Raw genomic sequence first — 288,358 nt, 5'->3', positions numbered from 1 at the left:
TAACTGTTCAGGCCTCAATTTTACCAACACACACGACAGATCACACATTCCTTTCCTGGACCTCACCATATACCACTGCAATGGTGAATTACTCACTAAACTTTTTAGGAAAAGCACAGAGAGAAACACCTTACTACGCTATGAGAGTCATCACCCGCGAGCCTTAAGAGACTCATTACCATACTCGCAATTTCTGCGCATTAGACGCAACTGCTACACCAAGGAAGATTTTTTCCTTGAAGCTACTACCCTTAGCAACAAACTCAGAGACCGAGGGTACCCTAAAAGACTTGTTAGCAATGCGAAAAAACGAGCATGGTATTGCCCTAGGGAAGTCCTTCTTTCCCCTAAAAACAAAAGCAAGACGGACCGGATTGTCTGTGTCACCACCTTCTCCCCCGCCTCCAATCCAATCAGAAAATCTATCCTGCAACACTGGCCAGTGCTAAATGCGGGCAATCTTTCCATAGAGCGACCCCTGTTTGCCTTCCGAAAGAGCCGCAATCTCAAGGATCACCTGGTAAGGGCCACCCTGCCAACCACTCGTCCCCTGACTACCTTGGACGAACACTGGGGGCTCACGCCCCTCATTGGTCATGCTAAATGTGGGAATTGCAATGTATGTAACATGACTATTGAAGGCAAAACTTTTCTTTTTAATAATGTACTTATCACCTTGACGTCATTTTCCAATTGCAATACCAGTAATGTCATTTATCTGATTTCCTGTCCCTGTAACAAAGTTTATATAGGCCAAACTACCCAAAAGATTAAACTACGCATTGGCCAACACAGGAGCAGACTGCGCTGTAAAACTCCCAATGCTCCTCTTGTTGAACACTTTTCAGAAATGGGACACACCGAGGATGACATTAAGTGGACAATCATCAAGAGCGTCAAACTACCCCCAAGGGGCGGTGACATCGCCAAGATTCTAAATAAAGAAGAGCTGAGAATGATCATTCGTATGAACAGCATCAAGGATGGTCTCAATCGGAATGAGGACTGGACTAATCTCATCTAAACAACAAACTTTGACCACATTCTGTCTCATACTGTCTCCTGAGATAAGTAAATCAGATCGCCGGTAGCTGTGACTAATGTCACGTGATGCCTCTCATCTATACCTAACTCTAACATAACGGATTGTTTCGCTTCTACACTCCTCACAGTTCTTGATGTTCGCACGTTATTATTTCCCTATGTCTTGCTCATTTTGCTCCACTGCTTTCCTTGGGTTCTGCCCAGTAATTATGCTGATGAGCCTTGGTTCGCTTTATATTTAATTGTAATTTCGCTTTCTAATTAATTGTATTTTCGTCTCACTTGCAAAAATGTCTATTCGTAATAATTATGTATTCTTAAACTTTCCGCTTTTTGGTCAGTCTTTCCTCTATCTTTACTATTCTCTTCCATCATGGCGCCGTACTCTCACGCTCTAGTGTTCCACACGAACACGTTGCTCGTATATCTGCACGCTTCTCTGGCCCTTCCGCTCACTCGTTCATTGCAACTGAGGACGCCGCGCGATAACGGTAAGCACCTGAATCTCCACCCCATTTTGGCTCACTCATAAATTGATCCCTTGAGGTAACTGTAATCTTCCCTTCTAGTGTAATTTCACGGATCCGTTTTACCCGCAATTCTATCATGATTGCCTACCTACCCCGGAACTGTTTACATTGACCATGGACCGGAGCTAGAAATCCCTTTTGCCCGTCTCCATATTCTAACAGGTACCTGATCCGCATGCCGTCACCCTGGCTTTTTTCCCCCTTCCCTCCTCACTCGCTCCCTTGCCTTAATTGGTTCCCTTCCTTCCCCAGCGGCTGTCGCGGTCCCAGCCGCACACGCCAGCATATTTCCAGACCTTTTGGCACCTCCAGACGTTTATTTTATTCTGGCACATGACCACGCCGTCTGTTCCTGGTAAGCGTACACTTGGACACCGTCTGTGTAATTTCCTTGCGGCCACACGTTACGCTCAAAATTAAGACTCCTCCACCGGCGTTTAACTAATGCATGCCAACCCTTGGATTCCAGATCGTCTTATTTTAGTTCACTAGCTCACTCGTTTGCATTCTAGCAACTGCATGAAGTCACATGTAGCATGTGCACTGAACACCATGACGGTAATTTATTCCGCGCTGCCATATTCTGGTCTTAAATTTTCCCTTCTCTCTCTTCCTTCCTTTCATTTTTCCATGTTTTTCCCCAGGCAATTCCTTTAAACACCAGGCTTGTTCATTGTCTCGTCCTGATGATGATCCTTGTATCCTTGTAATAGGATCGAAACGTCGTCGACCCCAATCTAGACAGCATGCACATCAGTCCATTATGAAAAAAAGTGCACTGTTTGTAGAAAGAAAAGCTTAAAACATTGGATTTCGTAATTAAGCTCTGCTTGTCCTGCCTGTATTGTTTGTTTGCTCTGTATTTGTTTTCTTCCCCCTACGGATACAGGACTGTGTCCCACCTCTGTTTTACTGTTGAGTATTGTTATCTTTTTTCATTGAAGAATTAAATTGGATGTCCGGCTGGACATTCCTAAAAATATAGTTTCGATTCTGTACTATATTCATCCCCCCCATTCCTGTTTTGTTATGGGGGGCATAAATAACAGGAGGGTGAAGGTCGGTCAGTCAGTTAGTCAGTTAGTGAGAGTGAGTGAGAAAGTCAGTCAGTCAGTGAGAGAGTCAGTCAGTGAGAGAGAGTGGTAGAGTCCGTGAGAGAGTCAGTCAGTGAGAGTGAGTCAGTCAGTGAGTGAGTGAGAGAGTCAGTCAATCAGTGAGAGTGAGAGAGTCAGTCAATCAGTGAGACAGAGTGGGAGAGTCAGTGAGAGAGTCTGTCAGTGAGAGTGGGTGAGTGAGAGTGGGTGAGTGAGAGTGGGTGAGTGAGAGTGGGTGAGTGAGAGTGGGTCAGTGAGAGTGGATCAGTGAGAGTTGGTGAGTGAGAGTGGGCGAGTGAGAGTGGGTGAGTGAGAGTGGGTGAGTGAGAGTGGGTGAGTGAGAGTGGGTCAGTGAGAGTGGGTCAGTGAGAGTGGGTCAGTGAGAGAGAGAGAGTGAGTGAGAGTGAGAGAGTGAGTGAGTGGGAGAGTCAGTCAGTGAGTGGGAGAGTGTCAGTGTGAGTGAGAGTCAGAGTGAGTGAGAGAGTCAGTGTGAGTAAGAGTGTGAGTGTGTCAGTGAGAGTGTGAGTGTGTCAGTGAGAGTATGAGAGAGAGAGTCTGTGAGAGTTTCAGTGAGAGTCAGTGAGAGTGAGTTAGCCATTAATGCAAGGCATTTGCAGTTAGGGTGAGTACTCTTAAGCTCAACTTTCATTGTGACAATGGTTCGAATATAAAACCTGTGCATGTTTTCAGAGTTTAACGATTTGTGGCTATTCCTAATGCTCAGAGGATATTACATTATTATATGCAAATAAATACATGCAGAACAAATAAAAGAAACAATTATAGTGAAGACTTGAATCCGCATGTTCTGAAAACCTGTAATTTCCCATCTTTCAAAAGAACACAAGCAGCAGCTGTTTTAAAGCACTTGTGCTTGTGCTCGTCATTGCTAATTTATATGAATTGATTTCATTTTAAAGTAATTCAATTAAGATAGAGAGACAGCACATTGGGTAAGGATTGTAACGTACCTGAGAAAACACATTAAACTCTTATCTTATCATGCCCGGGAGTGGTGCGTGCACATGGGCGCAGTCTTAACTTTTTCAAGCACTGCACTCGTGTTTGTGGCGCACTGCTGCGCGCTCCCACAAGGTGGATGCCGCCAGAAGCATGAGTGCAGTGCTTGAAAAAGTGAAGAACGACGGCTAAAGGCCCTCCTATGCAGCGCATGCGCGCTGCGTAGCTGAGGCCTAAAAAGGACGTTCTACGCGTTTCTGCTCCCCAGTCTTCTACTCGTATATTACCTACTGGTAGTCGCCAGTAGGCATTCATAGTTAGAACCTAGTTTCCATAGGAAAAGCGTTTTTTGATTTGCTAATAACTTTGGCGTTGCTTGACGAATCTTCGCGAAATTCTCCAAAAAAAGGTCTATCTAGGTCAGCTCCTATCCTGAAAGTTTGGGGGGATTCATTTAGCGGGGGCTGAGAAAAAAGGGGGGGTCCCAAAAAGTGTTTTCTCTATGTTAATTTCCATAGGAAACTTTAGCCAAGGCTACAGGCCGAACTGCTGTATGGAATTACAGCAAATTTGGCAAGTAGCGCTTGGTTCAGAAAGCGACCTTTTTTTAAATGGTGTAAATCCGTTCAGTAGTTGCTGAGAAATTCAAAAAATAAAAGTCTGAAAATCAATTTTCCATAGGAAACTTTAGCTAAGGCTACAGCTCGAACTGCTGAAAGGAATTACACCAAGTTTGGCAAAAAGGTAGTGCTAGGTTCAGAAAGCGATCTTTTTTTTTTTTTAAATGGTGTGAATCCGTTCAGTAGTTGTTGAGAAAATGAAAAAAATAAAAGTTTAGATATCTATGGCCGTGGTGGGTTCGCGACCCCTCCCGACCACGAGCTTCATTCTAATTGGCTGCCATCACTCCAAACCAGGAAGTGTTGGCAGCCATCTTGCGACTCGGTAGAACCGAGTCACAAGAAAACAGTAGAAAAAAGATTACAAAAGAAGAAAATGAGGCAGGGTAGAAACACTCTGACCCCCTAGGCCTGCTGAGGGGGTCCCACAAGGATTGCCTGGGTGCGTGAATTCGGACAATTTAAAAAAAAAAAAAAAAAAATGAAGTTGGGGCTCCCCCACTTCATTTTAATGAATTATAATTATATTGTGGGGGCCTGCGGGCCCCCACAGCCCCGGGGACCACCACCTCCCTGGGGCTTGTTTTGTAATAAGTGAGGGACCCCCAGGGCTTTAATTAAATATGCATCAGTGATGTCATTTGAGATGTCATCAGTGATGTCACTGACCATGTCATGAATGATGTAATATGTGACATCATCAGCAGTGCATTGCAGGGGCGCGAGTTATAGTCAGCTGAACTAACGATAAAGGCTGAATTTCTCTGGTTTTGCATGAGGGAAGTGTCCAACTAACTATAACGTCCCTGAAACCTATAGTTTTTTGTGTGAAAAAAAATAAATATCAAAGGTAACCACCTCCACCAGCTTCAAACTCCTTCTGCCGCTTGCGAAGTAGCACACGAACCAGATTAAGGTGCAATATATTCATTTATTTGCCCAGAGCGACGGCCATAACGTTTCGGCTCTCCTAGAGCCTTGATCACATGACAGCGTTGTGCTCGTAGAGCCACATATTTAAAGTGCTAGTGCAAGCTACGTATAACATCACATGGGGAGGTCACATGAGGGGGGATTTTTCACTTATCCATGGACATAGTAGAAACAATATAACGACTTCATATAAGTAGAGCTCATGTTTTCACTGGGATAGTACACCAGAGAGTAGGTAGCAAATAACAATAGTAAATGATAGTTGTAAGAAATACGAATGCATCTTAGCAAAGCTCAAAGAAAGGTCATATTAAAAAAATAGCAGCATGAATGCCCAATTATTCTACAACATGATTGTATATCATTATTGCCAATTAAATTGCAATGATCAAACATGAAGAAGCAAACCATTGTTTCAACTACTGTAAATAATCAAAAGTGAAAACCATATACTTTGTATGAATATTGTCATGACAGAACGAAAAATATGTATTGATACCCCAAAATACATGCGCCTGATGGAACAAAGTAGCTACATAAAAAAGTGCATATGTGCCAGTGTAAATAAACAATAAAATGAAAAACATTCTATATAACTATGGTTCGAAAACGGACACAACCAACGGTGTGTCACATATGGGATAATACCACATCTAATAGCTGCGAACAATAAAGTATTAAAGGAGTAGGTATGCAACAGAATTAACGATCCAAATGGAAACAGAAAGGCAGGGTACGGATAAAGGAGGTTTCATGGCGTGTGAGGCTTAAGCAGTGTCTCCATGGATAGTAATATACAGGAATGATTATCGAATTCAGATGTGCAAATACGCAGGAATAACCAATACAGTACAATATGTCTAAAATAAGATAAATAGTAAAATACTAAATAAATAATTGCATTGTTAAAACAATTAAATAGATTAAGACACATGACTAAAAAAGTTAAAAGTTGCCCACTGTACATCGGATTCAAATTCCATATAAATACATAAATAAGACACAGGGTAAAATCCAAGGGGGTGACCAGAACTATATCGTTATGACCCAATGGACACCTAAGCTCGTTGAGAATTAAGATGGAATAAAAGATGATAAAATTGCTTAGTTATACAGATCAAATTTAGCCCAAGCATGTGTGCAAATCTTCAGTCATGTTCAAACCAGTTGGGGTCTTGGTATTTAATTGCAGGATATAGCGTGTCTCTAATCGGCGCAACTTGGTCTCCCGGTCCCCTCCCCTTCTGCTAGGTTCAATGGAGTCAATAACAAAATAACTGAGTCCCTTGATGTCACTTTTGTGGGTTTCTTTGAAGTGCCTAGCTACGGGGTAGGTATTATCTTGGTTGGAGATTGCGCGTAGATGTTGCAGCACTCGTTTGTGTGCCGCTAATTTCGTGCTCCCCACATAACTGAGATTACATGGACAGGTCAGGACATAGATCGCATACTCAGTTTTACAAGTTAGCAACTTGTTGATCTTGTGCTGTTTGTTACTGAATGGGTCTAAGTATGTTTTTGTGTTTATGCCATGGATACATGCTTTACAGGTTTTGCACTTGTAAAATCCACTATTCAGTTGCAGCCAGGAAGTTTTATTGATAGTTTCAGGATTCGTATTAAACAATGCTTCTCTCATTGAAGGGGCCCTACTGTAGGTGATCAAAGCTCGTTGAGGGAGCAAAGGGCCAATTATTGGATCACTCTGAGCAGTGGGCCAATTCCTGTTAATTATTCTCCGTATTTCCATATGCTGCTTACTATAGCCCATGATGAATCTGAAGGCATCGGGCGAACTACTGTCCTTCCTCCCCTGATTAGTCTGGGTTGTGGCCAAGCTGGTGACACTGATAGTGGGTGTTAGTAATTAATCTCGGCTGAGGGCATTGGATCTAGCAATGGCACTATCAACAACGCTTACAGAGTAGCCTCTCTCCCTAAACCTTTGCCTGCTGAGTGACTGGGCTGCTCTAAGGTCCTTTTCATTGCTACAAATACGTTTGAGCCGCAGCATTTCACCATAAGGTATACTCCTAATCAGGTGGGGCGGGTGGGCACTAGTTGCATGGAGGGTAGAATTTCCAGCAGTTAATTTGCGGAACAATCTAGTTTCAAGTTTGCCTGCCTGTATATAAACTTCAGTATCTAGAAAAGTAACACTGGATTGGCTGCAGGTTGCTGTAAAGTGGAGGTTTAAGTTATTGACATTAAGATTCTCAATAAAATTGTGTGCCTCTTCTAAAGACCCATTCCATATCACAAAGAGGTCGTCTATAAAACGCAACCAGATTATCACATTTTCTTCAAGGCATTTGGCATAATCCCTCTGAAGTATCGTTTCCTCCCAGTAACCCATGTGGAGGCAGGCATAGCTTGGGGAAAAGCTAGCCCCCATAGCTACGCCCCTCAGTTGACGGTATAGAAGGCTATTGAACATGAAATTGTTATTCAGCAGGCAAAATTCAAGCATCACAATCAACATCTCGTTATGAGATTCAAATAGGGCGGGTTTCCTTGATAAGAAATGTTTGATGGCATGAATGCCATCATTATGCCCAATACTCGTGTAGAGTGAAGTCACATCAAGGGCCAGCATCCAGTAACCATCTTTCCATTTGACCTCACTGATCTTGCGCAGAAAATCCCCTGTATCTTGTACATAGGAATCCAGTGATTTTACAAAGTCCTGTAAGAAAAAATCAATATATTGTGATGTTTTTTCATACATGCCGTTTCGGGCTGAAATGATGGGTCTGCCCGGGGGTTTGGTAGAATCTTTATGTACTTTCGGAATAAAATACAGGGTGGGGATGACTGGATTGTCATTTTTCAGATAATTATACTCCGTTTCAGATAAAAGTTTATGTCTCCTCCAGCTCGCCAATTTGCTCCCAAATTCATTGTTGTATGCCTGAATGACTGCCGCAGTTGTGCAGATGTAACAAACCCCGTCATTGAGTTGTTCAAAGGCTTCATGATCATAATACTCCTTAGTTAACAAGACAATATTGCCCCCTTTGTCACTTTGACGGACAACGATCGTCTTATTGCCTTTGAGCTTGGAGATAAGTTGATGGTATTGTTGTGTTTGCCGATTATAACGGCGTCGTCTATTCAGAGTTTGCATATGCAGTGTTTTGATTCCTGCAATTACATTTTCATTGAAAATATCAAGGGCATCCCGTGGCATAATAGGGTTATACGTCGATTTGGGTCTGAACGGGGTAACCAGCCCCAGCAGGTTGATACCAGTCCGAGGGTTAGCTTCATTGTTTCCGCCTGTGCCCTCAGTATCCCATAGATCCTGTATGGCCTCCTGCAGGGATGTTTCTTGTGCAGTGTCAACAGTATTGCGTCGATTGTTATGAAGTGCAAAGGATTTCTTGAGCTTCATCTTGCGTACTGCTTTATATAGGTCAAGGCACGTGGCGGCATAATCAAAATCATTTTGCGGTGCATACGATAAGCCCAATAAGAGAGTTCTTTTGTCACCCTCCGATAGTTCCAATGGCGTCAGGTTAATAATAGTATTGGTATTCTCAAGGATTACTGGTTCTTTGCCCAAAACCTTCTTCCTCTTCTCAAGCTTGAGGCTCCTCTTCCTCGCCCTCTGCCTCTGCCTGGATTTATAGTTTGTTCGTTTACGTCGCGATCCATAGTTGCTGGTCTAGGGCGTAGAGTTTGCCTCCTCTCCACGCATAAAAAAATTCATTTCTTGAGCTGGCGTCGGTTTGGAAATCGCACCTGCTGCCAAGTTACCACGCAGTTCTGATTCAGAATCACTGCCGCCTAGGGAACTGAGGTCTGATTGAGTGGTGTCGTTGGTGTAGGTAACTTTATTCACATCCCTGCCGGGGAGACTCGCTTGGGGTTTCGGAATACGTAATGCATCATATTTCCTTGCGAACGTGAAAATCTGTCCCAACTGGTAATCGTTGCGATCACGTTGAAATTTGAATGTCTTACGTTCCATAATTTTTGTCTCTTCCTTCTTGAGCCTGATCACCATATCGTTCCTCAATCTAGTTTTTTCTTCAACTTTATCAATTTTGTCAAGATCCTCATTTAGTTCATCGATTTCCTTGAGCAGCTGGGCCCTATCTATGTCAGCGTATTTTATTAGAATTAACTCCAGCTTGCGCGAGGACTCCAAGTTCGTTTCTGCCCATTCGCGCATTAATTCAGGGTTCGGATTTTCATAGCTGGGGGCCGTTAGAATGCGTAGCCCTCGAGGAATCCGATTCACGTCAATATATCGTTGGAGGGATTTCGACTCCCACCACTTACTTTGTTCGCTTCGTAGCTTCTTTTCTAATATCCTAAATTTGTCTTTTAAAGAAGTGTCCTGAGTGACCACATCCGTGGTGTGTCCGTTTCGACTACCTGTCGGCAAAGGGAGGCTGTCAGAAAACATGGACAGTGCTGCAGCCTCCCGTTCACGTACGCTGTCTGCCGTCATGCTCAATTGTGGGCTCCCTTGTTTGGCGTGTGGGGGGTCAAATAAGATTGTATACATAAACAACCGCAACCGCCCAGCGCCGCACCAATACTCTCAGCTTCCCCGATACCTCAATAGTAGATTCGATAGAGTCTCCGTTCCCTTTCCTGCCGTGTCGTCCGACTGCAGTTAAAGGGGGCCTCCTCCGTCGTATTTCTTTGCAGTCAGTGTCCACAGTCCTGCCGATGACGGTATTACGGGGGGTCAGACGCCAACTCTTCCTTCCGGGAGTAGGCACATCTGGGTATAACCTGGAAACAGTTTCACTTTTTTTGACGCCGACCAAACGTTGGAGAGGGTTCCGTGTATAGATCGCGTGAAACCAACTGCGATCTCATATATCAAAGGTAACCACCTCCACCAGCTTCAAACTCCTTCTGCCGCTTACGAAGCAGATTAAGGTGCAATATATTCATTTATTTGCCCAGAGCGACGGCCATAACGTTTCGGCTCTCCTAGAGCCTTGATCACATGACAGCGTTGTGCTCGTAGAGCCACATATTTAAAGTGCTAGTGCAAGCTACGTATAACATCACATGGGGAGGTCACATGAGGGGGGATTTTTCACTTATCCATGGACATAGTAGAAACAATATAATGACTTCATATAAGTAGAGCTCATGTTTTCACTGGGATAGTACACCAGAGAGTAGGTAGCAAATAACAATAGTAAATGATAGTTGTAAGAAATACGAATGCATCTTAGCAAAGCTCAAAGAAAGGTCATATTAAAAAAATAGCAGCTTGGTTCAGAAAGCGACCTTTTTTTAAATGGTGTAAATCCGTTCAGTAGTTGCTGAGAAATTCAAAAAATAAAAGTCTGAAAATCAATTTTCCATAGGAAACTTTAGCTAAGGCTACAGCTCGAACTGCTGAAAGGAATTACACCAAGTTTGGCAAAAAGGTAGTGCTAGGTTCAGAAAGCGATCTTTTTTTTTTTTAAATGGTGTGAATCTGTTCAGTAGTTGTTGAGAAAATGAAAAAAATAAAAGTTTAGATATCTATGGCCGTGGTGGGTTCGCGACTCCTCCCGACCACGAGCTTCATTCTAATTGGCTGCCATCACTCCAAACCAGGAAGTGTTGGCAGCCATCTTGCGACTCGGTAGAACCGAGTCACAAGAAAACAGTAGAAAAAAGATTAAAAAAGAAGAAAATGAGGCAGGGTAGAATCACTCTGACCCCCTAGGCCTGCTGAGGGGGTCCCACAAGGATTGCCTGGGTGCGTGAATTCGGACAATTTAAAAAAAAAAAAAAAAATGAAGTTGGGGCTCCCCCACTTCATTTTAATGAATTATAATTATATTGCGAGGGCCTGCGGGCCCCCACAGCCCCGGGGACCACCACCTCCCTGGGGCTTGTTTTGTAATAAGTGAGGGACCCCCAGGGCTTTAATTAAATATGCATCAGTGATGTCATTTGAGATATCATCAGTGATGTCACTGACCATGTCATGAATGATGTAATATGTGACATCATCAGCAGTGCATTGCAGGGGCGCGAGTTATAGTCAGCTGAACTAACGATAAAGGCTGAATTTCTCTGGTTTTGCATGAGGGAAGTGTCCAACTAACTATAACGTCCCTGAAACCTATAGTTTTTTTTGTGAAAAAAAAAAAAAATATATATATATATATATATATATATATAAAATATATATATTGCTCCTCCGTTTGCTTAGGTTTACCCACCACCTCCAGAGCAGAGGGCGCGTCGGCAAAACAAACCTCCCAAGCGTGGTCCGATAATATCAACGAACACTTCCCTTCACAGCAGGAATGCCGACGCCATGTCTTTGCGCAAAAGTTCTTTTATTTGTCAGCTGAAAACGTTAAACGCGTTTCGCCTGCCCTGCAGGCTTGCTCACTATCAGTTTGCATAAAGTTTTGCCACCATTTTTAACATCGTGTAGGTACGTGTCACGTGAAAACTACCAAACAATAAAAAGTGCAAACAGACTCGTAGTTCAATAGCGCAATGTCAGTGCAAGTTGTTAAATCCATAAATTACATACAATCACAGTATAACAGCACAGTAAAACAGTCCATAGCATTAAAATTACTAAAAAATGCTTAAAATAGCGGCTGTTCTAAAATTTAGTAAACAATTCACAATTTAATAAAATAGATTCATTGGATTCGAACCCTGGTCTGTTCATAGACATCAAATGTCACATCGTTCGTATCCCGCCCCAGTGGGCTATTTGATCCTGATTTTAATCGTGGCTGTAATTACATAGCAATGCACTCAGCCTACGTAACAGAACCAAGACTTTTTGTATTCAGCCCAAGTTGGCATAATTTACACTGTTCAGTGACTGTGAGAACTTGCCAAAATCGCATTTACTACAGTGAACTGGTCTGCTTAAAGTGCTCGTGCTATTTCTAAAACACCAAAAATAAAATCAGGTTAAAAATAATTTTTTAAGACTTTTTTGTTAAAAAATGGAAATAGGGAGTACAGCGATATTACATTATAATTATAAATGTGTATGAAAATCCTACTCAATATTGAGGCCCTCAGGGATCTTGGTGTTGAGCCGAATAATATAATTAGATTCAAGTCTTCTCAGTTTTGTGACTCGATCACCTCCCCTTTCGCTCATTGGGACTGCATCAATTACAAAATACTCAAGTCCCTTTGTATTTTTATCATGATGCTGGTCGAAGTGTCTTGCCACGGGTATGTTTTATCCCCATTCTTAATAGCTCTTAGGTGCTGGAGGATTCGCTTATGCACAGGAAGGATAGTGCTGCCCACGTACCTCAGGCCACAAGGGCACCTAAGTACGTAGACAGCAAAATCGGTTTTTCATGAGTACTGGCCTTTGATCTTACTTTCATTTGAGGAAAACCCCACCCCATAGGTGGAGGTGTTTTTACCATGTGTACAAGCTTTGCATTTGAACATTTGATGAATCCTTCTTTCCTACATAGCCAATTTTTGCTTGTTGCTTTGCCCTGTGTTGTTGGCAGCATGTTGCTAACTAACATTTGCTTTAAGGACTTGGCTTTCCTGAAGGTTATCTGGGGCCTACGTTTAACAAATTTCTTAAGAATGGGATCATTGTAAATGATATGCCAGTGCCTCTGCAGGATCTTTCTCAGATTATCTTGTTGGTTGTTAAAACTTGTAATTAATCTGCATTGGTTCTCCCCTTCCTTAGCTTCCTTCTCTGTTTTCTCACCACGACTAAAGAGAATTTCCCCTCTAGATTTCTTGCGTGCTTTCCAAATTGCTGTATTCACCCAATCCTGAGGATAGCCTCTGGCTGCAAAGCGTCCTTTCAAACACGTCAATTCTGATTCTAAGTCTTGGTTGTTGCTACAGTTTCTCATTGCCCTGAGACATTCACCATAAGGGATACTTCTCACTAGATTGTTGGGATGAAAACTGGTAGCATGAAGCAAGGTATTCCCATCTGTTGCCTTTCGATACAGTTTAGTTTCAAGTTTGTCATTTTGAATATATACAGTCACATCTAAGAAGTTTACATTGGTATTACTGATGTCACATGTCAACTTCAAATTCAGATTGTTATCTTGTAATCTGCTCACAAATTCTCGTGCGCTCTCATGTGAAACCTTCCACACAACAAAGATATCTCTTTGATGTATCAACACCAAAACATTGCATTATCTTGCCATTCCTTGGGCAATTGCGACTGGACCACCTGCTCCTCCCACCAGCCCATATGCAAATTTGCATAGGTGGGGGCGAAGCAGGTGCCCATTGCAGTCCCGCACACCTGATGAAACAGTTCTCCATTGAATAAGAAATAATTATTTTCAAGGCAAGTAGATACCATAATTAGTAGCATCTGAGTGTGGTGCCATAGCTGCAGTGGCCTACCCCTAGATAGTATTTGATAGTATTGAGCCCATCTGCATGTCTAATGCTAGTATATAGGGTTGTAGCGTCAATTGTCATCAGTAAAAAAATCAGATTCCCATGGTATATCATATATCTTACGTAGGAAATCACCCGTATCTTGGATAAAGGACAGGAGCTTTTTAACCAAGGGAGAAAGGAAGAAATCAACATACTTAGAAGTATTTTCAGAGGCACTGGCAATAGCCGAAATTATTGGAAGACCTGGGGGGGTTCTCAATATTTTTGTGTACCTTGGGTATTAGATATAATACTGGCGTTGTTGGATTTTCAAGAACAACATTTCATCATTACTGATTAAGCCTCGCCTATACCAATCTAACAATCAATCATTGTACTTCTCATGACTAGTCATTATTTCTCTTTTCACTCTTACATAATTCAGTTTGTTATTGAGCTATTTATATGCCTCTTTAAGGTATTTCTCTTTACCCCATAGGACCACATTGCCCCCTTTATCGGCATCACAAATAATGCATTTGTCATTGCATGTCAATTTTTTAACCAAAGCATAATACTCTTTGTCTTGCTGGGTGTATGATTTCTTCTTCATATTTATTGAATGGCAAAGATTTTTTACATCATTTACTACTAAGTCATTGTATACATCCACCGAATCTCTACTTGTCAGTGGCGTGAATTTGGAGTTCGGTCGAAAATTGGTAGGTGCATCTTTTGAAACTTCATATTTCATTGCCCTGTAGTGGCTAGCAATTGCTGTATTGTTAACGTTTTCTAATTCCCTAGAGTGGTTAGACTAAATCACTAAGATTTGGACTTAAGGAAACACATAGCCCACAACAAGTCTTAAGCATTAAATGTTCTAATATTTGTTGGTATTTATAGACGACTGGAAGGAGGATATGTTGTAGTCGCTTAAGACTTTTTCCTCTTACTACCCTGCAGTGTAAGTAATTCCAATTGTTCTTTCAGGGCAGGTATGTGAAACTAGGTGTCCTGAGGGTCTGCTGAGCACATCCAATACAACTTTGGGCAGCTGCTGATGAACCCATAACTAGGATGAAACCGGTCTTGGGTTGCTTGTGTTCTGGTTAAGGGAGGATCTGGCTTGGCAGTTCGAGTGGGACTGTTCCGATGAGGAGCAGGATCAAGACTGATTTGCATATGGCTAGGTCCAAACTGAGGTGGCATTAAGTGCAAAATAGTTATGGACTGGGATGCGGTCAAGAGTAATTACGAGTGGCTGAGATAAATTCAAGCATTCCATCCTTCACATTTGTGCACTTTAGTAAAAACTTACTTCTGCACAGATATAGACTTATTTATTACCTGTTATTGCAATTTCTCATCAGCTGCTCACACTTTCAAAAGAATTGCCATAAATGTAAATGGTTAACAGCAACTTATTCATGTTCTTTTGGATCTCTCTGCAACCTTTGACACCATCTCTACTATCCTGCTTGTTGCTCGGGAGAAGGAAATGGGGTCACAGATATATCACTTAAGCTCTTAGCATCCATTACGATAGCTCTCAGACAGTTACTGTGGATCGGTTTTGGTCAGATACACAACTCTCCCATGTGGGGTTCCTCAGGTCTCCTCCCTGAGCCCTACATTATTTAACTTATATGTCTCCCCACTAGAGAAACTTTGTCCAATGCTGACAACAAACAAATAATTGTGTCTATCACTAAGGACACAGAGGCAACAGCTAACAATTTCAAAAACTATATGCAGGCAGTGGCCATATGGATTGGAAAAAACGACCTTAAGCTTAGCAGAGAAAAGACTGAGGTCTTGATCTTTGGTAGCCAACCATTCACATGGAATCATTTGTGGTGGCCGGATATGCTGGGTAAACTACCCACCCCTGCAGACTCTCCAAAGAACCTTGGAGTTCTGGTTGAGAACAATCTATCTTTCGATCTTTGGGTTAACCGGACGTTTTCAACCTATTTTTGGATAATCAATGCTCTTAGGAAAGTGTTTCCATTTATTTCCTTTCCAGCACGTAAGCAAGTGACCATGGCATTGATTACATCCAGGTTGTATTATTGCAATTCACTATACCTAGATATTAATAAGACCATCATATCCAAACTCCAAATTGTCCAAAATGCGGCAGCAAGATTGATTCTTGATGTTCCCAAATTTCAATCAGTATCTGCAGTGATTCGGAAACTGCATTGGCTACCGGTAAATACATTAATCATCTTTAAAGCTCTATGCATTGTCCATAAGACACTTTTATAATCCGGGCCTGACGCCATTAAAAATCTGTTCCAACAGTACATTCCATCCAGACAGTTGCGTTCTGCAGGGAAAAATCTCTAGATTATTCCTTAGTCCTGAAAGGCTAGGTTGGAGGGGGCGGGAGGGGTACAGCCTTCTCAGTGGCCGCATCTAAGCTTTGGAATCTCTCTTCCTCATTCCATCTCCAGTTTGCAGGCTCATGCTCCTTTTCATAAGACCTGGCTTTTTTATTCTCTAACTGATTCCGAAGTTTGTGTAATTCTTTCTCCTTTCCCCCTACCTAAGACTAACCACTAATAGCGCCTTGGCGCCTTCGGGCATCTGTTGCAAATTGGTTTCAGTCATTCATTCATTTTCATAAACAAAATCTGTGAAGCACTGTAGGTTTTCTGTTTAATTAACAATCGATATTTGTAAAATATTCTGTCTTGGAAGCACTTCTTTATAAGTGAATAGAGTGAAGAACCGTAGCTGCATTGTTTAAGCTGCCATATACGTACTCCTGGTGAAAAATGCCCTCAGTCCTACTCCAGGAACGCCTCGTGCACCTCCACTTCTTCCTCTTGTTATAGTTAGTGCTGCATCTGCTCAAGATGTCTTTTGATGAAGGCAGAGCACACTCTGATTCACAATATTGCCAGTCAGGGTCTGGAATAAAAAACAGAAGCACGTCATTTAAGTCTGGGTGCTCAAAAATATGACCTGGTCTGCACTAGTGAACACCGGCACAAATTAAGCACTGGGTGTGTGATCCTGCATGGTGAGTATCCTAAAGCTTTGGGTGACACTCAACTGATTGGATGGTATTACTTAGGATTCATAGGAGCTTCTCATCCTTTTTTACTGCTGGTGGAGTAAATTACAGGTGTTTTTTCTCTTGTAGCACCATCATCCCTCTGTCTAAGAGGTCCTGTAAAAGTGTTTCAAGTGTGCTTGTCAGATACGGTTGAGTGTTCAGGTTCACTGAGCAAGTTGGGGCTATTGGGCGTCAATCTATAGCTCTGCAAATTGGGCCAACTGCAACCCCTTTGGTTCCTGACTCTCAGCGCTAACAATGGCAAGCAGTCACAGGATTCTAAGGAGGCAAGTGTGGGGGTCAAACAACCTCAGCAAACACCCAACCTCACAATAACGGATTGTCCAACCCAGCGTTTGTCTTTATAAAAAAAGAAGTACTTTAAAACGTCATGCTACGCATTACATTATGTAGATTCTCAGGGGCTTATTTACAAGCGATTGCACTGCCGGTGTGTCACTTTTTGGACGCACCGGCGGCGCAATTGGTTTGCCTGTATTTACAAGGCCAAGTAAAGTCACCATGCGTGACGTTTCATGGCCTCGTTAATATGGGCCCCTTTCACGCATTACTCTGCGTGAAAGTGGCGTTCCATGGGTGTTGTTGTGGATGTTCCCACGCAACATCATGGAATTGGACACATTCTCAGATTTACAACATTTTGTAAAACTGTGAATGCGTCCGAATCCTGCGCCTCCCCAGGGAAGGTAATGGAATGGTGCAATGAGGAAAAATACTTTTAATTCTCCTCGTTTTTTCCTCTTTCTGTGCGTGCTGCATTCTGCAGCATGCATAGAAAGAGGAAAATGCCATTAATTATTGTTTTTGTGCAGGAAGGCTCCCTTCCTGCACAAACAAAATCATCCCCACAGGCACCCTTGCAAAATGACGCAAGGGTGCCTGCGCTAGCACATGGCAGCCAATTGTGCACCAGCACAGTGATACGTTGTATTGTTGTTAATAGGATGCATCCCTGTGCTTTGAAAATGATGCAGCACAGCTAAATAGCTTGCATCGCGGTGCTGCAACATTGTCTTGTAGATGAGGCCACTAGAGTCTCTGGTGCACCATGCCGACTATCTACCTCCCATCTCTCTACAATAGGGTAAATCTTGTGTGGGTCTCAGGCACAGGTGTTATGCTCCTTCCGCCTCCATCGCCCCTCTTTCAAGCAGAGTCATAAACTCAATCTCTCGGTCTTAGGTTGGAAGCCTTGCCTTAGTTCTAGGTGTCTGGTTTATAAGCGAACATGTCCAACTAAATGGGTGCAGGTATATCTAATTACAAAAATGCATGGTGTAGCAGAAGTGGCATGACAAATCCTTTGCCCCCAGTCATATGGCCTTAGGCTCTGAATACCAGGAATTGATGCAACATCATGACCTTGCGCCTGATGACAATCCAATAATTGATTTCACTGAATCCTTGTGTATACCCCAAAAAGAAAATGCAGTGATTAACCAAAGAGAGATGCAAAAAAATAAAAGATTTACAAAAAATAGTGGTCATGAGTACAGATAATTCATATAGGTCATGAATTGAACATGAACCATTACTGGCAATACGAGGCATGCCTGCCTATTTCCCAGCGCTGGCGCACAATGTGCTGCCTAGCACCAACATAAGCACCCTTACGCCATGCTGAAAGGATGCCTGCTTTGTAAGGAGGATTGCTTTTGTGCAGGGAGGGGCACCTTCCTGCACAAAACCAATCCCCTGAGGCATTTTCCTCTTTCTATGAATGCAGCACACATTGAAAGAGGAAAAAAAGAAGAAGAAATTAAGATAATTCTCCTCCCCTGAGAATGCGTAGCATTTTGGTGCATTACCATGTCTGATTCACAAAGAAGGGCTGGAGGAGGTTTAAAGACCAGCAAGTGTTGACTGCCCTGATTCATAAGGCCAAACACAAAATGAACCCTTGGGTCTAAATAGTAAGCCCAGCTGCAGCAAACACACGTACCTAGGAGGCATCCTTTTATCGGACGGTTTCCCTCACCCACCAGAATTGGCATGCTTCATCATTGGGGAACCTCCTCGTATCTTGATGCCTAGTCATGATACGGGCTACAACCCCTTCTCTGAAAGGGAGGAGCTTTGGGATGTTTTTTTTGCTAAATGGAGGTATGTTCTAAATAGCCAATGAAGGAGCGGGGGAGTTGAAGGGTGCAGTGCAATATGGAACAAAGTGATTAAAACTAACTACAGAATTTGCTGTATACCTTTTATTCGGACGACCCTGGGCTAGGGTTAAGAACAGTATGGCACAACGAGAAATATTAAACCCGCTCATGTGTCACAAGGTTGACATGTTTCAGCCAGTGACCCTAAAGGTGCTGTGGCTTTCTTTAGGACCTAAGAGTGCTACGGCTAGAAAAGTGCCCCAGTGACCATTAGAATGTTCAGGGGTGATGGATTCACTGGCGGTACCTGTAAGGAACATGAATAGAAAAGGTATATTTCAAAAGTGCTAGTTAGGAAATAGTGGTTATGCTACAGACAGGGGCAATGTGAAACATGCGATACACATGGGTGGACAAGACAATTGAAGTGTGAATGACCAGTCTCAAATTAGATCAATCTGAGGTCACCTGGACCCTTATCCTTACTTTGTTCAATGGTGTCAGTCCACAAAGCAACTAGGCCAGGCAGAATTTGCGTAGTCACGCTATGCGGAACGCCGCAAAGTGGGAAACAAATTCCGCTGCGCAGAGTTCCGCGATCAAGCAAAGTTCCCTTGTGGCACCTGTTCAGATGACGTTTACGTTATACGTCAACGCAAAGTGTATTCTCGCGTAGAAATCTTGTGCGAACTGCACCACGCGGTGTGCAAGGGCACAGCCATCTTGTTTTTCCTTCTGTTTATGGTGAGGGGTAATACTTTTTGATCCTCTCTTAATCTGTTTAATCCTTCACTTATAAAACTTATTTTTGTCAAATTTTATTTATCTTACCTTTTGTCTTTGTTTGTGTGCATTTTATGTTTTTCTATTTTTTTATTTTTGCTTGAGCTTTGTAATTTTTAAATTGTTTAATTTATTTTCTTATTTGTTACCTTCCTTCCTTATTTTTCCTTTCTCTCTTTCCCCCAGCACCATGGGAGAAAAGGGCAGTGGCAGCGACAGGCCGGCCTAAAGCACCACAAGCCGACTTCCTTGCGGAAGGCAGCGCAGTGCAGGTATGTAGCCCGTGCCCTATTTTCAGAGGTGGAGGTGGCAGCACTGGTATTTTATGTTCAGTGCCACTTGCCCTCCACCCTGGCAGTAGGCGGCAGGCCTGGTAGTGGGTACAGACTCTTGGGGCACCACCAGTGTTAGGAGAGGGTGCGCCACTGTTCTGGGGTCCAGCGCACCCAGCAACATATGATGCACCGGTGGTCCAATGTCCTTGCCCGAGACCAGGACCTGCTGGACCTACTAGGTGTTGAGGTCACATGGCTCAGTGAATAATTATTATTACTTGTTGGTGCTCACTTGGGCTGATTATTTAAGAAGTAATGCAGAGACTCCTGTATCCTGTCACTTTGATAGTGGTAGTTAGTAATAGTGAGTTATCACGTTTTCTCACTTTTTTTTTTTTTACCGAGTTTGATATAGCACGAACTTTACCCGAAGGTATCGGGTATCAGAGCGCTTTACATGAGCACCAGTTGTGTTACATGAGGACACATTCATTTTTGTTAGGCACGGGGAGATTAAGTGATTTGCAAGAATCACAGGATATTGTGTGTCCCTGCCAAGACTCAACCTTGGTCCCCCAGCTCCGAGGTCGATCGCACTAGCCATTAGGCCAACTCCTCTCCCCAACTTCTTTGAGCCTTTATTTTTTTGTAGCTCGTACAGTGTCAGGCAATTTCCCAATGATGCGTTAACATGCATCCATATATGCAATGAAAAATGCTGACTTAGTAAATTGGCCCGTCAAAGGGGGTTGAGAGATTGCGAATGAGATGAGAAGCAAAACCCATTTGTTGCAATTTATTAGTAATTCCAAAATGTAGTTTAAGAAGTTTGGAATAGGGTTAGGTAGGTTTAGGAAATTTGGAATAGGACGGTCCGTGATCTGATTTAGAAAAGTTCAATGTTATTGTGATTGCCTTTTCCTGCCCAAAAATATTTTTGGAGAGATTATTTACCACCAATCTTTTTTCATTTTATTTAATTCATGTCTTACATCAGCATCCAGGGGCAAGAAGAGGGCTCAGTTCAGCGGCTGATGGCTCTGCTGGCCCCATTAAGTCCTCCTGTTGTTAAGATTAATATTTATTTCCCCAACGTTTACCGCTCCACATTTTGAATTATTTCTGCCAATATCCACATTTTTCGTCAAATCCTCTTTGATCTTTCCATTTCCTAAATTCTTGTTATCCCTGCATTACACTATTTACTTAATTTCTATATTTCAAGTTTCTGTACTTTACTTCAAACTGTCTCTGAAGTCTGTCTGTAGCATTCTTTCTTCTGCTTTGTCAGTACGCTGTCCCTCTCCCCCTATATATTTTGTGGACTGGTGGTGGTACTGTAAGACTCGGAGAACCCATTGATCACGTACTACTACTCTGCCATGAAGATTGTATGCCAAAGTAAGGCATTCTCTGCATGTTTGTTGAGATGAGAAGGCTTTCTTTTTCTTGCTCATGCTCAATCAATAAAACGAGAGAGTGGCCATGGTCATGTTAGACTCCCTAATGTTGTGTATGTATTATTATAGTATACCAGCAATTGATGATGACCGTGCACCATGGCTGGAAGGATGTATGTGGAGGACGACCCCATTGCATTTTCCAACCAAGGCAGGGGCGTAACAAACACCCCCGCAGTGCGGGGGGGGGCAGTCTTCAGTAGGTGAAGGGGGCCCCCCTCAGCTATTCGGTAGAGAGCTGTGTGTCTCACTCTCTAAAGCAGCTGCGTGTGCAGTCTGCTCTGAGCTCCTGCGCTGACCCAGGACTGAAGAGAAACAAAGTAACAAGTTACATTGTTTCTCTTCAGTCAGAGCGCGCCAGGCCCGGAAAAAGGATGGGGGTGGGAGCCCTCAGAGTTACAGGCCTGAGATGTGCATTTAGAGGGATCTTTGCAAGTAGGCTTTTAACCCAGTGATCAGGGTTATCTTAAGGAATTTGTGGGCCCTGAGCCAAACTGATTTTGGGGGCCCCTGTTCAGAACAGTTTTGAATTTCTGATCCTGTTTCAGCTCTATTATGCCATCTTTGGCCAGGTCACTGAAAATGCACAGACTCACTCATCCAAATTCTAAATGTGTTTATTTCTAAAATTCAGGGACAGTGATGTGTGTTTTCAATATTGTAACAGCAGCAGCTCACTAATATTACTGCAAATAATCTCTTGAGACCCCTTCCCATTTCTCATACATGGGGTCTGGTTTTGATCTAAAAGAAAAATATTTATAGATGTTTGATGAAACCTAAACACGACATTTGTCTGCAAAATGCCCTTAATAGACTCTCACACATCACCCACCTTAAAAATAAATTAAAGGTAAACTGTATTTAAAAGAATTTGTTTAAAAATTAGTCAAAGTCATCAGGGCAAGACTCTGCAGAACAGAACTGGCTCTGTAAGGGGGCAACTTGAAAGGCTGGGGCCCTGGGCCAGACCCACTTTGCCCATGCGTTAAAACGTCTCTGCCAGTATCTTTCTGCGTGGGGTGGAGGTGGGAGGAGGAGGGGGTTGGGGGGAACCAACTTTGAGGCTGGAGTTAGGTGCAGTTTCGCTGTAGCTCATTCCTGGCATCTATCGGATACTCTGCTGTAGTCTTGTAAACATGGAAGCATATAATGTTGGATGAAAACAACACAAATTTTTAAAAATTAATCGCATTGATCGTTAGACTTAATAGTCAGGGCCGCTAGAGTTATGTTGAAGTAGAAGACTGATTATGCGGAAGGTTTCACTCCGTCCTGCGTCAAGACGGGGCAAGTTATTCTGCACGATGCCGGGCTTTCTGCTGAAGTATTATTTTGCAATTTTAACGCAGAGTGCTTTAACAAATGTGGTGCTTTTTTGTAACTTTTGACTTACACGAGCTAGTACATTTTTTGCCGAAATCAACAAATTATTCAATAGATGGTAGTTTATGTGATAAGTACGGTAAATGGATAATTATGCGGGATACACAATTCCGGTGGCCTCAATAAAAATGCTTCTTGTAAAATAGAACACTCAAATATGCGTATGGGAAATGCGAGAGCACTGCACATGTAAGTATTTTCTTTTCCCGATTCCTTTCTAGTACTCGGTTCGGCGAGGCTGCTTGGGAAACTGTGCGTCAGAGTGCCTTCTGAATAACATTTGCAGACAGTCCTCCGTTAGTAAATACATTCATTGCCATTTCAGACGGCGCCACTACGGCAGCAAAGGGTTAAGCGGAGTTGTTTATCTGCACCGCTGGGGCCCCCAGTCTCAGCTTTGTCGAGGCTTTCAGAAGTTCAACACTACAGACCCCATGCAGGTGCGAATCTGGCCCTTTAAATCATGCAACTTCACTGGTAAACAGGGCTGTGCTTCCTGCAGACTGCACATGACAAAGCCTGCCCCTTTGCCCCCGCCTCCCTGCACACCCTGAGCCCACCCACCCCCTGGTGCCAGCACAGCCTGGCAGGCCTCGGACCCTGCACATCAGAGCCTTCCCCTGGTGCAATCACAACCTGGCAGGCTTCGGACCCTGCCCACACCGAATCCAGGAGGCCCACCGGCAGGACCCAGCCCGAGACATTGCGGGGCCATATCTGCTGCTGCCTCGGGCCCTGCGTGGCCCCCACCTGCTCCTCCGCCTGAGGACCCCCTCTGCCATCCTGCAGTGCCCCCAGGTAACCCCTGCTGCTTTGCAAGCGTGGGTGTAGCGCTTTGCACCAGCTGAGCTGCTTCAGAGCACTGGAGGGCGAGGGGGAGTTGGCAGTAGATGAGAGGATAAGCGGATGGCAGAAGAGAGAAAGTTTGAGTGTAAAGTCGACACTCGTCCTTTCCTCTCCAATACCTAGCAAGCCCTCCCGACCCTGGCTTTTCGGTACTCTCTGCATAACCAGAGGCACAACTAATTCAAATCATGCGCACACGTGCCCCAGCCTTGCACAAACCTGCATGCACACACGTGATCCCACCCATGAACCCCTACCTTCATATACCCACGTGTCCAACCCATGAAACCCTACCTGCATGTATCCATGTGTCCCAGCCGTGCACCTACTAGCATAAATCCACGTGTCCCACCGTGCACCTACCTGCATGCACCAGTGTGTAGCATCCGTGCACCTACCTGCATGTACCTACGTGTCCCACCCATGAACCCCTACCTGTGACTGCAACCCCCGGCCACCAACTGTGGTTCAAATTTATGGCATGTCCCCTGCCTACAGGGACCAGGAGATACACTGTGCACCCCAGGCGTAGCTCCACCCTCACTCCCGGGCGAAAGAGGTGCTACCCACGCACCCTATGCAAGGCCTTATCAGTAACTAGGAAGTGCCTTTGAGGAAAAACGGAAGACGGCCAATCAACAAAAGCCGCCCAGGCACCAGCTGCAGGGGCACCCAGCCACTCACTCCTCCTCATCATCCACACAGTTTAATAATCCTACGACCTTCCTGTACTGGGTCGAAAAAGTTGTTCAGAAGACAGCCATCCAATCGTTGGCTTCGCTGTAGAGCGCACAGAGCATTTGGTCACTATTCCAGTTGCCATTTTGTGTAATGTTTGCGCTGGAGATACACAACTGCCTAAAGGCTGATAAGGCAAAATAAAATACAGTGTTTATAGGTAAGTCGGTGCGTTGTGTGTTTGAGCGATAAAAACACTCTGAAGATCCCTACAGCTTCCACAGGTCCCACAATTTCAGAATTTTAAAAAATCAATAGTAATTATTTACAGCAAAATAATAGCCGTTACTTATTTATCTTGAAGAGTTAACGATCATTGATAAAGCCAATAGTCCTGGCTGATTTTAGGTTGTCAGTTGTGTTATATATCTGGATACAAGTACAGAAAGCTCATAGAGGAACCAAAATACCGATTGGTTGGCACACAATCAGAATCACAGAAATTTAGTTTACTTCTTTAAGTCACACCCTTGATTACATAGACCACCTCCGTTTCAGAGACCCCTGCTTTTTTGCATCCTACGTAAAGCCCTTGTCAGTGGCGTCAAGAAGGCTCCGCATGGGACTGGCTGCATCATTCTGTATTAGGCCGGTCCCTACACATTCTTCTGCTGTATCTCGATTCTTGTACGTGAAGTCTTTTATAGCGCTTCGCAACCCACTTAATCGGCTCTAGTTAGGGTGACCAACTGGCATAGGTGCAAATTCAGGACAGTGAGTGTAAAAATTCAGGACAAAGGGTCAAAATTCAGGCCAAAAATTCAGGACAGGAAGTCGAATTTCAGGATAAAAGGTACGTTTTACAGACACATCAGAGGAGGTTGCGCAAACGTATATCAGTAAGTAAATAGACAACCACTTAAGTACAAGTGAAAACAAGTTTATATTAGGTTGAGCCAATTGTGCACTTCATGGTTTTTTAGTATGTGCAGCTTTGAACAAATGTGCAGGTCTTTTTGTGGTAACAAAACCGCCCCCACCCCACCTTTCCAGCCTTCCAGGGAAACGCATGATGCCTGGACCGGCCAGTCCGTCCTTGCTACCACTCTCCAATGGTGCCCCTAATCTCCACAAAGACCCTCTCTCATGTGTATTTAGTTTCTTTTATAGTGCTACTCATCCCAAGTAAGTAGGACAGGGTGTTGGGTGCGTTACACACATATTATATAGAGACAATGACTCATATAAATGTGAAAGTCAATGTATAGGAAATGTTACTTAAGATAATGGGGGTTACAAGTTTTAATCATTCTTTCATCCATCATGCAATCTTTCACCATTCATTCTGTCCTTACATCTGTGTGCCCATCCATATCAATATTCAACCATTTACAAACCTATCCATCATCCATCCTTCCTTCCATCCATCATTCCACTCATCTATCCCTCCATCCACCCTCTCACTCATCCATCCCTCCATTCATCCTTTCACCCTAACCATTCGTACACTCATCCATCCACTCTTCCACTCATCCATCCATTCACTCATCCATCATCTAGCCATTTAACCTTTCCCCCATCCAGCCATACTTTCACTTACTCATTCATCCACCCAGTCACTCATCCTTCCACCCATTCACCATTTGTCATCCATCCATCCTCCCTTTCTCTCTCCATCCCCTTTCACTTAGTCATCCATCCTTCCATCCACCCATCCATCTACTCATCCACTCATGAATCCATCCATTGACACTATCACTCATCCATCCTTTCACTCATCTATCCATCCATCCTTTCTCTCATCCAGCCACCCTTTCACACTGTCACTCATCCATCCATCCTCTCATCCATCCACCCTTTTACTCCTTCACTCATCTATCCACCCTTTTGTCCATTTACCCTCCCTTGCACTCACTCATCCAGCCTTACATCCACCCTTTCACTCATCCATCCATCCTTTCACTTATCAATTCATCAATCCTCCCATCAGTTCACTTATCTATCCACCCATTCACTCACCTATCATCCACCCTTTCACTCATCCATCCATTCACTCTTCAATCCATTTACCCGTCCATCTACCCTTCCACCCATACATCCATGTATTTACCTTCTCTCATCCACCCGTCCACTCACTTATCCGTCCATCCTTTCTCTCATTATCCATCCTTCACCCTTTCATTCATACATTCACCCTTTCACTAATCCATCCAGCCATCCACCCATCCCTTCACTTACTCTCTTGTTCACATTAATTATGAGCTGAACCTTTGTCTGCAGAGTTGCAGACAGAAGAGGCCCATCAAGTGCTTCACCCCTGCTGTTGTTCCTAAAGCAAGGGATGGGACGGGGGAGGGCTCACTATACCCCTGTACATAGGCAATCCAAAAAAGTGGAAGTCATGCATGAAGCACAGTGCCACTGTGACATGGCGTTGTTTTCAGGGTTTTAAGTGGGATTAAAAAACTGGGGGGTCTCTCCAAAGGGGGTGTTCGATGTAACTAAGGGCATGGCTTAAAACAACTAAGCTAAAAAATCTGAGCTTAGCATAGTGTGCCGCCCGACTGGTAATTTGCTGCTTCTTTCATTGCATCCAGATATATAACACAACAAGTAGAGTTACACCTACAAGCCAGAACTATTGGCTTTGTCAATGGTTGTCAGTTGCATAAAATAAAAAAGCAGCAACCATGGCTTTGTTGAGTATAACACTGAAAATGCGTCTGTTTTAAAAAAAATAATTTAACTTGTTTCACCGCCTTCTTTTCGTGAACCTGATTCTCGTGTAGCAGCATTGGTGTTTTTGTGCATTTCTTCCACCTGACTGAATGCCCTGCCCTAGACCGAGGCTGCAGGAGGTTCAGCACATGCATTAAAAGTACAGACTGTTCCATTGTCATGCTGTATGTGGCAATCAGCCCCATACAGAATGACAATGGGTGGATGGCGCTTGCCTTGCACTCAGTACGCTCAGAGGATGAGTGTGTGGCGGCCCCATCAGGGAGGTGAGGCTTCTGGCAGGGGAACAGTGATGTTCCCCAATGCCCAAAACTACGGACAAAAGGCATCCGTAAAAGGGCTCATCACAGACAACATACGTGAGATCCAAATTACGGATGGTCCGTGAAATTTACGGACGGTTGGTCACCCTAGCTCTAGTTGAGTAAAGCGGATCACGTTTCTCTGAAAGAAGTATATGCATTCTCTTTTTTTACAGAGCACAAAACGCAAAGCCATCCTGTTAAATGTATATAGATGTAGTCATTTTTTTGTAAAACGCAAGCACACAGCCGGTCTGCTTTTAGTTATTTAGGCTCCGGTCTGCTTTTATTTATTTAGGCTCTCTCAATACAAAGAAGGGTGTTTGATGTATTTCTTCACTAGCTCTGATATATTGTGCCGTTTTGATTAAATTCCTAATTAATTTTGTAACTGCACTAGATTGTACCGACTCTGTTTAGGGAAATGAATAACATCTCCAAAAATGCAACATGCTATTGGCTCGAAGGTAAGGACTGTCTGGAGTTTGTCAAACTTGGTATAGCTGACTTGGTGGGGTGTCACATTATTTATTTTTAAAAAGTTTTTATAATTGCAAGGTTTGGCTCTGTTCTCAATATCTATGAGATATACAATCTCCTCTTCATCAGGCCCTTAGGCTGGTATTAATGTATAGTAAGTTTACCAGATAGGCCATGTCACCAGGGGCACCCTATTCAGGGCCATCTATTCCTTTTACAAAGCATTGTAATTTGGAATCTATCTATCTGGCCAGAATAGAGAAATAAGACTTTACATTTTAAGGATCGTATATTGTATTAATCTTTGCAATCAAGACAACTGAGGAACGTTTTTCAGAGCATACATTGCCAGGATGAATATATTTATTTCACAAAAGAGAAAGCGGCTGACACAAGAACGAGAAGTTTCTGAAAGTAAGCAGTTCTTTTCAGCATCCTGTTTGCCTTCTGCTCTTCATTTTGATCTACCTGCCATGGGTCGCAAGGGGAGTGCCATGGGTCGCAAGGGGAGTGCCATGGGTCGCAAGGGGAGTGCCATGGGTCGCAAGGGGAGTGCCATTGGTAGCAAGGTGTTGCAGGTGCGATCCCTGGCGACTTCTAAATGATAGTCCATGGCTGCATCCTTCCTCTTGGTACTTTTCATTGGCTCCTGCCTCTGCTGCAGTGCCTCACTAGGAGCCCCTGCCTCGCAGCTAGCACTGACTACTAGAGAAGAGCACAAGCCACCAACCTCTAGAGGGCCTAGGATGACTAGGTGTCCTGGATTCGCCAGGACAGTCAAGGTTTTTCACCAGCTGTCCCATTAGATTTCGACAATTTTAGCACATGTCCTGGTTTTCAGAGAGGGTCGACTAAAGACATAGGGAGGCACGTTTTTATGTGTTTCATGGGCAGTATGGCGGGTAGCTGGCTTGAGAGCTCTTGACTGGCGCGGAGAATGGGGGGCCCACTCCATCTACTTTGCAGAGGGGCCCCCTCAAGTTTCGTTACGCCACTGAACCAAGACCAAAGGTCCACCCTTTTATTTCGTTTCAATTTAACTTTCAGATTTATCAATAGTTCTGCCACGCCATTACAAAACGTTATTATTTGTCTTGAATACCTGGCTTTTCAAAAATTGCCACCAACAAAATGCCCAACCTGATATTTTTGATAGAAGATACTGTAACCGAATTTTAGTGATGTAATGTGGTTGTATTTTGCTTAAATAAATTTAGTAGGGGGAGGAATATCTGGCATCTAAAAATTGTGTAATGTTTTTTCTAGCCGCACTGATCACCAGTGGCAGGGCCAGCACTGAAGGCGCCAGCCGAGCAGACGCGGCAGCGGTCCAAGGGGCTGAGTGCAGCTGCAGTGGTGGGTGGTGGTAAGTCATATTACTTCCTTTTTGACAATTAATAATATACTTACTGCAAAGGTGTACTGTTGACTTGTGAACACCCCGCTTTAGCAGGTAGAGCGGAAGTTGAGTATTTAATGGCCTCTTCTTCTATCTGCAACTCAGCAGACAAAGTTTCATAATGAACTTTAACTATGATGAGTTGATGGAAAAGGGAAAGAAGGATGGAAAGAGAAAGGATGGGTGAAATGTAATATGAGTGAAAGAGAAGGATTTGTGGGTGAAAGGATGCATATAGGTGGGTGATAGTGTGCATGGGTGGTAGAAGGATGGATGAAAGGGTATACGGGTAATAGGATGGCTGCCTGGGTGGGTGAAAGGGGTATTGGTAAAAGGATGCCTGCCTGGGTGAGAGAAAGGAATACTTGGGGTGGGTTGGATGGGTGAATGGGTAAAAGGATGCATGGGTGGGTAAATTTATGTTGGCGCAAGGTTCGTTGATTTTGATAAGCATGTTTGGATGGATGGATTTATGGATGGATGGTTTTCAATAGTGAAGTCCGGATTAGAGAACGTAATACTTAAACGGTGAGTAGCAAAGACAAGGGCGAAGAATAAGAATACTAGAAGTATAATGCAATTGTGAATGGATAAATGCTTGGAATGAAGAATGAACAAGGGACTAGGGAGCTCCTCTGGGGCTTGGAAAGGTTTTATCAAATCTTTGATCCAAAGAGTTGAGGAGGTATTTCTGACTACTCTCTTGACTCACAGTAGTTTTCAAGTGAGGCATATATTATGTATCATACCTACCCATGATCAATCATCACCTCCCTACCCATGGCATTTTGCAAGTAAAACCTATGGTGACCTAACAGCTGCATGGTTTAAGTTGGCGGCACTGCATTATTGGCTGTGCAATGTGTGCCTGTTTCAGTTAATGTTCCATTTACAAAGTTGATGGCAATGCGAAAAAGGTGTGCTTCCCTTCCTTCTCAGTTCCCATTTAGTCACTTCCTAGTGCATAACTCCTTTATTCTTTCCTATGTTCTGTTCCAGGCTTCCCAAAAATTTGAAAAAAACATTCTTTGCACAAGCCACATTTTTCTGGCCAAGTGATATATTTTATTATGACTTCCATACCGGATTGCGTCTGTTCAACTTTTTCCCTTCCAACATTTGCCAACCACAGGGACTCACTAATAGCCAAAGCTTAGGCACATGATGATGAACAGTAAAACATATACCTACCTGGCCTAATGCCTCTAACTTACCCTGCAGTAGAGTAAGATAATAATTCCTTTCCCTGGTGCCAAGCAAATGTATTTTGTTGGAAAAAAAAGTAATTTCAAAGTGTGGTGATGTAGGGTGGGGCCAGGGAGTAAAGTGGGATTAAGAGTAATTGCCTTGACTTTTGCAGATGGGATAGTCTGTGACGGACATGCCAAATACAATATCCTGTTGCTTAATCCTTTCCCTGTACTGTAGTGCATTGCTTTTCCCGCCGTCTACTTACTGCAGACAGGTGGGTGTCTGCATGATTGATTTTATAGTACGTCACGTGACGTATATCCTTTATAGTATTCCTCTGCCTTGTAGTCAGGGTAAAATTGGAAGGCATTTTGATCAAAGCATGGCCATAGGAATGAGATAATTGTCTATTACAGCTGCCCCACCTGCAGAGAGTAGCAAAGTAACACAAGTATGGCTAGAGCACCAGCTAAGCTAGCAGGCCTCCATTAATTTAGCACAACAAGAGAGAGCAGAATACTTGTGTACTCCATAGTGCATAATGTCTGAAACTCTAATCACATCAAAATTGAATGCCCTGAGGATACCAGCATGTGTACCGCTACCGTGCCGCTACATAATTTTATGTGTTTTGCTAAGAGCATTGTTTACAATTTATCTTTTTTCTTTCTTTATATAACTATTCCTGCTGTTCTAAACAGACAGGGCAGGGCAGCCTGACTACGACAGAGGGAACTGGAGGCCATCAGGGAAGAGTATCAGTGGCTGGTGGCACAGGAGGAGGAGGCGGCAGCAGCTGCGGATGCCCAGGGCACCTGCCAGATCCCAGTGCCTCCAGTCCACCTGTAATGCAGTTCGTTCGATGGCAGCCGCCCGCCGCACTTCTATCACTGCTGCCCCACCGTCAGACTGCATATTTCAGCACCGCGTCATGCAGAGGCTGGCATGCATAGAAGCCAGGCAAGAACGCATGGAGGGGCACTCAAGAAGCTCCTAGTCTTAGCTAAGCCTGGGCGGAGTTCGCAAGAGTTCCGCTACGGGGAACTCCGCGAAGTGCAAAAATAAACTGCCGCTCCATGCGGAGCTCCGCGAGCAGCAGAGTGAATTAGATAAATGCCGTTCGCAGTGATTTTCAGTGGCAGGTGCTTGTCCGCACTGTGCAATCACTGCCAACGGCATCATGCACAGCGCAAGTGGGCGCTGCTTCCTTTCTGCGGCTCGAGTAGATTTTTACTCGAGCTGCAGCTTTCTCAACGCAAATAGACAGTTTCTCAAGGCGAGCAGTCTCTAGTATACGAGAAATCTGACCGCCCACATTGAGAAATCTCGTCGGGAGGTTGGTTTTCCACGCTTGTGCTCGCCAACTTGATGTTGACATTCACGAACGACGAAAAATCTCACCGGGAGGTGGATGTTCCTCGCTTGCGCTCACCAACTTTAAACTCCGCAATGCAAAGCAGAGTTTTTCGGAACTCCGCGAGCTCCGCGTAACGCTGGGTGTGGAAAACTCTGCAAGCAGAGCGAAGTTACCCGCTTCGACTTAGTCTTAGCCCGCAGTTGGTGGACTCTTCTGCCTCTTTTTTAATCCATTTTTGGTGGGTGTTACTTGTTGTGGGGAGACGGTGGGAATGTGGGAGATTTGGATTTTTTTATGGACAATTTCAATTTGGGACTTACTTGGACACAACTTTCCTTTGGGACATTGGTGGGGGATGGGGAGATTTGTTTGAGGAGAGGGCTGGGCCAGTTGTGGGTTTAGTTTTACATTGTTAGGAAAATAAATATTTTCAAATTTTACATTACTATTTAAAACAAATATTTTTACTTCGCATAGTTGTCTTTGCCGCAGCCTGTTTTTAAAATCTGCTGATAGTGTTTAACAAATTAGTTATGCAGCATTCTTGTCCTACTACTCTCCTAGTCTCTGCAGTCTGCAACGATACTGACCCCTTAGGAGTGGGGGTGGTTTTCCATTGTCTAAATTGCAGCACAACAATGTTCCATAGCTCTCCTACCTGAATAGATGAAGCGAGGGCTGCATGGTTTCAAAACGTGGTGGTAGTATTAGCTGCTAGCACACTAACAGTGAAGGCATTAGAAGCAAGGTCCCACTTCCTCCTAGCTGAACTCAAACTGTAGGATAAGGACTATTAATGGCAGGGAACTAAATTGAAATAAAAACCAAGTTAATGGGTTATATATTGTTATATTATAGATTTCCACAAATGGAGACAGCCACCAGACTAGACTAGACTACTAGTTGTCGTGCCTCCATGCCCGCAGCCTCACTAACCGCCCGCAGCCTCTAGCGCACGCCCCGCTAGCCGAGACACGTCAACTGGCGAAGGCGGTGCTTGAGTCCTACTAAAGGGGTGGTCTACGACGGGAACGCACTTCGCTTTCCATCATGGATACCCGCCTAGCCTCCCTCAGTTTCCCTGTGATTAAGTCCGCACATACCTGAATTTCAGGGACCGTGTCGGAGAGCAGGAATGTCCTTGGCGTTCTTCTCCCGACGTCTTCAGTATTTCTGTCTTCCGGGTCACCACTCCTCTTCCGGGGCATTGTTGCAGTGTCGGCGTTCCCTCGCCGGCTAGCCTTTTTACTTCTCCTCACGAACAGCCTTCCCTAATACTGTTCTTCCTGTTCCTGAAAAGGAAATGCATACAAAGAGAAGTATTTAAAGAACCATTGTTCCCAGCCTACGGTAGGATGCAAAATCTATAAGCATTCTGTGAAACATATATACTTATCTGATTCTTCCCTTCTTCAGCAGTTGTGGAGTTAATTCTCTGCCCTGGTTCATTGCTGCTTCTTCTCTTATGCTGCAAAATAAGAGAATGGCATTAGTTACTTTAGTTATTTTTGAATTGCTTGATTAACTATGCTGACCCAGCACCTTTTAGTGCAACATTTTTCTCTCTTCTTTTATCCTGTCTGGGAAAATAAATATTGTTTTTTTTTCTCCTAGATTTTCAGGATTGTATACATTTTAATGGGTCTAATTAATCCAGATGGTGGTCTCCATTAAGGTTGGTATGTTTCACAGTTATCATTGTTTAATGTTTAAATTCTGCAGTCCTAATGATTAACTTGCATACTTCTACCTTTTAGATACAACTGTATCGGTCTCAAGTTCTACTTGTTCATATCTTCCTTGTACTACCAGCAGAACATTCCAATGAGGGGCTATAATGAGGGCTATAATCAGAGCTGAAGATCCTGCACTGAGTTGGTGTTGTTTTCCCCACATTCGCCCCACCAAGTGTGTGATCAAGTAATGGTGTAAATTAAGTCACACAGCCCGGGGGAAGAGAGTTAGGGGTTTGATGATTGGATGTTTGAAAGGGGATTTGGGGAAAGGTGTGACAAAGACAAACACTAGACAAGGACAACATTTATCTGGGCGATGAGCAGCCAACCATCATAAATCTGTAATGGGAGGAAAAGGAAACTAAGGACTGGGTACAGGTAACTTAAATGCAATGCAAACCAGACAGTCCGTCTGCCCCCAGAGAGATCCAAGTTACACTTACATTATATCTAAATGTTCTGTTACCTAGCTTTGAAAGATAGCAAATATATTACAAAATATATAGGAGTCAAGTGAATAACATACACAGTTCTAATGATCAGTAAAATAAATTATTATACTGAATTGCCAAATTGGGAGTTGCATCTGCAGTCTTCTTGGACTGTCCGCCAATCTTGGGTGCCTGGCTGTTGCGGTCCCGTAAGGTAAGCGTGAGTGTTATGGTGCTTTTCCAGTTTGGCGCAGGATAAGAGAAGGCCTGGGGATTGTAAAACAAAAATTATATTGTAAAATCAAGGAGAGGGACAGAAGGTAAACTTCCTAAGGAGTGCACCGATAAGACTCAGAGGCAGCGCAAGAGAAGAATAATTCTTTTTGTACTCATTCCTAATTTTATGGCTAATGTGTGAACAATTAGGTGAGACCAATTTTACAACAATCAACAATCACACAAAAGTGGCCGCATGTAACTATTTGTATAGGGCTGATTAAACTCACAACTGTTATGATCATCAATTCATCATCATAAAACATAACAATAATATGTTGCCTAAAGGCATGTGGATAATGTGATGATCATTCATGACCACAACCAGTTACCTACAACAACAGGCTCCCTACCCAACCACCACTTAGCTTCAAATTTGAGCCAGACAACACTAAGCACACATACCCAGCAACTTTGCATTTTCCAAATCAAGTAAAATCAATGCACTGCTGTCACCACCATTCCACAGAATTGGGTAGGCCACTTTAAAGTCATCACCAAATCAGTAGGTGTCAGTGAATTTGAAAACTTCCTTCTTATGGTGACAGTTCTTGAAGTAATCATGCCCCGAGTCCTTCCATGATCCTCCTGACTCAGAGTAAGATGTCCAACTCCTTACCGACTGAGTCCCGACTCAAATACAATAGATCAACCTGTAGTACAATGCTGTTGGTGCACAACAAGAGAGACATGGAGTAATTTTTTTGTATCGACTAAATTTGGGTTTGTGTTCCCTAAAGGGACTGGTCGGGTCTTTGAGGAGTGTGAAGCAGAAAACAAAGCAGGGTGGAGTGAACCCAGTGAAAAAATCTCACAAAGTCTCAAAGGGGACGGAAAAAAACATGTTCAGGAAAAAACTTTATTACCTAGGCCACCAACATTGTAAATCATCACAAACACATTCAAGCATAATAGTTCCAGCACAGCTACAACCATCCACTGCTAGGCCCCTTAACAGGCCCCTTAACATATGGCAACCATTCCATTCCTACCTGCGGGAGTCGCGGTACACTGGTGGCACTTCAACACCGGTACGACACACTCCTGAATTGGACGGGACGGAAGAGGGTACACATGGGACAGCTGGGACAATGCAGGATTTGTAACCTTAATATGTATGCTTACTGCTCCCTGTAATACAGATGCCTTGTACCTAATGTTACCCTTGTCTACCGATGTCTGCTATTTGTCTTGTATTTACATTTAAACGGTCATACCCTATACTGCACTGCAACCAAGTTTGCAACTTATGGAAAACCAATAAAAAAATATATATTTTTTTTAAAGCGTAATATTTACAGATAAACACCCAGTGTCACTACCTGCAACCACAAGAATCATCTCAACACAGTCACAAACACAATCACTAAGCGTACAATGCATGACATTTACCTGTTCTTCTAATTCAGGTGTGGTCACCATGGTACATTACCGAGCCATTGTTCACAAAACAGATATTGGCCAGTGTTATAAATCAAATAATGTGGGGCAGTCTGGCTAGGAAAATAAATTAGGAAATGATAGATAGGCACAGGATAGAGGCAGGCACAAATTTGTATCTCCAATGTCCTTGAGGTAAATGGGTTGGGGGGGGGGCCTTCTTCACTGCACACTGGTGCAACTCCAATCCGGCAATACAATGTGTCTAAGACAGAGGGGCTGCATTAGTCAGCCAGACACAAACACATTAAATGAAATAATGTTTCCCTAGCCATATCTTTTTTGGGGGGGGGGGGGTGGGGGAGTCAAAGCAGATCAGTGATAGAGAAAGTTCTATGGTTGGTGGCCCAGGCCTAGTAGTCAGGGAAGTAGAGTTTGTTCTCAAACTCAGGTGGTTTGCCCAGAAGTAGGTCAGCTAACACACTACTTCCATGACCTGGTCTAACCATTCAGCCTTATCTTCCTCCTGTTTTACTTCAGGTATGAAGAAATTAAGTGGCATAAAGTGCTGATTTATTTTGATCATGGTTAACCTCTCCACATTTTGGGACAAGAGACTGGTCCTTCCCACTGTGACAACTGCACCAGCAGCACTGAAAACATGCTCAGTGGGGACACTGGCTACCAGGCAAGCCAGATAGTTTATTGCCAGCCTGCTGAGCACTAGCCATTGGCACCTCTTTCCATACCAATACACCAATGGGTTTTGATCAAGATAGACCTCTGTTGGGTCATCCAGATAGGCCTGGACCATCCGCTCAATAATCATTGGTGCTCCACCTTGCTGAACCTCTTTTGCCTTTGCCTCTGCACTGAACTTAAGCCCTGCCAATAGAAAGCAATCATATACAGATTTGGGGTGCTGAAGCTCCTGTTCCTATTGTTGCTGGTGTTCTTGTTGTTGCTTTTGGCTGCTGTGAGCCAACAGCACTTCCCTCAGTCTCTGATGTTGAAGGCTGCAGCGCAAAACTTGTGCGCTGGAGGAGTGGGCCTCAAATTCACGGGCGTTCCTTTTCTAGCTCACTGGCTTGCTTGGCAATCCATGTTTTATAGTTTGCAACATCCCAGTCTGAAAAAGGGATTAAAGTGTACAGTAATGGTTTGTACCGTGCATCAAGAATTGTGGCACAGATGTAATGTTTGGATCACACAATGTCTCTGTGCACCCTCACATTAACAGATAGCGAAGGATTGAACTCTCCACCATCTCATATGCATTTTTTTCCTCCACACCTGCATACATTTCAGACACCTCCTTGAGCTGTTCCTGTAGCATGTGCAACAACTGGATAGCTTGGTCAGGCATTTGACTAGGCCCCATTGGTCCATCTCAATGATCATGCCTTTCACAGTTGCATCCCCTCTTTGCATGACATATTGATTAATCGCTCTGTACTGCTCAAATGGACGCTGCAACATGTAATAAGTTGAGTCTCAACGTGTTGGCACCTCCTGTATGAGTGCTTTAACTGGCATTCTATTATCATGCTGAATGACCCTCAGCTGCTTCTGAGCTTTGAATGAATGGCTGAAATGAGTGCAGATTCTTCTGTAGCAGACTGTCTTCTTATTTTAGAAGGTCCTGTACAATGATGTTGATTCAGTGCGCCAAACACAAGGCACTGAAATATCCATCACATGCCAAGGAGTCAACTATAATACTGCCATTGTCCGTGGCAACAAATACAATGTTAAGCTCTCTTGGTCACAGCCATTCAAAGACCTTGTTGTTAAAGTCTTACAAAATGTTTGCACCACTATGGTATTTCACCATGGCGACCATGGCTACTGTTGCATGCTTCCGAGTGCCATTAAAAATCTCAGCTGTGTCAACACCTGCAGATATCTTTTTTCTAACCTGCACAAAAGAGATGCAGGGTGCAGTGATGCACATGTAATCAGTGGCTTGGCAACTGGTCCACATGTCTGTCAACAGGTGTATAGTGTGAACAGCACTCTGCTGCAAAGCTTGTCCAAGCAATCTCAGCACATCGTGATGTATTTCTGGAACACCAACTCTGCCAAAGTAGGGCCGGCTGGGAACCTTACATTTCAGGTAGATGGCTGCCACAAATTATAGAAAACCCACGCCTTCCACAAAATAATAAGGGAGGAGGTCCAGCGCTAACATTTTAGCTAGCTTCGCATTGCACAAATGTACCGTTGGGGGGATTGCATTTGTACTGCCCCTCCTGCATAAACATGCCAGGAACAGTAGCCTGGATTTTTTTCTTTTCAGGTGCCACTAATGCAATTTCCTTCTTGAGAGCTGACAGTGGTAGGCTCAATATTCGGGTCAGCAGAGCAGTCACTGTACTATTTTGCCTTGGTGTCTCGACCCGAGTCTTGTGCCATTGTAATGTTGCTGATGTGGGCGATACTACTGCACTGTTAGGGACAGGGCTGCTTTGCGTAACGAAAATGTCTTCCTCTTCTTCACCTTCCCCTGTGATCGGATGTGATTTCCTGCTTAGCCTTTCACTGCTTCACCAAGACCACTTGCAGTTTTTTGGCCGCTAAGGTGCGCCTCCTACTGGATTCTGTGGTGTTTTCTCAAATGGGTTGTTTGGCATCCAGTACCCTGGTTTGTACCAAGCTTACCCCGACTAACGCTCCGCAAATGGAGAATATGGCAATGTTCTACTCCTTCTAGCTAACCGTAAAGAAGTCCCAAACTGGGGAGGTCCACTTATTGGCGCTGGTGCCATTGTCAATGTTGGATGAACTGGCGGAAGTAGGGCATTTTCATGTTTGCCTCTCTGCAGTACCTACTTCTACTGAGGTGGTTGTGGATGTAGGTCGCTGCCGGGACTTTACGAATATGGCAGCTGGCGTTAGTGGTATCTGTGGTGCCACAACCCTCACAGCAGGTTGGGATGGGGAAACGTCGGTCTCTACTAGGGCTGGGCTAACATCCATGAATAATGGCACATCGTCATACTCCTCCTCTACATTCATAAGTCTAAGGCTTTTAGGAACCTTCCTTTTCCCTAGCCTCTCGTGGCGTATCTCATTCTCAGACTGAGGCGGAATCCAAGTGGTGTTGAAATCATCAGAAGGGGGGTTTGGAGAAGAAGATGGTGTACTAACCCTCCTTTTTCTTGCTGGAGATCTGGAAGATAATGGATTTTCTGAAAGAGTGGCTTCCTCTACTTCCTCAGCATAAAGCTCAATCTCCTGAACTGCTGCTACTTCGGGAGGAACTACTATTGCTGGCTGAGGCTGTTGTTGTCGTCTTATCTGAGTTTCCTGCAACAACTGGGTACTACTTTGCGAAAGACAAGTCAATTTCAAAGTCACTGCTCATCTGCATTGCTGTGATTAGACTGCCCAAGCCCATGTTGGTCACAGAGATACTATGACAGACATGGGCTTGGGCCTAGGTTGGAGTGGGTCAGCTCATGCGGGGCTGCTGCTCCCAGCTTGCTCTCTGGAGGCCGGTGCAGCAGGCAAAGGTTTGTTTCCCCCAAAATAAGGTCTACGTCAACATCCCAGAGGTTTTAAGCACCTCCTTCTTATCACTGCCACTTTCTTGGTAGCACCTTTCTTTTGGGCCATCTTGAAGCTGTCAGTTGGCAGTGGCACTTAGCTTCACAAGTTGAAGAGATCCCTGTGATGTGTGGTCAGGTCATGCGTCATGTCGTGCACAGGCCTTCTGTCTGGCATTACTGTGTGTGTCTCTTGTGCACCTAAAAAGCAAACAGGCAAGAACATCAATGAAACGTGGCATAGTTGCAGTTCAATTAGTAGTACCAAAAAAACCAATATAATTTAGTGTGGTCACTGGTTACTTAAAATATTATAAATAACTAACAATACAACGTATCCACTATCCATTTGTAAAACTACAACTACTTAAACTTTAATGGTGTGTACACTAAGGAAAGATAAGAAAGAGCGACAACAACAACATACAGACGTTACTGCTTTATGTGCATCACGTGGGATGTGGCACTCAAGGAGATGCAGCTGATAAATGATGACAATGGAATAATCTCTAGACAATGAATGCTGCTGTGCATCTATAGCAGATATGGGGTTGATTTATTGATGCCAGATGTTATGAACATATATTTTTAATTCAATTTAAATAAAAAACATTTAAATAAAAAAATAATCTTAAAAAAATTAAAATGACATATTATACAAAAAATAAAAAATGTATCTACAAAATAAAATTTTAAAAAGTGAAATATTTTTAATAAGTGAAATTATTCTGAAGCGTATATAATGTATTAAAACTGCTATTTCATTTCTCAACCATCCACGCAAGCCTATGGCAAAGGGCCACACTGGCTGGACGCACAAAATGGCCACTGACCACATGGTCACAACAACCAGCAAGAAGGCATGGCCACAACAAAGATGACATGCAGGCCTATGGCAATAGCACACTGGCTGGCTACGCAAAATGGCCACCAGGCACATGGTCAAAACAAGAAGCAGGAGGCCTGGAAACAAAGAACACATGCTGGCATATGGGGAAAATAGACTGACTAGCTACACAAAATGGCCACCAGCCACATGGTCACAAGAACAAGCAAGAAGGCATGGGGCCCAAATTAAGAAGAACACATGCAGGCCTATGGGGAAAGCACACTGGCTGGCTACACAAAATGGTCACAACAAGAAGTAGGAGGCCTGGGAAACAAAGAACACATGTAGGTCAATGGACACTGACTATACAAAATGGCCCCTGGCCACATGGCATGGAGAACAAAGGCAAATAACAGACTAACAGATCCACCATTCAAATTACTTTCATATTTCACTATACGAATTCACCACTAATCCTTTATGGGCATGCTACTCACGAAAAAGCAATTCAAAACCTCATCAGGGGTAGCAAGCGCTATATAAATGCAAACCTTTTCCCTCTTCTACCCCTACACTATCCTTCTGAATCCAAATAACAGACTAACATATCTACCGCTCAAATTACTTTCATATTTCACTATACTAGTTCACCACTAATCCTTTATGGGTTCCAGAGCAGTGTGCTACTCGGCGAAAAAACACTTCAACACCTCATCAGGGGTAGTACGCGCTATATAAATGCAATTACAATACAATACAATACAGTATGGTGGCCTATGACTGACCAGCCGCAACAAAGAAGACATGCAGGCCTATGGCAAAAGCACACTGGCTGGCTACACAAAATGGCTGCCTGCCACAGAGTCATTACAACAAGAGCCGTAGGCCTAGAAAACAAAGAACACATGCAGGTCTATGTGTGGAAAAGTGTGTTTTCTATGTTAGCATAAGCGGCAGCCACTCGGTCTGTTGCATCTATTTTGTTTCTGTCGTTTCCATTTTTGTGCTCTGCTGGTCACCTTCACCCTGCCTATGTTCATAACTTTCTAACTGACCCATCTGACCTGGCCTATCTGATGTAAGTGCAGGGAGCTGCAACTGCCGGTGCGCCTATCCCAGATGTTATCGAATGAATGTTTATTGCCACCATAAACATTCCCTACTCCCCCTCCTTATTTCCTGACCACCTGGTCACTAATCTGCTCCTATTGCCACGCCTAAACTCGTTTCTTCCAGTTTTTCTGCTCATGCGATTACACTGCAACAAACAGTATATAAGGGTGATGGTTTTTGCACTATGTGTACCTCCTCCCACAACACTGTAGGGTGTTGTTCGGACGTGGTCCCACTCATGAGTGTCTAAATAAACTTGGTTTGTTTTACTTCACTCCAGTGCCGATCTCTCTTTTGTTAGTCTTCGGACTTGTGGACGAGAGGGTGACTCTGCACCGGTGTGCCCACCTGGGGGTACATTACTAGCAATTGGCGCCCAACACATGGGGCCCCATCAGAGACACGACCGTCCGAAGGAGTGGTCTCGAAGGAAGATCGAAATTGTCACTGAGGAGCGCACTACATATGAAAACCCTGGTCTTGCAGCCGACATGAACTTTCTGGTTTTCCTGACGCGACCCTCCTGGTGGTGTCCGGTCTCAACTGGGGCTTCCTTGGCGAATTTTGCAGTGACCATTAGGTCAACCTGAGATCGACAGGTGGGAGTTGAAGACTTCTGTTTGGTAAGGTCGCTGAGGCACACTTGATTGTTTGGTATTCATTCTTTGCAAAGACTGAAGATAAGGCAGGTAATGTGTGGATTTTTTTTCCTTTTGTAAATTGTTTGGATAGTAATATTTTACATATACTTGTAAAACATGCATGCTCATAGTAGGTTTCGTAAGTGGTGTTGCTGTTGCAGTAACAGAAATGTTTTGGAACTAAGTCAGCTGGCTCCTCCGGAAGGGACGCCGAATAGAGATATGTATGTAAAATATGGTATTGGTCCCATAATGTATGGCTCATTGTGGAAGAAATACACAAAGTAAGAACCCGATCTACAGTGGCCATTTGATTTTAAGAAGGTTCAGTACGTGGAACAGTGTTTGTTCAAAACGAAGAGTAGACAGAATATGTTTGATTGTTTGCGTATGTGGGATAAGGAAGTGCAAGAGAGAGCGAAGAAAGCAAAAGCTATAGCAAAGAAAGAACAGCGGAAAACGATATTTTAGAAATGTGTTGAATTAAGAGACAAAGAAATGCAGGAAGGGATAGAAAAGGAAGATAGAGAACGTCGATTACAGGTAAATGGCCCGTACCCTATTAGACATCCCGTTTATCCAATACTTAATACACCTCATGATGATTGCATCTTACTAGAGCGACCCCCACCCCCGTATAAATCCCCTGTTACGAGTGCCCCTGAGGGAGGTATTTCTGATGAGGATATATCCCCCTCAAAAGATATGGACAAAGATAAGTGACTCATGCGACAGACTTGCTCTACTCTGTCTAGCAAAGATAAAGATAAATTGAAGGGCAGTGCTAGAGAGGAATCTCGTCGGACTACTACGGCGACGGTCCTCCAAATACAGTTCAGACTTGGGAGGACGCAAAACAGTTATATTTTTTTTAGAAAAATTCTGTTGGAATATATTATATAATTGGCAACATATCTCTGACGAATCAGGCCCAAAAGACTTGAATGCAGATTATAAGCAATTAGGAGATGTGACTTACCCTTTCAAAAACATACCTGATCCAATTAGACGAGCGGTTAAATTACGGGATGATACATTAAAAATGCAAAGGGAACAAGAATTAGCTAAAAATGCAGCACAAAGGCATAGAGACAGAAGAGTCTCAGACAGAGAGTATAAATGTCCCGGTGGATGCAAACAATCCTAGTAGTAGTAAGCCTGCTATGAGACCAATGCATGAAGCCGCACCCCTGTATGTTCCCCTGAAGGGTGCGGAAACATGTGATGATAAGAATTCTGATGATGCAAAGGGATACTTCTTATATAATTGGGTCTACACTCCTTGGAGTAGAGTAGATATTATGGCCCTTAAGGCTGCCTTGCCCGACCCCCGGAAAAACCCCGCCACCTTCTATGAGGAGGTGGAGTGAGCCATCAGTTCTTGCACTATGACCTTAGCGGATATAGATATGTTTTTTGGGCTTATTTTACCCCCTGGTATGTGGAGAACAATAGGTATAATTAATGACGCTGTGGCATTTTGGTGAAACCTGGGAAAAATTAGAAGACATAGATGCGGACAGGGGGCCTGTCCAGAAGCCTCTACAGGAGATATTAGATCTTCCTAAAGCTATTGTGACTACATTAAAGTCTCTTAGATCACCTAAGAAAATAGATTGGACTGCGTTAGCGTCCTGTAAACTGAAAAAGTCAGTTTTTGATTTCTTTTCAAGATTTGAGGAGACATTTCATGACTTTAGTGGCCAGTCCCTGGCCGATGAGACTGGTAAACATCTGTCTGTTGACAAATGTGTTGCTAATATGTTTCCAGAAATATCGAGTCGCCTTAAGGCCAGTGAAAGTTCTTGGACTACGTCCTCCCCAGTTTCCCTTTCGACAATGGCACAATATTATGAGCGACAGGAACAAGAAGCGAAGGGAGGATAAAAAGGTTAAGGATTTGAAAACAACGGTCATGATGGCTCAAGCGTATGGTCCACCATTTAGGAGAGGTGGAGGGGCGGACGTACAATGCATACACCCGGAGCACTCGCTCTCCTTCAGCCAATTTGTCTCCTGACCAGTGTGCCTATTGCAAAGAGACTGGGCACTGGTGTTCAGAGAGCCCCCTTTTACAAGGCCAACAATACCAGCAGGGAAGGGGACGTATGAGAGGTCGCCCAGGGAACGTAGGAAGCAGGGGTGGTGCAGGTGCTCGCCCCCGGTTTGAGGCAGTCGAACAAGGACCGAACTACCCTAATACTTTTGACAAACGACATCAGTACCAAATGACTGACTATTCTGCCGATACACCCACAGATTCCGATTATGCATAGGGATGCCTAGGACGGGGTGTGGGACCGGTTGAGGTGCCAGTAGATCAAATGGGTCCCTATGTTGACACAAATGTCTTGGGATCTACTGATCGGTTTATGGTTGACAAAGGGGTTACCCGTAGTGCCCTGTCTAAAAGCGTGGTTCCTAGGGCTCCCCTATCTGGCACAACAATAACATCGATAGGGTTCGATGGAACACCTAGACCACTATCACAGCCACTCAAATTCGGACTAGATAAATTCACTACAACATGCCCATTCTTGCTCTCCCCTAACACTCCAGATAACATTGTAGGAATTGATATGCTTAAGTATTTTCGTGCTACAATACGCTGTTCCCTGGAAGGTGTAATCCTTAATGACAATTATCCGACAGTTGATAGATCTTGCCTTATCAATGAGGACGTCAATCTGGCGTCCCTGCCTTGCACCCTGTGGGCTAGATCAGACACTGATGTGGGTCAAATGGTTATTCCTCCTGTACAAATTCAAGTGAGGGAAGGTGCCTCATAGCCTCATTTGCCCCAATATAAGATATTTCGAGAGGGAAAGAAGGCACTAGCAGGTATTTGATTAAAGTAGGTGTAGTGGAAGAGGTTCCCTATAATACTTGCAATAGCCCTATTCTTCCTATTCTTAAAAAGGACACCGATACTAAGGTTTACAGGTTCATTATTAATTTGCGTGAGGTTAACAAGATTGTGGTGCCCCAATATCCGGTAGTTTCTGACATAACAACCCTCCTCACTATGGTCCCTCCCACTGCCACCACATTCTCAGTAATTGATTTGAAAAATGCGTTCTTCTCAATACCTATACACCCTGAATGCCGTTACCTTTTGGGTTCACATTGAAAAACAGATCATTCCATTTCTGCAGAGCTCTAAAGGGTTATACAGAAAGTCCCAGTATCTACAGTCAAGCATTAAAGAGACAACTTGATTCCTTTCCCGTACCAAAAGGGGTGGTTCTAATTCAATACGTTGATGATATTTTACTTGCTGCTGACACTCCTGAGTAAAGTGAAAAGGGCACATTGTTACTGTTATCGTTTCTTGCATCACATAGTCACAAAGTCTCTAGAAAGAAATTGCAATACTGTAGAGAGCAGGTTACCTATTTAGGTCACCTCCTGTCTAAGGAGGGACGTGTGCTCACGCCAGATTGCATTCAGACCATTCTAGTCACCCCTGTACCTCGTTCTCAAAAGGATGTCCGTGAATTGATTGGCCTTACCTCTTTTTGTAGGCAGGGCATCCCCAGTTTTTCCCATATTATCAAACCTCTGTTAGCCCTTTTGACCAAAGACACCCCGATGCCCCTCCCATGGACCGCTGAGTGCCAGAGCGCCTTCCAACAGTTACGCCAAGCCTCTGTTCCGCTCCAGTATTAGGTACCCCAGATTACACTAAATCTTTCACACTCTATGTACACGAAAGGGAAGTTAGTGCCCGCTCGGTCTTAGCACAGATACACAGTGATAAACAAGGCCCGTCTGCATATTTTTCAGCTGTCCTCAACCCAGTCGCTCGCGCGCTGCCTGGATGTTTCCGAGCAGTGGCAGCAATGGCTGTATCTATACGTCAGACTGAAGGAAAAGTTCTGTCACACAAACTGCTTGTGTTAGTACCCCATTCAGTTGATGCCCTGCTGAACCAAACAAAGAGGCAGCATTTGACCAGTGCTCGCTTGACAGGATGTGAATTGAAACTTTTGGCCCCCCATATCGCGCTGAAAAGATGCCCGACACTAAATCCTGCCACACTACTACCATTTACATCCACTCAGCTTCAGTCACAAGAGTCACATGATTGCATATTTGTCACTGAAGAACAAACAAAAGGTCACGTTGACCTACAAGACACTCCCTTCTCCATTACAGATGGGGAGTTATGGGTTGATGGTTCATGTTTGAAATCACCCGATGGCACCACATCTGCTGCCTATGCTATTACGACACTCCAGACAGTAGTTGAGACAACTCGCATCCCACAGAAATCAGCCCAAGCAGCCGAACTGATTGGATTAACAAGAGCATGTGAGTTTAGTACAGACCTGCTTGTCAATGTCTACACTGATAGTCAGTAAGCGTTTGGGGTTGCGCACAACTTTGGCCGCCTGTGGATAGAACGCGGTTTCCTCACTTCAAACACAGATAGTGCACGGAGAACTAGTGCACAATCTTCTTACTGCTTTAACCTAGCCCAAGAAAATAGCTATCATCAAGTGTAGCGCACACAAGAAGGTGACAAATAAAGTAGGAGCAGGTAATGCCTTTGCGGATCGAACAGCCCTTGAGACCGCAAGGCAGTGAAGCACCACGCCTATGTATGTGGTTAAAGTTAAACAAATAATGGGGTGACCCAGTATCCCTCAGAACCTGGGCAGTAAGTTATAAGGTAAACAGTGGTTCCGTTGGGTGAAAGAATTACTTTACACATTAGGCATAGTCAAGCGTTATTCAGAAAATATACGATATTCCACTGTAAGCAACACACAAGACAGTTCATATGCAAATCAAATTCTTTATATATAAATTACGTCATTCATATATGTATGCATCGATATTTCATGAAAGGCCGTCAAGCAATAGTGTGATGATACAAGTGACACAGTGAATAAGTGCTCGGTGACTGTGTGCGTGATATGTACAGTAGTTTAAAATCGAGGATATTCGAAAGTGGCCAGAAGGTTCAATAGTAAAGCTGCGTGATGGAAGAGTTCCTTTTGGCGCAGATCCTATGTAAAGGTCCACATAATAGTCGACGTTTCAACCCTAGTACTGCACTCTTGATAGGTCAGTGCGGGTCTTCATCAGGACTTGGATAAAGGGTGACGGCCTGTTAGTGACAAAAGGACTTGGTCAGGTGTGTTGGCATCAGTGAAAGGACAAAAGTACTAAGGGTGGCAGGTGACTCACCTTAGTAAGAGAGAAATTCAAATTCAAAATAGTCTGGGCCTGTGGAGTTGCAGTATACATGGTTTTTTGACTAAAACATTGAACTGTCTGAAATCCATCACTTATGTACGAACTTGCACTTTCTGAATCCTACTTTGGGCCTACTTTGATCAGCCCCACTATGCTCAGTCAGACCCATTTCAGTATATATGAGTTTTTGACTAAAACATAGAACTGTCTGGATCTTTCACTTATGTACGAATTTGCACTTTCTGAATTTTCTAATTTCTATTTGCTGACATGAATGTACGTTTTTATGTTATGTGAATTACTGTTGTGAACCGTACAATGCAGCACGAATTATTGGTATCTTGTTACTTGTACCTCGGCTACCCGAGCACATTGTAAACTTTGAATGGAGACTTGAATCTTATGCTGACCTCTAAAATATGTGTTCGTATGGCACCTCTTTCTTGCAAGGTATGGAGCTCTCATTAAATCAGGTTGCCTGCACTGGGTATCATTGACTCTGCACCTCGATCTTTAATTGTGCCTCGATACTCCGCATTTGGTGCATGACTTCCCCTTTTGTGACGTAACTGTTTACTTTGTTACCTTAGTAACATATGATGACTAGTCACGTTCGTTAGCGCCAGCGCCACGCGTCACTCGTTGCTCAGCAATTGGTGCATGAGTTTCCACGAAGCCGATTTTCCTTATATGACGTATTTGTTTACTTTGTTACCATGGTAACACATGATGATTAGTTACGTTCGTTGGTGCCAGCGCAACTCGTTGCCTAGAAACCCACAGCGTTTGGCGTACACGCGCACGTTACTCTCGGCCTTTTATGCAGACTCACTGCAGACGTTACTGCCGATTCAATCAGATGAGCCAGGACCCCCGGCCTGCCGCCCGATCTTCCGTTTGAGGTAATTGTGAATTCCCCAAGCGACCCGTATATTCTTAGTACGTGCTCCCATTTGGCTCTCAGGCTTTTAATTCACACCTGATTATTGCTTCTTTACAGTTAACTTCGGTTGAAGAGCCAACTTTACCCACACTAAGGGATTAGAAGCGCCTGGATTTTAGACAGCACTTCGCATGAAATTAGGTGAGCGCCAACCCTGCACTATTCGATCCATTTTTCGGTCGATTTGCAGCGGTTGTTTACTCTAACGTCCCATTATTTATTATTTTCTAGATGCAACCATTTTTAGATACAACTGTGGAGCCCCGAATGCGACTGGACCAGTGAATCAACATAGGTGAGCAAGTCAGGCTCCCCCATCACGTTGATCGTTCCCCCCCCCCCCCCCCACCCCCTTTTTGGGATGATTTTAATTGACCCCGAATTATTTACAGGCCCTTCACCAACACAGAATACTTAAGTGGAACCACATCCTGAGATTCATGCTGGATGCTTATCAACCCCACAGGCCCAGACTATTTTGAATTTGAATTTCTCTCTTACTAAGGTGAGTCACCTGCCACCCTTAGTACTTTTGTCCTTTCACTGATGCCAACACACCTGACCAAGTCCTTTTGTCACTAACAGGCCGTCACCCTTTATCCAAGTCCTGATGAAGACCCGCACTGACCTATCAAGAGTGCAGTACTAGGGTTGAAACGTCGACTATTATGTGGACCTTTACATAGGATCTGCGCCAAAAGGAACTCTTCCATCACGCAGCTTTACTATTGAACCTTCTGGCCACTTTCGAATATCCTCGATTTTAAACTACTGTACATATCACGCACACAGTCACCGAGCACTTATTCACTGTGTCACTTGTATCATCACACTATTGCTTGACGGCCTTTCATGAAATATCGATGCATACATATATGAATGACGTAATTTATATATAAAGAATTTGATTTGCATATGAACTGTCTTGTGTGTTGCTTACAGTGGAATATTGTATATTTTCTGAATAACGCTTGACTATGCCTAATGTGTAAAGTAATTCTTTCACCCAACGGAACCACTGTTTACCTTATGTATGTGGTTAAATCACAAGCTGAACGTTGGCATGATGCTAGACAGGAAGTACTGGATATGCAACAATCTGCCTCCTTCGATAAATTAGACCAATGGTCTAAGGAGGGAGCACTGGATGATGAGGGCTGTTGGAGTAGCAAAAATATGACTAAATGGAAGTTGGCCACCGCATATCTATACCCTCTGATCCATATGGCACATGGTCCAGCCCATGTTGGTGCATCCTCAGTAGCAAAACAGCTTATGCAAGTTTTGACCATCCTGATATTGCTGGTACTGGTAAGAAGATAGTCCAGTCTTGCCTGGTCTGCCTCCAGTACAATCCTGGAAAGGGGACACAAACTCCAACAGGAGTGTTTGCACCCTTTGAGGCCCTTCAAATGGACTACATCCAGTTTGAACGCTGTAATATTCTTAAATACGTCTTAGTAGTAGTTTGCGCCTTCAGCAAATGGGTGGAAGCATGTGCTACCAAAGACAATACAGCCCTCACGAGTGCGAAAATACTCCTAAAATAATTTCCCCTCGATTTGGTGCCTGTCGGGTCCTATGGAGTGACAATGGACCTGATTTTATTTGACAGGTTGTAGACTATGTTATGAAAGGGCTAGGGGTCAAGCAGAAATTCCATGCTGCTTTCCACCCACAGTCAGCAGGCTTGGTGCAACGCTACAACTCCACACTGAAACTGAAATTGGCGAAAAATACAAGCTTCCACTTATCTGAAATGGCCTGATGCATTGCCCTTAGCACTGCTTTCCATCAGATCAATACCTCATACATGCTCTAGGCTTACCCCATATGAGATTGTGTTTGGTAGACCCATGAATGTTTGGGGGGTTGCAAAACCTCGGCCTATACATGATGTGCCTCACACATTGATGAGTGATTATCTGTCTCAATTGACTGACAGTTTGCTTTCTATCCATCAGCAGGTACGAGAAGCTCTCCCGGACAAATCACAAGGTGACGGACAGGATTTGCGCCCAGTTGACTACGTGATGTCAAGATATTCCAGCAAACGAACTGTCTAGAACCTCGCTGGAGGAGTCCTCCTTGCCACCCGAACTGCAGTCCGAGTGACCAACAGGAAAAACTGGACACATGCAAGTCACTGTAAAAAGGATCCACGCACCTTAGTGGACCCTGCTGCATTGGAGGATCACCGTGACATTTTGGTCACAGAGACGGGACAAGCTGCATCACATGAAAGAACTTAGGAAGTCTTCCCGGACCACTCGATCCCCGGTACATACAGGTACCTACTCCGACCCAGGAAGAAAGGCGCTTCAGTGCAAAGCAAGACAGGTTGAGCCATTGTCCTGAGTGGTTAAGTCTCACTACAAAGGGGGGGTCTTCCTATTAGTGGTAGACTCGTCTCAAACTCAGGGAAGAAATGCACACCCACTCAGGACTCTTAGGGCGCTACCTTTCTTGTCGTTTGCTGACAAAATGAGCCCGCCTAAGAAGGAGGAGATCGATGCGACAATGTGTAACGGCTGTACAATTTGTATCCTTGGTCTGACTCCCACTGCTGCCATTGTCGCTACGGTAATGTGGGTAGTGCAGGAAGCAGCTCCTGGGGCTTCCTTTCTTAACATCACAGCTACATTGCCCACCACAAAGGAACACCATCATTTTGATTTGCCACAACATGGGTAGGGGTACTGGCAAACGCTAAGTAACAATTAATTTCTTCAAATGTTGCATCAGACACACCAGCTGAGCAATCCGACTAACTGTTGGATTTGTGGCAAGATTCCTCCCCACCAGAACACAAGAGGAATACCGTTGTCACCACTGCCATTTTCTCACAATGGTTCCTGCCAAGCTTGGTTTGAGCTCCTATGGGCTTCCATGTTATTTAACCTCTCGAAAACATGGGATGTGGGCGACCTCAAAACCAAACTGAATAAAGCATGCTATCTCAACGAAGATGGGGACCCACAAGCGAAGGGGACCATCTTGGAAATGCAAGAATACAGTAGGAGAAATGCAGCAACAAAATACGTGTATCCAAACACTAGGTCGGCTAGAGGAATCGGGCCACCTGTTCTTTCTGTTGCTCCAACTACTGGTCCCCTCTGTGTACAGAGTGCAGGCAATGTGCCAGTGGGCCACAGTAACTGTACTACAGTGTTGCAGAGGTCTACGAGGGGCCAAAGTAGCTTCTTCGCATAACGTCATACTTATTTTGTTTGTGGAGCTCAGGCATACTTCTTCCTACCTTCAGGTTGGTCCGGTACCTGTTATGTAGCCTTTCTTCTACCACTTGTGTTTTTGGCTACCCAACATACCACCGAGATTTGCAATTAGTCAATCACCACATTGGTAATAGGAGAAAATGTACCATCAACGTCTCTGTAGTTGATCAGACCGAGACCACATGGGAGCAATATACTGACTTTAACAAAGGATTTTTCTTCATCTTTGGCCCAGTACAAAACAGCAAGCTGATCCGTCGTCTCACCCGTACAATGGAGGCAGTGATTAATCAGACAATTGCAGCCTTAGGAAATTTGACAGAACACGCATTAATCCACATGGTTGCTTTACAGTATAGGCTTGTTTTGGGCGTTATTTTAGCAGATCAGGGCAGAGCATGCCGTGTCATCGGATCCAGCTGCTGTGTCTACATACCAGATAATTCACCGTCGGGTTATGCAGCCATTTCCAAACTACACAAGATAGCCACTGAAATACATCACAACCCAGGAACATGGACTTGGATTGGGTGGTTTCGGGACTTGCTTTCAACCTGGGGTTTGAAAATATTAACAGTACTGTTTGCGTTAATAGCTATTTTCTTCTCTTGCTGTTTGTGTGTTCATTGCGGACCAATGCTCTGTTCTCTCTGTAGTTCTGCCTGTACTTCCTGCATACCGACTAAAGTGAATACCCAAGATGCAAATGCCCGCTTAGCGGTGGAACAAGAGATAGACGGACTTATGGCAATAGATGTTGAGGACATACGTGAGGCCCCTTAGAAGGGACAAAAACTGTCTTAGCTTATGCTAAAAGGGTCGACTATGGAAAATTGTATTTTCTATGTTAGCATAAGCGGCAGCCACTCGGTCTGTCACATCCATTTTGTTTCTGTTGTTTCCATTTTTGTGCTCTACTGGTCACCTTTTCATCCTCCCTGCGCTCATAACTATCTAACTGACCCATCTGACCTGGCCTATCTGATGTAAGTGCTGGGAGCTGCAACTGCTGGTGCGCCTATCCCAGATGTTATCGAATGAATGTTTATTGCCACCATAAACATTCCCTACTCCCTCTCCTTATTTCCTGACCACCTGGTCACTAATCTGCTCCTACCTGCCTGTAGCTATTGCCGCGCTTAAACTCGTTTCTTCCAGCTTTTCTGCTCATGCGATTACACTGCAACAAACAGTATATAAGGGTGATGGTTTTTGTACTATGTGTGCCTCCTCCCACAACACTCTAGGGCAGTGGTCTTCAAACTTTTTGATGCCGAGACCCCCCATCAACATTTTTTAGGCATAAGGACCCAACAAAAATTCCTAAAACCTGGTACTCTGTATCATTGACAACCATAAATGTTTACCAGAGAAACGGTCAATCTGTGGTTGCACCTCCTTAGTACCAGTTTATCACCCAAATATAGCAATAAGCAACAAAAAGGTGATCAGCACAGCTCTACAAATGGCCTTCTACTAAGCGTCAACACCTGTTGCTGCTTGTTATTAACTTTTGAACCTTTTGAATAAATACTTTTTTTTGGTTAAAATCAGCAGATTATGTGGCAGATGATGGATTATATGGCAAATGCGACAAATCTATAATCATTCTAAAATCTCTGCGGCCTCACAATCACATAATTCCAGTGGCCCTTGGTATAATAGCTGTAATGCATGGGCTGCAACTTTATTGCACGGCATTAGAGGAAAAGCATATTATATTTCATGGAATGCTGATGGATTGGCATTTACAGCTGCATGTAACTGGAGGTGGCTGAACATCATTCATCATATTTAAAACATACATATATTTTTAGGTCTTTCACCATCCGGTAGCTACATATAAAATAACAGGCAGCTTCAATGAATAATAGAGAAGATTTAAAAAAATTGTTACTCAGTGGGAAATGCCTTTATTTTATACTTGCATTGCACACAGTATAAGATAGACTGCTACAAAATGCGCAAAATGTTTTATGATAAAATGGTGCTTCCAAAATATATGGCCTGCTTTAAAAATATAGGGGCTTATTTATAAGCCCCTTGCGATGAATAATTTTTTATGACGCTCTGGTTGCGCAGACCCATATCTATGAGGCCACGCAAAGTCATTTTGTGTGGCATTTCATGGACTCCTACATATGGTGTAAGGCAACGCTACGCAAGTTGATGTTTTGCCTTACACTGCGTCAGGGGGGTGAGGGCGTTCCATGGGCGTTGCGGTGGGATTTCCCATGTGTTTTGACACATTCCCAGATTTACAAGCATCTGTACACCTGAGGATGCATCAAAACTGTACGCTGCCCCCGAAGATGCGTAATGAGGAGAAATATCTATTTCTCCTCAATTGTTTCCTCTTTCTTTGTGTGGCACACATAGAAAGAGGAAAAAGCCTCCATGAGTTTTTTTTGCGCAGAAAGGCAAAAACAATCCTGCAAACTATGCAGACACCCTTGCACCATGGTGCAAGGCTGCCTGCGTTGGCACTAGGCACCAAATTGTGTGCAGCCAGAAAGGAAAGGAATGCACTGTATTTTATAAATACAGTCCAATCCTGCCCTTTTGAATTGGCATAGGGCAGCGCAGCAAATGAGGCCCATAAATTTTAGTAATATCTAGACCCTATGTAATGCATTTTTTTTTTAACATAACTGTCCCTTCAACACATTCTCAGGGATAGTAAAAGCTATCTAAATACAATGACAATTAAAAGCAAGCACTTCACAGCTCAGTTAACTCTGTGCACCACCACTCAAAAAGTTTCAGGTGATTCAATAAATGAACTTCAACAGCACTCTCCTTTCCTGAGAAATCAAAGCCAGGCAGACAGTTAAACTAACCTTTCTGCCAGTGTACTGCTGGCCTGAAAGAAATGCAAATGTGCACAACGAGTTAATCTGCAAATGTAAAGGATTTGCAGATTAACTCGTGCACATTTGCATTTCTTTCAGGCCAGCAGTACACTGGCAGAAAGGGGAGTTTAACTGTCTGCCTGGTTTCTGTTTCCCAGCATGGCAGAGTCCCTGAATACCGCTCCAGGGAAGGCATTTTAACGACCCTGTCTGGAACGTTTTCTTTTAGCAAAGGAAGAGCGGACCCCCTTCCCATGACTCCACGGCCCCCCTGGGGGTCGTGCCCCACAGATTGAAGACCTCTGCTCTAGGGTGTTGCTCGGACGTGGTCCCACTCATGAGTGTTTAAATAAACTTGGTTTGTTTTACTTCACTCCAGTGCCGATCTCTCTTTTGTTAGTCTTCAGACTTGTGGACGAGAGAGTGACCCTGCACTGGTGTGCCCACCTGGGGGTACATTTCCACATATGGACACTGACTATAAAATGGCCCCTGGCCACATGGCATGGAAAATGGTGGCCTATGACAAACATACACACTGGCCAGACACAGGAGGCATGGTAACACAGAGAATAGCATTAATTGAGCAATGCCAAAAACTAACATTAACAGGGCTAAAAAATATTTCAACAACATACATTCCCCAAAGGCATTACCCAATCTGTACACTTATACATGTTTGCAGGAGGAAAAACCAGGAACTACTGTTAAAAAAACAACACATTTTGTATTTTCATCCAATGCCCTCCATGGCTTAAATGATGTTTCAATTCAACAGACACCACAGAAACAGTTGTTTCATGCACTCATGACGAGCACTTGGCCTACTGGCTGGAAGGCCCATTGACATCTGTCATCTCTCACAATCTAACTTCAATGTTCTACTGAGGTCATTCTTTCCATTATAGCACCTCTACCTACATACCTATTTGTGTCAGCTAAGGAGTGTTAATATACTCACTGATGGAGGAACCCGGTGTCCACTGATCATGGGGAACCCCTAATCATGGTGGTAAACCAGTGCTGCCAAGTTACAATTTCTCTGGTCTCAGCCCAGTGGTAAAAAGATTGTGACAACAGAAAATAAGATAAACAACTGACACATCGTGCTCTATATTGTTTGATACTCAACTCCAGTGTCTTCATCCTTCTCGGTGACCTCAACTACTACCAGTAGGACCTCACCAACCCCAACTCTATCAGTCTCCTGGAGGACATGACAAACTTCAGACTCTCCCTGCGAGTGGCCCTTCTACACCGCTGGAGACCTACTGGAACCCATCTTCACCAGCTTCAGAAAAATCATGGTGGACAAGTCCATACCCATCACCTCGTCCGACTCTGCCCTTGGCCACTTCAACATACCTGTCCCTCACCACCACAGGGATGCCGTCTGCAAATCTTCACAGCATAACTGCAACAAGATCTCTGAAGAATTCCGGCCCTCGGAGCTCTTACACAACTGACCGCAGCACCACAATGACCTCCCCAGAGTCATCTCTAACTTCAGCACCTGGATAACCTCCTGCACAGACAGCCTGGCCCCACCTAAGACCACCAAGGCCACCAGAACCAGACCACAAGCAAAGAGATACAAAGAAGAGCTAAAACTCACCAAATGCCACTTCAAGCAACTAGAACTATGATGGAGACTAAACTGGATTACACCGACAAGAGCACCAACACATCAACCCTTAGACGATCCCACCAACAGATCAGAGCCACCATACTCTACGCTCCCACCGAGCACAGCACCAACAATGCCAAGGAAATCTTCGACATCGTGAAAGAATTCACCTAACTGGCAGCAAGCTCCACCAACATTGCTCCTTCACAGGACCTCTACACCCAATTGACCCTTGTCTTCAGCAACAAGATCATCAGCATCTATAACGTCAACCCCCTACTGACTCCTCCACCCTAGCAGCTGCCCTGCCCATCACTTTGAACACTCAGATGACCATCCTGACCACTTACCCACCATCGTACTCAAGAAACCACAGCAATCATGCAGTCCGTACACTCCGAGGCACCCTCAGACCCTGCTCTCATCACATCTTTACTAAAGGACTGCCTTCCTGATCATGAATGATTCAACAAACATTGCCACTTTACAGGACACCTAGAAACACACGCCGGTCTCGGTCTCTTCAAGAAAGCCTCAGCAGACCCAAAGAAGCTAGCCAACTATCGGCCCATCTCCTTGCCACCTTTCCTGGAGAAATACATGGAGAAGATCATGAACAAATATCTTGCTGCCCACGAGAACAACCACCACCTCCTCAACATCACTCAATCTGGATTCAGGCCCGACCATAGCACGGAGATCACCCTCATTGCTGTCACATCCAACAGATCTTGGACACTGCTGTCCTCATTTTTCGGGATCAATCCAGTGCCTTCAAAACCATCTCTTATCCCATCCTCATTCAAAGCCTACATGAAGCTGGCATTCAAGAACCCACACTCCGCTGGATCTGCTCTTTCCTTACAGGCCGCACCAAGTAATTCATTATGGTTCCTTTCACCTCGGCGACCACCAATCTCATGTGCAGAGTACTACACTCACACTGCTCAGTGCCTACATGGCCCCACTCGCCAGCATCATTTGGGCCCAACTTAATATCCAGCGCAGACAACACTGAGCTTATCCTCTCCTTGTCCATCAAACAACTTCACCGCCTACATATTTGAAAAACCATACTCAATACAGACAAGGACAGAAGAACAAGTTACTTACCTTCGGTAACACTTTTTCTGGTGGATACAGTATCTGCCTGTGGATTCCTCACCTTGTGAATATTCCCTGCGCCAGCAACATTCGGAAACTTTTGTAGCAGTCCACGCCGATGAGGTTGAAGACGACGTCACAGAGACACGGCTCCGCTCGCGACTCCGTTGACGTCACCGGCTCCATAAGAAGACCTCGTCGGCGTGATGACGTCAGTTCCGCCCTTTTTTCCGTGCCTTCGAGGCACACGGATGGACTGACAGCAATATATACACAGTACATAATACACAAAGCAGCACACACAGTGTGGAGAATAAATAGGAAGGCAAAATAAATAACACAATGTCTTTGACAGTAACAAATACATTTTGAAACACCATCATTAAAATTGTAGGTATACAAGGGTGGATAACGGGGAGGAGGGTGGGTCAGTGAGGAATCCACAGGCAGATACTGTCTCCACCAAAAAAAGCTTACCGAAGGTAAGTAACTTGTTCTTCTGATGGATACATCTGCCAGTGGATTCCTCACCTTGTGAAAAGATTCCCACAGCAGTCCCACTCCCGGAGGAGGGTGTCCACCCTTCTATACCAGAAAGTCCTGAAGGACGGAACGAGCAAAGTGTCCGTCCCCCCTCACCTCGGTGTCTAAGCAGTAATGTTTCACGAAAGTGTGGAGGGAGGCCCAAGTTGCCGCCCTACAACTATCCTCCACCTCTAGACAAGGCAGACGTGAAAGAGTTAGCCATAGTTAAATGAGCTCTTAAACCCTCTTGAGGTTCCTTACCGGCCAAAGAGGAGCATATCTTGATGCACAAGACAATCCATCTGGAAAGGGTGCGCTTGTGCACCGCTCTGCCTTTCCTGCAGCCAACAAACCCCACGAAGAGCTGATCGTCAACTCGAAAGTCCTTAGTCCTGTCAAGGTAGAAGCTCACCGCCCTCTTAGGGTCCAAGCGGTGAAGTCGCTCCTCCTCCTTGGAAGGGTGTGGGGGAGGATAGAAGGAAGGGAGGGTAATGGATCGCCCCTGATGGAAAGGAGTTACCCCCTTAGGCAGAAAAGCAGCCCTGGTCCTGAGTACCATTCTTTCAGCATGAATGGTCAAGAACGGGGGTTTTGAACTCAGAGCTTGAAGCTCACTTACCCTCCTTGCCGAGGTGATCGCAATGAAAGACAACAGCCTCAAGGGACAATTGTGTAAGGGCTCGAAGGGAGAACCCATCAGATAAGTTAAGACAAGATTTAAGTCCCATTGAGGCACAATAAAAGGAGTTGGAGGAAACTTGTTTGTAAGGCCTTTCAGAAACCGTAAAACAATAGGCGATTTAAACAATGATGGTTGAGCCGGCAAGCAAAGGAATGCCGACAAGGCTGAAAGATATCCCTTTACAGTGGCTACAGCAAAACCTTGCTGAGCAAGAGAAAGGGCAAACTGAAGAAGATCAGATAAACAAGCCCTCAAAGGATCAATTGACTTCTCCCCACACCAGAGCACAAATTTAGACCACCTATAGGAATAGATAGATTTGGTGCAGTGGTTCCCAAACTTTTTTGACCCGTGGCTCCCTTGACCTAATTGGCGGTTGGCCGTGGCTCCCCACCATTTTTTTACCGGTGGGCGGGGTCTTGTAAGCCCGACCTCTGGAGTACTTCCTGTTGTCTCCCTTAAGTTAATTGGGATGCAATGAAGGTATTATAATCATATTTGTAACAAAATAAAAAGATAACAGTTGTTTAATAAAAACGTGTTAAGTGAGAAACAATACAAGATTAATAGCAAAATATGTTTCCATGCAACTTTTTTTAACCACAAGGCAGCAGATGCAACAGAGAGCACACACATGCTGCAGTGATGCAAACTGTGTGCCTGGTCCCAAACCCTTATTTATGCCAGCTGCTGCTTTCAGTAGCTTTTGGTACTGAGACCCACTCTGAGAAAATGGAACAATGGGTTTGGTCTGTCGTAATCAGTATCACCATCATTATTTTTACACTAAAATGCGGGGTCCATGGAACTCGTTAAATAAAGAAATCGTGATAATAAGGCTTATGATTTCTTTTACGAGCTCCGTGGAGCCCGCCTTTTCAGTGGAAAAATAATGCTGGTGATACTATTATTTAAAATGCCATGCCGATCTTCGGCCCAACCTCAGTTTTTTACTTGAACTAGTCTTGATGGGCGCCATGTTGTTTCTAAACACAAAGTCAGAGCATTGCATGCCAAAAAAACATCAAAATGGCTTCCTCCTTCGGAAAATTCCAGCCTTCGTGGAAGCATCAGGGGCCCACTGACTGCTGGAGGACACGACGGGTGAGGACAGTCTGAATACCCCCACCGTATTTACGGTTCCATTCCAACCCTCCCTCTCACTCCTGGAGGGGGCTTGAGCCATCTGCAACATCCTGGTGGGCCTTACTACTGGTCGAGAGGGCCCATGCCTACCCCACCGAAATTGAGTGAAGAGATGTGTGGGATAGATAGACTGCAAAGGAACGTCATTTGGTAAAACCACGTGCTTACCACACAGCAGTCAGCACCGAAACAGGGCATCAGGGGCCAAGTACAGAACGCTTGCATCAGTGCAAAAGCAGGGCCAATCTATTGCGCTATTTTTGCTGTTTGTGCAATACTAGAGCGAGAAGTCTATGATTCTTCTCCATGACCCAGAAAGATAGTCACACAAGAGAAAATTGAGACAGCAGATAACACAACCATCTCCAACACTTGCTACGCTTATAAGCCTTTTTTCTTTGTAAATCATACAGATTTTAACACAGAAATCCAGACTAATAAACAAAATAACATCCTTAATAAGGAGCTTTCGGGCACTGTGCGTGGCACCTGTCATAAAGCAACAATGGGAGCGCAGCAGAACATCTTTGAGTCGCAGATGGACTGGAGTCATGAACGGAGAGCATGTTCATCGAAGTATTTATTTTATTTTTTTGCATATTTATATAGCGCTAACTCGACCAGAACGTATTGGAGCGCTTTACATAGCGCCGTATTTACATTACACATTCAGGCAAGGGGAGATTAAGTGATTTGCCCAGAATCACAGGATGTGGACGCGACCCGAGGCTCGAACCCTGGTTTTAAGCACCAAAGTCGGCAGTCTAGCCTACGGACCACATCCTCTCCCCAAGTATTCCTGCACGGAGGCACCCCGGGACATGGTGGCCCCTGGATCGGCCGCAATCAGTTTACCAGTCACTAGTTTCACCAGGGAATGTCAAACTCGCCCTTCTTGGGGCCACTGCTCTCAAAGAGGGATGCACGCCTGAGACAAAAGTCTAAAACACTTCCAAAGCTTCCGTTTCTAGGATTACACCCAGCACCCTGCAGAGATGGGCAAGCAGAAGCCTCGATAGGGGAAAAGTATGAGGGACGTGTCTTTCCTACGGTGCTTAGTTCTCCAGGTCAGAGAGGGAGAAGTGAAAGATCAGAGAGCGAGGGAAGAGAGAAGTAAACAACAGCTTAGGTCACGGGGGGTTGCTAAATTAGATAGCTACGGGTCAAATAAGTTCAACGAGAAGAAGAGGAACAAGGGAGAGACCAGAGAGCGCATGGAGAATAGAAGGAAAAAAGGAACGGATCATTTGAGAATAAGGGAGCTGAGATGTGGTGGAAAGCAAAAGAAGAACAAATGAGAGAACACGTGGTGAGGAAAGAAAAAGGCGTTCAGAGAAACAAGAGAGCACAAATCTCACATTTACAAGAAAGTGCGCATCGGGGGCGCGGCACTACAAGCCCTTGCTTACTTACCGATTTCCTGGTGAAGAGGGTCCCATGAGGCACGGCACAACACGGGGATCAGCAACAACGATCCTCGAACGCTCCAAGCTTGCTATGGCAGTAATGCTTACACTGCGCATCTTAAAGCACGTATGATGCGTGCATACGTACGCACGTACGCGTTTGGCGGCAGCTCGCTCTTGGCCAAAACCATTCTGAAGGTGGCATTTCTAAACCCCCCCGCATGTTGCGCTGCGGTTGCAATTTCCATGACCCACATCCTGCGCGGCAGCGCGGCGCCCCTGGCTTCTCATCACGGCGCACCAGGGTGCCGCGGCGCACACTTTGGGAACCACTGATTTGGTGGAATGACGTCTAGCAGACAAAATTACATCTACCACATCTGGCGGGAGAGAAAAAGAATTCAGGTTGCCCGTTCAATCTCCAGGCATGAAGGTGTAAGCTCTGGAGGTGGGGGTGTAGAACCTGCCCCTCCGACTGCGAGAGGAGGTCTGCCCTGAGAGGGGGACGGAGCGGAGGGCACGAGGAGAGGTGGAGAAGATCTGTATACCACACCCTTCTTGGCCAATTCGGGGCGATCAATATGATTTGGGCCCGGTCTGGGCGAATCTTCCTCAGAACTCGAGGAATCAAGGGTATGGGAGGAAATGCGTAAAGGAGTTGAGTGCCCCAACTCAACTGAAACGCGTCCCCCAATGCTCCCTGCATCCGATACTGGAGACTGCAGAAAGACGGGCAGTGAGTGTTCTCGTGAGTGGCAAACAGGTCCACCCGAGGAGTTCCCCACGTCCGGAATACGTGACGAACCACCTCCGGATGAAGCCTCCACTCGTGGTCGGCGGAGAACTGCAGACTGAGACTGTCTGCACGTACGTTCAGAACCCCGGCCAGATGATTTGCCACCAGACAAATCTGATGATTCTGAGCCCAGGACCAGGGACGCAGAGCCTCTCTGCAAAGACAATGAGACCCCACTCCTCCCTGCTTGTTGACATACCACATCGCGGTAGTGTTGTCCGTCAGGACCTGAACCGACTGACCGCGAAGGGAAGGGAGGAAGGCCTTGAGCACCAAACGTATCGCCCGCAATTCCAGAAGGATGATGTGAAGCAACCTTTCCTCTGGAGACCAAAGACCCTTGATCTCCAGATCCCCCAGATACGCACCCCACCCCAAAGTGGATGTATCCGTTATTACTGTGGCCACCGATGGAGGTAGATGGAAGGGCTTTCCTTGGGACAGATTGCCCTCTACGCTCCACCAAGACAGATAAGCCGCAGCTTCTCTGGAGATCCTCACAGACTCCCTGAGATCTCCCTTGTGCTGATACCACTGCCTGCGGAGGCACCACTGGAGGACCCTCATATGCCAGCGTGCATGGTTGACCAACAGAATGCAGGAAGCAAACAGACCAAGCAGGCGAAGGACCTTTAGGACCGGAACGACCGCTCCATTGTAAAACAGAGGAATCATATCCTGTATGTCGGGAATCCTTTGAGGAGGAGGGAATGCTCGACACACAGTAGTGTCCAGTACTGCCCCTAAGAACAGGTTGCGCTGAGAGGGCACCAGGTGAGATTTGGGCATGTTTATCGAAAAACCCAATTTGTACAACAGCTGAGTTGTAACCTGCAGATGATGAAGCACCTTCTCTGGCGACTCCGCTTTGATCAGCCAGTCGTCCAGATAGTGGAAAACTGAAATCCCTGACCTTCTGAGATGGGCTGCCACCACTGCCATCACCTTCATGAAGACTCGAGGTGCAGCAGTTAGACCAAACGGAAGGACCGCAAACTGATAATGTTGCGACCCTACCGTAAACCGGAGATACTTCCTGTGCGACTTCAGGATGGGGATGTGGAAATACGCATCCTGCAAATCGATCGACACCATCCAGTTCTCCTGATGCAGCGCTTGAAGAACCTGCGTAAGGGTGAGCATCTTGAACTTCTGTTGCTTCAGAGAAAGGTTCAAGATCCTGAGGTCCAATATTGGACGCAATCTGCCATCCTTTTTCAGAATCAGGAAATACCAGGAGTAGCATCCCTGACCCCTTTCCTGCTCTGGAACCACCTCTTTTGCACCTTTTTTCAGTAATGTCAGGACTTCCTCCTGCAGGAGAAGAAGGTGGTCCTCCGAGCAAGCACCTTGACAAGGAGGGTAATTTGGAGGGCATTCCCGAAAGGGAACAGCGTACCCATTTTCTACAAGATCTAGAACCCAAAGATCTGTAGTAACAGATTCCCAATCTTGTAGAAAATGGGTAAGCCGGCCCCCCACAGGACCAGCATGATCCAGAATGGTGGATCTAGGGCTGCCTTGCAGTGGTGGGAGCGGCTGAGGAGGAGGAAGAGGAGGAGGAGGAGAGCTGTCGACCTCAAGTGCGACCTCTGATTCTACCTCTGTAGCTCTTATACAGAGTGTTTTGCTGCTGTTGCTGCTGCTGCTGGGGCCGTCTATAAGAACGAAAGGTTAACCTTCCAAAACCCCTGTATCTCTTGAATGAACCCCTTGGCTGAGTTTGAAGGCCCAAAGATTTAGCCGAGGCCTTACTCTCCTTTTTTGCCAAAAAGTCCAGAGCCATCAAAAGGCAAGTCCAAGAGCGTTGATTGGACATCAGGGGAGAACTCTGAAAACTTGAGCCACGCACTCCTCCTCGTGGCAACAGAAGATCCCATGATTCTTGCTACCGAGTCAGCTGTATCCAAGCCACTTTGGATTACCGGACGTGCAGCCGCTTGGGTATCCGAAATTACCTCATTAAAGCTCATCCTATCCTCTTCTGACAGCTTTGGGGCCAACTGCTTTGCTGAATCCATAAGAGCATGGATATATCGGCCCAAAAGACAGGTGGCATTCGTCGATTTTAAGGCCATACTGGCAGAAGAGAAGACCTTCTTGGCCGACTGGTCCAATTTTTTCGCATCCCTGTCACTCGGGACTTGGGGAGAAGCACCTGTTGATTTTCTGGAACAGGCAGCCTGAACCACCAGACTCTCCGGAGATGGATGAGATGTTAAAAAGTCTGGGTCCCCTGGAGCCGCCCTATACCTCCTAGCAATAACTTTAGAAACTGCAGGAGCAGAGAAGGGCTTACGCCATACCTCCATTACTGGTTCTATAATGGCGTCGTTAAAAGGGAGCAAAGGCTCGGATGCAGTAGAAGGAGAGTGCAGAACCTCTGTCAGGATGTTAGGCTTAAACTCTGCAGAAGTCAACTGCAGATCTAAAAGTTCAGCCGCCTTTTTAATAACAGCGTGGTATGGAACCACATCCTTTGAAGGAGCATCAGCAGGAGGAGTAATCTCCCATTCAGGCGATAAATCCAAGCCACTAGCCTCCTTCAAATCATCAAACACATCGTCAGCTCATCTTCTTCTACTTCCTCCATCAGGTACCTCTGTTCATCCAGTACCCTTTGGGCCTCCCTCCTAGACCTGATCCTCACAGCAGGAGTCGGCGGCGCCGGCGTTGAGTGTGGATCCAAAGGAACAGCCGGCGTCGAACGAGGTCGAGTCGGCGCCGGTGAAGACGGGAGCGGCGTCGATGTCCTCGGCGCCGGTAGATGCCAAGACGGCGTCGCCGGAAAAAATGGAGCCTGAGGATAAGCTTGGGGAACTCCCAAACTGAAGGCCATAGGACCCATAGGACCCGAAGGTGCACCAGAGGGGTACATGGCTCTGGAGAAGACTCCATACATGGCATTAAGATAATGCGTAGGATCCTGACCTGGGCCTGGAGACGATGGATAAGGCTCAGTCTGAGGCATCACCGGACTCGGGCCGACCGGCGCCAACGGTGGAATAAGCGGAGCCGAAGGCTCACCCGGAGCTGGAAGCTCCTCAATCGTAACCGGAGACGGAGCCGGAGATGGAGCCGGCGTCGGAGATGGAGCCGGTGCCGGAGCCGGAGAATGCTTCGGTGAAGCCACAGGTGACTATAGATACAAAGTCCTTACGGCGTCGGGAGGGCGATGTTGATCTCGGAGCCGTATCTCTATCTGAGTGATCCATGCCTCTTCTTTTTCTTGTGCTTCTTGGACTTAGAAGCATGCCCCGATGTCGACGCCGACCTCGACGTTCTCCGGCCTCTTTTTTCCTTCTTCATCTTGGCAATGAACAATTTTGCTTCCCTCTCCTTCAGAACCTTGGAGCTCATCTTGCGACAGCAAGAAAAAATTTCAACATCGTGGTCCGATGATAGACACCAAACGCAGTCTTCATGCGGATCCGTTATCGACATGTGCTTTCCACATTCCTGACAAGGTTTAAAACTAGACTTCTTCGTCGACATTTCAGCTGAAGAAGAGAGAGAGAGAAACCAGCAGAAAACAAAGCATCAAGTACAGCTACAGAGAGAGTCCCGAAATCCGTTGGCGTCGACGGTGCGGTACAAAGGGAACTGACATCATCACGCCGACGAGGTCTTCTTATGGAGCCGGTAACGCCAGCGGAATCGCGAGCGGAGCCGTGTCTCTGTGACGTCGTCTTCGACCTCATCGGCGTGGACAGCTACAAAAGTTTCCGAATGTTGCTGGCGCAGGGGATATTCACAAGGTGAGGAATCTACTTGCAGATGTATCCATCAGAAGTAGAGTTATTCAGCAATACACCTCACTATGGGACACAACCTAGTGGCCATCTGAAGACAGCCCCACACCCATCCAAAAACAACTATGTGAAGGTCCTTAGAACAGTAGTCAACAACCAGCTAGCTATGATCAATTAAGCGAAAGAAGTCTCCGCCTCCTGGTTCCACACACTCAAGATTATCTACAAGTGGCTTCCTCTCAACACTCACAGAATTGTTAGTCAGACCCTAGTCACCAGCAGGCTGAACTACAGCAATGCAATTTATGTAGGAATCAACACACACCATACTGGAACACTCCAGACCATACTCTGCTGCCAAACTCACACTCAGACTGACTAACTACCCACACCCACATGACCCCGCACCTCAAGGACCTTTACTGGCTTCCCATCCACAAAAGGGCACTCTTCAAGCTCCTCAAGCACACATACAAAGCCTTGCACAACATCGGTCCCACATATCTCAACAATCGCATTAGCTTCCACAAACCAACCAGGGACCTCCACTCATCTGGACTCCTACTCACACATTTCTCCCCCACAAACGCAGAACCAGATGCTGCAGTTGTGCCCTTTCCTACTTCACTCCCAAAGCCTGGAATGACTTGCCTCTGCACATCAGAGCCACCTCCTCAGCTCTTGAATTTCACAAGAAACTGAAGGCTTGGCTGTTCAACAGCCACAACCCAGGCCCTGGCCTACACAACTTCTGCCATCAGTGCCAGGATACCTTCCCGGGTGAGTTGTGCGCTCTATAACACAACATCTGTTCCCATTTTTTCTCCTGGCTACAGATGTTTTATTCCGCTCACTGACCCAGCTCTGAGCCCAAGCTGCGGACACACACACACACACAGGGACACGGACGGGACACACACAGGGACACGGACGGGGACACACACAGGGACACGGACGGGGACACACACACACACTTGTTACCTCACTGTTTGTGCTGTGCACTCACATTGTTTCACTGAACTAGCAGCTGTTCATTCTCCGTTACGCTGCAACTGTTAAGTGTTTGCATGTAATTTAAAATCCTCAGTGTTAAGGGTCAGGTGAAAACAGGGCTCACAGTTACAGGAACCAGGGTGCCTAATCTTCACAAAAACATGAGGATGTAAGGTGAGTTCATGGGGTTCTTTGATGCTTCAGTACTAAGTATTCCATTGGGGAGCTGATGTCTAGTTTCTTCTGGTATGTGATTTGAACTTTTAGGCTTTGGATCAGTGAATGGGCAGCATTCCGGGGAGGTTTTATTGCTGCAAAGGGTTTCAAAGGGGAGTCCATTACGCCAAGTCTATATTTGTTCTTCAGTTCAGAGCTGAAAATGGAGTGTGCTTAGAGTGGGAGCCATTGAGATGACTTTTTATGGGAGTGATCTAGTCAAATCCCTTAGATCCTATGAAAATTCTGGCGCCAGAAGGACAGAGGGTCCAGAGGGCAGGGCATGCCATTTGCAGTAGTGTGCGAAGCACAACCAGCAGAGCGAGGGAGGCAGTGATACTGCTCTAGCCCGAATGGCTACTGCGTAGGTGGCACCTCCAGCGCCATCACTAGGTGAGCGAAGGCAGCAACAGCCCTATGCAAGTAAGCTGTAGTGAAGTTGTGGTGCTCAGGCTTGGCTGATGGTATCTTCACCGGGTCCAAACAAAACAACCTAAACTAGCTTCCAACCCTTTTTCATCTTGGGGAGTACAAAGTCATTGGTGGAGGTCCCTCTGCAAGGATAAATCTCCTAGGCAATGCTGGATTCTTTCTATGGGGACTACAGATGTGTGGGTATGCAGTTAGATTTCACTAAGGGTCAGTTCAGGATCCCTCGTCCCATCCTTTGCAAATTGATGCAGGTCCTTCCCAGAAGCCAAAATGGAAGTCTTCAGCTTTTCCTGCCTTAGCTCCTACATGGGACCTTTGATTCAGAGTAGTGTCTTCCTCATCCACGGCATCTCCAATACCCCTTCTGAGCAGATACCAGGCTCTCTCGTGAAGAAGGGTCCAGATAGCCTGTCCTGGCAGTTTTAGGTAGAGGAATCCATATTGCTGGTCCTAACCCTGGCATGCGGAGTTAGCACAAACTATCCCAATTCTGGAGCTCAAGTAGTTCCTTGGTCACCACCCTGTCGCATTTGTATAACAAAGGTACAGACAGTGATATTGTATCCAAACGGTCATCTCGGATTATATTTCTGGGATGTTCTGCCCTTTTTCTTATTCCACACAGACTAGTCCAGCCAAGGTCTTTGACATGAACTGCGAGAAGGAACATAGTGTGGGCCTGGGTGCCTCCTGTAAGCAACAATCCAACACAACGACATAAAAGCAAGGAATGCTGCGCCACATCACCACCTGTGGGGGTAGCCCTTCCAGAGGACAACGGGCCAAGAAACGTCAGAGAAAAACTATTTTCTAGTTTGAAAGGGGCCATCTGTCGCCGGTCTTTAACACTCTATCTGACCCACTCAACACAATTGCAGAAATCTTCTGAAGCAAAGCCCTGCAGATCACATCTGCTGCCTGGAATATTCTCAGACCGTCCACCTGAGGTATCACCTGAATGCAAGGCACAGAAAGAAACCCAGTGTGGCTATAGCCAAATGTCATACATACTCCATATGCAACCATCCCTGAGACACCCAAGTAAGATACACATACATGTCCCACATGGATAGGGGATGAACGTGATGGTAGGGTACCAACAGACCACATTAGGTTTTTCCTTTATAAAGCCTGGTGAGTTGATTGTGGTCACGCTTGGCGAAGAGGGTGCACATACTCTACCCTAGACCACGGAGCGCTGCTCCAAGTCTCGATTCTTTTCGTAAAAAAGCCTCTCTCACACATGTTGGAATGTCATGTGCGTTGAAGAAAGGTTCCGAAAGCTACATCTTGTCAGCGTTGATTTTGAGGCAGCGGTACAAACTCTCCACAACCATGCAGAGCACCTTTCTCCATCAATAAAAAAAATTAATTATGGTTCTTAACTCAAAATTGAAAATAACATTTGCTAAAAAAAATACAAAATTGAATTTGCCGTAAGGAAAATTCAATTGAAGGAATCTTGGGATTACAGCCAATTCCTAAAAACACCTAAATTTCACAACAGCAATGCCCAGTGTGCTTCGGAAGAAGGGCCAGGCCCAGCATTTTGGTTCTGTGCTGAGCACTCTACCTCCCAATGCCCACTGGACAAAACATGCAACAACATCCTAAGTCCGTACGTAAAGCAGACCAATGTTGTATGGCTTAGCCAACGTTAAATGTGGGGCTATCATCAGTGCATAGGGGGAGTCGAGTTGTGGTGCATTACTCATTATAACTAGCAGATAAGGAAAGGCAGAGAGAGGCACTGTAGAGCCTTCTCTTCAGTGGCCATTCTCAAGCCGAGCGAATGCTATGGAGTAAAGTAAGGATATGGAATGATGCATCTATGTGGAGGTTAAAGGAGAACCTCGCCTAATACTCGCATAAGACTCGCATAAGACTCCTTGGTTCTTACTAAAGTAAGAACCAAGGAGTCTTATGGGCCACTAGGATGCATCGGGTGCAACAGATCTTCAATGGTTGAGTGTTTGGAAGGAAAAAAATGAACACAAGGCAAACTCTTGCTGATAGAAAGTCTCTTGGATGATTGCTATAGGAAGCTGCAGTAGCGTCTATCTGATTTGTATCCTGCTTTTTTATTCTAAATGTTTATATTATATTGCATACACGCAATAACAATCATAGGGAGAAACAGTAGCTGCGAATGTGCATCAGAGTAATCAGGGGGCTTCCATTTGGTTCCATGACTTAAAGGAGAACAGCAAGTTGAGCCACTAAATTAACAGTAGCAAACAAACAATAAAACAACTAAGGGATTCAAAGTGCTATGAACACAGTCCTAAATTTCCCAGGTTTTACCTGTCCATGATATCTATGTCCTACATGAGTGGAAAAAGCATGTTCATATCAAATTGAGATCTTACGAAGCCAGAAGCGACATTTAAGGTTTTCGATCTGCAGTCTAGGTTTCACCAGCCCCTTCATTCCTCCGCTTTAAGAAAATGATGGCTGGACTGGATAAAACTTAGTGCAGAAGGGTATCCTCATTCCTGATCAAAAAGCAGTAATCAAGGTGGTTTCTCATCCAGGTTTCTCTTACCCAAATTCTAATATAGGCACATCCCACATCTCAATGTTATACATCCTCTCCCTTTTCTCTTAAAATGAGCGGAGCCATGCTCTCAATTTCAGCCCATTTATAACTGTCTGAAACTCAGCATCACTCCTGGTGTACTGGAAGAGCTCCTGTTCAGTGTAGGAAGGCATTTTGCAATTAGCAAGGCAAGATCTATGAACATGCATGTGGTTCGGTCTCACCTGGAGAAGTCATCAGCCACAGCAGACATGCCTCCACACAGGCCTTTAGTTCAAGCAGGTTCTAGTTCCCTGTCAGATTACTAACCATCCTCGCAACTCGGACCCTGTTGGTACACACCTTATTCGTAAGTAAGGAGAATACGCCACTGTTGTTCTCTTCTTATTCATCCTCTTATCCCAGGAACGTTGAGCCGTGAGCACAAGACCAAGCATACGCGCTTTCGTACACGCTTTGCTCCAAACTTTATTCGGCTAACTCCATTACCCTGAGTGATACGGCCCTAGCCTCTCCCATTTTGCCATCTCCCTAGCCACCTAGTTATCCACTAAATCTGCTCGGTGATCAAATGAAACGTCTGTGAATTTAGGCACAAGATAAATGGTCATGATACATGCTGCAATACTATTATTTGTACGGTTGAATGTTGTTTGAAGAAACCTAATACAAAGATACCAGAATGCACTATACAAGGACTCAATGACCTAATATAACATCAGCAATTTGTTTCTTACAGCTCCTGTATAGACTTTGATCGCTGATATTTTGGTGTGGAGGGCTACCTCCGTGTTGGGTTTCCCTAAATTAAAGACTTGGTGTCCTCACAAACTAGGAAAACCTTTCTGAAATAATGCATGTTTTGTATATCAAATAAATATCACTATATATTTTCCAAATACAGTGACACAGATTCCTTTGATAATATTTTATTCAAACTTAACTTTTGCAAATCAGTATAAGGCGTGAAAGCATTCACATTGGCACTCCCCGAAAATATAGCAATAAAGATTTAGCTTTGACATATATAATATAATATATAATGTATTATATAATATATATTGCACAAAATGAGGCAAACCCATTCAGAATGTAACATTCAACATAGCTTTTGGAAGAAAAATACATTAGTTTAAAAGTTTTGTAGTGCATTCCAAGAGGTATTCCACAGTGTTTTAGTACTGACGTATACAATGGCATTACAGTTTAACACATCTTTGAAAAATAAAAAAATCACATAATATCAATGTACATCATTTCATGATTACCCGCTGCTCATGCATATCAAATCACAACAGCAATCTGATTGTCATCATCAGAACTCAATCTAAGGAGGAAAGGACATTTTAAAAAATGTGATGCATCCAAGCAAATGTGATAACCACATAAGAAACAAAGAACTAAATACTACCTGAACATGAGAAAATGGGAAACACTGAGTACATTTAAAGCATTAAAGTTCAAGTCATCCGTTTGTTGTTTGGACCAATAAGACAAGTAATAGGTAAGTTAGCAGCAGATCACTTGGGCCTCAATACTTGGCTTCATAACATAGCAAGCGATTAAGAATGACCTTGTTAAACAGCACTTAGAACATGCTTACAGGAATACAGTAAAAAAATCTGTTGCATCTGCACTTTGATGATACATCTCAGATTTCCACCACAACAGTGGCTGAATACTGCACATCTTAGTGGTCCCCAGCAAGAGTGCCTCTTACATTTCATTTTCAGTTGGCAGTGCTTTTGGCAGTACTTTTCGGAACATCTTGTGGATCAGCTAAGTGTAGTTTTTGTCTGATACACACACAGTTAAGGATTTTTATTGCAATTTATTTAAGTCTTCGATATCCTGAAACAGTAACAGTTAATTCTGTAAAGCAGACGTACAAAAACACTTAGCTCTGTAATCCTAAAACTTTTCACACCATGGGATAGAGGACTGCTGTTAAAAAGAAAGTTGTATCATAGGTATGTACAACTAAAAACAAGTATTGGCAAAGCCAATAGTTCTTGGATATGCCTGAGCTATTGGCCTTGTCCATGTGATTTCTTTAGCCATGTTGTCTAGCAGCACATCTGCTGTTCTGCATATTTCAAAGTCATTAACAATTTTGCTATGATGTGGCCAGCGCAGGTCACGTTAAAATGCTTTTTTGTATGTGATGAAAGATGGGACAATGAACTGAACATTGGGGGGGCGAAAAAGACTCAGTCTGCTTCACATACTGTGGTTCTCGACAAATCACTTACTCTTCCCCTGCCTACGACAATGAATGTTTTATTGTATAGTGTAACTTTGTGACACAGAGGGAGCAGTGGAGTGAGTGTCTCTTTAAGCTCACTCGGGCAGCTCTGGGATGCTACAGCTTTCATGAGCCAATGTGCATCATACAGCGTCAACATGCAGCGATGAGGGAGGGGATGGGGGGGACAGGTAAAAGTGTCTATACCCTGCAAGATGACTCACCAACGAACTCTTCAACTATCTATAAGTCACCATATTGGATCTCAGCAAGACCATCTCACCTTTGAATATACCCTGGTTGTTAAATTCAGGAGTGTTAAACTAGACAACAGTGCCAACAGTCATGCGCTGCGCTGAGAAACCGTGGAAATACAGCATGATGTGCTATATATTTTTTTTAAACTGCGTTCTGGTGCACACTGTAAAGCCATTTGAAAGATTTCATACCACAAACTAATTTGCCAAATATGTGTCATATTGCATACAGAACCTTTTCCAGTAGTACACAGCAGATGGTGAAAATCGCTTAAAGAAGCTGAACCTTCCTTTTAAATGCAGATGTTATTGTTTCTTTGGAAATTGGTGTCATGCATAAACACTGGCGTTTTAGGGGCACTAAGAAGGGACCGAACCCCATCTTGCCATCTTCAGAATTTTTAATTAAATCACTCACACCTTATACAACACATGCTTATGCCATGACTAAAAAAGCAAGGTTTTTTGGATGCTGCAGGCTGTTAACTACTGAGATGAAATCAGTTGCATTTCTAGAAGTCTTAAAGTTTGCTGGCAGAGGGGAAGGAGGGGAAGCTGTGGGCTTTGCGACAAGGAGGGAGCAATGGAGTGTCTCTTTCAGCTCACTCGGGCAAAACTGGGATGGTGCTGCCAGTGTTGCCAGATTTTTTTCCACACCTTTCAAGCCCAAAAACAACCAAATACGAGCCAAACTAGCCCAGTATTATCACTTCATTAACTTCTGTGTAGCCGGACAGCAACAATAAAAAATGTACTTCCCTTTCAAGGATTATATGTTCAACGTCCACATTTATCAGACTACCTATATTCTGTACACTAAAATCAAAGTTGGACTGTCTGTAAAATTGTCACTCACTTGATATCTCATGATGTGGAACAAGCTGCACAAAACAATTTCTGGGCCTGATGTTGGGAACTGCAACTGCAGAAAGGTTCTGCAGGAGGAAGGTGCTCTTCAACATTAAGTTTATTGTGCATACTCACAACGAGCCCCCCAGAGTAATGGGAATATAGGCCAACGCTTCATGTTTGCTCATACTGGTTTCATTACTCCAAGAGCAATTCAAGGGTAAATGCAGAACATCTCTTTACATACGTAAGTTATGTATGATTTGTACTTTTGGTACTCTTCAGATGAGAGCAGTCCATTGCATGGGGTGCACCACTTGCTGTTTGATGTTCCTGTGAGCTTATACCTAATAAAGTTCAAGTGCATTCTTTAGACACATAGAAGTATCACCATCCCCTATTTTTTTTTTTTTTTTTGTAAAAACCTTTATTGACATTTCAACAAAAGACAAGTATGGGCCTACAACCCCCGGGGCCGGCCGCTAAGCAGTCAGAGTAACAGAAGCAAATGTTAATCACAGGCAGCACCTCGGGGAGCAGATTCTCCATGCTAGCACACTCTTGGCCACTGAACAGCCCAAATAAGGACCAGGATACAAAAGGTTTTCATTTTATAATAAGGGATAGAAGGATCAGGTGCCAAACAATTTCCCAGCAGCAAAAAATGGCAGGCAGAATAGTAAACGCCAACAATAAACAGCAATCTATCCAGGCAATGGCGCTAAAACAGGAGGTTCAGGATGTGGAGGAATATCACGGCCATTTGCGCCTGCAGTCCCCTGCCCTAAGACCCAGAAATCACCACGGAAATTGAGGCACACATAAAAAAGCAGTGATTGGCAGCAAAGGAGACCTACCGTGCTGACCGCAGAAAAGAAGACAAAGAAGAATAAGAGAAGAAAAAGGAGGCCATAGAAACAAAGTAAAAAACTAAAGAATCCCCTCCCCCAACCCCCCACCCTGCACCTCTGCAGATGAGTACGGCCCCCCCCCCCCCCCCAGCAGTGTGCCTGTCGCCCCGGAACCAGACCCGAAATATAGAAGAAACAGAGAAAATGGAGTAAGAAAGGAAACCCCACTAGACGGGGGAGTAAAGAGAGTATTAATAAACTGGAGGAGGGCCTTCAAAACTTGCCCCCGGCTTCTCCCTCCCGCACAATATGTTCCTCCCCAAAGCAAACAGTAAACAAACACAAAATCGACCATGTCAAAGAAAAAATGGGGAGCACTATGCACCTATTACACTATTAGTTATGTCGTGAGAGCACTCAACACCTGTGCCCGCCCGCCTGTTAGATGACAACCTCCGAAGGATCCGCCTTATCCTTGGCCACTCTTTGCGAATCCACCCATGCATACCCATCGACCCAGTGCCATGTCCAATGTTACAAGGAAGAGGAGCGTCCAAAAAAGACCAGGAAGCGACACACACATGTAGGGTGGACGTCTCTGAACACCAACACAGTCAACATTATGGAGGACCATCTTTCCCAGTACTGCCCCAGGATCTGTACTGCACACAAGGTCCAGGAAGGCGGAATCAGCCAGAGCAGGCGACTGTTGCTGGAATATTGCCTGGGTCGCCGGAGGTTGCGCGTGGGACAAAGCCACCACCCCTCGCTCAAATCCATAACCTCCGGAACAGACCGGACCCACAGCCAGCCGATCACACGTTGGCACATTGTCCGAAGTATCCAGCTTTCCCCTATTCACAGGGGCGACCACGACACTGTCCTCCTGTGTGAAGTGTGACAAGTCCCTGTGTGCCTGGGGACAGGCAGATCGCAACTGTTCCGACGCTGAAGCAACACTATCGAGCTTTCTCCCCAATACCGAGGCGCCGTGTACCAGGGTGGAATGAAGGGCACCGAGAGCTTCGAGAAGGTCACCGTACCCCAGCCCAGCTCCCGGCGCCCGCTCCGCTACGCTCCTCTTAGGCACACACTGCCAATCTTGCTGAGACCCAGTGTACAGGATGATAGACTCCATCCTAGCAAGATGGCCGCTGGGTAGGGTCATCCCAGATTGGGACCGGGACTCAGGCGCATCAAGTTCCATGTCACTGGAAACAGGGTTCCGGGGGCAGACAAAAATATATATCCAGTGTGTGGCCACAGGTAACAGTCATCCCCACCACGGACCAGCGCCCGCGAGAATCCGGGAGCAGCCCGCGGAAATCGGGATGCGTTACGGGCAGCGTCCGGGCAGCTCACCGGCGAAGGCTCAGGCAATTACCGGAGAATCCTGGAATTGCCACCCCGGGCATGCACTCGTTCCGCTACGCTCAGTGGTAGGAATGACCACAGCGAAATTCAGGCCAATATTCGCACCGCTCCGGTACTCCGACTCCACCCAGTCACCAATGGCCGCTGTTGTTGAACTGCCGCCCGGCCATGTTGTCCACCCGAGGTCCCGGTTCCAGGGTTGCACAGGCCGCAAACTTCAAATGGACATTTCTCCGGCGGTACCGCCGCCAGAAACTTCAGAATCACACGATCGGTTGCCGCTCTCAGCCACCAACACGGGCATATAGCGCAGGCTAAGGATCTCATGCAGGATATCTGTGCGGGAGGTGGAGGTTCACGGAGCCGGGAGCCTACGCTGCCGTCCCGATCGCCATCTTGGCTCCTCCTCCACCATCCCCTATTTTTTGCCGGGCAACAGTAGGGTGGACCCTTGTTCAGGCAGTGGGAAGATCAATTGTGCCAAAGAGTTCTTCTGGGCAGGGCACTGTATAGAGTAGCAGCACCCTTCAGGGTCTGGCAGTGGCAGGTTAAGGTGCACACAATTGTTCTGGCAGCCCCAAGAGTAACAGCATCCTTCAGAGTCTGGCAGTGACATGTTGAGGTGTACCAAAGTGTTCGTCTGGGCCTGGCACTGCCAAGAGTAGAAGCATATTTCAGAGTCGGACATTGGCAGGTCAAGATGCACAAACATGTTCATCTGGGTCTGGCAGTGCCAAGAGTAGCAGCATTCTTTAGAGTCTGCCAGTGGCAGGTTGAGGTGTGCACATTTGTTCTGGCACTGGCAGAAGTAGCAGCATCTTTTAGAGTCTGGAAGTGGCAAGAGGACAATGCAGCAGCAGTAATGAGTCCTCTAAAACCATTGTTTTAAGTCATGTGCTGTGGATGGATTTGGAGCTGGTTTTTGCTACATAAACATCCTGTTGTGTGGTTGAATATGTAGCCCAATTTGGTATACGAGGTGTTCAGTGTCAGGACTGCTGTTATAGTAAACAAAGGTTTGGATAAACTGCTTAGCTAGGCAGTAAAAAAATTAATTGTACTGAACTTTGCAAACAGTTCTGGGGAGGGCCTGAAGGAAGATTAATTGAGACCAATCCGCTTGATATCCAAATTTTATGTTAAGTATATTTGCAAGCAGTTTCAGCCCCATTCTATTACGGTTCTCATTTGTAAGTAGCGTCATTTGTGAGAACACTCTTTCCACTTGTGCATTTGATATGGGCAGGGTCAGAAGGTTAATGGCGCCCATGACCAACACCTGAAGCCGATGATTCCCAGCTGTGCCTGTTTGATCCAATACTTCTATCCAGAAATATTCCATGCCTGATGAGCTACTGAATAAACAAGAAGTCATTGGTCGTCAGTGATTCTAAGACGTGTATTGGGTATGTGAAAAAGTCTTTTGGCAAGTCAGAAATCAGAGGTTTAGGATCTGATAGCACATTTTGGGGCTTCAAAAGTTTCAAATGACTTAACAGGCTCAGCAAATCTGGCAGGTGCATCTGATATTCTTCTACCAGAACTTTGATAAAGTCTGTGCACTGTTTTTCAATGCAGTCCTTGGCAGCAGCAGACAGTTTGCGTTCTTGACGCTTTTTGTGGAAGTTAAGGATGAGGTCAACATCCTAATGAACAAGATAAATGGCACTACCCCGAAGATCTAAATTGCGCAACTGCTGCTCACTACTGGTACTGATAACACTTGGCTTTAGAATTCTTATCATAGTTGACCTATATAAGGTTTGCAAATCCCGAAATAAGTGGAGGGTATCACCAGATTGAAGCTGAAGTGCTTTGTTCACTACCTTAATTTCCAGCAATGCAGGTTTAAGGAAAATAAGGTAGAGATAGTTTGTCTCATCATTGTACATCTCCTGAAGCATTCAAGCTGCATAGCAATGTTCTCCATATAATGCATTGAAAAAGTGCAACTTTAGTGCATCATACTGCTCCAGAAAACACTCCACACAATCTGCCATAATTAACAATCGTGTTGCACATGGTGAAGTGAGCTTCAGCTGCATTCCTCCATCAAAGGTTTGATACAAATCTGTGTAGTCCGCCTGGCACTTTGGAGAATGTGCAAACCAGTTGTAGGTTTCTCGCACCATGAACTCCACGTTACTAGGAGAACTTTGCATTGCTTTTTTAGAAACAGTGTCGAGAGAGTGGCAGATGCAACGTACAACTGCAAAGTAGGCTGCTTTTCCCTCAACAAAGTGTACGTGGAGTGTTTGTTGACATACAAAACACTTGCACCATCTGTACTTGCAATTCTATCATCCCAAGGTAACTGCTCACAATTCTGCTACTTTTCAGACTGAAATATTTTACACATAGGCACAGCAGTTTCTTTAAGGAAATGTCAGTGGATTTGTCAATGATCAAAGAGTTATGTGACCTGCTTATACCTTGCAGGAGCTCCCCTTTGAAATAGGAACCTAAAAGTCCTGTTATAAAAGCTGTGCACTTTGTCCAATGCATGCGGAAAGGAGGAACTTCTTCGCTTAAAATTTCTCCCAGTCTGTCAATGGTGTTAATGGATGTGCTACATGCAGTTTGCACTGCAATCCTAAGCTCTCTCCTTTTTTGGTCATTTCATAATTGAGGCACTGGAGGGGCAAAAGATGCCATGGTTAGGCTAGGTGTAAAAGGGGGTGGTGATGGACGGAGCATCAGAACCAATCAAACACTCACACCCAGTCAACAGATCTGGCTTTAATCCATCACCGTTCTTTAGCCCACTCTGCCACCCCAGTTCAGACATGGCCATATGCAAATCAGTCTGACCCTGTGCCTCATGGGAACAGTCCAGCCCGAACTGCCAAGCCATGCCTTCCCTGGACCGAAAACAAGCTTCCTAGGACCGGTTTCTGGCATTTCAGCCGTCTTCAGCCAGGATTGCTTGAATCCAGTGGCAAAGTGAGCAAGGGACTCACGTCTGAGCATACCCTGCCAACTTATGGCGAACAAAGCGGTAGGTGTATTCACACATGCACAATGTTTTGCTGTGGATGCATGCAGCTTTAAACCATGGTAGTGTGCACGTAGCTGTATAGGACAGTATTTACAGCTTGCCTTTACTTCACCTGTTTTTACAGGGGCAATCCACTTTTTTAGTTCAGGGTCAGACTCGCAATCTTTCCTGTACTCTTTCTTGTACTGTGCCCATGTCCCATTTTCAAACTGGGACGTTGCTGGTAGCTTCTTGGGACCTGGTAGATGACGGTCAAATCTCTGGTGTGCGGCTGGGCAACTATCTGTAATTGGAAGAGCCAGGATATCCATAATCGTCCTTGGTCCAATAAAATTAATAAGCCAAATAACAATTTCACTCAGTCCCAAGTGTCTGTTTATCAATGAGGAGCTTATCCCTGTTTTTGCTCTTGTGCATGGTCTCATGCATTGCGGTACAAAAGGGGGTGGTGATGGACGGAGCATCAGAACCAATCAAACGTTCTGATGCTCCGTCCATCACCACCCCCTTTTGTACCGCTTTGGTCTCATGCATTGATCACCAACAAAACACCACACAAATGGCCTAAGCAAAATCATAATTGAACCTTAAAAGCATTACACACATCCCCGATGGCTCACATACTAGGTTTCTCCTTTGCTTTCTAGCCCAGTTTATAGTTTATCCCATTATATAATTCAAAGTAACTTCCAATATATTGCCACCTGCGTTTGTCTTAGTAAATATTTGGTCACAGACAGGACCGCTGGAATTGAGATTGCGCAACTGCAGCGTTTTTTTGCATAATTATACATCTGTCACTATTTAACAAAATAAATAGCTTCCAGCTGAAATAGTTCAAAAGTTACTAATCACACAGACGCGTGTTGCCATACAGTGGCAGACCATTTGTGAAGGTTGACTGGTCTATTTTCTGTTGCTTATAGCCATCTTTGGGTGTTAAACTGGTACTAATGAGGTGCAAATAATGCCCAGACAGCGATTCTTCACTTGTGGACCGCAAATCCCCCAGTAGTCCTCAACACATTCTTTAGGCGGTCTTCAGACTATAGCGCCTAGCGCTATTCCAAGCAGCCTGGGTAAACTTGGACCAAAGTTCGACTGTAATAATAATTATGCTATTCAAGTCCGTAAGAAAGCTCATGCTCACGTTTGGCTTAATTTCCTTCCCTAACAGCATTTCTTTTTTTTACCAGCACATTGTTTGCCTGCAGTTTTTTTTTTTCATACTGTGTATTAATCTTGTGCTGTGGCCTTGTTGCACATAGGTATGTCCGAGTATAGGCTGTGGGCAGGTGTTTCCTAACAGAACATAATTAAGAGATTTGGAGTGGAGTTAGAGGCAGTTCATGGTTCTTACAGTGCCTATCAGTGGGTTATTACGCTGTTTAGACTATTTGGCCTCTCTGCAGAGTGTACAGAGCAATGGTGGCAAGTACCAATTATGATTATGTATGAAAGTGATGGTGTTACAAAGGGTCTGAAATATTAACAGTTGAATAGGTGTGTTTTGTTGTGTAGTGGTGGGCTGGGCTGCTGGTCTGAGACACTAAGTGAGAGGGGCCTAGAGAAGGACCTGCTTTCAAAACAAAGTAATGGTGGCTTAGCAGTGTGAATAATATGCTTACTACAGACAAAGGAAGACAATAAATTATTAGTAATCTGCTCAGTGCTACCACAAAGATACTGTAAACAGTGTCCTCAAGGAATCTGTAATCCTGGGGCCCGTAGGGACTCCGCCCCAATTGGTTCAGGAAATATGCCTCTGCAAATCCGATGGCATCAGCATAGGGGAATAACCCCCTGGCCAAATGAATCCACTAACGACTGGTCCTTCAGGGCCTTAAACCCCACTGGTGCCAACATTATTAAAGCAGACTGTCCCTGGCAACAGCTACATCCCCCAACTGACTGTCCTTACTCAATCTGTTACCCTACAGCCAAGGACAAATTATGTTTTATTTGGGACCAGTGAGGGAAACGGGGCCTGAATAAACCCAGAGATCAAAGACGAGAGCAAAGACACATGAAGCCATGGATTGTACCCAGTTTCCTCTGTGAACAAACAAGCATGGTTATTGATTTGCCAGAAGAAGTGTACGTCCTGGAGTCTCTACTACAGTGGTAATCTTTGCATCTTGATCCAGAGGAAAAGAGTCTATTCTCTGAAAATCTTGATGTACATGTATGAAAGATGTTTTTTTCAACCTGTACTAATTTCAGTCATGCCAATGCTCTGAATCATGTCCGTATTCTGGGGCGTGGTATTCTTAAGTAAGTATGTTCCTTATTGCAATGACACTGCAGAAAATGTTTTTTCAATTATATTTAGAATTTGTGATGTTAACAAGTTTTGATGGAAATAGGCAATATTTATTTCCATAACTCTCTCTCTCTATATATATATAAAATGGAGCCTTTGCTTGATATATATATATATATATATATATTCACTGAAAAAACCATAGGTTTCACACACGTTATAGTTAGGAATTAGCATTTAAAAAACCTTGCAAATTCACTGAAAAAACCATAGGTTTCACACATGTTATAGTTAGCGGAAATTTTACTGATAAAAAACCAATGAAATTCCCCCGTTATAGTTAGTGCAGGAAACTATAACTCACGCGACCGCAATCCTCTGCTGATGCTAATACTGTATTTAGACACTTATTTGCCCATGTCTTCTTCCATAAATTTTTAGCTATACATATATTACAAATATTTTTTTTTCATAAAGACACATATGTCATCAGCAGAAGATTGCGGTCGCGTGAGTTATAGTTTCCTGCACTAACTATAACGGGGGAATTTCATTGGTTTTTTATCAGTAAAATTTCCGCTAACTATAACATGTGTGAAACCTATGGTTTTTTCAGTGAATTTGCAAGGTTTTTTAAATGCTAATTCCTAACTATAACGTGTGTGAAACCTATGGTTTTTTCAGTGAATTTGTACGTTTTTTTAAATGCTAAGTTACTTTACGCCATTCGTGGCGTGCGCGCCCACTTAACGCAGTTCGTTCCGTGCGCACACGGTGCGCTTCGCGCACCGTGCGTGCACAGTGAGCACGCGGTGCGCTTCGCGCACCGCGCGCCCACTTTACGCAGTTAGTGCCGTGCACGCATGGTGGGCACGCGGTGCGCTGCGCGCACCGCGTGCCCACGTTACGCTAGATGGGCCATGTACGCACGATGCGCTTCGCGCAACTGCGCACATGGAGGACATATTATGCGCTTCCTTGTGATAGGTAATCTGTTTAAATTTTTTGGGGAAATGCTGTGCTCTTATATGCCATGCACAAATGGTGGCCTTCGGACACCATTTGCACACGGGGTGGAGAGAGTGTGGATTTTTTTTTTTTAAAATTTTTTACCGTACGCGTACGGTAAGCGTACGGTAAGCGTAATCGGCGAAATTTTCGAAAAATAAAAAATTACCGTTTTTTGCCTTGGGGGATCTTTGAAGACTCAACTAACATGGTTATGTGCATGGGCGCTGTCTAAACAGCCCCTTTATATGTTTTTGGCATTTGTTTATCAGCTCCCCCCTCAGAGTGCGAGAGAGAAAATGGCGGCCGCCGCTTCCTGGTTTCGACCGATTCGAATGTTTACTAAGATCTAAGGGCCAATCAGAATCGCGCTCGCGCACGCCACCGTACGCGTACGGTAAGCGCACCGTAAGCTGGCTCAGATATATATATTGATTTAAAGGCTATTTTCTCAGAATCTACTGAACAGATTTACACCAAACCTACAAAAGGCACTTCCTTGACCTGAGGACTACCTCTCTGCCAAATTTCAAGTAATGCTGTTCAGCCGTTCGGGCTGTAGCTGTGTCTAAAGGTCCTATGGAAAAATGCATGGGAAAAACGCGTTTTGGGACCCCCCTTTTATCTCAGCCCCCGCTTGACGAATCCCCCCGAGACTTTCAGGGTAGGAGCGGAGCGTAGCGCCCCACCTATTTTGAAAAATTCGCAAGGATTCGTCGACCGGCGCAAAAGTTATTCAAAATAGAATGTTGCGTATTTCCTATGGAAACGTGGTCCTAGCTATAACTACCTACTGGCCACCGCCAGTAGGTAATATATATATATATATATACACATTAAAAAAAACAAGTTACTGCGAAACATTGGTTAGAACACGTTTAATAAAAAAAATAAAAAAAGGAAATCAGAAATCCACCTAAAAACCACAGATAACGTGCAGTTCTGGTTACAAATAAAAACTAAAATACTGCAGAAATTTGCAATACTCATGATCTCAAATTAATAAAGCAAATGCAATTACAAATGTTGTAAATAATGTTACAGATCACATTAGCATTGCACAGTGGGGGCAGGGATTGGCCTCAGGGCCTGGCGGCCAACCACCGCTGTGCACAGCTTACGACTGTGTGCATCAGGGGTTTGCCACAGACTCTGGCCTCCAGCCAGGCCCTACGCCCAACTCTCCAGAGGTGGCCAACTCGCACTGTGCATGGTCTTCGGCTGTGTGCAAAAGTGTTGTTTGCAGGGTCTTGCCTTCAGCCAGCCTCTGCACCCAACTCTTCACTTGAGGGCAACAACTGCAGTGCACAGCTTTCAGGGAGTTTGCTGTTGGGCTTGGCCTCTGGCCAGGATCTATGTTCAAACAAGTGGACAATTCCAGACTTCAGTCATGCGCTCCGGTTGGATTGGCAACGGAGCAAGGACTTCTGCCAGGCCCTGCTCCCACCCTCCTGCATGGGGCAATTGTATGGCCGGTGGCTATGGTCAGATTGCATATTTTGCCGGGAAAGTGGCCTTTAGGAGAGTCGAAAAGCAGCTCAAATAGGAGCAAAAATTGGCCCTGCAAGGACATAGCTATATTGATGAGCGCCCACCACAGCTGCTCTTCAAATTTTCAAGGAACTTTAGCCCCTCACAAGTCCATAATAGGGGCAGCCATTACCAACCTCGCCAAAATATTTTTTGCAACTCCTGAGTGGGTCCACATTTCTGACTCTCTACATAACCAGCCAACCCAAGGCCATTTCAGTCCAGATGAGACCCTTGTATTCTTTTAAGGGTCGAAAACACCATCGAGACACGTACAAAGACAGACTGGTTTCTGTAACTGTGATACAATGATTAATTCTCTCTGTCCTTAATTGTATTGAATATAAACTGTTGTCTTTTGATATAAAGCAACCAATACACTGTTGATGTTCACATTCTCCTTCATTGTGTTTTTCTTCGTTTCGTCTTTTTATTTTTTTTATTTTACACCTGGGGTATATTCATTCTTTTTTGCTTCTTATAAAAAAAACTCCTCATCACTCACAAATTGCTTATTGAAGACTTTTTGAAAATATATAAATGTTTTTCAAATAAAACTTGGTTAGGCTGAATTGCAGTTATTTATAAATACTGGCTGTGCTTCAATATTTTCTACTATCCTTTATTAAATATCATTGTTGATTGAATTAAGAATGTTGAAATAAAGATTGAGACTACACAGAAAGGTCTGTGCAAGTACAACTTGTTTTCTGAAATGAGTTCCATGTGAACACTTGTTTCAAGGATCTGTGGCTATGAGCAGCAGTGATGCTCTAAATACTTTTTTGTTTTGTTTGCAGAATTACTGTACCCCATGCTCGATTATTAAACTCCTGAGGGCCAGGAGGGTCCATCGGTCTAGGGAGGGTCCAGGATCTCAGAAGGCACCGATAAAAGTCATTTTAAAATATTTGTATAATATTACTAGAGAATGTATCTTTGGAACCCACTTCCATGGGCCTTAGGGTCACTAATGCATATTTTCTTTTTCTCAACACAGTACCCTCATCCAATAGTGTGCCTTTATCTTTTTTTAATTGAATATGCAAATCCTCTGTGGATCTCCAAATTATTGGTCTAGATATTTTAGATTCTAAAATGTAACCTCCTCATGCGCAACACAAGCACCTTTTGAAATGATGATTTCTCAAAAACTACCAAACCAAGAAAAACTAAATCCTCCATGAAAGTTCTGCTTTCATACCAAATTTGGTGTAATTCAGTCTAGCTGTTTTTCTTCCTGTATCAAAGAGCAAAGAATTCTATGGGAATTACAATGGGAAACGGCACCTTTGAAGAGTCCAACCTTATCTTGGCCTCTGCTCGACAGGTCTGCATGTAACTTGCCATGAGGGGCAAAAAGTTGACGTATTTTGGAAAGTTTTGTTCAAATTCGTCGAATAGTGTCAAATTTGTAAAGAAAAAAAAATTCAATTTCTATGGTGAGATACCCTTAACTACATGTTTGGGTGCTTTTTATTTCACAAAATGTAATGGTGTAAAACGAGTATTTCACAGTGAATGTGAAATATGGGAGATATTTCACATTTCTCTGTAACTACAAATTTCATCATCATAATGATATTCCCCACACTACTTTGCAGACCTTTACCATTGCCTGGGCGACTAGGACTATGCAGCATGGAGGAGCAACTAATGTGGCAAAAATCTTATCAAGTATGCAACAAAAGTGGAACTTATGCAATCCATTCTCTGGCAGCATTATTTTCATCCATTTTAGCTAGAAACAACATTTTTGAAAAGACTGAAAATTTTGCATACTATGCAGCACATTTGGGAAATTTAGTAAATCCACAATTGTGCGGTTAGCACTTCAGCTACAGAATCGCATAAATCTTCTGGCCATGTCCATTGTTTTATGAACAATTCACAAAATTTAAACCTAAATATTCTAATTGCTATCAGTCCCCATTGTTAGCCGCAATATGAAGAAAGCAGATTTTTCAAGATAACTACCACAAAATAAACATGTAATATAAAAATACACGAGGTGTGTGTAATATGGTCCTATATTGCCATCTCAGGATTTTGTTGACATTCGCCACCTCAATGGCAATATTGGACTATACTACACAGTTACATGTTATATATACTCTATATATGCTTAATGTTTATTAATCCCTACTTATAAGCATTGATTGAGTTGGCATAAGTTTCTCTTCTGTTTGCTTCTCCATTAAGATGCCTAAAGACCAAGTTGTTTTCAGGCAAATGCAGGTCTCTACTTCCTTGTTTTCGAGCCAAGTCCAGGGTGACCATTCGTAAAAAGAGTACAAGTGTTCTCCAGAAGTAACAGAAGATGAGCATATATTTTCCCATCTCTTTAATAGAATCCCTCTCCCCCTTGCTGAACCCTTTTTTGGTTATTTGGGGTAGTTTAAGCTTAGGGCTCCGTAACTTTTTTTCCACACAAGGTACCCATGCCAAATTTATGTCCTTTTTTCCAACATCCTGTTGGAATTCTAAAGGTACCCAGGGTTTGTGAATTCCCCCTGAAGTGGACCGAAAAACTGTCCCAAAAAATAGTTATATTTTGAGGTTTTGTATTTTATAAAATAGGAAATGAAATAGATATGCAGTGCTGAATCTAAATACCTTATTAGTTTAACACAGTCTTGGCATTTTTCAAGGCGGTAGCCCCTTTTTCCTATTTTTTGTGTTTTCAACCTACTTCCAGTTTGTAGTGGAAACTGGTGGGGAACCCATGGGGGACCCAAGGAAGCTATAGCTTTCTGAAAAGTACACACAATCTGAATTCAACAACGAGTCATATGTGTAGATGCCTCAAGTTCAAAGAAATATTGATAATGAGTAGGAAAAAATGGCCACTTGTGACAAAGTATGCATTTGTAACTTTTTGTCACAGTGGCCGATTTACATAAGCAATATACCATTACATCCGTTAGACGCTTCTGGTTGCAGGATCTATAGGGTTTTTAGGTTGTCCAAGATCCCGAAGTACCCAGAGCCAACAACTGAGCTATACCCTACAAATGTTTTTCACTGTTTACCAAGTATAGACCAAATCATATAGTAAGGTATGCAGAGTGAAAAATGGGTAAATGTATATATTTTTTAAAATGGAGTTTAGGTGTAGTCCTTATGTTATAAAGAAGTGCTATAAGGAAGCAGGTAACACAGGATAACTTGTAGACTCTTCTTTATTCGTACCTTTCACCATCACAGGTTCCAGTCAGCTGGAGTCAGCTGTGGAATGTTCAGTACAGCATAGTTTGGCAAGGACCAGCAAGGGGGGGGGGGGGGAAGAGGGGTGGTGGGGTGTACCTAGTGCAGATTATAACACATCTCCTTACGTGGGGAAATGAGGTAGGAAGGAAGGAAGGGGGGGGGGGTGGGAAAACAAGGCAGTATGGGCAAGACCTAGGATGTAAAGATAACATACCATACCAGATAATGTAACATTAGAACAAGGCAATTTACACAGTACAGTAGTCTTTAGTCTACCTGGATGCGGACCTGGACCTTAGTGTTTTTCTAGGAACATCAAGATCTCTCTCGTCCCCTTGAGCCACAACCTGAGGAACAGCACCATGCCAGTGAGGGACAATTCTGTCCATGGTCCATGTTTGGCCATTAGCAAGTTGAATTACATTTCTGCCTACAGTAGTTACCCTCATGGGTTCTGAGAATCTTGTAGCCTCCCTTCTTCGTGGTTTTGGTAGGTCTACACGAACCCAATCGCCCACTCTGAAGGTGCGCACTTTAACATGTTTCATTTCATCATACCTGTTTTTATATCTTGACTGATGAACTCTTATTCTTTTGTCAACTTCGTCCCTGTCTACTCCACAGGTGTATGGTCTTTTCCAAGGAGGTGAGAGTCCGGTTTTGGGGACTCTTCCCTTCAAGGAGCTAAAGGGGAAACCCCGGTAACTGAATTAGGGGTTGAGCAATAGGCCCAAAGTGTATCTTGCAATGCCTCTTTTGCAGAGATTCCTAAAACCTCTGCTCGCTGCAGACATTCTTTCACCAATCGGTTCATACGTTCCACCAACCCGTTGTCCCGGAGACAATATAGTGCCGTTTTATGATGGGTAATGCCCATCTCTGAAAGGAACTCGCTCATGCTTTCTGATGTAAATTGTACCCCGTTGTCAGTTACCAGGATGTCAGGAATACCCTCATCGAAGAATACGTCCTTAAGGAAATTAATTAGTACCTTGGTGTGTATTTGGTGTACACACTTGTAAACTATCCAACGGGTGTGATAATCCACCAGGACTAGTATGAACCGTTCCTTTAACATTTTGAGATTCAGGGGACCAATGATGTCGAGGGCTAGTTTGGACCATGGCCGATCTGGCACAACCACCGGAGACAGTGGGGGTCTCCGTGTTTGATGAATTTTGTCAGAGCGGCTACACTCAAGACAATCCCGTACTGTGTGCTCAGCCATAGTATCCATCCCTGGCCACCAATAGTCCAACCTGATCTTATTTTTGGTGAGGCTGCGCCCTAGGTGACCAATGTGGGCAAGGTCTACAATTTTTTGTCTCAATTTTACAGGTGGAACGATCTTTTCACCCCTACAAACCGTTCCCTCTTGAATGTTCAATTCCAATTTCACATCTCAGTAGCCGCTAAATGGCGTGGTAACATCTTTCTTATCATTAGGCCAACCATTGAGATCTTGGCGTGCCTTCATTTCCTCGTCTGAGTGTAAGATCTCGTTCCATTCCTCTTTGTTAAAGGCAAGTCAGCTTAAGTATAATTTCATCAGAATCCACTACATTTTCACAATCTTCAACATTAGGTGGTGAGCGAGATAGAAAGTCCGCTACAACATTTTTATTTTCCTAGCAAATATTTAACAGTGAAATTGTACCCCTACAGTCCCAGGATCCATCTTGCGAACCTTGGTGTAGTTTTCACTGACCCTTTTGTGGTGAATGCATACATTAAGGGCTTGTGATCAGTCTTCACAGTGAAGGGGATACCCCATAAAAAGAAACAGAAATGTTTAATGGCCCAAGCACATGCAAGTGACTGTTTTTCCACCACGGAGAAGTTGGCTTCTGCTCCTTTAAGGGCGCGGGAAGCAAAGCCGACCACGTGCTCCTTGCCGTCGACCACTTTGGTAAGACTGGCGCCCAACCATTTATTACTGGCGTCAGGGCACAGCACAGTGGTTTTGGTGGGATCAAACCTGCCCAACGATGGGGTGGTAGCAATGCTCTCCTTCACTGTGATGAATGCTGACTGACACTCTTCATTCCACACAAAAGGGGTTCTTGCTTTTAAGAATGTTCTCAATGGCTCCAGTATACTAGTATAGTTACGGACAAATTTAGCATAGTACTCAGATAAGCCCAAAAACGATTTGAGATCTTCGACACAGGTGGGAGCTGCTGTGCCCTGAATAGCCTCAACCAAGTCTACCTTGGGCTTTATTTCATCTTGAGATATAGTGCGCCCTAAATACTCTACAGAGCCCACCCCTATACAATACTTTTCTTTCTTCAAGGTTAGACCTGCTGCCTCAAGTTCAATTAGTACATTTCTCAGAATGGTGTTGTGCTGCGCCAAATCTTTTCTATAAATAAAAATGTTGTCCTGGAAGCATAGCCTGCATGGGAGGTCTTTCAATACATGTTGCATGATCCTTTGGAAGGCAGCGGCTTCTGAGGCCAACCCAAAGGGCATGCAAATGTACTGGAACGCCCCGAGAGGTGTTATAAATGAGGTTAGGTGACGGGAGTCGGGGTGCAGTTCCACTTGGTGGTAAGCCGATGATAGGTCTAACACACTGAAACAACTTGAACCTCTGATAAGGGTAAGAACTTCATGTATCCGGGGCAAGGGATGCCTATCCACCCAAATGTTCTCGTTTAAATCTCTCAGGTCAAAACATAACCTGATTTCCTTACTGGACGATTTGGTGGTAAGAACTATGGGGGCCAACCATTGAGAGCTTTCTATAGGTTCAATAACCCCTTGTAACAACAGTCTATCTAACTCAGCTTGTAGGGGTGCCTGCATCATGTGTGGTATGGGCCTGACCTTGTGAGTCACTGGTTTAGCATTGGTTTTGAGCTTAATGGAATGTTGGTAGTTTTTCAGCAGCCCTAGCTTATCTGTAAAGACTTTGGGAAAATAGTTACACACTTCAGTGCCCCCTACTGATGGATCTACTAGTAGGACTTGGTCCGGGCTGTTGGGGTCTAGCTTAATACCTAGCTCTCTCTGGTGCTTCCACCCCAATAAGTTGGACCCTTTCTGCGTGATATACATCTTCCCAACTGTGCTTCTCCCTTTAAATCCTATGTTCATGGTGGTCATACCTACCAAGGGTATGGGGTCACCATTGTACCCCCCTGGATGGATGTCAGGGGGTTGCAAGTCTTGTTGCCATAAGGGAAACATTCTTGAGAAAACCTCAGCTTGCACCAAGGTATAGGGTGAGCAAGAATCTGCAAAACAGTATTATCTTATCTAGAGTGACAGTACACAACGGAAATTCAGCATTTTTATCAGGGTCGTTGAGTTGAAACACAGGTTTGGTTTCTTGGGGAGGCGTTTGCTCAATGGACATTACTGCTTTAGAACGTTGATCGCAGCAAACCCTAGCCAAATGCCCCCTTCTACCACACTTGTGACATGTGATTGATCTGGCTTGACACCCTACGTAATTTGCTAAATGACTTGGGCTGCCACACCGGTAACACTGTAATTAGGTGCCCGCTGGAAGAGCATTAGGTACTTTACTCTTGCTTTCTTTGCTGACCTCCTGTTTACTTATAGCATTAACTTCAGCATGTTTGTCCCCATCTTCCTTCATGGCTGCCATGCAATCTGCAGTGTGCTCAATCCCGACTGCTATCTCTATAGCCTGTTTAAGATCTGGGCTGGCAACTAGTAGCCTTTCATGTATTTTAGTGTTGTTAGTGTACCTCACCAACTGGTCTCTGATGAGGGAATCCTGTAGTGGTGCAAATTCACATGTGTTTGCAAGGCCCTTTAAGGCTGCTATGTACGTCTTAACTTGCTCATTCTTGTCCTGTACTCTCGAAAATAATGTATGCCTTTCCAATACCACATTAATAGTTTTACCAAAATGCTTTTCTAGTCTGTTAACTGCAACCAAGTACACAGTCATCATCATCGCTATCATTCTCTGCTTCTGCTGATGTTGTTGTAATGTCATAGGTTTTCCGACCCTCAATACCTAAATTATGAAGTAGAGTATGTAATTTGCGCAAGGAAGAGAATTTTCCCCCTCCTATTGCGATTAAGTAACACTCCATTAGTCCAAACCATTGTTTCCACGGCAAAAGAGGCTCTCCCACCTCGCTGAGGAAAGGGGGTGGTTGGGACATATTTGAAGTGGACCATGTTCCTTCCTGCTTAGTATGGCTATGTTAACTAGGCACTAGCTGTGCACATCAGCGTGAAGAAATTTGCAGTACAGGGAGGAACTACGCAATGATGAGACCTCACCAAGGATCAGTCTGGGAGTGTGAGGCAGGCTGCAAAGCACAGTGTCTAGTAGGGCTAGCAGGGTTAGGAAGATGATGGTGATTGCTGTGCCTGTCAGCGAGTGGAAGGCATAGGCAGGCAGGGTGGATGATGGACGTAGATATCCTAGTAGACAACTGTGACAGTACTGGTGATAACTGTGCCTGTCAGCGTGGGGAAGGCTTGGACAGGCAAGAGTGTGCGATTGCCGTCTTGCACACAACTATGACTCCTGTAGAAACTGCTGTGCTTGTCAGCGTGTGGCAACAGCGACAAGCGTAAATAACTTCTTTAAAATTGAGGCCCCTGTCATCTGGACGAAGATATCCCTTCGAATGAGAACAGTGGCAGGGTGGGAGGAGACCGGCGTTTGTAGAAAGGACAGGCAGGCAAGAGTTAATCTCGCCCGCCTCCTCTTTGAGGAACGCCCAAGAGGCCGTCCTAGCGCTGCTCTGCCTCAGAAATTCTCATAGGGAAGACTGAAGCAGCGTCTAGTGCGGAATGAATAGCAGGGCACTTGAGGAAGCTGCGCGGCAAAACGGTCAGGAGGCAGAACAGCATTCGATGAGGGAAGTCACCAGGGCCTGCTGGTCACATGAGGAGATTCCATTGAGTGACCACCGCTCCGCAGTATTCCCCCTCAGCGGCAGTCTCGCGAGGAAGGTGCGCCGTGCGACCACTCCAGCGGCAGCGGATAGACCGCATGCTCAGCAGGCACACCACGGCGCTTCCTCAACCACAGCACATGTACGTTCTTCCCTCAGATCCTTGTCGGAACGGCACATCACATCGGCAGTCTCATTTGGAAATTGCGTCGTGCGACCTTCACTCACAGTTCCGTTCCTCACAGCTGCTCAATTCCACACGGGGAGGAGGGAGAGGGGTGGCGGGGCGTACCAAGTGCAGATTAGAACAGCTTATTTGTAAATCTCCGAGTTAGTGGGTACCCATATTAGGATGTGATTCAGAAGGCATTTTTCAACCTTTCGTCTTTCCTACACACTGGCTTACATTTGGAAGGCACAAATACATTAAAGTCCTATTGGTAATAACAAAGATTGTACCATTCTGTGTTCCCACAGGTCTTCCGATAAAAATGGTACCTCACCTGTGTGGGCAGGCCTAGTGCCCCCAACAGGAAACAGCTCAAAACAGAACAGTTTCCACTCAAAACTGACCCTTTTTGCAATGGTAGCTGTGCATCATGGCCCTAGTTCAGCCTGCACTTAAGGAAACCTAACAAACCTGCACATCTTTGAAAACTAGACAACGAGGGGGGAATCCAGGGTGGGGTTACTTGCATGGCTCACACCAGGTTTTCTTCCACACAAACCTCTGCAAACCTCAAACCTTGAATAAAAACTCACATTTTCCACACATTTCTGTGCAGGTTTCAGGAATATGTGGGGATTCAAAAATTTCGTACCACCCGTGTCCTAATGAGAGAGGTACCCGATTTGTGCGACTAGGACAAGAGACTACCACACAAAAGTGCCTAAAACTCCATGTGGGGAGATCAGCAATAGGGGTAGCTTCTGTATTTGGGACCATGCTGGCCAGCCACCCACGGAGACCTACAACCACAGACATTGATTGAAAACTAGACACCAATAGGATTCCATGGTGGTGTGCCTTGTGTGAATCCCACAAGGTTTTCTTACCCACAATGCCCTCCAAACCTCAAACAGAAGGAATCCACAAAATTCTTACCATCTAGCGTTCCACCACTTGTGTGCCTGAGCCTACTGTCCACGACAGGAACGAATCAAACCAAGGTCAATGGAAGTTCCATTGTGGGACTTCCATTAACCCTGGTTTGGCAAGTTCCTGTCGCGGTAACTAGGCCCAGCCACACAGGTGGGCTAGTGTTTTTATCAGGACTAGAGGGGTGGGTGGTAGGCATTGTGTGGATCCCTGTGGATTCCAGAAATTTACTTCATAGAAAAGCAAGGAAAATGTGTGATTTAGGCAAAGATTGAGGTATGCAGAACATTGCGGGTAAGAAAACGTCATAAGATCCTTGCATGGCATACCACCCTGGACTATTCTAGTCCAGTTTTCCGACATGTCTGGGTCTTTTAGTTTTCTGCAGGTAGCGGTATATGCAAGCCCAAAAAGTGCCACCATTCACCATGGCAGGTGGGATGATATTGGGATTTAGCTCCGCTCTCCTGGCCCATATATATAAAAAACACCCAAAAGACTCAAATCTCCTCTCACTTGCTATTGGGATGGGATGTTTTAGTCTGCAGAGGAGTAGAAATACTGTTTTGGCTTTAGAGGTGAGGGTTGAGCCGGATGTCAGGATGGGCCAGATCCAGATCCAAAAATAGTCCTGTCATACAGTGGGCTTTCTGCTCAGTGGGAGCAAGTTGGGGTCCAAACTCCCTTTCTGCCTTCCGGCGAGGCCAAAATACTGGTTTGTCCCCTTTGATGTAGGTGTATAGACAATGTCAGAATATAACGTCCACAACCCTTACTTTTGCTGCAAATGCAAAATCCATGGTGACTAGTGGGTTTTCTACCGACTCCCTCTTCGGCAAAGGAGCAAATTTAGGCAACTTTATCAATTGGGACAAGCCTCCTATTGGGGTGGGAGGGGGGGGAGGGAGTTGAGGGGAAAAACACACCTTTGACCTCCCTTAGGCAGGGATATGGCTCAATGCCACGACCAGCTGCCCCATCATTTTCATTTCTTTTAGCACCATTTTGAAATGCCTGCCATCTAGTAGGCTTTCTGCCCATCTAGGAGAGTGTGTGTGGGAGGGGGGGGGGGGGGGGGGGTTGGCGCAGATTGGGGGTGAGAACCCCTATCCTCAGCCGGGGGTTGGGGTTCAGAAAGTCTTTTGGCTCCGGGGTGGCGAAGAGCAAAGGCACACGCCAGAGCCCCCTCCCCCCAAAAAATACTGCATAAATGCAGATCATGTTGTCTAGGGGGGCTTTCTGCCCCTAGAGAGGGGGGGCAGATTAGGGGTGGGTAAATCACCCAATTAACCCCAAGTACAACAGAAAGACTGTTGGCACATTTACTTGGGGTGGGGGTATGGCCAAGCCCATGGTGGGCAGCCCCAACCCCAATATTTGCTTTCCCCCCTGGTGTCTAGTGGGCTTTCTGCCCTGCCGGGGGAGGGAATGGGGGTAAAGCTGCTGTGTTTTCGGGGTGGAAGCATAGAAACGCCTATGGGGCAGCTGCCATCTATATCCCCCCCCCCCATGGTTTCAGTTTGACATGTATATTTTGCATGTTGAACACACACACACACACAAACACACCCCCCCACCCCCATTCTCGGTGCATTAACATTTCTACAAGTACCTCTGCATTCTACCACGCACACAGGAAACTGCTGTGATGATTTCTTTTTGGAGGACTGCTGCTTAGACCATAACTAAAATAATGTAGGACAGCTTGAAGGCCGGTTCTGATACTGAGACTGCATCTGAGAGAGAGGCGAATGGATCAAATTCTGGAAGGGATCTTTCAGTTGGTGGAGTTCCATCATATGGTGAATACTCTTCCAGCGATAGTGAAGAACATGGCCATGCAACACAGCAGAGAAGTCCTGAGGTCTTCTCGTAAAACGCAACCACAGCCAACGAGAGACAGTGGCAATGTAGCTCAATCAGGAGTGCAGGCAGATACTGCGCTGAGTACAGGAATAGTGTTCAGATGGCAGCCCCCTAATAAGTTTCAGGCACAAATTCCTCCTTTTACTTAAGATGCTGTATGTTAAGTCAATACTGCAACGTTTTTACCCATTGACTACTTGCAACTTTTTGTGGGTGACCTGTTCCTCGTGGAAATTATACAGCCAATAAACATTCTAAACTGAACAGTTTTTGAGGGATCATGGAGGAACTCTTGAGTCTCACTCAAGAAAACACCTGCGGATTCGTATTTTACTTGGGCCGTTGAAAAAAACTTGAGGTCTTATAATGCTCAGGCAAATATTGCTCAAACCAACAGTACAGTCTAATTGGTCTTCTTCCACAGTTTTGAAAACACCCGGCTTTCTATCCATCATGAGCAGAGATTGTTTTTTTGATTCTGCAGCCTTTTCTGCGTTACAGTGATCACACAACATTGGTACAGGACCATCCCAGTTGTTCAATATTCGGTCTATAGTGAAACATTTCTTTGCCAATTTTCCTGAGATTTATAGTCCAGTGAAGAATATAGCAGCTAACAAGTCTTTGGCCCTGTACAAAGGTTGGCTGCTCTTCAGTACATACCAAGCAAGAGGACTTGTTATAGCATTGAACTGTACATGCTGTGAGAGAGCTCTGCTAGTTACTCATACCGCCTGTATCCAGAGTTCTGTCACAACACCCAAACAACCTAATCCCCTCGTCCTCCAAGACCACACACTTCCGCTTACACAACTGCAAATAAAGAAATCCTGTGATGACCGATGTGCAGGCTTTTTCTCTCCACCCCCCTACCTCTAGAACTACAAAAGCTATGAACCTGGCAAGCTACAATACTTCCCTAGATTGTACCACTTTTAACTCCAGGTCTCTTTGGTGTCCTACGATTCCTCATCAGTATCCGCAGGTAGTCTACATTTGTAGTGTCTCCCTCACAGGAGGCTTTACGGTAGGCATCTTAGTCAGGAGCTGGGACGACAAGGCCTTTCCTCTGGCTGTGTCCATGGTGTTTTGCAAGCTCTCCTTGTATCCTTGTAGGGCTCTCTCTGTCCTTGTTTGTACTCTCTATCTATTCTTCTATTCTATTGTCTTTCTTCTATTCTCCTGCCCATCTTACTCTGTCTTCCTTTTCTGTAAGTTGTGGCCAAGCCAGGTTATCTTCTGGAACAGCGCCATGGACATCAGCTTAATAAGGCTAGTCCTCCCTTCTATACAGTCCCAGGACTTTTACCCCCGTTTTTAAATGTAGATATGCTCACACAGCGATGAATGGCTCTACAGGACGCTTTGGATGCCCCTCCCAAATTTACTACAACAAACTGAAAGGAGCTGAATTTACCGCAGTGGATGTACTCTAGGCACAAGACATATCCTCCTGAGCCTAAGCAGGCTGCCATGGGGAGGTGCCAGTAAAGGTTCACCTGGCGTGAGCACAGTATGAGCACCCCAAGTGATAATAATAATAATAATAATGCAATTTGTAGAGCGCACAGCCACTTCACATGAAGTGTCCCAGCGCTAGGATCCTGATTCCCATGAGAGAAGAATGCACAGAGTCCTCTACCAAGTATCAACGAAACCTAAAAAACTTGTTTTAACTTTTTCCTGAAAAGAGCTCCAGACGGAGCCTGTAAGAGGAAAAGAATTCCATATTTTGAGCACCAGATAGCTGAAAGAACTGCCGCCGCGTCAGACTCTTTTGAATTTTGGGGATAGTGGAGAGCTTGCTTCAGCTGATCTTAAATTCCTAGATGGAACATAAGGTTTAATTAGCGACTGATTATAGTGTGGGCCATTATTGGATAAGGCCCTATAGCAAAAGCAGAGGGCTTTAAATGTGTTTCTCTGCCTCATCGGGGGCCAGTGCAATTTGTTAAGTGCAGCCCCGATAGAAGCATGTTTGGGAAGATTGAGCAGTAAACGTGCCGCGGCATTCTGGACACGTTGAAGTCTGCTTAGTTGTGATTGGGCAAACCTAGGTAGAGGACACTGCACTAATCTTACCTAGATATAATCAGAGCTTGGATTACAGTTTTTGAATGGACTCTGGCAGAAGGCAAATACTTTTCTTAAGGGTTTCTAGCAGCCCAAAGCATTTCCCCACTAATGCGGTAATTTGGTTATCAAAAGATAATTTATCATCAAACCAAATTGCCAGATTTTTTACTTTGGGTTTGGGGGACAGGTAGGGGCCAGGTGGACAGGTCACCAAGGAGTGGACCATATATTGTGTTGCTTATCCAAGATCAGCACCTGAGTGTAGTGCTAGAGGCACTCTTGTGGTCTGACACCATGTGATGACCTTTGACTACCATTATTTTAATTGACTTTGGTGTGTTATTTTATCCTAGCCTGAATGTACGGCGCCATGCATATGCCTTGTTTCGCTTAAAGGTTTCTTTCTTGTAATCTTGCAGTCTTACAGTGGGAGCTGTCACAATAGGACAGCCTTGCCAAGAACAAAACGTGTGGGATGTGCATTTGAAAGCATGAGAGAGAGAGAGAGAGAGAGAGAGAGAGAGAGAGAGAGAGGTGTGGAATGTACTTTTTGGTCTCAAAGTGTAGTGTTATTAGCAGTGGTGCATAAATGTGCACTGTGTTGTACATTGAGAGATGAAGTATGTGATGCTATAAGCAGTGGTGCATAAATGTGCACTGTGTTGTACATTGAGAGATGAAGTATGTGATGCCATAGGCAGTGGAGCACAAATGACTCTGCCTTGTTTTGGCTTCTCTGCGCGCACAGACAGGATTGCAAGTTGTTTGGGTTAATCACGTTCAAGGATTGTTTTTGTGAGAGATTGTTTAATGTACCCTGGAAGGCTTTCGTAAGCTTCGTTAAGATAAAGGCTGGAACATGCAAGAATGTAGAGGGAACGTGAGAACTCCTTCCTGCCGTGGAATGCTTGCCTGGAAGCCAGTTTCAGTAAGTTTCCTTGCCGCAGAGGGGAAGACTCTCGAACCTTCTAGTGTGTGTTTTGAGACTATAAAGCGGAGGGTTGTTGACAGCCAAGGTTGGGAGCTTACTTACAGAGTAGACGTACTGCTGAGAGACAAACGGAACCTGAGTCCCGGTCGAGAGTCCAAGCCCAGCTGTGAACGGGCCCCCCAGCTTAAGTTGGCAAGGATGTTGAGTGAACGATCGGGTGAGGCGATTTGTTTCTGACTAGTGCCATTGTGACGAGTGGTTCCAGTGGCTGTGGTCATTTGAATTGTTTTCTTTGTGATGTGTAAATGAGTCAGAGTGCACATCCAAAGTAATCATTTGATGTGTTTAGTGTACATATATATCTTTCTGCAGGACATCTAGCATATTTGCTCAAGTTTTATCTCATTATTTGCTGCTTGTATTTCATATTCATGCATTTAACTGTTGCATTTACCAAGAGTGTTATTATTGCTTGCATATAAAAATATATCTCTATATACATTTGCATTTGGCATCTGGGAAAGCGTTTCTGCTAGAGAGCATTGCATAATAAAAACCCCAAGCCATATTCTAAAAAGAGAGTCTTTGAATTTTGTAAAATAAAACCCTTTTCTAGACGTTGTGTTTTACGTTTTGCTTTGCCATGTTTGAGCCACCGTGTGGGAGATTCTGTATTATCTGACAGGCGAAACAAGACAACCGTCTTCCATACGTTGAATTTGAGATCAATGTAGTCCAACTTGCAACTTCCGAAAGACAGAGACATGAACTGAGACAGAGACATGAAGAGATAGTCAATGTTAACCTAGGCTTGTTTTCATAAGAACCTCATGGGGAAAATCAATGCAGGCAGAAAGCAGATGGTTACGGTAAGAGTGACACACAGATCACTAAACTCATCATCATTTACATAGGTCACAGTGCAATCACATTCTGCACGCTTGTGGCCCTTGCACAATATACAAATGCCAGACAACACAAAAGGAAGTTCCCAAGAGCTAGATGAGATCCGATGATGAGCATTCCACACTATGTGGTAGAGGGCCTACTCTCCTTCCCATTTTTTCACCCATAGGCTAGAGGCTAAAATAGCACAAAATTGAAGCGTTAATGGATTTTGGTTTCTAGAATTTACATACTTATTGGTAATGAAGAATATTATACCATGAATCATTCTCACACTTCTCCAGACTACAATTATTCTGGGAGGTATGTATATGCCTTCTCTGTAGGAGAGGAACGGTTTAACACTGCACCCAAATGCAGTTGATGGTGACTTCACAAAGTATTATGTAGAGATGTCATAGAATGTGCAGAGGTTCTACTGCAAAATGTTGCCTTGTTAGAATTCTAGTAATGTCAGTTGGAGAGCACTTGATGAAGATGTATGTTGCTCTGTGCTGGAGATGCCATTTACAATAAACTACAACTAAAAGAAACCTCAGAAGGCTCTTCTTTTCATGGCGACGAGTTTCCTGTGCAGGGGGGCAGGTACCGGCATCTTCATCCCTGGAATATTTATAAGTGTTTATTGGAAGACTTTCATCTACTTTCCTGTGAGTAAGCTCCTTTTCTTCGATCTGGGCATTTTTATTGACTTAAGCAGGAAGAAAGAATGAATTCCGGTTGTTGGGGGAGCCAGCGCTGCTAATTTTTGCGTGACATTAATGTTTTTATCAAATAACGCTGTTTGGTACAGCGCGTCAAACTCCACTGTTACGAAAAGTGAGAAGGTGGAGGTTGTTGAAAAAAAAATTAAGAATAAAAAGATAGATGTTAAATCTGGTAGTGATTCAAAGGGATCACAAATGGAAAGGAAATTGTTTTCAATTAGAGATATCAAGTGTTTCCGATGTGGATCTATGGGACACATTGCATCGAGTTTAAGGTGTATGGCTAGAAGTACACTATGCAGGAATTGTGGAAAAAGAGGGCATTTTGCAAAGCTGTGTCATACCAAAATGGCAGAAAAGAACTAAATACATGAAGTTGATGATATTTGTGAAAATGTGGATGAAATTGTGTCAACAATTAATGATGTCATAGAATGTGGTGAGAATAATATTGTACAAATGATCAAATCAGATTCTGGAGTGAAAATGGAGAGTCAGGATAAGTAAGAGAAACCCCACTGCAAAATTTCTTTTGAGGGGAAGGAAATAAAAGTACTAGCAGATTCTGGGAGTTTATAAACTCTTATTTCGAATGCATCTTATGTTCAAAATTGGGCAGAAGGAGATTGTCCACCTTTGTGTAATTCAGATATTCGAGCTGAAGGTTATGCAGGTAAAATAATTGAGATCAGAGGGATGTGTTGGATGGTTATGAAGTTTAAGGGAGAAGCTATCAAAGGGAGAGTTTACATTTCTAATTTTGGTTCTGACATTTTGGGTGGGCGGCATCAGAAGGATCTGAATATCATAATAGATCCCAATGCTAAGGAACCTGTAATGGTATTGGAAAGAGTAGATGTGAAAGAAGTGAAAGATCATGTTGAGTTAATGCATAAATATCCTAAGGTTTTTAACTCCAATTTAGGTTTGTTAAAAGGGTATTCACATAAAATAATTATAAAAGAAAATGCGAGGGCTGTGGTACACAAGACAAGAAATGTTCCGAATTTGATGATTGAACCTTTGCACCAAGAAATTGATAATTTGCTGAAACAAAACATTATTGAGCCTATCGATGCATCGGAATGGTTGGCTCCCATTGTAATTGCTCCAAAAGATTGTGGGAAAATTCATCTTTGCATTGATTTGCGTGACTTGAATAAGAACATTTGGGTGGACAGACAACCTCTTCCCAATATATCTGAAATGTTATCCACTATGGTAGGTGGGAGTGTATTTAGTGTCCTCAATATGTCAGCCGCATATCATCAAATCAATTTGCATGAAGAATCAAGACATCGAACTTCATTTGCTACTTCTTTAGGTGCGTTCAGATATAAGAGAATGCCTTTTGGATTGGCATCGGTGTCTGCCGTCTTTCAAAAAGTGATGGAAAAGATTTTTGGGGATTTGAAACAAGTGAAGTGTTTTCAAGATGACATTTTAATTGTGGGGAATGATATTTGTGACCATGATAAAATGTTTGAAGAGGTGATGAAAAGGTTAGAAAAGCATGGGTTGACGATAAAGATGGAGAAGTGCCAAATGGGAAAAGAACGAGTGGATTATTTAGGTCATGAAGTTACTGCCAGTGGTATAAGGCCAAATAAAAGTATTATAAAAGCAGTGACTATGGCTTCTGAACCATCGGATAAAGACAAACTGAGGTCATTCTTAGGATTAGCTGAATACTGTGCTAAGTACATTGAAAACTTTACTGAACTTGTGGAACCCATGACAGTAATAATGAAAATAAAATCCAGCGTTTGAGTGGAATGATGACTGCAAAAGAGCGTTTGAGTCTGTTAAGGAAGCTATATCAAAAGCACAATTTTTGGGGCGTTTTGATGTTGCAGGAAAAACGTATTTGACCACAGATGCTAGTGGAGTAGGAATAGGAGCAATGTTGTCACAAGCTGTGAGTAGTGAGGAGCGCATCATTGGTTTCACATCCAGAAAGTTGCAAGGTGCAGAACGCTTGTATTCAGTTATCGAGAGGGAAGCACTGGCTTGTAGTTGGGCGATCAATCATTTTAAGTTTTATATTTGGGGTTTGCCGCTCAAGATCCGAACTGACCATAAGTCTTTGACCTATATTTTTAAAGGAGGAAGAGGGTTGGAAGGTAGCGTAACATCCCACATTTCAAGGTGGTTGTTGTCGGTTATGGAATTTAATTTTGAAGTTGCGTATGTAAAAGGCACAAGGAATGTGGTTGCAGATTATTTATCGAGAATGCCATTGGAAAAAGATTGCGATGAAATTAACAATGACTCTGTGAATGTGGTTAACAGTGGAGAATTGGCTTTGAATACTGAGGAGTGGGAGAGAGCAAGAGAATGTGATTTAGTGTTATTGGAAGTTGAAAAGAGGATTGTTCAAGGTCGGAATATTGAAAATGGCAGGGATCATGAACTAAGTGAGTTCTTTAAGGTGAGAGATGAGTTAATCATTTCTGAAGAAAAGGTAAGAAGAAGACACCAGCTAGTACCTCCTAAGAATATATATTTTTAAAAAATTCTCTTTATTGAGTTTCATATTAAGACAAAAAAGAACAGCATACAGTCCGCCACACAGGGCGCATGAATCAATAAAACCCAAGTAACAGGCCTGTGCCTAATAGGTGTGATTTTCATTACAGATCAAAACATCCACCTTCAGTCAAACCCCAAGCTTGCATCTATCTCTACAAATTCAACAAACATGGCAGCACATAATTTACAGTTCAAGGTAAACTAACGTTGTTCGTGGCATAAGTCAGCAGATATTGCCTAAGCGGCTCCCAAATATCTATAGGCCTGGATGTAGCAGGCAGCTCCTCAGCGTACAGTGCAAGAGTTTCCTTACAGTATATCAAATCTTTAATCCAATCCTTGATTTGAGCACTGAGTCTACTTTCCCAAGTCATAGCTACTCTTCTTTTAGCCAGTAAAAGAGCAATGCGAACATACCTGCCTGTCACCCCCTTTAATTGTGGTGTATAGCAAAGCAGACATGTGACCGGTGTGCATTGAAGCGTGGTGCATGTCATTTTATGTATATGGCTAAGTATCTCTGTCCAATATGTAAAGACAGGGACACAGTTCCACGCAAGATGACAAAAGTCTGCTTGATCCTGCCCACACCTCCTACACTGCGTCGAATCCCGAAGTCCCATTTTGTGCAGTTTAAGGGGAGTATGATACACTTGATGAAGAAACTTAAAATTAATAATACGTAAATTTCCGTTGGGCGTGAGTCTCCCAGTTAGAGTGCATATTTGTTCCCATTCATTCGCTGTTAGTGGAATTTCTAATGTGGAATTCCAGCGCTCAAGGCTTCGATTTACCCCCTTCAATGCTTCCTCCTGAACCACTTTATATAGCCTAGTGATCAGCTTCTTTTTAGTAGGAGCTACAATCAATAACTGCAGAGAAAGAAGAGTCGGTGGTTCTGCAGGGAATGTTGGATAATGACATCTCAAGGCACGCTTTAGGCGATATATAGAGTACATAAAAAGTGGCGTGGGATTAGTGACAAAATCTAAATCAGTGTCTGTCATGTATGTACCATCTAGGTATAGATATCGCATGTGTGTGAGTCCTACATCTTTCAAAGCCCTAACTGGGCCAGCCTCCTGCATTTCCGATAGCGCTGCATGCCCAGGCAGCGGTAATTGCAGCGCGTAAATAGGAAGCTTTCCGGCCATCCGACCAATGGCCTGCCATGCCCACACCGTCACATCTATTGGGTTAAGCTCTTGTTTAGGTGTTCCCCGTTGACATGTGTGATTATTCCCGACAATGATATGGGATACGCATCACCGTCTTCCACTGATATATGCGGGGTGAAGTCATGGGGTTTGAACCAATAATAGGTGTATTGAGCCTGCGCACATAAATAATAAAGATACAAATCCGGCGCCCCAAAGCCCCCTTTGGCATATGGGAGCGTCAATGTAGCCCAGCCAATTCTTGCCTGTTTTCCTCCACAATAGTTTTAAAAGTTGTGCTTTAACCATATTAAAGAAGTGTCTGGTTAGTCGAATCGGAATGTTACAGAAGAGATACGAAAAACGGGGTAAAACTACCATTTTGACCACTGCAACTCGGTCTGCCAAAGACAAAGGGAGATGTATCCATTTTTCTACCTCCTGTTCCAAATGATGGAATGGTCTACTGTAATTTTCTTGTATAACTATCTCTGGGTCCCGATGCATCCAAACACCTAAATATTTGACAGGCTCAGTTGTCCAAACCAAAGGATATTCTAAGGGGGGAGGGCGAGTGCATAACGTTAATGGAACCACCACAGACTTTTCCCAGTTAATCGCAAGGCCTCTGACGCTGACGTATTATACAGGCTAGTGGTTCCAGCATTATGGCGAACAAAAGAGGCGACAGCGGACATCCCTGACTGGTGCCCCGGTCTACTCGGAGGGGTTCGGAAGTGAGACCACCCACCCTGACTCTCGCCGATGTGTCAGTGTAGAGGATTTGCAGCCAGTGTATCAAAACATTGGGAAACCCTATTCTTCTCAGGATAAAAACATATAGCTCCATTCAATGGAGTCGAATGCCTTTGTGGCATCAAGCATGACCGCCGCCGCTTGGAGATCAGGATTTAAAATATGATACATGGCAAATATTATGCGGAGGTTGTTGGATGTGGAGCGCCCCGGTACGAAGCCGGACTGGTCTGGCAAAACCATGAAGGGAAGTAATGGTTGCAGTCTGGTGGCCAATATCTTCGCCAATATTTTTGCGTCTTGGTTTATTAATGACAAAGGGCGATATGATTCGCACAATGTTGGATCCTTATCCTTCTTGAGGAGAGTGATGATGAGCGCCTGTCTAAGAGACGGTGGCAAGGTCCCAGAGTAATGAGCTTCCGCATACACCTCTAATAAGTAAGGAGAAATGAGGTCTGCATATTGTTTATAAAATTCAGAGGTGAGCCCGTCAGGGCCAGGGGCCTTATTATTAGGTAAAGACCTAATTGCTTCCTTAATATCAGACTCCCCTATAGGCTGACTAAGGTACTCGTGATGCCGTTCGCAAGCCACACACAAGCAATATCATCAAGATATTCAGATAGAGCAGCTTCGTCAAATGCGCCACATGTGGTGTACAGTTCACTGTAAAAGACCCTAAACTGCTCCACAATGTCTCGAGGCCTATAGTGTTCCACCCCTCCAACGTCTACTATCTTACTAATATGATGGTGTTCAGCTCTGAATCGTAACGTCTCAGCAAGCCTCCTACCAGGGCGCCTGGCCTCACCATACGCTCTAGCCACATGATGCCGCGACTTATATCGTATCTCAGAGTCCGCTAGTTCATCATACTCTTTTAATAAAGTGCGAAGTCTGTCGAGGGGAGTTGCAGCCGGGTCTGTGACATATTGTGTTTCTAGTTCACCCAATTGTTTTTCCAGCTTTGTTAGTTGATCTGAGATCTCTCAAAATACCCGAAGTTGTGCTAATACAAACCCCACGGATCGTGACCTTGAATGCTTCCCACAAGACAGCCGGGCTGTCCACTGTTCCCACATTCAGCTCGAAATATTGTGTTATTGCCTGCCTAATAGTGTCTTCATATATAGGATCAAGTAGAGACTCCACTCTAAATCTCCAGGTGAAAGGAAAGTGTATGTTAGTTGGTATTTGGATTTCTAGTAGTATGGGATTATGATCTGAAAGCGTGCGCGGCAAATTATGCTCATTTGTTACCCATCCATTAGCCTCTTCATTTACTAGCCAATAGTCTAATCTTGACCAGCTATTATACGCCGGTGTTGCATGCGTTCCCACCCTGTCAGATGCATTGCGCAGACGCCACACATCGACCAGTCCCAGCTCCGACATAGCATCACGCTCACACTGCCCAATTCTAATGGTGCGCGCCCCTTGTGGGTTGGACTTGTCTAGTCTTGGGTCGAGGTGCGTATTAAAGTCGCCTCCCCATAGCGTCGCCACTTCCGACCATGTTCGTACGATCTTCAGCAATTGTATAAAAGTGTGCGGCTCATCCTCTACTGGACCATATACATTAATGATTGTGATCAATGTGTTGCCTAACTTGCCCTGCACTAGAGCCCAGTGACCCTCATTGTCAACATGCGATAAGATGGGGAGAAACGGTATACCTTTCTTTATTAAAATAAGAACACCTCTGGTGTATGTAGAGAACGAGGACGCTATCTTATAACTCGCCCATTTATGTGCAATATTGTTCTCTCTTTGCTTGCATAGATGCGTTTCCTGCAGTAAAGCTATTTGGATTTTGTGCCTATCAAGATACGCTAATACTTGCCTGACTTTTTTAGGAGTATTGAGGCCACACACGTTCCACGTTCTACAGTTGTACCGCTCACCCATCCCTTCTATCGTAACATGTGAATCCGTACTGAGGTGATAAATCACTCAAATCTAGCCAAGGTCTATTTCGATCTGTGTCTATTTCCATTCTGTTCAATACTTCGAAGACCCCAACATTATGCAGTAACCCTCCCCCTCCCCCCACCCACTTTGGCAACCACAATACGCCAAAGACATTCCCTTCGTTAACTTCCCCACCCAACAAGAAACTTCGTACAACCAAGGCATGATGGGGTAATCCCATAAAGGGGGATCACAGTGACGCACATCTCTCTCCCTTACAAGAGGGAGGGGGCCGCCACCGGATGTATAGTTGCTGTTACGACGCACCCGCGACCAGAAGGGACATGTATTGCATAACTCTGATCTAATTCCTAAAGCAGTCTAGCATACCTCTCCCAACAGTGGCAATCTAGTTCAACATTATAGACTTTAACTCAGCAGCTCACAATTCTCCATCGTAAATGTTACTCCATCAAACCCTAATGCATAACCTTTATCATAATGTAGAGTGATCCTTGGTCTGTATAAGATCAAGTGAAGCAGCCCAAAATTGTACTGAAAATGAAAACAACATGCCTGCGAACAGCTTGTTATCGCCGTACAGATCTGACACAAATAATGCTAGGCAATCAAATATGTAGCTGTACCCCCAGAACCTGCAAACAGGAGGAAAAAGGAAAATACAAATATGCAAAATCACTCATCAATTCAGAAGTAGTACCCGACGTCTGTTTCCTGCACCTTAAAGTCTTTGCATAGTACATAGGCAGTTTCGGATTGTTGAAGATCTTTGCTGAATTGTCAGCTCCAATGCGTAGTCGCGCGGGATATAGCATAGCGTTTGGCACCTGCTCCTTTAGCAACACTTTCTTTACACCGTGGAACTCCTTTCTCGCAGCTTGGACCAAAGCTGTAAAATCGGGATAAAATGAGAGTTCAGTCCCTTGATACTGGATGGTTCCTTTATGGCGGCCTACGCGCAGAACTGTGTCTCTATCCCTGAAATTTAGCAGCCTTGCAATAATGGGCCTAGGTGGAGCGCACGGGGGTGGTTGTGCTGCCAGAGATCTGTGAGCGCGCTCCACCACCAGCATATTTGAGAGAGTATCAGGACCGCATACCTCCCGAAATAGAGCTTCAACATATTCCTCCAGCCATCCTACATTTGTTGATTCTGACAGGCCCAGGATGCGTACATTATTGCGCCTCGAGCGCGCTTCTATGTCCTCATTCTTATCTTTGATAAGCGCCAGTATCTTCTCAGTGTCTGATGTTTTAGCAGCCACTTGTTGCAGACCATCTTCAGCATCTGATATCCTTTGTTCAGCCGCGCCCAATCTTGCTGCCTGCTTATCTAAGTTAGATGCCATAGTGTCTATGCAGCCATTCAGCGCCTCAATATTGCCGTCTATGGACTGCAAGCTGGCTTGAATCGCCACCAGGGTCTTCTCTAGCGCCGTTGGGGCGTGCTCGGCATTGTCTAAATCTGAATCCGATGCTGCATTTTGTACCGATTTACCACCCTTCCGCAAATCGAAATACAGTCGAGGTTGGTTCTGATCAGGCTTACCCATTATGCCCGGCGCAGTAGCCCACGAAGTTTGCCAGTCGGGCAAAATAACACCAAATTGCAGGTCTTTATAGTGATAGCGCCTCCAAGGCACCAAGTTCGGCCTACTACAGCAGCGTATTGCAAAGCTGATCGCCTACCAACTGAAGAGCAGCTTTGTTTGCATGCCACGCACCTAAGTTACGTTTAGAGTGTTGTCTATGCACCTGAAGAGCCCTTCTCACCTCATCAGCAGCCTCCGGTAAGTCAATCCAGTCGTAAGGCCCAAAAATTGGTCAAAGCCGGGCCTTCACGTGGCAGCCGCCACCTCCAATGTGCACCGTCGTCAGCCACTAGTCTGTCAGGAAGTGCGCCGCCACTCACATTTCAATAGGTAGCGCACCGGTAATTCTCCACACGCACACAGCGATGTCACCGGCTCTTAATATGTGATTCACAACACGTGGTGAACCTGAGGCTTTCTGCACCTTGGGACTGTATTGAAAAGTTCAGGCCCCAAATGGCAGGCGATAATCACTAGAGCTTAATACTGGATAACTCTGGCCTTACAGCTATTCCACAGGCATGTCAGTCCATAAGCATGTAATCTGAACAAAGAAAAGGGGGAGACAAGCAACGCAGTCTATAATCAGGTCCCAAACCACTCTGAATTGCCAATCCACCTCAGAAGCGCTGTCGAATACTCCTCGATTATGCCGCCACACAGCGCCAACGGCCGGTCTCCTCAGCGAGGCTCAGCGCGCCAACCCGAGCTGGGTGCTCGCGTATGACTCACCCCCAGAGGCCGCAACAAACAGCGTCCGCCGCCTCTCGCAGTCCCCAGCGCTCGCCCCAGAACGCCTCAGCGGGGTATCACCACGGTCTCAGCACGGCCACTGTAGGTCTCGCGGCTCCCGGGAAGGATCCAATTCGGCTCACGCAGCACACCGGCAGCTCAGAGGGCTCCTCTATGTAGCCGCCATTTTAGAGACCGACAGGTTATGGATCTAGACGCAGGATAGGGCAAAGGGACAGCCTCATTGTTCAAAAATCACATCGGAGGACAGCTTCGTGCTTCAGCAACCTCTTTCGCCTTACTGGGTGTATGGGAGGCCACAGCAACGCAGGATTAATGAAAGGATTGAAGCGGCGGCCGGCAGAGCTGCACTACTGTGCTGCCATCTTGCCGCACAACAAACCATGCCCCACCTCCTAAGAATATACCCAAGCGAATTCTAGATATTATCCATGAAGGGCATCCTGGTCGAAATATGTCCAAAAGTAGGGTCAGAGAATCATTCTGGTGGCCTGGAGTGGATGGTGATGTGGAGGTTCTAGTAAAAGATTGTCATATATGTGCCAATAGTGACAAATCTATAATTGTGAGACAACCTCCTCTAGTATGTACTGAATTTCCGGCTACACCATTGGAAAGATTAGCTATTGATTTCATTGCACCTGTAAGTAAGTTAGGCTACAGGAATATGTATATTCGCATGCTGGTGGATTACCATTCTAAGTGGTTTGTAGTGGAGACCATGAGTGAAGTCAATACTGGCAGTGTGGTAAGATTTTTGGAGAAGATTTTTCTAGAAGAAGGAATACCTGTGTCATTAATGTCTGATAATGGAGTGCAATTTGTCTCCAGAGAAATGGAGGAGTACTTGAAAAGGATGGAAATTAAACATGAAAGAGTGGCTCTTTTCAGACCACAGGCGAATGGTTTAGTGGAAAGAGTAAACTGTCTCATAATGGACAACATCCAGCTTTCTCTTGCCAATGGGTTGCCTTGGCAAGAGGAATTAAGAAAGATGATGTGGACCCATAGGGTTAGTCCACATTCAGCTACTGGTGTACCTCCGTTCATTTCCTTGAAAGGGAGAGAACCCGGAAAGTCAAAGAGAGAGTTGAGAGGAGTCAAGGGAAAATGGAAAGAGCGTATAATTTTAAGAAAGGAGTAAAGAAGATATGGGTACAGACAGGATTGGGTGGTTGTTTGGAAAAATGAGTGGGTTCGGAAGGGTGAGAGTAAGTATTTAGGACCTTTTCAGGTTAAGGATATTAAAGGAAATGTTGTCAAATTGGATGATGGTACTACATGGAGTTTAGGGAATATATGCAATGTATGCGAAACATAAGATCATTTTATTGATAAAGAATAAGACATTTCTCCAAATGGTTTTTATTTTATGTGATGCATTGGACTAGGAGTGTTCTTGTACATGAACTGTTGCTTATATTTTAGTGGTTAGAGTTTTAGGTGTACATTGTATTTGCGATGTTAATTTTTTCCTTATATTGAGATTTATTCTAAACATGTTTAGTACTATTTATTTAGTATTATTAATGTTTTTTAGATTGTTATTTTGTTATGGAAAAAGGGAGATATGTAGAGATGTCATAGAATGTGCAGAGGTTCTACTGCAAAATGTTCCCTTGTTAGAATTCTAGTAATGTCAGTTGGAGAGCACTTGATGAAGATGTATGTTGCTCTGTGCTGGAGATGCCATTTACAATAAACTACAACTAAAAGAAACCTCAGAAGGCTCTTCTTTTCATATTGGTAACCCAAATATAGAGTAGTAAAAATAACCACCATTCCTAAACTCATCATAAATGAATAGGTTTCTTTCATATCCATTTTTCATTCATTACATCTCACCATATGAATTCATGCATGATTGGTGCACAATAAAAAAAATCATTATGAGCTGTCGTTGGTTCTAGGTACTGCATGTTTTTGGACAACAAACAAACACTATATAATCCGGCGATCAGAAGCAGAAAAGTCTGACAGCCATAATTATGTTTTACTTTTGTAATCAGACATCAGGGCAAAAAAACTATAGATGAAAATATGGCCAAATTTTTCCATTTTCTTTTCATACTTATATTCCTTATTTTTTTATTTCAACAATTAGTTTCTATGGGAAAACCATCAGTGATCTACACAAATGACCCCTTGCAGAATTCAGAATTGTGTGCACTTTGCATAACAATACAGCTTACCGGGTTCACCTATAAATTTCACAACTGTTTCCACCATAAACTTCAAGTAGGTACTTATTGTAATTTGAATGTATATTTTGATATTCTGTCCTGACTTTAAAATGAAGATACACACACATGATAATCGTATTGTGAAAAAAGAAAGTACAGCTTGATCAAGCATATTTCATAAAAACCATAGAAAATGTGTGTATTACTAAAAGAAACAGCACCCATCATTCAATAGCCACCACCCTCTGCGGCCTAAAATGGCGGTGTGTCTCAGACACCCAGAGTCTTAGCTTAAGGAATACCTCGCAAGGCCATGACCAGGGAAGGGACAGCAGTGGGCAGTAGCAACCAGATGCCCTCATGTTTGATAGTAAAGTTACAATTTTGAGGAGCACATAGAAAATACAAATAAATCTTATAACCAGACAGTAATTAAGATTTAAGAAATAAATATCTAAAAACAAAATTACATTTTACCTATATAGCAGTGGTTGCTCCAATCCAACTCAACAGCAATCCAAACCCATTACCATAGGACGACCATCCAACAGACTTTGTTAAACGCTGATTGATTTCTATGTATTAAACTAATGATACAAATTGTTCACCTTGTTCCTGCTACACAAGCTCTCAGAAAAATATTCAAATCACTAATTAGAAAGCATAAATGCACAAATAAGTGCTTAAAATATATTTTAGAGTTCTATTTCCAAATGTATTATGGAGTAAATACTGTAACAAGAGACATTATTCTAGAGATCTAAACAAGTCAATAATCTAGAGAGCTGTACAAGAACTTTTCATGTTCTTCAAATTCGAACATATAAACAGCTTGGATAAAGTCAAAGTAGGGTTGCAAGTTAGGGCCATGGGTTCTATGGAACTTTTCAGAATGGTTCCACAGGACCAAAACGTCAGCAGCCAGGCCTTTGTAGCCACACCCAAAAAGCCACAGACAATCTTATCAATAAATGGAATTCAGACACAAAACACAGGTCTGTGCATTATCACATTCACAGTGCAAGACATAACACAAAGCTTACAAATAAATGGAAAATACTTAAATGAAAGTATAGCTCACATGTCCACATCTGGTCCTCATTTCAAATTAATAATCAAATCATCAGAACAGCATTAAACTGCATTAAAACTTGATTCAATCAAATAATATGGTTTTCAATATATTTGGACTTTTTCATAAAAGGATACATTGACGAATTCAACTCTTCCAGCTGAAATATAAAACAGACTTGTGTCAGAAATGATGAGCTTATTTAAAGTAAACTTTATTCATATTGCATTTGTGTACCTCTCCGATATACCCCCACACGTTTTTTACCTCCCCCAGACCAATTTCTGTCTTAGGTACTGAAGAGACATAAGGAAAGGAAAGAAATAAGCATTGGCAAAGTGATTAGGTCTTGTCATAGCGACCTTTTGGCTGTGTCAAAGCTCTTTGAAAATAAAAAAACCACAACAGCACGAAGACGCGGCTCGCACCTACATGCATGGTCACGTATGGCAACGTGCATGTACCTGCCTGAGGAGGATGTGAGCGCCCTTTTCTTTTCGGTTTTATTTAATGATTCTGTAACAATTTTTTGCAGAGCGGCCCAGCTGCAAATAGCAGCTGCAGAGCCCTGTAAATAAGTAAATTAAAAAATGTCCACAAGGGATTTAGAAAGCAAGGGAGGAGCACACTGGGGAAAAGCAACTGAGGACTGAGTTGGGGTAAAGAAAAGGGGAGGAGGAAGGGTGTGAGGGAGCAATGGAGGCATGTGATGCTGGGCATTGGAGAAAGCTGATAAAGAAAACGTTATACAAAAGGCAAAAGGGAACAACAGACACACTTAGGGGAGAAGAAGGAGCAAAATGGAGCGTGCAGTTTGAGGGTATGAACTACCATGTGAATAAGAGAAGTAGAAAACATGCATGTTCATGGAGGGCTGAAAATAAAGCAAAAGTAGTTCCTTGAATGTGAGCAGTGGAAGAATTTAAGTCATCCAATCAAAAGACTATGCTCCAGATAAAGAAAAACATGAGAAAAGAAAGGCAAGCCATCGAATAAGAAGCAAGCAAATGAGAGGGACAATAAAGCCAACTAATAGTAAGCAACTTGTGGGCTCCAAGCTCACTGAATGTTTGGTGTGGTTCACAAAAGGCTTTCGCCTACAGACCGCTAAAACCGGTCTCGAAGGAAAGACCTAAAAATACCATGGCTGGGACAGAAAGCCTCACACCTAGATACATTTCCATTTGAAGTGAGTGCATTCGGAGTTACATTTATCCACCTGTGCATGCGCATCTAGATTTTTGTTCATTATAAACAGGTCATACAAAGGTGAAGATTAAATTAGAGTTAACCTGAGGGGGCGCACCTAGTGGCTGATGGAACTGGACATAGATGGCTGCCTTGTCCTGTAAAAAATCCTGAAAATAATCCGAATGTGTCCCGCTGAAGGTCTGGATGAATACATTTCAGATTTCTCCCCCAACATTGTCACAGGCATGTAGCATTAACATATAGTGTAGCTGAAGTCGTAAAACGTGAGAAAGAAGGAAAATGAAACCGCGGGACCAAAATGTCGCACATCTAACAGAGATCGTAGATTACATGAACTATTGAACAGAAATTAAAAAGGCACTGCTGACAATTGCAGTAAGTGGCGACCTGCAGAGTGTGATCTGCCGGGAGCCCAACACTTGCAGTGAGACAGAGAAAAGCCAGGCTTCGGGGAGACGAGAAGGCAGGCTGGCAGAGACACACCAGATATTAAGGTGGGACACGCCTATGGAGCTGCCAGAGGGCAGAGAGGTGTGGTTGACCGTGCACAGAGAGATAGCCCACAGAATGGGTCCCCCAGAGAACACAGTGTATGAGACAGAATGCCTTGGCGACACACAAAGTGGCGAAAGAGTGAGCTCGTCTGGTACATTGGGGGCCCAATTGGGATTGGAGCATCTCTCCTGTCACCCTCTCCTCATTTTCTCATCCTCCTCCTCCCATAAAAGCAACACAGAGCTACTCACATTCCAAACCCTGCACCAGGAATATTCACCACTGGGCCTATTCCTGACATTTAACAGTTGTTTTTTTTTTTTTTTTTTTTTTTGAAAACCTTTATTGACAGTTCTATCAAGAACAAGTATGGGCCTACAACCCCCCGGGGCCGGCCGCTAAGTAATCAGAGCAAAAACAGGCAAGTGTAAACACAGGCAGCACTTCGGGGAGCAGAATCGTAATGCTACTACTGTGAACAAAGTAGGTAGGGCACCAGGAGAAAAAGGTTTTCATTTTATAATGAAACAAGGCAGAAGGATCAGGTGCCAAACAATTTTCAGACAGCAATTACAGATATGCAGAGTAATAAACGTAAGCGATTTACAGCAATCCATTAGGTCAATGGCGCAAACACAAGGACATCAGGATGGGGAAAAATATCATAAGCAGTTGCGCCTGCAGTCCTACGCCAGAACTCCCGGAGAACGCCCCGGAAATTGCGGTACACACGGAGCAGCAACGAGTCATAGCAAAGGAGGTGTATCACACTGATCCCAGAAAAGAAAAACAAAAAAAATCAGAGAAGAAAAAGGAGGCCATGGAAAAAGAGATAAAAAACTAAAGAATCCCCTCCCCCAACCCCCCACCCTGCACCTCTGCAGATGAGTACGGCCCCCCCCCCCAGCAGTGTGCCTGTCGCCCTGGAACCAGACCCGAAATATAGGAGAATAGGGAAAAAGAAGTAGGAAAAGAACCCCACCAGACGGGGGGGGTAGAGAAAGTATTAATAAACTGGAGGAGGGCCTTCAAAACATACCCCCGGCTTCTCCCTCCCGCACGGTAAGTTTCCCCCAAAGTGAACAATAAACGGCACAAAATCTATCTTCTCAAAGAAAAATGGGGAGCATTATGCACCTATTATGCTGTTAGCTATGCCAGGAGAGCACGCAACCCCTGAGCCCGCCCGTCCACTAGATGACCACCCCTGAAGGATCAGCCTCATCCCTGACCACTCTTTGGGAGTCTGCCCATGCCTACCCCTCGACCCAGCACCATATCCGATGTTCCAAGGTAGAGGATTGTCCAAAAACGTCCGAGAAGCGACGCACACAGGTGGGGTGGAAGTCTCTGAGCATCAACACAGTCCGCAGCGTGGAGAAACAGGCTTCCCAGTGCTGCACAAGGATATGCACTGCACTCCAGGTCCAGGAAGGCAGAAGCAGCCAAAGCAGACAATAGTTGCTGGAGTTGTCTCTGGGTCGCAGGAGGGCACGTACGGGACGAGGCTACCACATCCCACTCAGGTCTAGTGCCTCCGGGGCAGATCAGGTCCTCAGCTGGACGAACACACTGTAGCATACTGGCCGGAGTGTCCAGCTGTGCACTAACCTCAGGGGTGGCCGCCAAAGTGTCCTCCTGTGCGCAGTGTGGGTAGTCCCTGTGTACGTGCGGACAGGCGGGCCGCCACTGCCCCAACGCCGACGCCACACCGTCGAGCTTACTCCCCAAGACCCCGACACCATGAATCAAGGAGGAGTGAAGAGCACCAAGGGCCTCGAGGAGGTCGCCGTACCCCAGCACAGCTCTCTGCGATCGCGCCGCCACACTCCCGAAAGTCGCACTCTCACAATCCCGCTGCGGCCCAGCGGACAGGATGGTAGGCTTCATTGCAACAAGATGGCCGCCAAGTATGCCCGACCCTCACCGGGGCTGGGACCCTGGGACAAGCGTCTCGATGTCCACGTCGCCGGTGACCGGGTTCCGGGGGCAGGCGAAAAGTTATCCGTTGCGTGGTCACGGGCAACAGTCGTCCCCACTACGGACCAGCTCCCGTAAAAATTCGGGGGCGGCCCGCAATGATCAGGGCAGGATACGGGCGGCGGCCGGGCAGCTCACCATCAAAGGCAGGGGCAGCCACCGGAGGGTCTGAGAATTGCACCCCCGGGCATGCACTCGGTCCGCTACGCATGACAGTAGAGACGACCACGACGAAATGTAGGCCGAGTTTGGCACCGCTCCGGTGGACCGACTCCACCCAATCACAACAGGCCGCTGTTGTTGAACTGCCACCCGGCCACGGCGTCCACTCGAGGTCCCGGCTCCAGGGCCGCACAGGCCGCAAAGTTCAAATGCACATTTCTCCGGCGATACCGCAGCCAGAAACCTCGGAGTCACACAGTCGGGTGCCTCTCTCCTTCAGAAACACGACCGCGTAGCACAGGTTAAGGATCTCGTGCAGGATATCCGTGCGGGATGCGGAGGTTCACGGAGCCGGGAGTCTACGCTGCCGTCCCGGTCGCCATCTTGGCTCCTCCCCCCCATTTAACAGTTTTTGATGTGCCATAAAGAAATTGCGGCCTCAACAGACAATCTTTTTTTTTTAAATATCTTTATTTGTCTTTTCATATTTTTCCATTTTCTTATATTACATGGCAGAACAGAAATGTCAAGAGCATTATTCCATCCACATATTACAATATCACAACAGTACTATTGTGAATCAACTACTCATGTTACAGCAGAGTGTTTTCCAATGTGTGATAACACACCAACTTATCACCAATAGACCGTCTCTTATAGCGTCTTTGTGATTGCCTGCCCTCCGCATCTTCCCACAGTGTCCAATCGCCTATGAAGAAAAAATTGACAAAGAGAAGAGAAAATTCGCCAATACCACATGGTAGCATTGCTTGTATCATTGAAGTCATTTGTGTCTAAACTGCCATTACATTAGCAGACATTGGAGACAGTCTCATCTGGCCAGTTCAATAGGCCGACGAGAGGGTTTTTCCAAAGAAAAAGGAAGAAGGATAAAAGTAAACGCACCAATAAAGTGTACATTATCAATATAACAACTTTTAACAACGTATATTTAAAGGACTGCCATCTAGAAGCAGTTAAGATAACCATTACATTACTGAGTGTAGGACTGTATAGTGTGTGAGTTACAACATGACAGTACACTCGGGTGGAACTCTGACTCGTGTTGGGGGTTAGTTTCATGAATTTAGGTGCCGGGGCAAGAGGGAGCAGGGACTCTGCTACATCAGGCCCTCTCTACGAGGTGACATCTAATGGAGTGCGATTGTCTGCTGCCACCATCCTGCCCCTGCCTCCTGGGACCTTCGGCATGTGCATTATTTAACAGCTATTTGGGTGTCATTGCCCTCCCCGTTTACTTCATTGCTGAAGGCTGTAAGTATGGTATCCCATTGCCGCGCTATGGGATATTTGCGGAGCCCCGCCGTTTCCTCCCTGTGTAGTGCTGTACTCTCTGCCTGTGCCCATATCTTAAGTGATCATGTCCAGCTGATCGTCTCTGGGGGGTCTGCCTGCTTCCACTGGTTTGTAATTAAGCACTTGGCAACTATTAGTCCTAAGTCTCTGAATCGTGATGCAACTCTATTCTTCTTGGACCTGACATAGACTCCTAAAATGCAGAGGTCTCATGTGGGCGGCAAGGATGTGTCGGTACAGAGCGCCAATGCTGCAGCAACTTCTTGCGAGTAAATTTGGAGGGAGGTGCAGGACCACAGCATCGAGCTGCCGACAACGTGGACATTCAGATGTGGCAATATTAAAATATCTGTTTATTTTGTCAGGAGAGAGTTACTCCCTTTGTATTATGTATGTTTGTATTAACTTGAATTTAGAGCTTCTTGGTATATAGGTAGCACCAGCTAAGATGGTGGCCCATTCCTTGTCTGTCCAGTGTCGGCCCCGGTCAGCTTCCCAGCGGGTGCGGAGTGTCACCATTGGTTTCAGCGTGTGCGTGAGTAAGGCCGTCACCAGCCAGTTTACTATAAGTGAACGTGTAGATATTGCAGCGGCAGGTGTGTCGGTGGCTTGGACGTTAAATTTCCTAGAAGGGCCGAAAGGGCTCTTATGAGAAAGGTATGAAGGAGGCATTATCCAGCAGGCAAGTCAGTGTCCTTTGCCAATGCCTCAAATGTTAAGAGTGTGCCATCTCTGTAAATGTCACCCAGAGTGTCTATACCCGCTGTGTGCCAATGCCTGAGAGCGATTTCAGAAGTGCCCGTTTCCCCTCTAAGCGTCCCCAAGAGCAGCAATAACGGGGCGTACGGGAGTGTCGCACGGATAAGGTATAAGCTCCTCTTGTAACATCTATATGCTAGACCCAGATGCAGTTGGAGTGGACGTGGAGACCTGGCAGCCGGATGGAATAAGTGATATAGTTGAGTGTGAGTCCACGGTTGCTGCAGGGTCGCCGTGCTCAACAGACAATCCTTGCACCAGAAAAGCAATCACCAGCTTGTATTCAGCGCCAACTCTTATAACACAACCAGGCTACACTTAAAGAGACATGGGTGACTGATTTAAACACAGATTCTCTGATTGGGAATGGAATTTAATTCTTGCATAACCCAAAACTGTTTCTAAGAATGCATGTCTTCAATGAATTCAACAGAACATAATGCATCACAACTATTTAACTCTTAGCATGTTGCATAAAACATTCCAGATAGCTGCCCTGAATGTAAAGCGAGTGATGCAGGACTTTTACATATGTTTTGGACCTGCCCTAATTACTAGTCCATTTGGGCTTATGTCACACAGGTAATGCACATATTTTATGAATTTTTAAAGTACAAAACAAATTCCCACATACAGATTTTTTTTTATTTTGCATTATTAATTACGAAAAGCGATGTGTATAATTATTTAAAATTAATTTAGTTATATTTTACATTAAATTATGTTGATTTTTTCCCCCAACTATTTTAAACAAGCATTTGCAATGCAATAGGTCTCGCATTTATACGAGTTTGAGCTATTGGCATTGTAAATGACAGTGCCTTTTATTTATGTTTAAAAAAGAAAAAAACTTAAATAAAAAGCATTGTCATTTACAATGCCAATAGCTCAAACTCGTATAAATGCGAGACCTATTGCATTGCAAATGCTTGTTTTCTTTACTGTAAGCAATGTTGTACAGCAGCCCGTGTTGCTGTGCAACGTGTCTATAATATACCAAAAAAAACATAGCCAAAGCCAATAGATCTCACATAGGCTGAACCTATTGGCTTTGCCAATCCTTGTTCTGATAAATTCAGGTAAAACAAACATAAGTCAACAGTGATTACTTCTTTTTAGTCATTTCTGTGATTATGTTGCAAAAGCCCTGGTGTGCAGTTGAATGATCTGCTCTGCTCCATGCCTGGCCACACTTGCTCTGTTCAGACACCTCGACTGACACCTTCCCTGGTCTGACCCCTGGACTATCTTCTATCTTCTTCTTCCAAGTCAAGTCTGCCCTCAAAGCTCACTAGGTCCGAGGACCCACCCAGCCTTTCATGCCTGATCCCTCTGGCCTACGCTTTTATTACTATAAGCCACGTAGCCTCTGCAACCTCGATTAATTATGTAAGCTATAATATATATTATCTATGTATACATGTATATGTATAATGTATCAAATGTATAGTGATGTTGTCTCACTGGACATATCCCACATGTGAATTCTATAAACCCGCCTCCCATACGTACATCTGCCTACCTTCTTATGTAGTGTCACGACGCTGCGCATAACATGACGCTAGAAATTCTTCACACACAGTGACCTCGAGCCGCCTGGTGGCTCCGCAGTAAAGTGTCCCTTGGTGACCTCTGGGCTTCCGAACAGTCTGCTTGCTCTCAGACACAGGCTGGACATGTAAAGTGCCCTTCAGACTTTCAGTGCACATTAATAATTATTTTTTCTTCTGCTGCCCCCAACCCCCGCCAGTCTGCGCAGTAAAAGAGTGACATTTCAGCTCATAGATGTAACCTTTGATCTAGTCCACTTTGTAGCGTATCCATCGCAGACCGGGAACACACCGAGGCATGAAGGACAGAACCCTCGGATCCAACCCGCAACATGTGTGCGTGGCGGGCACCGCACCATATGGGGCTGGGTCCCTCTGCAGCCCTCCAGCCCGTGTGCTCGTGTTGCTGCCCCTAATTATCACACGGCGGTGCTGTGCATTTCTCCTTGGGAGGAATTATCTAAATTGAGCAGTTTTTTATTTGACATTTTTATTATACTTTCTGTCGAGTCTACGCCACCTCAGCGAAGACAACCTGTAAAACTTCTTCTAGCCTGTGCAGCACTTTTTGCTGCTGCACTAAATATCTCATAAAACGCACTCGGCTTCATCAACGGGTTCTGCCACTTTAATAAGACTATTATTTCTTACTGGGTGGCAAGAGACTAATGAGAAATACTTTAAAAGTTCAGAGAGGTTTCACGTGGAAAGTGAAATTACCAACAAAGGGTATCTGTAGAACACCAGACATGTTATAGAGCAGTCCAAGAAAAATAGCTGCGATTTGTCACTTTTTATGTATAAAACAAGCCTTGTATTATTTTGCACAGCACAATCTCACTGCATTTTATTCTATTCATTTGGTGTGTAAGTGGAAACGAGTTGCTGAGGATGTTACGTTAAACTCTAAAATGTTTCAAATCTTCCATACAGCCAAGAAAACATATCCTATTTTTTTTGGGGGGGGGGGTGAGGTGAGTTAGGGTTGTAGCTAAATCTAGCCAACTACAATGCCGTATATTCCATCACTAAATAATATATTTCTCAGCTCCAACTTTGCCGGTCATTACCATGGAGAACCAACGAGCAAGCTTGGCTCTAGAGCCCGTACACGAGCCGAGCCCTGGAAATGTCTGCCATGCAAATTTCACAGGATCACCTAAACTATGATAAAACCGAACACACAATGTTTATACTGCTCGTATTCTGAAAGCACCTCTTGGAAGGTGTTTTCATATATGATAATGTAGAAAGAGGGAATTGGTGAAATAAAACCACTGCCTCAGATCACACTGTTTGTTTAAGTAGGGAAGCCAGAATTATGACCAGGTTTTCTGGTTTCACTTTGTACAAATCATCCACTAAATTGTTGTCTATTTGTGTAAACTTTTAAACTCAAATGTTGATGTTTAGTTTTTAACTCGTGCATGCAGAAGCCACCTAAAAGCTTGCCTCGTTTTCAGCTCACGGTTCACAGGACCTCGAACTGAGCCCGGCTCGAGTTTTCAGTGGCTCGCCCACATCCGCTAAACAAATGCACCTAATATAACATAAAGAAACAAGCACAGATCTGTACATATGCAAACAGAGAGTCCCTACTAGAATGAGTTTCTGTTGCGCGAATAAGGTTCTAAATAGGCTTCCTTTGAGCGACCACAGCGAAAGATAGATGCCCAAATTCATTGTTTTACACCGCTTGTTAAAACAAGCAAAAGAGAAAGCAGCTCCATATCCGGGCTGGGGAGGAGACCTGCGAGGGAGGGGGCTGCCCGCGCATGCGCGGTACCTGTAACTTTCGCGTGTTCTGCGGCTCGGGGCTCCTGTGAGCAAAACGGAGCCCCGCGTGTTGCTGCAGTGACCGGCAGGAACAGCAGAGGAGCAGCGCAGAGTCCCAACAGGAGCCGGTAAGTGCTTGGAGCGCGGCGCGTTTAAAAAAAAAAAAATGAAATTGCATGAGGCTGCTCAGGACGGAAGAGGACAGGAGATGTGCACACCGCGTGGCTGTACGTGCGCGTACACCAACTCAAATCCGCCAAAGCCTGCGCGTGCCCATCTCCTGTCCCACTTCCAGCGCGAGTCAGCAACAATAGATCTCGCTGGCGATAGCAGCGCTTCGCGCTGCGTTCGCCAGGCGAGACCTAATAATTTCATTTAACAATGTTTTCTATGGGGTATTTTTATGAGAGGGGGATGCAGTACCAGTGGTTATTCTTGTGTGATGCTGCACTTGTGGGTTTTTTTGTAGCAACTTACACTCAGATTTTTTGAATAAGCAAAAAGTAGTAGACATATTTAAAGGTGTAACTTACTGAAAAGTTTGAGTTACTTTTGTCAACCAGGCCCCATACTATTGAACCTACCAAACAAAAAAGATGATAAAACTCTGCAATTACAGGTCTTTGCACACATATTACTGAAATATGTGGTAAATACATACATGTAGGACCCAGATTAGAATGACCTTATTGGATACCAGTGATCCTCTATTCCTCCTTCCCTCTTTCGGTGCATTTAGGATGAAGCCTTCTCTCCCCTCCCCTCCTGACCACGAGAAATACATGATCTTTGTACCATCTGACAGAGCTTTTATATTGGTTTGTACACTAAGGAGCTGATTACGATGTTGGTCGGAAAGGCTCCAAATGGCATTCGGTTTGACCAAACCCGTGTTGGAAGCCAAGTTCCCGACCAACTCGGAAACATTTCTGACCGACCCATTACGATACAAGGTAGTCGGTCGGTCATTCCGAATCGGTTCCAAACGGCATTCGGAGAGTCTGAGTCGGTCGGAGTTGAATCGTAGAGCTCTACGGGCCGCGTTTCCGACCGATTACGATGTTGGAGTCCGCCAGCCGTTCCGATTTGGTCTGTCCGACACAGATCGACTGTCGGAAACAGACTTTGGGGGCCCTTAGCAGGCCCCTGTTCACGCAGAGGCCACCGGCTGGGACCCGTGGGGGTACCCTTGGGTCCCCTCTGTCCAACCATGCACAGTGTGGCAGGCACCATGGGGTGCCCGCCACAGGGCGCAAGATTTTCCACACCCACCCCTTTTTAGGTCTCGGCTAGCGAAGGCTGCGCTTGTGCAGTCTCGCTCGCGAGATTTAATGTTTTTTAGTACGGGGCTTGAACCCGCCCCTCTTCTCCATTGGCTGGCTTCCTAAACGGAGGCCAGCCATTGGAGGAGAGGGGCGTCTGTCCGTTTAAGCCCCGTCTTTTTCGGATTCGGGGGCGTGTTTTTTACTTTCTTTCTCTCATCTGGAATGTAAACATTCCAGCCAATGGGAAGAGGAGAGAAAGAAAAACACGCCCCCAATCCGAAAATGCCGCTGCGTTTTGGTGGCCCTCGCTCCCTCTCCTCGGGCTTTTGGGAGTGACTTTACAGGATCTAGCTTGGTGCGTTTTGTTTTTTCTGAACCTGAAGTAAGTCCCAAAGCTTACCTGCTGAAATAAACAGATCTGCCCCAAGGAGGTAAACAGCACACACCTCATCAGGTGCTTCGCAGCACATAGCGCCGACCCACGCCGCTCCCGTCCGTACCCGGCAGCTGAAGCCAGGGATTGTAATTACTAACCTGATATAAATACTGCGGCTGATTGCAATCATTAGGGCGCCCATCACATGGTTACCTCTGGGCACGCAGAGCGCCTCGGCCATGCCTTCAGTTCGCGCGCGGTGCGACCAACGGGTAATTGTTTGCAATTACCATAGTCCTGGAGTACGAGCGTGCCGGCCCCATCCATTAACGGATTGGCACGGCGGCACGTGGAGGGCACGGCTCACCCGGCTCAGGATGCGCCAGGCAGAGGCCCATCCAGCAAGAAAACGCAGACTGACCTGGTAAAGCCCCGGCCTCTTGGCCAGCACACCACACTCATGGAATGAAAAGGCAAAACCTGTTTACTCTGAGAACGAGACAAAAAAAACACAATACGAACACCACCAAAGTTACTCCGAGGCCATGCAGATGGCAGTAATGTAACTCAACAATGAATGCAAAATCCAAGCCCAAAAGGATCGACACCGTGCTTTGTAGAACATCTGCAGCCTTTTCTCTCGCTCTCACCCCATTCCACATGTAGTGAAACTCAAAGTGGCTCTGTCTGGTGAGAGGCCGGAAGAGAACTGTGCTGTGTTTGGCCCTTACATACAGCAGTCAGGAGCTGGCCTTAAGATCTAAGGCTTTGTGGGTACAAACATCAGACTTAGTCTTCAGGACGACTCCCGCTTGTCTCATCAAGACCTCATATGGATTGAGGTGGCTAACAAAGCCCAAGACCTCACATGGACTGAGGTGGCTAACAAAGCCCAAGACCTCACATTGACTGAGGTAGCTACCGAAGTCCAAGACCTCACAACAATGCCGTTTCTTTAAATGTTTTAAAAACAAAAACATAAACAAAAATAATGTCATGAGCAATGCCCATAGCTCTAACAATGCCGAGACCATTGCATTGTAAATGCTTGTTTCAATTGGAGCCTGTGTTTTTCGGTCGAAACACAGGCTCCCATTGAAGTCAATTGTAGTCCGACCGAACGGTGCTTGGAAACATCGTAATCGGTAGGTCGAACTCCCCGAACAAGAGTCGGTCGAAATGCTTTCCGACCGACATCATAATGAGGACCCTAGTTTGGAACTCTGGATTTGAGCTGCCAGTGGATTCGGACACAACAATTCATATTTAAAAGACCTTGACTAGAAGATATAACCTTTTTTCAATCTGTCCTTTTTTTAATCTGTCTCCATAGTTACTGGGTCTAGTCTCTGTTTAAATTAGATATTTGTGTTTTGTTATAGGCTTAAATGGCTGGCGGTTTTTAACAACAATATTTTGTATGGATGATACCGATTTGGTTATGAAACTTTTCCTGCCCACTTCACTAACTTTAAATAATAAAACAATAAAAACAAATTAACAAAAAATAAATTAGCAAGAACATCCAAATTGATGACTGCTATCATACATAGTACAAAATAAATGCAGCTTAAATTAAAGCTTCTGTGACAAAAACTGCAATGCAAGACACCTATCCACATTAATTCCCTAAGGGTATGTCTCACCATACAGTACAAAGGGCTTGCGTTCATTAACCACAGTGTTTGAATCTAAACATCTAACTGTACTAGACTGCCAGCACATAGTATAACTAAAGCTAATATTTATATCAGTTTAAATCCTTTACTGAACTGCGGCACACTTTAGGTTGCTGCTGGTAGAATACTTCACTTAAGCAAAAAATACAATTATACTGCTCACACCTTAGCTGCTTCCTCCTGCTCTGCTTTTTCTTGAATGTGGCTAAAAATAAAAACATTTCCTCTAAGAATATAACACCTGCTCTGACAGAGTGTTATGAAGAAACTGAAGAACATTATTTTCCACCTTAATACCTTTCATTTGTCACGAGTAAGTCAACCATCAACGTGCCAAAAATAAAATCCTTCTGGGGACTCCTCACCATCTCAAATTCCATCTATTCTGTTCATATTTCTAAGTAGCAAAACGAGAGATGGTTGAACCGGTCTTACATTTCCACACATACTTCTGATAATATACATCCTAAAATTCTGAAGCAATGATATGTACAATTAGAGGTTGGCCATTCAATGGTAACCCACTACTGGTCAGAGAGCCTAGAAGCAAAAGTTCTTTAGCAACCTAAAAAGTCATAGATGATGTATAAAACTTTTGCTGTGGCCTATTCTTGGAATACTCCTGGCTTTCTACTGAATTTCAGGAACAGGCCAAGAGTACTAACAGCTTACACTTGGAAGGCCATAGTGTGCAAGGTGTACTGCAAGAGTAAGTTACACCTGCACCCAGTAAAATCTTTGCTAATCATATGTAGCTTTACAGATCACAGGGTAACTGCACTCGTGTTGAACAGGTGGGAGGGGGGGGTCACACAAGGGCATTGTGGCTGGGAATCACTTATAACACCTACAAAGCTGAGAGGTGCGTTATGTTACTTTCCATCTTTGTTTTTAAACTCTCAATCTACTGCAACATCATTGGGAATTGTTAAAGGGGGATTCCTGGTTGGTTCTGTGTGTAAACTGTGAAGGGAATATTTACATTTCAGATAATATAAAGGTACTGAAACCATAGACACTTTACATCAAAGATCTACATGTCCCTGCATAAATTTACTGGAAAAAAGTCAGACGTGTCTCACACATGCTCCATTAGCTTTATGTTTTGAGCTAATCATCTTCCTTAAAATCGAAACACAAATAAAAGCCAACGAGCACTGAGAAAGCAACGAGAATGGGCACTGGTGCCTTACACTCCTCAAACAAAGCTCTTGCCACTTGTCAGTTTCATTGTCTCCCTTCTACTTACGTCTGTCAGCAGCCGGTCAAGATTTGAATCAGTGGCAATTTTTCTTTTGTCTTCAGGAAGTTCCTCCAGCTCCCCGTAGAGTTCCATATGTAAGCGGGCCAATTTCTCCTGCATCCCTCGTATGTGTTCCATCTGCTCTATTGAGCAGTTGTTACCTGAACAAAAGGAAGGCAGTGCGCTTAGCAAACATGAAGAAACAATGTGAAGAAATGATGAAGCAAAAATCACACAAAATCTGGAATATTTCAGGATTTGTGTTAGAATAAAATTATTGTTGACACAATATCTTATATCATAATGGGGGTTTGAGGGCACCATCATTGCAACAGGAAACAAGCATTGGCATACCCAATAGGTCTCGCCTTTTGGGCCTTATAAGTGTTTAACCATGCAACAGTTAATGCTGTTGCACCAAGGATATTGTGCTGCATAACTAAATACTTATAAGGTCCCAAAAGCGAGACCTATTGGCTATGCCAATGCTTCTCTTAATAGAACTCGTGTTAAAAACAACCAACATTTAATCCTAGCAAATTTGAAATCATGCTGCTGAGAGCCTGCTCTACAGTTTGACAGTGAAAGTCTGCCCTGCTGCTGCAAATGCCAGTCCCATGCTTACCCCCGACACTGTGGTTTGGGAGGTCCTTAGTCTGCCTTGATCTTCATAATGATCACAGAAACCAATCAGAATGTGAGATGTTCGAGAACAGTTTTTCTGCAGTCGGTGATTTAGTCTTTCAGAAAAGGACGTTGCTTGCCCAGCAACATAGCATATGCACAGTCATCAGGCTCAATCGATATGATCATTTGTTTTGTTCCTGTGTGCTCTCGTATAGCATAAATTCAGGAGTTTTGCCCAACAGGAGTAACACGAAATTACAACAGATTATGCCAGTCTTGTGCCGCCTTGTGTCTGTCTCCTAGTATCTGCTTTTATGTTGCGTTATGTATTACTTGTATAGCATATGTAAGGTGTGTGTGTATAGTCAACAAATACTTCTCACTCAGTAAGGAAGAAGACACACTCAGGAATACTTCAGGTATCAGCAAAAGCTTCACTTCATAGCAAGACACTTTTCAACCATCGCTGGCCTTGATCATGCACCAAACCAGCTTCTAACCATCACGTATATTGAATTAGTAAACAAACTGTCCGATTCAGAGTGAGCACAGCAACAAACAGCCCATCATGTGGCAGATTGTCATAGGTGCCAGTGCTGCCAATTAAGTTCTGTGCCGAGTAAAGAAAACCAGCGGCTCAAATTAAGCAATGCCTAACAGTAGCGCCAGGTCTCCATTTACTTCAGCGCATAGATGGTTAAAATGCCTGCCCACCTAAATAACGCCTGTTATGGATTCAGACCAGTGTCCCAAGCATAGGCAAAGTGAAGCCATTTATTTACATGCGGATATGGCTTGGAAGCAGGCCTCAACCGTGTTGGGAAGGACCTTCCAAGTTACGCCTCAAAGCGTTTCAAAATCCAATTGAAACACAATCTATTCCCAGGGTGTGTATAGAAATAATCCTCGCATGAATGTTGGAAAGGGGAATTATCGAACAAATAACTATAGTGTGAAAGAATGCAGCGACACTGTCGCAGCATGGATGGGGTCATCAGGGTGAAAAATCTGTTGAAATTGAGAGAGCATTCGTCAGTGACAACTTATTAAAACGACCACTGAGGGAAATAAGAAACCTGAGGGTAAACTTTATTACATACCGAGGTAGCCAGGGATCTGCCCTCTTTATAGCTGTATACCTGCCACGAAGCTTGCGGTCTATTTATAGAAGGTTACCCCAGGCGTCCAGGGCCTTATGAGTTTAGCCCGCCCCCGAGTGCTGTGCCACAGTCCAAAGGGAATTTCTCTGGACTCCAGATCGGTGAAATAACCATATAGCTGTTGACTCCAGTGGCTTGATGAAAGCAGAATGTCTTGACATAAGAATGACCTTTGAGCACGGGTTGGCCTTCCTTAACTTCGTGAGCATATGTCAACCGAAAACATAGCCATACACAGTATATCGCACAGCTAAGTGACCTGATGGTACATTTGTATTACTTTAAATAATTTGCTAAACTGAAGAAACTATGCATTCGTGAAAGTTTGTAAGTGTGACCTAAAACAAAATACTTCTTGTGCATTGAGTGCCAAAGAATTAACAAACAGTTTGCAGGTCCCCCCTGCATGAGTGACCAAGCGTATTGGCGCGTGAAGCTGTTGACAAGAAGTTTTTCTGCGCACTCTCAAGCCCAGTGAGAAAACGAGGACTGACTAGTAGGACGGAAACAAGTAAAAGGCCAATTTGCCTAATATCCGCAAGGAAACAAAGCTGAAAGGAAACAAACTTAGAGTTTGTCCCCTCGTGGGAACTGGAGGAAATGTGAAAGTGGGAAAGATGCGCTTGACGCGCCATAAAAACATAGATTCTCACCGGCTGTTGTCAGCTGTTAACTAGGGTCAAGGCGTGTGGGAGAATGTTGTTACAGTTGTTGTTTAGGAAATGACGGCACCAGAGCACAGCGTTCTTGTGCTTCACTTGTGGTAGAGATAATCGCAGTTTGTTTATATAGCACGAAGCTAGTATGAAGCGCTGTACGTTAAATCGGCCCAGAGGCGGAGTGGAGGGTGTATTTTGAGACTACAAAATGCTGCCCTTCAAGTAGGGGATTGCACAAACAGTGAGTTTGCGTTACTTTTTTAGTTTTTTAGGTACAGGGAGAATAAGTAATGTCATGTGTCATAGACCACTCGACGTTGATTAAGAGGTTCGGCCGAGATTTGAACTGCTAGGCCACAAAGCCTTTGTTTAGTACAATTATCATTCTTGTGTTTTTCCTTTTATATAGGTAGTGTCGCACACAATTATGTGATGATAAAGACACCGTAATTAAACCACATCATAATAATTCCAAAGTAAAGGTCTGTGGAAAATACCAACATCTATGTGGCTAAGAAAAATAAAGATGTAAGCAATTTAATTTTTCGATATTTTTTAAAAAACGGCCTTGTGTCAGTTGCAACGGTTCGAGATTAGATTTGGCGGTACGGTTTAAGGTTAGGGTTTTATGTCGCTCTCTTCGTTATGGCTTTCTTCTTTTGGGGTGATTAACTATTGTTAGCCCAATAAAAAACAAGACCCGCGGACGCGAGACGCGCTCTGTGGTGGTGGAGGGGGGTTGAAGCGTGAGCAAGACAGAGAGGCGGAGCGAGGCGCGCACACTTGAGAGAGCGAGAGGAAAGACAGATGGTGCCTCTGCTCGTAACTGTGCGCGTAACCGCATGCTCTATGCCACACAAAAAGCTGTGGTCGGCTTTTTAAAGCCCACTTACTAAATGTCTCGCAGAGCATCCCATGCGCTAGTTCAGGCGAGACCGAAAAAAGGATACAGAAAACATACATATAGAAAAAGAAAAAACAAAAAATACATATTGTTTTAATTGTACAGGATGTTTTTTTATGAACCAGGTACACTTAAGTCACACTTTCTAAACAACCCATATAAACCTTTATCTAGCAAATGCCCGCTAATTCGTTTCTGTCACATTAACCAACACAAATTAGCTTTTTGGGACAATTTTGTTAGGGTAATGAAAAACCAATATTGGCATAGCCAATAGGTCCCGCCTTTGACACCTTATAAGTATTTAATTATGCAGCACAATATCCTTGGTGCAACATCAACTGTTGCATGGCTAAACACTTATAATGTCCCAAAGGTGAGACCTATTGGCTATGCCAATGCTTGTTTCCAAAAGCACAAGAGCTGGGATTCTGATCAGACAGGAGGAAGGAAGTAATTCCACAATTTTAAGACTTGAAATCTGAAATCGGCTAACCCAGAGGCTGCCAAGAAAAAAACTGCACCACAATGCTTGGCAAGCAAGCGTTGACCTTCATGGTGGGCTTGACATGCCGCCAATATCAGCTAGAAAAGTTAGAGCTAGAATCTAGCACAAGTTCATGTTTCTTTGCTGACTCCGGAGTGAAAAGACTACGAGTCCCAAATGCAAACAACCTCTTCTTTTAAGAAGCAGAGACCATGAATAGAGTATTACATAGCAATATTGTTCGGTGTGAGAGAACATTCATAGCTAAAGGCTACTAATTTGGCAACCTGACTGTCTTTATCAGCACAGACCCTCCAGCCATCAGTCTGTGATATTCATTACTTCAGCCAAAACTCCCCCAAAAAATTACTTGATGGGCAAATCCATTTCTATTTTTATTAACAAAATACTTGTGTAAACTTCTGGTGGGAATGTATTCTTAGACTTAATTAGATTTTAAAAACACTATGAAAGTTATTTGCGCTAGGGGCTGCTCCCGCGACCCTACTTCTTAAAAGAGAGGCAGGAGATTGACTGGCAGACATCCAAGTGTTTTCATCATGGCGGAAGGTAGAGACTGGGTGATGCCAGGCAGTGGCACCCAGTGCAGCAACAGACCGATAAAGCCGAGTAAAAACCCAACAAAGAGTCACTTTTAAACATCAACATGCCAAAACATATAAAACTGAACAGAACAGAATGAGGAGGCCGCCAGGGTAGGTACACAGGAAGTCATTTACAAATAAAACATGACTTTCAATATTATACCATTATTTGCTGAATCCTGAAATGGCATTCTGTCAATGTTCAATTAAAAAAAAACAAAAAAAAAAACATATGTACTCAACGGCCCTCCCCCACGCCTGCCCAGAGGGGCTGAGATACAGATAGCATCTGGTGGATTCAGGTATCTCGGCATCCACATCACGCCAAACCACGCGCACTTCGCAGAGCGTAACTTGCTTCCACCGCTGAAGAGGCTAAAGAGTGACGTTAGGAGTTGGCACTCCCGCCCGCTGACAATGCTGGGAAGGGCGGCGTTGTTTAAAATGAAGGCCCTCCCCGGTTTCTTTACGCAACACAAAACACACCCATATCAATACCTGACTCGTATTTTAAAGCCATTGCGGCGGAGGTGGGTCACCTACTATGAGAGGGGAAGCCTCATCGTATAGCTGAGCGTAAGCGAATGCAGAGCTGGTACGACGGTGGCATTGCGCTGCCAAACATCAATCTATATTAATGGGCCTCCCAACTTATAGTGATCAATCAATGGCTGCACGCCCCCCAGGACGAACCGGCTTTACGTATGGATAGACACATGATGGGTACGGACGGAATAATAGGCGCCCTGTATGATAAATCTAAGATACGGCCCACATGGTGCAGGTTTGGTTTAGGGCACAGAGGCCACTGGGATGGGAGGGGGTGATAACTCAACATACACCACTGTGGGATTCTCCCCGGTTTGGTAAGCTGCGTAAGAGCAAAGGTTTTAAACAGTGGGACCTGATAGGCATTTCCCGGGTGGGCGACCTTTGGAAAAAGGGGGAGGTGGTTCCTTTTGCGCAACTCCAATCAACGTATCAAATGGCAGCGACAGAGCAATATAGGTACATCCAAATAAAACATGCCCTTACAAGGGCCATACCTCCGGGAAGCGATCTGCCCGAGTCCTCACCCCTGGAGGACCGTTTGCTAACTGATTCTCTAACCAAAAAAGCGATCTCATTAACATATCGGAAACTGGTTAACAACCAGAAAGACCCCACACAGATCCTTAGGGAGAGATGGCAGGCGGAGATAGGAGAGATGGACGAGCAAGAATGGCAGGAGGCGCTCGCGTCCCCACGAGAGGTTGCGACCCCCTCCAGACTGAAACAAAATAGGGAAGGCAGACACGCCACTTTACCTTAGGGGCTGTGGGTCTATAGGCACATTTTATCACACCATCTGGGACTGTCCCAGCATTCAACAATACTGGAGGGCGGTGTTGGCCACGGTGACCCAGGTCAGTGGGGTTGATGTCCCCCCTGAGCCAAGGAGATGTATACTTAATGTGTGGGAGCCAACGGATCTCGGCCACGCAGCGCAGGAATGGGTGACACCTACCATCGCATTAGCCAAGCGAAACATTGCACAACACTGGGGAGCACCGACGGTCCCCACCCATCAGCAATGGTGCCGAGACCTCGATAGCACCATGGTGGCGGAAAAGGCAGGTTTTATTAATAGGGGATGCCCCCGAAAATGGACACTTGTATGGGGAAACTGGAACACTTTTCGGGGAAACATATGTGCCCCACCACCCGAGGACTCAGAACCGCACTTGAGCGACTAAATGTTGATGATGCGATACCCATTGGGGGTTCCTTTGGGGGGGGGGAAAAGGGTCACGTTGTGCGAATTGTATTATAAGAGATCTGATCTGAACATATTTCAATTTACACCTTGGAATGTACATGGATAGCGCGAGGTATGTGATGTTAACCAATGACTGTATTAATCATGATGATGTATTGCTCGATTTTTTTGTCCTTATTAATGACAATAAAGAAAAACAAATAAGAAAAAAAACCCACATATGAATCGAGGAGGAAGGTAAGCCTTTAATTATAGCAAATCCCCACCAGGCCCTATCATAATGTGGCGGGCACCAACTCTTGTTCAATTATTGATGAACTAACAAAAACAATCCATTGTGGGCGTGGTCGACAGGATTAGCACCCTTTGAACAGCCTGAATCAGAAATGAATCTAAAAACGATGGGGATTGCATTTGTTTGCTGTGCGTGCTCGGTAGAAACAAACAGTTGCATGTACTGCACACAGCATCATTAGCAAAAAGATGCATAACCTGCTACTTGTGGCGATGAGACGTACACGCAGGGGACACACTCCCCAACGGCTGCCTCCAAACATTTGTTCGTGAACTTTTACACTTGTTATCGATGTATGAACTGCGGAATTAACAACATTCGCTCTCTGAAAAAGCAAAGCCTTCTCCATTGTTCTCGACACTAAATCGGCTCCCTGAACAATACTGACAACTGCTTGAGGAGCGCCGGGCGCAGCTGCCGCTCGCGGGAGCAGACAGGCTCCGCGGCCGCCTCCCTCCGGGCAGACAGGTTGGCACACTGCATGCTCAATCAAGGGGAAGAAGGGGCCACTCAACTGTCAACCCAATTTTACTCCTCCCTGCCTCCGGAGGATGCACACTACCTTTCAAGTTAAATCTAGCGTATGGCAGAGCATGAATCCCATTGTACTGAAGGGATAATTGTTGTTCACAGGCACTGGGAAGAGGCTTTAACAGTGGAATAAATCGAGGGGTTGCGAATAGCATCACACACGGAGGCCAGGGACTATCACAAATCTCACATGGTGAAATGCTGGCCGCTTCAAAGCTTCTACCGTGCAACGCATTTTAACTGAAGATATGAATGGTCAAAGGTAACAAGTTAAGTTCATTAACTGGAAGATGCACATCTAAAGACACATGAAAGGTTTCTTTAAACAAGAGAAAACAAGCCTGCGAGTGCTGCGCGCGCGCGCCACAGCGAGCGATCTGTTTTCAATTATTGCGCCCGTGTCTGAAAACAGATGTGGCCTGTGCGGGTAACCCCAAGCAATAGGCCATGGGCGGAGCAAAGGCGGGACGTGCACCTGCCTTTGCCCAATTGCGTGCTGTCTTTCTTAGAAAGACGCACGCAAAGCCCAATAGCCTATTACACAAACAAAAACACACGCACAAGCGTGTGGTGAGCTTTTCTGAAGCCTTTACATAAAGTCGAGCAGAGCAGCGCATACACGCTGCGCTAGGCTCGACCTAATAATTGTAGACACCTTATTTTTGGACGAAAGGCATTTATAAAGAGCATCAGATGCATGTGAAATTCAAATTAAATACATTAAAAAACTGCAGGGAATATTTGTATACATACATCTTCTATAAAACATATTTGACAGAATTATAATAAAGATCAACAGTCATAACTAAAGTCAAAGCCAAACCTAGGAGAGCCAAAACATGTTTTGTCACTCATCCCTAGTCTGTTAGTCTAAAACCTGCTTAATATTCATAAATATCTCCAGTCATGTAATTGCTAGGCCTAAATATGCACAAGGTGAGACTGCAAAGCATGCATACTAAAGAAATGGAACATTTATTTCTCTGCTTTATTTTCATGAACACTGTTAAAATGGAGTTTAAAAATAATAACATATTGATCTAGCACACATTTGGTAGCATTACCATTCAAACTGTTTTTTCATAGTCTAGTCTCTAAGAGTGATACACACATTGTAATGTTTTTGTATGCCCTAGTTATCATACAATGTATGGAAACAAACCTGACTGCCACAACACAGATAAACATTACATTAGAACATATTTACATATACAGTTTTAACTATGCATCTTCACCCCTTCTATCACCAACTGCTAATTGTCAGGCAGATGACCATGAAGAATTTCAGTCACTGGAGGGTAATGAACGGCAATATATAGTCTTGTTAGTTTTAAGGCCAATTCGCAAACATATAGTTGCATACATACAATCAATTATGCACCAACATATTAAAAACAATAATTTAATAGGAAAAACTTAGGGAACGAAGAATTGCAGATTTAAATAAACATCTGACACTGACAAATTGGAAAAGGAAAGACTGACATCAATCAAGACTCTCACATTTTGAACTGACTTAGTTGGAATGGGACAAATACCCATAGAACCTGGCCAAAGAGAGCATCATATATTGTTCATTTATGAAACACGAAAAATAACTTCATACAGCAGACAAGAAACACATGTTAAGAAATATAAGGTAATGCAATAAAAAATGTAAGAAACAGGGGACAAGCAAATAGCTCCTCGGGTTTTCCCTGGAGCCTGATGGGTTCATAGAGGAGAAGGAGCCTTGTTAAACTACTTCTGAACACTCTTTCAAAAAGAGTTCACCCATTGCAAGACTGTAAACCCTTACCTATCTACCTCCACCCTCCAAGCCCAAAGTGGAAATTAGTATCAGATGATCTATGATGTCAGAAACACCCGATAGGTTTAAAAGAATCAGTGCCCCAACACACCACCATTCACAGTTTATCCAACACTAAGGTGACTACCTATTTGGTTCAGAGCCCTGTCAGCCACGAGCCTGGAGGGGATACAACAGAGACTGTGCGTCCACAAATTCTTGAGCTGGTGTTGCGACTACAAGCAGCTTCGTTGGATAGGGCAGCAGAAGAATGAGGCACATGTTGGCAAGGTCAAAGACTACAATATAATTTATTTTGTTTTATAACAGTGGGTGTACAATAGCAGTTTGTAGTCCTGCAGACATTTTCCTGTATTAGCAATGCTGTACAATGCTGAGCAGATTTCTTCCTTTGCTGCTAACAACACTTTGAAAGGGCAGGGTCCAGGAGAGAACCAGTTTCTTTACTGGATGCAAAAAGTTTACATTCTTAGAATAAGATGGTATGCACGTTTGAGAATGGCCCAAATTACCAGACTTTTATCCCATCTTCCTATCAAATATATGGGTCGAGAAATATTGGCCGGAAGTGTCTCAGCTTTGACTTTATACACTTTGGAGGAAAATAAACCCCCCATTCACTTTACTGGAGAGAAAAATAACAAGCATTTGCAATGCAATAGGTCTCGCATTTATAAGAGTTTGAGCTATTGGCATTGTAAAATTACAATGCCTTTTATTTATGTTTTGGTTTTAAAACAAATAAAAGGCATTGTCATTTACAATGTCAGTAGCATAAACTCGCATAAAAGCAGTGTGTGGAGTGCAGCAGGGTGCGGCGTGCAGCAGTGTGCGGCGTGCAGCAGTGTGCGGCGTGCAGCAGTGTTTCGTGTAGCAGTGTGAGGCATGCAGCACTGTGACGTGCAGCAACGTGCAGCAGTGTGCGGCGTGCAGCAGTGTGCTGCGTGCAGCAGTGTGCGGCGTGCAGCAGTGTTTCGTGTAGCAGTGTGAGGCATGCAGCACTGTGGCGTGCAGCGGCGTGCAGCAGTGTGCGGCGTGCAGCAGTGTGTGGCGTGCAGCAATGTGCTGCGTGCAGCAGTGTCGTGCAGCATGCAGCAGTGAGTAATGCAGCAGTGTGTGGCGTGCAGCAGTGTGCCAGTTGCATCAGTGTGTGCCGTGCAGCAGTGTGTGGCATGCAGCAATGTTTCGTGTAGCAGTGTGTGGCGTGCAGCAGTGTGCGGCGTGCAGCAGTGTGCGGCGTGCAGCAGTGTGTGGCAGTGTGTGGCATGCAGCAGTGTGAGGCGTGCAGCAGTGTGTGGCGTGCAGCGGCATGCAGCAGTGTGTGGCGTGCAGCAGTGTGAGGCGTGCAGCAGTGTGTGGCGTGCAGCAGTGTGTGGCGTGCAGCAGAGACACGTGGAGGGTGAGGAGAGACACGTGTGGAGGGTGAGGAGAGACACGTGGAGGGTGAGGAGAGACACGTGGAGGGTGAGGAGAGACACGTGGAGGGTGAGGAGAGACACGTGTGGAGGGTGAGGAGAGACACGTGTGGAGGGTGAGGAGAGACACGTGTGGAGGGTGAGGAGAGACACGTGTGGAGGGTGAGGAGAGACACGTGTGGAGGGTGAGGGGAGACACGTGTGGAGGGTGAGGGGAGACACGTGTGGAGGGTGAGGAGGAGACACATGTGGAGGGTGAGGAGGAGACACGTGAGGAGACATGTGTGGAGGGTGAGGGGAGACACGTGTGGAGGGTGAGGAGAGACACGTGTGGAGGGTGAGGAGAGACACGTGGAGGGTGAGGAGAGACACGTGGAGGGTGAGGAGAGACATTTGGAGGGTGAGGACACGTGGAGGGGGAGGAGAGACGTGTGGAGGGGGAGGAGAGACGTGTGGAGGGGGAGGAGAGACGTGTGGAGGGGGAGGAGAGACGTGTGGAGGGTGAGGAGAGACGTGTGGAGGGTGAGGTGGAGGGTGAGGAGAGAGACATGTGGAGGGTGAGGAGAGACACGGAGGGTGAGGAGAGACGTGTGGAGGGTGAGGAGAGACACGTGTGGAGGGTGAGCAGAGACACGTGTGGAGGGTGAGCAGAGACACGTGTGGAGGGTGAGCAGAGACACGTGTGGAGGGTGAGCAGAGACACGTGTGGAGGGTGAGCAGAGACACGTGTGGAGGGTGAGCAGAGACACGTGTGGAGGGTGAGCAGAGACACGTGTGGAGGGTGAGGAGAGAAGACACGTGTGGAGGGTGAGGAGAGACGTGTGGAGGGTGAGGAGAGACGTGTGGAGGGTGAGGAGAGACGTGTGGAGGGTGAGGAGAGACGTGTGGAGGGTGAGGAGAGACACGTGTGGAGGGTGAGGAGAGACACGTGTGGAGGGTGAGGAGAGACACGTGTGGAGGGTGAGGAGAGACACGTGTGGAGGGTGAGGAGAGACACGTGTGGAGGGTGAGGAGAGACACGTGTGGAGGGTGAGGAGAGACACGTGTGGAGGGTGAGGAGAGACACGTGTGGAGGGTGAGGAGAGACACGTGGAGGGTGAGGAGAGACACGTGGAGGGTGAGGAGAGACGTGTGGAGGGTGAGGAGAGGCACGTGGAGGGTGAGGAGGGTGAGGAGAGACACGTGGAGGGTGAGGAGAGACACGTATGGAGGGTGAGGAGAGACACGTGTGGAGGGTGAGGAGAGACGTGGAGGGTGAGGAGAGACACGTGGAGGGTGAGGAGAAACAGAGTTGGAGGGTGAGGAGAGACGGAGGTGGAGGGTGAGGAGAGACAGAGGTGGAGGGTGAGGAGAGACCGAGGTGGAGGGTGAGGTGAGACGGAGGTGGAGGGTGAGGTGAGACGGAGGTGGAGGGTGAGGAGAGATGGAGGTGGAGGGTGAGGAGAGACCGAGGTGGAGAGTGAGGAGAGACCGAGGTGGAGAGTGAGGAGAGACCGAGGTGGAGGGTGAGGAGAGACCGAGGGGAGGTAAGGAGAGACCGAGGTGGAGGGTAAGGAGAGACCGAGGTGGAGGGTAAGGAGAGACCGAGTTGGAAGGGAATCAGAAGTGGAGGAGAGAGAGAGGTGGAGGGTGAGGAGAGACAGTGGTGGAGTGGGGGGGAGGGGAGGATATCACTTTTACTTCATCTCCTAGTGTAAGGTAACGCCCCCACCCCACAGGCCCTGCCGGGGCCGAGAGCAGATCACTGTTCGCATCAGCCGTCACCCGAGACCGCTCCGTACTTGTTGGTAAATAGAGGTTCACTTGCTGTTGATAATGGGATTCACTTGGGGGGCTGACTTACCTCCTCCACCCCCAGGGCCAACACTGAGAAGGCATCAGAGACCTGGTGCTGCCTATGCTGCAGTACTGCGAGAGAGAGGGATGGGGGGGCGGGCAGAGGAAGAGGAGTGGGGTTAGAGAAGGGACAGGTGGGGAGAGAAAGAGGAGAGAAGGGACAGAGACAGAAAAGGAGCAAAAAAAGAATTAGAGAGAGTAAAGAGGAGAGTTGGGGAAAATGAAAACATTACGAGAGAACATGTAGCTAAGAGGTGGAGAGAGAAGATGGGAGAGAGTAAGGACGCAGCCAAGAGATAGGGCAGAGACGAAAAGAATCGAAACAATACAAAAGTATTGTTGGAGTGCTTATTTTTTGTGCAAAGACTGTTTTTTGCTTACCTTGCCCTTGAAATGTTTTTGGTGCTTGTGGTACTGTGACGGCAGCTCTGGGCTTAAGTTATTTCTCTGATCGTTTCATAGTCATTTTTAGGAATAAGTTATCCCATATACTTTTAGTGTATTTTATACGGTTACAGCTTTTATGCAAGAGTAATGTATCCTTGCGATATTCACCTTTTGTCATTCACTCTGGGTATGGAGGCCTCTCAATCGGTGGATCTAAATTAGTAAAATTGCTGCCACAGTTTTCAGATTGCTGCAGCTTAATAGGTTTGCATGTGACAGCAGGTAATATCTTTTCATATATGTGGACCCCCTCCCCCCCGATGATATAAACAACCTACCTCTTCAAGCTTTAAGAAGGTGTTGCTAGGTAGCTGATGCTAGTTTTTTAGTTGTGGAATTTGTTTTAATGAAAAAATGAAATTAAGGTGCCATTTATGTAAAGTTTGTCGGCGCTTATTAGTGGGTTTTTTAAAGGTATGTGAAGGTAATGCATACTTTGTGAGGTCAACTTTATTTTCTCACCCTGCACTGTTGCAGAGGATTGTTTGTTTCTCACCAGATGCAACCAATTAATGTTATTCATAGTGTTTCTGCTTTGAACAAGAAGTTGTTAAAATAGCGGGCTCAGTGAGCTGAACATCAATGGCGGAGATCTATGTATAACCTGTAGTTCGTAAGTTTAAATGCTGACTGTCAACCCAAATGAAGTTGATAAAAGGACATCTTTGAGTTGGATAATTAAGGCTCATTTGATTTCAGCATGGACAGACAATTTGGTTTATGGCCGTATAATCCAAATGGCTCTATTTCTTTCCCAAAAGAATAATACATATTTTTTTTGTAGTCTGTTCCGCACAAATCAAATCCTAACAAGTAGTTACAGCTTGTTTAGTAGCTGTGTATTGAGCTTTGTAAATGATTGATGAATATTGATTATATCATAGGAGATACCTGTTAAAATCTTGCTTCAAATATGCATTTTCAGACTTGTGAAATGTTATCTTTCAGCACAGAATACTACAGAAGGATGGCGAGAGGAACTGTCTGGGTCAGAGAGTGGACTCTTAAGTGGCTTGCAAATGTAACATAACCCAGCCCCCATATTAAAGTAACCTCACCTGCTTTAGTCAGATGCACCCAAATCTGATGTAGGCAATGAACAGTTCCGTGGTCACTCTTCCTTAATATTCTCACCGAAAGCATTAGCCCATTACATAAAGTTGTCTCCAATCCGCGAAGTAACCGCAGTGTAACATAGCGTTGTGCTTAACATCAGTGCCTGCAAAGTAGCTTAATCCTTATTTTATCCAAACATCAAAGCGGCGAAAGTGAAAGTAATGGAGCAGAGCATCAAAGGGCTGGGTGAGAAGGGAGGGGGGAATGCAAGGGTCAAAGAGGCTAAAGTGAAAGTAATCGAGCAGAGCATCAAAGGGCTGGGTGAGAAGGGAGGGGGGAATGCAAGGAGCAGCTGTGCACATGCACGCCATCGTGCACTCAAGCCCTAGGCCAGCAAAACCATGTGGGTAGCACTTTTGAAAGCCCACTTACAAAATGTCTCAAAGAGACAGCTTTCGCTGTCTCAGCGAGACCTAAAAATAGATGGGGTAGGGTGGCTGGAAGCTCAATAATTAAGGAGCGAACCCACAGTTTTAAATAGCTCACGCAGAGAATTCTCCGATTTTGTAAATTGTGGCTGTAGTGCTTTTTTCCTATATTAGAAGATAATTTTATTTCTTGTGCAGGAGTAAACAGTGGATCTTTTTATTGGAGTCTTATTCTTTGTCCAGTTTATTTTTCTAGTGATGTGGTCCTGCCTCAAATTTGAACAGTATAGTCGATTCTCTTAACAACAACAAAAATCATACCAGATTCCACCTTTCATTAGGAGTAGTCACAAAACATAACCCTGACAATGATGTAGGCACAATACTACAGAGGAACATGAAGCTTGTTAAACTATTCAGATGTTCAAGAGCATCAGCCCATGTGCTGTTCTTTCTAGCAAGAGGCTAACCAGTGGACGAAAGCTAGAGAGAACTATAGGTTAGACTTGATACAAAATATACTGCAGTCTACATTTCAAACATAAATTATAGCAAAACATACAGTTTGGGGATGGCATGTCTACCTTCAGCTTCAAAGACCACGACAAATCAATCCAACAACATGTCAGACAAAAGAAAAAGATACTTAACTGTAGCAACAGTTTTGAAGTTTAAGGCAATTCTAGATTCATAGGTGGAGTATCATCCCACTATCTAGTGGGCGAGTTTGGAGAAGCACAATGTTAACGTTTAAAGCTTTTCCCCACACTGTGGATGCCAACTTCAGGTTTTTTTTCAAATTCATTGACAAACCAAACTGATTTAACAGCTGCATTATCATGGTTGTCTCCAACAGGCACCAGGTATTGGCCCTGGCGTAGAGGCCCATCAACAATATTTGGTAACACCCAGGACTATTCAATGTTGTTCCATTTCACCGATACTGCTTGCCATGATCATTAAGCCGTTATCCAATTTCCTGAGATTGAATTAATTCATCCAACCAGCCTTGCCTAATGACCTTGACATGGCCAAACTAGATTTTCTTATCTAATATTCAGCAGCCTAGCTACTAACCAGTACCAGATTAGTCAAGCAATCCACTTGAAATATGTTTTCTTAATCTAATAATTGGTGGTCAATATACATTAATCTCCAAGAATATAAAATAGTTGATATCCAAAATTAGTGTGCTTAAAACATGTTTCACAAAAGGGGGGTGGTGATGGACGGAGCATCAGAACCAATCAAACACTCACACCCAGTCAACAGATCTGGGTTTGATCCATCACCGTTCTTTAGCCCACTCTGCCACCCCAGTTCAGACATGGCCATATGCAAATCAGTCTGACCCTGTGCCTCATGGGAACAGTCCAGCCCGAACTGCCAAGCCATGCCTTTCCTGGACCGGAAACAAGCTTCCTAGGACCGCTTTCTGGCATTTCAGCCGTCTTCAGCCAGGCTTGCTTGAATCCAGTGGCAAAGTGAGCAAGGGACTCACGTCTGAGCATACCCTGCCAACTTATGGCGAACAAAGCGTGCAAACATGTTTCACATCATGATCAATTAATGCGACTGCTACAGATACCACATGTACATGCAGAAATCCAGTTGGAGATAGTCTGCGTAAAATCAGCCCTAGGTGAGGTCAATCAGTGAAGGAGATTTATATGCTAAGAATTTGGAATTGAAAACAAAATACATTGGATGGTTCCAAATTTCATAAGGGCTACAGTGTTTTGTCCATCTTTGTATCTCAAAATATTGAAAATACAAGATCAGTGGAGGGCAATATTTACAAGGTGGACCCTAGATACGCAGGAATCATTCAATGTTATGTTATGTTATTTAAACTTGTTGAGCGCACGAATACCCTGAGGTGTCTTGGCGCTAAATCTCAGAACACATCACCACAAGACCAGCAGCTTAGATCTGAAAAAGCTAGGTTTTAAGGCCCTTCCTAAAGAAAGACAAGGAATGCGAGGATCTAATATGCAAAAAGAGAGTGTTACAGAGTTTTGCAGTTCCATAACTAAGGATGCAACCACCGCAGCTGGTTTTACGAAATCTGGGAATAGTCATATACTTAGCTCGGTGAACCGAAGCAGTCTGCTAGGATGATACCAATTAAAAAGGTTTTTAAGAAAATCGGGTCCTGTATGGTTTAAAGCTTTATAGGCCAAACACAAGGCCTTGAACTTAATATAGCTTACCACTGGAAGCCAGTGCAGCTTCCGAATTTCTGTGGAACCCGATTGATATTTGGGCAGATCCAGTAAGACTCTTGCAGCTGCATTTTGTATCATCTGTTACTTTTTTAGATGCTGACCTTGCATATTTAGGTACAAACCATTACAGTAATCCAATTTAGATAAAACAAGTGCAGTAACCACAGTCCTCCTGGATTTTCATTATTTTCCAAATTATGAGAAATGCGGAAGAAACCGTGGTGTTTATATGGTTCACATAAGTCAATTTAGTGTCTTGTACAATTCCCAATTTTTTTTGCCTTGATTACTGGTTTGGGAAGCTCCCCTAGTTCAACTGGCCACCAAGTGGCATCACATGTTGGCGAAAGACTGCCAAAGATCATTATCTCAGTTTTATCTGAATTGAGCTTTAAACAATGTTTGCTCATCCACGTACTTATTTCCCGCATGCATTGTTGAAAGAAGGTGAGGTAGAGGGTTCATTTTTTTAAACGGCAACCACAATTTGTGTGTCGTCTGCGTAAGATGTCAAACTAAACCCAACTTGTTGAATCAAAGGTGGCAATTCCGACACATAGATGTTAAATAATGTCGAGCTGAGGGAAGAACCCTGTGGGACCCCAAAAGGCAGCACATAAGGCGCTGATTTAAAGTGATCCAATGCAACCAACTGAGTTCTACCCGCCAGAAACGAAGAAAGCGAAGAGAGTGCAGAATCATTAATACCCCAAGTCTTTAGACGCAGTTTCAACAAGCTATGATCTACCGTGTCAAAAGCTTCTGATGAAGCCAGGAGTATAAGGGCAGCAGACCCTCCTTTATCCATCACTACCCTAATCTCCTCGGTGGCTTTGATTAATGCAGTCTCAGTGTTGTGTTCTGAACGGAACCCAAATTGAGTAGGGTCCAGTAAATGGTTATCTTGAATAAATTGGGACAACTGCTGGTTCATCAGTTTCTCGACAAGTTTAGCAGGCAAAGGCAAACTGGAAATGGGGCGATAGTTACTAGGATTAGAAGCATCTAAATTGGGTTTTTTTAAGTAAAGGAAGGATGGCAGCATCTTTCCATAAGTTTAAGAAAAATTCTGACCTTAAACATGGCATTGAAGATGCCCGCAAGAATAGTGCCTACTATACTAGCTATAGTTTTTAAAGTAGAAGGGGGACATGGATCCAATATAGATACTGATTTTGATGCAAGAATTAACTTTTCTACCTGTTCACAGGTGAACGGAGAAAAGCAAGGAAACACATATGTCCTAAACTGAAACCAGGACTTCTCTCATTCAGGTCATTAGAGATTCCAGCCTCAAATGTACCTTCCTCATTCAGGTCATTAGTGATTGCAGCCTCAAATCGTGCTGTGCATATATATTATTAACTTTCTCACTAAACATGCTTGCGATGTTATCGCAGAAAGCTTGGCTAGTAGTATTACTGGGTAGGGTGGCAAGTTTATTTACTACCTGAAATAATTCTTTGGAGGGGTTTTTGGCCTCTTGGATTTGTTTTGTATAAAAAGCCCTGTTTGCAGTTATTAACAGGGTTTATATTTAGACAGTGCCAGTTTGTAATTCTCTTTTCCCAAGTCATCATACTGCGACCTCAATTGTCTCTAATCTCCTACAGTTTTGTTTTTCTAATCTCAATGCCTCTGAGAGCAAAGGCGCAGAGGGTGTTTTCCGGTTTTCTGATCCCGGTCTCACAGAAAGCAGAATTCAGCCAATCTGAATATTCTTTAACTGCTATCTCTGGATTGTAACTAAGAGAAGGTTGGGATTCATTAAGGTATAGTAGTAGTCTGTCATGGTCAATTTTAGTCCATGCTCTGTAAATTGTCGGGTGCACCCTATAATGTTCAACTGAGGAACCATCTGGGAGCTTTAATTCAAACAAGATGGCTGAATAGTCTGTCCAAGATAATGGTAGAACCTCTTAAACCATAATGGTTGGGTCAGATGTCAAAATTCCATCTAAAGTATGTCTTGCCTTCTGAGTTGCATCATTAACCCTTTGTGAAAAACATATAGCCCCTAGTATATCTGACAGGGCTACTATGTCTTTGTCTGAATCCTTTTTAAGTAGAAATTAAAATAGCACATAATGATAAAATTATTCAAGCATAATTCGGATTCTAAAAAGAAGTGAATGTTACTAGTGAAAGTACTGCGAGGCCCAGGGGGGCGGTTTAGAAGAATGCCCTTGAAGGATTTTTTAGGCTTAATTTCTAACGAAAAATGAAGTGCTTTACATTGTGGATTAGAAGTCAGTGGAAATTTGGCTCCAAATTTTTCTCAATAAATAATGGCCAACCCTCCTGCCCGTTTAAGAGACAAGAAACCTGCTGGGGCTGCCATCACAAAATCAGGGCAAAACCAAAGGGGATGATGGACGGAGTGTTGAACATTACAAGCACTCACCCCCAGTCAACTGATCTGGGTTTAATCCATCATCGTTCTTTAGCTCACTCCGCCACCCCAGTTCAGACATGGCCATATGCAAATCAGTCTGACCCTGTGCCTCATGGGAACAGTCCTGCCCGAACTGCCAAGCCATGTCTTCCCTGGATCGGAAACAAGCACCCTGGGACCGGTTTCTGGCTAATCAGCCGTCATCAGGGCCAGATGCGGCATCTCCCCAAGTCTCAGTGAAAAATAGTAGGTCCAGTTGATAATTAATGATAAGGTCTGCAACTTCATATTTGTGTTTGGCCAAAGATCTAACATTAGTGAGAGCACAGCGAACCTCCACAGTCGCTGTAACTGCTGGCCTACTCTCTGCCAGTCTCATAATTGAGGCGCAGCATGATTTTGCCTTCTGCACTTCCGGCAGCTGAAAAACGCATTTACAGCGATCGGGATGTTGCAAACAGGCACTGCCTGTGTTTAAGTGGCTGCATTTACTACTCGGACATTACTATTAAGATCTAGGAGTTCCTTGCCTTAATACTTTCTAAAATCGTTTCTCTCTGAACCAGGGGTCCTGGCGATAGGCGCGTTCTGGGCACAGACGGGCTTGCCTTTGGCACGCCAGCAGCACGCCCGCTGCGCATCCGCATTGGAATGCCTATTAAGTACTGGTGCCTGCCAACCACTAGAGCGCTACAGCACCAAAATGGCAGAACAAAACGGGCCTTCTTCATCCCTGAAGAGGAGGGGGAACTAAGTGCCAGGTGCAGGGATAAGAGAATAAAAAAACGCTACGGAACGTCCACAACACGAGTACTCCGTGCGCTGCGCAAGCAACTCAGATTCAGGTAAACAGTACAATCAACAGAGTCTTCAGTTAAATTCAGTTCCCCCCCAAACAATGTTTAAAAAAGCGTTTTTTTTTAAAAAAGGAATCAAAATTAAAATGTAGAATAGTGCAACAATATTTAAAAACAGACATAATATGGTATGCAGCCGAACCTTTGCTGGGTTACATTTTTGCAATGAGCTAAAATCCCTTTGCATACAGAGGCTCTATTAAAGGAATGTTAAAAAGACACAAAATTGATAAGTCCGCAATATGGAAGGAAGAGTGTGAATACAATCTGAGCACTTTCCACAGAACAAACTTTGCACCTCTATGCACAATTGGTGGTCTATTAAACCCCTGCTTACTTGCACAATTGAGGAGCAAAAGTTTGGAACAGGTGATCCAAATGCCTAGTGGAAGGAGCTTAGAAACATATGATTTGGTCGTGCCTGTTTCAACAAGCATATTGGCAAAACATATGTATACAAATCTCTTGACATAGATCCAACACTGGGCCCAATCCCAGTCATATTAGGTTGCTCGTGCATCTGGATATTATTCCCAAAGGAGCATCAAATGGTGTTTTTAGCAATTTTAACTGTTAGATCTGTGAGCAGCACTTCATGAAAAGCTAAAAAAACTGCCTAAAATCATGGTGAAAAAAATACTAAAACATATGGCTTAGAAAAAGTCTATGTGAAACACATTGTGGCAATACGCAAATTTGAGAAAACTTGGGGATAGGAACTTGTCAGACCTGGAGGTCGCTAGTTGGCTGAGGTAGGTACCTTAGGCCAATTAGGGACCCTTGCTTCTAAGTCAGGGAAAGGAAGGACACCTTCTCAGATAGCCCCCGCTCACCCCCTCGGTAGCTTGGCACGAGCAGCCAAGCTTATCTTCAAGGCAAGTGTGTAAAGTATTTGCAACCACGCTCTCAGTAACCCAATGAGGACAACACAAATGGACTCCAGACGAGTTTCATAAAAACGAGTATAAATTTATATAAACAGATATACGATGAGACCACACGATATAAATCAAACATATGCGTATTTGTAATATTACTCCTGGCCGGTTGTTAGGCCAGGCAGCCCTTGTAGGTTCTGGCGATATTAATGAGCAATTCTAAATGATCCACTGCAGTCCTAATACAATGCTATGCAGTTCGTAATGCAAGAATCAGGCACTTTGCAATGTAAAAATAATGCAGTTCGTTATGCAACAATCAAGCAGTTCGTAATGCCAAAATAGTCCAATGCATAACGCAACAATCAGGTAGTTCGTTATGCAAAGTAACACAATGCGTAATGCAACAATCAGGTAGTTTGTTATGCAAAAATAGGACAATGCGTAATGCAACAATCAGGCAGTTTGTAATGCAGAAATAATGCAATGCGTAATGCAACAATCAGGTAGTTTGTCATGCAGAAATAATGCAATGCGCAATACACTTCAGGTAGTTCGTAATGCAGAAATAATGCAAAGCGTAATACACTCCTGCACCGATCACGGTGCCTTAGGCGGTCTCTCCGCCACTCGTACTGACTCGCGGTCAGCTTCAGTCAACAGATGCCCCCTCAGGGGGAGGATGTCAAACAAAAGTGCAGCTCCGCACTCCGGACCCGGTACTGCCACACCTTGGCAAGTACGGGCCGCGATACAAGCTGAAACAGAGGCTCGCGCTGCAGGAATGGGAGAGGCAGAGAGCGTCTCCCTCCGAGCCCGCATCCCGCCCCAGGCGGCGACATACGTTACCTGGGGGGTTGCGACCTCGCTCTCCTCTCTTCTTCCCGCGACTTGGGCCTCCGATGCAACTTGGTGGATTCTGGGCAGTGGAACTCGGGCCCTCCCTCAACGGGGTTGGTTCAAGGTCCCGCTCTGGCCGGTGGCTCAGCTCCTCTGGGGCTGTCGGTCCTGGCCGCTGGTGCTACGAAGATCTCCGGCTGCAACAGGGCACACGCACACAGCGTCGCTGAGACTCACTTGAGCTTCGGGTGTGCACGATCACAGGGCACTCCTCACGAAAGTCTCAGGCTGCCCCAAGCACATGCACACAGCGTCGCTGAGACACACTTGGACTCCGGGTGCACGATAACAGGGCAATCTTCACTAAGGTCTCAGGCTGCACAAAGCACACAGCGTCGGAGACTCACTTGGACTCTAGGTGTGCACGATAACAGGGCAATCCTCATGAAGGTCTCAGGCTGCACAAAGCACACGCACACAGTGTTGCTGAGACTCACTTGGACTCCGGTGCACATGATCAAAGGACAATCCTCACGAAGGGCTCAAGCTGCAAAAAGCACACACACACAGCATCGCCGAGACTCGCTTGGACTCCTGGTGCCCACGATCACAGGGCAATTCTTACGAGGGTCTCAGGCTGCAAAAAGCACACATCGTCGTAGAGACTCTCCTGGAAACTTTTGTGTTACTGAGTTTCCGCAACAGCTCATCACCTCGGGCCCTTGGGGATAAGTTGCTTCCGGACACGGCACACAGCAAAGTCCTTTCAAGCAGGGGGACACAGCACACAGCAAAGTCCCTTTAGCCTCTCCTTGGTTAAAACAGCTAATTGCAGGCCTGCCCCAGAACACACCGCAAGGGTCAGTCCTTTCCTTCAGTCTCTTCAGCTGTTTCTTCCTTGGCAGAGGTTCCTCTTGACCATGAAGTAGGTTCAATCCTTTTCAGTCTTGATCAATCCATTTCTCCCACGTTTAGGGGCTTCAGCTCTCATAGTTATACCCCTAAATGTCTTTGAAGTCTTTGTGTTCAGGGGGGCACTGACCTCTGTTCAAACCAGTTCTGGGTGCCTCCCTGCCAGTGACACCTTCTTCCCGTGATTAGTGGGGGTCTGGATTCTCACTCACTCAGCAGGAGATGGGACCATTGTTTTATGGCAGCAACCCATGCCTCTTCACCTCTAGGGGCTGCTGCTCCCCCCTACACTCTAGATGCAGGTCAGTCTGTTGCTATCTCACCTCCTCCCCTGGGTCAAGACATTCCCCAGATCCTATCACTTTCAAATCCAGACAGTGAATCCACAACCTGGCAGAGACACACAGAAATGTTAGAGCACAAAATCCCAGCCACTTCTAAAAGAGTGGTTTCTAAACACACAATGCAAAAACCACCTTCATAAAAACATGTTATTACATTGTGAGTTCAGGCACCCTAAACTTCACCTCTCCATTTTAAGCCTTTGGGAAGATAGGCTGGAAAACATATTACACAGCCTCCCCATTCTGTCCTATGGGCAAGATGGCCTTTCAACAGTGAAAAACGAAATGGAGAGTATTTCACTGTCAGGACATGGTACACACCTCAGTACATGTCCTACCTTTCACATACACTGCACCCTGCCCAGGGGGTACCTTGGACCTACCATAGGGGTATCTGATGTGCATAGAAAGGGAAGGGTGAGGCCTGGCAAGTGGGTGCACTTGTCAGGACAACATGGCTGTTTAACAAACTGCGCGCAGGCTCTGCAGTGGCAGGCCTGAGTTTTCTCTTTAAGGCTACTTGTGTGGGTGGCACAATTAGTGCTGCAGGCCCACTAGTAGCATTTGCATTACCAGCCCTGGCACACATAGTGCACTTTACTAGGGACTTTACTAGTAAGGCAAACATACCAATCATGGACAACCAATTACCATTACACAGGGAGCACTTGCACTTTGACACTGATCAGCAGTGGCAAAGTCCCCAAAGCATCTGAGTTGGCAACACTAGGTCAGAAAAAAGGTCTAGGGGGAAAGCAAAAAGTTCAGGGAACTTTAGCCAAAAAGGGCCAAGTCCAACAGAACTTATTTAAAGTTATTCTCTACAATCTTTCTAGTTAACTGAAAGAATGTTGTCAATTCATTTCAAATATTAACCTTAGATTTCATTGTATATTTATGGACTTACTACTATTTTTGGAACTGTGGCTCTAGTATTCTTTGTATTATAGTGCTCTATTATGTGAGCGCCTCAAGAAACTATTATTACCCATTATTTAAAAAGATATTAAATAAGGTTGTGTAGTGGAATGATATAAACCTTTTTTGTAATAAACTACATCAACTGGAGGTGGCTCCAACATCTGTGGTCAAACAAACAGGATCAATTTGATGACATCGAACAAGTGACTCGCGACCTGCTTATTTCAATGTGCAAGCGTATCCACAGCAGGTGTATTATTCCACTGAGCTATCTTACCAAAAGACAGACCGAGGTGACATTGACTTTGTAGTCTGGCTTCACCTTCCAGAGGGGATAACTGTTTTATGTTCCTATGCTATGAGTCTGAACTTAAATGATTATTTTGATCAAATTTGCAACTGTCACAGATTATCTTGAGAAGCTTTGGAATTGTGTCCGTATTGCAAAAAGTCAAAAGGTTGGCTGCAAAGGTAATGGTAACTCAATGGGACTACATTTCAAAACTCCCATCTTTGTGACTAGGGGTCCATTGTGTGTTGTAAATTTTGATCTTATTCATCCAGGTATTATTGTGGTTGTCAGCTAAGTTCTGCGTAGCCCAGATAGCCATTGGCACTTCATAGTTCATGTTAAGCCAAATCATTAGTGACATTTTGTGAAAAGCCACCATTCAGAAGTACTTATATAAACATGGCAAAAGTGTGAATTATTACATTTTTCCAAAAGCGCTGCTTAATTAACTAGAGTGCTGCCAGCCCTAAATGAGGTGAAACAATATCTTTGAATGTCTTCATATCATACTTTTCACTTATATGCATTGAATTGGGACTTCATCAACATTTCTACTCTCCTTTCTGTTTCAGCTCTAATCACTGTAATCACACAGAGCAAGAAATATTACTTCCACCCAGAGAAAAATTAAAGATACCATGTATGTTTAACCTGTGGAACAAAAATTCTACAGGGAATAAAAAGTAAAGTCGAGAGACATTTTTCAACAATGCACATACTGTGAGTAGTTGGCCTGGTATATGATGTTCACTAGTTAAAGTGACCACCTTGTACCATGCCAAGCAACCCTTATGGTGTGGTTGTAAGTCAACCTTTTCGGACTAGCTGCCCTAGTGGTAGCGTAGGCTAAGCAGTCTTTGAGGCTAAACTCGTTAAAGCGTGTGAAGCAGGCTGTTTTACCAAATGTAACCCCCTTTTATACCAATGAAAGGACACCACACAGATATATATTCAAAATATATATGTATTTATTTCTCAAAGTAACCCCTAGACTCTTTATGAGCACAGGAGCACAAATCGTTAAACAAGAATACGTTAGAATACACAGAAGTTGCCCTTTTTATGGATAGGCCCTGGTGGCCACTCGAACCATATACTAAAATAGTGGTATAAGTACCACGAACAGAAAAGGGAAAAGGCCTAGGGCCTCTAGAATCGCTGGGCCTACAAGGAGCTAACTTTAGTTAGTGACCAGGAGGTCCACGGGTTGCGTGTGCAGAGCAAATAGTCACACGCGAGCTCCCATAGGTTTTCAATGGGTGCGTAAAAGTTACAAAGTTACTGCAAAAAGGATCTTCCGGATGGACTATGAACTCAAGATTGGAAACACAGACACTAGAGATGATACTCTACACTTGGGCACCGGAGTGCCAGCTTTACCTCACCCACAGGAAGCGGGTGCATAGGTCTCGAAGTGCGTCGGGTTTCTTCTATATGTTCAATGGAGCCTGAAGACAAAGGTGCTGCAGGCGGTCGGCCCGGAAGAGATGTGGTGGATCCCAGGGTGGATCGGATTTGTAGAAGACCTGTAAGCAGAGGGGACAGTGTTCACAGTCACTAGCCAGTGACCAGCGTGGCACCAGGTGGGTACCAGGCGATGTCGGGTGCAAACAGGAGGAAAGGTACAGCTTGTCTCTGCAGCCACGTGGTCCCTGAAGGTCGACGACGTCCAGAAGTTGGGTCACGAGCTGTCCCACGCAGGCTCTCGCTGTCGGCGGTGTCGGCGACTTGATCGAAGCAAACAAGCCTTGGCAAAAGCAATTGTTGTGGAAAACGAAATAAGCTGATGGCTCTGACCAGCAAGGTCAGAGGGACTGCTCCTTTGGAGGGGAGCAAGGGCCAGTCTGGAGCAACCAGACCAGCGGTGTAGTTCTTGAAGTTCGTCGCCAAGATGGCCACTAGCCAACGGGTCAGCAACCGGTTAGGCGCGTCGAGTGGCAAAATGCAGAGGGGCCCCACGCAGATCGTGGAGATACTGGAGGGCTCACCTTTAGTGCAGGTGCTGCTCGGGTGTTGGGCTTCTCAGGACCCCTAGCACAACTTGGAGGGAGCCTCGGTTGTCGCGCTTGCAGCTTGTCGTGGTCTTTTCAAGATGGCTGGCTCCACGTGTCTCGGTGCCTCCACGGGTTCCTTCTTTTCAGGGACTGTGGATCGGGCGGTGAGAGGTCTGGAGGTCCAGGTCTTGTCAGTCTCTGGGCTCGGGCTCCGGCGGGAGGCGGCGGCAAAGCAGACGTTGATTCGCTGGATGGTGCTTGCGTTAGCAAGGTGGTCACTCCCTGACCACAGGGGAGATTTCCTTCAGTCCTCTGTGCGGCAGAGCGTCGAAGTTCCCGTCTTCTTCTTGTAGTTAAGTTGATTCCAGGATGTCTAAAGTCTTAGGACACAGCTCTCACCTTTAAGCGGATTCTAGGGGCCGGACTACCTGCTAGGTCCCTCCCTAAGGGTGGGACAAGGAAGGGGGGTGGTTACACCCCCAATCCTTTGTCCAGCTCGCCACAGGTCCGGGGCTGGTGTGCCCCAGGACCGGATTGAACTGGCATATGCACCGAGGCTCCTTGTGAGCCTCAGGCATGTCTGGTTTCTTTCAAGCCCTACCTGACCAATACACAAAATCCTGTCTGGGGTGGTGCTCGTACCTCCCCTGGCAGGAAACCCTTTGTCCACGTCTCCCAAGCTGGAAGGACTCCCAGCAGCAGGAGGGCAGACTTGTGTCTGTGGTGGCAGCATCCATTTTGTGGAGCTGAGGCTATGTCTGATTTTACCCGGGTTTCAGGTACTGTACATGTAGTGTCCCTCTAGAAGGGTGGAATGCTAACCCCGTCGCCAGAATTGGCGAGGGGTTAGTATTCCAATTCGTATGACACCTTACTCGACATGTTTTGATAAAGCCAAACCAAAGATAGCATTTAACCGCGAGGTTCATAATGCACTTAAGAGTATATGGTATGACGATATCTGGAAACGGTAGAAGGAAGTTGTTCCGACCACTGCAGACAGGCTCAGCTCATGCCAGAGCACCATCTCACATGGAACCAAGCACTCTGCCTTCAGGATTGTTAAGGCCTGCCATAGGAGTGACTTATAGGTTAACATGTGTCCCATTTAAGGTTAGGTATAGGTATACTACACCTAAGTAAGAGGTGGTTACACCAACTTACCCCAGCTGAGTGATCAGCCAGTTGTGTCAAATTTGTTAGGCCAAGCCTGGGGTGGCATAATACATGCTTCAGCCCCTGGCAGGCCTTAGATACACCAATGCCCTGGGTACCTAGTGTACACTGGTACAGGGGGCTCACAGGGTGATCCACTTCCAATTGGTTATGCACCTAGGGAGCATAGTGTCAATTTAGTTAGAGAGAACAGCAGGCTGGGGGTCTGATTAGCAGGCCCACAGCCTCAATATGTCAAAAACCAGTGAAGCAAAAAGCAAACATTTGGGGTGACCATAGGATAGCAGACCCTACTCTCCTACACAACCCCCCCCCAAACGCAGGGACATTAAACTAGCCTTGACCAGTCTCGTCTTCATGTCCTAAGTGGAAGTACCTGAAGAGACCATCTGCATTCTCATGGTCTGTACCTGGCTGGTGCTCCACTGTAAAGTCCATACCCTGTAGGGAAATGGACCACCTAAGCAGTTTGGGGTTTTCACCCTTCATCTGATTTAGCCACAAGAGGGGCTTATGGTCGGTCTGAATCTTGAAGTGAGTGCCAAACAAGTATGGCCTCAGCTTCTTCAGGGCCCACACCACAGCAAAGGCCTCCCTCTCAATAGCTGACCAATTCTTCTCTCTGGGGGTCAACCTTCTGCTAATAAAAGCAATGGGTTGGTCTTGACCATCTACATTAAGTTGTGACAGCACAGCTGCCACACCCAACTCAGAAGCATCTGTTTGGACAATAAACTCTTTGGAGTAGTCAGGACTTTTCAGGATAGGTGCAGAGCACATGGCCTTCTTCAGGTCATCAAATGCCTTTTGACAGCTTACTGTCCACTGAACCTTTTTGGGCATCTTTTTGGATGTCAGATCATTAAGAGGAGTCACAATGGACCCATAGTTCTTAACAAACTTCCTGTAGTACCCAGTCAAGCCCAAGAAAGCTCGAACTTGAGTCTGGGTGGTTGGAGGAGACCAGTCCTTGATGGATTGTATCTTACTCTCCAGTGGTTGAACTTGGCCTCCACCTACAAGGAGGCCCAAATACACAACCTTACTCTGCCCTATCTGGCACTTAGTGGCCTTGATAGTGAGGCCTGCCTTTTGCAGAGCCTCAAGAGCCTTCTTCAGGTGGATCAGGTGATCCTCCCAGGTGGAGCTAAAGACAGCAATGTCATCAAGATAAGCTGCACAAAAGTCATCCAACCCAGTAAGGACTTGATTCACCAACCTTTGGAAGGTGGCAGGTGCATTCTTCAGACCAAAGGGCATCACCACAAATTGATAATGCCCACCTGGGGTTGAGGATGCTGTTTTGGCCTTGGACTCCTCAGCTAATCTGATTTGCCAATAGCCAGCTGTTAAGTCGAATGTGCTCAAAAACTTAGCAGAAGCTAGTTTGTCTATGAGCTCATCTGCCCTTGGAATAGGATGTGCATCTGTCCTAGTGACAGCATTGAGTCCTCTGTAATCCACACAGAACCTCATCTCTCTCTTGCCATCTTTGGTGTGAGGTTTGGGGACCAGAACCACTGGGCTATCCCAGGGGCTCTCTGAGGGTTCAATGACACCCAGTTCCAGCATTTTGTGTACCTCAGCCTTTATACAGTCCCTGACGTGGTCAGGTTGTCTGTAAAGTTTGTTCTTTACAGGCAGACTGTCACCAGTGTCCACCACATGGGTACACCAGTCAGTTTGACTAGGTATCAAGGAAAACATGTGTTGAAATGATTGTAGAACCTGTCTACATTCCATCTGCTGATGATCAGTGAGGTTGCCTCCAAGGGTCACTCCTTCAACTGAGCCATCTTCAGGGTTCTGAGACAACAGGTCTGGGAGAGGGTCACTCTCTTCCTCCTGTCCCTCATCTGTAGCCATGAGCAAGCCCATGTCTGCCCTGTCAACATATGCTTTTAACCTGTTAACATGGAGTACCCTGTGGGGACTCCTGGGAGTTCCTAGGTCCACCAAGTAGGTGACCTCTCCCTTCTTTTCCAGGATTGTATGGGGTCCAGACCATTTGTCTTGGAGTGCTGCTGGGGCCACTGGCTCCAACACCCATACCTTCTGTCCTGGCTGAAATTCAACCAAGACAGCCTTTTGGTCATGCCAAGCTTTCTGTAAGGCCTGGCTTGCCTCAAGGTTTTTGGATGTCTTCTCCATATACTCAGCCATCCTGGAGCGGAGACCAAGTACATAGTCCACTATGTCTTGTTTAGGCTTTTTGAGAGGTAACTCCCATCCTTCCTTTACTAAACACAGTGGGCCTCTCAAAGGGTGCCCAAACAACAATTCAAAGGGGCTGTAGCCAACTCCTTTTTGTGGGACCTCTCTGTAAGCAAACAGAAGGCAGGGTAGAAGGATGTCCCATCTTCGCCTGAGTTTTTCAGGTAATCCTTTGATCATACCCTTTAGGGTCTTGTTGAATCTCTCAACAAGCCCATTGCATTGTGGGTGATAAGGAGTGGTGAACTTGTAGTTGACACCACATTCCTTCCACATAGCTGTCAAGTATCCTGACATGAAGTTGGTACCTCTGTCAGAAACCACCTCCTTAGGAAACCCCACTCTGGAGAATACTCCTAGCAGGGCCCTGGCCACAACAGGTGCTGTAGTGTTCCTAAGGGGAATTGCCTCTGGATACCTGGTGGCATGATCCACTACCACCAGTATAAATCTGTGCCCAGATGCAGTGGGAGGATCCATGGGACCCACTATATCTATTCCCACTCTTTCAAAGGGGACCCCCACCACAGGTAGTGGTATTAGGGGGGCCTTTGTTGTGCCACCTGATTTGCCACTGGCTTGGCAGGTCACACAGGAGCGACAAAACTCCTTTGTATCTTCATTCATGTGAGGCCAGTGAAAGTGAGGGACAAGCCTGTCCCAATTCTTGTTCTGGCCTAAGTGTCCTGCTAGAGGAATATCATGGGCCAAGGTAAGAAGGAAGCCCCTAAATTGCAGAGGTATAACCAACCTCCTGGTTGCACCAGGTTTTGGGTCTCTAGCCTCTGAATAAAGGAGCCCTTCATCCCAATACACTTTATGGGTACCTTGAGCATTCCCAGCAGCCTCAGCAGCAGCCAGCTGTCTGAGGGGTTCAAGAGATAGACAGGTTAACTGAGCCTGCCCCAAGTCAGCCCTGGAAGGTCCCCCTGTCCCCAGAAACTCAACCGGATCAGGTTCAAGCTCTTCAGGGACAGGTCCTTCCGGGTCCTCTAGATCATCTTCCTGGGAAGGCTGATCATCACCTTGAGGCAGGGGGGAAGGCACAGCCTTTACCCTCCTGTTCTTCTTCTTGGTAGGTGCTTGGTCCATTGTTCCAGGATCCAAGACCTGTGGTTCAGTAAGGCACTTTTTGGCCTGTGACCTGGTCACAGCAAGGACATGTGGTGATATACCTAACATCTCTGCATGTGTCCTGTACTCCACTTCTGACCATAGAGAACTCTCTAGGTCATTGCCCAACAAACATTCTACTGGGAGGTCTGCACTAACCACAACCCTTTTGAGGCCAGTTACCCCTCCCCATGAGAAGTTAACAACTGCCACACTATGTGAAGTAGTGGCATTGCTGGCATTAGTCACCAGGTAATTCTCACCTGGTATGTACTGTCCAGGGTCCACAAAGCCTGGTGTCACCATGGTGACACTGGCACATGTGTCCCTGTAGGCTTGAGCCACTTTTTCATTAATTAAAGGAGTCTGTCTGTACTTGCCCAGGTTACTGGGGCTCACAGTCAGGGACAAATCCATGTCCCCATCACAGATCAGGACTGCCTGTGTCAGGGTTCTGTCTAAGTCAGAATCTCCTTCAGTTCCCATAGTGATTCCCACTACACCCTTCGTTTGGGGACCAACACTACTAACAGTAGTACTGGGAGCAGGTGCCTTAGGGGCAACAGTGTTGGGGGCTCCACCCTTTTTACAATCACTAGTCCAATGAGTTGTATTCTTGCAAGAGTTGCACCAGGGTTTCTTTTGACCTTCTTTCTTCTTCCCTTTAGGCTGGGACCCACCCCCATTAGTACTAGTTTGGGGCCCTGTTGAAGACTTCTGGTCTTTAGATTTCTGATCTCCACCCTTTTGGTCTGTTTTCTTCTGATCACCCCCTTGGCCCTGGTTCTGGTTCTTTTGCTTAACCCTGGTTCTGACCCATTTGTCTGCCTTCTTTCCCAATTCTTGGGGAGAGGTCAGATCTGAGTCAACCAAGTGTTGATGCAGTTGCTGGTTCTGACAGTTATTTAAAATCTGTTCTCTCATCATCAAATTGTACAATCCTGTATAATCAGATACCTTACTTCCCAGCAACCAACCCTCCAAAGCCTTAGTGGCACATTCAATGTATTCAGACCAGTCCTGAGTCTGTGTCTTCTGGGTGTCTCTGAACATTAACCTGTACTGTTCAGTGGTTAAGCCTAACCCATCAACTAGGACACTCTTCAGGACTCTGTAATTTCTGACATCCTCCTCTCTAACAGTGAGGAGTCTATCTCTGCCTCTTCCTTCAAAGGAGAGCCATAAGATTGCTGCCCACTGGTCTTCAGGAACCTGCTGCACTTTGCAGGCTCTCTCAAGAGCAGTCATCCATTTGTGGATGTCATCCCCACTTTTGTAGGGGGGCACAACCTTGGACAGGTTCCTATTGTCGAAGACCCTATCTTTGTCCTTAGGGACAGTGCTGCCACCAGTGGGTATAGACCCACTCTCTCTAGGTTGCCTAGCCTTGTTCAGTTTCTCCTCCATCAGGGCTACTTCTAGCTCCTGTTTCCTGATTCTCAGCTGGGCTTCCTGCATTCTGGCCTCATGCTCCCTCCTCTGAGGGGTGGTCATCCTTCTCCTGGAGTGACCTTGAGAGCCTCTAGAGGCATGAGAAGCATTAGATTCACCTGAGTGATTCCTTTGCCTCCCAAGCCCCTGGTTAAGTCCACTGGGGAGATCCAATGGGATGATCCCATTGTCAGTCCCCAATAGCCTTAGGTTAGCTGGGCCACGTATAACACTTGGCACTGGGCTAGTTCTCCCTTCATCCTCACTATCTTCTGTATCAGTACCCTTCTCACTTTCATCCTCTGTAGTATGAATCTCATCTAAGGGGTGACTGTTGGAAAGGGGTACCTCAGTAGCATCTTCAGAAGGGGGGCCTCCTGTTCCAGTCCCTAAGGGGCCTAGCTGGGAGGCTTTCTTGAGAGCTCTCTGATCTTCATCAGCTTGTAAAAGCTCCCGGAGTTCAGCAGAAGTAGGGTTCTTGGGCTGTTTAAGGCCCCTGATATTTGCCAACTGCCTGAGCTCATTTTGATTTAGGGTAGCAAAGAGAGTTGGTGCCCTCTGGGGGTCACTCTCGACAGAGATGGGTACCTTGGACCCCTCTGCCCCCTCCATTGCTCTTAAGTGTGGGTGGATGTGTTGCAATCTACCTACACTTGGGTTTACCTACTAAACCTATCTAGTAGTTGTAGTCAGGGTGTGCTACTCCCTTTTCTCTACAACAACTAAGTTCAGTAGAACTTAAGTATATCTATCTTGTTTTATATGTACCTACAGGTACCTATGTGATCTTTCAATTGGTAACCGAGAGATTACAATGGTAAAACACAGCAAGCTCAAATCCAACCGCTGCTCACCAATGTGAGAAGTTGGCCTGGTATATGATGTTCACTAGTTAAAGTGACCACCTTGTACCATGCCAAGCAACCCTTATGGTGTGGTTGTAAGTCAACCTTTTCGGACTAGCTGCCCTAGTGGTAGCGTAGGCTAAGCAGTCTTTGAGGCTAAACTTGTTAAAGCGTGTGAAGCAGGCTGTTTTACCAAATGTAACCCCCTTTTATACCAATGAAAGGACACCACACAGATATATATTCAAAATATATATGTATTTATTTCTCAAAGTAACCCCTAGACTCTTTATGAGCACAGGAGCACAAATCGTTAAACAAGAATACATTAGAATACACAGAAGTTGCCCTTTATATGGATAGGCCCTGGTGGCCACTCGAACCATATACTAAAATAGTGGTATAAGTACCACGAAGAGAAAAGGGAAAAGGCCTAGGGCCTCTAGAATCGCTGGGCCTACAAGGAGCTAACTTTAGTTAGTGACCAGGAGGTCCACGGGTTGCGTGTGCAGAGCAAATAGTCACACGCGAGCTCCCATAGGTTTTCAATGGGTGCGTAAAAGTTACAAAGTTACTGCAAAAAGGATCTTCCGGATGGACTATGACCTTAAGATTGGAAACACAGACACTAGAGATGATACTCTACACTTGGGCACCGGAGTGCCAGCTTTACCTCACCCACAGGAAGCGGGTGCATAGGTCTCGAAGTGCGTTGGGTTTCTTCTAGATGTTCAATGGAGCCTGAAGACAAAGGTGCTGCAAGCGGTCGGCCCGGAAGAGATGTGGTGGATCCCAGGGTGGATCGGAGTTGTAGAAGACCTGTAAGCAGAGGGGACAGTGTTCACAGTCACTAGCCAGTGACCAGCGTGGCACCAGGTGGGTACCAGGCGATGTCGGGTGCAAACAGGAGGAAAGGTACAGCTTGTCTCTGCAGCCACGTGGTCCCTGAAGGTCGACGACGTCCAGGAGTCGGGTCACGAGCTGTCCCACGCAGGCTCTCGCTGTCGGCGGTGTCGGCGACTTGATCGAAGCAAACAAGCCTTGGCAAAAGCAATTGTTGTGGAAAACGAAATAAGCGGATGACTCTGACCAGCAAGGTCAGAGGGACTGCTCCTTTGGAGGGGAGCAAGGGCCAGTCTGGAGCAACCAGACCAGCGGTTTAGTTCTTGAAGTTCGTCGCCAAGATGGCCACTAGCCAACGGGCCAGCAACCGGTTAGGCGCGTCGAGTGGCAAAATGCAGAGGGGCCCCACGCAGATCGTGGAGATGCTGGAGGGCTCACCTTTGGTGCAGGTGCTGCTCGGGTGTTGGGCTTCTCAGGACCCAAAGCACAACTTGGAGGGAGCCTCGGTTGTCGCGCTTGCAGCTTGTCGTGGTCTTTTCAAGATGGCTGGCTCCACGTGTCTCGGTGCCTCCACGGGTTCCTTCTTTTCAGGGACTGTGGATCGGGCGGTGAGAGGTCTGGAGGTCCAGGTCTTGTCAGTCTCTAGGCTCGGGCTCCGGCGGGAGGCGGCGGCAAAGCAGACGTTGATTCGCTGGATGGTGCTTGCGTTAGCAAGGTGGTCACTCCCTGACCACAGGGGAGATTTCCTTCAGTCCTCTGTGCGGCAGAGCGTCGAAGTTCCCGTCTTCTTCTTGTAGTTAAGTTGATTCCAGGATGTCTAAAGTCTTAGGACACAGCTCCTACCTTTAAGCGGATTCTAGGGGCCGGACTACCTGCTAGGTCCCTCCCTAAGGGTGGGACCAGGAAGGGGGGTGGTTACACCCCCAATCCTTTGTCCAGCTCGCCCCAGGTCCGGGGCTGGTGTGCCCCAGGACCAGATTGAACTGGCATATGCACCGAGGCTCCTTGTGAGCCTCAGGCATGTCTGGTTTCTTTCAAGCCCTACCTGACCAATACACAAAATCCTGTCTGGGGTGGTGCTCGCACCTCCCCTGGCAGGAAACCCTTTGTCCACGTCTCCCAAGCTGGAAGGACTCGCAGCAGCAGGAGGGCAGACTTGTGTCTGTGGTGGCAGCATCCATTTTGTGGAGCTGAGGCTATGTCTGATTTTACCCGGGTTTCAGGTACTGTACATGTCGTGTCCCTCTAGAAGGGTGGAATGCTAACCCCGTCGCCAGAATTGGCGAGGGGTTAGTATTCCAATTCGTATGACACCTTACTCGACATGTTTTGATAAAGCCAAACCAAAGATAGCATTTAACCGCGAGGTTCATAATGCACTTAAGAGTATATGGTATGACGATATCTGGAAACGGTAGAAGGAAGTTGTTCCGACCAGTGCAGACAGGCTCAGCTCATGCCAGAGCACCATCTCACATGGAACCAAGCACTCTGCCTTCAGGATTGTTAAGGCCTGCCATAGGAGTGACTTATAGGTTAACATGTGTCCCATTTAAGGTTAGGTATAGGTATACTACACCTAAGTAAGAGGTGGTTACACCAACTTACCCCAGCTGAGTGATCAGCCAGTTGTGTCAAATTTGTTAGGCCAAGCCTGGGGTGGCATAATACATGCTTCAGCCCCTGGCAGGCCTTAGATACACCAATGCCCTGGGTACCTAGTGTACACTGGTACAGGGGCTCACAGGGTGATCCACTTCCAATTGGTTATACACCTAGGGAGCATAGTGTCAATTTAGTTAGAGAGAACAGCAGGCTGGGGGTCTGATTAGCAGGCCCACAGCCTCAATATGTCAAAAACCAGTGAAGCAAAAAGCAAAAATTTGGGGTGACCATAGGATAGCAGACCCTACTCTCCTACACATACATTTTGAGAGTAAGTTTCTTAAAAGAAGCAGGCTGTGTACACAAAGAAAAATTTAATAAAAGCTGCACTGCAGACAAGTGATCTTTTTTTTCACAAAGCCAACCAAGAAAGCAAGTTTGACAAGTCAAACATCTTTCAAAGTTACTCGTCATTTGAGTAAGAACAAAGCAAAATTTTCAGATGGAGTTACTGTGAAGAAAGCACAGATTCTTAATGGGAGACTCCTTATTTCAATATTTCAAAACCAGCCCTGAAATTATGTCTGCCATACCAGATGAGCACTTATTAGTCAACACTATGGTAAGAAGGGTTTCCACATTACGAGCCAAATGATGGAGAGGCAACGAGTTTAAAGACCTGTAAATATTTTTCAAATCAGTGTCATGAATCCAGTTATGCAAGCAATAATGCTCAACCAGCTATGTTCGTTCAAATGTTTTTTTACAAAAGAAAATGCCCCATTAGAAAGGTAAGTGGCAATAATAACTGATGACGCACCCAGAAAGACAGGGAGCCATTTTGGCTTCATCGCTAAGTTGTAAAGCACATCCTGATTTTTTTTTTCTTGCTCTAACATCACATTATGCATCAATATGCAATTTGTGGCAAGTAATGGGGTTTGATCATGTTGTGACTCCAGTTAAAATTATTAATTTAATTAGTTTGAAGGCTGGACAGCACCGAAGCTTTACGTCATTCTTGAAGCAATGTCAGCCAAGTAAACTAACCTTTTACTGCACACTCAAAACCGATTGCTTAGCAGGTGAAAATAACTGCAATAATTCCTTTCACTACTGCCAGAAGGCAAAGCGTTCACGCAGTCTACAAATTAATAGGGCACTCAATTCATGAGCTCGGAGTGGTTGCTCAATTTGGCATTTTTGACAGATGATAAAATCACTTCAGTTGTATTCAAAGAGGATTAGGCATTTCTACAGTCGGCATCTTCGGGTGGCTTTGTGGCACTTGGATCCATGAACGCCAGCACAGCCTGTAATGGTGTTATCGTGGTGTCCTGGTAGTTTCAAGGATAGCTGCACAGGGAACTATGGTCATGATGTAAGCGAGAAACAATCTAGGAGCTGGGATGCATACCTCGGGGACCATCTCTTTGTGAGATTTGTGTAGCAGAGGTTTAAGTTTCCCCCAAAAAAATAAAAAGGTTCTGCTTCTGCAATAGTTGTGTCATGCACATTTTTAGTGAGGACTTCAACATGATATGTCCTGCAACACAATCTTTATCTAATCTTTTCTTTTTAGCGATGTTAAGGATGCTGAAACAAAGACATTTTTCAAGGCCGTTTTTGGTGTTAATTTTGGGGAGTGTGCCACAGACAGTGGGAATTGTTTTTCAAAAGATCAATCAGGCTTTGAGGGAAAAGGTTCCATTCCGTACAGTGTGAATCTGGCTTTCCCTTCTGAGACCTCAAACTGGTACTAGTTCTCAAAACATGTGATTTTCATGAGAAGCACAGACTGAACAGTTTCGTGCATTTTATCTACAAACCACCCTTTCTCAATTTGGGAATGGTGTTGTCATAAGGATTTTGGAGAGATTCTTTGTCAGAACCCCTGCTTCCATTATTTTCATAGTGTTTCTATTCGGCCTCTTTCTATGGTACCAGAGATGAACCTTTCTGATGACACTACATACAGAGCTAAATGTTGGTCTCTGTAATGTGAGTGTACTAGACTTAAAGTTTCCACATGTTTGGCACCGACCTCCCTATGGTCTGATGGCAAACACCAGTTAGAAACTCTGTGCTTAGGGACCAACCCAGACCAAACCTAAATGGAGACTTTACATTGTACTCAATCACATTAAGGCAAAAACTGGAGGAAATGAAACACAAGCTTAAGGTATTGTGGAGCACCTATTGATGCTGTATACAAGTTTCAGTAAAGGCGTTCCCACTGTCAAAGCTCACATTGAAATACTTTCAGAAATTATTAGTTATATAGAGTTCCAACCTTGATGGATCTTGGGGCTACCGTCTGACCCTTACCAATCTACTTCTTTGATTTTCTCGGTAACTGTGGCAAAGGCACATTTTTGGAGCTGTATCTTTGGATATTGCACCTACATACTAGCCCTTCGCTGCTGGATATTTTTCTTGGAGAAAAATGCATTACACACAAAAGAGACGGGGATGTGATGTTTCCCAATGGGGACAGAGGTTACAGACCTGATACTGGTCCGACCAGGGTACTTTGTGATCACATGAGGGGAAAAATGTAAAAGGTTTGTTCTCCATACCATTCACCCACCCAGGTCATTCTGAATTGCCCTTCATCGGAACCAGTTCCAAAGCATCGATGATCCAATTATCTCTACAAAGGGGGATTTTCAAGCATCTTCAGTATCTTGACGTACTAATGCCCCTTTTCCCCTGTGCTAAAATGTATTTTCACTCTTCAGTGCTAAAGAAGCAGAAGAAATTCATCCGAACCGGATGGTGGGAAAATCCAATTGGAGGTGGAGCCTATGTCCAGTTCCACTGAGGGTTTCATAGGAAGGATCATGTGTCACTGTGAAACTGAAACCTCTTTTTTTGAAGAAACTTGCTACAGCAGCACATACTGCAGATCAGAAGATGCAGATAACTATCAGCCTGAAGGTGGGTGTCATAAGTTGGCCTGGCATATGCTGGTCACTAGTTATAGTGGCCACCTTGCACCAGTCCAATTCGACTCTTATGGTAGATAGGTTTAAGACAACCTTTTAAAGAAAGCTATCCTAGTGGTAGCTGTGAAGAGCAGCCTTCAGGCTAAGTCTCAGAGGAATGTAAAGCAGCTTGTTTTACCTTATAATCTCTTGAATTACCAAATGAAAGGACCCCACACAGGTATATATATCAAATATATATGTATTTATTACTAGACACACTCTTCTAATCTCTTTATGAGTTTAGAAGCCAGATACACATTCAAATGTCAACGTTTCACAATAAATTATGCACAAATATGGCTGGAGCCCTAGGGGCGTACCAGACCATATACTAAAAAAATGGTATAAGAATGTTGACTTGCAAAATGACAAGGCCTAGGGCCTGTGGAATCGCTGGGGCTTCACTACTGCAGTGTTAGCAGGTAAGGAACAGGCCCACGGGAGATGCGTGCAGTGTGTGAACACAGCCGCGGGTTCCCTATTGATTATAATGGTGCAAGTCGCGGTTGGATTTTTAAAGTTCTAGGGTACTTCGAGGAAGTCTACAAGCAAGCCACTTAGAAGGTAAGTACTTCTAGGGCCAACACACACTAGGGCACCGGAGTGCACGAGTTACCTCACCCAGGGAAGCCGGGTGCATAGGTGTCTTTTGGCGTCTGGTCACGTCGCTGTTTCTATGGAGACCAAAGAAGACTTGCTGCTTGCGTCGACTGAAGAAGTGTCCGGTGGAATCCAAGGGTGGATTCAAGATGGAGTCGACCTGAAAATTGAAGGGACAGTGCTCAAAGTCACTTGCCAGTGACCGGTGGCCGGTGGCCAGGAAGATGGCGGACCACGGATGTCGGGTGATTTCAGGTCATCGATGGTGTTTTGACTCTTCGCTCACGAGGTCCAGGAGAGTTCGACGATGACCAGCAGCTGGATTCGGAGTGTCCCATGACGTCTGCGGCTGATGGCGGTGTCGGCAACCGGATTGGAGCCAACAAGCCTTGGCAACTGCAAGTCTCGTGTAGACTGAAGAAAGTCGATGGTGAAGACCAGCAAGGTCTGAGGGACTCACCCAGCGAGGGTGAGTGAGGGCAGGCCTGGAGCAACCAGGGGAGCCCTTTTAGTCGATAAGAAAGTCTTCAGGTGACCCACAAGCCAACGGGCAAGTGATCGTGAAGACGCCTCTCCAGGAAATGCTTCACAGGAGCCCACGGTCACTTGGGACGGGGTAGGCCTCTGATTTTCGCTGCAAAACCTGCTGAAGGCTTGGGCCACAAATGGTCCAATGCACAAGTCCGTAGGACGTCGTGAAGGGTTTGCACTCGACAAAAGTGCACGATCCCCGGGTATTGCTGTTCCTCGTCACTCGTGGGGTCCACTCGCCACAGCTTTGCTGGGGACTCACAATGGCCGTCGAGAAGTCAGGAAATCCACTTCCGGGGCAGCAGGGACTTCGAACTCTGGCGCGAGCGGGAAAGTTTGCAACCGTTGATTAAGGTTATTGGTGCCTGCCAAGCAGGGGAGTCACTCCTTGACTCCAAGGGAGATCCTTCTGTCTTCCAAAGGTAGTGGAACGTCGAAGGGCCAGGATTTTTCTTTGTAGAGCGTCATCCAGGGTTATCTGATTTGCAATGGCAAAGCTTGCTATCTTATAGTGAAGATAGGGGAGGGACTAGCTCTATGACCACTCCTCTAGGAGGGTCAGGTGAGGGTGTGGTTACACCCACTTCCCTTTATCCAGTTTCGCACCAGAGCAGGGGCAGGTAGCACCTGAACCGGTTTGAGCTGGCATATGCACAGAGGAGCCTACTGCTCCCCCAGTGCAGGACTTCAAAGCACTCTAGGAGTGCACCCACCCAGCCCCAATGCACTAAATCCTGTCTGGAAGGTGGTGACACCTCCCTGTGACAGGATGCCTTTTGTTGGGCTTCCTCCACTGCGAGTTTCAGTCAGCAGCAGGAGGGCAGCCCAGTGTCTGTGCTGGTGGCATCCATTTTGTGATGCCAGGGCTCTATAGGATTTCTATTGTTTTGCATGTCGTCCACTCTAGAAGGGTGGGATCATACTTCCACATCATGGACTGATGTGGGGGTATGATTCCAAGTTGTTTGACACCTAACACGACATGTTTTGATGCAGTCATTCCAAAGTTAGCATTTTAATGCACTTAAGAGTATATGGTTTAACCGCATCCACAAACAGCCATAGAGAATAGACTCTGCCAGCTGCAGAGGGGCCCCGCTCAGGCAGAGGCACCCCCTCACATTGTAAACCAAGCACCCTGCCCTCAGGATTGATAGGGCCTGCCATAGGGGTGGCTGATAGGTTTATATGTGTGTGTGTGGTGAGATATAGAAACCTATATCCCAGTGAGGAGTGCTAACACTACCTCACACAGGCTGCAGTAGCAGGTCTGTGGTGTCAGATTGAGAATGCTTCCCAGGGGTGGCATAAGACATGCTTCAGCCCCTGGTAGGCCTGTGAAGTGCCTATGCCCTAGGTACCTTGGGTACCATATACTAGGGGCTCATAAGGTACGACAGTATCCAATCACTAGTGCATCTAATATGCACACCAAGTCGTTTAGAGAGAACAGAGAGACTGGGGCCCTGATTAGCAGGGACCCAGACCGACTATAGCCAGAAACCAGTGTATACATCAGAAAAAAAGTGGGGGCAACATAAGTGCAGATCATACTCTCCTACAGTGGGCAAATTGTGGAGATATTAAAGAACAAGACTGCAAGAGGAGATTGTGGTGGGCAGAGGTGATTAGAAAGGCAATGTGTCTGGTAACAAGTTGAAGTGGTTCAGCAGTTGCATTAGGTCTTTTGAATGATGGGTCCAGTTCCAGGAAGGCTGAAGGAGAGCTGAAGAATCTGGCTGAATTGGATTTGTATAGCATTCAAAGAATTGCAGCAACAGCATGTCTTCAGGCTTCTCCCACTGTGATATCACTGATAAGTCAAGTTCCACCCAAAATGCAGAGCCACTTACTCTATAGCATTTGAGCAATTTCAATTTGGTCTGGCATACAAAGAGGGAGTAACTCGATTGAATTTCAGTACAGGCCTAACAGCACTATTCGGTGCTACAGGTTTCTAGAACTGTTGCTAGTTGCGTAGCAAGGGGGTAGGGCGTTCTGCCCCTGGTGGCATGAATTTTGGGGACGGCAGCCTGCCCCACTCTTACCTGCGGCCGCGGGCGGCAAACTCAGGGGACGCCATGGGCAGCATAAGGCCTAGCTACGCCACTGACTGTTGTCCTGTGTTTAAGGGGACAAGGGAACCCAATTGTAATGGTCAAGGACCTTGGGTATTGGTAAGTTACAAACACAGTAGTCCCCGACAGGGAAAATACGAAGGAAAGCAATAAATATAGACTCTGAATCAGTGCTATATTGAGGCTGTCCAGCTGGACAGTTATTTTAATAATATTTCTGTTCACAAAAGAATAGAATGGGACACAATCCTGCGTCCAACGCAATACATATAACACATAAGAACAAAAACAAAGGCTCAGGCAGGACAAAAGGCTTGTATGTTATACAGAAGACAAAACAAGCAAAAATGAGCACCAACACCGTTACTCATAAATAGTAATTTGAGTTGCGTTTGCGGTGTACAATGAGTTGACGACGTTTCGATCCCGTAAAACCAATACTGAAATCATCATCAGGACGTAATGTTACATGCCTGAAAAGGATTTGCTGTGCGTGTTGCACAGGGGCAAGCTGTCTGGATTAACCGCTAGCAATCTTCAGGTGCGGCGTGCGGTATGCGCGCAGATAAAAGTAATTAACAGAATTCCTATGGGTGCGGGTTCGCCTGATGGCTGAACTGAGCGAGGTACCAAGCAGATGAATAGCATGCGGATGAGCACAAGTTGTAAGATATAATAGCTGGACCGCGGTGGCGAGTCCAGATCGGGACCAGCAGCGTTAGGGAGACAAGGCACAATGACCTGGATAACCGGTGGTGTCCGGGTGGGCTCGATGAGTGAGTGGTCCCTTTCAGGCATGTAACATTACGTCCTCATGATGATCCCAGTATTGGTTTTACGGGATCGAAACGTCGACTCATTGTACACTGCAAACACAACTCAAATTACTATTTATGTGTTATATGAAGGGTGTTACCAAGAAACCGGTCCCAGGATGCTTGTTTCCGGTTCAAGGAAGACCTGGCTTGGCAGTTCGGGCTGGACTGTTCCCATGAGGCACAGGGTCAAGAATGATTTGCATATAGCTGCGTCTGAACTGAGGTGGCGTGGTGAGCTAAAGAACGATGATGGATTCAACCCAGATCTGTGACTGGAGGTGAGTGTCTGAAAAGTTTCAGTGCTCCCTCCATCATCTCCTTGTGTTTGCTTTGTTCGCCCCAATTTGGCAGGGTATGCCCAGACATGGGTCCCTTGCTCACTTGATTCAAGCTAGCTTGGCTGATGAAGGGTGTTACTCAGAAACCGGTCCCAGGATGCTTGTTTACAGTTCAGGTAAGACCTGGCTTGGCAGTTTGGGCTGGACTGTTCCCATGAGGCACAGGGTCAAGACTGATTTGTATATAGCTGGGTCTGAACTGAGGTGGCGTAGTGAGCTAAAGAACGATGATGGATTCGACCCAGATCTGTGACTGGGGGCGAGTGTCTGAAAAGTTTCAGTGCTCCCTCCATCATCTTTTTGAGTTGGCTTCATTTAGCTAACAAGCCCTGGAGACATTTTAGAACATATACTATGTTATAGGCAAGATATATATAACAATTAGGAATATGTCATTTCGATGTTGTTAAAAGGGGGAGCACGGGTACTTAACTACTGGTTAAAGTGCTCAAAGTTCTACAGCCAGCAAAAGGAGAAAACTATGTGGTGACCTGCCTTTTCTTCATGATCTCCAACAGGCCTCAAAGCATGTATGGACTAAAACCTCAACAACTGATTGTCACCTCAAATCACTGTGTGGTAGTTGTGATGCTTGCATGATAGCAGTGGCAGCTGGCAGAGATCTTTCAGACCAGAAGAAGGAGTTCATGGCCTCCCCTAAAGGCTGTTAAAAGACTGTAGATGACACCGAGTTAAACATAATAGAGGTGGGGGCAGTAATGAGGCTCTTGCAATAGGAGTGATCATCGTAGAGATGATTAAGTAGCACTAGAGAATAAGCTGAAGTACTAGGATTCTGTTAATGCAATGTAACTTTATACCATTGACTACTTACCAATTCCAGGGCCGTGTGGTATCCTCAATCGTTAGTATGGAAAACGGTCTTTAGAAGCTTGAAGACAACAGGTGAGCATCGAATATCTGCTTGCTGGGTTGGTGCAGTTCTAATTTCTGATTCTTTTCTGAGGGTTGAGATTGCTATTACTGTTATTTCTCAACCTCTATCGCTGAAACATGCTGTGACGTCTTAATTAGTTTTTATTCCGTTTGATAATTTTCCATTACAGCAGCCGATCATGTTGTTCCGCCTACATCACAGAGTTTTCATGTCCAGTACATAATATCATTCCATATCATATTTAACATTGTAATATCCAGGGCTCAGTAGGCTCTCCCATCCACATTATGCATAAACTCCCTCTCCCATACTTTACTTTTCATCTTTGCCCCCTCTTTTTTATTGTTCTTCCCTCTTCAAGGTGGTCCATTATTTGGGGATCCATTAACCTAGTCAGCATCACTGCCCATCCTGCTAAATCTTCTCTTACTTTATTATCCCCTCATGTCAGCTTTATATGCTGCTCATTTACCAGTGACCACTTCAAGAGATCTGCCTTCCATTTGGACAGCCTCCGCATTATAGGGTGCACCCAATAAATGGCTATTCTTCTTTTTGCCAGAATAGTGCCCAGAGAAAGCAGTCTGTTTCTCATTTGATAGCCTTTTTTCAAGTAATATTTCCATTATACACTGCTTTATGGACTTATCCAGCTTCACCCCTGTCGCACTCTTGAAGTTATCAATCATGCCCTCCCACAAGCTCTCAACCCGAGGACAGGTCCATGTCCTGTGTAGGAAAACTGCCCCCACTTAACTATATCTGCCACAAGCAGAAGATGAATCTGGGTAGATAACAGTTCATTTGTTAGGGCTAAGATAGATTTGGGGTAAAAAACGAAATTGTACCAGTTTAAATAGAGCATCAAGAGATACTTGCTTAGCTGCTCACAGGACTTCCTCTAATCAGTCTCAGTTAAAGGTTCCAGGGAGTCCTCACCCCACATCTCAGTGGTTAATTTGTAAAAAACAGAGTGCTGCGGCTCTCGTCAGGAGGCAGCTTCGACCAGCCCATTTCTCCTTTTAGCGCTGCCTAACACAGAAACAACAAACCCTACAAGTGGGGAGAGGATGTCCACAGCTGCCGACGTCAGAGTTGGGGAACCAGGTCTGAGTCGCACGTCAGCTCAAAATCCTGAGATTCTGGGCGAATGACTTAATCTCCCTGTGCCTACCAAAAATGAATGTGTCCTTATCTGGTGTTCAAGCACCGGTGTTAATGATTAAGTGCCGGTGCTGAGCACCAGAAACCACCGGCTCAAATTAAGCACTGCCACCTCTCAAAAGCCTTCTCCGTTACCACCCCTTCTATTCGTCACCAAGGCAGCATACAACTGGGTTATTAGTTTCCTACTCCCTGCAAAATCTCGAATATTCATTACAACATGCTCTAAGACATTGTCTTCATGAAAGAGGCATGCAACTATGGAAGAAATTTATCATTATTTGTTGCTGCACATGGGCACTAAGAGTGGGAAAGGAAATTGTATTTACTTGTAATCCTAGCTCTGCATTGTAGATATCCTTACTGAAGTCATAGACTTTCTTCTTCAAATATTTAGAGCCAATCTGTAGATGGAGGTAAACACCTCAATGATCAGCATGACAGACCAACTTTTACTGTATTTTTCGAACCAGAAAAATGTTTTGTTCAATAGAGTAGGACCACATTGCAGCCCTTTACTGAAGGCAGTGCTTTACTCTATCTAAAATAACTTGCATGCAGTGAGAGAGAAATGAAGGAAAATTGTGACTGTCAGGTCGAGAGTGCAGAAACTGCACAGAAAAATACACTGTTGCTTTTAGAAGTCAGCAGCTTATCCTGCCTAGCGACAATTTGACTCACGGCCTCAGTTCTTTTTGAATGGTGATATATGATGCATAAAGATATAATAGCAGTATTGACAACCGGGGAGGAGTGAGGGTTGTTCATGACTGCAGTAAGGACACCTATGATGGGGAACTAGGATTAAAAGTAACATTTCCTCCTGCATTGTGTGATCCTCACGGATAGTCATAAACGTAGAATAAAGTAGCAAGCATCCTTATACCACAGATGCCAAATACAAAGCTATAAGCTATACAGGTAATTTAAAAAGAGATATTTCAATTTTCTAGGAAAAAAAGATTCTTTAAGTCAGCTGATCTAATTGTCAGTTCTTGAATCTTCTTCGAAGCAATAATGCTCGGAAAAAGTATTAATTTATTTCCATGTGGCTGCCTTACAAATTTCAGTTAACGGAACATTCCTTAATCAGGCAGCAAATGCTACTTTGCTATGTGTAGAATGAACTCTATATTTTCCAGGAATAGCCTTGATAGGTAATTGATAGCAAAGAGAAATACATAAAACTGTCCGTATGGCTATAGTTTGTTTTGAATTAGTGATACCAGTTCCAATGGACCCATAATTAATAAACAACTAGTTTATTTTATGGATGTCCTCAGTTCTGATGAAATCAAACTTAAGAACTCTAACATCGAAGGAACAAAGGGTTCTCCCTGCTGGAGAAGATAGATTACTAAAAAATACTTTAAGTGAAATTGTCTGGTTGATATGAAAATATGGAGGTAACTTTGGGCAACAAAGAAGGATGTGTTCTTAATACTACCCTATTGTTGTGAAAGGAGAATAGGGTGAGGAGGATGCCCGATTGGTAGGAAAGTCTTTTTCAATCCTTCCAAGAAATCTTTTATAACTGGCATAATGAAACTAGCTTCCTGTGTCAGGCTGGGTTCAGAGATACAAGAGGCTCAAAAATCATTGGCCATTGCGCGGTCGACCGTTTATTCTTTTTTAGCCAATCAGGTAGCCGAGAAGTACAAACTATCTAAAAAAGAATGTTATGAATTAAGTGAACAAACTGGTAGAGTATTAGCTCAAAGACTGAGACAGAAAGCAACCGCTACGGAAATAGTTCAAATACTGGATATGGATGGGGTCATTCAGGAATCCAAGTCTGGTGTTTTGAAAGCATTCCGAGATTTTTATCAATCTCTGTACAATCAATCAAAAGATGGTACTAGTGTTTGTGAAGATGCTTTTAATTATTTTCCGAATATTGAACATCTTTCCTCTCTTATGGAACACCAAAAAAGTACACTAGTTGCTTCAGTCACTTGGGAAGAGATAGAAGGGGCTATTCTTGGTCTGGCGTCTGGTAAAGCGGTTGGACCAGATGATATTCCTCTGGAATTTTATCGAACATTCAGTAATATTCTACAACCAGAGTTGCTGAAAATTTTTCAAGAAGCATTTAATGGTCGGCCGCCTCCATCATGGTCACTAGCCACTATTGTCGTATTTAAAAAAAAAGGGAAAGATCCTATGGATGTCGGGTCATATAGACCTATATCCTTAATAACGTCAGATAGTAAAATTTTCTCTAAAATATTAGCTAATAGATTAAATGACTTAATGCCAAATTTAGTGGCTGATTCACAGCACGGCTTTATTAAAAAGAGAGATACAACTGATCATGTCAGAAGGATTATTACTTTATTAGACTGGGCGCAGGCCACGGGATCCCCAGTCGGAATCGCCTTACTTGATGTTGAGAAAGCGTTCGATAGGGTAGACTGGGGGTTCCTTTGGCAAGTACTGACTTGGAAAAAGTTTCCTGTTAAATTTATTTGTGCTTTAAAAGCTTTATATAAACAGCCCAGGGCTGTAATTCGCATAGCTTCTGATACATCTACTACACTATCAATAACAAGGGGGACTAGGCAAGGGTGTCCATGTTCCTCTCTTTTATTTGCACTTTATATTGAGCCTTACCTGAAAAAATTAATACACCAGGAGAGTATCCCTCCAGTTATAATCCATCAAGTAGAGTATAACATTTTCGCGTATGCTGACGACGTCGCGATTGCCACTTCGGATATCAATTTAGCATTCCCTAAAATTATAGAGGCAGCCCGGGAATTTGGTTTATATTCTGGATATAAATTAAATATAGTCAAAACACAAATAATTCCTTCTAGTGTTAGCCCACCAACTGATTTGACATATGCTACAACGGCTTTATATTTAGGTGTAATACTCTCGGCCAAGGTTGAAGATATTGTTGATCTTAATCTTGATCCATTACTCGTCTCAACCAACAGATCTCTTGAAAGGTTAAATAATCTCCATCTCTCCCTTTATGGTCGTACTGTTATTAAGATGCTCTTTTTCCCCAAATTTCTTTATTTTTTTCGTACTATACCCTTATTATTTCCTTCTACTCTATTTACAAAAATAGATAGAATAATTTCAAGATTTTTTGGGGGATATAAGAGAGCTAGGCGATCCCTTAAATGGTGCTCACTTCCTACTTATAGAGGAGGCTGGGGACTACCAAATCTCCGCTTATATTACCTGGCGATATCACTTAAACTTATGAGAGTCCTAATTTTTCAAGAATTATCATCTAAGGACCCTACTTATCTAACAATTCACGAAATGATTTTAGGTGTTCAAGTATGTCAATGTCTTGTACGTTTTTCAGAACCAAGCTATTACAAAAAAACAAGATTTAAAGTCATATTGACCGCTTATCAGGTATGGAAACAATGTAAGAAAAGATTTTGCTTTAATAACATTACCTATTATACACCATTATTTAATAATCCGATTTTGCCACCAATATTTTCAGACCAGATTCTTCAGCAATGGCAAAGACTTAATGTTTAGTTTAGGTGATCTCTATCAAGAAGGACGATTTGTCTCATTCTTGTACGTGCAACAAAATTATAATGTACCCCAAAAAGATTTTTTCAAATACCTGCAAATACGTAGTTTTTTACTCACCAAGAATTTATTATATACTAACAAAATTAGGAAAATTGATATACTTGAATGTTGTAAGAAACAAAATAGAATTGGCATAATTTATCAGACTATGCTAACCCGGATGGAAGACAATCTCGATTTATTTAACTTAAAATGGCAAAAGGATTTGGGCATAGAGTTTGTTAATTTATCTGATGCGTTATATTTATCTGATTTAGTTTTAATTAATGGATCCTTAAAAAGCCAATTCTTTATGAGTATTTTTGATTTATATTATACTCCAGCCAAATTGATGAAATGGAAAGCTAATAGGGGTGATAAATGTAGTCGATGTAAATTTCTTGGTGCAAATGCTGCTCATATGTTTTTTTTCTGTCCAAGTCTAACCCAATTTATCTCTGAAATTCAAATGTTTTTGAATAATATTATGAATTCATCTGTTATCCTTTCTGCTGAATTTGTTATTTGTGGTGTCCAATCAAATCCTGCTAAATTGTGGACAATTGCTGAAGAAGGTTTTTTATTTATATCTATGTCTATTTTTAGATACTGTATTACCTCCCATTGGCTAGATTCTGATCCTCCTTCATTTCTTCAATGGCAATCGAAATTGCTGAACATTTATCAGCTAGAGCAAGCAGTGTATCGGCTAAAGGGGAGGAAAATGAAAGCTTTAGGTTTAAATATTTGGGCCCCTATTAGTAATTGGACTCAATCTTAGAAGGTTAATTTCTCTTTTTTTGTTTTCTCTTTATTGCCTTTGTATTTTAATGTTTTTGAAATGAAATCCGGTCTGATCTTATTCAATTTATGTTAATTCTTTGTATGATTTGTAATGCTCGATCAATTATTCTTGCTGCTGTAAAAATCTAATAAAGATATTAAAAAAAAAATATATATATATAACTGGCATAACGAAGAAGGATCTTTGTGTTGGTCCTTTTCTGTATGCTGTAATAGCAGCAAGATGAACTTAAATGGCAGAAAATTGTAGTTCTGAAGCAAATAAGGCACAATAACATTCTCTTGACAGTTTATAGGATCCTTATTTTCAGAAGAACAATATGGTAAATCTTCACTACATAAGAAGCTCTTGTGGTAGGACGTTTGTCTTCTTTGAGAATGTCCATTCACACTAGTGGAAGGTTAAAGTGTCCAAATTCAAAGACTGTATTATGTTGGGATGAAAAATGTTACCTTGCATTCTGGATAAAAGGTGCTGTTTGCACTGTAACTTCATGTGGGGTCTCATGGTGAGGCAAAGAACCACCGGGTCATTTTGGGGCTATCAAAATCATTTTGGTATACGACAATTTCAGCTTGAATAGCTCAAATGGAATCAATGCAATTGGAGGGACTGCATAGACAAATCTTGTTGACCTACTGATCAAAAGGGCATTGCCATACGACCCGGGTTCCTACATTCTCAACATGAAGCTTCGGCAAGCTTTCGTGGCAAATAAGTCTATGTCAGGTGTAGGAAGGTGGATATCTGACTATGGTTACCCCCAAATTTTTGCCTAGTGTCTAGCTGGTTTTTCGACTTAGTTGGCCTGAGATCCTGCCATTCAGGACCTCAGCCCATCTGCTCTCTCTTTAAAATGGACTCCATGTACCCTAGGTACATACCCAATTGGTTGGATCACCCTGTCAGCCCCTGTACCAGTGTACACTAGGTACCCAGGGCATTGGTGTACCCAAGGCCTGCCAAGGGCTGAAGCATGTATTATGCCACCCCAGGCTTGGCCTAACAATTTGACACAACTGGCTGATCACTCAGCTGGGTTAAGTTGGTGTAATCACCTCTTACTTAGGTGTAGTATACCTATACCTAACCTTAAATGGGACACCTGGTAACCTATAAGTCACTCCTATGGCAGGCCTTAACAATCCTGAAGGCAGAGTGCTTGGTTCCATGTGAGATGGTGCTCTGGCATGAGCTGAGCCTGTCTGCAGTGGTCGGAACAACTTCCTTCTACTGTTTCCAGATATCGTCATACCATATACTCTTAAGTGCATTATGAACCTCGTGGTTAAATGCTATCTTTGGTTTGGCTTTATCAAAACATGTCGAGTAAGGTGTCATACGAATTGGAATACTAACCCCTCGCCAATTCTGGCGACGGGGTTAGCATTCCACCCTTCTAGAGGGACACGACATGTACAGTACCTGAAACCCGGGTAAAATCAGACATAGCCTCAGCTCCACAAAATGGATGCTGCCACCACAGACACAAGTCTGCCCTCCTGCTGCTGGGAGTCCTTCCAGCTTGGGAGGTGTGGACAAAGGGTTTCCTGCCAGGGGAGGTGCGTGCACCACCCCAGACAGGATTTTGTGTATTGGTCAGGTAGGGCTTGAAAGAAACCAGACATGCCTGTGGCTCACAAGGAGCCTCGGTGCATATGCCAGTTCAAACCGGTCCTGGGGCACACCAGTCCCGGGCCTGGGGCGAGCTGGACAAAGGATTGGGGGTGTAACCACCCCCCTTCCTGGTCCCACCCATAGGGAGGGACCTAGCAGGTAGTCCGGCCCCTAGAATCCGCTTAAAGGTAGGAGCTGTGTCCTAAGACTTCAGACATCCTGGAATCAACTTAAAACTAAGAAGAAGACGGGAACTTCGACGCTCTGCTGCACAGAGGACTGAAGCCAATCTCCCCTGTGGTCAGGGAGTGACCACCTTGCTAACGCAAGCACCATCCAGCGAATCAACGTCTGCTTTGCCGCCGCCTCCCGCCGGAGCCCGAGCCCAGAGACTGACAAGACCTGGACCTCCAGACCTCTCACCGCCCGATCCACAGTCCCTGCAAAGAGGAGACCCGTGGAGGCACCGAGACACGTGGAGCCAGCCATCTTGGATCGACTACGACAAGCTGACAAGTGCAACAACCGAGGCTCCCTCCAAGTTGTGCTTTGGGTCCTGAGAAGCCCAACCCTCGAGCAGCATCTGCACCAAAGGTGAGCCCTCCAGCATCTCCACGATCTGCGTGGGGCCCTTCTGCATTTTGCCACTCGACGCGCCTAACCGGTTGCTGGCCCGCTGGCTAGTGGCCATCTTGGCGACGAAATCTACGACAAACACCGCTGGTCTGGTTGCTCCAGACTGGCCCTTGCTCCCCTCCAAAGGAGCAGTTCCTCTGACCTTGCTGGTCAGAACCATCAGCTTATCTCCTTGCCCACAACAATTGCTTTTGCCAAGGCTTGTTTGCTTCGATCAAGTCGCCGACACCGCCGACAGCGAGAGCCTGCGTGGGACAGCTCGTGACTCGACTCCTGGACGTCGTCGACCTTCAGGGACCACGTGGCTGCAGAGTCAAGCTACACCTTCCTTCCTGTTTGCACCCGACATCGCCTGGTACCCACCTGGTGCCACGCTGGTCACTGGCTAGTGACTGAACACTGTCCCCTCTGCTTACAGGTCTTCAACATCTCCGATCCACTCTTGGATCCACTGCATCTCTTCCCGACCGACCGCCTGCAGCACTTTTGTCTACAGGCCCCACGGAACCGATAGAAGAAACCCGACGCACTTCGAGGCCTATGCACCCGCTTCCTGTGGGTGAGGTAAAGCTGGCACTCCTGTGCCCAAGTGTAGTATTACATCTCTAGTGCCTGTGTTCCAAATCTTAAGTTCCTAGGTCATCCGGAAGATTCCTTTTGCAGTAACTTTGTACTTTTTACGCACCCATTGAAACCTATGGGAGCACGCGTGTGACTATTTGCTCTGCACACGCCACCCGTGGACCTCCTGGTCACTAACTGACGTTAGCTACTTGTAGGCCCAGCGATTCTAGAGGCCCTAGGCCTTTTCCCTTTTCTGTTCGTGGTACTTATACCACTATTTTAGTATATGGTTTGAGTGGCCACCAGGGCCTATCCATATAAAGTGCAACTTCTGTGTATTCTGTGATAATCTTGTTTGACGATTTGTGCTCCTGTGCTCATAAAGAGACTAGGGGTTACTTTGAGAAATAAATACATATATATTTTGAATATATATCTGTGTGGTGTCCTTTCATTGGTATAAAAGGGGGTTACTATTGGTAAAACAGCTTGCTTAACACGCATCACGAGTTTAGCCTCAAAGACTGCTTGGCCTACGCTACCACTAGGGCAGCTAGTCCGAAAAGGTTGACTTACAACCACACCATAAGGGTTGCTTGGCATGGTACAAGGTGGTCACTAGAACTAGTGAACAGCATATACCAGGCCAACTTCTCACATCAGGAAAGCCCCAGTCATGGTGAATGTCCAATAAGACAGTTTTGTCTAGTTCCCATTCATGGTTGTCTATTAAGCCTCTTCTTAGGAGATCCGTTTAACAATTAATTTTGAAGACCTGGCAAATGAATTGCTTGAAATATTACATTTCCTGCCAGTAGCCAATGCCTCTTAATGATAGGGTCCTTGATCTGTTGCCCCCTTCTTTTTTCAAATAGTGCATTGTTGTATTATGTATTCGAATCAGGATCTTGTTCAAAGCGCAAACGCTTTCAAGGCTAGATGAACTGGCTTCAAATCTAGAGCATCTATGTAGTATAGTTGCTGGCTTTCTGAACTTGTATTGTGACATCCTGCAGATGGGCACCATATCCTGTGAGAGGGTAATCTTTCACAACTGTTTGCTTTAGAAGACCCTGGGGAAAAAAAGTATTCCTCTTGGAAGATTGTATCTCTTGCACCATCAAGTCAGTCATTGTTTGACTTGTGTCATGAGAGTTAGTTTGTCTTCCTGTTTTTCAATTGGGACCATTGATAATCTAGGCAAAGGTGAAGGCCTCATATGAAGTCATGCATTGGGAACTAAGAGGATGGATGATACCATGGATCTGAGTAGAGATTACATTTCTCAAGCCATTGGATTCAATGTTTAAAATAACTGGCAAACGTTTTGCAAAATGGTACACACTTTTCCAAAGGACACGCTTCTCTCTTTCGAGTATCCAAAGTGGTTCCAAGTTAGTCGAGTAGCTGTACTGAAGACAGTATTGACTTCTTATGGTTGATATGTAAACCCAGTTGTGTTAGTAAATTGGCTGTGGTGTTGAAGTCCAATCCCGCTTGATGAAAAGATGGTGTGTTTATCAGTACGTTCAGCCATGTAGATTTTCTTTCCTTCTGATGTGAGCCACCACCCCAGTCATGCATTTGGAGAATGTTCTTAGGTTTGATTCTAGACTGAAAGGAAGGACTTTGTATTGATAATGAGTCTTGACTATTGTGACTCTTAAGAACTTTGTGTTTCACTGCTATGGGTTTTTTAAAATAAGCATCCTGAAGATCCACAAAGCAAATCCACTCTCCCTACATTAAATGTGGCTATATCTGGTGCAGGGCTAACATCCTGAACTGTTGCCTTTTTTTAACCAAAATTGTAATCAGGTTATATAAGCCACATCGCCATCGGTACATAGTCACCGCATCGGTGGAGTGTATAAAATCAAAGCACCCAATCATGACATATAGATCCAAGAGATGCTCTATGTCCAAGGCTCATCAGGTCTCACATGACCATAATTGTTTCTCACCATATACAAAAGGTCTGACAAATAATATGGCCTCCAGGGTTATGCCATCTATCCTGCAGGGCCGCCCTATCCCCTATATCCATAAACTGACAAGTAAACCCCTCATGTACATATACGTGTAATGGTCCCCGGATTTTATTGCGTTTGCGGTGACAACCTCTTGCCAAGTATACCTCTTGTTCCATAAATGCACAGTGATCCATACTTCTCTGCTAGTCACGTAGGGTGGGGACCTCTCTGGACATTCATGTGACAATATGTCTCTTTTGCTGATAACGCACCTCACTCTCAGCAGCATACAGCCAAGTCTAGATCCTTCCTCTTTGTTACACAATTTTAAAAATACTGCTTTGGGGCTCAGCAACAAAGCTATCCCAACATCCCCTTCAAGACCCGTTCCACTTGCTGCCAGAATTATTTGCCCTTTGATCTGCTTGTTTGCTTGTCTTAGAGCGAGTATCTGTCTGAATAGATGTTGAGTTTTTCTTGGGAACCAAAAAATATCTTGAATAGATTCCTTCTCCTTTTAAAGAATGAGGAACCGGTGCTATTGCTTGTTTTTGGAGTACAGATTTTACCTCCTTACCTGGTGTTTTGGAGGTATTGATGGAAGAGGAGATTTGAACTGGATGGTGTAGCTGTTCTGGGATATTTGTTAAACCCATTTGTCGGTTGTGATCAATCTCCAGTCTGACAGATGGTTTGCTACATAGAGCACAGGGAGTGGGCTTCTCACTGTTTGGATTGGGAACAAGAGTTTGAGACATTGTGGAGTTGTGTCCGGTGTTGGCCTCAATGTCAACAGCTTCTATGCTGGAACTTGGACTGCTGCTGATTCTCGCTGCTACAGTCCCTGAGACGGAGGGTAGAAGGACCATTGAGGGGACTGAACCCTCTGTCGGGGTTGGAGTCTAGAATCTCTACGCCTATACTGGGAACTGTAAAATTTCTTCTTTGCTTCTAACCTTACAGCCTTAAGCGTTTCTGCCTCCTCCTTCATACTTTCCATCACTTCATCAAATAAAACTGGTCCAGAAAAGGGAAGATTCATATTGTTTAACTAAGCATCTGGTTTCAGAGATGTTAGTCTAAGCCCAGATGATCTTCAGAAAGCAATGCCACGGCAATCTGTGTAACAGCAAGATGCACAGAATCAATCGCTGCACTCATGGACTGTTGGAAACAGTTTGACCTTCTTGCACTATTTCTATAAAATCTTGTCTCATAGCTTATGGAAGATCATCAGCAAACGTAGACAGAGGTTCCCATATTGTTCTTTCGTATGTCTCTAAAAGAGCTGGTGCACTTGAGTTTTGAAAGGCCACTGCTACAGAAGCACAAACTTTACTTCAACCGCATCAAGTCTCTTACTTTCTTTCTCTGGAGGGACTGAAGCATCTGGAATTGAAGAGTGTCTCTTTCTTACAGCAGAACCTATGACAGAATCTGGTTTAGGATCTTGTTCTGTTCCTCTTTGAAGGCTTTCTATTTTTTAAGAAGCCCTGGTGTTGCAACTTTAAAAGTTGCAGGAGTAAGAAATGTTTCCCCTGCGAGTTCTGAGAGCCCAGGAACCAAAGGTAATGTTGGTCTTGGAGATCTATTTGGCTGTAGAATTCGTATCCTCACAGAAACAGTTGTTTGAGAAGTCTGTAGTTGCAAATTAAATTTATTTTCCCCACTTATCCTGACATCTTGTAAAGTCAGAATGTCATTTAGAGGTGATGATCTAAAGGATGACTTACTTGGAGAGGTTGATGTGTATGAAGTATAGGAATCAGTGGAATGAGACCTCGCTGTGGAAAGTTGAAGAGCTGTAGCGCTTCAGGGAGAAGTTGATCTAAGTGGAGCCAGTCACATGGATGTAGCTCTTGGCACCAACATCAGGAGCTGTGCTGAAGTCAATGACTTTCTCCTAAAGCATCACGCTTTTTAACCTAGATAGGGGATCCTGGAATAAATATCTGGAGAAGGCATAGGGTACTCCTAGCAATTTTATACATATATACCTGTCTAGAACCAAAAAATCTCCCTTAAGGATCACAGCTCAGTTCCGCCCAGATATGGTCAGTACCTGGGTGAGGACTCGAAGAAGCATGACACTAGAAACCCTAGTGTGTAAGAGTCATTTTAAAAACTAAAAGGGATGTTCTATGTGGATGAGAGACACCGAATATCATCTTTTGAGTGCATTTCCTCTTTCGATGATATTTTAGATAGAGTATAGCTTTGCCTTCAGTTAGGTAATACAATTTGGTTATACTCCATTAAAATGTTTTTAGAAATCTGGTTCAGAAAAGTGCAATAAAAGTGGACCGGTTCTGCTGATTATGCAGTGATCACCAAATTATGGACATGAGGTGCCTACCTCCATCTACAGATTGACTTAAATACTTAAAGAAGAAAGTGTTCTGGTGTCCCCACAAATGGACTAGAATATTCTAAGTTTATTACTATCAGTGAAGATTCCACCTCAAAACTGGACACGACTACATTTTTCGGATGTGCACTCAGCTACTGTAACAAGGAGAATTAAACAGTAAAGTTTTAGGTCAAAAGTTGTAAACTATGGTGTCAATGCCCGTGTGCTGTTCCCACGCAGCATAACTTTAAAAAGGTGTGGGGGAAAATTAACCTCAATGTTTAGGGAAGTGATGTCTGCAGTAGCATATTTAGTGTCAACCGGGACCCCAATTGTGGCAGACTAATTGTGGTCTGTTGACATGCCTCCCATTTGAACTTGTCCCTTAATTTTCTCTTCCTTGTGTAGTAGTTATTGCTAAATTCATTGTGCTGAATTGTGTGTTTAAAGTGTTTTGCCTTACTGTTTGCTTGTTTTGGTTGGAAGGGCAACGCTGTCCTGTGCTATCTCGGACCGTTGTCTATATATTTATTGCCCCTTCAGAAAGTTTTCCCTTCTTGGAGGTTCTGATCAATATTTAAAGATTGGGCAATGATTGACAATTTTTACAGATGTAGGACTTTGTAGACACTTCACATTAATGCATGAATTTTGGTTGTTACTGACAATGTTGTGTCTACTCATAATTAGGTGTGCTGTGCGTTACTTTTTCAGATCTAGAAAAACGTAAATATGGGTTGAAAAATAAGCTTTGTATATCGCTCCATGGCCATCTATTAATGAAACACTTTCATACCAGATTTGAGTCCATGCTGAACCCACTTCTTTTCTAGACCTATTTCTGATGTGATCAGTCGACTTCCCAAGATGAAAGAAGTTGCCAGAAGAGTGCCTAGGGACTGTGTCGATATGGATCACTATAGAAATGCAATGCTCCCACGCACATACAAAGTTTCAAAGAAATAACCAGGACATGTGTTTTGCTGACAGCCCATGTGGAAAGTCTGAGTTGGCCAGGAGGAAGAAGAGTGGTTATCAAGGTTGAAGCCACATATCAAGTAACAGGCCTTTTAGAAGAAAGAACTGTTCCAATTTAGAGTAGAGATGTTAAGGAAATGTTTTGGGGAGATTCATATCTCGATGATATGAAGTTGGAGTTATTTGTTTAGGAATAGCAGGTGAAGGCCAAGACGACTCTGGATAACATAATTTAATGGTGTCTACAGGGATGATTGCAAGGAAATAAAAGAAGAAGTTCTAGGACAAAGAGTGATGGAGCCCAGCTGGGCTCATTTCAATGTTTTTCGATGAAGGTATTTGTGTGTCCCATTGTGTTTAGCACTTAAAATGTGGCAGTTCCATAATCACTTAGAATTTAAGGATAAAGTAAGTTTAAGCAAGGAAGCTGGTCAGTGGTTTAAATGATAAGTTCCCTAGGAAATTATAGGTGTGTTTTTCAGAACTAACTTGCAAATTAAGTAGTCAGATAAATTAGTTTCAAAACGATTTTGCTTCTAAAGACACTAAGAGGATCTCTAGGTGTTATACTGGTTGGGCCTCAAACTCATTAATGCAGAGGATAAGTCGTTCACATTCTACACACTACCTCTGGAATTCGAAGGAAGTGCATGTCTAATCCTCCATATAGAGGGAGAAAATCCTTCTAGCGCCCGGAAGGATTTTCTTTTTTTAAATAACCTTGGAACGCAAGGGAAGAGCTTCCCTTCTGTCCTGAAGTTATTTTTTTTCTCCATTCTGTGAAGATCAGTCAAACAAAAAAAGTGAAAGGGGACGGTGACATTAGAAACAAACTGCTCTCAGTTTGATCTGTTTAAGGGGCATAACTGTGCCCCTCTTACTCCTGAGCACCGATCAAGGAGGGAGAGGTACTGCAGTAAATGGGACAGTGTCAGTTGCATATCTCCCTCGTGGATTCCTGCTTGCGGATCACCACAGGTGGGTGATCCATCAGCAGGGATCAACCCACTAGGCACTAGGGATTTCTCTTTGAGTGGGAGCAGCCCCTGGGCATGGGCAAGTGCTTCCCCCATTTGGCAGAAAACTGTCTGATACCTGTGAGTGAGAGATGCAGTGCAATGACAGGATGGGCAAACCCCACACCCCATTCTGTTTTTCATCTTTTTTCTCAGATGATCTGGTGGGTTTTCAGACCCCCCCTGGGATAGCAAGATAAGTTGTAAACACCCCAATCAGACCCCTCAGGTAGCTGAAAGCCTTCCAGGCTGCAATGAGAAAAAAGTGAGAAAAGGAATGGGGGTGGGGTGACATACCATCTTGGTAGTGATCTCCATACCCTGGCAACAGACAGTATTTCTGCCCCCAATGTGGAGGCACAATGGGCGTTCACTGCATCTCTGCTGGTCCATATGCCAAAATACAAATCTGGTCTGGATACCTTCTGTGGAAAATAAGTTATGAAGAATTAAGTAGGCGCGAAGTGCCCCAAAAAAAAAAAAAAAACACTCAGTATTTAAAAGGATGATTATATTGCCAGCATTCTGCCATCAGTTTGGTCTCTGAGAACCTTCAGGTCGGCTATATTCTCGCTGTGCTTTGAGATTTAAACAGACTAGTTTGATATGAGCTGTAACACCATTAGAGTATTTGAGGCTCTGCCTGTTTTTTTTTCAATATGTGTTAATTAATAATTAACACAATACTAAGGGCTTGATTACGAGTTCGGCGGCCTTAACACCATACCGCACCGGCGGTGGCCTCCCGCTCACCATATTAAGATGTTGCTGATGAGCCGACGGCAATGTTTCTGACGGTGGCGAGTGCTTTTTTATGTGTCAATGCATGTGTGTATATATTTGACTGCACAAGTGTCGAATATACATATATGCATGACACATGTGGAAAAAATACCAACTACGAATATTTTCCCATTGCTGGAGTCTGGCCCATATGTGTCCAGTCAATGGATGAATAGTAAAAAATGGATTTACCTGGATTTCGGCGCCAACATGGTCATATACACCCCAAATCCTCCGATTCAGATGCCTAGTCGCGTCTTTGATGGGGAGCGGCGTCCTTGCTGTCAAAAAGAGGATGCCACTCTATGGCTAAGATGCGATTAAGCGTTTAGTTGTGTGATAGCTTCCTGGGGTCCCATAAAATAGGGTAATTTGGTACAACCAGGTCCAGGTAAACTTGCGTTTGTGACCTGATGTGTGACTGTTTACTATTTCACTGAGGTTTATCCACTGATTCTAGTCACAAAGTAGTGTAGGTGTATAGTACTAGGTCCTGAAGAATTGCCATTTGATCTTGTGTGGACAACCAGAGGCAAGAAACATGTTGACCGCATTATACAACCAATTGACACACCTTGCTAAGTAGAGACCACTATATCTTAGTTGAGCACAACGTCTTTTATTTAGGGTAGTGTTCTTTTTTCATTAAATGATCTGATACTTAGCATCACTGCACCTATTTTAACCCACCTCCAATCACCACACTACACAACACAGCCCACACTTCATCTGACGGCATTTAAAAGATCACCGGCAAAGAGCACCCTAGTGGGTGCCCGTCGGGCATTGCAGCGCCGGTCCGACAAGGAGCATGCCCAAATGATGAAGCATGACACCTTTCGGGGTGTGTGAGGGCACTTGCTCCTATTGGAGATCTTTCCTTTAACCTGCAACTCACGAATTCCTCTTATTATTTAGGAACTCCACACCCTTAGTTGTGATTAATTTATAGGAGCAAGTGTGCTGGACCGTTATCTGTGCTCGGTTCCTCCTTGTTGATGAAGGGGTTGAAAGGAAGACACTGTGGCATTTATAACATGGGGAATAGTACAGAAACGACCAACTCTTCTCTAGGAACGTTCATGAACAATACACAGTTTTACCTGATTATGCAATAGTAGTCTTTCCAGACAATTGACAGAGGTAAGAGCTGGAAGTTTGTGCGTGTAACGGAAGGAATATTTGAAAGTTGTGTTGAGGGAGATCAAAACAACGTGAGAAGCAGCCGCGCATGGCAATCAGTCCTTACCACAACAGCGTCGTTTGGAAGTATAAATGTTTTTCTGGCAGTATAAGGCAACTTGTATAGCCACAGTTGTAAATCGTATCAGCAAGTAACAGATGGAGGCACTTTAGTATGCAAAGAAGGCCCTTGGAGCTTAACAGCAGGAGAACAAATGGGGATGGGAGGAGGAAATGGGAGAGATTAAACAGATGGGATGGCAGGAGAAGGAAGAAACAGGTTTTGGGGAGGTAACAGGATGGGAACAAGTGGGGGAATGAAAAACAAAAAATGCCATGACGTGACCAAAATTGATCACGTCATAATGGTTTACAAGAAAAAAAAAAGGACCGCAATCGCTGCATGCGGGGAAGAAATAGGATGGTGGGAGAGGTAAAAAACAAAACAAAAACAAAAAAAAAAGCACTATGACGTGGGCAACATTGATTGCATCATAGTTATTTCTTTATTTTAAATAAAAACGAACTGAATCAAAGACCGAGCAGCGAATGGCTAGTGGAGGGACACTAATTAAAGTTAATTAGATCAGTGCTTGCATGCACTAGCACACGCAGACGAGACCTAAAAACAAGAATACTGTGTTATGGAGTTGAATACATTTTAGAGTTTAATGGATGTACAGTTATTTGAAACCATAAAAAAAGTGTACCATCATGATAAATGCACACAGCAGACCATGTAGATATTGTCCGCCAATGTACATATGGGTATTTACATTGAGGGGTTTAATCAAGTGAATTAACCTCTACCAAACATCATGTGTTTTATATATAACAACTAAAAACCTTCCCATCTCTACTTCACCTGACTCCATCCCAAACCGTCTGGCTAATATGAACTCCCGAAAATCCTTCTCAATCTTTCACCCTTCCTTTTTAGCCATGCCACCCAACTAACAAATACAAAAAGAACAACTGACGGACAGAATGTTTAACAATGTCAAACATTCACCCCAATACAGAGATCTGGGCCTAAATCCATCTTTTTTTTGCTCCGCATGCCATTCCAGTTTAAACCCAGCCATATGCAAATCAGTCTTGACCCTGCTCCCCATGGAAACAGTCCAGCCCAAACTGCCAGGCCAGGTCCTCCCTGGACCGGAAACAAACATCCTGGGACCGGTTTAGGGGTTTCACCCCTCAGCCAGGCTAGCTTGACTCCAGTGGCATGGAGAGCATGAGACCCACATCTGGGCATAACCGTCCCACTCAGGGTGACAAATGCAAAAAGAACAATTGATGGACAGAATGTTGAATAATGTCAAATATAAACCCCAGTACAGAGATCTGGGCCTAAAGCCATCGTTTTTTGCTCCCCATGCCATTCCAGTTTAAACCCAGCCATATGCAAATCAGTCTTGACCCTGCTCCCCATGGGAATAGTCCAGCCCAAACTGCAAGGCCAGGTCCTCCCTGGACCGGAAACAAGAACACAAGAACATTACTTACAAAAACAACTACTTCCCCTTTTCAAATCCACTCCTATCATTCTATCCCTGACCCAAACTCTACCAAACACACAAACCAAGAGCACAATCCTAACACAACTAATGCAAGAGGAAAATAAAAAAGAAATTGTACTATCCTACTAACTACTAATTTTGAGTTCAGTGCTACTCACTGAAAAAAAGTGCTTCAATGCAGAATCAGGGGTCTTAAGTACTATATAAATACATATATAATTTATAACAGGGTTTGTCAAAAGTGTTTAGTTTTTGTCCAGGGTATCTGGTTTGCCCATTTCCCAGCATTCTTTTATGTGAGTATATTAACTGAAGTTTGTAGTAGTGTCAGGGGATCACTGGTATTCATCTGTGGCTCATCTTAACTGGGCGGGTATAGGGAATTCTGTTTAAATTGTCTTTGTTGGGGCGTGGCCAAGATGGCGGAGTGAGCGGTCGCACTCTCCGTGAGCTCCTGAAACCCCAGGCCCTTGGACCGCGATCTTTAGCAGTATCTCCCCCATATCTGCTGGGAGATCGAGGAGAAAGAAGGGGACTACCAGCGACCCGGCGGTGCGACTCAGCGAGGCCCCCGAACGATATCGCAGGAGGTCGCGGAAGGCAGGAGCGGGACGGAGCAGCAGGGAGGGGCCGAGAGCCGGAGCCTGCCGACGCGGACCACGGTGCGGAGCCAAAGCACTCCCGAATGCCGGGCCGGCGAGAACCAACCCCGAATGCCGGAGTAACCGGGAACGGGACTGCCAAACGCACCTCACGGGGAGAGGTCGATTGAAGACGGCGGGAGGCGGAGCCGAGGCCGGGGCCCGGAGCCACTGCACTGCGCGGAGCCGGGGGCGCGGCCTACGGGCGGACAACGAGGTGGAGAGCGACAGCGGAGCCGCGCATCGGAGGCACCGGTGAGGAGGTACTCTGGCGGGATAGCCTGTGCGGCAGTCGGTCCTGGACTCCGCGGGGGACACGACGGGTGGCCCGCTAGCCGCCTGACATCAGAGGTGGAGCAGCAGAGAAGTACAGGGCCCAGTGAGGAGTGCGGAGGAGCGTGAGGGGTGAGCGTGGCAGGAGAAGAGGTCGAGGTGCACCCGGCGGCCTGGCCAAGGGCCCGGCACGCATCTGCTTGGGGGAGTCACCCCTGTATTGCACAGAGACGGACAGTTCGCTTTGCGGAGTAGCCGGTGAGCCCCGGAGGACTGCAATAGCGGAACTGGGCCCGGGTCGGGCGACCTAGGCCCCTGGGAGGACACGTGGCATCTTATGAGGAACGGCCTGGGCCTGCGGAGGGCGCCACCTGCGTAGCCGGGGGCCGGGTGGAGGACCTAGTGTATCCGGCGAGGCTCGGAGTGGACGGTTTCCCTCCCCCCCGGCCGGCGCTGTTCCCTGGGAAGGGCTGCAGAGAGAGGAAGTAGGCCCCACGGACTAGCGCTGCCACCCAGGGGTGAGAGGCAACAGCAACGGGGCGGAAGGCCCGAGAGTGGAGCAGGCTGAGGAGACCCTCTTGCGGTGTGTCACGTCAACGGGCCCGAGAGGTGAGGTGGGGGCTCGGCGGGGCCCTGGTGGTGGTGGGCTGGTGCCGCCCGACCAACCGACGCAGCAGGAGGACGGGTGACCGAAGGAGCACGGGGCGAGCCCCCGAGGTCTGGCGACGCCGGCGGGCGAGTGGAGCACCCGAGACGCAGGAGGAGCCGGCCGCCCCCTACCAATGGCGGGTAGCAGAAGCAGCAAGAAGGGGGACCGCACTCTCCCGGAGATGCTCAGCAGGAACCACCAGAGGGTGGACAGGGGGCAACCGTCGCCGGGCTCCTCCGGGGGTGCGCAGGAGACGGACGAGAGAGAGCCGCCGGTGACTAGAGCCTTCATGGAGTCACTCTTCAGCTCCCTTAGGGATGACTTCCAAACGCTGAAACAGGAGGTTGCCGGGGAGATGCGAGAGGTGCGCAGAGAGGTGGATGGCCTGGGAGAGCGGGTGGCCTCCGTGGAGGGTGCTGGTCAGAGGAGGGACGAGGACATTGAGCAGTTGCAGCAGGAGGTGCTGCGCCTCCGAGACCAGCAGCTCGACCTTCAAGCCCATAACGAGGACCTTGAAAACAGATCCCGGCGGAACAACATTCGAGTCCGGGGAGTTCCACACGCGGACGAGGGGTCCGATGTGACCAGCTACCTACAGAACCTGTTCAGGGAGATCTTGGGGGAGGCGACGGACTTCCCCATCCGGATTGACAGAGCACATAGGGTGGGGCCGCCGAGACGCACGTCGGCACCACCGCCGGATATTCTGGCCTTTCTACCGGACTTTCCACTCAAGGAGCGCATCTTGGCTGAGGCAAGGAAGAAACCATCCCTGACTTTTCGAGGACACCCAGTGGCTTTGTATCAGGACTTATCTGCCATAACGCTTCAGAAACGCAAAGCTTTCAGGATTGCCACAGACTCTGAGGGAGCACAGCACGCCCTATGCCTGGGGGCACCCCTTCCGACTCATCTTTCAATGGAATGGCACTTTGCACCAACTACGCTCCCTGCCGGAGACCTGCGGGGTATTGGGCATTCCTGAGACGGAGGAAGACACGGCTACGCCGCACCGGAGGCGCGTTACTAGAGACGGCTGGCGGCGGGTGACGGGGCAGAGCTCTTCTGGCCGCGCCGAGAGGCCGGACTCACCCACCATCAGGGCCGGCATGGCCGGCGCGGTGCTCGAGGTGGCCAGAGACACTGCCGCTGGTGACGTCGCATTGACGGCGTAAGAACACTCCGGGGGGAGATCATCACAGCTTACTTCACTCTGCAGGTTTGGGGGCTCTGGGGGTGGAGGGGGTAGCGGGGAGGAGACGGTGGCTGGACGTCCACTTAAGTTACTCACCACAGACTAGTCCCTCGTGGGACTCAACTGGGACTATGGTTCATTGGGGTTGGGGGTCGGGGGAGGGATGGAGGGAAGGGTGGGGTTTGGGGTTATTCGACTATTGTCCAAGGGGTTGTTTGTTGGGGTTAGGGGGGGTTTGCTTAGGTTGTGGGGTTGAGGGAGGGGAAGGGAGTGGGTGGGGGGTTGAGTGGGAGTGTTGGGGGGGGATCGGGAGGGGAGGGGGGGGAACGTCCAGTGCACCACAGGGATTTCGGCCGCCTTGGCGGCGCTCTTAAGACGAACTCCGCGCCTGCGGAGGCTTTGCGCTACTTCACCTGTCCTTCCCTATGCCGCCTACCACTCTTAAGCTCGTGACACTTAATGTTCGGGGCCTCAACAACCCGGTTAAGCGGCGTGCTGTGTTATCCCTACTGGAAAGCACCCGAGCAGACATCTGCCTCCTCCAGGAGACTCACTTGTTGCCTCGGGACTGCCACAGGCTCCGGTCCCACAAATTCCCAACTCAACTCTTCTCCTCTGGCAACACTAAGACGGCGGGGGTGGCGATTTTGGTGGCCAAGCAGTTCAGGGGAGAGATCCTACACAAACAATCCGAACAGAAAGGGAGACTATTAGCCTACAGGTTCAGGGTGGGGGGTATCCACTTCACAGTGGGATCTGTGTATAGCCCGAACGAACAACAAGAACGCTTCTTACGCGCAGCTTTGGAAGACGTCACTGCCTCGCAGGACAGGCACATTAGCATCGGGGGTGACCTCAATATGGTCTTTGACTCGGCCCTAGACAGATCCGCGCTTCGCTCTCCGCAAGCGGGGGAATTCTCGGCCGGGTGTAAGACACAGCTGGCGGAGCTGGACCTCCACGACCTCTGGCGCTGCATGCATCCTACTGATAGAGACTATTCATACTACTCCCACGCACACAAAACTTACGCGCGCCTGGATCATTTTTTGGTCACCGCGCCGGTATGTGCGATGGCTACCGCGACAGAGATGGGGGTGATCTCCCTGTCTGATCACGCTCCGGTCACCGTCGAGCTTAGACTGCCGCCGATCTCGGGTCCACCGCGGGTTTGGCGCCTGCGGGACACGTTGTTGCATAGGAAGGCAGTAGTCACGCAAGTGACGCATGCCATTCAGGACTACCTGTCCCATAATGCGGATTCCAACACTTCGCAGGCGACACAGTGGGCTGCCATGAAGGCGGTGATACGGGGGGAGTTTATAGCTCTCTCCTCAGCCGACAACAAGGAGCGGCGGCACAAGAGGGAGGAGCTCACCCAGCGGGTCCGCGAACTGGAACAGGTGCACCGCAGGACAGGGGCTCCCCGGGTATGGCGGCAGCTAAAGGAGGCCAGGAAGCTCTTGGCGGCCCTGGACATGGACCGCGCGGAGTACGCGGCTTTACGCTTGCGCCATGCCTACTACACGGGAGGGGATAGATGTGGCCGGCTGCTGGCGAACAGGCTTAGAGCGGCTCGACAACAACAGTTAGTGAAGGAGGTCTCCGACTCCACGGGGTCGACGGTTACGGAGGACACCCATATAGCTGAGGCTTTCCCGGGATTTTATGCGGACCTCTATTCGGGGGACCCCCCGGATGCATATGCGACGGCGGCCTATCTGGACTCGATTGCCCTCCCCTCCTTGACGCCTTTGCAGGCGAAGCACCTTGACAGGGATATACGAGTTGAGAAAGTGATTTCCGCCATCGCCCAACTTAAACACGGGAAGGCCCCGGGGCCGGATGGCTACACATCCCTTTTCTATAAAACGTTTTGTGCGACGCTGGCCCCGCTTCTCACGCGCCTCTTCAACTCCTTCACTGCTCCCGGGGCCATCCCACCGGACCTGCTACAAGCCTCTATTACGGTTATCCCCAAACCGGGGAAGGACCGGACGCAATGTAGTTCCTACAGGCCGATCTCACTTTTGAACGTGGATCTTAAGCTGTACACTGGGATCCTAGCGGCCCGGCTGGCTCCCCACCTACCGGGCCTTATAGACCCAGACCAGGCGGGCTTTGTCCCGGGACGGCAGACAACACCAAGCGGATAGTTCACCTCTTAGAAAAAGCATCACGGATCCCAGGGGAGAGAATGATGCTCTCGGTGGACGCGGAAAAGGCGTTTGACCGCGTCCACTGGCCTTATTTGGAGCAGGTTCTGCGGAAGGTGGGGATAGGGGACAGATTCCGATCATGGATTCTCAATTGCTACAAATTTCCGACGGCAGCGGTGCGGGTGAATGGCTACAGCTCCAGAAGTTTTGCCATTGAGAGGGGCACGAGGCAGGGTTGCCCGCTGTCGCCCCTGCTCTTCGCCCTGTACTTGGAGCCTTTCGCCCAACGGGTGCGTCACAACCCAGTGGTGAAGGGGGTGAGGTTCGGAGGCTTCACTCATGCCATTAGCCTGTATGCGGACGACGTCATACTGTCGCTGGATGACCCGCTCACTGCCCTTCCGGCGTGTATCGAGGAGTTGGACTCCTTTGCCGTGGTTTCGGGATTCAAAATGAACGTGGGGAAGTCAGTGGCGTTGGACGTGTCGCTCAAGCCAGCTACTAGGACTTCGTTGCAGGACCTCTTCCCGATGCTCTGGTCGAAAGATTTGGTGCCTTATCTCGGGATTCAGCTGGCTCCCACCTTGCCGGCTATGGTGGCGGCTAATTATGCCGCTTTGGGCAGGAAGATTCGGGAGGAGATAGGCCGGTGGGATCGCAGCACCTTGTCATGGCTGGGCAGAATAGCTGCCATCAAAATGACTGTTTTGCCCCAGATTTTGTATTTGTTTAGGGCATTACCTTTGCAGCCGCCTGCGGGCTGGATCCAGCAGACGCAGTCAGACCTGGCGCGTTTCATATAGCGGGGCAAGAAGCCCAGGATGAAGAGGGCGCTCTCTATGCTTGCGCCGGAGGCCGGGGGCTGGGGATCCCGGACCTCCGCAAGTACTTTCAGGCAGTGCAGTTATGCTACTTGGTAGAGTGGAGTAGGTGGGAATCTGACAAGCACTGGCTTTTTCAGGATCAGGCGGTGGCGGGTAGGCCCTTGCAAGAGGTGCCGTTCCTTCGAAGGGCTTACCGCCCGGCGAATCTATATGCTTCCTTCGTCACGCGCGTACCCCTACGGGTCTGGGATGCTACCAACGCTGTGCACGGCCTGACAACATTCCCTTCACCTCTCACACCCTTTCTGGATAACCCGGATTTCACCCCGGGACTGGAGAGGGGGGCCTTCGCTCTCTGGTGGGAGGCGGGGTGTCGGGCCCTGTGTCATATGTATGACCCGGAAGGGGTCATCCCCTTCGTGCGCTTCAGACAGGAGTACGCGCTCCCGGAGACCGAGAGGTTGCACTACCTACAGGCTCGCCACTGGGCGCTGCATCCACAGGTGCGAGAGACGGCTGATAGGAGACTTCTCCCGTATGAGCGGTGGCTTCTGATTCGCACGTCCGACGCAAAGCTGATCACCGATCTCTACAAGCTGTTACAAACACCCTCCTCACACTTCTATAATCCGGGACGGGAGCGCTGGGAGAGGGAATTGGGCAGGTCACTGAGCCATAAGGAATGGGAGCAGGTGGCATATAGGGCCAGGCACTCGGCGTACCATATGGGACTCACTGACACGTTCACCAAAGTCTCGATGTACTGGTACTACACCCCGGAGCGCATACATGACATGGATCACAGCAAAGACGCTAACTGCTGGAGGGGATGCGGGCGGGTGGGCACGCTGCTACACATCCTGTGGGGCTGTCCGCTCCTCGACTCTTATTGGTAATAGACGATATCGACTCCCATTTTGCCACTGAATTGCCGCGCTTCCCCGCATACATACTACTGGGCCTCCCGAACGGGTTGATGTATCCCTTGAAATCCCGCAGGGGTAGACAGATAGCTATTGCACTGGGATCGGCGATGCAGAACATCCTCGCGCACTGGCGCTCCAAGACACTCCCCACTGTCACGGGCTGGCTTCACAGATTATGGCATGTGTTGGGGATGGAGAAATTGTCGCTTACACTGGCAGGGGATATAGAGCAGTTCAATGATCTCTGGCAGCCGTTTCAGTCCCTGCTGGTTACTGAATTTAGGGAACTGACCTGCCCGAGATATCTTCGGCTCCTGCGGCTTACGGCGCTGGAGGAATCGGCCTCTTAATTGGTAATGTGGTGGGGTCCCTCTGGGAGAGACGGGGAGACGGAGAGGATCAGACCCACGCACTGGACGGGGGGAGGGCAGGGTTTGGGGGTTTGGGAATTAGGGGTAGGGGAGGACGGTTCGGGAGGGGGGGGGGGGGGGACTGTTTTTGACTGTTACAGCACTGTTTATCATAGAGGGTTACAGCGGGCTACTGTATTATTAAAATGTTCACTACAGGGCCTCCAGCCCGGCATCTGACTCCGCCGCTGTACTCGGATACTCTCGATGTGTCGTATTGTTTGTTTCTATGCATTGCAATAATAATAAAAACATCTTAAACCTAAATTGTCTTTGTTTGGTTGGTGTGTGAGGTACCGGAGTTTGTTTTCTGAGTGATAATTGGTTAGTGCTGTTATGATCCCATTGATATGCTGAACTATGTTGGAGAGGTGTTATTTGTATTGACTAATACATTGTGTTGGATGTTTTAATGATATTTTGTTTTTGTTATTTTAGAGGAAAGTGCTATGGAAAGCAACTACATGGTATGCATATAATGTTTTGGATGTTTAAGGAGTCTTCTTCTACCCAACTGTCCTACAGGGTGCAGCATTGAGCAAAGTCATATTGGGGAAATATATATTTAGGAGCATATCTCTGCAATGGAATTGTTACACACATGGGTGAAAAACACACAGCAGTCTTTTTGTTTATGATAAAGCATTGCCTAAGTGTAAATGTATTACTGTGCCTTAGAATAGCATATTTACAGAACAGGTTATCGTACATCGACCTTTGTTGCAAGCAGTATTTAAGGAGTAAGTTACTTACCCTGTAAGCATCTATTCGTAGCTTGTAGTGCTGCAGATTCATATGCTATGCATACTCCTGCCATCTAGTGTTTCTCCTCCCTCTCGTGTGGTACTGTGCATGTTCAACGGCTCCTTTGTTAGATGATTTTTCCCCCTTGCAGTATACAGAGTGAGAATATAGTCTGGTAAGTTAGCATTTGTTGTTGAACATGCTGTATTTGTGTGCATTCTTCGCACCTCAGAATACCTACCGGGGAGGCGGGAGGATGCATGTGGATCTGCAGGCGGCAATCTGGCTGAAAAAGGCCCAGTTGGTTCAGGAGATTGAGAACCCTTTGCGGATTGGTGTAAGCTGTTCCCGATACTGAGTTCATACCTGGAGTGTTTGTAGATGTGATTTTGTTGCATTAATAGTGAAGCCCAATTGGTGAAGTAGGTTGATCGTGTTTTGAGTGTCTAATAGGCATTTGGCTTTGTTTGGACTTTTGATCAACCAATTGTCTAGATAGAAAAAAGACATGCATGTTTTCCCTCATGGTTTTCCTGCTATTACCGCTATGCATTTTGAGAACACCCTGGAGGCTGTTGTTACCCCAAACTGTAGCACCTTGAATTAATAATGATCTCCACGTACCACAAACCGTGGGTATTTGCGGTGCACTGGGTGGATTGGAATGTGAAGTAAGCGTCCTTCAGGTCTAATGCAGTCTTGAACTCGCACTCCTGTAGTAGGGGTATTACATCTTGCAATGTGACCATTTGGAAGTGTTTCAATAGTATGTAGGGATTGAGTGGGCGCAGGTCCAGAATGGGCCGTAGGGAGCCGTCCTTCTTTGGTATTTTTTTGTTTGAGTGGGACTACTTCTATGACCCCTTTTAGTAGTAAGGCCTTTACTTCTTCCTTTAGCAGATGTAGATGTTGTGGATTTACCATCTGCCGTTTTGGTAGGATATTTGGTGGCTGTTGATTAAGTTCTAGGCAATATCCCTGCCTATTTGCAGTACCCACTGATGATGTTTGGCTCCAACTGGTGAAATTGTTGTAGCCTTCCCCCAACAGGTGTTTTGTGCTTGGAGGAAAGTGTGGGCAAGTCATTTACTTGGTGATGTGAGGTGCCCTTGTTGGGGGTAGCTCTACCTCAGCCCCTGTTCTTGTAGCCTCCTCAATAGTACCCACGCCCTTGCTGGTGATACTGCTTTTGCTGGCGTTATGTGGGGTTTTATGGGGTAGAGGCATTTGCTGCCCCTCATCTCTGGTAACGTTGAAAGGGCTGTTGCTTTTGAGATGTTGTTTGTAAGACACCCATAGATTCGGCTGTGTCGGTGTTCTTCTTTTTTGTCTCTAGTTGTGTGTCCACAGTGGGCCCAAGGAGGTTTCCCCCATCGAATGGGACATTAGGAATGTGCTGCTGCACCTTGGGTTTGAACCGGGATATGCATAGCCACACATGTCCACGGAGCATTATTGATGTATTGAAGCCCTTGCAGCAGTGTCTGCTCTGTCTAATGCACATTTGATTGTTGCATTTGATATCTGCCTCCCCTCATTTACCAGGTCTTTCCCTCGTTTTTTATATTCATGTGGAAGATATTGCATTAGGTCTTGCATCTCATCCCAGGTAGCCATATTGTATTGGAAGAGTAGACCAATTGAATTGGCGATCTTTCAGTGGTTTGTATACCCTGCTGCTACTCTTTTGCCTGGTGCAACAATCTGTTTACTTTCTTCGTCTGGAGGAGGCGCCTCTCCAGTGCCTTATGCAGCAGCTCTCTTCCTGGCTCTGGTGTCACCAAGAGAATCTGCTGGGGGATGTCCCCGTATGTATATAGGGTCAGCTGAAGATGGCCTGTATTTCTTCTCTATGCGAGGAGTTATAACACTGGATTTGACTGGGTCTTTGAAGAGGTCTTTGGATACATTGAGAATGGATCCAATAATTGGCAGATATTGAATTGTGCACTCTGTGCACAAAAGTATTTCCACTAGGAAGTCAGTTGGCTCCTCTGTAGTGTACATGGAGAGTTTGTGGTACTCCGCTGCTCTTTGGATAACACTGTGGTATGAGGATGTGATATTTGGAGGAGGTGGCTTAGTAGGTACTGGAGGCTCTATATTTAGGTCAGGCAGGACCACATTGTAATCATCCACTGGGTCAGGGGTATGGAGGGTGTCCTGTGTTCCTTGGGAATCTGTGTCCTGTATCTCCCCCTCTTCCTCCTCTTGTGGAGAGGGCAAGTGTGTTTGTGGTGACTCTGGGGGCTGAAGGTCATTGGGCTTCTGGCCCTGTGCTCTTGTGGCACTGTTTTTGGTGAAACTGTGGCAAGGATTGCTCCTGAGCCTGTCCCTTGGCATTTTCTTTATGTTTCTCCTGCATATATTGTTGCAGTCCTTCAAAGACGGTGCTTTCTTTTTATAGGAGTCTTTTGATTCTTTAGAGCCGTGATGTGTCCTCAGAAACTTTGTTCTGGCCAGAAAAGAAGTCTCACAAAGCCACACAGTGCCCATGTTTTACAGTCCTCGAAACCAGGGACTGTTTTGATTCCGAGGCGAGGCGATTCCTGCAGATCCGATGATTTTCTTGGGGTCACAGCCTTCTTGGCATCCTTCAGTGCCAATGTGTTTGCCTGTGCTGACTTATGCTTTGGCTCAGTTGGTGCAGACTTGTGCTTAGGTGCTAGCGTAGAGCCAGAGCCGTGCCCATGCTGTAGCCTAGTTGCTTGATTGGGATGTAGAACGTTCTCGTCCCTTCTCGACTCCGAGGCGTGCTCACAGTATCAGCCTGAGCCCGAGGGCTGTGGCGCACCAAGGCATGGTGGGGGTGGTGGAGGAGGTGCATGTTATATCTTCTTAACACAGGGATCAACAGTACTAACGGTACGTGGCATCGTCTTGGTCCTTGACCCAGATACAGGGATCAGCCGCTACGATGTGGGACACTCTTCATGCACTGGAGCATGTTCTTGCCCACAGGATAATTCACAAGTGGCGTAGTGGGGCTGGCGAGGACCACCCCACCACCTACCGGAGCACTTGCTTTGCTTTCCATGTCGCTGTCGTCCAAGAACTCCGCCTCAGCCGCAAGTTCCCTGGTGTGTACCGGGCACTGATCTGTAAGAGCCTGAAGTGTCTTTTTGTTTTTGAACAATGCGCACGCCATTCACTAGTCTTCTTTGTGCTCCAGAGATAGGCACAAATTACACACTCCTTCTGTGTCAGAGTGTGCATATTTGGCCTCGCATCGAGGGCACCGTCGAAAGAGGTCTTTCTTTGTCTCCATCACCCGGAGACAGTCATTTTCGATGGGTGTGTGTGTAAAGGGTGCTGGGTAATCGGTCCCCAGTGCCTAGAATCCATAGGTGTTGTTTACTGGATATCGGATCGCGTCTTTTCTTGACCATTGGCTACGTGGGCGTCAAATTCTTCAGAGCTCCGACGCAGTCCATCTGAGCCCGATGGCGGTAAAAAACTTGAACATGCGCAATACTTCATGAGGGAGGAGAAATTACGCACTACGCCGATGATAAAACGTCCTGGCGGAAAAACAACTTGCAGACTCCGGGCCCAACACTAGATGGTAGGAGTATGCATAGCACGTGTATCGGCAGCCAGCACATGCTACAAATACATAATTTAGCTTGTAGTTTAATCTCAGACAGGCTTCTCTTGTCCTTATACAAATATATATGTTTAGCGCTGGTTGTTCATATGATTTGTTTTAGTCATTAAAGATTTTACCTTCTACTATAAATGGTCAATACGGCTGCAGAATGACATCTGACTCAGCGTTTCTCAAATATTTAATCAATACTGAAACGTGGATTAAGAAAGGGAGCTATGCAAGTGCATGATGTTGGTTATGTAACAGAAATGCAACTGGTATAACTGTCCCATTCACTCAACCTTGTTACATTCCAAACTATATGTGCTCCTGGTCTGTATGAATCAAACAGAGAAATGGGAAAGAAATATTTTACCAAAGGCCTGCAGCTTCCCCGAGTGGAAGTCGTTCAGGAGGCTCAGGAGGCCCTTCTCCATCTCTTGAACATCAGACACATCGGTAAGAAAGGAATGCTGGATTGCATTAGACGCGCCCCCTTTAGGCTCTCCCTGAGATCGTGCTCTCTCTTTTAGTCCTCTGATTGTAAGAAAAAGTAAAAAGAAATGAAAGAAGACCTCAGCCAGTCTCACTTGTCAAATTTGTTGGTAAATACAACAGTAGAAAATAAAATCCACTTGAAAAAATGTGGTAATGCCTGATGCTGATCACATATTACAACGCTTCTAAACATATTATATAATACCATGTTATCCAGTTACCACATTTGTATCGAAATTATACATTTTTATAGAAAACAGACACTCATTTGCCCATCTCATGTATCCATGCAGTGTCAATGGATCTAAAGTTAACTTATTTCCTGCCTCACTAAACTGATATTTACTGGCACTCCAATTCAATCCTTGCAAAACCTGCATTATTCTAGTGCTTTTCAGCTAACTGGATATATGTGTGAAAATGACAGTGAAAATTATATTTATGAGGCATACAATTACAACCAAACTCTTTCAGATACTTGCATGGTAATGTTTCGAAGTCTGCCAACCAAAAACTGATCAGCTTGTTGAGTATCTCAAAATATTGCTGAGCAAATAAAGCCCATTTTCGAAATCTAAAATGTATCTGTATTGAGATTTGTACATGAAATAAACATTTCAGTGGCAAAAAAACATGATGGATAATAAGGCATCCTGTCAGGGGAAATTAAATATATGGCGTAGAGCAACATTACAGAGTGCCCATCTCTAGCACATGCACTCCCGCTTCATTAGATGTGTCCGTACAGAGGGGAACAATGATGCAAAAGTAAGATGGGGGAGAGGAGTTGGTCTAATGGCTAGGGCCGTCGACCTCGAATCTGGGGAACTGCGTTTGAGTCTCGGCAATGACGCTGAACATTCTGTGATTCTGGGCAAATCACTTAATCTCCCCGTGCCTAACAAAAAATGAATGTGTCCTAATGTAACGCAACTGGTGCTATGTAAAGCGCTCTGATACCCGATTCGGGTCAAGTTCGCGCTATATAAAAAACTATTAAAAAAACACAAGCATTTGCAATGCAATAGGTCTCGCATTTGCGAGAGTTTGAGCTATTGGAATTGCAAATGGCAATGCCTTTTATTTATGCGTTTTAAAAACCTGAAAGTAGTGCGTAAACACACACTTTACGCACCACTTTCAGGTTTTTAAAACGCATAAATAAAAGGCATTACCATTTACAATGCCAATAGCTCAAACTCGCGCAAATGCGAGACCTATTGCACTTTGTACTTACTTATAGTCCTTGCTTACGAGATGCATGGCTGGCAGTAAAGAGGCACGGTTACTGCCACCCTCGATTTTCATAAGCAACTAAAATAAGTACAAAGTGCGTGTTTATGCACCGCTTGCAGGTTTTCAATACAAAATAAAAGGCATTGTCGTTTACAATGCCAGTAGCTCAAGCTCTTGCAAATGCGAGACCTATTGCATTGCAAATGCTTTTTGAGCTCTGAGATGCAGCCGGCAGAAGCCATAGGAAGGCAGGAACCGAGACGCCAGGCCATGCCTATCAAAAGCGGGAGGGAGGAAGAGGCAGCGGCAGCCAAAACAGACCTCGTTCTTTGAATGCACAGTAAATGTGGCAATATACGAGCAAGATTTACTGCCCTGTTTACAACAGAGCTCTGTAAACTAGGAGCACTGGTCTCAAGTGCTCCATCTTAAAGAAAGAAATAGAGCTCACAAGCAGGGGCAGTCATTAACTAGAAGTGCATTATCAGACAGCATGACAATACAACGCTTCATGTCTCACTTTAGGTGTTTCTAAGAGCTGTAAAAATTGGGTGGTAGCATTATCCAATTTCATGATTCTCAATTTATTCGGCCTCAGAAAGAAGGAAGGATAAGTGGGCCTCACAAGGATTCAGGCTCATGAACTGCAGGTCACTAAAGTACCATTAAGAAAGTAATTTTATAAGTAGATTTAATAACAATTTGTTATAAAAAACTATGTTTTTGTATAATTTTTGAACTTGTAAATGTTGAATACTCCTTTGTTCGTTTATTCTTCAATGTGGAATACAAAGTCAGTCATGGTGTATCGAAGTCGGCTGTATGTTCTTTTAATAAAACGGAAAAAGCTAAAATAAAAAAATAAAAACATGCCACAAGCCTAGGGAATATGATAAAAGTTCAGAAACTCACATTAAAATCTTTTAACATTTAGGCCTTGATTTCGATTCCATTGTTATTTTGCCGATCTCTCCGCAAACCCATTTTCAGACAATGCAATTACAAGAAATCTGCACCTCAGAGTTAGCCCTCTGTTATATTTCAGCAAATAAGTCGTGCACCCCAGTAGGATCATGAAAAACCTTCTCGTTTTACAGGCTCATAAAGGCGTTAATCACTGTTAAGATTGCTTACTGCACTTGATGTGAAGGTATCTATTTACAACACAAAATTGAATCCATTGTCCTAGCTTACAAGGTCAAGAGGTTTTGACTTCTACATCTGGTGACTAAGTCTTGCTGTTAGAACTTCTTTACGAGTGTCCAATGCATCCCCCCCTACCGCATGAGCTTCCCCACTGAGGGTACAGTAACTCCACAGATGGGAAGAATTACCAGGTGCTTACAAGTGTGACCCTGAGGGTCTACATAGAAATGAGGAATTACCAGTAGAACTGGTAATTCCGGTCCTGATTCCCTTGATTATTCATGTTGCTATTTCCTCTAGGGGGCTACAGTTCTTTTAGCCTGTGCGGCCTCTGAGTGAAAGACCCGAGATCTGCAGCGGATCTTGTAACTCTTAAGGGGCAGAATTAAAAGGGTGCTCGGAATGAAATCATAGTGCTCACTGCCCTTTGGTGCTATAGCATTTCAAGAAGCCATTTCTTTTAGTCCATCAGAGAACAAAGAGCTAAAGTCGAGAGGGAGGGGGCAGTCCCCAACTAACAGTGTGCGACCAATATTGCTCTTGTGCAAAAAATGTGTGTGCCTTTGTTTTGCGCTAGTGCTCGAGTCTGGCTTGCCTGCATTGGCCAGTCCATGATTGGGCTTTCCCACAGTGAGCCCCCGGGATCACGTTACAGGCAGCGAAAGGTGAGTGCAAAGTTCAAACAACAGGACTCAAACAGACTAGATGCAAAGTGTGCACAATGAGCAGGCAGAGTAGTGTATATAAGAGGCCCGTCGTGCAATCTGTTAACGATACCTTTCAGAAAGCTAAGCTAGCTTTAGCTTTGAAATGTACAAATGAGCAGTTTCTTTATTATGGCACATTTTACTGTTGTGAAACCAAACTCCAAATTGCGAGAAAAATGCAACGGCCATACCTGCTGCCAGCAATCTGATCACTGGCTGCTGACAAAATCTGACGAAATCTGTCCTTTCGAGAATAAAGTCTTGAATCTGGTGCAAGTAAACATAATACAGAGAGGGGATATCGCCATAGTCCCCATGGTTAGCTCCGTGGACGCTGCTCCAAATTTCCCTCGTTTCCAGCTTCATGTGGTACAAAGCCTGCGGCTGCGAACTGTGGGCTAGATAGTGCTGTTTGTTTGGACACCACAATTGCTGTGACTGGCCGAAACAGCCTTGGAGGAGGGGGGATAGGTCGACAAGGTTGGTTGCAGGAGAGCCCTTATCCGGTTTATTCCAACAAACTTTGTCGAACACATGAGAGTAACAAGGAGACGGGCAAACTAATTCATTCAAACGAAGCAAAAATCTGAACCTATCATTTAAAAGAGTAGCAGACCGTCAGCTTGGAGACTGGAAATGAGATGATCTGACTTTAGAAGGGTGCAAGGATTTATTATAATGTGCAATAGTGCTGTGCCTGCCGACAATAGTTAAAAACACCAAGGAGGGAGAGGATGTGGAGCAACTGCCGTGGCCGGTGAGCCCCCACTGGAGACCGGTGAGAAGCTTGTAGGCTGTGATTTTACCAACCACGATCCTGCAGGGCCGCACTAAGGGAGGCCGCCTGCTGCACGGCAGACTTAAGACTTCCTGGGAAACGCTTGTTTATGGGGAGGGTTTTCAACACCATAACATCAACCCGGCTCACATTTTCCATTGCATCCTAACCCGCCAGGAGACTTTGTTCTCCATACATTTCCTAGTGCGGTGCTTCTTTAAAGGGAGTATTTGAAGTGCCTGTGATTCGCAGGACCATCAGTGCCTCGTGGGCCTTGTTGCACTCTATCGCCCTTTGCCTAGTCTGTCCCCCAGACAGCTCTCTATGACCCCGCCCGCGCTGGTCTTGAGCCCCTTACCATGTTTGCAGCTACTCTGATTGAAACAGCGCACGCCTCTTTCTTCCTGCAGCAGGCAGCGCGTTGCCGGAGCAGCGGCTGCGTGTTCCTTTGAGCCCGGCCCTTAGCTGCAAAGTTGGGGATGACCCCCCTGGATCCTGCCCCCTCGCTTCTCCATGCCACTGCGGGGAAGTGCTGCTGCTGCCTGCCTCATCCATGCTTGGAGAAACAGGAGCCAGTGCCCCTCGCCGTCCCGGGGCACACCGCTGAGGCTGTCCTACAACACACCTTGCCCGCAGCAGGCAAATGCCTGGGGTGTGTTTCAAAAACATGCGGCCGCCATTGTCCATGCTCATTAAAGTGGGGCTGCGAACGAAAATGAAAGCGCCAGACAGTGTCAAACTATTACTGGTGGGGTGAGGCGGGAGGGAGAGGCGCAACTCGAATCTTACTCTAGAGAGGTAAACAAGCCCAAAAGTTAAAGTCCATCTACAGCGTTTACCTTACGGGAGCGAGCAGCGGCGGGCAAGATAATTGCAAATAGATGGCACCGCTGCTCGCTCCCACAAGGTAAACGCTGTACATGCACGAGGGCTCATTGGAAACAGTGCAGTACATGCACAAGTTTACAAAAAAGTACAGAGTGATTCCAAAAGGTCACTCCAAAGCAGCGCTGCGTAGGCGAGACCTAAATATAAATTTAATAAAAAGATGGCAGCCACGGTGTGATTCCTTTCAAGCACTTACCATGCTACCTTTATCACCTCAGATTAGTGTGGTCTGTCTCGAGGAAGAATAGCAGTGATTTGTGGGCAGGATATAGTGCAACTACTCCAGCAGTCCCACTTAGACAGTATATTAACTCTACACAAGTGGTGTATCCCAATTGGCATTCTAGAATTACAAAGGCTCTGCTGTCTTTTGCATGCTATGGGATTTTCCCCCAGAAGCATGTTAATGTTGTGCTCAACTTTAAGAGTGAGGACAGCTATCCTGCTGGTGAATTTCCAAAAAGAGCCGTTCCCCATTTGTGCATAACTATGCATAAGGACGCGTGACCTGTTTTCCAAAAGACCCATGTCATACTATGGATATATCTGGTCTAGTTCTGCTTTCCAGGTCTGCCTGTGCCACCTGACTGATTTCTAGTCTGTAAGTACTGACTTGTGCTTGGTCAGCTACCATTGTTTTGGATTCTGCACCACGGTGATGTATTCTACTACAGAGCAGCAGTTATCTAGCATTCTGCAGCATTTTATTTTGCTTTGTCTGTAACTCGAATTTCCATCACGTGTATACTTTTTCACTTTCTTTTGCTAGCCGATTCTGGTAGTGGATCTCTGGGTTGGCTCTGGGGGAAAAAAGCTAAGGGAAACTGTGAGACGGAGGAAGTCTGGGGAGCAGAACGGGAACCAGGCATAATACGTAAAGAAGCTACTAAATGGAAGCCTGGATTTAAGGAAACCACATTATCTACTAGGGAAGACAACTTATAGCACAGGAGCCTGCAGGACAAGACCAGCTGCACATGGAGCTTAAGGAGTAAGAATCAGCCACTATGGAAGCTTAGGACACATGAACCATACACACAGGGAACATAGGAAACAGCAATCAGCCATATATAGGCCTAGGAACAGGAACCGACCACACAGTGAGCCTTTTTAATGGGAAACAATGATAAGAGGCACCTTGAAAATAAGAACCAATCGCACCAGTTACTTGGAAAAATCATCCTGCTAAAAGAGTCACAGTAGGAGCAAGAAAAACTGGATTCAGTCAAAGGGGACCTTTGGTAAAGAGCTAATCACACAAGGATTATAGAGAAAAGAGGGCAATATATAAAAATAACTGCAACACAACTATTACAGCTTTACAGGAAAATTGTTTTACACACTGAATGCTATTCTCTCTCTATCCTGAAGAAAATCAAATGTGGGGCATAGAGAATTTCAATAATGCCATGGAGTCAGACAGGAAACTAAAATCAGCTATTTAAAAAAGTGTTCAAACTAGCCCCACACTACAGGAGGATGTGAAGATTGTGGGTGGAGGAGGGCTTTCATGGTTGAGTTGCAGCAGCCATCCAGTTCTGAAAGCAGTACTCCAGAAAAATGAGGCAGAATGGTCAGTCCAGCCCTGCTGAGCAAAGTGGTATAATTCTGCTTCTCCATAGCAGAGGTACATGAAGGACTAAAGAAGTCCGGTTCTGGAGTTATCTTTAACCATGATCAGAGGAGCCTTTTATCTTTACGATATATGCCAGACTGTTGATATCTAGACTTGTTTGATGACTAGGAGGTTCGAAGATGGGGCACTGGCATACTCCAATATAATGTTAATGATTATTCTTACTGTCTGGTGTTTGGGAAAGGGAAGAAAGGTATTTCTTTTCCTACATATTTATTTAAAAAAACATATTTAATCACAGCCTATGGATATGTGGAGATCTTTTTTCCTGGCCGTTGGGTGCAGAGCGAGTGAGGGCCCTAGTGAGTGTAGACACTGCTCCCAACGGCCAAGAAAAAAGATCTCTGCTAAAAGGCCCTATCATGGGTGCCGATTGGGTCTGCTCCTCGCCGGGTCGGCGCTGCAATACCCAATGATGAAGCAATGATGAAGCAAGACACATAGCGGACTGGGGTGTGTGAGGGTCTTTTTCCGAAAGGAGGATATTTTTCTCCTGCCCTAAGTGAGCACATCATTACTCTCTATATATACACATCTACCTGTACCACTTAGTAGGAACAGCAAACCACTCTGTTTTGTATTGCGTTTGGGCCTGTATGCTGGACCTAGTCAAATTAGCCCAGAGTCCCTCCTCTTCTTGTAGACACGCCTAAAATATCCAACAGCACCCACGTGAGCTGGCAGCTTTTGATTCACATTTTTTTAAACTAAGTCCTTCGCTAATGCAGAACACGTTTTCCATAAGTTAGACAGTCTCTGCTTTGAAGACACTGGGCGTGTATCACTTGCCTTATTTTACTTTCTACTGCCTAGTAGCAATTGAACAATTTACTTTAATACAGTAATCCCACACAGTTTTGCTGCGGCCACAGTTCTTCCTCGCACAGTGGTGAAAAAAATGAGTTAACTTGAAAAAGGGCTTACAGATATGCCCCGGCGTCAAGTCACAGAGGAAAGTTTAAATTTTAAAGCCTGAAAGTATCCGAAAGCTAATGCAACCTAATTTCCCTAATGTGTTTATGCCGCCGGTCTTTCTGACCTTTTTGGGTCACACTCATTTTCCCACGCCTACCAAAGATTAATGGCCCAGCAGGGGTTAATGGGCAGGCATACACGGCAATCAGGAAGAGGGGCATGGCGGCCCAACCCTGGGATGGAGAACGGATTGCCAAACAATTCTCGGAATCCGAGAATCTGATTTGGTCGTATTTTTCTATTTCTATTGATAAATACAGACGGAAGAAAAATATTTTTCCGTCTGTATTTATATGTAAAAATCCATTTAAATGGAAAACCGGGACCCTTAATAATAATACTTATCACTTGCTTTGAATGACAAGTGGTAGTCACTTTTTTTACACATACCGGATATTGAAGTTGCCATGGATGTGTTCTCTGGGGTGGCCCTTTACATGTTTAAACAACTCTGTTCGAGGCATATGAGCTGCAGAATTCACACTCTGCATAGATCGCCATCTGGTGTTGGGCTCGGATGCTTGCACCTTGTTGTTGTCTTGGAACAAGTCTTTTGTAGTCATGAGATAGGTGACTCCTCCCTTGGACGATAGTGTGCATGGACATCGACTCCATCCTCAGATTGTTTTTTTCCGCTATCGGGTTCGGATGTAACTTCAGCGCTCCGGTTCGATACAGTGTTATTCAAACTCAAAGGTATTGTTTTCGATCGCGTGCTTCTCGACGCGCTACTCAAAGACTCGATTCCAGTCGTCGACGCGGGCCACTGGGCCTATCGACGCCATTCGGGCCTACGGCTAATGGAAAGGACTCCATTCAAAAAATGCCCCCAGTGTGGATCTAAATTTCCACATAGCTCCCATCACAAGGTCTGCAACCTTTGTCTCACGCCTGAGCACGAGGAGAATAATTGCCAGGCCTGCGCCTCCTTTCGATCAAAAAAAGACTATCCGTGATCAATGGGCCCGACGACACGTTATGGCGCAACAAGCATCTCCGGTGCCGGAGGACATCTTCCACGAAGGCCCCGATGTCCCAAAGGAAGATTAGGAGGATCTGGAAATCGTTTCCGAGGCAGACGACTCCGATGACCACATTACTCCTGGACAACGAGTGAGTACAACTGCCCCTACCCCAACCCTACCTGAAAAAAAGAAGGCTCCGGTCAAGACTTTGCCTGCAGGCCCCAGTCGCAACCGAAAGAAAGCTTCAGCAGCCCCGCCCCCGGACCCGGCTCCGAAGACAAAGGAAAAGCCTTCAGGCGGCTCGGGACCGACCAAGCCACATATCAGTGCCCCACAGACACCATTGGCACCAAAACCGGGAGCGCATCCTACTCCCGCAGCCCCCAAAAAGACATCGGCACCGAGCACCTCGATGCCGAAAGAAAAGGCCTCGGATCCGAAACCAAAACATTCGGAACCGAAAAAGATTTGACTCAACATCGAAGCCGAAGGATCCAAAAAACCCTTCGAAGGCTCCGGAGCAGAAATCTAAACACCGCTCGGACCCGAACAAATAGGCGCCGAAAGAGACTACCAAAGAGGAAGAACTTTTTTGACCGGATACCATCGATCCGAAACAAAAACTCTTCAAGTAGACCCCGAAACAGGACATGAGGTCAATGTTCCACACAAGAAGAGGAAATTGGACACCCAACACATCCCTGAGGTGCCTGTAAAGAAAAGAGACTGTGCCACTTCACCTTTCCGACCCTCTTCTCCTGTTCTTCCTACTAAGCCTTTTTCTCCTCCAAACTCTCCCATACTACCACCATACACACCACCACCACACAATGATGATGATTTAGGGGGTAGGGGAGGGAACACTGAACCCTGATGACGACACAGACGTCCCAAAGGACGACTGGGATGATTATGATGACCCAGTAGATCCTTCAGACCTTCCTGATCCCGATGCATACCTAACAAAACAATCTCCCCCAGATGACAATATTGGTTTTAGTCAGCTGACAGAGCTGCCGAGTACCATGGTGTTCAGATGCATTCGTACCCTACAGAGGAGGACTTCCTAATAGACACCTTTGCACAGTCACAAAAATCTGTACTAACGTTACCAATGTTAAAAGGCGTCATTAAACACGCCCCAGACATATTCAAAGACCCTGTAAGGGCTCGAATTCTCAATCACAGAATTGACAAAAAATATAAACCCGCTCCCAATGATCCCACCGACATCAAGGGTGAACTTCATTTAGATTCTCTAGTGGTGATCAACGCTAGAAAACGTGCCAACTCTCAGACCTCCGATGATGCTCCACCTCCGGACAAAGAGTCCAAATTATTAGATGCTTCAGCAAACGAGTTGCTGCCCAAGCAGCTAATCACTGGAGGATAGCCAATGCACAGGCATTACTTGACAGGTATGATAGGGCTCATTACGACCAGTTAGAAACCCTATTGCAGCATTTGCCAGATCAATAGAAGGCCAAGGCCAATGATTTGATTCAAGAGGGCAAATTAATAACTAATGCATCAATCAAGTGTGCCCTCGATGCAGCAGACAACGCATCTAGGTCCATTAACACTAGTGTGTTATTGAGGAGGCATGCCTGGTTGCGCATTTCTGGCTTCAAACAAGAGGTACAAACAACTATTGTCAATCAGGCGTTCAGTCAGGAACAACTTTTTGGCCCAGCTGTGGATAAAGCTTTAGAAACAAGCATTTGCAATGCAATAGGTCTCGCATTATTAAAGTTTGAGCTATTGGCATTGCTTAATAATGCAACACCAATAGATCAAACTTTAATAATGCGAGACCTATTGCATTGTAAATGCTGGATGTCTGAAACAGTGACAACACCTCTATGTGGGGCTTTTCAGTATAGTATTCGGTAACAATGTGCCCTGGATTCAAGCCATGATGAGTAAGCAAACTCAGGAGTGAAGACCCCAAGTGTACACATGTGATTTTCAATGGTTGGAAATGGCTGACATGGTTACAGTTAGCTTAACTCTTCTGGGAGCTACTCACAATTGTGCACTTAAATGACAGTTTATTGACGACATTGCATGGTTACACACGAAAAGCATAAAATGGGGGTAAGGGAGCTGGCGCAGGCTCGCCATCTTGAGATTCAGGGCAATCACTTAATCTCCCCATCCCTGAAAAACAAAAAACAAAAAATAATAATGTGGCCCTGGGTAATCAAATCGAATGTTCCTGCAAAGCGCTCCAATGCCCTTGGTTCGAGTTTGCTCTATATAATCCTGGAAGTTCAAAAAAGATGGGAGAGGGAAGGTGATGCTAATAGAATGTGAAGACTGAAGGAATAATTCTTGAGACAGAGAGAACGACCATATTGCAAAACCTTTCACAATACCTGAAGCATTTTGAAATTATAAACATAAAATAATTCAGACACTTCACATGATCTGCTTCTAGATTACTGGGCCTTTCTATATTAAGGGAGCCGGGACCCTGCAGTGCACAGCCTGGCAGCTCTGTGACCTGACAGTCCCAACTGACAAATGCTTCTGATAGGGCACGCGCTACGTGCCGCCCGTTGACAGGCAGCAAACTAAAGGTCACACCGCAGGACCCAGATGAGATCCCACTTGCTGTAATATTTCCACTCAGACAGCAATAACGAAATGTTCCAGCACTGGAAAAATGCTCGCAGGTAAGTATCTTGTTGAAGATAATCTCCAGACAAAACAATCCTCCACGAAATGTCCGCCTGTCTGACACATCTCCACCAAAACAGAGAGAATTTAACATTTACAGAAGCACAAAAGGAACTGTGACACAAACATATGTTTATTCGGACTGTAAAACCTTCAATGCCAGGTAGGCAAACTGATATTTCAGAACTATCTTTTTATAAAACGTTTCAAACAAAAATGGCAAGTTTAGAGCAAGTAGGCATTTAAGACTGAAACAATAAGCAACGAGCGGCACTGAAAGCGATCTTTCGCGATCGCTATTGTAAAAACAAAAAACACGCCCCCGCGAGTGGTGCGCGCGCGCGCGCGCCACAGCGAACATGTGTTTTCAATTCTCGCGCCCGTGTCTGAGCAGGATAATTGAAACCACATGGCCTTTGGTGCGCATAATAGACACCAATAGGCCATGGGCGGAGCAATGCGTCCGTCTTTGGCCTATTGCGTGCCGTCTTTGAGAAACACACGCACTCAAAGGCCAATCGCAAATGCCAAAAGGAAAAGCACATGCACGAGCGTGTGCGATTCCAGGCTCCGTTTCTAAACCCCCTACAAAAGGGCTCTCGCCTGCGTAAGCAGTGTTGCCGTCTACAACGCAGGGCGCGAGCCCTAAAAATGAAAAAGGACACAGAGACTGCTAAATCTATTGGAGCATTAAAAGGTACCCTAGCTCTTCAGAGCGTCTGGGGACTCGCGCATTTAAGTGCTGTGGTAAAGGTGTGCAGTGCTTGCTTTTAAACTACCAGTTTTGTATCTTTGTTCTACTTAGTTTGTTTTCCCCTGTTTTTAAAATTGGGCATTCTCCCTCTTACCTGCATTATAATTTGTCTTTTCACCGCTGCTTTAGCGGGTCCGGTCCTGGTGGGTTACGATACTGGGGGGAACTCGCCCGCCATCTTGGAGTGGTGGTGGTGACGTTTTGAGGCGCCATTTTGAGCGGTCTAGTGGTGTTGTCCACACGCGGACACTCTATTTCAACCAGTCCTCAAGCGCGCAGCGGTAACGCGCAGCGGGAGCGCCATTATAGCGCCTGAGTCGCGCCAGAGTCCTTCCCTTCTGCGCCCGTCAGCGCTAAGGAGGCGTGAGGCGTGGGGATATGCTGCTCGTAGGTGTTCCCTATCTATTGAGGTGATGTCTGTGGTGAGGGAATATTCTAGGGATGAGTTGCTACATTGCAGACAGGCGGTTCCACGCTGTGCGTCTGTGCCTGTTAGCCCCCTCTGTGGTCAGTATAAATGTGCCTGTGGCAATTGGTCGCTTGATGCCCCCTCTTTAATTTCTGCTCTGACGGAGCCATCTCCGTTTAAGTCCTCTTGCAGTAGACCACCTGCCTCTCGAGACATTATTATCTGGAATCTTAACATTAGGTCCCTTTCGAAGCACCATTCAGAACTATTTGATCTTTTACGGGAGGAGACACCCGACGTGTTCTTCATGACGGAAACCTGGCTGCAGGAAGTAGATACGGCAGTTGTGAATCTTGCTCTTCCCTCGGATTATTCCATCTTTACTCACAATCGGGCATCTAGGGGTGGTGGCATTGCTATGGTTGTCAAGTCCTGCTACCCTTGTGATTGGAGGGTAGTGAATTTGGTAGGGTGCGAGAGTGCATTCTTCAAGATTTCTATTAGTCATCATTTTGCTCTATCTGGCCTTCTTATCTATCGTCCTCCTGGATGCGATACTGCTTTTCGATAGGCTCTCTCGGAATGTGTCAGCTCGCTGGCATTGGGCTGCGCTAACTTTAGTATCCTTGGAGACCTTAATCTTCATTTTGATTGCCCTCATATCTCTTCCATTAGTAGCACTTTGGCAGATTTGGAGGCTTTTCAGCTCATTCAGTTGGTTACCTCCCCCACTCATGTGGGGGGCCACATACTTGACCCTCTGTTTACTAATCTGACAGGGGCCAAGGTGGCTATGCCTAGCCCTATTGCCTGGTCCGACCACTTTTAGTTAAAATCTCTCTTTCGATCAATGAACATCCATTTAAGCCCTTGGATAGAGTAGTGTACAAACGCCACTGGAATAAACTTAAATTAGAGGATTTTTACCATCTGTTGGATGTGAACCCGTTAGGTCCTTATCTCAATGTTGATTCTGGGTATGACCTTTTCTGTGATTGGGTTTCTCGGGCTTTGGATGTATTGATCCCTGCGGCCTGGACGAAATGTCGTCCCAGAGAACCCAGCCCATGGTACGACAGTTCCCTGGTGCTGTTAAAAAAAGCCTGCAAACAGGCAGAAAGGGACTGGCGGAAATCCTATGAGGCTGGGAAAAAATCTCTGTATCTTTCTAAAGTCAAAAAATATCATAGAGCTGTGTGTAGAGCCCGTGCTGCCTTTTATTCACAGGAATTGGGAACAAGTCTCAAGTCTCAATCCGTCCAAGCTTATTTTTAAGGTCCTAAAGGATCTGATGGTTAAAAGAGCTCCGGCGGCGGAAATCTGTTCTGTGGTTCACTGTGAAGATCTGGCCTCTTTTTTCCTTGAAAAGGTTCAAGTTATCTACCGTGCCTTTTCCTTCACTAAGCCGGTAGTTGAGCCCACCAGCCCTGCACCAACTATAGGTGAGGCATTAGCCTCTTTCCCTAGTTTATCAATGGAGATATTTTTAAAACTAGCCATAATCTGGCTCGCCAGCGGATCCCATGAGGCCAGCTCTCTTTAGAGACTCTGCCACTATCTGGCTCCCTCCATTGTGTCATCTTATAAATCTCTCTCTTGCCGCAGGTGCTGTTCCAATTAAATGGAAACAGGCTGTTGTAACACCCATCCTGAAAAAGCCCACAATGGACCCCCTAAAACTCGAGAGCTATCGCCCGATCTCTCTTCTCCCTTGGGCCGCCAAAGTTGTTGAGTCTCATGTGAATGAGGTGTTGACCGAACATCTTGTAAGGGCAAGTATTCTGGATCCCTCCCAGAATGGCTTCCGTGCTGGCCACAGCACCGAGACTGCCTTGCTCTTTATGACGGAACATCTCCGCTCTGTGCTTGACTCTGGTCAGACTGCGGCACTGATATTACTTGATCTCAGTGCCGCGCTTGATACGGTCTTGCATAGGATTCTACTCCAACGTCTCAGGGAGGCGGGTGTTATAGGCATTGCTCTCGACTGGTTCCGCTTTTTTCTTACTGATCGGACCTTTAAGGTTGCTACTCCGCCTTTTGAGTCCAAATTCTATTTGCTGGAGATGGGTGTGCCTCAGGGTTCGTCGTTGAGTCCCACGTTATTCAACCTCTATGTGAGACCGCTGGCGGATGTCGTCAAGCACTGGGGCTTGACTATGGTCTCCTATGCTGACGACACGCAGCTGGCAGTTGCTCTGAGTGGGGACTCTGACCTTGACGCCCCCAGATTCCGGGATGGTCTCTTGGCGGTGGCTAGCTGGATGAATGCCAATTGCCTTCAATTAAATGCAAAAAAAAACGAGGTCATGATTGTGGGTAAGCGGACGGATCTTTGGGGTGACAGGTGGTGGTGTCCGGAACTGGGTGTAACTCCTGTTCCAGTTTCAGAGGTAAAGAACCTGGGGGTGTGGTTAGATCCTGTCTTGAGTTTCTGTGTCCACACAAAAAAAGTGGCGGCTACCTGTTTTGGCATTTTGCGAGGGCTGCGACCCATCCTGAGGTTCTTTGATGCTTCTACTAGACAGCTGGTCATACAGGCATCCATACTTTCGCGGCTTGACTACGCCAGTTCGCTCCTGTTGGGGGCCAACCAGGCTGAAATTGCCCGGATGCAACGTGTTCAGAATGCCGCAGCACGAGCCCTGGTAGGCTTACCGAGGTTCTGTTCTGCGGAAAGTACCATCCGTGCTTTGCACTGGCTGCCTATGGCACAGAGGATCCACTTCAAGACCTTGTGTCTTTCTTTCAAGATCCTCAAGCGGGCCTCTCCTCAGATTCTTGCCAATCTTTTGGTACCCTACGTGCCCTCGCGCTCTCTTAGATCTCTGGGTAAACACCTGGTGGTGGCCCCGCGGTTTAGGCTATGCAGGGCCGGAGGCCGGTCCTTACGGGTTTTGGCTGCAAAGTTGTGGAACTCTCTCCCACCCCATATGCGTGAAATGGACGAGCTTCTGAAGTTTAGGAGGGCCATCAAAACGCATTTGTTTCCTTCCTCACTCTAGTATTTTGATCTGCGCGCTTCTGCCTCTGTATAGTTTTGTTGTGTTGGGACCTTTCTTTCAGCGCCGGGAAGCCCCTTGGCTGACCACACAAACATCCCCCAACAAGGGATATTTTAGAGGTGGGTACAGGGGAAATAATAACAAAGGAAGAGGCCGAGGTAACAACAACACTTGCGCCTCTCCCACGAACAAGTAGTGACTTCCCTCCACGCCCTCCAGACCATTCCACTTCGGTCGGAGGGAGACTCTCACAGTTCCTACCTGTCTGGAATTCCATCACTACAGACAAGTGGGTAAGACAAATTATCCATTATGGTTACTGCCTGGAACTTACAGCTACTCCACCCAACATACCACCCAAGCAGCGTCCAATGTCCACGGAACATCTGACACTTCTTAAACAGGAAGTTCTTTCGCTGCTTCAAAAGCATACAATAGTACCAGTCCCCATTCACCATCAAGGGACAAGGGTTTACTCTCTATATTTACTAATCCCCAAAAAGACCCCAAGGTCAATACTGGACCTCAGACCGCTCAATCTCTACGTACAGTCGGATCATTTCCACATGATCACTCTTCAACAGGTTCTTCCACTCCTTCAACAAAGTGACTTCCTTGCCACACTAGATCTCAAGGACGCCTACTGCCATATTCCCATACACCTTGCTCACAGAAAATACCTAAGGTTCACCATGGACGGAGAACACGATTAATTAAAAGTCCTCCAATTCGGGGTGACCACAGCACCCAGGGTGTTCACAAAGTGCCTTGCAGTGGTAGCAGCACACTTGCGAAGACAACAAATTCATGTATTTCCATACCGCGACGACTGGCTCATAAAAGCCAAGTCATACAACCAGTGTGTTCACCACACTACTCGGAGCATTCACCTGCTACACAACTTGGGGTTCACAATAGATTACACCAAGTCACACCTTCAACCCTCCTGCATACATCAGTATCTAGGAGCCACACTAGACACTTCGAAAGCCCTAGCATACCCCAATCCAGCAAGGATAGCCAGTATGCAAACCCTCATCCCCAAGTTTCAACCCCAACACTCTCTCCCAGCACGAGTGTTCATGCAGCTCATAGGAATGATGGCCTCTTGCATTTTCATTGTACCTCACGCAAGACTTCAGATGTGCCCTTTACAAGAATGCTTAGCACGTCAGTGGAACCAGGCTCAGGGTCAACTTACAGATCTGGTGTTGGTGGACAGCCGCACACATTGCTCTCTGCAGTGGTGGAACACACAAAACCTTTCCAGAGGGCGGCCGTTCCTAGAGCCAGTTCCACAGATAGTGCTAACAGCGGCTTTATCACTCACCGGCTGGCAAGCCCATCTGCTAAACCACACAATTCAGGGCAGGTGGACCACTCAACAAAAACTGTTCCGCATCAATTATCTAGAACTACTGCCAATATTTCTAGCGTTAAAATCGTTCCAAACACATCTCCTCAACAAAGCTGTCCTAGGCCGCACAGACAATATGACAGCAATGTATTACATACAAAAACAAGGAGGAACACATTCTTTGCAGCTGTCTCACCTAGCGCAAAGTATATGGAGATGGGCCATGCCACAAAATATATATCTTCTGGCAGAACATCTCCCAGGAGTGAACAATCAGATAGCGGATCTGTTAAGTCGTCAAAACTCAACTGATACACGACTGGGAACTTCATCCGCAAGTTCTTCTACCCTTCTTCCAGATGTGGGGCCAACCAGACATAGATCTATTCGCCACACATGTAAACGCAAAATGCCTAACCTTCGCCGCCAGGTTCCCACACCCATTGTCCAAGGGCAATGCGATATGGATGAACTGGTCAGGCAGATTTGCGTACGCTTTTTCGCCACTCCCTCTCATTCCACTAGTAGTACACAAGCTCAAACAACAGTCTCTCAAAATGACCCTAGTTGCTCCAACATGGGCACGGCAACCATGGTTCACAACACCACTCGAACTCTCAGTAGTTCCACACCAAAAATTACGTCTCACCCCAAAGCTGCTAACGCAGAACCATGGAGAGATAAGGCACCCAGATCCAGGGCAACTGAATCTAGCGATCTGGCTCCTGAAATCCTAGAGTTCGGTTACCTTAACCTCCCACCGTACTGTATGAACATTATTAAGGAAGCCAGACGCTCTACTACTAGAGCTTGCTATGCAGTTAAATGGAAAAGATTAGTCATTTACTGCAATAATAATAAAATTGACCCATTAGATGCTTCAATTCAGAGCATTATCTGCTATTTGCTACATATACAAAGATGCAATCTGGCAGACTCATCAATAAGATTACATCTGGCTGCCCTTGCCGCCTACCAACAAAACAGACAACAATTGTCATTGTTTAGGGTACCCACTATCAAAGCCTTTATGGAAGGCCTTAAAAAGATAATTCCATCCAGACAGCCAACCTCTCCAGTGTGGAACCTAAACATTGTTCTTACTACACTCATGGGCCCCCCATTTGAGCCTTTACACAAATGCGAATTACAATTCCCTACATGGAAAGTAGCTTTCCTTGTCGCAATCACCTCTCCCAGAAGAGTATGTGAGATCCAAGCTTTAACCATACAGGAACCATTCTTACAAATACATCGTAACAAGGTGGTTCTTAGGACAAATCCAAAATTCCTTCCCAAAGTAATCTCTGCTTTCCACCTTAATCAATCAGTAGAGTTACCAGTATTTTTTCAAAACTCTGATTCGGTAGCGGAACGACCTCTTCACACGCTCAACGTAAAAAGAGCTTTACTTTACTACATAGACAGGGCTAAAGCCTTTAAGAAAACAAAGCAACTGTTTGTTGCTTTCTCTCCACCCCATAAAGGCAATCCTATTACCAAAATTGGAATTGCCAGGTGGATAGTAAAATGTATTCAAATATGCTATCAGAAAGCAAAACGTACATTAACAATTCCCCCTAGAGCGCATTCAACACGCAAACTAAGGGTTTCATGGTATTCTTAGGGAACATTCCCCTAGAAGACATTTGCAAGGCAGCAACATGGTCTACAACACATACCTTCACCAAACACTATTGTGTAGATGTGCAGGCAAAGCAACAAGCATCTGTAGGCCAAGCTGTTCTTAAGACACTTTTTCAAACCACTGCAACTGATACAGCGACCACCGCTAGGTGAGACACTGCTGTACAGTCTATGCACAGAGTGTGAATTCTGCAGCTCATATGCCTCAAACGGAAAATGCTACTTACAAGTATGCATCTGTTCTTAGCATGTAGAGCTGCAGAGATTCACACGCCCACCCACCTCCCCGGAACCTGTATCTGTTCCAGTGTTATCTTACTTAGATACATTCTCATGGACATCTTTCTGTTTCTTACAAACTCCATCATTTCCCTTCATGGCGAAAAACAATCTGAGGATGGAGTCGATGCCCATGCGCACTATCGTCCAAGATAGGCGTCACCTATCTCGTGACTACAAAAGACTTCTTCCAAGACAACAACAAGGTGCAAGCATCCGAGCCCAACACCAGATGGCGATCTATGCACAGAGTGTGAATCTGTGCAGCTCTACATGTCAAGAACAGATGCATACTGGTAAGTAGCATTTTCCTTCTCTTTTCCCACTCAAGAATGTTCCTCAACTTTAAATAACCATTATATATCAGGCTGCTACACCTATGAGCTTCTTTACTTAGGTACTGGGTTTTCTTTATCTTGGATTTAAGGATCTATATCTTATTTGAACATGTCAACTCCTGCCTTGAAATCTAGTTTATTTTTTATGTAAATAGAGGAACGATTTCCAATCTCTTGTTACTGTGTCACATATAAACTTGCAGCCTTGTAGAACACCTACGTGACAAAACACTTGTTGGCTGTACCACATAATGTTGGGTGTACTATTTTTCGGAAGATTTTGACAATAAACAAGCTTGGACCGAACACTTACTGAACTTGACTTTTTGGACTACCCACGTAAATTGATGTTTCATTGCATGTGTAAATTTTTTCTTCACCACAAACCTCTGAGTATATGTATACAAGTTGACGTTTGTAGCATTGTGGTTTCACTTTGAAGAGGTGAGGCAATGCTCACTGGAGTCTTTGGCTGACGCACTTCAGAGTAGGGCATCTTACTTTGATAAGCAAGTTGAAGAGGTGGCCAGTTTACTGGGGGCAGGTGTTGAAAAGTAGAGGCTTACTGACACACAGGTTTTTGAAGCACACCAAGAACAGTTTAGCTTTACCCCAGATGACGGCTTGAGTACAGGAGTTCCAATTTCGGAGTGGGTGGTAGATGTCAGTGATTAGGATCAGGATTGGGTGGGGCAAGATAGGAGGGATGCAGAAAAATGGTTTGAAAGAAACTATGTTGAGGGAGTGAGATTCAACATAGGATGGAGCAGAGGAGAGCATACACCAAATTGTTGAACTCTTAGGCTGGTTGGTAATTTTGGGGTATCCATGGACAAGTTAAAGTTCAGCATGAGGGAAGAAAGGAAGGCAGGGTTTATGCCCGAGACACAGGGAGGCAACTGCGTAACACTGACAAAGACATATAAAATGAGTAGCGTTTAAGTGCCACAACGCCCTCTAAAATTGTGGTACCAAGTAGGGTGGTGATGGAAGATCTTTAAATAGATTGTTGATACCACCTTCCAACCAATTATTATAGTGGTGATCAAGTATTATGTGGCAGAGTGAGAAGCTGTACTTGCCTCTCAGATTAGTTTAGGGCAGAGTTTAGGCGGGTCCTGGAGAGGGTTTAAGTGAATAAAATATAGGTCTGCATGGAAAGTTGATGGTTGCAAAAGGAATAGGGTCTGGTTTACCAGCCTTAGCAAGTGAGAAATGCTAGCTTGCAGAAGGCAGGATTAATGAAGTGAAATTCACACAACCTGGTCAGGGAAAGATGGATAGGAGATTTGGCAAAATATTACTAAAATACAACAGCCATTCCTCACAGCAGGACTTAGCAGGGAGTGCAGAACAAAGAGGTGAAGAAAGAAAACGATTTGCAGGACAATTTAGGGAACACATGGGCCAAAAGTGAACAGATAGACAGCTCTGATGGGAGCATGGGATAAAGGAGGGCAGAGGTTCCACAGATTGTAGAATGAGAAGCCCAAGTAAACACACAACTCTCTTGTCATCAAATGCGCAGAAGGATCTCTGCTGCAGAAGGTGATTTCAGGAAAAAAGTGAACAGGAGCACATGGATATTGAAAAGAAAATCAGAGTAACCTTTGGAAGTAAAAAAAGAGTGAGTCTGAAGGGAAACCGTGTTATATGGAAAATTATATTAGGTATTTCTGTAGAAATAGTTATGATCCCTCACCTTCTAGCTGAGGTGATAAGACTTTTCATATTAGATATTTGGAGATGCACTTGTGCATGCCCCCCCCCCCCCCCACTCAATTTAATTTAATTTAATTTCTATTCCTTTGGAAGGGAGGGATGGACAGCTTCCTTATAGGTGAAAAAATATTACTAAGGCCTTTTGATGATGTTTTAATTATAGGAATCACTAAAAAGATGCCATGGAAAGACATTTACTACCAATGGTAATAGCAGCCAAATGTTTCTTAACAGAGGAAATCAGAAGTCAGATTTAGCCAGGTAAAATGTTTGGTGACCTTGTTAGCATCTCAGATCATCCAAATGTGGATTTATTTCACGGTCATTGTCCAGGTAATACACTGAACCTATGTTTGCTTGGAAAAGAATGAAATCCAGACTAAGTCCTGGAAGGGAAATTCTTAGAGCTAGGTGGACCACTCAAATCCAAAATGTTGTGTTGTAGCAATGTGAATATTTAGATGTAGTACTGTTATCCCTATAGAGACCACTTCCATTAAGCTATTAGGTCATCCATATGGGCTTTCCATTGCTTTAAAGACAAATTTGTGACAAAGGTCTGACACATCGGAAAGCGGAAAGGAAACTCCTAACTTATTCCTCCCATTGCACCATCATAGACAAGACTAGACTGCAAAGCTGTTCAACAAGAAGCTGTTGATCCAGTCCCCCAGGCTCTATGGCTGAATCTGTCTTTCAGGTATTTTAAAATAAATACCTGTGTGCAGACTAGCACGACAGAGGTCCTGAAGTGCCAACGTTCTTCCTTCCCACCCTCCATGGCCATCAGAGAGTTCAAATAGAACAGACAATCAATGACGTAGGGAAATAGATGAAGTTTTCGTTTCACATGCAAGCATGGAAAGCATCAACCGCAGGTTTGCAATGCAGAAAGGCATATTGGGATTGCTTCACATCAAAGTGGGTTCTTGCCAATTGTCTTAAAGCTAGGGCAGCATCAACAACCAGAACTTTTCTCTCCTAAACCCTTTGTTTGCAGATTATAGATCTAAGATAGTAGAAAACATTTGTTAACAATAAAGTTGTGGGAGTAGATTCACTTGTCCCTCTGATGTTTTGGAACAGACTTGACCGCTTTTTCTTCAGAAGTATGTTTTCCTATTGCGCAAGCCGGCATAGGAGGAAAGGTTACATCACCATTGGTGGAATCAGATGTGTGGAACCTGAAAATATGACTGACTACATTAAGAACATCTAGTACCCATCTAAGCTTAACTTTCCATTGCTACACCGAGAAGATGGTTGGAGAATCTCCTTCACAAAATGGTGCTAGAAGGTGGGAGTAGGATGTAAGTCACTGCCTTCAGCTGGGTGTGGGTCCTTACCCGCAGAGACTGAAGGTTGCAGGGTTCCTCTGCCTCTGATTTCTGTCATTGATACAAGGGCTTGTTTTGCTGCGGGTGTTGCTAGCCCTGGCCACACCCTCCAACCTTTTCTTCTTCATTCCCACAGATGTAAATGTCTCCACTACATTGAACATCTCCTGCATTTCATTAACAGTGTGAGATTTGAAAACTGTAAACAACCGTCACCCCACATGCTGTTACAACGCGGTCACTGACAACGTATACCATTACCCCACAAGTCGTTACAACGACTTGCAGAAGGGGGAGAAGGTGTTGAATTTAAAATCCAACACCTTCCCTACAGTCCACACAGACTGTAGTTGGGATTGTAAATTTTACTATTCCAACATCCAGCGCCCCCCCTCCGCGAGTCGCTGTTACGACTTGTGGGGTAATGGAATGCGTTGTAACAACCACGTTGTAACAACATGCGGGGTAATGGTATGCGGGGAAAAAGCGTCAGATCCTTGAAAACGGAACAGCCTGAAAAGCTTAGGCCAAGACTCTTTTGTGGGGCCCATGGAGTACACAATGTGAGGCACATCCAGGAGTACCATTTCATTGATTAGATGTAGCAGTCATCCATGGAAGAGAAATTTCCAGCGCCCTTTACGGCAAATGGAAAATTGTCTGAGATAATTATACTCTCCTTGATGATCTCTTGGAAGTCCTTTCCTTTTTCTCTAGGGAGAAACACCATAAACTGCACTAGATAATCCCACGTGATGCAAGACAATGAGCCCCTTTAGGGCTGAGGATCGTGTAATCTACAACCCTTCTTGCCTAAGGCATCCATATACTTACTCTCCTTTTTTCAACGGTGCGGAGGACATTGATCTGTGTGTATCGTACCTGGACTTTGATGCTGTTACCACCAGAAAGTATGGGACTGCTTTCTTCCTTAGAAACTTCAGCTTACCTTTTTAACTTTGGTCGTTGAGCTGCAGGCTGTGCTGCAGTGTTTGAAACGCCTGTGGTTTTACTGGTTGACACAGCATTTTTCCTAGCACTCCCAGATACAGGTGGTTGGGCAGTGGAGGATTTAGGGCTCTTTCTCTTTATTTTGCGGTCATCCATTAATTCTACGTTTTAGTTTCATGTAATCTGGTCTCTTCTCAATGTCTGCAGAATGAATAATAAAGGAAGAAATTAGTTGTAATCAGAGAAAATATGTTGTCAGTTTTGGTGCAGCTTATATACAATAAAGGGAACAAACTACAACCGACCAAACCTAAGTTCAATTTATGTGGTTTTTGTTGTTTTTTGTTGTTGTTTTTTTTAATTATAGGTCTGCCTTGTTCTCAATAAAGCTAAAGCACTGTGGGTGCAGGGAACCCATAACTGCTTACACTCCAAAAACTCCCTCAATAAAACTCCCTCGAGTGGATAACTCTGGGACGATGTTAAACCTCAATTTCATGAGGCAATGTGTCCCAAACAAGGCACCAATCAAAATAGAAAAATACATTTAATCAAGTAAGGACAGACCCAATAAGTGAGTTCTAGAGCAGAGTGAAACAGTTAGAGAGATTTATTACAAAATTCAAAAGGTGCAATACAAAAATCATAAAGTGCATATGCAAAATGACATTGCCATAAAGGCACTCTAATTGGCCTACACATAATGAGCAGCAAAATCAAGAAATATTAGAAGTCCTTAACAGCGTCAAAAATCAGTAAGAAATCGGTCAGCATCTCTAGCAGCATCGGAAAGGTCTATGGCTCACGCCCTTATTTGAGGGGTTATATACGACATTTTCTCATATGAATACATTGAAAGTGCAAATTCATCATGCTGTGAGCAAAAAGCACACAATTTTAGTAAATCGGAGCACAGAATTATTAAACGTCATATTGCATTACCATCTAAGCAATATCCCACCACATGAATATTGAATCCCTCTATGCAAATGACAGAGATGGCAGAGCAAACTAGTTACAAAACAACAGGGAACTATTGTGAATGAATGCAGTACAACGGAGCTAGCGGAAGAGACCCCGAGTAGTTGAAACATTATTGAGCCCATGTTAGGAATGTTTTCTCTGAGAGCAGCGAGAACAACGTCATTCAGAAGTAAACATGACTTGAATGTGTGCTGCAAAATAGTAAAAAGTGATCGTGCAGAGCAAGACATCCAATTTGAACAAAATGATGTCGAGGCCTAACAGAGGCCTTGTTAGCATAAGCCAAGAAAAGGCAAAACGAAATTGGCAATATACATACAGATCCATGTTTCACACATTTTAATGTTATGAAATTTTACAAATGCATAAAACTCACAACATCATCTTCCTCACCTTTCCTACTACCTTGTAAGTGGCAAGAACCGTACCAGGCATACATGCCTGCAAGCGGCGATGCCACCAACAGGAGTGAGCAATCCATTCTGGGAAGGAAGCAGAATGTACAGAATCCACATTATTACCACCAATCTGCAGAATGCGCTGCTGTAAACGAACTCAAATAGAATCACAGGAGAATAGAGTGTGAGTTAAAGATTGTATTATAACAAGCATTTACAATGCAATGGTCTCGGCATTGTTAAAGTTAAAGCTATTGGCATTGCTCATGACATTATTTTTGTTTTTGTTTTTAAAACATTTAAAGAAACGGCATTGTTATTTACAATGTCAATAGCTTAATTACTCTCAAATGCGAGACCTATTGCATTTGCACCCACACACAGAGCCACACACCCAAAGCCACCCACACAGAGCCACTCACATAGAGCAACCCACACACAAATCGAGCCACCCATAGAGCCACCCACAGAGCCACCTACACACACAGTTACCCACACACAGACAGACCCACCACGCATAGAGCCACCTACAAAAAAGCCACCCACACACCGAGCCACCCCCCCACACACAGACCCTCCCCCACACACAGAGCCACCCACACAAAGCCACCCACACACACCCCCCCACACAGCCACCCCCACACACAGCCACCCCCACACACAGCCACCCCCACACACAGCCACCCCCACACACAGCCACCCCCACACAGAGCCCTGACAGGAAGGCAGGGTAATGCTGGCCTGGCAGGCTGCGTGTGGTCAGAAGTTTCAAGACTTGAGATAGTTGTCTTCTGTATTTCTGAGTAGGGGTTAGGAGTGCTCAGAATAAGGGAAGTACTTCAACTCAAACCCGAAGGAGAGGCACATAAAAGTGGGCCTTGTGGGTACCGCAGCCACAGAGTTCTGCATTAGAAGGGCAATGTCAGACATTCTGTTAAGCTTTGTCTTTCAGAAGTTTGCAGGACTGCCTCACGGAATCTTACAAAAAGGATTAACACACAAATCCCCTTTTTTAGTGGCAGGTCGACGCCCCTACCAGCCGAAGCCCTTCCTGCACGTCCAATTTGCTCACACCGGAGAAGGTACCCAGAAGCGCCTTCGCTACTGTCGGGCACATCTCACATGGCAGCCGCTCACCTGCCTCCAACATGCAAGTCACCAACGTATAATAAAGATCTGTGCTAAAACTCTTTATACTGGGCTCTAGGTTTAATAAAAACATTTTGCTAAGAGAATAGAAAAAACCCACAAATAGATGGGATCAGAAAAATCTGTGTGTTTAATGTCACGAAAAAGGAATCCCTTCCTCGGCCAGAACTCCATGAAAAGGAGCCCCGCATCGCTGTATGTAAGGCGAGGGTGGAATGAGGATACGTCACGCCGCCCAGTGACCTCGGCTGTGTGCAGGTGAAGGTCCGACAGCTGTACCAGCAGGCCTGCGGCCGATGATTGCCGGGGAGGGGCTGAGACATACCGGAGCCTCCTAGCCAGGCATCGGAGGTGACTGACTACACGTCAGCTGTGCCTTTCAAAGCCCGTCCTTCCAGGGAGAGGGAGTGCGTCCGTGGGAGGGGGCGAGTCCCTGCACGCCACTCGGGCAGATGTGCACGCAGGCCACTGCCAGGGGTGTTGGTAACTCCAGAAGTCCCTGAACAGTTTGCTGATATATAAAAACAGGGGATGAGGAGGGCGGGCCGAGTCAGGCAGCTCGAGACCGAGGCTGGACGCAACATCCTGCGCTGGGCTCAAATGGTAGGGAGCAGGAAACAGAGCTAGAAAACACGCTGCGCGCGGAGCAGCAACCAGAGACTAGAGCAGCAGCCGAACACTGGAGCCGACAGCAGGGGAAGAGGACGCCCTGAACACCGCCGCCTTTCTCCGAGGTCAAGCAGAAATGCCTCGGAGAAACGCAGCGGCGTTTTCGGATTCGGGGGCGTGTTTTTCTTTCTCTCCTCTTGCCATTGGCTGGAATGTTTACATTCCAGAGGAGAGAAAGAATCGAAAAAACACGCCCCCGAATCCGAAAAAGACGGGGCTTGTTTGGAGAGACAATGCTCTTCTCCAACGGCTGACCAGTATTTCAGAGGCCAGCCAATGGAGAAGAGGTAAAAAAAAGGGGCGGGTTAAAGCCCCACTCCTAAACATTAAATCTCGGAGCTAGACTGCGCAAGCGCAGCCTTCGAGCCGAGACCTAAAAAGGGACAGAAGCACAATGTCTAGTGTGACATCAGCCGAATGTGGCCACCAGTAACTGGCCACCAAAACGGTTCCGCGGAACCAGAATCTGGAAGCATTACATATGGATGACACCACCTCATGGGATGCTTGAGACACAGCACAGGGCGTAGAAGGAGTAAAGAAAAAACAGACATTTGTGATAGGGATTGCAACATCAGGATGCAACATCTGCATTCTGACTTCCGAAAATGTTCTAGTCTATGCCTTCTATGTCAGCAGAGGAGTCGCGGGCAGTTAGGCGTTGCGACACGTGTATTTCTAATAACCAGTATCATTGCTTTTAGTATATAGAATACTATATAACATTCACAGGGTTGCAAAACCTACTTCACAGGTGCGCTTCAACACCCTGGCTGATTAACATAACCACTGAGAAAGCATGGGGAGATACATTTGGAAAAGTTAGTACAGTGACCTCGACATCATTGACTGCCTGTCTGCTGTACACAAACTGTGATTAGGTGAGAATTCGGACCCACTCCTTTTTACAAAACTGTAAAGCTTGGTGATATTTGAGGGCATGTGCACATCTTTTTTGGTCCTGTCACAGCATCTTAATGGGGTTAAGATCTGGAGCTGGCACATTCCTCAAAAAGGAGGGTTCACTTGACGTGCCTCTTAGGCCAAAGAGGCTCACTCTGGGCCTTTCTCCATATCACGAAAAGGCCTCCGTTCACATGCACTATTGTTATCTGGGCATGGGGGGGCAAAAATAATATAGCTTGATAAGGAGAATTTGAAGCAGAGGCGAACGCTTTCCAGAGCCCTGCATGGAATCCTTTCCTATCCGAACATGGATTTTCTGCCAACGGTGTGTACGATTAGGGCTTTAATGCACAACATCTACAGAGAACGCCACCCCATTTATGGAATACCTGCACATCAAGCCGCAAACCTCTGAAAACTTCACCCTGAACAGAACCCTCACCTACTGACCACCCGGAACACAAGCCACTTTTACCAACCTCATCACAGACTTTGTCTCTCCACTCACCATCGACACCAGAGCGTATATTCTCCTCGGTGACCTCAACTTTAACTTTGAAGACTAAAATGACTCTTGCTCCACAGCACTCATTGTAAGCTTGAGCAACGTCTGATCCACCCAGTTCATCTCAGAAACAACACACACTGCAGGACACACAAAGGACCCCATCTTCACCACAACCGACAGTATCAAATACAACTTCACCACACTACTCACACAAACGGACCATTCCATCATCCACTTCCAAATCAAAACACCTCAAGTCAAAACCCCTACCAGTTCCAGCATTCCAAACCGCAGCTGGGGCAAAAATCACAGATGTAGACTGGCTCAGCGCCATCAGCGCGGATCAACCTAGTCTCTCAGACAACCTCGCCAAGGACATCCACAACTTCAACAACTAGATCAAGAACTGCGTGGACTTCCTCACACCCATCAAGCCCAACAAGCATAGCAGATCAAACAAGCAGGCCAGCAACAGACACCTACAACACTGTAAACAGCTAGAAAGGAAATGGAGAGCCAGAACTACCTAAAAGGCTGCACTATCACCAGCAAATAAGAGACCCAAAGAAAAAAACAGCTGCAAGGAGATCTTTTCGATCGTCAAACATTTCTCCTCACCCTAAGCCACTGTCAGCAACATCGCTGCCACCCACCAACTTTGTGACCGCCTATCTTACTTCTTCCACAGCACAATCTCAAACATCTACAGCAACTTAACGCCAGAGAACTCATCGCTAACCTACCCACCACCAACCAAAACGGCCACCTGACCAAATGGACAACCCTCACCAGAAACGACAGAGCGGCAATCATGCAGGCCATCCACTCAGGGGCCCCAAAGTACCCATGCCCTGACCACATCTACAACCTTGGAACATCACTAATCAGCACCACCCTGACCCACATCATCAACACCTCCACCATGTCTGCCACTTTCACGGATGAATGGAAACTTGCAAAACACCCTCCTCAAGGAGCCCACAGCCGACCCGAATCAACTGAGCAACTTCGACTCATCTCCCTGCTCCCCTATCCAGCCAAAGTGATTGAGGAGGCAATCAACAAGAAACTCACAGCCCACCTCGAAAGTCACCATCTTCTAGACACTCAATCTGGATTCAGAAAGTATCACAGCACCAAAACAGCACCCATCGTGACCATCAACGACATTTAAATTATACTGGACCGACGAGAAACTTACGCCCTCATCGTGCTCAGGCTGATCGCGGTCTTTGACCCCGTCTCCCACAATACGCTCATCAGAAGACTCCACAACATTGGCATACAAGGATCCACTCTCAAATGGATCTGTTCCACCCACACAGGAAGAACCGAAAGGGTCAGGCTGCCACCCTTTACATCAGAGACTAAGAAACTGATATGCGGATTGCCACAGGGATCATCCTTCATCCCCACCCTTTTCAACATATACATGATATCGCTTGCCAACATCATCCGATCACAAGACATCACCGTCATTTACTACGCCGATGACACCAAACTCATCCTCTTCCTGACTGACAAGACAACCACCACTAAAAAACCACCACTAAAACCAACTTAACCAACTGCATGACCATGGTAGCCGATTGGATGCAAACCAACTGCCTGAAGCTCAACTCCGGCAAGATGGAAGTACTGGTCTTAGGCAACAATGGCCACCCCATGGGACTCCACCTGGTGGCTGTCGGAGCTAGGACCACCACCCACAGACCACGCAAGAAATCTAAGGATCATCTTAGATGACAAGCTCAACATGACAGCTCGTGTCAACGCAGTGTGCATTTCCTGAATCCACATCCTATGCATACTATGAAAGATCTTCAAATAGTTGCCTCAGAACACTAGACGGACCATCACGCAAGCACTCATCACCATCTGGTCTATGGCAAAACTCTACGCTGGAATCTTCAAACAACTCCTATACAGACTGCAGACCATCCAGAACAATGCTGCAAGACTCGTACTCGAACTCCCACATCACACCGCACCTCAGGAAGCTTCACTGACTCCCTAATCACAAGTGCAGCTAATTCAAACTTCCCACGCACACATATAAAGCCCTACACAACACAGGCTCAGAATACCTGAACAACTGCATATACATTCACCAACCCACCAGACACCTACGCTCTGCTTTACCCTCACCTGCATACAGTCCCCGCATCGGCAAAAAGCAAAGGTGGAGGTCCATCAGTCTCCTACATCTCACCCAAGACATGGAACGACAATCCTTAACACATCAGAGCCTCTTCCTGACTTCTTAAGTTCCGCAAGAAGCTGAAAACCGGGTTCTTCGTATAAGCACCTTGGAGACCACACATCTACACAACTGATCAAGCACCTAGATCCCTTTCGGGTGAGAAGTGCGCTATAAAAATCAACATAACATAGCATTTGATTGAAACCCTATTAGAGAAAGAAACAAGTGCAATACACAATTTCCCACCAGAAAGTGAGGCCTACTGATACAACTTTTTACCATGCATCACTAAACACACAAGTCATTTGGCTGTTCTCTCATTTACCCTATAACTTGATATTGAGAAGTCTGACTCAGGCCTTCATCAGCACAGCCCAAACTATTCCCAGACTTGGCCTTACTCCACCAAGCTGGAGAGCCTGAGACAGATTCACCCAGTCTTAGTGGTAGCTCAGCAATATTTCTATTCCATCAACCTATAAACCTCAGAAGACAGTTGAAAGCGTGGTTATTTCCAGGGTAACTTCAATATCCCACAGACCTGTTGGAACAACCGCAAAAACAACAGTTGATGGACAGAATGCAGAACAATGTCATACATTCACCCCAGTACAGAGATCTGGGCCTAAATCCATCGTTTTTTTGCTCACCATGCCATTCCAGTTTGAACCCAGCCATATGCAAATCAGTCTTGACCCTGTGCCTCATGGGAACAGTCCAGCCTGAACTGCCAAGCCAGGTGCTCCCTGGACTGGAAACAAGCATCCTAGGACCGGTTTCGGGGTTACACCCCTCTTCAGCCAGGATAGCTTGATTCCAATGGCACAGAGGCACAGGGTCAAGACTGATTAGCATATGACCGGGTCTAAATTGGGGTGGCATGGTGAGCAAAAGAATGATGGATTTAACCCAGATCTCTTGACTGGGGTTGAATGTTTTGATTTATTCTGCATTCCGTCCATCAATTGTGTGTATTTTGCTTTCTCGCCCCAAGTGCGCCAGGTATGCCGAGACGTGGGTCCTGCGCTCACTGTGCCACTGGAATCAAGGTATCCTGGCTGAAGAGGGGTGAAACCCCGAAACCGGTCCTAGGATGCTTGTTTCCGGTCCAGGGAGGACCTGGCTTGGCAGTTCGGACTGGACTGTTCCCATGAGGCAAGGGGCAAGACTGATTTGCATTTGGCCAGGTCTAAACTGGAGTGGCATGGTGAGCAAAAGAATGATGGATTTAACCCAGAACTCTTGACTGGGGTTGAATGTTTTGATTTGTTCTGCATTCCATCTATCAATCGTGTGTCTTTTGGAACAACCCAATCAGCACACTACTTTCTATATCCAGACAAGCTAAGAAGGGCTGACCTATAGTTAGCCTGGGTATTATATAGTAATGTCAAGTCATATGCAACCCTTCTGAGCCACATGAATGCTAATACCATAACACTCAGCAGTCGGCAACAACTGCAGCGTAATCATCTTGCATTCACATGAGACATATATGCTCCAGGTCTTGTCCATCACTCAGTACTGAACCGGTCAAAAAACCAGCCATCACCGACAGAACATGCATGGAATAATTGAAGAGATTTGTCACATACCGCTGGCCAACGGAAGGACTCAAATCTAGTCCACTACGGCAGGTCCCAACTAGCTAAACACTCTGACTGCTTCTTTACATCTTACAGTGATAGTCAGAAATAAGATGATAGTAACAAAGCCCGTTTCAGTATATCCCACCATATTACTCTCCAAACATGTCTGATCAGGATCAAAAACTTCAAAACACAATAATAGATTTGACAACCAAGTGCAGTAGCGACCCAAGTATAGTGACTATACAAAATGCCATAAAGGGACCAGAAAATCTGATCAAAGCTGTTAGCCCACTGAAAACCATACATTAGGCGTCTCTCTTAAACCGCTTCATTCACCAAATGCGAAGCACTGTGTCCCATATCCGCGCCTCAGTGGTCATCATACACATCATGAAAACATTTTACACAAAGAATAAAAAAATAAATACAAAGATACATCTTTCCAACTAGACACCGTACACAGAATAGCTTACTGGGCATGTAGGTGGGAGAGTTAATTAATTAACATAAATAAATTATCTAGTAGTTTAATATGCAATGATAAAAATAAAATGTGTAGTAGAAAAAGTCACACATTTGAAATATGCGGATTCACAATAAGCAGACATAGTTACCTGTGTAAGCCATAGAAAAGCTATGAAGCAATTTTCCTTCAACTAGAAGCAAAACATAAAATTGCTGAAATGTGCACAACGTGAATCCGAAGCTTGACCTTATTTTGACATGTTTAGAAAGGTTATCCTAACTGCAGAATGATCCTGTTTAACAAATGTATTATCTTATAAGCAACGCTTTGACTAAATGTCACGAACTTCCTACTTTCTCATGTTTCACAAAACATTTGAATAGAACAATTAGTGCATTTAAAAAAATTATGCTTGATTCATAGCAAAAAATAAATGCATTACCTAATAGTGATTTTGCCTTTTAGTAAATAGTTCATTGTTCTCGCAGTGAAACAGACTTAGATGTGGAAGGTCGATCTTTGTTTTAAGGCCTATGGGAGCAGAGTCCAATGTTTCCAGAATCGAACTAGACAAAGACTGACTGTAGCTAACCTTGCAATAAAACTGTACAAGCCGTATGTATTTTCATGGGAGCGAAGGAGCTGAACCTGATTATTAAAGAGGACTGCCATTCTATTGGCTGCTGGAAGGAAGAAGCCTGATAAAATGTTTTCAACAAGTTTTCTTTACTTTATATTAGTGCGTGTTCCTAGGTAGAAGCAAGCAACTCACTTATTGCTGAGCTCAGAAGAGGATTGTCCCAGACCCCTGACGGTTGTGGCTCCTACTGCATCTGTTTCCTTTTGCCACTTTGCTGTTTGCTTTTTAACAAATTGCTACTGCAACTGTATGCTGATTTGTTTGGATTCATTAAGACTCGGCTGAGCCTTATGAACTACTCTTTATGGGAAGTTCTGCTACTCTAATTTGGCTTGAAAGCTTTATGCTCCTCTGATCTCACTCATTCCCTTGAAATTCGAACTCTTAATAGGTTCTTGAACTCTTTAACTTTGATTCAGATATTTAGAATAGGGAATCTATCCCTGCATGGAACACGCGTAATGCATTTAATTTTTGATGCTTGTTCTAACCATTCTATTAACAAGAGTTCTGTAAAAAGTATTTGATTTATGGACTAACTGAAATAAAGACACAAATAAGGAGAAGAACTTTACCAATCTCTTAATCAGAATAAAGGTATTGGAAAAATCTATCTAAACTCTCCTCATTGACTGAACCTAAAACTGTTGATACTATTTAAGTTTGTGAAGTCTATTTATACTCCTTGTCTCCTAATAAAAACATTCCAAGGTCCCCACTTTCTTTCTGCACCTACTACCCTGCTGGTCCGGAGAGAGCGCCTCGACCTCCTGCCTGCCTTCCTTGCAGCGCGTAGCCGGCCAACATCATCACTTTGCGCCAGGAGGCGCTACACAGACAGCTGCAGGCTCCCGCAGCGCGAGACGCTTGCGGGCGTGCCCGGGCAAAGGGCAAGCCCATCTGCGGCCGTCAGAGGCCGGAAGTGGCTGGGCCTATTCTCTTAGTTCTGCTGTTGTGGTCTTTGAGACAGTTCCCTGGTGCTGCGAATTGACTCTAAGACTACTAGAAATCTTCTACATAGTAAGTCTTTTGCTATTAGTGGCCGTGTCCTACCTTTCGCATATTAAATTTGGGTCTTAAAAATGGCCAAAGGGAAGCAACAGGGAAACAGGGAGGGGACATCCAAGATCATTCAGAACTCCACACTTGAACCACTTCCTAACCAAGGCTGCTTCAGCTATTGACAAAGAAATCCTAGCAGTCGAACAGCGGTTATCCTTAGGGGGAAGCTCCCTTGTGACTAGGAACCAGGACCTAGCGTACAATGGGGTCTTGGAGGTCGTGGACTGTGGCGCTCTCGAATGCGCACAATCACCAGTTGTATTTCCAGCTGAAACATTATCAACCCCCGAAGAACTACTCCCCTCCCATCAAGTCCCTCTGTTAATTGGTCCATCTGTGAAAAGGAAGAAAAAGCAGGAACACATAGAACCCTCAGTGGGTGCGAAGACGAGGTCAAAGAAAAAGTTGAAGGAGATTCCACAAGGGACTAACAATACCCACTTAGAACCAGCTTCTGTCAAAGAATCTCAACAATCCACCTTGGCCACACCTCGCCAAGACACGACTTTCTACTAAACCGGTTGGAAGAACTGTTAATTAAAAATAGCTCACCAATTTTGTTTAGACTTGACAAGCTTGAGACTAATGTGGGAAATTTAACGAAATCTGTCACAAGTCTTCTGGAAGGGGTAGGAAAGGATAGGGGACTACAACCTGCTTGTACTACTATGGAGGGATTTGCAGGTAGTTATAATAGGATGAGGAACCAAAATAATAAAAACCCACTACCTGCACCAACTGGGTGGTTGGGACTGCACCGGGGGATGCTTACACCAAAAACTGGGGTCGGAAGCAAACCAACCACATAGGTAACGGTGAGTCTGCTGGTGGCAGATCCTGGTTCATAACCCAGAGCGCAACAATCTACCTAAATGGTAATGGTCCAGTGAGGCAGCCTCTCCGTCAGAACAATCTTTTGGCCCATTCTTATAAACCATCAAACAAGGCCAAACTGGATCTCCCACCCGAATGCTGTCCCTACGTTGCTATCCTTACTAATGTCCCTCCGCTCCAGGGCAGTTTACAAGAATCCACAGGCCAACTGAAAAATAAGGTATGTCACTGACTATTTCAAAACACGATATATGAGAACTCCAGGTACCATTATATCTTGACGGTTAGAAGAGTAAGCTGGGTTGGTCCCCTATGTAAGTCCATTGAGGGTAATTGTATTGTGATAAACTGTTGTAACCCAGACCTCGCAGAGTCCATAATTACGAGTGTGAGAAACCAATCCAGTCAGGATCCAGACTATGGGATAGGCATAATGCCGTTGGGTGTCTTTTATAGTCATCTGAAACCCTGCGGCCCACAAAATGCACGACTACCTTGGTATAAGCAGTTGTGGAAAGAGCAATCACTCTTTGCAACAAGTAATAGATATGAGGCATTAACAGACCTGGACAAAATTAGATTGAGTAGACCCTAGTATAGACCCTAGTAACGCCCTTTTTATGTCAGCGCAGGATACTACTCAGGTTGGAATTTCTATGCAAGAACAGAACTATCCCAGCCCCAAAGAAATTGCGGACTATACCCCAGGCAGCCCACCTGTAAATAAGGCTTTAACCATGGCTATACCAAGGGGTAACCCTCAAACAAGACAGCCATTGAAGGGAGGATTCAATACCGACCCCCAACTGAATCTCATCTCATGGAATATTGCAGGGCTATGCTCTAAACTTAATGATGCTGAGTGGGGGGAAATTTAGTGGATAACTGCCGTATCTGTATTTTCCAAGAAACCTGGTCCACCGAACAGATTCACAGGAAGGGTTTTTCTAAATTTAGTATAGAAGCAAGACAGTCACCATCTGGTAGACCAGCGGGAAGAATGCTGATCTGGGTCAAGACAACATCAAGTTGTAAAATTAAGTGCCTAGACATAGACTCCCAGGAGATCCTTGGTATTGATCTGGTTTTGTTTAAAGGGGTCACCCTTGTCAGGCTTATCAATGTATATAAATCGCTTTAAAAATCCTCATAAGCCCTCTGACACAGTCACAATGCTAACTAACTTCCTCGAATCCACTAAAAATGATTGCCCCCTTATTATAGCCAGAGACTTTAACACCACTTACGAGCCTGTTAAAGAAATAGTCCAGGAGGAAGAAGAAGACGCTAGAGGCATTAATAGGCTTCAGATCCCAACCCTTAAAAGATGCACTTGTGTTGGGCATCAAGTCCTTTCGCTTACTCTTGCTCATGGGGTCCGTGCATGCAACGGGAGGACATACTCCGATCCCAGTGCAGACCATACCTTCAAAGAGGATGAACATCAAAAGCAGAATAGACTACATTATGGTTGACCTTGACCTTTGGCCGCAAGTAAGCGATATGACCATCCTCTATCGTGAGGACAGTAACCGTAACGCATTGCTATTAAGTCTCTCTGGGCTCCCGGTCTTACAGCCTCAGTTTAATCTATTGAGGGCACCTGTGGTAACGACCAATAACAACAGGAGAGTCAAATGGGCGAACATAGTCACTGATGGCAAGCTTCTCCCAAAAATGTATAAAGAGGTGGCCCAGATCTTAGTGCAGATGTCTAACGCCAACTTGAAGGGCGATACTATCATGGTGAGCCATCAAGACCTGTCTAATACCATTCTGCATTATTTTAGCACCCAGGGAGTACCCTTCCATTAAAACTCTATTTATTCAGTCCTTTCCTAATAGTAAAGTCATGAATTCTATTGTTTACCATGTTAACGCAGCCAGCAGAACCCTAGGTTTAGCAGGTTTTTTTGAGATCTACATGAGAATTATACAGTCCGTTCTTAAGTTGCATTTGGTACAACACCCACTTATGGGTGGATTGGCAACAGCTTTGAACTTTTGAACTTTTGCCATTTGTAAATAATCTTTTTCTCAGTGGAATGGAGGGGGACCTCATATTGTGTGGAAACGGCTTTAAGACCTTCTCAGCTAATGAACAGCAATGATTCTTCTTGGGAGACCATCCAAGTTATCTTTTAACCTAAGCCTGATGTTTTACCACAACCTAACTCTCTAGTCCAAATTTACAATGTTTTTAATTACATATGAAAAAGGTAGCACTTCTAATACTCAAGTGTTCATGTGCACTTGTAAAGCAGCACTTAGTTACAATTATGTTTTTAACTGACAGGACAGCATTAAGAACACACTTACTTTTGAATGTTGGCTGATTTGTGTGTTTTGTAAATGAAGGCAAATGAACATTTGTGGGTGCTAGCCGTCTCATGAGGTTAGCTACATCTCCTGGTAGGAGTAGGACTTATTTTTTGCTATTTTGTTTTCCCTGATTTTTCATGATTCAGTTAAGCTCTACTTTTGATCCTTACAGCAACTGCTTGTTAATCATAATTGCTGAGTCCTTACTGGCGGCAGAACCTTCCCTCTAAGGTATTTGTCTTAATGTAACAACACTTCCCGGAGTTGGGATTCAGTTTTTTTATTCAATTCTCCTCTATTTATTTCTGGCTCATTTGTACATTCAGATTGCTGTACCAGATTCAGTAAGTAGAGGAGTTTACCCCTTTTTTCAATAAGTAATTTTTGGAGACATTAATTTACACAATATCCCCTCAACATGTAGTTTTAATTTTTTGTTATTGCATGGCTTGCTGCTCCATATGAATTCGAACAGTCCTGATGATGACCCATACCAAGTCTAGGGTTGAAACATCGTAGACATACAGGGCAAAAGGAACCTATATGATAGTATTGACTGATGGATCTATAATTGATAGGACATTAAGACACATTGATCAGCTACTCTTTTGGTTTATTTACTTATTTGTGTACACACTGTATTATTTGTTGGTCATATATCACTGTGTGAACACTTATGAGCACTGTGCACTTTTTATATAGCAGTGATAATTTGCATACTTATTTATGTGTCTCCCTGCTTCACTAACTGCTCTCTCTGCACACACCTGGCGGGTGCCCTGGCACCAGAGAGATGCCAATTACGAACTTAATGTAGTCTCCAGGAGCACTTTGGGGCCCCAACAAAACCCAAAGGTACCACCTTCCATGCAGCAGCAATCCAGAACAGGGGGATGGGTCACTCTCCATCACCACATCCAGACCGCAGACCAAGGGAGCCCAAGCAGAGGTTGCCAGAGGCTCTGGTAGTAAACAGTCTATCCTTCTCAGAAGTTCTAGGCCTATATACACTCACTCCTACCCAAACATCAGCACCTCAATGCATCCATGATCAGCTAAGGATCAATCTAGAGAGGGACTGAGCCCGCACCAATACCACCAACAGTAGCACCCTTATCACCAGCACCACCAAAAACACCTGGAGTCACAGCACCAGTTAATGCTTCAGGGCATATACCCTACACATGCCTGTACTTCTTTATTGGGAACTGATAATTACAGGCAGGTGGAAGGCCCAGTTTGGTGCAATATTTCAAATGTGTTGCCCTATTGCAAAGCAAAAGTCTTTAGGATTGAATATTTGAACCAGACGTTAAAATTTTAGATAAAAAGCTGTGATTCCGGTTTAAGAAACCTAAGTCGGTGGCCATGATGAATATACTCAAATGTGTGAGACTCCCAACCAGTGGGAAGATTTAACCTGTCTGCTACTGACCTCAATACCAACTTCCCTAAAATAAAATGTACCTAGAAAAATCTTGAGTCTCCAATCAATATGAACAAATTACTTGGCTTCTGTAACAAAGTCAAATCATACTGGGAGAGGATCTTTGCCTTTTTAAACGACATGCTAGGATGTTCCCTCAAAACCGAGTTTGCCACCCTGGTAACAGCCCCTATTAGGACAGAGACAGCCCCACAACAGGATAGCGACTTACTTGATCTTCTACTAACAGCAGGTGTAAAAATGGTTCTAAGTAATTGGAAAGACACCTCCAAGGCATTGTTTAAGGGATGGCTCAACTGGGTGACGTACCTTAGAGGTGCAGATACGGTGGCCCTTCGAGACTCACCGTGGAGACAGCCCGCCTGGAACATGTGGGCATCCCTGGACAAATACTTAGACCCCTATGACACACCCTGAACCACCCTGTAAATGTCTAGCAGTTCGACCTGATACCAACCCTTTTAGACAAAGACAAGCAAGCTTCTTCTCACTCCTCTCTGGCCCTTTCTTCCCTGTCCCTATCTGTGCATCATGTGACCGCTTACAAGAACAGAGGGTGGGTGTCAGCCTAAAAATGAAACAAAAAAATATGTATCTCAACTAGTACATCCAACATGAGCTGCCCTGTAACTTTATGCGATACAAAGTGCATGTTCTATGTTTTATGTTTAGTTGGATTTGTTTTGTATGGTTTTCGTAGTTGACAAAACTTAATAAAATTCTATTGAAATTTTTGGTGGATACTCTACCTAACCACAGATTCCTCACTTTGTGAATCCTCCTCCGGGCATAAGACTCAACCCGCAAGGTATTGAGCAGCACCTCTGTGTGCCAGTAGGTGCCGTTGTGTAGTTCCATGCCAATGTTGTTAGACTCCAGAACTGGTGTGCGGAGCTGCATATAAGCTCCACCCATGTGTGCTGATGTCAGTTACTTTCTAGGCTGTCCATGCCCTCAGGCGCAGAGCCCATCATAAATCGGTATAACCTGCCTCCAATTCTCCAGATTGGGACCTTTTTATTTGGAAATAAGTCCATTTCATATGACTGTGGGTAAGTAACTTGCTTTTCTGATGGATACTTCTAACCACAGATTTTTCACCTTGTGAATATATAGATACGAAAGCAGTACTTCCCAAGGTGGTGGGTATGTGCATTGGCTTATACCAATAAGTCCTAAAGGACCTAGCAGGCAAAATGCCCCTCTCGACAGGCTTGACAGTCCAGACAGTAGTGCTTCATGAACTTGTGTACCACAGCCCACATAGCTACCGGACAGATGTCCAGGACAGGCACTCCGCATGCTAGAGACTTTGGGCCCGGTGGAATGAACTTCTTAGACAGTGTGTAGCTCTTTATGAGGAGAACAATCCATGAAGAGATGGTCCACTTTTGCACTGCCTTACCTCTTTGTGCTCCTCAAAACCAATAAAAGAACTGATCATCCATCTGAAGTTCTTTGGTACAATCAATATAAGCTCAATGCGCTTTCAGGGTCCACGCTATGGAGTCTCTCTTCCTCCTCAGAGGGATGAGATGAGGTACAGCAAAGAATGCCGAGGGGGTGACAGCTTGACCAACGTGAAAAGGAGTGAACACTTTCGGTAGAAAGAAGTCTGTGTTCCCAAAACCAAATTATCATGGAAGATGGTAGTGTAACGTGGATTTACACACAGGGGGCCAGATGTACTACCATTCTGCGAGCGCATAATAGGTCGCAAACCGATTTGCAATTGCAAAATTGGCAGTGCGCAATGTACGAAAGCCTGTCGCAACACACAACTTTGCGATGTGGATGAATACCGACTAGCAATAAATGCGACAGGTATTTGTGATCAGAAAATAGCGACTCGCAATTTGTGAGTCGCTAATTTCAATGTACAGACCATTTGCAAATAGCAAAAATGCACAAAAAAGGCCATTAGCTCATGCAATTTACCACTAACCAGAACTATGTGGTAACCAGGTCCAACCTATAAAAACAGACCCAGATTGCATCAGCAATCTTTCCACAATGGCTGCCCTGTACGTGATCGAGAGGAGGATGTGGATACTGACTGCACAGCAGAGGAAGCGGAGACAGAAGAGGATTTTCAGAGTCAAGCTGACATTGTTTGAGAAGACAGAGGAAGAGATTTATGAACAGTACAGGCTGAGTAATACGGTCATCCTGGACCTCATAGACACCTTAAAGCCACAATTGGAAAGCAGAACCCTGCGCAGCTATGCAATCCTCATACATGTGCAGGTGTTGTGCTCCCTCCACCTATTGGCCACTGGTAGCTTCCAAGATGTCATTGCAGTGGCTGGAGGTGCGTCGCAGAGTGCGCTTTCACGTTTCTGTCGCAATTTCCTAGATGCCATGCTTCAATCAACACATCTACCTGCCCAGGGATGATGAGGAACTTGATAATACAAAACTGCAATTTTACAGTATAGCAAGGTTTTCACAGGTCATAGGGTGCATACATGGGACCCATGTGCCCATATGTCCCCCATCCCACATAGAATACATATTCCATAATAGGAAAAGCACACATTCCCTCAACATCCAAGTTGCCTGTGAGGCAAACAACATCATCACAGATATTGTTGCCAAATATCCTGGAAGCACCCATGACTCATACATTTTTAGACACAGTGGCATATAGCAGAAATTAGGAAGAGGATACTTTGATGAAGGATACCTACTAAGTACTGATAGTACTGCTCCACAGTGACATGTATTTGCACTGCAATGTCTGTCTGCATGTTGTCTCACCATCATATATCTCTCACAAGGTGACAGCGCGTATGCCCTGCGGCCATGGATCCTCACACAGTACCTGTGTCCCAACGCGCATGAAAGGCGGTACAACAGGACACATTGGTGTACCAGGACCGTGATCGAGTGCACATCTGGCATCCTAAAATTGCGCTTCAGGTGCCTCCACAAGAGTTGCGGATCCCTGCAGTATGCACCTGAGATGGACTACAAGATGGTGGCAACATGTGCAATGCTCCACAACATGGCCTGCAGAAGTGGATTGCCCAGGGATGTGACTGAATCAGATTCGAAGGATGAGGACCCAGGACCACCTGTCCAACAGCAGTGGGATGGCATCTCTGCAGCAGAAGGGAGAAGGCGCAGGGACCAGATAGCTAGCAATTATTTTTAAAGGTACGTCCAAAGTAATGACACACTACCCTCTACATAAGACAGTACAAATCTTGAATTAAACTTTGAATTTGTGCTCTATTGTGCAAGCTTGCACAAACAAAATCAGGGCAACCGGTCAATCACAAAACGCATGCTAAAACCAATGCTTAGACTGTATTGTGGTTACATCACCATAGAATTTGAAGAAATTGTGGAGAAATGACTGCAGAAACTTAACACAATTCACTTCCTTCCTCTACGTCCAGCCTGGTAAGAGCAGCCACTTGAAATCCCAGCCTGGAGGCTGCTGCTCTTACACATAATTGATGTTTCCGCAGCAGAGACGCTAGTGCGGCTGGAAACCTCACTGTCAGCGCCCTCTGTAGCAGCACCACCGGCATACTTATTTGTCTGCAGTGTCTCCACAGCTGCAGTTATCTGTTGCAGGCTGCGTGCCATGTCACCACTGTGGTGGCCCATCTCCACCTGGAGACCCAAGGGTGCGCTTTGTGTGTTAGGAGGTTGCATGTGCTAGCCTTTCAACGGCCATGGTCATGGCATCCATCGTGTTACCTGCTGCGCTCCATGCGTCTGTGCTGCCCCCTCTCTTCAGCCAAATCTTTGCACAGATCGGCAATGGCACCTGTGAGGGCATCACATTTATCTTCCAGACGGCACTGGTTATCAGTCATCTTTTGTGGACTATCCCTGGGTCAGCCTAATGTTCATCTTCCTCTGTTGTTGCAGGCGCTGAATCCTGAGCATTGCCTGTTCCAAGCCTCCAAACAACACCTGATTGGGTGCTCCAGCAGGGGGGTGAGTGTGCAGACTGGCTTGCAAAAGCCATACGGACTGCTGTGTTGGACGCACTAGCCAGACCCTGGTGACAGGAGTGCGTCTTGATGCTGCTGTCTGCTGGTGTCACAGTGGCTGTAGCCTATGAGGAGGTCGATGCAGCAGTGTCTGGGACTACAGGACAACTTGGTCCACTTGATGCTCCCCCATCCTGCCCTTCCTCCACCTGGACCCGATCCGGGCTTCCCTCAGTGTCAGCTGCACTGTGCTCTCTTCCCAGAGGTGTATCAATTTGGCAAAAGATGTAATGTGAAAATAAATTATGTGAGTCTCTATCTCAGTGGTGTTGCAATGTTTATCAGCTCATGTTATTTTGTTACTACACCGAGTACGTTTCCCATAATGCACCATTTGGGATTATTCAGTGTGGCGCAGGACTTTGGGGTGTGGATGATTAGTATGCATGTGCAGCACAGGCTTTAGTGGTGAATTAGCCTTTTCTTACACATTTCACACTTGCCAAGGTTTTGTGGTGGCTGTGATGTGTCAAGGGTCCCAAATCCAACAACAGCTGTCCCCTACAGTGTACTCCCTCTGCTGCAGATGGTTCAGATGCCTTATACTTCTCGAAGATGTGCTGCCACCTTCTCTTTGGCCCTGGAGCGCAGGTCATACCATCTCTTCTTGATGTCGTCCAGGGACCTGTGTGCCACACCCAGGGCATTTATGCGCTGCTGCATTCCTCTCCAGATCTTACGTTGGTCTGCCTCAGGGACCCTCAGTGAGCGCCCTCCCAAACAGCTCCTCGTGATTACTGCAGCATTCCTCAATAATTATGTCTATCTCCTTTTAAGAGAATTTGAGTTTCCTCAGCCGCTTTCCACCCTTGTCACTGACCTTGCTACTCATGGTTTTTCAGACAGCCTGCCTGCAGTGTTGTACTGTCCTGCTGCACCGGACTACACCGGACTGCTGGATAATCTGCTCAGGAATCTCCTAGGACACCACTTCCTGTTTTAGGGGCCTTTTTTTCCTCACGTTCGCAATTTGCGTGCGCTGATTGGGATTGTTTTGGGCTCGCTCGCTATTTCCACACACTACAGGTCCTTTTCAACTGGGGACGCTATTTGTGAGCGCTTACCGAATCGCAAATAGCCACGACCCGAAATAGCGATGCGAATCATTAGCAACTCGCAATCATGTTGGCGCATTGGTACGTGCTTACCGAATCACAAATAGCCGCGACCCGAAATAGCGATGCGAATCATTAGCGACTCGCAATCATGTTGGCGCTTTGGTACGTAGGTATCGTTTTGCGACTCGCATATTGAGAGTCAGAATTTGACGCAATTTGAGAGTCTCAATTTTTATCGGTCATACATCTGGCCCAGAAAGCCTTAAGTTCGCTTAAACGTCTAGTCCATGTTATGTTGATGAGAAAGATTGTCTTTAGGTTCAAAAGGGAAAACTCTGCATCGGCTAAAAAGAGGTGCACATCAAAAGCACCGGGAATAACAAATGGTTATGGTGGGATAGCTGATCAGGCAACCCACAAAAAGGCCAAAAGAGCCGATAAGTAGCCTTTAACAGTGCCCAGAGCAAGTCCTTGCTGAGTGAGGGACAAAACACACAGCATAACGTCAGACAACTTTGCCTGTAAAGTGTCAATTTGTTGGGTGTTACACCAATGCACAAATTGGTGCCAACGACTGGTGTGAACATATTTAGTGGAGGAACTCTTCGCCGTCAGGATGACCTCAGCAACCTCAGGGTGCAGGTCGAAGTAGGTCAACTGTTGCTGCTCAGTCTTCAAGCACAAAGATGCAAAGTTTGTGGTTGGGTGCACGACCCTGCCCTGCTGCAACAGAAGATCCGCTCAAAGCAGCAGCCTGATTGAAGGACAGGTGCTCATGCCCAGAAGTTCAAAGTAGCACACTTTTTCATTTTTAGCTTTGTTTTATTAAGGGTTTCGTTGGCAGCACAAACAGTTCCAACACTAATTGCACATTAAAATTTGCCATTTGCAGTATTAACATTTGAGACGGGTATAGGGGCATCACAAGCTAGCCAGGGTAAGCTTAAGTGAACAGAGCCGACCATCCACTCCCACTACAGTTGTTCCAGAAGTGGCGGTAGACTCTTTTCTCTTAATGCCGGCAGGCTTTGGAACGCTCTGCCCCTTCACCTCCGGAAGGAGACTGTTCATCTTGCCTTCTGGAAACAATCAAAACCCTCCTGTTCCCTTGAATTTTGATGTTCCATCTGATCATGAGTTTTGCCTAGCGCTGGGAGGCCTTCTGGTAGCCACGCGCTTTACAAATGTCCTTTTCATTTCATTTCCAACCAGTTAGGAGATCACTCACATCGGTGTCTGTTTGGGCCTTTCCATTCCCTGCAGAGACCACATAAGCATATCTCAAAAGTCTCTATACAGAACCCATACCTTGTTGAGTTTCCGTGGACATTCAGATACTTAAAACACAGATTCCTCTGCCTGAATTTACCAGTCTATGTTAGCAATCTGGCAGACCATCCATGGGCTATCAGGGCTTCTCCACAGTCGGATAATGTCTCTCCTGGCCACCATGAGAATCACATTGCAACTTAGAAGTGTATACTTAGCTTCTGACCTCCCTCCATATCCCCAGTGTGGCCCTTAGGATTGAGGGCCAGGATTTCCACAGAAACCGCAGAGATCCGTTGGCTCACCGGCATCCAAAATGACTGTACCCTAGTGCATCTTCACAGGGTGTGAACCTGCACCCCAGATTGGCCACCACCTCTCAAGCAATTAGAGTCTGGTGGCTCAGTGGACTAATGCATCCACTGCAGGGGCCGGGGTTCGACCTCATGGTCACAGGTTTCAATCCTGGCAGGTCTACTCAGCCTTTCATCCATCTGTGGTTGATAAAATTAGTACCATTGAGTTGGGTAACAATAAACATCTGTTATTCAGCACCAAGAGACCTATGGTTGAACGTGCGCTTTACAAATACACGTTATGATATGTTATCATGGTCTGTCTTTGCCACACAAAATAAGTCTGGGGCTCGTAAAATACACACCACGCAATATTTTCTGTTGCATTATGCAGAACACTTTCCTAATGGTGACCTCCCTTGGAACTCCATATTTATTGTATGAATTTATGGTTCATTAATGCAAAGCCTGTACTTTTAGGGTGAGGAAATACTGTAAGCTCGCATTGCACTACGGACAATGGTTCCAGTATACAAATGTGTACACATGTTTGCAAAGTTTAACAATACGAGGGTACGTATAATGCTTCCAAAATGCTCTCTGTTTAGATGCAAATATCTGAAGAAGCTTGAAAGCAGGATTGATCATTCTTTGCTTCCAAAATAAAATGTTTGCAAAAAACTATGCAACTAGAAAAATAATGTTTTACTAAACTACAGTGAAATGTTAGATACCATTTCTTTGAAGCATCATTTAGTAAAACGTGTTTGATACATGATAGTATTTCTCAAAAATATTCATAACGGAAAATCAGTGTAACCAGTTTGAACAAGATGAAAAAATGAAAATGAACGACCATTGACAATGATTCTGACATTGGTGGTCAGCCTTTTGTTTTTGTCAATTCATGTCTTCTTGCTTTGACATGGTTTTTGTAAACTTTTATTGTGGTGAAAGCTGCCAGGCCCTCACCATATAACAAATACATTGGTAAAATACAAAAATATAGTTTGGTCTTAAAAAACACACATTGGCACAGTAGTGCCTGCCATTTAATATTCCTTTTGTGTGCCGATATTCTCCTTGTGAAGAGCAGAATGTTGTCACTCACAGTGAAGCCAGCTGGTGGTTTGATAGAGACAAAATTTTAATAAAAAATAAAAAGTCTTGGTTAACGCCAGAATTAATTTGGTGACCAGTTCTTTAAGAAAGCTACAATAGTGCCTGTGTGGTATATGTCTTTACATTAGTGCAGATTTATGGCTTACATGACTGCTGACTTCAAAATAGCTTGTAGTGGTTGTAAAGTGGCCTCAACGGTATTTAGTCCCCCTCGCTCCCGGTCTCATCTCACATCTGTAATTGTGGAGCTGTTCCCCACTTACCTGAAGTTAGACGAGGGCCCCAGCCTTGTCATTTGGGTAGATGCATTGAGTAAGGGAGTGCCTACTCATGGGATAGTTACTAACTGAGGTGCATGAGGGATGACTATCAGACGGGTTTGCCGCTACTGTTAGTATTTTGCTCCGTATGTCAGTACGTTCTGTGTCTTAAACAAATGCCTCTCACAAGACATCTTCAGTCCCCTGGGGCTTTCGTATTGAAATGGCAGTGCAGGTCCCATTCACTGTAGTCGCCGCATGGCGCTTCTGCCATTTTAAGGCCAAGCAGAGGGGCCGCAAATGAAGCGGCAGGGCTGCTGCGGGAGGCCTAGTCCGCAAGCTCCGGTTGAGTCCCGGGCCGTGAAATGTCTTAGAGGCCAGGTGCCGTGAGGTAAGGAGCGGTGATTAGCTCTGTCGCCTTATATGGCAGGTGCCAGTGAGGTTAGAGGTGCTGCGGTCCTCATGCCCCGCAACCCCACAGATTAATGATTCGGGGGGGGGCTACCAGGAGGGAGTATGCTCATGATTCGGTGCACGCCAATGTCCTTCTTCTGATGCCATGAAGGGACAGGAGAGCCTCGAACCGACAAGCCGTGCAGGTATTTAGTAGGTGTTTGCCGAGCCTCTGGGTATGCGGCGATGGTGACCCCGGGCTCTCTCAGCAGTCTTTGTGGCATTTGCGGGGCTCAGATAGCAGCCTTCTCGGCCCTCCCTCCCGGTGTACTGCTCTACCTGCTGCACTGGCCGATCGGACTCGTTGAGAAACAAAAACACCTGATACCACTATTTTTTGGAGGAATACCGCGGACCCTCTGAGGATCACATGTGTGCGGCCTTGATGGTTGCCCTCGCCCCCTACACTTTTTTTTCTTTTTTAATACGTTTCTCGCATAAGCTTACAATTCACTTGCCATGAATTAATGGTCTAAGTTAGACTCCAACATATGTGTATCGCCCTATTGCATCCTGCAGACACACCGATATTGCAGCAGCGGCTCCTACGCTATGGCAGAAGAGCGTCGCCCCTCCTTCCAGTAGCGTAAAGAAAAGAAAATGATAATAAACCAGTATTATCGTTTTATTTTGTATCCTGTAGTCTTGGGGACGAGGCTAGGGGGATAACAGGCACTCAGGGGGGAGTGGTATGCACGGTTATCAGTGTGCATGAAAGTTTGGACGGCCGTCTCAGGCCGGCAAAAGAGTTATGCGCACTTTGTTCTCCACGCAGGCTGCTTTACAGCTTTACGAGAAGAAATGCAGCAGTGGTGGCAAGGAGGTAAGTTTAATTTTTTTTTATTTATTTTTTTACTAACGCCCCAAGCTCCCCACCCCCGATCCGTGCCACCCGCCACTGCCATATTATACAGGATGATTACCTCTCCAATATGGCCACATGCTGTGACTAGTGAGCGCTTCAGCTTCCCGTCACTGATCTTGTCATGAGGCAAGTATTTCTTTGCAGGATTACCTTCTTGCTTACAACAATTATGCTGAGAAGAGGCCTCAATATACGATGTGTCCACTTTGGTGCCATGGAGTATTCACTTGGGATTAATCCAATGAGCAAGGTTCCACGCTATACATACATACCTTGCAAGTAAGTTACAATCACTGTTACAGGTGTAGCCAACACATGTTTTTGAGCCATGATAAACTAGATAGAGTGGTACTCACAACAATAATTATCTTCTTTCAGTCATCCATGACTCTTGTACAAAGGTTGTGATCAGCGATATCCATTCAGTGGAAACATCGCTGCTTTTATGCTGAGTGATGGGCCTCATTGGACATATACATCTATTACGGGTAAGGGGAGTTGAATTAAATAGGAATTGTTTTAATGCAAATAAGGATGTGGATGGTTATTTCGGTTAAGACGGAATATCTATGACCGGGAAATTGATTCAGCAGTCCCTAATGATTGATGGCCATGTAGATGTCTGGAGGTATGTGATTTATTCGAGTTCATTAGTGTGTTTTCTATTGATAGGAACCCCCTTTGTACTGAACTAAGGACCCTCTTATGTTTCTGGTTACAGGTCATTAAGAAAGATGGCATAGTCCTGATGAGACTTGCTGATTAAATGTAGGATCTACACATCAATGACACATCTTGAGTTGTAAACTAATCTACTCAGTATGAAAATCCGTTACACAAATGGAGGATTCCTATTCAATGTAAATTTAAGAGAAAGCCTTAGCTATACCATTGATTTTATGTTTAGCTGTGAATATATGCACCGCTATGAGCACTACACCAACAAATTATGCTTGAAACACTGTGAAAAGACGATAGAAAATCATTTTTGCAACAGAGAGGCCTGTGGGTATATTTATCTTTAAGAAATTCAGTTCCATGAAAAAACATACATGGATTAGTTCATATTAGTGCAATATAGATGTTGACGATGTTGAAATTAGTCCCACTGGAACCTTGCTATGTTATTTCTAGTAATTTACCCAGGTGCCAAGCTGGGTGTGAGGGTTAGTCTTTGTTTGCATACACTTTGCACAGGGCGAAACATCGTATGGGCATTTAAATGAGCTGGATTCGATTTAAAAATCTTGCTGTTAAATCGAAGGGGACACTGAGTAAACCATCTCAAATGATTTTCAGGACTTGGTTGACTGATTCTTATGATAGAATACTAGCAGAGTAGACTGACCCCCACAAATTATAATTGACGATTCCAAAGGGCAACAAGGCATAATGAAAGCTTTTTCTTCTTTTGTTAACAAGCCACTTAAGTACCCATACTGCACAACGTTGGTACAATAGGTGGTACTAGTCCTCTACAAAAATCAAGCAGGCTGGGACACAAATGTAGATTCACACATAATCCCATTATGGGATGAACTGCAAGTCCAAAAGGCAGTTTCTAGTGAAGCTGGAGGCCAAACGGGCCTGCAAACAAATTGTGGATACATTGTGTAGTGGCCGGCTCTGCCTCGCGCTGTTAGAGCGCGAGGCGTACATTCTGTGTCTCGCGCTGTCCGCGATGACGCGGTATTTGACAGTTATGACAGTTGGTGATTATTGACTGCGAGCCACAGGCAAGCGTCGTGCCCGTGGGAGTTGATGTAATAAAGACTTGCTGTTATCTACATTTAATCTCGTCTGTTCACTACACATTGCAATATCAGGAAATCACCACTCTCCTTTACCATAAATAAGCAACACCTTGATATTCCCAGTTTTGAAGCCAGATTGTCTTGGAACTTCGTTTTTGCTATCTCAATTTTAACCAACAAATGTATAATGTATGCTGCAAAAAACGAACACAGTACTGGATTAAGGACACAACTCACGTGCCAAAAACATAAAACCATAAGAGACACAGCAGTCAGATTTTTCCCCCAGAGTAAACGTATCAAACTACATTACTTAATGTCATCTACATTTTGGGGGACACTAAACGCGTTTCAAGATTATTTCAAAGGTAAAGAACAGCAAGGGGTTTTCTCAGCCTGAAAACTGAATTACTGCAAGATTATTTGAGTGTGGTGTCTTATCTTGAAGACATATATTGTATATGATAAAGTGAATTAACACATTTAAGATGTAGATAGCGTAGTCACACTAGAAGGCTATAAAATGAATATGAGAACATTCAAAATACGCTATTTGAATATACTGTTTCTGTGATATGAAGGAACGGGACTCATGTGGTTCCTAGAGAAACGTGGAACTTCAGAGCCCCCAAATACTCTTAAAATTGACAGGGGTTAATGGGCTTTATGAATATCTCTTTCAAATTATGCAGAGAGGGTACAACCCATAATCCAGTAGATTACTACAAGATTTCGGGGAAGGACTGTAACAAAGAACACACTCAAATCCTTGAAGGATTTCAAAAATATATTATTTAAACTGCACATTTGCAAACACTTAAAAGCAAACACAGTTCAGTGATTTGAATAGTCCCCAGTCAGTCAGGCTTCACGTATATCATGTACAATAATAGGCACACTAGATCAATTGCGTACAACTCACATTAACATTGTACAGCAGAAGATTATTTTGTTGCAATAGAGAACGTTTTCACAGGAGTTCAGATAGCAATTATTAAGGAGTGAACCAACTCTCAGAAAAATAAAATACATGTGGACATGTTGACAGCCAAATTGGAAAGCAACTCTGCCCAATACTTTCCATTAGCTTTTTGTTTTGGTTTTCAACCCCTCTCCAGTGTGCTTTAATTCTATGTTGCTCTCTTTCTTGTTCATTCACTTCCACCCCATCCATGTTGGTCTAGCTTTGTTTATTCCTTCCTAAGTCCCTTCGTGTTGTTTTCCCAAACCAGCGCTCACATCCGTGTCGTTTCTAACCAGGCGACACCAAGCTGCTACACCCACCCTCCATGTTGCTTCGCACAACCTCTGAATTGTTTCCTTTCTGCATTCTTACCCTCACACGCTGGTATATTTTTTTTCTAACCAACTCAGATAGGTAAACAAAAAAAAAAAAAAACATCGCATCATTTAGTGGATGCTGGTATACAAAATGATGCAGCTGGTAGGATAGGCCCTTTTTTCCTGTTTATGAGCCATTCTGTACAGGATCAAGGAGGTTATACATTATAGCTATAATCACTGCAAAGGCAATTGGTGTCAAAGGTCAGACCTCTTGGTTTCATGATGCTTGTTTGGATTGGTTTTCATGTATGCTATTGTCTTGGATGACAGCTATAATAGAGACAAAATATTTTTCTGTGGGACCAGGCAGCAGCAGTTCGGAAATACATGCACCTGCAACATACTGTTTTGCCCCCCGCAGCTGCCACTTGCTAACACCCCTCTTTGCTCCACCTCACTTTTATCTATCGCTCAAATCCCTATCCCATTTTCGACTGTACTACAGTATTTGTATACAATTTACTACTCATATCGGAGTACTGAAATGCTTGGTTTATGTGGGTAGAAAACAAAACTGTGGGGGTATGATTTGAAGTGTGTTGTCTTTGCTTTGAGCCTATATGAAAATGTTTTCCATGTTGTGCATGACGACCAACGAATTGTGGTTATTTTGTTATAGGCTGCAGTAATTAGGACTTTTATGGAGAAGGAAGTGTGAGAGATAAGCAAACATTTGTATAATTTGTGGTATACTGGGAGCTATCATTAGCTCTACAGATCCCTTAATTGTGTTGTAGCTTACCTTTTAAATTTTTGATCAATTTCCTATGCTGGCTGTTGCTGGTGATCGACACTCGATTATCTTATAGATTTGGAAGAAGTAACAGGTGTGGCTAGAGTGGGATGGGTAGAGAGGTCAGAGAAGTGCCCAGATGGACTGTGTTACAGTCCTCCTTTATATGATTGCCAAAATCCGATAGCAATTGAAGTGATTTGTCAAAATGCACTGCGTTATCATCCATTTTGTCGTGTAAGTGCTCAGAGTACATTGTTGCATGTTCCATACAGACCATATGCAGTATCGGGTCCCAATTTGACTTCCTATCCTTTTGTCTCTTCTACGCCTGAGGAGAGCTTACTTTGAACTCTGCAGGCGTACAGCGCTCAATCACTGTATGTGTATGCTCTCTGGGATTTGTAGTTCTACTTCTCTTATTAGTGAATGAAGGCTACTCTGACTATAAGCTACTCACGCATGTTCCTAGGAAAATGGACATGACATAGCAATACTGTGTATGAATATCGAGGGTGCATCTCGGACGTGCCTTACGCCTCATACTTCAACTACAATCGGATATTCCTTGCTACAAAAACTAAAATTCAGTCAAACATACGTATCTGCACGTTTGAGTAGCATATGTATCCGCCCAACACTTTGGTGTTTTACTTCTTCAAATCAGGTCGTTCTTCACAATTAGACTACTGCAGACATAATCAACATTATGTAAGGCAACTATGCCCTAAATACAATCGAGTAAGCGTTTAACACATCGGAAAACCCTGACAAAAGCCACAGAATCATAGGGAAAAAAAAGAGTTAAATCAAAAGTTTCTAGCTAGCAGAACGGTGAGCTCTTCTATGCCTCGCGGTAGCTACAAAGAATGGGGAAACGTCCAAATACTACACATACTTACACAGATCGTCTGTACACTCAGATTAATGCTTGCTGTCCGCAATATCAGTACTTCCGGGTTACACGACAGCCCCTCCCATGGCTGATCGTATTTAGTGAGCCGTCTTTGAATGGGAGCATTTCTTTAAGTGTAAACTGGAACAGGATTGGAGCACGGCAGCATCCCATCTGCTGCACAAAATTCAGAATTTCTCATTGGCTCCGAAGTTCGCACGTGCCTCTGGTAAACATAACCGAACGTTTCATAGCCAGATGGTGGGCGCTGGGTGTTTTTGCAGCCGTCAGTAGTTCGCTGGTGGATGACCTAAATTGAGTCACATGCAGCCTCAGTAGTAAGCTTAGTCGGGCTACTAATATACACCCCTGAAGTGATCTACGGTGCCGGTGTCGCGTCGGCAGGTGGACAGTCCGGTACAGAGCTGAATCATGCTGGTCGGAGAGAGAAGTGGCTTTACACATTGGTCAAGGGCAGGGCCACACGAATTATGGTGCAGAAAAGGGCCAAATTATGCCACAGGGTTTAGTAAATTATGTCACAAGATAAGGCAAATTATGCGGCATAATGCGGAACATTTTGTAATAGTTTTACTTCCCTTTTTTTCACCATTTTTAGGTCGAGCCTGGGCAGTCCATGCCAGGCATGTTGTATTCAGGTGTGAACTCTAGCTCCGCCCACTCTCTGCCCATATTTTTCATTGGCTTGTGTGATTGTCTTTTGTAAATGTTGGCTAAAGATTCGCTAATAGACTTATTAGCCCCTCCTTAGTACAGCTTTGTCTACATTTGTAACCAGGGCCGGCTTTAGCACAGGTGGCGCCCTGTGAGACAATGTTTGTTGGCGCCCCCCCAATGACCACCTCCACCACATATTCCCTCACTACCACAATTTGACAGTGCTTCTCAAGTCTCCATAACCACTGTCTCTTAGATTCATTTAGTTTTATAGCGCCACTCACGCCAGTTGAAGATGCCAGAAAACTTTACATCACACACGCATTATGGCACAGAGACAATTAATCATCGCTGTGAAAATCAGTATATAGGAAATGTTGCATAAGACAGAGGCCTACAAGGGGTAGGAGTCACATGTCACCCATACTGGTAGGCAGTATAGTTTAAGAGTCCTTGGACTGTAAAAGCACAAATTCAGAATTTTAAATTTAACACAATTGTTGGGGGTTTTCTTTAATAAAAAGAATTGATTTCTACCCAAATGAACCTTTTTTGCAATATAAGAACAACTAAGTCTGGGCGAAAAATATATAGCTCTAATATTTTCCTTGCAGTTTGTATGCAGCTTTTGATGGCAATTAATCGCTCACTGCTCTATATTAAGATTTTAACTTATAACCTGCAAGTAAGAAAAGGATCTCTGACAAAACCGCACGTTCTTTGCAGCAGGTATGTTAACCCTCTGCCCTATGATTAGTCAAAACTTTCAGTAGACAAAGCTCCGGACTCTCTCCAGGAAGAACATTAATCACTGGAGTTGTCATTCTTATTGCGGGGACAAAGTATGCGGCATCCGGTGCTTTTAAAGTGATGAACATGGCGCCCCCACCCCAAGTCAGCGCCTGGTGCGATGTCACCGATCGCACCGCCCTAGAGCCGGCCCTGTTTGTAACCTCCCATGAGGACTGGCCCTTTTACTTGTGTTGTTACACAGTATGTTTTAATTACATCCTCCAAGCACTATTTTCGTGAAGGACTTTGGACGTGCTCTTCTACAGTGTTTTTCTATTTTGTATTTACCTAGTACGGCAGCCTTAGCACTAATTATGGCGCTGCACTTTCCTTTTGTTTCCCAGCGACAGCCCAACGCGGTTGTGTGCTTTTTAGGTCTCGCCTAGCGAAAGCAGCGTATGCACTGTCTCGCTATTGCGAGTACCTTTTGGAATCGATTCTCCGAAAGCCTTACATGCACGCGTAGGGATGGACAAAGATGGCTGCTCTCGCCATTTGTCAAAACCTAACAGCATGCGCGTGCATGTAAGGACAGTGGACAGCCCGCCGCCATCTTGTTGAACACGCGTGCTTTCACTTTAAACATGGCGTGCTTTCACCTGGCCGACCTCCCTTGTTCTCCTATTGCAGCCGAATCACTTCTTACACCTTGTTTACTGCTAGCTGTGATGTTTTCATTTGTTAAAAGAAAAAACTATTGCATACTGTGTCATAATGGTGTGTGGGTGTGTAATAGATGTATATATATATATATGTTATTCAGAGTTCCTGTCTGGCCTTGTCCTCGGAGACCCTTGCGAATTCCCTGAATAGCTCTCAGACTGGATCTTGTTAGTTGCGTTCCCTGGAGGCTCCGGTCACACAATGCGAACGGCCGTCGGAATTTGCTGCACCGAGTCGTCTTCATCTCGCTCTTTAAGGCAACCATCTCACTCCGATTTTTCCCAGTATTGAAAGTAGCTGATGGTAAGAGAACCTTTTCATATTGGTCTTTCTTGGCTCTACTTCATAGGAGCAGGATACGATTTTACAATTTCTACCTCATGCCAAAACGTCACTCTGATGAAGTTCTGATCTAATCCGGGGGTTGGGGGTTGGGGGTGGGGGGAGGTTCTCAGATCTGGAGCTATCTGCTAAAGAGCCCCATCTTTCCCGATCACCAGGTCACAGAAGGAATTATTTCTGTGAACATTCCTAGACACAATATCAAAGGTATGGCTGCTTGGTAAACAGGGCACACCTGCCTCTTACTGAAGCATACTTAACCCATTGAGATTAAAATGGAACTTCCAGTGGAACATAATAGTTCTACGTTGTCGGCTGTGTCGTATAATATTCTTTTAGTCTCTCTACTGTGTTCTGGTATTGTATAGTCTTATTATACAGCCATTTGTAATCAAATATTAAGATATTTTAAACCAAATTAGAACACACATTGGGCACTGCAATTAACTATTTACATGGGACAATTCCGGGCTATTTGACCAGGTGTGATACAAGTATGTCTACCTTGTTTGGAATGGCAATTTCCTCATATTTTGTATTCATTATGTAGTTGTGCAATAAATTACATTGGTTGCTGTTGTAAGTGTCAGGTCTCAGTGATGTAGAAATTCTTTATAGCTTTTGAGGTCATGAATCAGCAGTGTGCTTCCAGCCTGATCCAGGGCGCGCAATCTTTGATGGATTGATAGATGTGTGCACGTTTATAGACCGACTCAGGAACAAATAGTGATGAGTCGAAAGCCTCTGCTTAAGTGCTCTCAGGTGACCTCAGTTCAGGAATGAAGAGCTGTGCAATGGCCTAACACACCATCTCTTTGTTCAAGAGAGCAAAATTGTGTCTTTCAGAGTTGGAAGTGGTTATGCAAACAACCAAGTGGAACTTTTCTGCTTGCACGTGAAAGAGTGAACCCAGTGCCTAATTCAATCCTCCGATTGCAGGTGGGGCTCGCGACACTCATCTTTGGGAACCAAGGGGCTAGCGACACTCATCTCTGGGAACCAAGGGGCTCGCGACACTCATCTTTGGGAACCAGAACTTGTTTCTCATCATCAGCCTTTGACTCAGGACAAGAGAGGGAGGTGAAAGGCAGTAAAGTGAACAAGCATTTGCAATGCAATAGGTCTCGCATTTACGCGAGTTTAAGCTTTTGGCATTGTAAATGAAAATGCCTTTTATTTGTTTTAGAAACGAAAACAAAAATAAAAGTGTAATATCTATAGTGGTGATGTCATTGCACCCTGAATGTTCTGTCAGCTCCTGGGTGATAGAATGTCCATGCTTGAAGCAGGCTGGCATTCCCTGGAAGCTGTCGTTGATGAGCGGTATTAAAGACGACTTCTCTACATTCTTGTTGTGATGGTGGTCACTTCAATTGGTGACGCATTTGGGATATACTGCTCATCTTTATACCCACGTGTGCAGAGTTATTCAATTTAAAATTCGTTTCTCCAATATTTTTTTTTCTTTAAAAAAAAAAAAAATCGTATCCAGCTTTAATATTATAAAGAACACATCTGAACTGCCATGATCTCCATGCTGCCGATGGGACACTCGGTCTCGGCTAACAGTGACATCGTCTGAAGTCAGTTTCATTTGTTGTTTTCTCTATGGGACGTCAAGGCTGCTACTACTAACGTATATCTGGAACTAAGGTATTTGCTGACTGGATGTGTTTTTGACCAAGCGTGAAGTTATTTGTCTCTGTGTGCATTGGAGGCTGGATTTTTTTTTTAATGATTAGTGTGCTCACTCGTGCTAGCACTTCACCTGTGTGAGAGTTACTTGTGCCATTGAATAATTTATTTGGCTACCGGCGCTCTGACAGTACTCAGAATTTCTGCCACATTTAGAGGAGACCTATGTTGTCATCAAAGTCTAATTCTAAATTGATGGTTATCAATTTTTGATATTATTTTGCAAGGCCTGTTAACAGTGACAGTTGCGCTTCACATTTAAATTCGAAATTGGCTCGCGCAACTCACCTTGCTCACGGTGTCGCGCGGATCCTGTTGTCAACCTTCCATGGGCATTTCTGTCTTCGTTGCCGCTTAGTACCGTTGTGCAGCAGGAGCGCGCCGTGAGCCACACGGCATGCGTCTTCTGTGCGTCCTGCCATCTTGGGGTTGGCAGATCCAAGCTATTGGTATTCCATATTGTTGAAGGATTACAGTACCCATCCTTATCCTGCCAACCATCGTTCTCCTGTTCACTCAATAAAGTTATGTCTCCAGTGCCGCAACGTGTAGAGCTCTACGTGACGTCCGCCGGTGGTGAAATCAGCGCGCACAGGAATATTATTGTCCTTTAAATGTTAATATTTGGCAAGACATCAGCACATGGATGGTTACTGATTGACATTTCGTCGGGGTCAAGGTACTTTTTCTACGATCTTCACGTCAAATTTATTCTAAATTCAACCATTGGATCAAGTATTCTCTATTTGCTGACATTACATTAACAGTACTCTAGCGCCATCTTGTGGATGTTCATTTAGGCTAAAGGACTCTGTCAGCTCTGAGTTAAATGGTGATTTTCAAATAACATCACTCATTTATCATATGTGCAAGTTCACACATTTGTTTTTAATGCTAAATCTGACAACAGTTGAGCTCTTTAATAGAATATATAAATATTAGTTTTTTTTGTTTGTTTTTATCAAGGGAAAAGGAGAATATTTATAGTGCAAGGGAGAATATTTGTTAAATTTCTGCATAGTTGTCTTTTTTTGTCTCTTGCAGCATTTATATCATGCAGAATGTACAAGCACCTTCTCCTTTCCTACAGCTTCCAGGAGACCCACCAGTAGAGTGGCAAGTATGGTACAGGGCATTTACGAAATATTTAGGAGCCATTGGGGGCCGTAGATTTAGTGCTGAACGTAAAAGATTCATCCTTGAACACAACTTGGGTTTTGAGGGTCAGGCTGTGCTAGAACATTTACCTTTACCAGAACCAGAAGAGGGTGTTGAACCGTTAAATGATTTTGACCAAGCTATACAGATGTTAGAACAACAATTTGATGTTGAAAAGAGTTTGGCAGTAGCCAGGCATACGTTTTTTACGAGGGAACAACAATCTTCTGAAAGTATTGTGTCATATGTTGCTTCTCTACGTATCTTGGCTTCTGAATGTGAGTTTGAGAAATTTACGTCTCAACTCATCAGAGATCAAATCGTAGTACGATGTAGAGATAAAAAAGTTCAACAGAAGCTATTAACTTTAAAAAATCCATCACTTGAAGAAACGGTTTCAATCGTTAAGAGCATTGAGTTATCACAAATGTGTTCCAATGAGCTTAGATCAGAAAAATCTATGGTCGGTGTTGTAAATGAAGGGAAAATAGGGCAGAAAAGAATAGTGTCTCTGAGAAAAGCAGTAATGAGGTTAAAGGGAAATCGCCTGCAGTAAGACAAGATAAGAAACAATTCTATTTCCAAAAGAAAAATGTGTGTTCAAAGTGTGGTTATCCCTCTCACTTCCCTAATTCACGAGTGTGCCCTGCTCGAAACGCTTTTTGTAGAAATTGTAGTAAACAAGGTCATTTTGAAAAAGTGTGTACTTCCAGGAGGAATATTAATATTGTGTGGGAGGAGAGTGACAAATTGGGGAGTGATACAGAAGTTGTAAGTTCCATGAGTGATTTAATGTTAGTAGTTAAGGATGACTGTGAGGAGAGTGCAGACCCGATTGTTGACATAATAGTGGATGGAAACATTTTGAAACTACTTGCTGATTCAGGAGCACGCATGACGATAATTACCGAAGAGTTGTTCGAATCTGTGTGGGGTGATAGGCATCTTGAACCTCCTGACAGAAGCCCTGTGTCTTATGAAGGAAGGAAGATTCAACTAAAAGGTTTTTTTGAAAGCCCTTTAGTATTCAAAGAGAAATCTATTACTGGGAAGATATATGTCGCTATCAAAGGGTTAAATATCCTGGGGTGGTACCACCAAGGTTTATTCGGAATGACCCTTAGGCCAGGCACAAAGGAACCAGTATTTATTGTCAATGAATCAACATGCTATGACGAACCTTCCAACTGGGGAGGCAAATTCCCAAAGGTTTTTTCTGACTCACTAGGTTTAATCAAGGGTTTTAAACATTTTATCAAGGTACAATATGGAGCTATCCCTTGCAAACACAAACTGCGTAATGTACCCTTGAGTGTTAGGGATGATTTAACATGAGAGTTGGAGAAGATGTGTGATTCAGGTGTGATTGAGCCAATCGAATCATCTCTTTGGTTAAGTCCTTTGATCGTCACACGGAAAAAAAACGGGAATCTCAGAGTCTGCATTGACTTACGCAGTCTCAATAAGAATATATGGGTGGATTCACACCCACTACCCCGCATTGATGATATAGTCTCAAAGTTTCAAGGTTTCAAATGGTTTTCGAAGATAGATTTATCTTCGGCATATCATCAAGTTGAATTAGATGCATCATTCAAACACTTGACTGCTTTTGTTTCTCCATCAGGAACTTTCCAATTTAAACGGATGCCCTTTGGTCTAGCCTCCGCAGCTTCCGTATTCCAACGTGTGATGGAAAAAGTTCTGGTGGGGGTGCATAATACAGTTGTTTTTCAAGATGACATCCTAGTAGCAGGAGTTTGCAGATCGTCGCATGATAGAAGTTTGACTGAAGTGTTCAACAGACTACAAGAGAAGGGTATGGTGGGTAATTTGAGCAAATGTGTTTTTGGGGTACAGTCCATTGATTATCTAGGGCACTGCATATCTGGCGAGGGGACTATTCCCAGAGTTGGTTTGATTGAAGCAATTGTTAAAGTTCCTTCTCCAAGAACCAAAGAACAAGTTTCATCCTTTCTTGGTATGTGTGGATTTCATTCTAAGTTCATTTCAAAATTTTCAGCTAAGACTGCTCATTTACGTGAACTTTTGAAGAGAGGAACTGTCTTTCTTTGGTATCAAAAATGTCAAACAGATTTTGACAAAATTAAGAATGAACTGGGTCTCTGTAACATCTTGACTCCATATGATCCTTCTCTAGAATCCATTGTGTCAGTGGACGCTAGTCTTGATGGTCTTGGTGGCATGTTGACTCAAATGAAAGTTGGGATAGAACATACTGTTGGATTCATCTCTAGATCATTACGTCCCAGCGAGAAAAACTATTCTGTCATCGAAAGAGAACTTCTGGCTTGTTGTTGGGCTGTTGAGAGGTTTAAACGTTTTCTCTGGGGTAGATCTTTTAAGCTGCTGACTGATCACAAACCCCTTATTCCCATTCTTAATGGTGTTCTTGTGAAAGTTCACACTCCCAGGATCGCAAGATTGAGCTCTAAACTCCTTCAATACAATTTTGTAGTTGAACATATTCCTGGAGGAAAAAACATTAGATCTGACTTACTCTCTAGATTGCCGTTGCCTGCGTTGCAGAGTGAATGTATTGCAGATGAAGATGAGGAATACTTAATTGCAAGTATCGATGTTTGTAAAGAGGGGTGTTTCAAGGAGGAAGAATGGTTTGATGCGTTGCATTCTGATTCTGTTCTCAAGGAGGTAAAAATATGTATCATTCAAGGTTGGCCAAAGGAAAAACATCTGGATAGCGAACTGCAACCTTTTTCTAAAGTGGCTGATGAACTCTCTCTAGAAGAAGGTGAGATGATTTTACGTGGTGATACATTTGTACCCCCAGCTAGGTTGAGAGATCGTATAATTATGGCTGGGCATGAAGGCCATTTGGGGCAAACATGTACCAAGCGCAGAATTTGTTCAATTTATTGGTGGCCTTCAATGGATCGTCATATAGAGTATGGTTGAAAATTGTTTTACCTGTTGTTCCAGCGACAAAGTGATCAAGACTGTCATTCCTCCCAAGGTGAAAGTTGACCTACCCTCAGGGCCTTGGATGAAACTAGCTTTGGATTTTATTGGCCCGTTCAATGCTTTACCTAATAAATATAAATTTGCCTTGGTTATTGCTGACTACTACAGCAAGTGGTGGGAGGTGTGTTTTATGACTGAACCTAATACAAGTGAATTTATTAAGTTCTTAGAGAGTCTTTTTGCAAGAGAAGGTTTTCCTAAGGAATTAGTTTCAGACAATGGGGTACAGTTTGTCTCCAAAGAAATGTCTAGTTTTTTAAATCAATCTGGCATTTTTCATTGGCGTGTAGCTCTTTATCACCAACAAGGAAATGGTTTTATTGAGCGCATGAATCGCATTTTGGTTGATTGTGTGCAATGGGCTGTCTCTGGTAATATTGATATTAGAGGAGCTGTTCAGAGTATGCTGTGGGCTCATCGGACCACACCGGGTACTGAGTTCACAATTGCAATCAAATGGACCGGATGCTTCAATTACTAGTGGAGATTAATATCCGATAACTGCGTGGTATATTAGCGCGTTAAATGGTAAAATGGTATATCGGTTCAGCGTTTGGTTAAGCATAACATTTATTAGAGGGCTCTGTGGGCTGTGAGACCAGACTGCAGGCTATTCATCAGGGCGAACTTTCAAGGAGTGAGAGACAGTAAATCAGTCTATCACTGCTTCCGAGCAGTAACTATTTCTTACTAAACACAGTCATTTGTGTGTTTGCTCTAATGCATCGGGTTAACTGTGCTGTTTAGGCATGCAGATTATACCTAAAGAAAAAAAAGTCCAAGCCATTTCCTAAAGAAGAAAGAGAGTCACATGGGCATGGCACTTTACATAATACCTGGGGAATGATTTACAGGGAACACTAAAGACGCTTGACTATGGCAACAAGGCTCCGCCTGGGAACCTGTTCTTCGTCAGAACCGGGGATGAATCATATGATGTCACAGTTGCATTACAGGTGATTGACTGCACGAGGGTCAAGTGGGTGGGCTCTGCAGTGGCCGGTTTTTGTTTACAAGAGAAGGCTGGAGAGATTGGTATTCATTTTAACATATAGTTCTATGTATTGCACAATATTTCAGTGATTTAGTGCTCATTACATGGATCAGGTGTCTAGGGTTGCCACCTTTCGGAGAGAAAATACTAGTCATTTGTTGTTGCGTTAGTTATCTGCAAAGACCTGGGCGCAATACAAAGCAGGACGCTCAAGGAAAGCATATGTATTGATTTGTAGCATGACGTGTCTGCCTTTGTTTACTTTAGATGTTAAGTCAAAAAAAGATCCGAGATCGTGGATCAGGGAACCTAGCTAGTAGGGAAAAAAAGGAGGGGTCTAATAGATGAGTAAGATGCACCTCAAATAAAGAAAAGAAAATACTTTTCTTGAGTCCTCTCACCCACCAAAGGTTTCCCCTAGGTGACATGCTTCATCATTGGGGCCATCCCAAGCATCTACTGCTTGGGGCGTGCTGCGACTTGCGACAGTTACGTAGAAGCACTGAATTGTACTAGCTAGGTTCCCTGATCCACGATCTCAAATCTTTTTTTTTTTATATATACCAAGGAGGATAAACCTACCTATACCCTCCTCTCCCCCCTCTTTGTTTTGATACTTTAGATGTCAGTCAGGAATAGTCTGTGCAGTTATAGAACATAAGTGTGTTCTGCTGTTTGAAGTAGTCTAAATGTAAAGAAAAGAAAAACCAAACATGCACACAGACTAGCAGATAAAAAGATTGAGGCCATCATGTATTCCGTGCAAGGTGGTGTTATTTAGACAGCGAATGTCACCAGACGTAAGTACTTTTTAAACTATATATGCAAATAAGTCATTTAAGTGCTGTACACTTCAAGCATGGATCTGTGAAGTAGTTATGTCATCTCCCGACGTATAATAATGTTTTATGTTATGAGTTGTAGTGTTGTGTTACCCATGAACATAATTACTATAAATATCTTTTAACTCCCTTAGTACCCAACAAAAATTCGAACATAAGTTTAATGAAAAACAAAATATTGTTCATGGAGTAAAATGCGCAATTGTTCACCTCTGAGTGGGCCGCCATACACCGAAACCCTGCAAAAATGCAGAATGAGAGCGCATGGGTTTGCCCTCAGCTCAAACTCTTCAGGAAGGTAGGTAGGCCCTCAGTGCAGGAATCAAAACTCGATTAACTGTAAGAAATTGAAGGGTTTGTCCATCCTGGACAAGTTCAGAATGCGTGGAGTGTGACTTGTGTGCACAGTGGTGACCAGTGCTAAAGTGAAACCTGAAAACCTGGACTCATTGTAGCTTCCTCGCTTCAATTGTGTTATCGGGCAAATTATTTATTACACTAAAACTCTTTTTTTCCTTCATTACTGCATATGAAAGCACTTCCAAATATATGAGTTCAGACTACCAGTTATACAAAATAGAGCACTTTCAATAATAACTTCTTCTAATGCAGTGCTATAATGTGCCTATTAGTGTCACAGCTTACTAGTTAAAGAACAGTAGATGTTGGAGCACCCAGGATAATGTGCTGCATGGCTAAATACCAGTGGCGGCTGGTGACATTTCAAAGTGGTGAGGCGTAAAGGTTCGGGATCAGTGCCCTGTGGCAGGTGCGCTTCCATAGTCAACACAGTTATAGCTATTGTCATCCCTTTGCACATGCGCCTCGTTCACGTATTGCTCAGTCCACATAGTCCAGCATCAAGCATCGCCATAGAAAAAATAAACAAAAATGCAATTGTTTGGCAGGTCCTGATCCTGTCAGATTGCTATATAAACTGAAGCCTATTGGGGGTTTGCTGAGCTTTTTTTTTCAGGGATAGTGAGGAAAGTCTTTCTCGCTCTCCTTTGTGCTCTCTGTACATAGATCTGCCCCTGAAATTCATAACCCCCAGCTGAAAGCAGGTCTCAGCACAATGCATGCAAAGCCACTCCCAGGGCAGGGAGGACCATGTGCCACCAGGGGTGCTGCCCCCTACTGAAAGGGGCAGTGAACCCAGGCTATTGATAGCCCTCCTCAACCTGTTCTTCAGAAAAGAAGGAAATAAAATAAATGAAAGGCAAGCGTATTTTTGCTGTCTTGCGCTCCTTCCCCTGGTTTCCAAACTGCTCATTTAATTAGCAAATGTTGTTTTTTAAGTCTATGAACAGCATGAGTTTGTGGAAAAGTCCCTTTAAGGTCTAATCGTTTTTAAGAAACGTACTTTGTATTCAAACTCTTATCTGAAGAAAACATGTTTTGTTTGTATGTTTAATATAACCCAGGCTGACAGATCCCACGCGATGGTAGTAATGATGTAGAATAAACACATAAAACACGTCGGAGATGAAAGCTGTTTGTGCAGCACTGAGCTTGAAATCCCTTTTTTCTTTTTTGTTTAATGTGGTTCCCATTTGATCCATTTTATAAATTGTTCTACAGGTTTAATTCGAACAGTAGAATTTGCTACTATAAAACACATACATTCTTGTAGCAGAAAAATACCTATTTTACCAAAATCACCTTCCGAACTCACCTAAAGTTTTCACAAGCTGAAATAAACACGGAATCGTACCGCCTATTGTGACATACTCAACTCGCTGTACAAAATATCAACAGCGAATCCCACAGACACCACCAAACTTTATTCAGACCAATTGAAACCAGTCGAGGCCGGCATGACGAGCGAGTGAGGGGAGAGGCGGTGGAAATGTGGTCGTCCCGGGGGTAATGGGGGGAGGCGGGAGGGGTTTGTTTAATTAAAACAAATAAGTGAATGCCAGTGTGTCACTTTCCGCAAGTTTGAGTCACTTTTTCACTTTGGAACTGAGCCTTAGTGTCTTGCCTAATGGAAGCATGTAACAAATCTGGCAGCTATTTCTGTGGTCTCTCTGTGTTCTCCAAGAATTTTACAGATTTTCTCTCCTTTACTTTTACTCGGTCTTTTCCATTCTTAGGCAACTTCTAAAAGTGAGTCTCATTATGTAAACAGTGGTGCTAGAATTTGTCGTCTGTAAATGTGGTCAGCTGGATTTGAGTGTGTTGTGCCAAATGTTATTTATTGAATTACGACCATCAGCTACAAAAATTCATCATATGCTACTATATGAAGCTAACATCAAGCAGTTTTCTACGGACTGGGTAAATTACTGATGATAAAAATAAAATAAAACTTAACTTACCGTCCTGCACCGCTGCCACCTCAGCTTCTAGGGTCCGACTCCCGCCGTCTTTTCCAATTCCTGCAGGCAGCTCTCATCGCAACGTCATCAGGCAGGAGGGGAACCTCCCGCCCTACCCTCCACCAATTACAACGCTGTGAGGCACAGCGGAGCACGCCCCACCAGGGCCATTTTCTCTATGTAGGCTGATGCATGCATGGGCGTTGCATGGGTGTTCTCATGCAACTCCCATGGATTTTGACGTGTCCCTAGGGGGAAGCGCCAGAATCTTACAACTTCCCGGAGGAGGCATAACGGGGAGAAATATGCCTATTTCTCCTTGTTTCTTCCTCTTTCCGTGTGTACTGCATTCTGCAGCACACATTGCAATATGAATATGCCTTCCAGGATTGTTTTTGTGCAGGAATGCGTCCCTTCCTGCACAAAAACAATCCTGCATGCAAGGTAGGCACCCTTGCACCATGGTGCAAGGGTGCCTGCGTTGGTGCTAGGCTGCAGAAAAGAGCACCAACGCAAGGGAAAGGACAGGAATGTGAATTATATTGCCTGAAATACGACGCATTTCTGCCCTTTCCCTGTCACGCAGCGCAGCAAGGTGACTTGCTGCACTGCACTGCGTGACTTGGCCATAAATATGGCCTATAATGTGGGTTCACCAAAAACATTTGGGCACCTGCAGCTAACCTGTTGCCTACCATTGTTTGGGTTTGTCGTCACTTGTATTTGCCTGCTTTCAATTTGATTGCTTGCCTTGCTATTCTCGTGTTGGTCCTACTCATGGTGCATACCCTCTTCACCATCTCTTTTATTAGCTTGCTTTTACGCTTCCTCAGCTTGTGTTCAGGGAACTACTTTTTTTGTGTTTATTCAGTCCATGAGAGTGCATGTGTTTTCGACGTGTCTCCTTGTGTGCTCCTCTCCCTCACTTTGTTACTCGCTCCTGACCATGTGCTACTCTCCCCTCGTCAAGTTGCCTTCTCTCTCGCCCATGTGTTTTTACCACCCCTGTGCTCCGCATTGCTCTCTTTTGCCCAATTATCTCCCTTTTCGCCATGTTCTCTCCCTCATCTTGCTTCTCCCCTTATGCGGTCTTTCTTCGCCCTTCCACTGTCTTGCTTCTAATTCTGACAATCGTCTTGCTTCTCCCATCACCCCTCCCCAACCAACACCCATAACCTGCTCATCAGCTCTTTAGCTCTGCCAAAATTCACTTTGTCACAATTTTTTTTAATTTACCGACTCATCTTGGATTGTTAGATAAAAAGAACAAAAGCCTGAGTCCTTCTGAAGTTGCGCACATGCATGTTAGACATATGTGCATACCTACAAAATGATGTGGCGGTCACTTGATTGCGCCTCTTAGCTTCCTTGATGTTCTCCACCACTTTTGAAAGCAAAGTAATTCTTCTGCGGCCACATGACCACTGGTGCCGAATCTGCCATCCCCAAGCTACAGGTACAGGTACAGGTCACATCAGGGTGTACTTTTATGAGCTGAAGCTCTGGTGGATATTTTTAAAAGGGCATGAAGCTTCAGCTCATCTTCCTCGATCCTCGTTTGTAATGAAAATGTGAAGTTCTGTTGGATCCAAGGAAGACCTGGCTTAGCAGTTCTGGCTGGACTGTTCCCATGAGGTACAGGGTCAAGGCTGATTTGCATATGGCTGGGTCTGAACTGGGGTGGCGAAGTGAGCTAAAGAACGATGATGGATTCAACCCAGATCTGTGACTGGGGGTGAGTGTCTGTAAGGTTTTAGCGCTCCGTCCATCTTTTCCTTGTGTTTGCGAAGTTCTGTTGGTGTCATGCACTATGGTGAGGCTTTTTCCCCTTACTGAACATCCCTGCCATACTAGTGCTCATGTAGTTTGCTATACTTGCATTTGTCCACCTTTAGATTGAGTCTGAACCTTCGGTAAGAAGCCAATTCCAGCGGCATCCAAAAGCATGCACTGCAGTTCATATAGGAGTATAAATGTATCTCCACAACCAGGATAATAAAAGTAGTTTATTTATTCAGAGCCCAGCGGTGGCCGGTTAGTGGAAAGAGTAACAGCTCATCACAACAACCAGTCAATACATAGTTTGCACTACATAACGAAACCAGGCATTAATTTGTTAAGCTGATTTCATCTTTTCATCTTTTCTTTGTTTGGCCAGTGGCACCTCAAACACGCTTTTAGCTGCAATAGAAAGCAGTGTGTCATTGAAAGATCATAAAGTAAGTGGAGCAAATTGTAACTGTATCACTTGATATAATAGCTTTACCTTTTGTCACGAGATCTGCCCTGAGACTTGTCACCTGCCTTTCTGCCTGTTTGTTATAGTACACCCTGTCTCGAGGTTCTGTATGAAGGTCTAAGAAAAGCTCTTGGCATGCAACAAATGCATCTAACCCTATTGAGCACAGGGCATCAAGAGGCAATGCAGAAGAATATTTTATTCTGCATTAAATGTCTCTAGGTTGAAAGACCAGATCAAATTGTTCTGGATAAGGAAGTCTCACCCACGTAATGTGTCATGATTCATCATAGGCCTCCACCACACCGTGGCTAGATGGTACTACCAGGGTGGACCCAACCTTATGAGTATGAGGGAGTTGATAAATTATAATTCCTGGATAATTACAGGGGTCCAGAAACAAATACCTTAGGGTAATCCTATAGTAAATTCCTTTATTGTTGGGTCTCCTAGGTATGATTTAAAGAATAAAGCAGGATGCTTCTGTGTACTATGATCCTCACATCTCTACCAAGGGAGATGTTTTTGGGCGCTCACTCCTATTTTCCAGCCAACATGTTTCTGCCCATAAACTAGCCTAATAAGTGGTCGAAGAACGCTGTCGGTACACAGACAAATGCTGCCCCATGACGGATGTGTGCCTACAGGAGCCGTCCATTTGGCATCTGACCATGTTATAAAGCACTCGCCCAAGTGTGGTGGTCATCTCCATGCAAGTGAAGTAGGAAGTCTACGTTTCACCTGCATGTAGAGGTGCTATTCTAGTTTAGGAGGGATCTTTTATCTCAACCTTTATTTGCCCTTATGAATGCTTGATTCCGTATGTTAGGCTAGTTTTATGGGCAGAAACATGTTGGCAGGAAGATAGGTCAGGCCTCGAAAAATCATAACATTTTTTACTGGACCTGCAGGTCTAGTAAGTTGAATAATTTACTCAACCCTAATGTACTTGACCCGTAAATGGTCTCAAATTGTGTGATTCTAGGCAAATATTTTATTTTACAGAGACACTTTTTTCTTCATCATTGCATTTGAGAGCACCTTAAAATATGTGACTTTAGCATTTCTGCTGTACAAAAAAACACTTTTGTTTGATTAAATAGACTAAATGTTTGCTCCATGTATTACAACAATCTACCCACAAATAGGGTGCACATGGTCTCTGACCTGCCTCTTAGTTCACTTATATTATTGGTTTAGAGCAGGGGCACTTTCAATAAATATATTACTGAAGCATGATGTGTTATCACACTGTAATTTATAGACTGTAAATTTTCCATTGAAAGGTCCAAAATCTTGCTATTAACATGCAGTTTTACTCATAAAACTATATAGTGCATAACAATAATCTGTGACAATTGGGTTTCAGCAAACATATTTATCATTTGCACATCACCAAGTAAAGTGTTCTGATTTGTTTACATCCTATTAAAATATTTTTTTCATCACACAGAATTACAAAAAATGGGCTTTCATAACTACTGAAATCTAGTTTGAAATGATTGCGCAGTTCACTTATTAGCTCTTTAAATGTTGTGTTAAAAAAACCTGAAGCCTGCAGCCTTTCATTTAATACTCTTTGTACAGCACCTTAGACAGTTCACTTCACAAAATCCTGGAACTTTGCAGTCAGAGAAAGAAAAGCAATTGGACGAAGATGTAAACTGATATCTGACCTCTGTCTCTATACACATAGCAAATGTGACAAGATAAAAACAAGATTTAAAGACATCTTTAGTACTCCTTCACTTTCTGAGTGAACAGAACACATTGTTCTTTGTCAGCTCGCCAGAACAGGCAAGTAGGCCCTAAATATAGCACGCCTTGATAAAATCTGACCTGCCATAGCGAGTGGCTGAGTGGATTTCTCGAGGCCTCTAGGTGTGAGGGTCACAGTGCTTAAAAGCGTCTCCTTTTTTTGCTTGTTTCATCTGTTTATTGAATTTCATAATAATAATGATATATTGTCACAACACATACATGAATAATGCATTAATAAAGGGGTGTCCTTATGTAGCTCTGTGGTAACAGAACATTCGAAACAGTCATATAATTCAATCTTTTATAACACATTTGCAGTGTCATGGTTTACAGGTTTCTGATCTTATTCAACCCATATTAGTTTCCTGTTATGCATCAGCAATCTCATATTCTTTTGAAAAACTTAAGAAGAGATATTACCTTATTAATTGCCGTACATGCCCCAATAACATCAAGCATATATGTGAGTGCCACACCTCTGGGTGTACAAATCAGCTGGGTTGGAGCAAAAGGGGAATAGTTCCAAATTCTAATCAAATATATGAAAACATTCATCATTGTAACAAGAACGTAAACTAACAATGGCTCTCTTGCACTCAAGGCTTAATCCCCAAACCATCAGTAAATGCCCTCGTTAAACTGTTGAACTGTATTTCCCTCACCCCTCTTCCACCTGTTTATATACCACGGCATAGATCAACATAAACATCACACCCATTGTGCGTATGGTCTGGACATCAGTACCTATTCAGGTACTGGTTCCCCATTAGAAGAATGATCTGTTCCTGCTTCAGGGCGCACCGCTATATGAAGGGCCGTGAGAATCGCATCCTAGCTGGTGGAAATTGGGAACTTTTGCAAACCAAGGGAGTCCTCTCTACGAAGGGATACTCCTTCTGCTCTCGCCCATGTAAGTATAGAGTGGGACCAGGCCAGTAGGGATGGTGGTTGGTTGGATTTCCAGTGTTTCATGATGAGCCACTAGAAGGCCAAGATTTATGAATTGGTTTGTGGCTCTGTGCTTTTTATCTCATGTGAATATGCCCAGTATACATGCTCCCATGAATTTGTAAGTTGTCATTCGGACAAATGGTGTGTTACCCCCTCCCAATATTGACTCAGCTTGGGACAGAACCATAACCTGTGTATAAGATCTGCATCATGATGGGAGCATCGGGGACTACCCATGTCCTGCCTGTGGAAATAGCGATTACTTTTTTCTGGGGTCAAATATGCTCTATGTATTAAAAAAAACGAAACCTGGCATTACGAGGGACGTATGTGGGATTCACAAGAATCATAGTCCATTCCGCAGTTGAACACTGGTGACCTAAGTCCGTCTCCCATCAATTAAGCAAAGGAGTCAAATCTGTTGCAGTGTGGAAACGGAGTGCATTCGCAAACCAGCAAGTAAGATGACGACCCTCCCCCATAGCGTGTATGTATTGGAGTATAAGGTGTGTTTGCAGTTCCTACGTATGTCTCCCCATCCACGTCGCAACCTGCCAACCCAAGAGGCATAAGTAGGGAAGTGTCCCAGTGGCATTCCCTCCTCCTGTGTGATGGTTTCATGTGTCATACGAGAGCTGTCTCGGTAGCGGTCACCTAGTGTAAGGGTGCCTGCCGAGTTCTAGATAGTGAGTTCTGCTAGCGATGTTCCCCCGTTTCCTCTAGGCATCCCGAGCAATGGAATCGCTGGAGCATATGGCTTGATAGTTCTAGTAAGAAATAGACAGCGGCGCATGCAGTGGTTAGCCACCTGCAACAACAAGGGGAGGGGCCCAGGTGACACATGAGTCTTTCATCAGTTCGGAAGACATAACCGAAGTTGTTCCTATGTTCTGGCACTTGTAAGACCAGCCAGGCCAGCAACAAAGGTGGTGGTTCAGGACAAGACGAGGAGGGTTCCCATCCATATCTAATAGGAAGATCAGGCAAGATGGAAGGAGGTGAGAAAGATCTACACTGCACTCCAGTATGGGGTGAACCATACATGGGAGAGCCAGAAGGGGGTTACCATCCATGGACAACATCTTCAAAGATGAAGAGGAGTGAAATGAACCAGGCAAAACTAGGGAAGGTGTAGTCCAGAAGAGGGATTCAGACTTGAGGAAAGGGGTCTACTGCCAGGAATCCAGATCTGCTCTCCAGCTCACAAACTTGTGAAGTTTCCGGTTGAGTTAGGAAGCAAACCAGTCTGCCTCTAACAAGCCCCAGAGTGGGTAGATCTCTGAAAAGTTGTGAAGGTATAGGGAAAACAGTCTGATATGCAATTGGGGATGCCTGGAAGGTATTCTGCCTTGAATGAGAGGTTTCGACCTAGGCATAAGTTCCAAAGGTCCAGGTATAGAGAGGCAGTGGTCTTGGACCTGGTTTTCCCCAAAGTGTTGAGTACAGACATACTGTTCTTCTGAAGAAGTGCACAGCAATGAGATTTATGTTAACGGAAGCTCATTTATTTATTTATTTTTAAATGTGTTTATTTAATTTCTGATTTCAAAAGAAAGAGCACTACAACTGCAATAGGCATCACTGCCTCTTCAACATTACAAAAGCGTGCAGCGTATGCAACATGTACTCGTCATACAGTTTATTTAGTGGGACAAGTGCACCCATGGCAGTAATAATAATAGGAAACACAAGTACATCAAGTAAAAATGAGAAAACAAAGCAAACAAGCTCATGAGTCAGACCCAGCAGTATGGATGATAAGGCACATGAGTGAAAAGGTGGGGGGGGGGGCAAGGGGCGGACCCTCTAAGACGGAAGGGTAACACGTACACCAGGAAAGGCAGGAAGCACCCAGTGGGTATATACGTGTACTGATTCAGATGTAATGCATGAAAGTGTGTGCTCAGGGATGACGCATATCGTTATTGGCCTCAATGTTGAGCAGAAAGGTCTCCCAACGCTCACCCAAGTACGAGAGAGCCCTCTCATGCGGAACATAAGCTCTTGATGATGAACATTTTCGCAAGCAGTTCCCAGGAGTTGATAGGAAGGGGAGATTCCTCCCGAAATCAAGAGCCACTGGCAGAGAGGCCTTGAAGGTTGGCGCTCAACATGAGTTTGCTTGCATTGGATTAGATGATGAGATCCTGAGTGGTGTGGAGGATGACTTTGTCATTGCAGGCATACATGTTTGTCAGCCACCACTATAGTTCTGTGTGACAGCCCATGTCTAAGGATATCTGAGTGGGGTAAGGGAGGCCTAAGCACAGGTGGAATGCTTTCCACCTCCAAAGGGCTCGATAGTGCTGGGGGCTAGGGTAGATCACTAGGAATTGGGCCTTCAGGAGGATGTCATCTAGGTAAATGATTCGGCGGATGCCTCGTGTCCTCAAGAAAAAGACAATGGTTCAAAGAAGCTTGGTGAAATTCCAAGGAGCAGATGAAAGGCCAAAGGGAAGAATCGGAATGGAACTGCTAGAAGCAATGATTCCATTGGAACTTCAGATATTGCTTGGGAAGGGGATGAATTGGAATGGAGAAATTGCTATTTTTCATGCCTATGCAGACCATCCAGTCAGTCAGCAGGAGGATGCTCCGAGGAAGTGGATGTTCTCCATCTTAAAGTGGCGATAGATGAAGGAAATCAAGTATTTTAGTTTTATCACTGGTCTGAGGCCTTTGTTTTTTTGTGAACTAAGAAACTAAGAAAAATAACTCCTGCAACCTCCCACGTCCTGAACTACATGATCTACCAGGAATGTTTTTCTGGTCAAAGTTATTGAAGGGAGGGTGGAGAAGTTAGAAGGAGAGGTTTGAGAAAGTTGATGAAGAAACCTTGGAGTGTTTGAAGGAACCAGGGTCTGTTGTAATATTGTGATCTACTGGAGGAGAGGAGAGAAGGAAAGGAAGGAGTTTACCTGAATTGGAGCATGGTACTGTTTGAGCGGGCTAGAAGGAGGCCCTCCCATGGCATCAGCTGTGAAATGTTCAACTTTTGGTCGGTGCTCTGCCTCTAAATAAAAGGTAGCTTTGGGAGGCATTTCTCAGACTAAAGAAGTGGCAAGATGCTTGGCCATGATTGCTGAAATGGTGCCCCTGTCTGTCACCAGCAATGAAGAATTTAATAGCTGTGTCCTGGAAAAGATCAACCACCATCCCAAACATAAAGACACACACTCAGGACACGGTCAGCAATGCAGTACGTGTAGTTTAATCCACAATCTCACTACGCGTTTCTATTGATGAACAATCTTGATTACATGAGATTACAACCAAACAAGTGCAGGTAAATAGCTGTGTGATAAACATCAACAAAGGACACTCACATTACACAGAGTTCATAGATCACACACTCCTGGCGACCATGTTGAAAATAAGGTGACAATGCATGGAGTTCAACAAAATTACATGGAGCAAAGACACAATTGCACTGTACTGAACATTATAGCGACCTGGTGTCTGCTGGAGAAATAACAAGGAGAAAAAAGGCGTTCACCCTCCAATAAGGTCATATCTAGTTCTGCACATTGTATCAACATAGTGTCAGTCTGGAAGTTCACAGAGACCTCTGGTGGCCATATTGAAATGGGTTGACATTGCATAGAGTTAAACAAAATGGAGCAAAATAACACAGTCCTGAGTATGATAAAGACCTGGGGCCAGATGTATCAAAGGGTTTTACCCATTCTGTGCCTATGGGAAAATGTGTTCATACATATGGCCCCTAGTGTCTAATGAAAAGTTTGCAAGGACTAAACAGCTTTAACCCCCCAATGCAGTCATACATACAGTTCTGCACATAATATCGACATATTGTCAGTCTGAGAGTTGGGAGATACAGCAAAAGTATAGGAAAAGTATATGATCTCAACCGAGATCAAACAAAATTAACATGGGAGAAAAATGCATGACGTAAAAATTCAAATTCCAAAGAAGTTGAAAAATTAAATGTAAAAGAGGGCACTGAACATCCCCGAACCCCAGAGAGGAGTCAACCCATAGCGGGAGCATGCAGAACCCAATCCACCTGGCTGTGAAATGCAGCCAACCCGTAATGGGAGCATTCAGAACTTTACCCAACTGGCAGTGGGTGCACCCAAGTGGGGGGGGGGGAGGCAGGAAAGAGGAGATAAAGCTGTGAGTGGGGCCAGGGAGGAACACCTCCACGCAAACCCCCCAGAGTCCACCATGAGAGAGAGGGGCCTCGGGGAGCGGTAGTAACGGACCAATGGGACGGCATCTGTAGAAGGGTCACCCGCTCCCTGTGACGGTGGCATGGTGCCACAGAGTGCCAAATCTGGAAGGTAACTCCATCCTATCTAATTCCAAGTGGGTGCCTTCTGAACCTGGTGTGTGAGAGCATAGGGTTACACCCTAAAGGGAACTCCTCTAATCATTCAGTGAAGACAAAGTCCCCAAACTGAAATCACCCTGTGGTGCAGCCTCGTCACAGTAAGCAGTCCAAATTGAGATGCAACAACAGCCGCAATAGAATGGTGTAAAGAAGTGCACAAAATCATATCAGTCAAGGTGCATCACCCAGCCAGTGCCATTGAAGGAAAGGGTAGGGAACCCGTGCTGGTGTCACCGACATCACAAGCTGGGCCCCTTCCTATTCTGCTAAAACATAAAAAGAAAACAAGAAACACTACCTTAAAATCACAGTACTGTAAAAGATTACACTACCTACGAAAATCACAGTACCTTAGAAAAGCACATGGATGAGAGTATAATATTGCTATACCCTACACAGTAAAATGGGTCTGATGTAACTACTGGCAAAAGAGAGGGAGCAAGCAGGGGAAAGGGGGGAGGCACCTTATCCCTCATTCAAATGAGCCTCCAGTTCCTCATCAAGATTGAGCCCACCAGGGCTCTTGGTTTCGAGGTCCAAGATGTATTTGGACTCCCTCTTCCTTAATCTCAATACCCTGTCCCTTGCCCTAGAATTAGGTGGGATACGCTCAATAGCATAGTAAGAAAGACAGGAGCTGTCAGCATAATGTATGGCTTGAAAATGCCTTGCTCCCGGATAGTGGGGGTCCCTAGTGTTAATGGTCCTCATTTGTTCAATTACCCTCTTCACCATCTAAGTGGTACTCCCCACATACCTAAGCTTGCAGGGACACTCCAAGATGTAGACAACAAAGGGAGAGCTACATGTGAGGAATTGGAGAATTTTTCTAGTGGTGTTCTGCCTGGGTGATGTAAATTCTTTTTGCATGAAACTACTTCGGCAAGCCTTGCAATGACCACGGGGAAAGAAATCTTGAAGGTTGTGTTCTCTCACCTGTTTGGTCATTGTAATCACTATGGACCAATTTGTCCCTCAGACTGCGTCCCCTCCTATAGGTGATGCTCGGTCTCTCATGGATGGTATGTCCTATAGTCAGATCACTTGTGAGTATAGCCCAATTCTTAATCAGAATTTTCTGGATGTCTCTAGAATTGTTGTTATACGCAAGTATGATTCTAGTCTCATTTTCACTGTCATTCTCATTTTCAGCTATAGGATGAAACAAAGTTTGGGCTCTGGTCACTTTATTAGCTTTCTCAATGTCTCTATTGTGGACCCACTGTGGGTATCCCCTCTCGCTAAATCTGGAGATCATGGTGGTCTTCCCTGCTAGAAATGACTCTTTGGTGTTGCAAATGTGTTTTGCCCTCAGCAACTCCCCATATGGAATACTCTATTTCAGGGTATCTGGATGGCTGCTGAAGACATGAAAGAGGCTGTTGCCTGCAGTAGTCTTGTGGAAGAGCTTGGTCTGTATGGTGCATTCTTTTTTTGGTTTGAAGTTCTTTTTATTAAGCAGTTGCTCAGTATTCAAAAATTCAGGCTAAATGGAGAATACATACAGTAGGCCGATCGTGGGAGATACAGACCACTTCTGTTTTCAACAGTGATTACCTTATCGAATACATTACATACACAGTACCCTGGATGTGGAATTCTGACCCAGAACAGGTTCGGCAAGGGCTATCCCTGGGCCCTCCCTCTAGCATCACCCTCAGTCCCCCCTCAGGACTCCTTGTATTGTACCCAGTTGCCCTATACTTTCTTATGGGGGTCATTCTTCAATCCTAACATCCAGGTAGTCTACGGAGTTTCTGCTCATGGTGTGGGAGAAGCTGAGATTACACGTGTTATTGTTGAGTTTATCAACGAAGCACCTTGCTCATCAATATATCGCAGCCGAAGTATGACCTGTTCGATCTCTGAAAAGCCCTTGTTGTCCTTGAAAATCTCCTCCTCCCACAGTTCAATGAACAGATTAGTAAAACTTGGGGCAAAACATACAGGTATCGCGGTCCCAAGTATTTGTTTATATTGAGACCCATCAAACAAAAATATTTTGTTACAAAGACAATGTTGGATCATCTCAAGGATCATTACTGTGTGCACAAGATATTTTTTTTATGTCTTGTATGTAAAACATGCTGGCACACTCTGATACCCTGTTCATTATCTATGATAGTGTACAATGAGTTGACATCCAGTGTCAACAGCGGATAGTCTCTTTCTCATTGGATACCCTCTAGTTTCCCCAAGAAATCCTTGGTATCCCTAATGTGGGATGGGAGGTTGGTCACAAACACCCCCAGGAAGTGGTCTACATAGTTAGAGACATTCTCCAAGGTGCTACTCCTGGAAGACACAATGGGCCTTCCAGGGGGATTAGTGTATTTGTGTGCCCCTTGTGGAGGAGTTAGAGTACAGGTAACGTGGGGGGTAATGCTTTTTAAGAAAACAGTACTCCTCCCATTCAAGTATCTCCCTGTGCTTCCAGTCATTCAACTTGCTCCAAATTTCGATAATACTGTTGGTGTATGTCTCCCTGTTAATGGTAGTGTAAAATTTGGTGTCAATGAGTTGATGTTTGGCCTCTTCCGTGTATATCTCTTTAGTGAGCAGTACTATATTAACTCCCTTATCAGCAGGGCCTACGATAATACTGGTATCTGCAGCTAAAGATATAATGGCCTGCTTTTGTACTCAAGAGAGGTTGTGTTGGAAATTCCTCCTGATCCAGGTTTTGTGCTGGAATTTATTGAGATTTTTGGTTACTGTTTCATGAAAAGTATCGACGTTATCTTGGGGCATCATGGGGTAGAAGGTTTTTCAAGTTTTAAAACCGGTGGAAGGAGTACAATCATGTGTTATGCCTAAGTCGTCGAGCAGTGTATGCATGTCACTCGAGAGCCTTTCTCCACCTCTGCCTGATTCTAACTTGTGTAGGGGGAGTAGAGTATCAATATCTCCTATCATAATGGGACCCACTGCTGTAGTTTCTACACACTGTCCTTGATCTATCGCCTTAAGGCTGTGCCATTTCTTCAATTTGAGTTTTCTCACAAATGCATATAGATCCATACGAGTCCCAGTGTAGTTGAACTGTTCAGATGGGCAGAATGAGAGACCTAAGCATAACATGGTTTTCTCAATGTCAGTGAGGTGTCTGGCGGTGGGATTAATAATAGTTTTGTTTACCTTTTCCATATCCATCCCGCTGTTGCTTTGGAGCTTCCTATATTGGTTCCCATGTGCCCCTTTCCTCTTTTCGTTTCCTTGTCTGAGACACTTTCGCCTCTTCCGGCTCCTCCTCGTCCTCTTCTGCGTCCCCTCTGTCTTGCTCCCAGGCCTCTGTACATGGGTGTTGGTGTTCCCCTCGTGGTTTGCTGGCTCCTGCGTAGCAGCCAGTATTCGTCCAAAAAATTTGCCAGTTTTCCACTGCAGTCGCTGCCAGAGGCAACGCTACCAGAAGACCCTGAGGTTTCTGTGTCATTGTCACTCATGGTTGCAAGTTCTGACTTTGAGATTTCTGGCGCTGTGATTGGAGCTCCTCGGCCAGAGGTTTGTCACTTGAACACAGTTATATTTGCGGCTAAAGGTTAAATTCCTCACGCTCTCATAGTCCTCACAGTCTCTATGGACTTTCCTCTGTTTCCTTGCTTTTATATGATCCTCGTATTTTTTCAAGCAAACTTTCATTGCTTCCAATTGCCGCCTTAATCTCCAATAATAATGTCATCCTATCTGTCCAATCATACTTGACCAGAATTTCAAGCATTTGGCTTGAACCGGTGGCTGAGTTACCTGCCCATTCTTTGAGCACCTTGGGGTTTGGAGATCCATTTTATGGAATAGTGTAAATCTGTAGTTCTCTCGGGCCATTCCCTTATCAATGTTGTCCTGCAGGAAAATTGCTTCCCACATTTCGAAATTTCAGACCTGCTTAGCTTTTCAAGTCTCTTTAGTTTGTAATTCAGTTGGTATTCTTTGTTGGTATGTATATGTTGATTATCACCCTTGCCCGGTGCCCTGGCAAATGTCTATGCTGCTGCCCTTGTTTCAGAATCCTCATCCATCTTATTGTGACCTTACAAATTCACATGAATACACTATCAGAGTCCGTACTGTGCAGAGAACTGTGCCATCCTCACACAAATAACAGGTTCCTCTTGCTGCCACCTTGCACTCACTATGCAGTGTAACTGCTCAAGTATCGCCCCGTACAAAAGCTCTTGTTTTGTTCTCCACAATGGCTCAGTGGTTCTGGTGCTGGCCCAGACACCACCCAGAGATGTAAACACCCCCACCCCCGAAGCTACTGGAATCGGACACGCAGCGCATCCTCCCGTGCACTGCAGAACACCCCCCCCCCAAAAGCAGCCCCAGAAAGTGGTGGGCTTACTTCTGTAACACGTCTGGTTGTATACACCTCAAGAATCTCCTGCGGATGCGGCTGGTCAGACTGGTCCCTCCATAACTTGCCACAACAAAGCTACTCCTTCTGTGACCACGGACTTGAAAAAAGGATACCATCAACTTGAGCTGGAAGAGAACTGTAGGTACATTACTACTTTTTTGACTCATGTTGGTTTGTTCAGATACGAAAGATTGAGTTTTGGTGTATCCTCAGCTCTGGAGATATTTCAGGACATTATTTGCTGAGTAATTCAACCTGTTACATGTGCTTTCAGTTACAGTGATGACATACTGGTATGTGGAACTACACAAAAGGAGCATGACAAGGATCGTACACAAGTGTGCCAATTGCTTGCTGATGCAGGTCTCACTCTGTATGCGGCAAAGTATGAGTTTGAGTAAGAGTTTCACAAAACAAAACTTAAATTCTTTGGGTACATATTCTCTCATGGGGGAATGACGCTGACCCGGATACAGTGCAAGCACTTTCATTTACTTGCCCTCCACAAGATGTAACCATGCTGCGATCCTTCTGAGGCATGGCCAGTTACTGCTCAAGATACATTTGTGACTTTGATACAGTGAGTGTCCCATAGAGAACTTTAACAAAGCAACATGTCCCATTCCAGTGGTCTCCTGAATGTGACCACAGTTTCAGAGAAATAAAACACGTGACTGAGAATGCAACAGAAACAGCCTATATCGACCCCAAGTTACAGACTGAGATCACAGTAAATGCAAGCCCTGAGGGGCTGGGGTCACTTCCTGGTCAGAACATTGGCCATCCAAATGCTCAGAGACATATTGTGGCCTATGTCAGCAGAAGTATGTTTGAAACAGAACGTGCCTATTGTAAGCCGGGAAAAGTAGAGTCTGGCTTTAGTGTGGGCCTGCGAACATTTTCATGTGTTTCTATATGGAAAATGTTTCACTGTCATCACAGACCACCAGTAGTTGCTCACTATCTTTGAAACCCAAAAGCTAAAATGCCCCCTCGCATCAATAGGTGGGGGTTGCGGCTGCAAGAGTATGACTATGTGATTGCACTCAAGCCAGGAAAAGATCAAAACCCAGCAGAGTACTTTTCACGAGTGCCCCTGCATCGCAACGGTTTGACATCCAAAGCAGCTGAAGAGTATCTCAACTTCATTGTGAAGTGCAGCATACCAGCAGCTCTATCCATTGAACATAATATTGCTGCTACCAACACAGATAAAGACACGCTGATTCTCATTACCTCATTGCAACGCAATCTTGGAAGAAAAGTATTCGACCCTATGCTGATGATGTTGAATGCCAAAAATTCAAAAAATTTACAAGATAAGCTATCTGTCACCCATGAAGGTATGATACTGAGAGGCTCGAATCGTCATACCTGAGAGCCTGAGACAGCAAGTCATTGAGCTGGCCCATGTATGGCATGGTGGCATTGTTACCACCAAAAGACCTGTAAGAGACCGAGTGTGGTTCCCTCGTCTCGATGAACGAGTTGAGAAAGAGCTGAAAGCATGCCACCTGTTACGTCCCATAGCTCACATTCGCATGAATTCTCTCAGCGATGCATACATATTCTCCTTTGTTCTGACTTTCCTTTGCTGTTGATGGCTCGAACAGCTTTGGAGGTTCTTCTTAAGGAATACACTTGTTCTTACCTTTTCTTAGATCTATTTTTTTAATTTCCTGCTTTTCATCTTCAGGAATTGGCGCTTTCTATTTTTTGACTCAGCTGTGCAGGATCGTTCTCTGCACAGCTGAAGAAACACTTGAATAAATGAGGGCAGAGAGTATTTAAAAAACGCCCTCCCGAACCTTGGTGCTATGTTTTGTTTCTTGTTCTTGACCCCGGAAGGATTTATCGATACCAGCACTCCCGCTGGTCTTGTTTTCTCGTTGTTTTCTTTGGATTTCCCACGCTCCGACGGCAGGCATTGTACCAATTTCTGCTTTCTAAGAGCCCATTTTAAACGCAGCACCTGAGGACTGTGTCTCTTGAGTAATCTCCCTGACACGGTTGCTTCACGTAGCGTTTCTAGCTTCTCGTTCCCGACGCCAACTACACGTAAGCGAGTGTCTAAGTACACTAAAGCAGGAATACTATTTTGTGGCTTTTTATTTTGTGTTGTTAATTGGGTCAGTGCATTGTTTTCCCTAATACCTATAATACATTTGGAAAGTATTCGCTATTCATCTTTTGATTTCCTCAAAGCATGTTTTTTTCCACGTGTTGTGGTTTTTCCTGAATAACTTAATTTTTTACTTTCTATTTGGCATATCAAGTCATCTAAGGACTCCTCAAAAAAGACTATTTCTAATAAGGTTTGGGAGATTTTCAATTCCTCTAGGTGTTGTGCTAGACACATTGGACATCTTGTGTGATTATTATTCACTATTTCAAGGATGAGCAGCGCCCGTAATTATATCAAGTAAATTGTGATAGTCTGCAGTGTATTCCTTGGTTTTCTCACTGTTTTCTGACCTACATCTTCTCTTCTTTCTTGTTTAAGCTATTTGGTGAAATTCCCTGTCTGGATGCAGAAAACGGACCCTCTGTTTGGTGTTGACCCTTTGAGGGTAGTAACGTGCAAAGGACACATGGTGACAACGCATTGTCCCGGAAAGTCCATCACCCGGGACTGTCACACTTTAAATTCCTACCTCGATGTTCATCAGCTCCTGATGTCATGATTGAGGTGACCCCACTTAAATGTCCAGATCAAGCACCTGAGCCTATGTCATCTTTGCACAATCAAGGTGCACCTATATTACCTCATACCACCCGATCTGGCAGACCAGTGCGAGTGTCTCGATGACTCATTGAGGAACTATGATGCTAATGCTGTCTGTGTTTTTTTATTTAACAAAGGGGAAAATGTAGTGTCTTGAGGCTATGAACGCTAGGACCCTTGAGGTTCTGGGCGGACTCTAAACTGGAATTAAAGAATCTGGTGGGAGGTGTTAGGTGTGGTTATTAAGGTTATGATGCAATGCGTGCAATGTGTGATTGTATGTGGAGAAATAAAGAACTCTGTTTCAGAGCTCCATGTATGGTGTGTTCATTTGTATGCTCCCAGAGAGGGGTAGATGCAGGGCCGGACTGGTCATAGCTGGCACCGGGCGTTTCCCCGGTGGCCGGAAGGGTGGGGGCAGGTTTTGTACTGGTGAGGGCCGGTTTTGCAGCACTTGTTTAAGGACTGGGACGAGGAGGACATATGAGGGGGTAATGTACTAGTAGTCTCTGATGTGATGGAAATTGATCAGGCAAGTACGTATGAACAGAAGGCCAACCCCACAACTACAGACAAGTATGCTTATTAATAACACTCTTAATGTTGGCACTGGATGCTCACAAGATCAGTGATCTCGGCGTGAGGTTTGAGAAGTGTTCCTCGATGTGCAATGCTGGATATGGATCCACAGAGAGGTCAAAGGTTTACATCCTGTTTGATGATAGTTTTCCAACCTCATACTTCAAATGAATGAAGGAAGATAAAGATGGCTGGCGCGTGGTTCTAGGGATTCATGGGCAAGGTTCTAGGTTGTTTGCGATGGTCGAAAGAAAAAAACGTCAGAAGGTCATTACAGTGCGATTGCGTTGGGCAAAAGGGCTGAATAGGTGCAGTGCCGCTGTCAAGAATTCCCACCGAGGAGGAGGCATCATTTCCTGATATACTGTAGAAAGGGTTTGAGTTGGGTTACAAGGGCGGATCATGCCAGTCGATGGTGATCGGAGCACCCTCGGGTCAGAGGTAGCCTAATTTCTCTGAGGTTTCTTTCATGACAATATTGCACAAAACAGATGCTCATTCATCGGTTCTCAGGCGCCTAGGGGCAATTTAGTTTGCGGTGCCGCACTATGTAAATCCCCGTACAATCAATGCTTTGCATTCATACTACTCACTCTCTGACTTACGTCTAGACTGCTAACTATGCCCCACTTTTGTTTCTTCTCATAGATAGACTTGTTAACTATTCTGGGTTTACAATAAAATCTATTTCCACAAAGAAACCCTTTTATTTTTCTTACCTGGCCCTAAGAAGGTCATAGTTCTTCTACATGTTAAAATTTCCACTTCTGCTGGTGTTCTCTCTTACCGCATTTAACCACAAGATGGCGGCATTACATACATAATTTACAGTCTGTTAAAACCCATGAGACGTGTATCTGTGACAGTCAGGACCTTAATCACAGATAATCAATCATAAATCTATACTTACATGCCTCGCATGGGTGCAGATTTACCACTTTGTGAATGTGCATACCCGTTCCAGAATATTCATAGAAACCTGCACCAGCCTCAGCTTTCCAGACGAAGTTCGCAAAAGTTTTAAGGATTCATTTTTTTGCTTTGTCAAGAGACTATTTCAAACCACATTGAACTTGGTGAAGCATTTTTTTAACACACAGAGTCTCGGTGGCAGGGTGTACACTGCCGCACCACTACCATTATAATCCAAAAAATAATAATAATACGGGAACCCTAATGAGGTTTCCTATACAGTATTTCACAAATTGCCCACCTATAAAGACCAGCCACTGTTAACCCCTTCGCCGCGGCCAGTGCTTTAAATGGAAAAAAATAAGTGCAGGTACTCATTAAATTTAGTTAGGGGCGTGGCTAGTGGGCGGGGTCAGAGGCGGGGTGAGACATGATGATAGAAAACATTTCTATTGCTTATTCATTTTGCCCTTGACAGTTGTCTCAAACTTTCCATATGTGCAGATGAACAGGTACATATGCTAATAAAGGGTGGTGTGAAGCACTTCTGGAAACAGTGCAAGGAGCTTCTAAACCCAAATGCAGCCTAGCCATCAACAGTGCTATTAGCCCTTTCTGGCCCAGAATCTATGTACACCAGGACGAGAGACTGGCAGAGCATCATTAATAACAACCATTAGACGCATTTCTTTTCAAAAACCTCCTGGCTGTCTTGATTTTCTTCCTCTCTCATTTAGTTTTTCTCTCACTCACAAACATACACACAACCAGGCAAACGCACACAAACAAGCAGACAAATACTCTCTGTCAATCTTCACATCTCTAATCTCTCGATCCCTCCCCCACTCGCTTCTCTTCCATTTGTATCCATTTCTCTCACTGCCCCACTCTCTTTACCTCAAAGGTATCCTATAATCCTCTACTATCACTCTTTTTATTTCTAATCTGCCATCTCAGTGCCTCTCTTACTCTTTCCATAGCTGTTTCGATGTCTTCCCCATCTCTGTCTGTCTCAGTGGGAGGCCAAGCGGTTAAAAAGTCATGGTCACTTATGCAGGCTCTCTTCCCTCCCACCCATTCAGGCTGCACATATCACTGTGCCCCTGGCAGCCGATGTGCAATACACTAACGACCCAGCATGGAGGCCCGGCAGGGGGGCGGCTGGGGACAATGAGAGCTTCCATCCAAGAGCAGAGACCCACTTGCCCCTGCAGCAGGCTGTTCAGCTGAATGTTACAGACAGACGCGAAAACGGCCAAAATGCTGCCAAATAAACGGGCCACAGCTGGCCCTCAGGCATCGGCCCAGTGCCCACCTTATGAATCCGAGTACCGGTACTCTCCTTGGCACTGGAGAAGTGCCGGTACTCAACTTGGTAAAAATATGAAGTGCCGGTACTCAGTACCTGTGAGTACCGGCCCATTTAAAGCACTGGCCGCGGCACGAATTCCGCCGTGGCGCTGGGGGGGTTTGGGGGCAGCGCGGCGCCGCCATGCTCGTGACGGAACCACTCCGTCATGAGCCACGGGCGAGCTGTGCTCATGACGGAGTGGTTCCGTCACGACTCCGCCCACTTGCATTGTTCACCCGCACAGGCGGGGAATCAGTGCCGCGTGTGCGGAGCGGCCACCAACGGCCGCAGCATGACGGAACCACTCTGTCATGAGCACACGGCGCCCGTGGCACATGATGGAGTGGTTCCGTCATGAGCAGGGATGTGGTTAATGGTCTTGAATACAACAAATATAAACAAAAATAAGAGAGGCACATGTACAGAGACAATTACACAACAATCCTTGGATTTAGTCCACAACACACAGAAGAGCGACGATAACAGGAACAAGTTTTGACTTGATGTGATAGATCTTTTATTCGTAATTATGTGCAACACAGCCTACGCGTTTCACCCTTGCGGGCTTCTTCAGGGCAAAAAATGATCCAACGAGCAAGGATATTACACGATATTCCCCCAGGTTCGTAGATGAAACTTTGTGCAGGGTCCTAGCATGAATCTTGAATGTGCATACAGTGCTGACCAGGCCAGCAATCACAACTAGAAAAATCGTAGCTGACAGTAGAGGTTCACGAATGGTAGCATCGCGAATCAAAGCGCATCATGTGTCGCGCTATACTGCCGAATTGTATACGGCCGACGAACGTACTCCTTCCACGTCTGTTTCTAAAAAAAAGGAAGCACCAGCACATCTGGCACTGGCAACATTTTTAGTATTAAGTAATCTGGCAGCCAAAACCTTTTGATTTTACAAAATTTGTAATTACAATATTTTTTCTTACAGTGACTTTCAGGCAGCCCTCTTCATCCATTGATCTGTTGTTGTGTCATTCGCATTTTATTTCACCCACTGCAGCACAACAGCATGGGGCTCTCAATTAGCCCACTTCAGCCATTGACTGAATTAAATGTGAATTGTGGGGCAATATTGTACTAGATTGAAAATAGCCTTTTGTGAGTACCTTTCAGCACTGGCAGCCCTCACCGGCCAGCACCTATAACACGCGTTGCACCTGTCCAAAGCAGAGGGCTTCACAGAGGCTCCGACCTGACAATGGAATGAAGATTTCACAGTGTGAGGCCTTGGAGGGGTTGGGACCTCATGCCGAGAAGTACCTAAGAGGCACTTTTGCTCCGGCCGCCTCAAAGCCCCCGCCCTTTAAGAAAGAAAAAAAGCTTGCTGAGGCTGGTGCCGATAGCCTGGGGTATTTTCACACCCATTAATAGATATCGGTTGTTCAAAGCCTCTGGAAATGAGCTAGAAATACACTGTTTGCAGTGGTTTTCAGCTCGTTTTCCCTGCTACTGTGTGATATGAGCATCGCGCCAGGTCACGCGATGGCACAGTGTGAGTTGGCAGGTCTGGAGGCTCCTCTAATCTTCCCCTTTTTCAACCCATCACCTCCCTTTCTCTATCTCACATTCCTTCCATTCTCATCCTCCTATTGTACACTTTTCATTTGCACGCCCCATCTCGCTTCATCTTCTAAGACCAGTCTCTCTCCCACCCTCTCATTCTCTCTTTCTGTCCTCTGATACATCAAGTCCATGCAAACCCTACTCTCTCTCAGACCACCATCTCACTCTAGTCTCTCATAAGTTACTCACACCTTTTTTACACATCTTCTAGTCTTTCCTAATTCAAAAACACCTCCTTGTAAGACCTTTTTCTCTGCTCTGTCTCACCCACTCCATTTATTTCCCCAATCTTAATCACACACACTATCACACCAATTAAAAAACACACACACACGCACATGCGCACACATGCACGGTTGTATGACAGAGGTACAGGCCACACCCTAGCCCCCCTGCCTCAAGCCCTAAACCCCTGACCCCTTGGCTTATAAATAACCTGACCCCCAAGCTCTAAAAATTACCCCCAAACCTAAAACCTAAAACTATCCGACCCCCCCCCGCCCTAGGCCCTAAACCACTGCCCTATAAACATCCGAGCCCTATAAACTACCCCCAATCGCAAAACCTAAAACTATGCCGACCCTCCCTGCTCTGAGCCCTAAAACCCAGCCCCTGCCCTATAAACAACCCTGACCCTCCCAAGCCCTAAAAACTTCCCCCACCCCTAAAACTCTCCCCCAAACCCAGCCCCAGCCCTACTTACCAATCTGCGTCCTCTTCTGATCCTTTCCCTTTCTCTGCCACCCATCCGCACATCTAGACCGCGTACTGCCTTAACCACGCATATGCTTTTCCCCACACACACACATCCTCCTATCTGCAAAATTCTTATGACTCTCACAAGACCCTGTTACTTATTTCCCTCTCTCCACACCCTCTTGCTCTCTCCTCTCACCCAACCCTCCATTCCACTCTTCCTACTCTCATTCACTTCCTCCTTCTCACCTGTTTCTCAGACATATTTTTCCTTTTTTGCGGCATCACTTACACAGATGCTAGACTGCCTGACCGCAATTTACAGCACGAGGCTCGTCCAAAACATCCCTGAGGTCCTTTAGAGTGGACCAGGCACTAGGTCATGGAGGACAGAAGATACAGGATCCGTTTGTAGTGCAAAGACCAACCATACTTTTTTTTTTTTTTGTCCTCATTTCACCATGGCTACTGCATTCTGAACCGTTACGTGCACCCTCGAGCCATGCAGATTCAGACTTTTGGCCGCCCAGGCCCTAGTCTTATGAGAAGCGAACGGAGACCACCTCCACTACGTCCATGGCATGATGTAATCATTGGACCGTGTATTCAAATTCATAACCAGACCAACAAACTTTAAACCCTATGCTGACCACACAAAGTAATCCTTCCAAAACTCTTTTGGCCTGTGAGGATTGCATTTGATATCAAGTTACATGTCCGGTTTACCGAATTTAACCAAACTGCTGGATGGGGGGGGGGGGAGGGTCTAGCCATCTTATACAAATCTCTCTTCTTGCCAGAAGCAGCAGGTAGAATAAAAGTCCCCTTTGCTTGCTATTCAAAACCTGTCGGGATGCACTATCTACTCCAAAGAACACCAATGTTTCAGTCAAGACAATGTTCTTGGTTAGGATAGCCCGTAAGGTATTTTCAACTTTCTTCCAGAATTCTCGGATACTTGGGCAAGTAAAAAACACATGGAGATCGCTGGCCCTTAAGAGGTTACACCTCTTACAACTGGGGACCGGTTGCGATACGAACTTGGCTAGTCTTTGTGGAGTCCAAAATATCCTATGGAGGACAAAAAAGTGATGGCGTTTAAGATTAGCCGGTAATACGTAGGCATATAAAGTTTTCAAAGATTCCATCCACAAAGATTGTATGCCATCTTCCTGTAGTTTACTTGTCCAGATGTCGGATGGAGCCTTCATTCTGTCTTCTTCCGTCTCCAGAAACTGTCCATACGATTTTGCCACTTCTTTAGTGCATGGATTTATGTCCTGTAGTGAGGCTTCAAAGTCCCAACTGCCCCCCACCCTCCTCTGCGATAGTGGCGGACCATAGGGAAAGTTGCAGGTACTTAAACCTAGATAACTTATTTCCTGTCCTATTGTTTAATACCTCCCACGGAATCATTCCATCTGCTGATAAGAGGTCCCCCCAGTTTGTTATTCCAGCCTGTTTTAATGGCACACTTAGGGCGCCTTTCATACACTCAGGTGTTCCAGGGGATTCCCAAATTGGAGAACAGTCCGAGAAGTAACCGATCTTTAATCGTCGTCTCACTGTGAGCCATAGTTTCAATGCAGATTTTAAAACTTTTAGCCTTACTTTTTAAAAAAATAAATTGGGCTCCAAATTTATAAAAAAAAAGCTTTAGGGCTTAAAACATTAACCATTTCTCTCAATATTAGCCCCCATGTACTGTTCAAAGGCTCCCCAACCAGCATACAGAAGATTTTTAATTGGAAAGCCATACAGTAAAGTTGGAGGTCGGGCAGGGCTAACCCTCCCTTTTTAAGGTTGCTCCGTAATTCTTTCCATGACAGGCGTATGCCCCATGATGCCCAAATAAAACTCAATATTTTACCCTGGATTTTATTTATTTCTTCTTTGGGAAAACTGAGAGGTATCAAATCTGGGCGGGTTGCACACCGATGTTCTCCATGGATTCTTCCAAAACTGAAACATGTGGTTAATTGCGTGCTCACTGTTAACGTGCCAAGCCCAAACAGCACATGTTGAACCAAACAACATCAAAACTTGGGGCTACTTTTAGCCCCAAAGCAGTGGCGACAGCCATTTTTTAAATTATCTGCTCTTGCATCTATACGTTGAACCATTTTTCTTTTCAGCCTTTAGTTACAATTCTTTTTCTGATCCTTCCTTCATACTCTATTGCAAACAGTCAGCTCCTCCTGAAAGGTCGTGCAATTTCCCGAGTTTCTCATGTTATGGCGGGCCATCCGAACCTCTTGCCCAATAACACGTACTGAAGCCAAGTTCATTGTATGCAGTTTATTGTAACCCAATGCATTTCAGACCCCACGGGTCCTTCGTCAGGGGTAACTGTAAACAACAATCAGACATGCTTTTAAATAAACAAATGTGTGTACATACACTGTTTAACATTCTTATTAGCTTTTAAAATACACAGTTTTTCTTTTTCAGTAATCACCAACATGTTATCAAATATAATTCAATAAAGGCCTCTTTTCTTAGGTTAGGTGGCTACAATCGTACCCCACTCTCTCCTCACTTTCTATTGTCTCTCTTACTCTATCACTACTTCATTAGTACCCTCCTTAATTTTCAGCCGTTCGTCAACTCCTCCTCTAAGGCCTCCCTGCTAAACCCTCTTATCTCTAATCAAAAACTCCCGCTCTTCGATGCTGTTCTCCCCCCATAAATACAATCCCAATCAATTCTTTCACCTCCTCTTCCCCGTTCTAACCAACTACATGATTCTCCGTTCGTAAAAAGAGCATTCATTTCTGGCACTATCTCGTCTACTAACAGTTTGTATACTTCAATAGGTATAGAGTCGGGTCCCGCTGCTTTGCCATTTTTCGTACGTTTGAGCCGCTCTCTCTGATTTTCCTTTCTGTGATGGGAGCGTCAAGTTTATTCCTGCCCTCAGATGTTAAGGTTGGGAGACCTACGTTGTTTAACCAGTGTTTCAATGCCTCTTCATCTGGCCGCACTGAGTCTGTATATAACTCAGAGAAGAGTTCTCCTGTATTTCCTCTTCTTTGTTTGTGATGGTTCCCTACTGATTAATTATCAACTCCCTGATGTGATTTCTCGTTCTCTCAGCCTTGGATTTTTATGCTAAGAGTGCTCCAGCTTTTTCTTCGTACTCAAAGTGCTGCATGCGCCCGGTGGCCCACCTTTCCCTACATTTTAGATCTAGTTTTATTTTATAATTCGTTCTAAGTTCCTCAAGGTTTTTCATAATCTCCTCCCTCTGAATTATATTATGTGCTCCCTGCTGCGGTCTCCTTTCTAGTATCCCAATCTCCTCTTCCATTTTTTTTAAGTCAGCTCTTTCTGTCTTATTCTTAAAGGAGACCAAACTTTGTAATATCCCCCTAAGATAGGCTTTAAAAGTATCCCAAGTAACTCCTATTGGGGCTGATCCGGTATTAATCTGAAAAAACTCAAGGGAAGCTTCCTTCAAGCCTGCAATCACGTCTGAATCTGCTAATATAGACCTTTTTAATGTCCATCACGAGTTGTTCCTCTTTTTCACCCCCTTCAGTAGGATACTAACCATAGCATGGTCAGAAATATGTCCTGGGAGTATACATACTTCTTTAAGGTTCCCTGCCAACTCCCTATCTATTAACAAATAGTCTAATCGAGAGAAGTGTCGATTTTTTTTGCTATGGAAGGTATATGCTCTTTTACCTTGATTTAAATACCTTCAAGAGTCAACCATACCCAGCTTAGATAGCATATGCTTAAGAGCTTGTCTTGTTTTAGTCCCTTGGTTTTGGGCGCCGCTCCGACTGGTAGACCTGTCCAGTACTGGATCGAATAACGTAATAAAATCCCACCCTATTATTACCGGTGCTGCTGCCCCAGCTACCATAAGTTACAGTTCTACTAAATACTGGGGGTCGTCTACGTTGGGGTCATAAAACCCCACGCAGACGATTTCGTAGTCTGTACCTCTCAGAGTGTCCGTAACCCCTCTGCCTGAGCTGTCGGTTTTAGAGGAGATCATCCTGGCACCTGATGCGAAGTGGGTCGCACACCGCTCGTCATACTAGCAAATAGCCCCATAGGATTCTGGAGAATGTAGTGACAGCGGCGGGTACACCTATGCCACGAGTAAAAAGTTTAAAATGCCATCCCTGGACACGTGTTTCGAGGTAATTGCCTCTCGTCAGCAGGGAGCAGGTATGTATGCGGGGTGCTGTAGACTGCCAAAATAATTATTATCAGGTATAGTACCTCTCAAGACGCACGGGTGCGGGATCCGGGCTCGTCAACCCATAGCTCAGGGAGCTTTAAGTACAAAATGCGAAGTGGGTCGCACACCGCTCGTCATACTAGCAAATAGCCCCATAGGATTCTGGAGAATGTAGTGACAGCGGCGGGTACACCTATGCCACGAGTAAAAAGTTTAAAATGCCATCCCTGGACACGTGTTTCGAGGTAATTGCCTCTCGTCAGCAGGGAGCAGGTATGTATGCGGGGTGCTGTAGACTGCCCAAAAAATTATTATCAGGTATAGTACCTCTCAAGACGCGCAGGTGCGGGATCCGGGCTCGTCAACCCATAGCTCAGGGAGCTTTAAGTACAAAATGCGAAGTGGGTCGCACACCGCTCGTCATACTAGCAAATAGCCCCATAGGATTCTGGAGAATGTAGTGACAGCGGCGGGTACACCTATGCCACGAGTAAAAAGTTTAAAATGCCATCCCTGGACACGTATTTCGAGGTAATTGCCTCTCGTCAGCAGGGAGCAGGTATGTATGCGGGGTGCTGTAGACTGCCCAAAAAACTAATATCAGGTATAGTACCTGCTCCCTGCTGACGAGAGGCAATTACCTCGAAACACGTGTCCAGGGACGGCATTATAGTGACATCCTGCTCCCTGCTGACGAGAGGCAATTACCTCGAAACACGTGTCCAGGGATGGCATTATAGTGACATACCTGCTCCCTGCTGACGAGAGGCAATTACCTCGAAACACGTGTCCAGGGATGGCATTATAGTGACATACTCGTGGCATAGGCGTACTCACCGTTGCTACTACATTATCCAGAGTTCTATGGGGCTATTGGCTGGTATGACGAGCAGTGTGCGACCTACTTTGTTTATGTATTTAAGCTCCCTCGAGCGATTTGGGCTGACGAGCCTTGGTTCCGCACCTGCGCGCCGTGAGAGGTATTTTACTAATATTTTGGCAGTCTACTTGGCACCCCACATACCTACCTGCTCCCTGCTGACGA

General features: G+C 45.0%; 1 protein-coding gene across 1 annotated transcript; it reads right to left on the bottom strand.

Annotated features, from left to right (window-relative positions):
* Positions 1-69,919: 69,919 nt before the first annotated feature.
* CCDC28A (coiled-coil domain containing 28A) lies at positions 69,920-249,230 on the bottom strand. The gene is made up of 6 exons (XM_085612444.1): positions 249,129-249,230; positions 219,881-220,083; positions 196,949-197,109; positions 123,869-124,023; positions 110,186-110,208; positions 69,920-70,802 (listed from the first exon to the last, which is right to left on the bottom strand). The coding sequence occupies exons 2-6, from the start codon at positions 220,036-220,038 to the stop codon at positions 70,736-70,738; spliced, it is 564 nt and encodes a 187-aa protein (XP_085468570.1). The 5' UTR covers positions 220,039-220,083; positions 249,129-249,230; the 3' UTR covers positions 69,920-70,735.
* Between the last annotated feature and the right edge of the window lie 39,128 nt (positions 249,231-288,358).

Source organism: Triturus cristatus, chromosome 6 (assembly GCF_964204655.1).
Source record: "Triturus cristatus chromosome 6, aTriCri1.1, whole genome shotgun sequence".
Taxonomy (NCBI): domain Eukaryota; kingdom Metazoa; phylum Chordata; class Amphibia; order Caudata; family Salamandridae; genus Triturus; species Triturus cristatus.
The sequence above is the reverse complement of the archived record's forward strand: the minus strand, read 5'-3'. Positions and strand labels throughout refer to the sequence as shown.

Coding starts and splice junctions, on each gene's coding strand:
- CCDC28A (XM_085612444.1), bottom strand. CDS start 220,038: ATGGATGACCGCAAAATAAAGAGAAAGAGCCCTAAATCCTCCACTGCC. Junction 197,110..219,880: donor CAACGACCAAAGTTAAAAAG/GTAAGCTGAAGT, acceptor TCTTACAATCAG/AGGACTAAAAGAGAGAGCAC. Junction 124,024..196,948: donor GGGGAAGCTGCAGGCCTTTG/GTAAAATATTTC, acceptor CCTTTTGTTCAG/GTAACAACTGCTCAATAGAG.